Consider the following 288,358-nt stretch of genomic DNA (forward strand, 5'->3'; position numbering starts at 1 on the left):
TTTGTAGTTTGTGAGGAAGGCAAAGTTTAGGTTTGACAGAATAAATGTGAATGTATAAAGCTTGAGAAAGTCTCTGTGTGTGTGTTTCAAGAACACTTCATATGGGACTTTGGTCTCGCAGCAAGATAACCGCTGATCTTGAGGTTGATGTCGGAGCCGAGGTACAGCTGCCTGCTGAAGCGAAACGTGTACAGCATATTTCTGTGAATATATGATTTATAAATCACACCTGGTGTAGGAAGAGAAGAAGGGACTCCAGTGGTCCGACAAATTATAATGTAGAACATCGGGGACTGCCATGGCACAGTCACCTGCTTTCACGGAAGTGTAGGTTGAGAGGGCTGGAGAGAGAGAAAGGGGGGTAGAGGGGAGGAGAAGAAAGAAGTATTTTAGTTCGCTCGTTCGTCTGAACAGGCTACCAAACGGACCGCTCCTACATCTACGACAAACTTAGTGAGGGTTTAAACCCCGGGTCGCTAACGTGCTGTGTGTGTGAGAGAGAGACACTGGTTGCTTCGTTCTCATCGTCACCTCTCGTGAACCGGATAAGAGAGCGAGTGCGCGCGTGTGTGTGCGTGTGAGGCCCTCGCCGTAGTGTCAACCCACCGACGGGGCCTACTTGCTGGCACAGCGACACACAGGCCTCCGCGCTGTAGCTTGGCTGGATTAACATCGTACCGGTGAATGGCCCATTGATCTCACAAGCAGGAAGGGGGAGGAAAACCTGCTCACCCCGTCCATCCCACCCCCGTCAGTCCTAAGTTGGACTTGTCACATTGTCGTCGTCGTCGTCGGCGTCGTCTACCCTCTCGTGACCACTCTCGGTCCCAACAGACAATGTGTTAAGACGCACCGGAGTCTCAGACGAGCTGGTGACGTGCAGGCAGACGACAGACGACACGCAGTACAGGTTGGATTATCAGCTGACTCATCGCGTTTCACACGGCGTCGACGTGGCCCGTGGTCCGGAGGTAAGAGCTCATTTTCTCCCTCTTTTTTTTCTTTCTTTTCTTCCTCACGTGCCCCAGTGCACGCAACCTGTGAGCAGTGCAAGGCTGTCCTTATCGTAGTTTCGAGTCTGAATTGCTTGCTACACAGGAAGGACTACGACACTCCATGGTATAGTCGTGGTGTCGGAGGTCTCCGTGGTTGTTTCCTGTAGCCAGCGTTTCTTTACCTGTTGCACCTTAGGACCACCAAGTGTCGTCACCATGCTACGGATGGGGCTCTATGGTCGAACTTTCTGTCCTTCTGCTCGCGCGCTCTGTCTCTCCTTGCGCTAACACGACCGTTGAGCTGTCGACCAACGTTCATTTGTCGCACAGCCATCATCACCGCGCGCTACACAAAGCTTGCACCTGTGAGAGAAAATCTTCAAAGTGTTTGTGCCGTGTTCTCGCAGTTGTGGCTGCCGGGCTTTTGCACTTGTAAAAAATGAAAATATTTAATTTGGCCCCGCGCACACTCAGCCACTCTTTCGCTCCAGTGTCCAACGCCTTCTGCGAGCTAGTGAAAGGAAGATTGCATCGTCCTTAACCGTCTGACCGTTACTCGGGATGCTTCTGTGTGGTCAGTGCTCGGCTAAACTTCATCCCGACACTAATAAAGGTTAACACAAATACAAAATACAGAATACAAAACAAAATAATACACTGATGCTGTGTAAAAGCAGCTGCACAGCATCCAGTGTTGCGTCTGACGATGGGGTCGCATGCATGAAAACTTGGAGAGTCAAGATGACAAACGCATTAACAAGGAGCGATGATGACCGCAGCAACGATATTTTTACCGGCCAAATATGCTGCCCTTTGCAATCTCTCAGTTCGGGTGTCCCCATAGCTGTACTCTTGCGAAATATAATGTGCCTGTAGTTGATATTTAAGTTCATTCAGAGGACTGTCGGGGGAAAAAATTTGGCAGGTGTTGCGTTGACAGATACATCGTGGCGACATGGCGAGCAGTGTAGGGTCAAGGACGTCTCAGTCCTGCCCTCCCTTCACCCTCCCCGAAGTATATATTTTTCTTTCACTCCGTCACTTAACCTCGTTGTTGACTCCATGTGAGCAGAGAAGCGAGACTTTTCCCCACAGGAAAACACTGCCGTCTACTTCCAACCTTTACCCACACGCAGTACTACTTGGCTTGCCTTCCTCCCTTGGCTGTCGAGCGATACTTTGTTCAGTGCGGTGCCAAGCGGGTTGACAAAGGGCAGGGAATCACAGCAACCACCACCACCACCCTACACCACCCACCACCATCCAGCCGCACAGTGGGCTCCCATCGTGCTGTAAAAAAAAGCGTTCGCTTGTTATGGGAAGGATCCTGAAGTACTGGGTTCGGATCCCAATGGGTAAGGCGTACTTCTCCCCATCTCCCATCTTTAATTCTTCCCCTGTCAATCCGCCATAATGAGAAATAATCATGAAATGCAATCACTGTCGTCTCAACCAGTATGAAATCTCCTGACCCCCCTACATATGATTTCTTGTAACTGGCAAACTCTGTAAAACAAGTAGCTGACTACTAGTTTCAAGAAGAACAATGGCATTTCAGACGCGTACTTCAGGTTCAACAACCACGTGACCAGGTAGACAGCACACCTGTGCGTATCTCAGACTTAGCCCAGCGGGCGGTGACTTGAACAAAATGATGTTGACATTTGACAACTTCTTGATGATGTTGATCCTGAGGCCGCGTAACGGGTATTTTATTATTCTGTCTGCCAGAGCCACCCGGCGCTGCCTTGCCGCCATTGCTTAAATATCAGTGCCATTACTGTTCGATCTCATATTGCGACTCGCCTGCTTCCTCGCCCTGTTTCCGTGAACGGTACATGATGGGGACATACAAACACATGTCTGACAGGAAGTGAGAATGTCAAGACAAATCCTCAGCCCCTCACACCACAGCTTCAGGCGGGGCTCTAACATAAAAAAACACAGACAGAGAACAAGATGAACCGATCCGGAAGACGACCATCTCAGGAAGATGATGGATGACAGTCTGGTGCAGACGATAAACAGTATTGTATTCCAAATATCAAACAGACATTTATTAGTAGAAATTTTTTATTATATATTACTAAGATCGAAACATACAAACCAACATTTGAGGAGTCGTGTCTTTTTCTTAACCGCCAAACATTTGGTAGGTGTAGTCGGATGACCAATATCACATACGCTTGCCATGTTCATGATTGGACATTCGAAAAAAATCTCAGTGATCGACCATGCGTGACTATAACTAGCTCCCTCGAGGCATAGGGAAATAATCCGCAAAAATAAAAAAAAGTGAAAGTAAAACCCGAGAAGAGGGAGATCGATGTATCAAAGCAAGACCGTGAAGTCTTCGTAATTTCCTATAAATGAGAGAGCGACGCGTGGTCGATTCCCATCTCAGCCAGACTGCGACAACTAAAGAGAGGGAAAGTCTTCAAGAGCTTGGCCTAATGTCTTGTCGAGCACGCCATCAGCAAACCGGAATAAGCTTTTTTTTGAGGGATGGAGGATGTTCGCAAAGATGTTTTCGATGCTGAAGTGTAGAAGTCTGAGTTTATGGTAAGAACCGTTTCGACAGAACATATGGGTGAGGACCACATGGGTTGGGAAAAAGAGTTATTCTGCTTGTGCAAGTCTCCGACTTGACGATGGGTGCAAAGGTTACTGTGTTTACTTCAATTGCAGTGAGGCAAAGGTTTTTCCTAAGTCACTAGGGAGTGAGGTGTGAAACCTCACTTTCTCGGGGCCAGGAGGAGGGTCTCCTTCTCTTCCCCTTCCCCTTAGTGGAGTCAGGTACTCATTACCGACAGCTGGGTCGATTGGGGGAAAGTTTACTGCGTCAAACGAGTGTCGAACCGGTGCTATTCCCACTCGGATATCCGCTTCCTTCACTGAATAAAGCTGTACCCAATCAAAAAATCTTTTAGTCCGGACAAAAATTTGCCGCCAGGGGCACGAAGTGACGAGCCGGCGACTACCTGAATCATCCTTCCGCTTCCTGTTTATGCCACGCAATCAGGGGTGTGCTTCCAACTCACGGTAGGTCCTCCCCGTGACTGTGAACTAAAAGCTGAGCAAGTCAGGAAAACAACTCGCAAGCTACAACCACCCTGTTTTTCTCTTTTGCGCATGTCTGCACACTCGGGTATGCACTCTCTCACACACAAACACCCTTGTTTGTATTCAGCGCAGTTTTAGCTGCGAAATTCTTAGCATGCTCCCTCCTTGTCTCCCTGGGATGTACAGGTGTCCTTCCCTATGTTCTCTGAAGCCCGCCGTCTCTCATTTCCGCACTTACAAATTCCTTTGTAAAGGTTGTAACGACACGGGGGAGCAGACGACCCCAGGTGTCGGATACTTTTCATAAAGACTGACAAGCAGTCGTCTGCTGCATTTCCGAAGGGACCAGTAGTTGTGTCATTGGTTTTTCAGGTGATCAATATGTCGACACAAGCTGTACAATACTCTGAATATGAATGTATTTCCCTGTATGCACCTTCTTGTGTGTTGCCTGTTGCTATCGTTGAGTCCCGTGCAGCGACAGACTGACCTCCTCCTCTGTACCGTAGGAGGGCCATATTCGTGTTTCTCAGGTGTTATTAGGTGCAGTTTTGTAATTCATCTTCCACATGTTGCTCTGTCTGCTGTTGTTATGTTTTGAACTTTGAACTGAGGATAGTTTCTAAGCTCACAAAGTGTTCGCACGCGCGTACATACACACACAGGCATCCAAGATCGGGACGAGAAAAAAGAGAGTAAAGAAGTGAGACAGAGATCGCATGTGTTCTACTTTTGTGAATGTCTGACTTGGGAACTTACAGTTTATCGCAGCAGAAGGAGTAGGGATGAACTAGGACTGGAGGAAATGAACGCAGGCGTCAAGTCCCTGAAAGAAGCGCAAGGACAAGCGAGTAATGGGACTTAAAACCTGATGTCTGGACCTAGAGGGTCTCATTAAACATGGGTGCGGATGGATCAGACCAGAAGGGAAAAATGGCATAGACGGGAAAGTGGTGATAGCAAACACGCAATGGCTTGAAGCTACCAACAACACTCGACACAATGATTCCGACCATGTGTTCATCCTTAGGCACCCGTTACACAACCTGTTTGGCCACAAATATAATCGTGAACAAAACGTTGCTTCTTATTTTCCCCTGCCCACACCACACACACACACTTATCCCTTTTCAAAAATATTTATATTTATACAACGAGCAAAGCTCAAGTGTACTGAGTGGCTTTTCCGTTCAGTAGACGGATGTTGTGCTGGTGAAAATGCTTTCAGTAATACTCACTAGAGCATCCCTAAAGCTTGTGTCGGGGTGGGCTGGTGGTGGGCTTGGCATAAAGTTAAACAGAAATTTGATTACAGGGGTGCTGACAGATCCGTGTATACTAACATTCTTCTAAGTGAGCGATGGCAGGAGGGTGGAGAGAGTAACCAGCTACCCCCTGGCCATGATAGTCAACATGATCCTAGTGACACTCTTCCTTTGTTCGCTGGTGTGACGAGCACTTTCTTGTCTTGAATGCCTCAAAGATTAAGAAAATGATTTTCGACTTTCGGACGAACAAGCCTGACGCAGTCATCAGTATTAACCATGATGATACCATAGATGTAGTCGACTCTTACAAATATCTAGGTAAGTTTAAATGGAACATCAACACTGACATGATCCTCCCTAAGAGCCTACAACGACTGTACCTCCTACGGAAACTCAGATCTTTCTCTGTCATCTCTGTCATCCTCACTCGGTTCTATCAGTTCTTCATTGAAAGTCTCATCACTCTTTCATCTCTTGGTTCCACAGCCTCTCCTTAGGGAACAGGAACAGTCTTGTCTCCCTTGTTAATATCTGTTCTAAGATCACCGGAACCAGGCAGAGGGACTTGGCAGCCTTTTGTCATCAGCAAGTCCTCAGGAAGGCATTCCTCACCCTCTGTATTCCTGATCATGTGTTGGCATCGTCACCGCAACTCATTTATTCCACGTGACATTCACTTGATCAACTGTACTGGCCGTCATCTTGTACTACCCTGAGGTGACTTAAGGTCATCAACTGTATCTGCTGTTGTTGGGAAGTGTGGGTAGGGGAGAGAGAAAATGTGTGTGAGAGAGACTCTATTTCAACATGTACATGTATATTATCTATTTTACATCATGTACATGTACACATTATTGCTAGTACGAGCCCTATCTTGAATTGCCCCAGGAGATCAATAAAGTCGTATTGTATAATAGTTCAGTGGCTTATCACATTTCACTGACAGACCCGTAAACATAATCATAATTGATTCCCCCCTCATCACCAACTCCATCCACTCCCTATGCGCGCCACCGCGATCGATCGGCCAGGTAATGAAAATTTCAGGGTAGAAATTATGAAGTGCGAAATATTTATGCAAAATATCACTGCAGTCTTAATAATCTGAATCGAACCTGAGTAGACGTAAAAAAAGAAAAATAAGAAAAAAACACACAAAATAAAACCAAAACAAACGTAGAGGATACTCTGCAGATGTTTACCACAATACGTCCAAGCCATACGCCATGATATCTTGTTAAAGAAAGGGGAAGAAATCGTACTTGGCTGAGGTTTTGTACCTATTATTATGTACCCTAAGACACACTAGAATTATTATCAGCATTATGCCATTGCCGAAATGTAAGCATGTATAGTAGACGTTTACATCGTCAAAAATGCTTCAAAGAAAAGATAAAAATAGTCTTGTTGGGTGGTGATGGTGGAGGAGACAACTCTTTGTGAAATGAGATACCCGAGGAGGAAGGTGGGCAGAGAAGAGAGTGAGACAAACTGTGAGACGCTAACTTTTGGGTTTCTTATAAAAGTTTATCGAGGGCTTCATTGTTGTAGCTCATGTTCAGGATGGCCCTGTATGTCGCGGGTAATGACGGGCAGTCACGCGCAATCTCGTGCTTGCATTTAATGGCGAATCTTGTCCCTTTGATCGAAATAATATTTTATACCAGTCAGCATACCGGTTGGAAGATAGAGGCAATAACAGACAAGTATTTGAAAGCGGAGATGTTTTTAGTGTGCTCTGTAATCTGCTTCGTCACATTTGCTTTTCAGAGAAATTGTTTGTCATCATTTCTTCTTTTATCTTGTCATTTGTCTTCTCTATTTAATGTACTTGGTCATGACTGACGAGAGCTGATATACTGTCAGTGACAGATGCTGACAGACAGAACTCAACCTACAGAGTTCATGCCGGAGTAGTTCAGGTCTCTAGATGTAAGGTCTGACTGCATTTCTTTCCTATCAGACCTTTCAAGTGCCTCTTTAAAAGAAGCAGGATTATCAAGAATAGACCCTCCATCTTCAGATTAAACCCAAGTTTTTGTAGTTGCTGTGTGATGGTTTGGCTTGTGCAACATAACTAGGTTAAGGACTTGAGGGTCACGCCAACCTCTGTCATCTGTCATCTGTCATGGTGTGTGATGCTCATCTTTGTACTTCCTGGAGTTGCGGGTAGTTACAGGACAACCAATATGTCATTACTAACAGAGCACCATGTGGATGTTAAAGGCAATCCCTAACTATCAACAGAGACACTGCTGTAGGGAAAGCTGATAAATAAATACAACAAAACGTACACATTCACAGACATGCTTTTCATGATGGAAACATAAATCCGTGTCAATAAAATACAGAGCTTACTGTTTATAAAAACACGCAGAAGATTTAAAATCTTATTTTTATCCATAGTACGCCTATGGCAATTTCAAAAATTTGCCGTGGTTTGCTGAGATTTAAAGGGTTGTTAGTGATTGCTCCATTCTCAAATGTCTTATGAAATATTATTGTATTCGGGAAAAGTGTTAGAGGATTCGTGGCCTGCAGCATATTGCTCTTTTCTTCTTTTTGGAATAAATAGTTTTCTGTGACAACATCAATTTGATCTTCATGGATTGCATCTCTATAATAACTTATTTTTCTTGTGTATTTACGATTTCTTTGTAGGCTTCTGGCAGTTTATTTTATTGCTAGCGATATCACGATCTGTTAGCTGATCTCCAGTTCCACGTCAATAATAATAGTAATAATCGTTAGGGATACACGGTCCTAAATTCTGGAAGAGGCAAAATATGAACTCATGGTTCTGAGACTGAAGAAATACCTACAAACATACATGCCGCCAGGTTATGACTTCCGATCATAATTAACCTGGATTTCCTGAGCTTTGAGAGATGGTTCAGGTGATTGCAGAGATACAAAACTGTCCAGACTGTAGGGAAAGGTGACACTAAACATCACCGCGATACACACCTGTAATATGACGATACCTCTGTGGTTGCCGGTCACGAGGCGTGTGAACAGCACGGAGGAAACTAAGTAAACAGCACGTGCCACGCGCATTTTAGCTTCTTTGGTATTTTTTTTTTTCTTTTGTCCTAAATAACATTTTGGTGTGATTTCAATATTGCATCTTCTGTAGCTAGGCCGAAGCTTGGAGAAAATTGTATTACTGAGTTGTTATGACTGTAAAGTATTGAACGTTGTGTAGACAGTTGGTGGTAGTTGCATACAATGCCACTCTTGTGTCAAATACTCGCATATATCCTGAGGATAGAATCACATTGACTGTTGATTGTCCATCATAACATTCCCCACACACACATACACAACTGTCTTATCACAGACACACTGCGCACCTGGTCCACGTCATATCCTGTCCAGCTACAATTGCAACGACTATCTACCCGGCAGACCAGAAGCCATATATTTCCAGCAACCGGAAATGAAAATGAAAGAATAAGTGCATCCAATTCAGGAAAATGGATGGGTGTGTGAGCTTCATGTGCGGGCGTGAGATTGTTGGCTGCCATCAAAAGCACAGTCAGGGTAGAGAGGCCACCACGCTAAGTGATATCTGCTCAGCGCTTAATGGATTCTCTTTCATGTTGTGATTAGCATGTGACGAAACCATTTCCTTCCTGTCTCCAGATGCTTTCAGAAAACGGAAGTCAGCGCGAGACGGCGCGAGAGAGCAGACAATGACACGTGTGTCAGATAGTGCCATGATAACCGGTGTTGCAATACCACTCTCTACAGGCTGTTGGTGTTCAAAACCCGCAGGAAAAATCTTGTTAATTTATTGAATCATCGTAACAAAGGTGTTTTTTGTTAAGTGCGAGTGATACTACATTTACTTGTCAGATCTGAGTGGCCTCCTCTTGTTTATCTCTAACCCTTGTCTTCCTCCTCAAAATTTTGAACTCGTCCAGTTAGCATAAACCTGTTTAAAAAAAATTACTCTCCAAAAACGGACTTGCATCTGGTGAATTCGATTGGTATCAAAACATGTCAAACATTATGACATGATATCGATTCTCATCAAAGTGTTTGTGCTGTCAATGACATATCCCATCTTCTCCCAACCCTGAAGGCAATCTTTCTTATTTTCTCAGAATTAAGAGTAATTTCTGCCTGTTGCACGAGGTGTAAAAAGCACGGACAAAAAGTCTGAAGGAGAGAACATTTTCGGAATAGCTGCACCGCTTTCCTGTATTTCTAGCGCGTGGAAGCCGGAGTAAAAGAGTGGGGTGTCCGAATGCCCGCATTTCCACTTCACTTTCCGTCAAGAGAGCTTGTCGCCCTTTTTTAGACCACGGGGGGGATAACTCTTTATTTTGCTTTCTCGCACAGTGTGAATGGCGCTTTTCATCACTGCCGACAGTTACGATCTGATTACTCGACACGCCAATGGAATCTCTCCATCGTAATAAAAATATTGCGGGGAAAATCACGCGCATTTGCATGTCTGGAGGAGGAGCGAAAATTCAGCAGTGCAGAAACTAGACGTGAGCTGGCTTAGCAATATCGGGGGCTGCTTCATCCATATTGATTTCGGCCAGTAGATTGATGCCCACATACGGGCTATTGTTGGTAAATCTAGCAACCTTAATCACCAGTGACTTCAACGAATTTCATGTTTATTGTTCCGACAGTGTAACCTTTATAGTCATGGGGAAACCAGAATATTGAGGGAAGTTTCATTGTCCGCTTGAAAAATGACAGTCAATAGAATTTGAAACAAAACCCAGATGTCTTTGGTAAAGTCGATAATGAGAGTCCGCGGGTACTTACTGCACAAATTATTGAGTGATTAAATTTGTATCTATCCAATATTTGTTTTCATTGCTGGAGAACTGCAGGATATTTTTGTTTACTGGAAAATGTATTTTTACTGTAAAATAGCATGATTTGTTTACTGGGATTGACATGATTTGTTTACTGGAGACAGTATGATATGTCATTTGTTTATTGAAGAAAGGCATGGTTTGTTTACCGGAGAAGGCTTGACATGATTTGTTTATTTGACAGTAGCATGCTATTTACTACCATCACTGTTTTCCCAGACCTATTTGTCTTACCCCATCTCCATTTCTGACCATCTATACTCAGCGAAAGAAAAATGTAAACTGTAATAATTTCATGCTCTTGTCAGTGTATTTGATATTCTCCGTCCATCGTGAAGCTGATGCTGGTTTGTCTTGTCACTTGTACCTGCGGTGCGTGTCTGTCATGCCACTATTACCTATGGTTGAGATTTGTCGTGTCTGTCCCCTGTTCCCCACCTCCCCAAGAGACCGTTTATTTACTCTGACAAGCCAGACAGTAGGGGACAGCACTTAACATTCCTTGTTGGCACGTGTGCCATCAGTTGTCCACTAACAGACATCTTGTCCTCCGACGCAATGCCACTTGAGTCCATCGCCACGTTGCTGAGCGCCCTCGGGTGGCAGATAATTTCTGGCAAGTCTGCACCAACACCAACATCTTGCACCACAGCAAAGTCGACGACCGGGAAATTTAGCTTCAAGTATGTGACATGAAAGTGTCGGTGGTGTATACCTGCAACACTCTACTCCTCCATTACTGTCCTCCATCCATCCTCGTAACGGTTCAGGTTACGGCGGAGAAGTCCTCCGTAGGCTGGACAAACAACAGTCGCTTGTTGTGACCAACAACCTGGATGTGACAGCCGGAAACTTCGGCGTAAGGGGATTTGGCTTCTTGAAACTAACTATGATGTAGCTTTTGTGAATGGGATTTTTAGGGGGAAAGTGAAAAAATGGGTTCCTTTTCTTTTAATTCTTTTTTTTTAATAAGATTAAATTTTTATTATTTGAAATTGTCTGAAAACAGAAAGGTGATTCTTCTAACCGTCCAGTCCCGTAAACCATTGTAGATTTTTTTTTTTTATCTTCTTCACCTGGATACATTTTTTTATAAGAGCAAAATAAAGTAAAAGTAGACAGGAAGTATTACTTTTATGAACACCGGGGAAAACTGATAATGAGAAATTGAGCATGAAAGTAAGTTCTGCGATAAAGTTAATACCAAGGAGTTTAAAGTTAAAATCGGAAGTCTTCCATTAAGAAAATTAGGCTCACTTTGCAAGAAAGTATCTACACGTGTTTTTAAAGTGAACGCGCCACAAGAATAGTAACAGATGTATCCCAGAAGGCAATGGAGGCAAAAGTAGGACTCACATCTGGGCTCTGAAAACGATCTTGGAAATGATTTCCTTAAACAATATGACCTCGCATATCTTTGAAGAGGAAATGAAAACAGAACTAAGTGCTTTAAGAATACCTGTCGGAAAGGTCTGCTGAGTTCAAGGAGGCAGATAGAAGTTGTTTGTAGAAGTAAAAAACGGTTAACGAAAGTGCGAATGTTCCTTTTGAGAATTCGCCAGCGGTGATGTCGGAGACATTGGATGAGAACTTTCCCAATCTCATTATATTTGTGTCTCATTCTGAGTTACTTTACTGTATGTTATTACACATTTGCGCATGTGAGTGTTTTATATGTGCGTGCGTGCACGTGCATAAAGGCAAAAGTAAAGAACACCAAAGCTGTAGGTTTATTATGTCTATGTGCCGGTTGTCAACAGCAAAAGTGAACCCCAACCCTCTCCTTACCTTTCTTTATCTTTTCCTCTTCGATAAATCAGGTACGAAATTCGGAAGGGGGTGGAGGAGAAGGTAAAGGAAGGGTGTCCATGCGAGCCTCGACCCCGTGTAATCTGCTCCGAAAGCGATCGCGCTGATCACTAGAGACCCGCCTGATTTAATTTTCTTGACATTTTATTCAGGGGTGGTTATTTTGTTACACCACATTTTTGTAGTTTAGACATGTTGTCGATATTTACGTGACTTTCATCTGTAAACAGGTTCATTTGATTTTTCTGAATAAAACTAGAAATGTTTTGCTAGGATTATTAGCCCAATCAAAGAACTCATGTAGTCAGAGCGTCTCTACAAGTCCACGTGTTCTTTCTTGAGACCACTCTCTGTCTCTCTCTCTCCATCTCGCTTTCGGAATCTAAACCTCCTGGGATCGGAACCTTGAGCTGTCAGCTGTGAGATTTCTTCCATCTTGCAGTCGTACCTTTCATTTTTCCAGACCCTGAGCTCTCAGCCATTAAGGTAGCACCAGTCCAAACATGGCCACCAGCTGTCCCTTGCTGTGGCAACAATCCAAAGCATCCTGAAGTTCGTAGAACAGACCATTTGCTGACATAGTTGAGGTCAGTCGGTTCTCTCTCCATTCCCTAGCAATTCATGGTTCTCACTAGAAGGAACCTGGAACAGTAATATCAGAAAACAAATGCATCACATGTGCGACACTTTAATAAGGTTAAAGGTCGATAGACTGTCAGCGGAACTACTCATGACTACCGTTGTAACTCATACATCTTCAACACACTGCGACCAGTGGGAGGTACCCTGTGCTGATGGCGTCAGGAGGATCCAATCACTCATCCAATGAACGGATCAGTCGGTGCATGTCTACACATGTCATGCCAGCTAGTGGGTCGTTAGTCTGTATTCACTGTCTTCTTCAAGTGGAACAAATGTGTTTTCAAAATGTCAGTGGAACATCCGCTGTAGAATCGTGAACTGAGCTGAAGAAGCCCATTACCTGTTGCCGACAAGTGGTCCTTGACCTCACACAACGGAATCTCAGAAGAATGCTGCAGAACCGCGCGCGTGTAGTCTTCCGGGCATCAGCAGGCAGCATGGCAGCATTGTAATGGTTTAGCACAGCTACAGGCAAAATCATGTTAACAACCTTGACACACAATTTATGACTTCAGTCTATCATTAGTTCATCCTCTCCCTGCTTTCTATTTGCCTACCTACCTACCTGTTTGTTTTTGTCAGTCTGTTGGTGAGGTCTGCTCATTGAAACCAAAAGGAAAATCCAGGTATTTGAGAACAAGTGTCTGAGGAGGCTGCTCCGGATCTGATGCAAAGAACACAGAACCAACGACTTTGTACCAAAGAAGATTGCCACACTGGTAGGACACCAGGAACCTCTACATTCAACAGTCAAGCGACGTGAGATGGTCTTTGGCCATGTGACCCGGCACGACATGTATATCTTGTCGAAGACGATCCTGCCGCCTCTATTGACCATAAGACAGGAGCTGGTCAAAGGATGACTGTTAGTCTCTGTAACCTTGTCGTCAAACGGAAGATTTGCATTTAAGATGTTACAAGAGCCCGACAGCGAAGTATTGAGAAGGAAACTTCACCAAAAAATAATGAGATAATTTAGAGAGAAAGAGAGCGATGTCTGAACAAGGTGAACAAAAACCGTGATGGTGGTCTGACATTTTACGAAGGGAAGGTCAAAGGAATGACTAACAAGAACACGGTGGAGTGTAAGAAGAAAGTAGTGCGTCGTTGAAGACAACAGAAACAAGGGGAAAGGTTTTCCCGGAAGATCCCGACGTAGTCATCGAGGCAGACAATCGAGTGAAATAAAAGGTCGCGGCTGTAGCCGGCGTACAGGTTTACCAACAGACATGATCGACGACTTAATGGACTTGGATTGCTTCTACATAAATGAGCAGACAGCCGTTGAGCTTCTCTTAGCTGGAGACAGTCCATTGTCTTGTTGCTAAGAGATGTGGTAATGGGGTGAGTGACAATGCAGCATCTCAACACAATGTCTGCTACCACCTGATGCTAACAATTATGAAACATCGTGAAACTGAGGAATTGTCAAACTTTGACAAGAAAACAACGATGAGTGTATTCTGGATGTAAGTCAGTCCTTTGAGGATCTCAGTGACTGTCAAATGTAGTCTTTGTCTGTCGGGGGTCCTAACTGGACTGTGCCTACTCGATGTCACGACCTTCTGCATAGTAAATGTGAAGACGGCGCAATGATTTAAAGGAATATAAATCCGCATAAACTACTTTCTAATAGTGGAGATCATATCTGGAACTACAAGATACAAAAAATTGTTTGTTTTAACCTTTTTTCTTTCTTGTATTTTTTTCACTTCAATTATTTATTTTCTTTCCTCGATTCTCTGGGGTTTTTTTTCTCTTCCTCTTTTTGTTGGTTGTGTGATTAACATTCTTCACTACTGCATATATCAAGTGTGAGACTTTCTAAATATTTTACTGGGAGAAAAGGGAGGCTTCGTTTAATTTTGCTGTAGAATATACAAATGAAAGTATGTGGGAGCATTTCCAGTGCTTCTGGCACTCACATGCATCTGTTTGTGACTCACACCGTGTGACATGGCGGAATTATTTACAAGTGACAGGTGATTATTATGCTGACTTCATGAACCTGCTCCAGCCCCTACCTCCCGTTTTTCCTATTTCCTCCCCTCCCACCTATCTTTGTGTTTGTCACATCATGTGTGTTCGCGCGTGCACGTGAGCACCTGTTCCAGTTTTTGTACATATAGATAAGTATTTATGCGTACGTGCGTGCGTGTGTGAGTCACACTCTTGTTCCTTTCATCAAAAACATTCCCGCTCGTGGACATCTGCTGCGTGCCAGGCGCCATATTAATGAGCGCTGTTCACTTGGCGCTCGGTCCGTGTGTGCACAGTGCACAGGGTGTCTCGTTTAATCTTCTCCACTTACCCGCGATTATCTTCAGGGCGTGCAGCGCCCCCCTCAGCTCCACATGACCGACAACTCCACCGGTGGAAAAACACATCCGTAATGATGTGAATGTCATACAAATCACATCTCTTCCTGTATTCATTTCATCAAACACATTCTCGGTATTTGAACGTTAACGAGGGCGATGACATAGCAGAGAAAGAGAGTGTGTGTGTGTGTGCGCGCGCGTACGTGCGTGTTTAAAGTAGATTTCAGGTTGTTATTTTTATTACAGTTCTGCCATTTAGTGATTAAGTGCAATCTAAAACCACTTAATGTCAGTTGTTCTCAGCCCCTCCCCTCTCTCTCACTTTCAACGTTTTAGTTTACTTCTAGAATCATTGCATAAGCTCATTATTGGAAGCAGTATACGCATCATTAGTGGTTGTTCTTGATATCTTTAGTTTTCTTCTTATTCTGGTGATTCTAGTTGTATTCTTTGTTCTTCTTTCACCTTGTTTTGTATTATTTGTGTCCTAATCGCCCACAGTGAGTAACCAAGCGCGATCAACAGTCAGACAGTCATTGTTTCCTCTTACTTTCGTCTCTGGCACTTCCGTCCTGAGCTGTGACGCCTCTTCCCCTGGCTTGTTTCTCTACCTTTCCCAAACCTGACCTCCAGACTAACATTGACCCCTGTAAGTAGATCCCTCACTCATCCACTTATCACCATCGCCACTCCTCCCCTCTTCCCTCCCCCTTGCTACATCCCGTCAGTCAGAACTCCTTAACCTTTTAATCCCATTCCCTGTCTCTCCGGAGCTCCTGTAGCGAAGCTGTCTTTCAGACACCGGAGACAAATGTGCGCTTGACCGCACACCCTCAGGCATGCAGTGACTTTGATGGCCAGACGGTGAACACCACCCCGATGTCAGTGTCTTTGATTTAATTTACTGAGGTACACTTCCACGGCCTCTTGGTCAGGCCTGTGCTTCTGAAGCAGGTCTTCTCGTTGATTCGTTTGTTTTTTATTTTGTTCTGATTTTCGCCGTCAAATAAAAATCTGTTCTGATCACCTGGTGGCTCCGAGAGGAAACAGTTTAAACTGCCTTCATTACAAAAACAAACAAACAAACAAACAAGCTCACAAGAGTTGGGTAAAGGTGATCAAGCAAAGCTAACTCGTCATCAGAATCCCACACCGTATTAACTCCCCTTTCAAGTGACGTACATAAGATGGCGGGCTGTGGAAGTTGGGACTGGGGTAGAGGATGAGATGTCTAGTTGCAGGCGGGCGGCAAAGAGCCAGAGCCAGTCCTTTGCGCTATAATTAGATTAGGGAGGATTCACAACGCGACACTTCGTTCCCCTCACCCCGAAGCTAGGGGGCGCTCATTACTGTGGATGGCTGTCAGTACTTGCAGAACTTCGGTCGGTTATCTGCATTAAACGTGCCTCAGCTCCACAGTTGACTGTTGGGTCTTGAAGGTTTTGGACAGGTCTGGGAACGCACCTACATTGGTATAGCAGGCTGACTGTAACTGACCCCTATACGGATATTTCCTGTGAATATTATACAGCATGCGATGACAGCGATAAAAAGATTTTTAATGAACCTCCGTGATCACGCACACACACAGTCCTCCTTTTTCGCTTTCTTGTTCTCTCTCGCCTCTCATGTTAAGGAAGCGAATTCTATTTTATTTGAGTGTTGTTGTTTCAATTCGGATGTCAAGGATATCAATCTTCATGTCTGTAATGGACCTCCGTTTCGTTTCTCTACTTTTTGTGATTGTTTATTTGAGGGGTTTGCTCTTAAAAAGATGAATGATTTATTATTTTCTGCTTAACCACATCGCAAACTGACTTTTCCACTCTCGCTTACTTTATTTGCTCCAGGGATGTAGTTCACAGCAGAGCGATCACCGTGAATTAACTAATCACCTTCTGCTGTTGACTCTTGGCTTCTGGAGAGTTTCTCGTGTGCCTCAGAGTAACTGTGGTCTACAGGTTGGACATCGTAGACTGATTAATGTAGATTACTGTGGTGTGTACGTGCTTGCTTACTGGGATATATTGTTAGGCAAGTGTCATTTTCATCGTCCTCAGTAATTATCTTTATTTGTTTCACGCGAAGACATTGTGTACTGAAAATCTGTTATGAAAGTAAACATCGTCCTCACTCTGCCGGAAATCTAGGCTAATATTTCATTACAAAAGCATCGGGGGAAAAAAATGCGACAGATAGAGAACATCAACATCACGGCTGCTAACTCCCACCCGGCAAGAGCCTATTCAACTCGGTTGTCTCAACATCGTCTGGAAGGCGAAGAAAAAGTTCGGGCAAGTTGCGCACACAGACAGCCGAGCTGGAGTCCGGCCCTCGTCCTCTGTGCACGAGCTGCACGTCAGGCTAATTCGCGCACTCCACTTTATTCTCCGCCTTCAACAATATTGACTCCGGCTCCCGCGTGCTGTTGCTGCAGCGGATTTGCGCCACAACCGCCCAGAGACGCCATGCTGGATGTCACGAACCGGAACACGCGCATTGCGCAAGACGTGTGCGCAGTCGCATAGACGGGGTTAGGCGGGCGGTGAAACGGAGGGTAAGGGGAAGGATGTAGAATGCAAGGGAGGTTGAAGGGGTGGAGGATAAGGGGGAGAATGTAGAATGTTAGGGAGGTTGAAGGGGCGGAGGGTAAGGGAGAGGATGTAGAATGCAAGGGAGGTAACTATTCTTTTCGTTATTTTTCTTGCTAGGGTGTGTTCGGAAAAAAAAATGTACTGACATTTCTTATTTCTCAAACCAAACTCTAATCGAAAGAAAAGCACTTTTAACCTTTTTTTTTGTGCAGACCTGTTTCTGTAAGACGAGGAGAGAAATCAATAGACAGTTTAACGTATTGTTCAGCATCTCGTCGTCCGCCATAGTGACTAGCCGGGATGAGTACTTAGCAGTCCAGATGTATGAATCAATGAAGGAGCTTCTGGCGCGGGTTCCTACTGAGCTGTTTACAAGATGGCTTCCAGCCCCAAATCGTTTTAAGTATTTACTTCCCCTCCATGAGATGGAGCAGCCTCTAATCTCTGGACCCTACTTGAGCATGGACGGCGTTTTTTTTTAAAAATTTTTTCATATCAGACAGTCTTTTCGTTGACCGCTTCGTAAGCACAAGGTTTAATGTTCCTGGATCCTTTGTGGTTTGTTCTAGGTACGGTCTTGTGTCGATAATGGTGAAGTGTGCACGAAACAATTTATGTGCACGTGTGCGTGCTTGTGTGCGAAACTGTGTGAGAGAAAGAGATATGAGGAAGTGGTGAAAGAGAAATATCGGTGAATGAGTGAAAGATGTAAAGATGACCTGCCAGTTGACATAAAAGTGACCTACGGTTATTTCCTTGTAGGTGCAGCTCCATTAATCCTCGTTGACACAATCGATAGCAAGCTGTTAGTTTTTCTCTCCAGTCCTTGTAGTTGTATCAAATGTAAATTCCTCGCTCATAGCATGATGAACACATTCAATGTCGTTTTTCGGTATGACTTGACAGTTTTCATAAACTCGTCCTCTTTCCCTTTTTTTTCTCTCTCTCTCTCATTTTTTCTCCCTATCTGTCGTTCATCCCTTTACCTGCGTGTCGGCATGTCTGTCCATCTTTCCGCCTGTCTTGCTGACTGGCTTCTTGCCTCCCCTTCTCTTTGGACACCCCTCCCCGCCCTTCCTTCACTCTTTCTCTCTTCCCCCTTGCCAACCGTCTTGTGTATAATCGCTGTATCCCAGACTGCCTATCTGCAGTTAGCGCATGCGTCACTAGGCGACAGGAGGAAGAGTGCGGCTCTGGGAGGAAGTTCATAGACGGCGCAACCGGCAAAGAAAGTCATTTCACAGTCTGTCGCCCACTGACTTTCAGCGAGCAGCCAGACCTGGGGCCATGCTACCAGCCAGCATCAACAGACTCCACAGCTCTGCTTGGCAACGCCTAGCGATGGTCTCCGCACATCCTTGGCTTGGAATAGGTCTTTGTAGCAAGTAGGGAGGGGGAGTCCTCACTTTTCTCGGAGAGGCCATATTTTTGTAACGGTACCCATGACCTCTCGCGTTACCTCTCCCAACCCTCCGTGGTATGGGTGGGGAAACTTTTTTCCTCCAAGAGCAGTTTTGATATTTGTAACATCATTTGCTGGCCCTACAAAATTAGCAAGTTGAAAATGAGCTTGTTGTTTGTCAAGCCGTGGTTTTGTCACAGTGTATGTCACGTGTGCAGTGTGGACACTCCCAGCATGCCCGGCACTACTGTCCTCTGACTCATCGCAATCCGCCTCCGTAATTATGTGTGCGAAAAATATGATCTGCCCCAATGATGCTTTTCCTGTTTCTTTATGCTTTGCTAAAAAAAAAAGACATTTGCACCGAATCCCTACGACGATGGTTGCCAAGCAACCTCTGGGTGCTACAGATCGTATACAAAAACTGTAATTTCCCACACACTTAAAGTTAGTTAGGATGTAATTTTTCTGCTCACTAATGTTAGCAAAATTATAGTTAAATAAGTACTAGCAATTTATAAAATATTTGTTTATAATTAGACAGTTCCTAGAGAATTCGCTATATTCTATGTCTGTGCAGTGAGAGCACACTAATAATAATCATTATAAATATGTATACATACATACCTCGTTGTAATTAATGAATTCATGGCACTTGCAAAGTGTCTGCACACAGGTCACACACACACACACAGGCATGCATAATAAACTTATAAACCTAACGAATTTTTCCATTTCAAATCTTCATCGTTTGCTCATCCTTTGGAAACCCATGAAAGGACAATGGACATTGGTTGGCCTGAACTGTGCTCTGAGGTACACAGCGATGTCGACAATCTTTTATGTATATTATTGTAAGAGCTGACATAGTCGAACAACACTGCACTTATTAACAGCCGACATTAAACCGAAAGTAGTATCGGAAATGCATTGCCACATCATTTGTGACCTTTCATGCCGAAAAGCTGTGCAATTACCAATGGAAACCCCAGATTTCCCAGAAATAACCGCCTGTTCAGACACACCTCTCAGTGCAACTGTCCTTGGTATGAAAAAGGGGGGGGGGGTGAGCATGTTCATCCGAGCAAGCCCCACCAGATCGTTCTGTTCGTTACTAAGTTACTTCCCCTTCTCCCAGCCTGAACACGTGACGCGGTCGGTCGTGCATGGCTGGCTAACGGGAGTGTAACGGCGTGTCCCCATTCCACTCAGCGGACGAAGCAACCTCATCTCATCATTCAGCCGACCACCGCCCGACCTCACCTCCACTCCCTGTTAAGGTGATTTGCTAGACCTACTTGCCCGGCCATTAGCTTCTCTTACCCGTCCGCTGACAGGAGGGTGAGATGGAGATGATCGGGCGTAAGAGGCAACAGAAATGATCATTCTAGCAGCTACCCTCGACCTGCAGACGACCCTCCACCACGCTCGTAGCATCATCTTGTATGTTACAGACCTCTGGGATGACATGGAGACTTAAGTTTTCGGTGGGTTTTTATGTTCTTGAGTGCTCAGTGAATTGCTAACAGAAGTCATTTCTCCCCTTCTCTCACTCATTAATAATTCAACCAGGAGCAATGATTCACGTAGGTGTAAATTTCGCGATTTAAAAAAGAATATTTAACGGACTGAATGTCACTGGAGTGGTTTATCGCCTCACACTGCTGCAGTCACGTGACAAACTTCATCGTCTGGATGGTCACATCGTATTGTGTATCGTGTATTACAGCGTAAACATTATGATTAGCAAAGATTGTTTTTCTTATCCTAAAATAAATAAGTGAAGAGGGTGATTAAAGTTCAACAAAATATAAGGCTCAACCAATTTCACCGGTAGATGACTAGGGTAATTTCATCTTAATTAGATAATAAAAGGAGGCTTACCAGACAGAAGGCGGTCGACGACTTCAGGCGTAGTTCTTTTTTTCATAGGGTTCACAGCATTATAAATAAAAATATGAAACCGATGACAATGCCGATGATGGGGATGACTCATCAGTTTTGTGCTTGTTAAATACCTGCACCCATGTTTATGTGCTCATAAATATCATGCAACCTTTATTGGTCTTCCTATAAATAGAAATCCATTTCTTTTTCTTTCATAGTTTCAAGATAGAGTTGTGTAGAAGGACGGCAGAAGTTCCCCTGCAGTGTCTTGTGCCACACAGGTCTCCTCATTTATTTTCCATTCACATAGAAATAATGGTTATTATTCTTCCGGACTTGTGTCCCTTGCCGAGATGAATAGCAGGTAGCTTCCTGTAATGACTCCATGTAATGATTCACGTTTTTTTTTCTTTGAAGAAAGGAAAGTCAACGAGGAGAAAACGAGTTCATCTGCTCCAGGGTTTTTCCCCTTTGTGGAAGGGGGTAGCCATTTTGTCGACACTAATTTTCCTTACTCTGTTTTTTTCTCTTTTTTGTGTATGGTACGATGTGGAGTTTGTTTAGTCTCCTTTTTTGTAAAGATATCCTCAGGCGACCTCCTTATTGATTTTGAAACAGGCCTGTACATTTTCTCCATTATGGAGAGAAGGATGGTCCAGCGACTGAAAGCCGGTGACGTATTGATTGAAGCTTTAGCAGCCACTGCCTGCGCCTCACTTTATTGACTACATGGCTTTCGTCTGTCTGTCTGTCTGTCTGTTTGTCTGTAAACCTTCTCTGGTAGTTTGTTAGTCTGCAACTCCTCCTGTCTTCATCTCTTTACGCTTGATGTGACAACTACTGTTACTGTCCGCCTATTCTCGTTTAGGCTTCTGACTAGTCTTGATTTGGTAACCGCGGTTTATTGTTTGTCTGTCTGTATGTTTTTAACTTTAAGCTTGACGTGTCTTACTAAGATTTACTACCAAGGTTAGTTTGTAGTAATATAGTATCAGTTACTGGCTTCATTAAAAACATAAACACTCAAACAACCAACTCTGTGTCTGTATGAACTTTCTCATTAACTTTCTTACCCCGTCTGTCTGTCTCCTTTTCTCTGTGTGTATGTGTGTGTGTGCACGCGCGCGATCGCACACTGTTGGTGAGTCTGTATTTTCGTTTGACTGACTGATGGATGGAGGCGTGTGAATACACTTTCTGAATCCGTTTCTGTTTAACTGCATGCCGTTGGTGTTGGTGACCATTAAAGCCTGTCTGTCCGCCACCCTTTCAACAGCCAGTCTACTTGGCAGCCAGTCTACTGCTCTCATGGCACATCGCTTCTCTCCCTTGAAAACGTCGTGGCGCTCTACTCGCCTGAAACGAAATAAGGGAGGGAATAAAAAATGCTGTGATTGCAGTTATGGGCCTTTAAGTGTGGTGTCAGGGCATTACCAGGCTAACCTTTCCAAAGTCAATGATTTTAGGTTCTTTCGTTTTCGCTTTCCTTATCTCTGATGCCGAGTTTTTCATTAATCTTCTTTTGCAAAGCCCTCATTAAAGTCTCCTTTCAAGCTGTTATGACAGTCTGTGGACGATGGTAAGCATTACTTATGTTCTGGTTTTTCCTCGCAGATTTATCCTTTGGAAACATAGCCCTAGACAACACAGTGCGGATGTCAGTTTGTAAGCTTGTATCGATACACGCAGGTACAAGCATATATATACATATATTCTCAGGCTTTCACCTCCAGGTCTTCACACACATACACACGTAGGTATGTGGTCACACACTTTCATCCTCCTTCTCATGCACGCTTTGACACAAGCTCTGCCTTCTTTCTTCCTCATTCTCTTTATGATTCACGTTCTTTCTTACACTCTATATCTCATGCATGTGAGAAAGAAAGAAGGTATATACTCATACATGGCATGTAATATATTATGGCCATGTAAGGATTTAGATGAGAAAGTTGGATAAATGCTAGAATGTCTATACTCATTGTTGTAATCAAGGAGTTAGTGGCTACATGGCTTGTGTTCTCTCTCTCTCGGAGGGCCAGAAACGGACGTCAGCCCGAAAGCTGTGAAATTTCGAAAATTATAAAAGCGAGGAAGCGAACCCTAATTACATTTCGCAACGTGAATCCAATGGGACTTCCTGTTCAGCGACAGCGAAATTTTAACTAGTTGTCAGGAAAGAGAGCCAGAGTGTTTTTGAAAGTGCAAGAAGTTAATTGTTGTAGTTCAATCGATAGGATTTTCTTAAGTCTTCGTGCAGTGATCGAATTTCATCGATGTTGGCAGTTACTGTTACCTCTCCAACTGCTGCTGAGCAGAAGTCAAAATGTATTGTGGCCTGTCTCTGTGTTTCTACAAGAAAAGAATATTTTATATGGAAGAATAAAACCGTAAGATTAACAACCACTTTTCGTGCGCTACTCAAATAAAATGTTGTATTAGCTATATAATTAAATTAATTTAAGATTTTGTTGAGTATTTATCGATTTCCATTCCTTTCTGTGTGACATTACATTAAAAAGCTTCTCTCATACTGTGATAACTAGTAGCAGTAATTACAGACGAGAACAAAATTTTTGTCGGCGAATCTGGTATAAAAAAACACACAAAAAAAAAAAAAAACAACAACAGTGGCGCCAGCAAGAAATGATGTTTTAGTGTAATTTCCGCCTGCAGCTAGTGTATATCCATCCACAATTTCAACAGATAATCAAGGGGAAAAAAAAAAGAAGCTTTTTGGCATTTTTGTTGTTGTGCGATTGAGAAAGGTTAGGTTCATCTAGGACCAAACTTGGACCTCAGAATTGCGCGCGCGCATACACAGACACACTAGCTGCACATATTCCCACAAAGTCACGAACGTGGTCACTAACTGGTTACTGTTTTATGGTTATTATTGGTGTACTAACCATTATATTAAAAAAATCGAAAGGGGATTATTGTGCACAGAAACCAATAAATCACTGCGATCTGCGGCATTCTTTGCTCTACTTCCCACAGTGATTGCCTTCCCGATTTCTGAGGTCATGTGAACAAATGAGGACCAGTCCCTAGCTACAGTTACATAACCTGAGGTGAGGTTAGGAGTCACAAATCAAGGAAATCGCTTGTTTGTCAGACGAAAACTTAATCCTTGCACTTTGGACAACCCTGCATCGAATCTCGGCCTTTGAACAAACACATTTCTTCGCCAAGATATTTTTTTTTTTCATGCGAAGCGTTAATAAATCTCGCCGTGGTTATGCTTTAATTCTTGTACTCACCCCATTAATTTTTTTTTTTTTTATTGAACAGAGGCTGTTATTGCCAACCTGCACGGGTCTGGAAACTTCTGAAGTCAAATCAACTTAATTTAAATGAGTTTCAAAGTCGGAAGACGGAAATCAGATGAATGGAAAGTGAGGCTAATATGTACAGGCACAAGGGACAACATTTCTTTGCGAGCGGAAAATTGAACTAGGGTCTTTCTGGTGATCTGACTGGGATTGTGGGATTGAAAAAAAAAATGTCTACAGTATCGAACGAAGTAATGCTATAAGAGACGAGAATTTTTTGTGAAAAATAAATTTATTAACCCGAGAAGCTGTCCATTTCCCTGTGGACTGAGTGTTGCAGTCCCGCTGATGCTGAAGATATTTCTCTCTCAGGATGCTGAAGACATTTCTCTCTCAGGATGCTGAAGACATTTCTCTCTCAGGATGCTGAAGATACTTCTCTCTCAGGATGCTGAAGATACTTCTCTCTCAGGATGCTAAAGATCTGCTTCACCGTGCTCCTACTTAGCCTGCCTAGCCAGTCTGTCCTTCTGCTAGCAGATTCTCATGGTGCTGATGTGGTTCTGTATTACTTTCAGCATGACTTTGCTTGGATGTCTCATTAGAAGTTTTAAAAATTCTGGCAGTGTTTTCAGCTTCCTTTTTTAGAAGAAGCATAACTAGTGATTGCATCTATTGTTTGGACCATTTTTTGCGTTTCCAGACCTTTGGCATAAGAGCAGTGAGAGCCGTTGTTGTTTCATCCCCATTTGCTTGAGTACCTCACTTAGCTCAGTTCTTTCGACCTCTTCCCGGACGACTGGTAGGTTCGTTGTTTCTAGTCTGTTGTGAAGGATGAAATCGTCTGTCTTCAGCTTCTACAGGTCTTTGCATTATTCAGTCTATCGACAGAGTACAACAGTGCTTTCTGTGAAAAGGTGGCCATGGGTGTCTTGGATGACTGAAGTCTTGTGTTGAACTGTCTTAGTGGAAATGGGGTGTGGCAAGCTCGTCGGTCCTCATTTTCTTACAGAAGTTTGCGTTCCATGGACACGTTGTGCTGTACGACCCTACACCGCCATGTCTTGTGGAATCTTGCACGCAGAGGCAAAGAGTACAAACTCGTTATTGGGAACAGTAGGAGGTATATAGCGTGAGTTCTCTTCTTCTTATTATTCCTTCTCACCCCCGGTGGAGCATAGGGCCGCAATATAGCGTGAGTGGAGGCCGTTATTAAATGTGCAAAATGGAAAGGCGGGTAACTCGGTGATAAAGCGGTTACCCCCATTGCATTGAGGATTGCGAGGTTCGGATCTCGTTTCCAGGCAAACACATTTGTTTCGAAGGTGACTCCTTTTTTGAAAAATGGACGGCTTTCTGTAAATAGAATCTCACACAAATACTTGGTAAATGTAGTTTTAAAATACTTTATGTCACCTCAGGTAAACGACAGGACAGTTCTGTAGCACATTAGATCGTGTGTGGGTGGTGATGAGGGTGACAATGACGAACATGCTAACCTTTTCTTCTCGTTTTTTTTTTTTCTGTGGCAGATTTCTACAGTAGGTGAGAAAGTTTTGACAAAAGTCGCTCGATGCAGGCTTTGTGACTCACAAGCCCAGCAGTACCTTCTTGGTCATCACGTGCATATCACGTGACAGGCTGCCATGGAAACGCTACTCGGAGTCTTAGTCTTCCTTCTCTGTGTTCTTGTGCAAACTTCCGTCGCAGAGGTAAGAAGGCGAGCCGCCTAGCAGGTGGTAACAGGGAGGATAAGGTGGGGTAACTGGGTTACCGGGTAACGCTGGAGACGTCCTCGTAATGGACTATATATAGCTATGACGTCACACAAACACGAGAGTGTAAAAGAGAGAGTGTGTGTCACAGAGAGAGAGAAAGTGTGTGTAAGAGAGAGAAAGTGTGTGCGTAAAAGAGAGAGCTCGTAAAGGTTTCTGTTTGTTTATTCTGTACATTTTTTTGGCTGCCTACAAGCAATGAAAAAAAGACATCATTACCTTTTCATAGCGTGTTTTTTTAATTAGTTTTATTATTGTAATACACTTTTCAAGTATTATCATTTAAATCATACTGGAGCATCTACCGAACTGCTTAAAATTAACATAGTGGTGCAGGCAGCATGTTAATCAAAATGTTTTCTAAGGTCAGAAAATAAAGACCGATGACACGCTCTGCATTCGTCAAAGAGTGAGATACAAATAAGGAGAGACAGATAATCTTAGACATCCATTTTCTCTTATTTAATGTTCTCCAATTTCAGTCTTTTCCTGGTGTGTGGGGGGACTGGTCAGACCCCTCAGAATGTTCGCGAACGTGTGGAGGTGGTATTTCTCATCGTACTCGCAAGTGTCATCATGGCACGTAAGTATTTCTCTCATGTCACTGGCTTGTTTTGCCTTTATTTGCCTTTATTGTCCTTTAGTCTTTCATTAATTTTTTGTTCTCGCGGTTTATACAGCGTTTACTTTTCTTTAAAGCACAATGGCTCGAATTACCTTATTTTTAATATTGATCTTCTAACATTTTTCTTAAATCCTGTTATCGCATCGACTTTTTGCCCGTTAACACCGATTATGGAATGTACCTTCTCTTGACGAGCGAGTAAACAAGTCGCACAATTAACAAAGGGGAGTAACTTCGTTCGTCCATGGACAGTACGGAGTGCTCTCCCTGGAACAGAAATCTAAGATTTAATAGTCTGTCAATAATCTGAATTAGCGACGGCCTTTTTTCAGCACATTTAGGGTTTTGCTTTACTCGTTTTTATTCCGCAAGAACTATTTAAACGCGATAACAATTTATAACCATATTTTTTCTTTATGTCTTTTTTTTAGGTTATGTTATATTTTCTGTAACCCTGCACTGATAATCTCAGATAATGAAGTAAAAAAAAAAATTTTTGTCTATAAATATGCTCTGTTCAATCAATTTCTTGAAAAAGCTTGTTTGATTAACACCTGTGGTAATTTTCTCTCCTTTCACGGACGGCGCAGAAGGTAAATCTGAGCATGTTTTTTTTCATATGTGCGTGCAGTTGTAAATGGTTATTTAAGACCTTCGTACTAATTAATTAACACAAGCATGCATTTACTAAAACTTCAGCTAGTCTCGATGTACATTTCTCTGCATTCGTTTTGAAGTGAGATGCTTTCGTGTCCCTCTAGTAATGCTAGTGGCTGCTAATCAGCATGTGTCCATTCTGTTCTTGCTTTAACAACAAACCGTTACAAGTTAAACGCTTTAGACTAACAGCTTCGACTGGCAGGACAGGCTTTCTGAAAATGCAGAGTGGTGACATGACACTGTAGACTGCCAAATGTGTGTATGTGTGTGGGAGGGAAAGAATTCCGTTTTCCTTTGCATGCTAAATTTGCTGCTAACATTTCTCGACAAGAACATACCATGCATGAGAGTATAGTGTAAAAGTGCTGGTGGCAGTTGTATATAAGTACTCTATGTGTGTGAAACTTTTTCTAAGCTTTCGTAAAACATTGTAGTAATTGGAGAATACACATATCATGAAAATTTTTCGTTATCTAAATGCTAATATACATTGTATTGGATTGCACTAAAGTTCTGAAGCAGTTTTCGATAGAGAAACGACCAGTTTATTGTCCTCTCAAATCTGTTTATATGTAAGATCAGTTTGTTTCCTTTGTGTATGAATGACAGTAATCATTAAGTTGATTCTGATACACTGACAGATTTTTTGACTTGCAGCCCACACGTTAGCAGCGGGTGTCAAGGGGAGAGCATCAGATACGCCTCGTGTAATACTCAGGTACCCTGACTACCATACTCCATTGTTGCTGATTGACACAAGTTTATTATGTTGCTAAAGACTATCGTGGACCTGGGGTTGATAGTAGAGGAAGTAATTCTGTTTCTTAAAGTCTTCTCTTGTTTGCAGCCCTGCCCAGAGGCCTAGAAGACTTCAGGTCTGTTCAGTGTTCACGTTTCAATAGCCAGGTAGTGAACATAAACGGTAACTCGACCATCTACACCTGGGAGCCCGTTGACGGTTAGTGCATCTTTCGCTTCAGTCGCTCGCCCTGCTAATAAAAAGTTGGCTAATCAGGCGCTTCAGCAGCTAGCTGGACAAAATCTCAATAATCAAGTGTGCATGTGTATGTTCCCCGATGTGTTGCAGACGATAGCAAGCCATGCTCGCTTATTTGCCGCACGAAGGAGAGCGGGACGGTGAAGACACTGCAGGAACGAGTGGTGGACGGAACCGAGTGCGACTCCTTCGACACTCTCGGAGTCTGTCTTGCAGGTGCCTGCACGGTAGGTCATGCTAAGCAATGCGTGTGGAACTTTAATCTGGCTCTTACTTCAAGCATAGTCTATCACGGAAGAACATCAGTACATGCATGGACGTGTATAAACACGTATATATATCAATATAGATATCCAGGGGAAATGTGTGGATTTTAATGTCGGGAAGATTAGTGACAAAAGTTTCACTTCCTACGCAATCGTTAAGGACATTTTCAAATTAGCTTATATTTTTGTGTATGACCATGTTTGGCCAATATTTTAGGTGATCGTTGTGTATAACTTGGGCTCATAAAACCACACTCTCGACATGTTTGGATGAGTAGAGCCTGTATTAGCGTGGCTAAAGGGACATAACCCACGTTTAGGTGAATAGTCATAATGCAGTAGCTTCCCTTGACTGGTACATAGCTGCATGCATAGATATATTTTTAAAAGGGTATGAATCATAAAAGATAATATTTAAGACTTGCCGTCATTTGAATCCGCAATTCCTTTAAATACATATGCGCACGCACGCGCACGCACACACACACAGAGAACTAAAATAGCCCCAGAATAATCGATGTAAGAAATCTTCATTTAAAACAGTTTTCCCCGTCCACAGGTCACCTGCTTGATACAGGATCATTAATGATCAATATATTGACGCTTTTTAAACAGAACGTTGGCTGTGACCGTCAGATCGGCTCAACGGTTGTGGAGGATAAATGCCGTGTCTGTGGGGGACATGGGGAGACCTGTCAGACGATGAACGGAGTCTTTGACAAACAGAATCTTGACCAGGGTGGGTAACCCTGCGCCTGACGCTGCATATTTCGACTCTCTACTTATTGTGATTGTCGTTGTGTGGACGTGTGTGCGTGTTGAGGTGTTAAGAAATGCTGGGGGGGGGGGGTTGGGAAAAAAACAACTTTGATGTCTCGAGAGAAATAAATATGTGTGATGCGGTAAAACCGTACAAGCAAATCATAAAATATGTAAATACGTAAAACGATTCACGACATTCTAGCACACTGTCCAGTTGTCGATGTGGTACCGTCCAGTTGTCCAGTGAAAAGTTTGTTGGTATGGCAACACATCCTTTGAATACTATCTGATACTGTGACGTCACTTTCTTCTGCAGGTGAGAATGTGGTCACCATCATCCCCCTGGGAGCTACAAGTATCTTCGTCCGTGAGATGTCGCCATCGTCCAGCAGCTTGTGTAAGACACTAACTTGCTGTTGCTAAAGTTTGGCCTTCCTTCTTATTGCACTCGTCCTTTCATTCTAAGTCATTTATTGGTTTGTTGTTGTTGTTGTTTTTGGTGTTGTTGCTTGTCTTTCATTTTTCTGCTCGCACACGTAGAGAGATTGACTTGTAATAGCCCACACCGCGCAACTGCTTTGAGGGTCACTTTGTGTCCAACTTTCATCTTTTCGGGGCCCTCTGCAATGACAGTTGGACTGCAGCCGTTTCTCAGAAGTCACAAACATTAAATTATAGTGGTCATGTGGAGGAAGAAAAGCTAAATAATGATGACATAAATTCGAATGATGATCATTGGTGTTGATATGCAGGAGAAGATAGAGAAGTAGGTATCAGGTTAGAGAAACAGCACCGACATGAGCTCTGCGCTTCCTTGCAGCTTCGTCTTCTATTGAAAGACAATAATAGATTGAAAATTTCATCCTGAACATCCTGTTCAATTTGTCAATTGATAAATTTTAAAAATACTGTTATGGAGCAAGTGGATCATGAAAGAATTAAATAATTCAGGAGAGCGAAACGAAATCGCCAAGTGAAGTCGATGCAAACCCTGTTTGTGTCACGGCTTGTAACAAAATTCTGCAGAACTTAAACGGAATGAGCTCGCTGTTACATTTTATCTGTCAACACTCCTTCCAGTGCTCAAGGACACCAGGGGGCGTGTGTATCTCGATGGAACGAAGGTGGAAGACAACTCTCACTTCGTGGCTGCCGGCGCCAAGTTTCGATTCATGAAGGACATGTCTGATGGCGTGGCTCTGGAATCACTGACTTCCTTGGGACCTACCAACTCCTCATTACAACTTTTGGTGAGTAAGTGAGGGACCTTGTGTGTCTGCGTGCATGTCTATTTATGTACATATATGTGTGTGGTCGTTGGGGGAGGGAGATAGAGAAGAAGCCAGCATAACTGCCTCGGGTAAGCGAATCAAGGTTGAAGTAGTTTCGAGAAGAAATCGAATATGATGAAAAAATGGATATGCTTCTATTGAACAATCAGTGTGTTCAGTAGTTTATATTTAGAATGTTGTTGATGTCTAGAGTGAATTTTTGTCTTAACTTATCATCGCGGAAGGTGTGTTTTTTTTTTTTTACATTGACCAGTTTCTTAGTCTCCAGCGATTTATTGTTATTATAAGTATAATTCAATTCTCCATTTACAAATTTAAAATTTAGAAATTTTCGTTTTTCTTTAATTTGTCTTGAATGTTTGCAATGATTTCAGATTTAAAAAAAAAGAATATTGTATGACATTTCAGAACAAGAAATAATCAAAGGTCCAATTTATGACAGCTTCATCACTGTCAGCAGAAATTTTTAAACTTCTTTTTTAATTTTTCAGTTGATGTTCAGGGACCATAACCCTGGCGTCCAGTTTGAGTATTCCATCCACAGAGACCGGGTCCTGGAATCGAACCCCAATCAGCGGTTTTCGTGGATGTTCGGGGCATGGACTAGCTGTTCTGAAGAATGTGGCACTGGTAACTAGCTATCTTGTCCTTATTCTGAGCCAAAGTGTTTTTAGAAGCTGGCAGTGAAGTCAGCTGTGGTCGCAGTGCGGATATTTTGAGCGATACACAGCCGGGGGGTCGGAAGAAAGTCAGTTAAAGTGTAATGAGAGAAGTGCAGTCTCTTCCAGGCAAGGGCAACTGTAAGTGAGTGAACGCGTTTGTGTGCGTGCTTATGAGAGAAAGAAAGATTGAGCTTGAGAATTTCGAGAATACATATGAGGTTGAATCTATGAGAGGAAAATCTGTGGGTAAGCGTGTGTTTTAAGGTGTGTGTGTGAGAGAAAGAGAAAGAAAGCATAGGGGAGAGAATAGTGAGCGAACACCAGAGTATTCGTCACGGATGGCGAGAGTGATGAAACAGACCAGGAGACTGGACTGATGACGGACGGAAGACGAATATTCGGAAGCAATGAAAATGTTTCAGGATAAATGGTTGAAAAGCTGCTGCGTGTGGTGCTTTGTTTTGCAGTAGTTCCTCACTTAGAGTACACCGGAAGTTTAACCCCATCACATCGGTCTTATTTCAGAAATAACAATCACTTTCAATTTGTGAAGCACAGCGACTTCACAAATGTCAGGATCGTTATTTGCCAATCTGTCTGGTGTGCGATGTTGGAGGATTTCGAGTTGCATATTCATTTTGTAACAGTTTACAACGGTTAAACTGTATTATCTGTCATCCTCGTTCGTATTTGTCTGAATTTGCCGGTTCCAAAGCTTTGACACATGCACCCTTCCTCCTCCCCCCTCCCACAACAAACCTATATTGTAAAAACTAAAAACTAAAAATAAAAAAAATCAAACACATCTTAGTAAACATTCACTTCTCTCTCCTTCCACTTCAACGTTTTGCAACCTGTTCTCCCGTCATTGCCGGAACAAAGTAATCGGTCATTATGATTTATACCTTCTTCGTGTCTCTTTGTCATCCATCACCTGCTGATCGCGATCCAATAACATTTCACAGGCTACCAGCTGCGTGCCGTGTCCTGCATAGACCGCAGCTCGGGAGGGTCTGTGGACGATGGGAGGTGCAGCCAAGCGGACAGGCCGGCCAGCAACCAGACGTGCAGCGTCAAGCCGTGTGGGACCGCCGACAAGCTGTACCGGTATGTGCTGCGAGTTCGTGTCCCGCCTCCTCAGCTGCGCCTGCACGGAAATAATAAAAACGCTGTTTCAGGTCGATAATTTGTGCGAATTAAGAAACTCGAAAACTGGTTCGACTTCAATATGAAAATACTCGTCCAGGGGGTGCTTGTTCTTTTTTCTATATTCCTCCCCTCTGCCACATCGCAGTCGCCTCATACCTCCTATCTCCGCCTCGCCATCTTTTCATACTATGCCCCATACTCTCTTTTTGTGCGTGTGTGTGTAAATTATTGTGTGTGTGAGACCATACTATAACATATCCACTCTACACCTCACGTTTTCTATGCTTCCTTTTCTGTTTTTGTCTGCGTATCCTGTTTGTTCCTTCTGTCTGTGTATCCCGCTTTTTCCTTCTCTCTGCATATCCGCTTGTTTTCGCTGTTAATTTGTATTCTGCTTGTTCCTTCTGTGTATCCTGCTTGTTCATAATGTCTGTGTACCCTGTTAGTGCATCATCCTGGTTCCTTCTGTTTGTGTATTCTGCTTGTTCCTTCTGTGTATCCTGCTTTTTCCCTGTGTCTGCCCGTCTCTATGTATCCTCCCGTATCTTTCCTCCAGTTCGTATTCATCACCTCTGTACCTCGTGTGAATTGTTTGCCGTTCATCCGTCTCTAAACCCTAATGCTCAAGGTGAGTGGAGGAATCTCTATCCAGGTAACTGTACCTTTAAAACTTCATTCGCCATCACTTACCTGACGTCCCTATCCTTCCATTAACGCAGTTAGTGACCATAACACCTGTCGGTGTGCAGGTGGGTACCCGGCCACTGGGGGCCGTGTTCCGTGCAGTGCGGCATCGGCGAGCAGACGCAGATGATGTACTGCATCGAGACGGGGGCCCGCGGCGACACGGTGTACGTCAACGACGAGCTGTGCGACCGCTACGCCGACAACCACCCGTTGTACAAGCGCGCGTGCGAGGGCGAGAGCGAGGACTGCCCCTACTGGGCCACCGACGCCTGGGAACAAGTAGGTGCCAGGCCAGGGTGTCTTTGATGTAGATGTCAGTCAGCTAAATGATTGTCTTTAAAATAAGTAAATTAAAAAGCTTAGAGCCCCTAACTTGCGAAACCACGTATCATGGCACCCGTCTTGTGTCCAGTGCAGTGTCACCTGTGGCTACGGGGTGCAGAAAAGACGCGTGTTCTGCCAGCGTGACCCCTCTGACCCTAAGGAGGAGCCGCAGGTCGTGGATAGCAGCCAGTGCTCCGAGGAGCAGCCTCCCGCAACCTTGACCTGTCGTTTTGACCCCTGCCTGGATGGGAGCAACGCCCACAGCATGGTTGAAGTGGAGGTGTGTTTTATGTGCTGGGAACTCTTTCCATATCATATATCTTTGTATTGTATGTTTAGTACCACTGTAGTTGAGATGGAGATGACTAATTATGAAGTGTGGTTTGGTGATAGATGGTAGCCGAGCAAAACACAATACCACCAAATGAAGCAAGAATCCTGCACACTTGGCTTTCCGCAAACCACTCCTACATGCCAGTCCTTCCCAATAGCAGGCAAGCCTAGCATCCTAAGGTCTGAACAGTAAAAATGCTGGTATTTCCGACAAACATTTGTGCACTTACTGATGTAGGTGATGTCTACTACAGGGCTTGTTGTGCTCGTGCACAGCTGCTGTTCAGTCGGCTCCACACTAGGATCTGGAGGCACGTGCAGTGGTGATGACAGATGCAGGCCAAGATTAGAGCACCATGAGCTTTTTGTCCGCACAACTATAAAGCCTCGAGTCTTCTTTCACTTTAAATATGTATTCAGAAGAAACAACTCTAACTTTTGATGACAGGCGCCCACAAAACATATTTTTGTTTGTTTGTCTGTGGGCGTTATTAAATAGGAAGAGTTTTGCATGAACATTTTACTTGAGGTCTAATCAGCACACTTGTCAGAAGTTTTTTCAATTTTCTCTGTCTGACTCTCAAACACAAGCATGACCTCCGCCTGCAGCTGAACGTCTGCATGTCGAAACATAACCTTCTACCTGTTCCTCTGCCGGCCGGCTGTCTGGCTGGCTCTGGGTGTCAGGTTTATGAAGCTGTGGTTTCACAATAACCTCTCTCCCTTTCCTCACTCATTCTTGATGTATCGTAACATCGTTCAATGTCCCGGTATCTTGCTTCTGCCATGTCTCTACCCTCCTCCTCCCTTCACTGTCCGTGCGCGCATTGCATTGTGGGTAAGAGCGCTGTCATCGCTTTTGTTCCCACAACGATGTGAGAACTGATTGTGGAGGATTGGGGGTGGGATGGAGTGAGAGAACTGGGGCAGAGAAGGGAGAGTAGTTTGAGCTTCCGGAAGCAGTGGCATTTCGTCCGAAGCTTGAATTTCGCTAATCCGCAATTTACGTTGAATGATCGGATGGGGAAACTGTCTCGATGACCTTTCAGCCTCCCTCGTGAGCGCATCTTAGCTTAGGTTAACTCTTTCTCAATTTTTCGTATGGTAGCCGAGGCTACCTTGTCTTTTCAAGCCTCAAAACGATGAGGAACTCGAAAAAGAGAACTCATCGCCTGATGAAAGTATCAGTTTCTCTCTGTTCTTCGGGGTATAGCTTCTCGAAAGCTCTGTTGGTGACACTGTTGCAGGGGTCAGACGGCGACATGTGCGAGAACAGCGTGTTTGGCTGCTGCAGCGACGGTGTTACAGTTGCAGTAGGCCCCGACAACCAAGGCTGCCCCGAACAGCCCTCGTCTCAAAGTAAGTAGAAATGATGATGATGATAAGAATAACGAGGGTGAGGGAAAGTGGTGAGAGTGCTGGTGTTTTCCGCCGAGCCAGCAACAAAGGCTATATCACATCAAAGCAGCCTTGTAAACAGATACTCAGGCGCTCAGGCAGATAGACGACAAGGACGACGACAAAAAAGAAGAATATGATGATGGCGAGGTTGGGTTTAAGTTGCTTTATTAGTTATTTTTTTTAATATTTTGAATATTTTGTTCACAACTCCGCTTTGTATTTTTTTTTTTTTTTTTTGGTCACAACACAGATTTGCTTTCATTGTGATCAGTTCAATGTTGATTGAAAGCGGCGTCAGATGTCCTCTGCTGTCCGACTATTTAAATATTTGGAAAATAAACGAAATTTAACTACTAAAGTTTCAAGAACAGGGAGGATAGGCCTTGAAATCTCGGAGGGGATGGGGAAAAAAATATGTGTTTGTGGAAAACGGCAGGAGAGATAACACGTGGTTGCACGCCCCGTGCACACGATAACCAAACACTCACGTGCAAATACTCACACTCAGTCTGTGATGTGATGCTCACTCGGGCAACCCTAATGACAAAAAAATTGTTTTCTCGTGTAATACTCAGGCTTTTCCTGAGTTCAAGGCCAAAAACTAGAAAATAAAAATTGAGAAAAGTTTGTGGTGCTCTTGTGCCGAGGCCAAGTCGGTAATTGTACAGGGAGGCAGTTACACGGAGGTGATGGTCGACAGCTGCTGTTTTCATCACTGGCAACGGACTGACTTTATTTCTTCTACTCAAAACCCGCTTTTGAAAGCTGATGGCTGATTTCGTTTTTAATATCCTGTGTCTGATGTAGCTACGTGCAGGGCAACAGCTAATCATAGCAGTGGAGGAGAGGGAGGAAAAGGGTGTTGGTGTGGAAGGGTAGAAGAGAAAGGGTCTGGGAGGAAACAAGAAAAGACTGTGTTTATTTCCTCTACAAAAACATCGATGGGTGTAGAGGTCACTGGTTGTCTGTTGGTTAGCTGAGAGTTTTTGAGTTTTGAATGTAGGAGAATGGGAAGGTTTTGACAAGTCTGCACTTCCCATTGCATGACTGATTTTTCACTCAGCATCGAGCTAAAAGAAAGGGGAGGAAAATGGACTGAAGAAAGTAGACATAAATACGAAGAGGAACCAGAAAGTTTGGTTTAATTTCTTGTGTGAGGGAGCTGCAGTGCGGCGTTTACATGTAAATTTCAATTTTTCTGTCAGAAAGAAACTGTTTGTTTGTTTGTTTGTTTGTTTGTTTGTTTGTTTGTTTGTTGTTTGTTTGTTTGCTTGCTTGCTTGTGTGCGTGCGTGCGCTGAAATGTATGACAGAGACTTGCACAGACTATGTGCCTGTTCATCCTTACTATTTGCCATCTCTCCTCCATCTTGAGACAAGCAAATGTTCATCTCTACTACATGCCATCTCTCCTCCATCTTTACACAAGCAAGTATTCATCCCTACTTCATTCCATCTCACCTCCATCTTTACACAACCAAGTATTCATCCCTACTTCCTGCCATCTCTCCTCAATCTTTACACTAGCATGTATTCATCCCTACTTCCTGCCATTCTTCTCGTCCTGCCATGCTCGTCTAGTGATTCAAAGACTCTCTCGCTGCTTGTGGCTTGGGTTTAGTGTTTGGTTTTGTTTAGAGGAGCGCCACCTACTGTTGGCTGCTCCAGCAGTCAGGACAAGAGATCAAAGACCTACCGTGAAGATAAACGCTTTTAACCGTTCGCCTTCTGTGTGCCAAAGCAGGTTGTGTGTGTATTCTAGGCGCTTGGCTTAAGTTCCTGTGTTTATTTAAATACTTTTTACCTCAGACTGCTTAAGAAAACATTGCAGAGATGCAGTCAAGAGAAGCCCAAGTAACAAATAATGCCGAGCTGTTCTTGATTTATTTTTAGTGAAAATATTTATTTATTTAAAGCCACTTAGGTTCTTGCACGTTGGTGCCTGGAGTACTTCTTACCTCAACCATCTCTCAATCATTATCAGTCATCTCTTATTTATCATCAGTTATCTCAACAATAACTTTATCATCTCTCAATCGTCGATCGATCAGGTCTTCGTCATCAGCCATTCCTCAATCATCTATCATCAGCATTCATCTCTCGTTTATTCGCAATCCTTTTCTCAGCCATCTATCATCTCTCAGCGAATCGTCATCAGTCATCTCTCAGTTATCATAAATCAAGTCTTCTCGTTAATCGCTTCTCAGTCATTATCGGTCATCTTTAAACATCATCAACCACCTGTCTCGGAGACTACTTGTTAATGGAATGTAGAGCAGAAGTCCAACGGTTGGAGTCCAGTGGCTGTGTAAACTCTCCTTCTTTATTCAGAAATGGTAACCTGATACATCACACTCTCAACCCACATTTTTTTGACCCTAGAAACTGAGGGTTGTGGTCGAGAGGTTGAAAATCCTTTTACCCCTCTCACACTGACTGGTACCTGTCCTCGCCAAGTCTCTCGTCTACGATGTCCTGGCCTCACCTACAGGTCGGACTTAGGATCACAATAGTTAGACAGCCAGGCTTTGTTTTGCACAAACAAACACTTTACACAATCAGTCAACCGACAAGCTTTAAGTCTGTCTGGATGAAAAGATTGGCTTTGAAGTGGAAAAGCTTGCCAATAAAGTGACAGCACAAGACAAGAGCGATATATCAAAAAACATTTCAAAGATTGGGATTGTTAACATGCCGTGTCTGTTGGCGGTGCTTGCACCACACTTCCCCGTTGAGTTTTATATTTCCTGCAACTTTTCTTCAGTTTTAAATTGTCAGTGTTCCACCTCATTTGCTTTCTGACGAGAATAATTATTGCTTTTGTGTGAGCAGCAGGCATTATCTGGACAGGAATGCTCATTTTTGTGTCTGCTCAGTGTTTTGTTCGCCATAGTGTGGGTATTTAGTGTATTGTAAATGTTTTAATTGTTATTGTGGGTATTTACGGTAGATATTTTGTTGTTGTGAAGAAAATGCGCAAGATTTAGAGTGGAGGGTGGAGGCGGTTGGGAATGGAGGTGTGGATGGGGGTTGTAGGCAGGTTTGTTGTTTCCTCCTGTTCGTGAGTCTAAAGAAGCAAAAAGATGGCGGCTTTATTTCAGAAACTCGCGTTTACTCTAAAGATGGCTGGCGGAGTTCTGGGCGAGGTAGTAAAAATAATGGTTGGCAACAGAACCAGGAAGCAGATGGCGCTGCGAAATGAGTGATCGTGCATTTACCTGACAGGTGGGTAGAAGGAGGGCTGGGTCTGGCCACGTGGCGGCGGTTTGTTTGTCTGGGATGACATTTCGTCGGGAGGCCATGACTTACTTGTGCCTGAGGCCTTGGGCACGTGATCCTCCATGATGTGCGTACTTACCTGAGGTCAAACAACAGCCTTGGAGCTCTGTCTGTAAAGCAGTGTTACACCTACCACCACAACTCTAACCTCTTCCATTCTATCCTCTGTCGGTCCTCATCGCTAGCACCTACACGGAGTTCAAGTCACTTCAAGTGGAAGTATACTGAACTATTGTAGGGCAGTCAGATAAGACACTCGTGTCAGCGCCACAGAGCGGTGGTTCCAGTGCCAGAGAATATTTGAGGAAACGGAAATTCATCCGGGCGTTGGAAGACACCGATGTCGCGCCTACGACTCACAGAGAGCGGCGATGTCAAAACTGTCAGAGCAGACTGAGAAACAACAGACTGCGGAAACACAGGGCTGGCCACGGAGCTGCCACTGTTCTCACTCCAGGCTTGCTCTTGCTAACGGATCAGCATCTCCCCACCCCCACCCACACCCACCCATCTGCAACACCGTTATGTAACCCAGGCAGCCACACCCACCTTTTATTAGTTACCGATCTTGTTCGAGAAATATCGCAGTTGGTTTTTTTGCTGAAGAGGTAGGCTCCCATTGAGCGTGGTTTTAAAATACTTCTGTTATTTTTGTTGTTAATGCATAAGTTTTCCCTTTATTATACAATATTTCAAGGTGGTGGCTCTATTGCCAATCCTCTTAGAAAACCACCTCCCGCCTAACGCTTCGTGCAGCCTCGTTCTCGAGACACAAGTGGACTTCCATGCCGTCAGAATTGCACTGCTCTGCCTTCTCTCCCTTTGAGCTATTGAAATGGAGGTGTAGTCGGGATAGAGATTAAGTTACCGATTAAAAAATCTTAAAGCTCACGATAAAGTGTCTAAAGATATTTTTTTATTTGTATTCTTGAGACATTTTCAAAAGGTCGCATTGGAGACAACTTGAAACACGACGACATCCTTATTAGCTCCCCCTGGCAGTTTCTGGCTGCTGTGCCTGATGCTCCAGGCGAGCGAGACATCATCGGAAGGTGATGCTGCATGAGTCAATGACGATGACAGCCAGAAAATGGGAAAAAAGTGAGCAAACGAACATCAGAGCCTCTATTCAGTTTCTGTACCCTCATACAGTCCTCCCCCTTGATATCGCTGGCCGCAGGTGTGGCGAGTGTGGGGGAGTCTGTCTTCACTCACAACCGAGGTGGAGCGAGAACATCCGGGTACATGCACGTGATGGTGGAGGCCACCTTCACCCACCTGCACCCTCACCCGACATCTGCAGTATTCCCACTTTTTTTCTGGTAGCTTTTTAGTGATTCGAATTATTTTCCTCGACGTGCAAAGCTCTTATCGCCATCTGCTGAAAGAATAACAAGTCGCACAATCATACTTAATTTTTTTTAATTTTAGTAATTATTTCTTCTTCAAAAGTAATTTACGAAAATAAGTTGACATTAAAACAGCTGATTTGGCGGGGCAGAGATACAAAAAAATTTTCACAAGAATGAAATCAGTGATTTACTGGCGTCTCGAGGCCATCTATCAGCTTTTCCTGAGCCGGGGTTCGTGTCCCTCGTGGATGAACGTGAACTGTGACATTATTTACGATCACTTTATCAACAGACAGGGTGCTGTCTATCGACAGATGTGCTTACACATCAGTAGGACATCTTGTACATCCTTCCTCATGTTCCTTGTGTGTGCAACTGTCTGATGTTTAATGTTTATGTTTAAAGTTTCTTTTTGTCTTGTCTGCAAGCATGTAACAGAGCTTTACTTTACTGTTATAATAACAACTCGTAAATAGTGAAGATCATAAGAGCAAATTGAGCTGGGGACATAGGTACTGCTAAATTTATTTTTACATATATATAAACAAAAAATAAAGCAAAAACAAACAAACAAACAAACAAACAAAACAAAAAAAAAGAAAAAAAAAAACAAACAAACAAGAACCACGAAGCAATATCTGACATAAAAGACCGTCAGTCTGTACACTCGAGACTGTTGGAAGCTTTATCAGTTTACCGTGTGGGTAGACGATAACTGTTGGATTGCTAACGAGGGTCATGTCGTGGTTTGGCGAAAGCCGTTGAAGTGTGACTTCCGTTAAGATGAGGGTGGATATCGCGCGTGACCGTCAGATAGAGACACCAATCGTTACACCTGGCCACCTTGTCCTCCTCAGCCTCCTCCGTAGTCCCTCCTCATCTTTCCTCGTCTTTTCTGTCCGAAGATTCTTCTGAAGGCTGAGTTTAACTAACCTAAGAATGCCAGCATCAGGCCTATAACAAAGAGAAAAGTCTCCGATGAAATAGGAAAGGGAAGAGGTGAGGCAGACAACCTTCACGCCGAGTGCTAGTACTTATTACATTAGTCGCCTAACCCTGAGCAAATCTCAGGTAATTATGAGCGCCACCTATACACGTCTGCTCGCGCGGGCTCCGTACCTGTCTGCACGTCTGCGCCATCAGGTGAGCGGCAGGTAGGACATTAGGCACGCGCCGACTAGTCACACTTGATGTGGCTTAATTAGATAATTAGTCCCCGTCCCTCCCCTCTTGACCCTCATTATACTTGCAGATCACAGGTCACGTTCACAGCTTTGACGTCAGAGGTGGACGGTCGGCGGACCTGTCACGTGCATGCTTAGTGCAAGGAGGTCAACACGTGCGTGTGGCTGTGGATGCTTTGGTCTTCCTCATTTCACAACGACCACCACATCACAGACTGGCGTGATACAAAATAAAAATGACAAAGTTACACACAAAGAGAGAGTGAAGGCGAGATAAATCATTCATATAACCAGCAAGGACAGAGTAAAGTAGGTCAAGAATGGAGACAAGAAAAACACACCGTGTGTGTATAAGAGAAAGAGAAGGAGGGGAGTAGGGAGATTAAAGGAAAGGAAATATGGACAAACAGTGTTGAGTGGGCCTGGCAAGCTTCTCTACCTGTCTACTTACCTCCTCCTTCCCCAGCATTTGCCCTCAGGTGAGCATCCAACATGGCGAGATATGTGTGGCACTCACGTGCTGTGGACGATTAGTCGGCCTTACAACCTCCTCCCCATTTCTTTCCTCCTTCCCTCCTTTCTTCCCTCCTTCTTCCCCCTACCCACCACCATCCACCACATCGATATTCGTTTGTTGTCTTCCCGTCAGAAGAGTCCAAAAATAAGTTTCACCATCATTCACGGGAAATCAAAACACAATTTTAATAAATAAATCGCGATGAATAATTAAAGGCCATCAAGGATGTAATGTCCTGACTTGCAGCGATTTGTCATCGATGTGACAGGATTTTCTGTCAACAAACAGCGGATTTTTTTACTCATGACCTTTAACACCTGCAGTGACTGAGACTTGACCTCAGGTTTCGTGACCCACAGTCGTGCGTCATTGTCGTCACCGGATAATCTGTCATCGATCGCAGATGAAGGAATTTGATTAAACCTCCTTCTCACGGCAGTCCCTCGTCAGCTTCTATTTTTTTTTTTTTCATTTTATCCAACCATCCATCTCTTGCCTTTATATTTAGCTTTGCGCCCTCTGTGTGTGTTACACATCAACAAATCAACATCGTAGTTTTCGTGACAAACTAATGAGAAAGTGTTTTACGACAGTGTCAGCAGCTTTGTGCTGGGTTCGGAGTTGGCCTGGGGTTAGTTAACCAGTCAGACCTGCTTGAGGTGGACGGCGATCAGAGGCTGGTCACGTGGGGCAGCTCCCTCACCTCTCTCTTCCTTCATTCTTTGTGACCTGCAGGTCACGAACGTGCTGCCGGAGGTTGTGAAGGTTGTGACAAGTTTCCGTGTTGGTCATCAGCTCAGTCCGGTGTCGACCTCAGAATGGCAGTCACAGTGTTTTCATAATAGTTTACAGGTGTGAGGCCAGGTGAATCTCATTGTGGGTACTCACCTTCGAGGTCTCGTGCTCACGAACCCCACACCTAACTCCACCCCACCACCTTCCACTGTCTGCTTAGTCACGTTAGACAGCTAAATACCCGTGGCAGTGTCGGGTGTTCAGTGCTAGCAAGTGAAAGCAAAAGTTACACCGAAAGGTTAGCGAACACTGTTGACTGACAAAATACAATCCCGCTCTTATCTGGTACACGCCGAGACTACTCCTGATGACTATTGCGCTTTGTCCGGGCACACACCTGACCTTTGGCCCCGTGACTCGTTTGTTGTCTACGTGTGTGAAGGGCAAACATGTTTCTGTCCTGCACGCGGCCACAGGTCGGACCTGGGAACTTCGGGGCCGCCACACCTTGCACCAGAAGCGAGTCAGAGGGCAAAGGGCGACCTTTAGGATTGGAAGAGGGCAGATGACCCATGATCCTCTTGTGTCTCTCGTCCAGGCATGGTATCCCTGAAGTCACTGATGAGTGCAGACAGAGATGGTGAACCACTTCCGGTTTCGGCAATGCATCCGTTGCTAGCTGTTGGCAGTTTGTTGAAAATTAAATTGTTATGATCTTGATACAGAACATCTGACAAGGATGGTATGAAAGGTAGAACTGCAAGTTAGTATTCTTTAATATTATGATTGATGTGCTTGGTGTAAGCATCCAGTAAAGTATATCGTCTATAGTATTATTTATAATATATTATTGATGTCTGTAGAAGTCATAGTCATGTAGTCGACTAGTTCAGACTTGCTTCTTTAAAATGAGCAGAACTCACTCCAAATGATCCCCAAAGCGGGTAGAGTGGTAACACCCACAAACCAGTTATAAATACTTTTTTCCTCTCGAGGTCTAACAGTCTGCCTATCTTTCCTGTTTGTAAAGCTCTCTTTCAGTGTGTGACAGAGAAATCTACCTGGACAAAGCTCACCTGGAGCTCATTAGCATATTTTCTCTTACTTGAATAGTAAAAATAACAAAGTAAGATTTGTAATAGCGCACACTCGTAAGGACTCTTAGCGTTTAAAGCAAGAATGTAATGTGGACAACATACGAGGGACAGAAGAACAAACAAACATATGAATGATAAGGATAAACAACAATACTGATGACAAATAAAAGTACAAATACAGAAAACTAAAAAAGGAAGCTAGTAATAAAGACTGAGAGTATCGTGATTATGCACAGGACGACAGGAGGGAAGCAGCAACTAGGCGGAAAGTGAGGAGAGGATGTGTACAGGACCACCACTGGGGGAACTGTTAGTAATGTTTACAGAAGTGTGTTTTCAGTGCACTTATCTGTCAAGTGTCATGTCAGCAGTGACAGTGACTCACATTCCTGGAATAAAGGTGATGATAGTTTCACCAACCTGATGTGATTTGGCCGACAAACGAAGCGAAGATGGATTTCTTCTGGAGCATAGCAGCATCCTTTATCATCCTCGAGCTTTTGTTTGTCACCATCCATTCCCTGACATCAGTGATACAGACTACTGGTGCTGGTGGCAGGGTGGGACTCACCCGGTGGAGTGGAGCTGTACATGGTGTGTCATCAGCATACGAGTGATGAGAACCATGGTGAGACTGGATGCCAGTGGCTTTGTGTACACATGAACAGACCTGGGTACCGAGTCTCTAGGAGTGTTTGCTAATAAAAGCTTACTTCAAGAAGCAAGACAGCTTGAGATGTTTACATACAGTACAAGGGCCCCCACTTTAAATCCTACCAGCAGTGTCATCAAAACCCCTATTATACAGTTTGCCTTCTGACAAGGTCTCATTATAAAGCAGTTTTGGAAAGCAAGGCTTCTTTATAAAATACAATAAAATTTCAATCCAGATGTTATAAACAGTCTGCTTCACGTTAAAATCAATCAAAACGGTTCTTTTCCAGTTGTTGGTATAGATTGAGCAAGTCGTGCCCTGAACTGTGTTGTTGACCTCCCTTGGGAGGTTGTGAGGATTGATCTAAGGTATCTGGAAGCCTGATATTTTCATTCCAATTATCACCATGTTTGCTTGTGCTGTTAGCCACGACTGCTTTTCTCACGTTCCTTCTTCAAGATTTCTGTGGTGAATCCATCGGTTGATTCTCGTTCTTGCTGTCATCAGGTTGACAAAAGTCATATGTAAATCGTATGTTGTTGGTTTCTTTGTGATGATGTTGAGACCCTGGACTGGCTGTTGTCTTGAAATAAAATTGCGAGAATAAGTGCAAAAAGATGAAGACGATGGCGTAGAGAAAAATCACCTGAGCGATCTCGTTGTTCGCGAGAACCTCGACGACTACGGCTGACCTTTGGATAAACGACCTCAGCACGTGTTCATGCTGCACTCGTCAAAGACCTTCTTTAAGTCAAATAAATAATAGTTTGAAGCTATATTATTTGTTGGCATTTTGATGATCAGTCATTAAACTTTTTCTTGTCACGTTCCATATCTGTCGTCTCCTAGTCCACGGTACCCGAGAGACTCGGGTGCGCAATATATATCAAAAGATGCCATCCCCTCTTTGTGCATCACTGAGGTGAAAACGTTCCATAATCGTCAGGAAATAGCCTCCGCTGTATCACAATACAACCTGCCCCCTGCCGGCGACTTCCTTCTACCCAGCTGTGGGAGTCGGGGTTAAAGGTTAATTGAATGAAGGAAAAAGTCATTTTGCACAATGCTTGACGGCAACTAGAGGTGTGCCTCCTGCCGAGGCGCCTGTGGATGTGAAAATGAGAAACTTCTAGCTTGACGACTGGAAGTGATATATAAAAATATGTATATACTGCTTGGGTGGAGACATTGTGGTGGTGGCAGTTGTAGCCAGGATGAAAGCTTTCTCTAATAAAAGAGAGTTATTGATGTAGTGTGAAAACCTCGACACAGGAGGTGTCATTCCTCCAACGATCTTCCGACTGCTCATACTGTAGTGGAGTCCAGTGTACTGCAGGGGAGAGGAGAGGGAGGGAATATCTGAATGGTACCAGAGGGGTAGGAGGAGAGTGTGCGGGAGTGGAACATGTCGGACGAGTTGCCCAAGATCGAGGGTGAGCTGTACCAAAGGTCAGGACTCTGACCCCTCGCGACTGCCTGTAAGTGATCGCCATTGTGAAGCCACTCAGTCTGACCAAAGTCCTTCCCGTCAACCTGGCAAGGCAAACTTTTCAGGTATGATGGTGGTAATCATAAAGTGAAGATCTAGACACACACAAGTTTGGTCCGGGTTGTTCTCGTGCTCACTCCCATGTGACTTCCTTCCCTTGTCCTTAACAGCATCGTAACGGTTTAACGGGGTCATTCGTTCACAACAAGAGCCTCGCTCTCGTCCGCCCATTCATCTGCTCCCAGACCTGCGGGACTGAGACACATCGGTTGTTTGTGAACAGCCTGCTGCTTGGTCTGGAGGCGACCTCATAGTGAATCTGTCTTCTTATTCATTCATCATTCCGCCATTCCGTTCTTCCTCGTTGTATTCCTCTTTTCTTCGTACATTTTACACCTATATTTAAAATAAATATTTTGATGCAATTTTTTTCTACTGTTATTCGGTGGAATTTTACTCTGCAGCATTTATTTGTGTACTTGACAGAAAAATGACAACCAGCATAAATCTACAGCAACAGGGAGACAACAGCGCATGTCAAGCGGATTATAGTTCCTGGCAGTGAGCCCTGTCGCAAAAAATAAACCCTTGTTTTTTACAAATTTTTAAATAGAAATTATGGGATTTTAATTAGGTATGCGGCCTTGCCGAGACAGCACTATCAACACACATGTGCACACACACACAGACACACACACACACATCACGCACGCCCAGAGAAGCCTGTGATGAGTTTGCACCTGCCTGTCGCCAAGATGGCGAGACACACCTGAGCTGCAGGTTGCTGGGGGCGACAAGAGGAATGTGGACATTCAAGTCTACCTACCAGTCGACCAAAAGACAAAGAGATGTCGGCGGATGCCTTGGTGTTCTCGTTGTCGCTAAGGGACGACGTAGTCGCCAAACACTTTGTGGTCGTCGTGGTGGCACAGGCTGATGAAAGTGGCGATCCCCCTAAGAAATGAAAAGATGGGGTAGATGGCGACACTGTCTGGAATCGAAGACAGATTAATGGTTCGCATCTCCAGACCGCGGATGCAGGGAAGAAGGAAGAGGTTCTCGTGACTGCGTCCTTGCATGGGGGGAGGGCTGAGTGAGTGATGGAGGGATGGGAGGAAGGCTGGCGGCTGGTGAGGATGGGGAGGGATCGATCAGTCCCGATGTTTGCGGTGTGGCAAAGACGACGACAGTGGCCTACAGCAGCTGACTCCGGGTCAGGGTCGCCGTCGTCGGCGTGACTGGTTACGACCTTTTACGTCACTCTTACATCCACACCAGCAGCAGCAACAACCTCCGCACGAGCACGTCAGTATAAAAGATGGACAGACATTTACATCCCACATCTGTTTGTTGTCTATTCTCGAAATTTCCAGCAAACAATACGCGGTTGGTTTTTTTGTGATTTTTTATTTGTTTGTTTTTTTTTTTCGGTTTTGTCTTTGCTAAAATTTCATACCCTGGGGAGACAGCCATTTCATCATGAGATGCACGGACAGGTGCGAACAGGTAGCTGAACTCTCAAGGTGCACGGCGCCGCCTAGTGTTGATCGAGCGGCAGAGCCTCGGTTCCGATTTCGTCCAAGCATGACAGACGTTCGATGATGCCCTCACCTGCGTGAAACAGATCAGTCGTCACAGGGATGGCCAGACCGCAATGGGTGGTGATGGACGACAGGTACCTGTGTTCTGAGGGTGGAGCCGAGTACGTGGCTGGCTTTGATGTCTTCCCTAAAGTAGGAAGTGAAGACTTCTCTTATCATGTGTACACACAGTGACACGGGTGAGAGGATAAATATGTTTGTACAGAGAGAAAGAGAGCGCGTGTGTGTATTAGAGAGAGAATTTTTAATTCATCAAAACTTCGGACTACATATTTCTGATGTCTCAACAGAAAATTTCCCACAACGGGGAACTGTTGATAATTAAATCTGATTAAACTCGGGTTTCCAAACCACAGAAGATTAGACGCGCTGTACAAAGAGTCGGCGCACTAATGAGAGAGCGAGAGAGGAAAAACAGAATGTAGCAGGGAGGGGGACAGAGCGGGAGATAGGGGGGATGGGGAATGAGGGGAAGGGGAGGAGGATGGGGAATGGGGAGGAGAGATACGTACACCAGCGGCGTTACTTTTGGCGAAGAAAGGCTGTTTGCACGGAGAGCGACTGGAGGGCGAGCTGCACACCGTGTGTCGGGCGGACCAGTCCTCCGGCAGACAGACACACGGAGTTGTGCCACCTACACTTCTCCTCCCGCTCGTGATGTGCCGGCTCGTGCTGGTCAGGAGAAGGGAGGGACGACGATATCGATGATACAGTGCTTGGAAAAATCAGCTGCCGAGGGCTCGGATGTGAAGGGGGCTTCCACACTGGCAGCCAGGGAAGGGAGGGGAGAGAAGAGGTTGTGGGGGGGACAACGGTGTGCGTATAGGACCGTGGTGGTGGTGTTGGTGGTCGGTGGTGTGTCTCCAGTGAAAAGCCGCGACACAGCTTGGAATATCACATGGAGGAAATCGTTGATTATGTTTGTGCATAAAATAAGCATTAATCTTGGCTGCTGCTCAATGTGGCGAACACACGGGAGGTGTGTGGAGTACGGGGTTGTCGTCTCAGTTCGGTGATTTTGTGAAGAACCCTCTTGACCAGCTTCAGAGGACCTTTTGTGATATATTCTTTACAAGAAAAAAAACCTACGTTGTGTGATTCATCGCTTGTAAACTGATTGATATTTTATTCGAATTATTATATTTTATTATTTTTATTTTTTTTGCCTTGAACACCAACACTTCAACTAGTAAGGTTGGAAATCTCTAGAAGAGAAAACAAGAAAATGGCGGCGATTCCAATGATGCTGTCTCTCACGGTGTGTAGTTTGCCGTCTGATTCCGGTCCTTGCTCAACCTGGCAGATAAAGTATTTTTTCGACAAGCGTGTGGGGCACTGCCGCAGGTTTTACTACGGCGGTTGCGGGGGGAACGACAACATGTTTGACACGATGACCAACTGCTCGAGGCTGTGCTACGTGAAGCATGACGACGTAGAGGTACGTGACGACGACGTTGGCACCACACCTAAGTATCCCACTAACTCCACAGATGCCTGCCTGCTGGAGTCGGACGGGGGGCCGTGCTCGGACTACACCATCAAGTGGCACTTCAACCCCCAGGACAGCAGATGTCGCGCTTTTGGTATGGAGGCTGTAAGGGCAACGACAACCGCTTCGCCACCGAAGAAGAGTGCGAAGCGAAGTGTTTGAAGAAAGGTCAGTGAGTCTGTTTTTCCGTTCTTCCTTCCTTCCACCTGTCTGTCTGGATTGCTAGATTGTCAGTATTTTCTTCCTTCTGTGTTTCTCTACATTATCCATCTCATCATTTTATTTAGTGTATTTTATCTTTTTGTCTGTCTATCTAAACTGTTCATACATCTGTTTGTCTAGGTTATCTGCCTAGACTGTGTATGCTATCTCAAGGTATCTATGATTGTATACCTGTCTGTCCGTCTAGACTATCTGTATGCATACCTTTGCTGACAGTCTGTCCAGACTAGGTTAGATTGTATGTCGGTTTGTCCGTCTGTTTGTTTAAGGTGTGAGTAGCGTATCTGTCTACACCATGTGTCTGTATGTTTGTCCGTCTGTTTGTTTAAGGTGTGTGTAGCATGTGTATCTATCTAGACCACGTGTCTGTCCGTCTGTCTAGACTGCCTCTCGCTGTCTACGTGTGTGTATGTGTGTCTGTGTGTATGTGTATCTGTGGCCGTGCAGGAGACTACAGGAGTGTGCCCGGCATTTACAAGCACTCTTTACAACTCAGCAAGAGAAGAGTGCATGTATGTCGACCGGTGTCTGTGCCTTGACCTCATAACCCGCTTTCCTTTCATTACCTCTGAATGCGACACCTTTTGATCTCTTCTGTAGGTTAACTTCCCATTGCATTTATTCCTCCTCTGCTCCCCGTTAGTCATTTTACGGTCTTGTGTTCCGCCTCCACTCCTTCCCGCCCCCCACTTCCTCATCACGAAGGTGGGAAAATTGTTCTACTGTACTGTGAATCTTGTAAAAAAAAATACATATTACAATACTGATGTTGACAGGATATTACATTTTTTATAAAACAGAAAGACTGTCACCTGATGGCTTTCTTCTAAACCACTCTTTTAACATGAACTTTATCCAAGGCCCCACGTGTACAGACACGTGACCTCACGCTTGTGTCTGTGCAAGACAGGGCTAACCCTGGCAAGCCAGGCGGGGCTGACAGTGCGCATGTCCGTGTTACATACAAATTAGCATCCTTCTAACCTCTTCTAACCTCTGCACATGCAAATAAGTTTCACATGGTGACTCATTGCACAATCATGCGGCTCATTGCCATACACACCTGTACAGATGAGTGTCTAAACATACATGATATATATATAAGTTGTGATTATGTTTCTGACATTTTTTGTTCAGTTGCATTGTCATTCAACAAATAGACGAACAAAAATTGAACTCATCTTTCAAAGTGCTCAGTCAGCACTTCAACATATCCAGGTCAATTTTTTAAATGTTACTAAAAGTGTATATCCTGTAATGATTAACTCACCTTTTAATTTCTGCTTGATCAGCTCGTTTCCTGTGGTGCCACCGCGAGTGTCTGGTGCTTATGCTAATTATGCTAATGAGCATGTCTGTGCATAAACACCCTCCTCCACCTCTCGTTACGTGCGGTAAATAATTGAGGGGCTGACCTTTCACCTGCAGCTCTACAAATGAGGTCAACAAATTTCAACAGCGACTTGACCTCACGGCGCTTGCTGAAGACATTAAATCTGACCTACTTCCTGGGACCAGCTCCCACTCTGGCGGGAAACCGTTGGGCAATGGCCTTTTTTCTTTCTTTTGCCGCCAGGAAAAATAAAGTCCGAGCCAGCTTTAGACTTTAATTATCACTTTCATATACAGAACGGACATCATTAAACCCAGTGAGTCTACCTACGGCAATCAGACAGGTAGAAATAACAGGAGGGAGGTTGTGCTAAAGGGTATGTCAGTAAAATGTTCCCCCAACTACAATATTGCTGTCTTTTCCGGAAATAGTCTCTTCCACTAGTCTGGACACACATGTCATTGTGTCTTGTCAGACTTCGTTCTTCTCACCTGTAGCTGGGAGGGAGGAGGAGGTGGTGGTGCTGTGTACAGATCGCAGTTTAGAAATGAATGGAACCTTATATCTGTCTGGGCCACACCGGGCGATTAGTGATTGAGTATACAATAGTGAAAAGCACAGGATTGTTGAATCCTGTGAATAAGTTTTGCTCGGGTGGAATAAATAGAGCATCAGAAGGGTTAACAAAATCGCTTTGTCTGTCCGGGCTTCCTGCGTGCCTGCTTGTCCGACTGTCTGTCTGGCTGTGTGTCTAAACTTTACCCGAATACCTTCTTCACACAAACAGTAAACGAAAAGGAGAATACTGAGAATGGATACAATTATTTGGGAGGGGAAGGGCTGAGGCTGAAAGCAGAAAGCAATATAGATAGCAAAGTAGGGACTGGTGATGAGTGCTCACCCAGACCGCAGTGTCCCCGTGAGATTCGATGGTCACTAACTCGCAGGGTGTGACTCACCATCACGTGGTGCTAATTCCAGGGTTTCGATCCCCAGCGTGTGAGAATTCCTCGGTGAGCAAGCTTTGGGCTTCTGTCTGGCCGCCTCCTTGATCAAGTCCATCCCCGGCGCCATACTTTCATTAAAAGTCCCTCGGATTACTCGCCTAAATTCGGAAGTTCTACCCCGGCACACACACCCACTAACCTCCCCAACAGTCCGCCCACCCCGCGAAACGACCGACTTTGTGCGCCACTCGACTGTCAGGACCGAAACCTCGTCCCTCCCACGGAGACACTGCGGTAGGGAGCACTCAGACCCTCCATAAAGACTGAAAAAGGACACTTGACCTCGCCCTTTCACCCTTATTTCCAGTCCCCTCACTTCTGCTCTCTCTCACAATATGTTTGTGTGTGTGTGTTTTTTGGGGTTTTTTTTCCTTTCCTGTAGTTGTCTTCTTGTATCAATTTTATTTATTTTGTCCTCCATCACAAATTACGAAGAAGGAAAAAAAAAACCTGCACTCTCCCATTCAGACTCTCGGTACAAACCTCCGCCTGTTGACCTTCTGCCATCCACAGTCTGAAGTCACGTGGGAGATAGGGTTAACATGTGGTTGGACAGCACCTCTCTACCCGGGGCAGGTATATTGAGGTGAAGTGGCGGCGCCAGTGTCTTGCTTCGCACCTTATCAGATAAGTCGGGTGCAGGCTCTTTTGAGTCGCGCTAATGATACCCGACCGCCACACCCTCTTTAGCCCAGCGCCCCACAACAGAGGTCGCGGTGCATGCCGGTAACGGAGGCTAGCTGGTGGTGCTAGTCGCTGGTGGGGCAAGGGATGAGATTCTGTCGTGCAGTTATCGAGTGGTGCGAGAGGACGAACAAGGTCCCTCAAGTCTCAAGAACCAAACATTTGTGGAATCGGTGTTCGGAGCCCCCAATCTTCCTAATTTTTAAAAACAAAAACGACGTTGACCGCTGATCACCACGAACCAGGTTCAAACCCAGAACAGCTCAGTTCTAAGACTCGTACTTTCCGCAAGAATGTTCAGACACCAACCTCTTGCCGCTGCCATGGCCACCAAAGGTCACTCCCACCAAAGGTCACTCCCACAACACAGAGACTTGTGTCTGAAAGTTCGGGTGGAAAGTTTAGGTCACAGGAAGTGGAAAGGGATATATTAGACAGGTGCCAAAGCCAACCTACTCGTCAGCTGTCACGCTAACCCCGGGGTTAATGCTCACCCTGCCAAAAAAAAATAAATAAATAAAATTCAGGAGTTCGTTTGATTTCATCACGTGACTTCCCTGCACTGGGTGTCAGATCAGCACTTTCTGTAGCCGGCTTCACTTGCTAATGCATCTGTCACGTAGTTGACTGTAAACTTATCACGTGGTACAGCTACTGTGCGATATCATCATTATTGGGTATATCACCTGTGCTCATCAGTAAAAATGTCTTGTAACCTCTTCGCTTTGGTGTTCATCAACATTTTTCGACTCCACGTTCAGACAGGTGAGGACCTGCTGACCCAAAATAGCTGTCAGATTATCCCTGTCCCACCCTAACGACGGGTTAAGGGACGAATGGCTGATGATTGACGAGAAGGTCGAGGAAAAGAAAGAGAGAGAGAAAAGCCTGAAACCATCAGACGCAAAAAGACGGAGACGGAGACAGCAAAGTGCACGGAGTACAGTAATACATTATCTTGATCCAGCATCACGTGGTCACGTGATCATAAGAAAACGAAGTAATTGGCTAAAGTGAAGCCTCTTGTTGGCTTCGTATCGTAAAACCTCGCGAAGATTACCGAGATAAATCGTATCGCCATAGACAGGTCAGCGATAATGAGTTTTGTTTACAAAGGGTTTCTTGTTTTCCTGTTGTTGTTTACGGAATAACCTTTCTGGGCGCGCGAAAGCTGCAGGATGGTGGTTGTTGTTGTTGGAGTGTGAGGATGGCAGGCCAAGCGTGTCATAAACTAACAGTTTCTCTCCCACGCGCATTACTTACCTCTCACTTGGGGATCAAACATTTCTTGCGAGTAAATCATTTTTACATGCAACGAGCGCGTTTGTGAGCGAGTGAAAAAATACAGAATGTCAAATCTTCTCACAAGTTATGACCGGTTATTGAACTGCATAATGGAAATACACTGGCTGCTTGAACATTGTGCGAGGTTTTTGGAGCTTGAGCTGCGAAATCGGGGGATACATTGTTTGAAATGCCGATCGTTCCATGCAAAATTTGAATACGCACGGAAGAGGAGCATTTGCAAAAACAAACAAAAAAAGAGAAGAGAATAAAAGGAGAGAATGACACACGCACCCACTGCTTATTGACTTTAAAACATTTACAATTCACAGAGGAAAAAAAAGAAAGGAAGGAAAGAATGTAAGCCAAAGCAGTAAACAGAAACAGCAATTATAAACACATCGCACTCAAATGCCGAGGGCCGTCACCATGGCATCTTAAGATCCCTGATTCATTTTGTTTATTGTTTCATGATCGGGGATATGAACAAACCCAAGACAGAAAAAGTGTAACACAGGCTGACAGCATCTCCGCCTCCGTGTTGTATTTATGTATTGTATTTATATGGCTGGCAGTTACAGACTCGACATAAATGCCACAGCAGGCCTGTAGTTACAACCTCTGGCGCAGTATTGACTACGTGACCACGTGACACGGCTCTACGGTGTTGACCTACAGTATGACCTTTTTTTTTTAAAAAAAATATTATGACTAACATAAATATTTTGTATTGAACTTCTTCACGTCCCTGTGTCGTATTGTTCAGTGTAATACTGTATAGGAATTGGGGTGGGGGACTGACCATGCAACACCTCCCTAGAAGAATGCAGTAGTTGCCGTCGTCCCAACGTCTTTAACATCCACCAGCAGCAGTTGCGAGGGATGAAAAGGCAATTTGAACACATTGCCCCGCGGCTGTTTACATTCCCCAGCCCCACGCAGGACATCGGCCCCTCTTTATGGATCGTCTGGGAGTTTAGCAAGAACAAGAAGACATAAAGCGCGAGACTTTAGCGAGGTTTCTATTGAAGACTCAGACCACTCGGCGTGAGTTTACTTCACCGCTGTTTCCTCCGAACACCGAGCTACGTCACGTTAACGGCTGTAACCGCCATTCCGCTGTAGCCAGGCAGGAAGTACGAAAACAGACTCGGGGAGGAAAATGGGTGGATGGAGGGAAGCGATAAAGTGATTTTTTTTTTACAAACTTCAGAATTAATCTACACCTGTTCGTCGTTGCAGTGGCTGTCTAGACAGCGCTGTATCGCACACATCTTCAGGTCCCACAGAAATCAATCTCTGTTTACAGGCAGACAGCGGAGAGGTCTGCACCTAAAAAGGAGAAGTTGTTGAGATTCACGGAACTGTCGTGTTTTGATGTAGACAAATATTCCAACATCAACAGATTCACACACGCTCACGAAGATCAGATTTACATGCCAGCTATTTTTATTCCAAAACATGGACCTAACACATCTACATGTTTGTCTACCGTTTCGCTGCCTTTTGAGGAGACACAAATAGCTGTAGCTGAGGAAAACAAACAGGAAAACAAAAAACAAAAAATACTCTGATTTATTTGCTTGAAAAATCTGTGTATCGGAAAAAGGATCTGCACAAAAATAAACATGGAATAAAGTAAGAAAAGCCTGGCGATAACAGACGCCCATTGAGTCAGACGTGAATAATAAAGTCTTGTGTTCCTCGCTGCACGTGCATGCCAGTCAGCATCACCAGGCGCCGCCCACTCGCGCTCACATCTCGTCTTGTTACCAGGACACATTTGTTCATCTCACGGATAACCTACAGCAGTCATATAGTTTCTTAGTCGGTCCTCGAGACCTCATGTGTACCTCCACCCACTGTAAAACCTTCATGCGAGTCCAAACATGAAGACATCCTCAATCCAACGGGACTTACGGGTACTTGGGAGGATGTGACGTGGCATCACATCGCGGTATCAAGCAGCCTCTTCACCTGCTGCTTTGTTTGCACCAGTCGTCGTTAGTAAGCTTCTCGGTCATAACTCAGGCGGGTAGGATCCTACACAACCGCACGCGTTGACAATGATTTGTCTTCCCCTCCTCCTCTCTCACTTGCTCCACTTCTCAACCCCTGGCCTTGGGGTCCGTCTGCTCCTTTCTGTTTATCGCACTCTCAACATGCGTGAGACGCGTCCAGGAAAAGTATAAAGCAAAATCAATCGCCTGCGTGTCAGCCCTCCATTGATTTTATCGCCTCGTTTTTCTTCCTTTAACTTCCGTCCTCAGCTGTTTATCTTTGTTTTTTGTTCGGTTTTTTTTTGTTTGTTTGTTTTTTGAAGGGAGATGGGGTGTTACCCACTCTGTCGTTCCGCATCCCCTGAAGCCTTTACTATGGAAGGCACGAGCTGCTTGCTGGCTGGCTGCCTGGCTGGCTGGCTGTCAGGGTGTTAATCACTCCATTATTGGGGCGCTGTTGGCAAATTTACTCGTCGCCGTTATCCACTAAGGAGCGAGGCGCCGATGATGTCGAAGTTGCGCATGTCAACGATGCTCGCTACCTCGTGCATGATGGGTGCTCTGAGCTCAGTGCCACCCGAGAGGTCGGTCACATCATTTCGCGTGTTTCATTATTCCGAGGTTGTTTATCTTGCATAATGATGCACCATTTGTACGCCTGCGCAGCACAAGTGTTTTTAGGGTTTTGGAGGGGTAGGGGTAGGTGGGGACTGAGGGTAAGCATGTCCGAATGAGGGTTGTTCCCTTGCAATATGTGATCCCAGCTCTTCCATTCGTTGTAGCACTCGACCCCTCGTACACTTTCTAATGTTTGTGCTTGGACCTCTCCTCTGAGTCGCTCATCACAAAAACAAAGGACGGGTGTGTACTCCCAGGCAGTAGGAAAAACTATATTTATATATAAAACTCTACGAGATCAATGTCATTCTGCACTTTCAAGTGTTTGCACGCCCTCGCGGTGGAGGTGAGGATGTTTCGGGGAGGGAGAGGAGACGGATCAGGCGGGGGATGAAGATCAGGAATCAGTAGATAAGGTTTCGTCCCCTTTCCGTGTAATCGTCATCTCCCTTGGAAGCCTTTGTGGGAGATGGGGTGAAAGCTATTTGATATCTTGTATCTATTTTCGGTCCAGCAGGCCTTAAAATACCGAATATGAAGATGGTGGCCGTCGGTGGAATCCAATTTGTTCATAGCTGTCGTCCGAGATGACTTTCCGATATGAGTTATTTGTGGGTGTGGGTGGGTGGGATCTGCCTTTCATTTGGAGTTTCTAACATGATCGTTAGGGGGCTGCGAGTAAGGAATACCCTGTTCTTGTAGCAGTCAGTACCCGATCTCGGTATTTGTTTTCTACATGAATGATAAGTCAGCTCCACTTCGTGTATCACATGGCATTGATGAAACACAACTCACAAAACTTCTTTCAGGGTCTCCTTTCTGAATCTTGGCTGCTGGTCCCTTCTGTTTCCAGACGATGAAGCGAGTTTGTTGCATAGCTGGCTTTCTACAGGTCTTTTGGTTCATAGTTTATTCGTTGATTTTTTTTTTCATTTCTGCCAGCACAGCACACATAGTTTTACTCTTCGGTTTTATATCACACCTATCTGTTCTCAACAGAACTGTCTTTGTTCTTTCAGAAACGGGGACGAAATATCCTACTTAGATATTAGAAGGGGAAGGTAGATGGGAGAGACAACCACTCGTGCAAAATCCTCTTTTGTCCGTGTAGTCTATAGAAAAGGAAACACCGAATGAAGTAGTGACTGTAAGGCACGTGCGACCCACGAGCGCCATCTGCACAATCTCTGCTCGTAGAAACTGTTGCCACCGTGAGGACAGGCAGGTGGAGAACAACATGGAACCTGATGTGAGAGACAGACCACACACACAGTGTCTACAGTGAGTCTACACCATAGGAACCCAAACATCCTCCAGTTCCTACGGTGAGATAACTCAAGACAAGATTCTTCTTAGCGCCGCGTGGTGGCTACGTCACTACCGGTGTTGTCTCGGCTGAACGTCTCGCGGAGGTTGACGAGGCTAACGACTTTATCAACTGTCATTGTTTATCGATGAGAAGAGGAAACGTGCGTCAAGTCAGTGCCCACAGGGGAAACCCTTTTCTGTGCCAAGTTCTTGGAGTGCGAGGACCGAGGTGTGGTCAGAGAAGTGTTTAGTCGCTCTTCACTCCATCTCTCCTGAGCTGTCACTCGGAATCAGTTATCGCTGGTTCAGAAGTGTGAAGGCATGTAGGTGTGCTTATGTTCCTTTGTCAATATGTATAATGTGTGTGTGTGTCTTCAGTGTCTTTATATCTGTTTTCAGAAAGGTAATATTACGGGTACTTTTCGTACCCAGTTTTGCGTTCTGCTGAGGAGGTCACGTGACGAATTGTTATTACGGTCCTCCACCAACTCACGAAGGGTTGTGTTGGCAGAGGGTGTGATGGAGGGCGCGTGCTGGTCTTAATCGAGCAGAAGGTTAAAGGGAAGAAGAGAAGAGAGAGAGAATTGCTAAGATGGCATCTGCACAGGTTGCTGGAAGTGTTTGTTTATTTGCTGCATCCTTCTTTGTGCCGATCACTTTTCAGGCTTCGTGTCTGCCAGGCAATTAGAATTCTTCGGCAAAGAAAAAAATCACGTGACTGTAAGAAGTAGTGTTCCTCCCTTTCGTGAAAGAGGTTTCTGCTTGGGATGTGAGTTCTCCTCCGTACACACACTTTTTTTAAAGTAACATGTGTACTGTGCTGTAGCCTTAAAATAACTCCCTGTATCGACACCATGCAAAGTCTAAAAACAATATTCATGTATTTATGTTCCTATGGATCGGTGTATTTAAATAACTCTTGGTTCTACATAGTGATAATCGTACACTTTCTATGAAGCAGACTCCTTCACGCCGTCTTCCTTTGATCAGCGGTTAATGTTTCTTGACACCTCCTACCTCACACTTTCCTCCCTCAATCACTGCAGTGTTCGCTCTTTTTTCTGACTTTAAAGTGATGTCTAGAAGGACCAAAGGGAGCAGTTAACATCTTGCTTGTTCCACGAAGTGATAATCAAGTACATCTATCTATCTAAAAATGATTTTTGCAGAAATAACACACCCTTGACCCCTTTCCTGCTCACACCTTCATCCTCAGTTGAACTTGAGTGAGCAGAACTCAGCAACGCACGTTTCCGGTCCTCCTTGACATTTTTACACAGGAAGTGTTTGGAACACTTTTTATTTTAAATGATGTTCTCGAAATCACATTGGACGTAAGGAAAGCTAAAGAAGAAAAAAAATTGTGGATAAACTTTTAGAAGAGAGGAGAGAATGCAGGAGAGAGACAGTAACTTGAGATGTTCCCATGTCATCAGTCATGACCCAGCCGCCGCCAGCGGAGAAAGTTTTATTTTATCTATTCTCTCAGACATCCTTCAAAGTGCAGTATGAGTTCAGCAGTCAGATTGTGCAAGGTACCTGCAGTTTACAGTCCATAAAGTGCTGCAAGTTCATGCAGGCACATTCGGAAGCCCCACAATAAAAGTCCAAGCTCTGGTCTGTGACTGATCCATCTTAGGGGTGGGCGAAGTTTTATTGTTGGTGTTAAAATTTTAAACTTTGCGGCGGACCTGGGATGCATAAAAACTTCGTCAAAATGAGATGATAAAATATGTATATAATGGCGTTCACTTACTAGATTCAATGTGAAAATTAAAGCTTATTCGCTTACAATAAAACTTTAAAGCCAGTCCTTCCTTTGAAGGCAGCCGCCGTGGATGTTCTCTGACCTCCGTCAGACATGTCAGCCTCGTTGTTTGTTGTTTGTTGTCTTACTACTTGGTGTTGGAATGTTAAGGACTGGCGATATCTGACGCTAAGATGTATTTCATAAATTAAATTTCAATCAAATCAACATAGGTTAAATTTTTTTTAAAATCAAAAAGAAATACACTTCACGCCTGCTCTGTCTTGTTTTATCTCGGCAAAGGATAAGGACTCTTCAGAAGAAGATAAGAAACTGGGAAAGAAGCCATCAAATTTCAGAGCGTGTCATGAGAGCTCTTGGTGCAAAATAAGAAACGAATCTTAAGCATAGCTCTACAGTGTTTTCTTTGATGTTTTTTCTCATTAGTTTATTGTTTGTTTGTTTTTCTTGCCCGTACATTTGCACGCAGTGTAGTCTCTTTTCATCAACTCAGCGCGAAATGGCGACCACGGGGCTAGTAACACAACACAAAGTACTTCAAAGCGGATGTAAGATTGAATGCACCACAGAGTCAACTACTTGTAAAGCAGGTGAGTGCAGCTCACACGACCACTGCACTATGATTACCGTAATCCAACCCAGTGGTAATCCCGGGATATTTGGCCACATCCCAGAGCTGCTACCCACATCCCAGCGCTGCTACCCACACCAGCCTGCCAATACTGCAAACAGCGTGGGCTTAAGAGAGGAAAAGTACAAGAAAACAAAATGTTGGCATTTGTGATTACATCTTGTACACAACGGCCCTGGGCGGGAAAAGCCGAGATTTCGTGTGGTCCACCGCTGGTGCCAGACTATGGCTGCTGCACAGTTTGATATCTCACTGTCACAGACACGCTCTGGAACACGTGTAATCTGTGGAAACTGATCTCAGAAGATATTTTTTTTAATGTCTTTAGGGACTACATACAGTGGCACGCAGTAGAAGCAGGAGAAATCTCTCAAGTCTTTCAAAAATGCAGAAAGGAAAATTGTCGAGCACGCAAGAAGGACAAAAAAGTGTTCAGTGGTAAATGCATAGATCACTGCACTGGCGTGCATGCATGCATGCATAAATGAATACTTTCAGGAGTTTCCTAGTCGATCCTGGATTTTTTGGCGCTTGGCCTACAAGGAATAATCATGTTACACCTCTTGTCTCTTATCCAGATGCCTTGTTTTTGTTTTGTTTTACTTTTTGGTCGCACAAAATGGCGAGTTTTGAGTCGACTCAGCGGTGTCATTACACCAGATATTTCAAAGCAGTCGAGAGATTCAAAGAAAGCTATGAAAGTTTTGCTTTTTAACTATATGAACGCACAAACGAACAAATGCACAGGCACACGAGTTGCCTGGAATAGGAAACAAATTTATGGCTGCATCTTGAAGCCGATGTCAAGACGAGGGGTCACGAGGGTCAGGATCACAGACCACGTGTTGTGCTTAGCTGATAATGTTTTTTTTACGGACACAAACTTGCAAACAAAGAAGGTCACAGCATTAAACGACATTTTGTTTGTAGGTCGATGCACGACTGTCAAGGCTGCGCTGTCTCGACATAGGGAATCGTTTCTCTGGATGTGTCAAGGTCTTGGATAGTCGACTACGTCACAGTGAGACGTCTGGCTGGCAACCCCGTAGTCTAGACTCTAGAGTGTGGATAGCTGTCATACCAACGTAATTATGAAGACAACAACGAGGTGATGACTTTCATATAAAAACATCATGATGAGGATTTGTAACTGTCTACCGGACTGCAGACTGGATTGCACGCTCGTGCCATTGTGACCCTTTCATCTGTCCTCTGTTAGAAACACTTCCTGTGTACATCATCTGGGGGTGGGGGATGGGTGGGTAGTGGGACCCCACTCTTTTGTCGAATCAGTCGTTAGGTAGTGAGGTATAGGTCAAAGGTCGTGGGAGACAGCAGTATATCGGAAGGTGAGAAAGACTGCCGGTGTAAACGATCGCGTCCGGTCCAGCGTGGAAGACAAGCATGGAACGTGCAGTCAGTCCTCACACCATCTTCGGCCATCTTCCTACGTCCACGTGACCGTTGTCAAGTTTGATAACGATTAACCCAGCATTTGTGCCACCCAGCTAAATGGTACCCGGCATCCTTGTCAGCAACGACTCCATGGAAGGATGCAATCAGATGCGTGAACGCGCGCTTGCAGTCTTTTCATACTGTTCAATGTTCCAGCATAATTTTTTCTCGATTTTTATTTTTTATTTTTGTTTCTAGAGAGCGTATGCAGTTTTCGACAATTTTTATTATTTTAGGGCTTGGAGAACGGGTGTCTACCTTACAGACAGACTTGACGCAATTTTGTTAACTGTTTTCTCTGATATCGTACATCTCCTGCACTCCTCTACTTAGTCTTCTGCTGTTACATCGCTCTCTCCGCTCTCTGTCCCCCCGAGCCCGCCAGTCACTTCCTGCCCGCGAGGTTGTGGCCCCTGAGACCTGGGTGGCCGCCACTATCATTAATTGAGAGGGACTCGGCGGGGTGATGCCTCCACAGTCTACCACCACTTGGATGGCCGCGAGCATCTCCTGTCTGAGGGAGGCTGGACTTGGAGGATGCGAGTATTGATGAGAGTAGAGGACAGCTGTGATGCAAGTATTGATGAGAGTAGAGGACAGCTGTAATGCAAGTATTGATGAGAGTAGAGGACAGCTGTGAACTGAATCGACTTTTATCCTCCGTCACAATTCCTTTCACAATAGACCAATTGAAACATTTTTGTTTACTAACTTCTGTGGGATCTTAAAATAGTTGTTTACATCACGATTACTAAATATTGGCCGTTAACTAAAAAGTAGCCTCAACCTGTTTAAATGATTTCAAGTTCTAAAAGTGTTTATACTACTTACAGTCACTTTTTGTCATTTATCACCAGTGGGTGACAGCAAGGAGGGTCCTCTACTGCCCTCAATCAGTCCTTGTCCAGTTTCTCGCCACTGATCCGCCCAGGGTGGAGAATCATCATTTGGCGATTAACTCGCCATCTTCTCCAGGGGCCATCTACATTCCTGGCTCGTTATCTGTCTGATGGACTGCTTTCATCGTCTGAATTTTTTCTTTTCCCCATGGCTGAACTATCTTCATCGTCTTTTTTACCACGGTCCAGTCGTCCCGGTTATTATTAAACAAATTTATATTCAGCATTCTTCTCTCAGAGCTCTTCACAATGAACAGAACAGAAAAGTAAGTGGAGGAGTGGGGTGAGTGTTGAAATAAAACCTTCTGTCGGTAAAAATACATGGCTTTTCGAGCTGGAGGAGGAGGAGGAGGAGGAGGAGGAGGAGGAGGCAGTTGATTTGCGGGAAAACTTAAAAGAATCCTGAGATAAGGATCGATGCGCATGGGCACTGGGGACTGACAGCGGAGGAACGTTCTGGAAGAGAGAGAGAAGAACGTGAAGGCGTGTGCATGTGGTTCACGCCCCGCTGGGGAAAAAACACATGAAACATTTTCCGTTCGATGCACCCCGATAAGGACAGGGTGGAGAAAACGAGGTGATTCATGACAGACTGTCTACACCAGTTATCGAACACGTGGCAGCTTGCTTCGACTGTAGTTGCAAGATAAATAACCAGGACCTCAACTCCCTCAAGCTGTTTCTCTTGTTTTTCTTTGTTTCCATCTTTTTGTTTATTTTGTTTTCTCTCTTTCTTGATTATGTGTGTGTGTGCGTGGTAAAATTTCAGAGCTGCCTCAAACCCTCGAGCATGGTCAAACGAGTTTATATCATTTAACTTGTATTTAAGGGCTGACTCGTATTATAACTGAACTTCATGAAAAACGTGATGGAAACTCAGGACAGAGAATATTCTTCTTCTACCCTCGCGACCAGTCTCGCTTCTAGCAGACCCGTTAGAGAGGTCATCGCTTGACCTGTCTGTCATAACTTCACTCGGTTGTGAGAGTCCACGAGGCGTCGTGTGTGATGCTCGATACAGCGTGCTCTGGGTTTTCCATTGTCGGAGATGATGATGGATAGCAGTTTGCCAGGAATATCTCTCGCCCTTCACCTGGAATCAGCTCCACGTTCACGCTGGAAAATATATTTCATTTAGTTGTACAGAAATGTTCATGTAGCAGAACGTAAATAGTTCATAAAAACAAGGATACCTTAGTGTCTGTTCTTCCTTCTTCCTTGTCTCCTTCAGGCAGAGCATCTGATGATATCATTACCGGTTGTACATGCAAGTAAGCAGGGATTGCCATGTTCATAATGACAAGCTCACCCATACTAAACGTAGTCACGTAGTCACGTAGTAATGCCAAGTGACGTTTCCAGCTTCTTCTATATTGGTCCACTGTTTGAATTTCTTCCATGTCACCATTTCCTTATCATATGTTTCCATTTTACCATCTCTCTAGATCGCAGTTCTGAGACCACGGTCACGGGAGACTGCACCTCGCGTGTGTACGGGTGTTGCCCGGATGGCGTGACTGCGGCCAGGGGACCCAACATGGAGGGCTGCGTGGACACCGTGGACAGCGGGACGGCCAGTCTTTGCCAGCGGTCGAGGTTCGGGTGCTGTCCAGACGGGGTCACAGCGGCCGAAGGACCAAACCGGAAGGGCTGCGAGGCAGAAGGGTGGTTTGACCCTTGACCGCGGCCGCGAGGGGTCAGGGTGCAAGGGGTCACGTTATGGGTGCTGTCCGGATGGAGTTACCGTAGCACAGGGGCCGAGTCAGCAAGGCTGCAAGACGGAGGTGATGGTGAAGCGGAAGTGCGAGCAGTCGTACTACGGATGTTGTCCCAACAGTAGTCAAGCGGCGACCGGACCCAACAACCAGGGATGTCCAGGGACTGCCACTACCACGGCTTTTGATCCGGGTAAGTGTGTTCGTGTATGTGTGTGTGGATATATTTGAGACAGCTATATTTATTGTGTGTTGAGACATTGTGACCTAGCCCAGCAACCTGATAATCATGGCCCCCAAAGTAAACACGTGTGTGCCACAAAGCCGTGCTCGCCGGCGGTTTTCCCCAAACATCCTTCAACTTCCCAAATAATCTTCTGCTGCTGCTCACCACACCGTGAATGTTGCTTGAAAAGCTTTTTTTTTCTCTCTCTCTCTTTTTTTTTGTCAGAAGCGTGCAAGCTGTTTATGACATTTGGTTTTGATAAATGTTGCCCTTGTTCTCACTCCCGCTGTGAGCAAGCATTTGTACACAGTGTTTTTGTACTTGTGATTCGTTCCTCTGCCCTCCTTCCCCTACATGATTGCAAAACTATGTAATCCGTAGCTGTGTATAAATAGAATCCGGCACTGCTCCAGTTTTTGCTTTGTTAAATAATTTCTGATGGCGTATCACACATGTTCAGTGGCGATAGTACGTTGTAGCAGCGAGTATCATCAAGATGAGAAGACCAGGACATATCCACTTTTATAAAAGTTGTTTTCAGTTGAATATAATAACCCTTGTACTTACGGGTATTCGCTGAGTGACAAAGAACCCTTGTAGCACTTGACTGGTGTTTGATGTACCCTGCACACCCTGTCACAGCTTTACCTGCCTCTCGAAACACTGTCAACACCCAGTCAAGATGTTGTTCAATGACACGGAAATGCTGTAACTTCTTTCCTGTGAAATATTGTTAGTTTTTTTTCATCTTTTATTCGTCTTATTTTAATTTGTTTTGTTAATATAGATATATTTGTAGCAGCAGCTTTATCGCTCTGTTAGTCTGACATGACACTGACATGACATAAGCAGCTTTATCAATGTTAGTCCGACAAAATCAGGAAGACATATAGACAAATATAGACAGAGAGACACGCAGCCATACAAGCAGACAGACAAATACACGGACATAGATAGCCAGACTTACGCACAGACATGCATGCATCCAGACAATCAGACAGACAAGCAGAAAGGCAAACTCAGAGATAACATAAAGTAGTGCGGAAGGGGAAAGAAGAGCTTGTAAGGGAGATCACCGTGATTTAATGACGTCATTTTGACGGTTGTTGCAGCTGTCTGTGGTGGGGACGCCGATCTAGGCGACTGCAGCGACTACACCGTACAGTGGTACTACGACAAGCCAACTGCTTCCTGTCGTCGTTTCTGGTACGGAGGGTGCGGCGGCAACGGCAACCGCTTTTCTACGAAGAACATTGCATGCTGGGATGCGTCAACGTCACTGGCACAGGTACCGCACTTCTCTCACTCACCAACTGTCATCTCTTCTTACAGTGGGTCTGACACAGTGACACACAGTCTTTTGATTCCTTGTCGCAGTAGTCAACCTTCTCTGCAAGGACTCTCGTGGGGTTTGGGTGCTACGTAAAACACAGACACACAACAGGTTGTGGAGAATGCGACAAACACAAAAAAGCACAATACAAGATAACAAAACAACTTATAAAACTCTTAAATATCTTGTTCTTTCCTTTCTGATCAGTCTGAAATAATGGACAGTAGCTATCACAAATGATTAAAAAGAAAGATCGATCGAACGAACGTTGAAAATAAAGGAAGGACAATTAAATGAGTGGGTGAAAGAAGGAATAAAGTTTAATTAAAAGAAAACTGATCAACTACAACTATTCTTGGATAGATAAATTCGCAAAGAAATAAAACATTACTCTGTCTTGGATTGGTATTGTAGGCACGTTCGTTTGTTGCTGCACCAGAACCTAAAAGACATGATTCTCGTTTCGTCTAAAGCTGACTATCTGTATGTGTGTGTATATGTGTGTGTTTGTGTCTTTGTATGTGTGTATATGTGTTTGCTACTCTGTTGCGCAGTATTTAACAGCTTAATTTGTTTTTATAATCGGGGTGGAATGGAGATGGGAGGACTTTTATTGCAGTGCATCACGTGTTTGTAAGGCATTAACAACCTATACACAGTCCGATGGGCGGTTGTTCCGAATCGTGTTGCACTCTATAGCACGTGCAGCGTCATCATAACGGCCACACAGGTCGAGCTGATACACACACGTCATCCTTAAAGTGCAGAGAGTATTTCACGAACTTCACTGTCTTCCACAAGTTGAGGGCTTCACTTAAAGGAGAAGGCGAGTCAAATAGCAAGTTGGACTAATGTGCTTGATACTAATGTCTACATCGTGTCCGCTCCAAACTTCCGGTTGCAGAACAAAGTTGTCTTACGATCGTGTTGAACACAGTTCAGGGACGGAACAAGGAAAGCCCCGTATCTTGTTCTCAAGTGATTGAACGCTTTGAATGACATTTATTTTCTTGATGAGTTAACGACAAAATTGCTCCTAAATCTCAGGTGTGTACACTGGCGATACCTGCTGTCTCTCTTGTCTTATTGCCTCCTTGGGTGCCTGGAGGGCACTGAACTGCACTCTTTACACTCCCCCATAACCGCTTTTCCTTTGCCGGGAATGAGGTGATTCTAGTGTCCATCGGGGAGGCTTAAAAATCCGTTTCTTTCCTTTTTGCGGTTCCATTTAACTGTCCTTCACTTCAGTCCGCAGAAAAATAAAAAAGTCGGCAGCTCCAACTGATTTGAAAAGAGCAGTGACACCTCTGCCGACCTCAGCAGATTACTTCCCTTTACGCCCCAATGAGGGACACGCATGTCGTGACTCCGCACCGGAGGGGATGGGGAGGGAGAGGGGAGTGGTGGAGTTGTAGGGGATGGGGATGGAGAGGGGAGTGGTGGAATTGTAGGGGATGGGGATGGAGAGGGAGGTGGCGGAATCCATCTAACAACTTTTCTTTTTTCGAAGAGACAGCTGTGCGGCAGAAATGGATTGGGTTTTACTCTCCGTTTCGTGTAATTTTGATTTTTCTGTAGCGATGTGTGTGTGGAAGTGTGGAGGATGGTGACATGTAGGAGACTTGACATGGTTACAACCCTGACTAGTTAAGTTTTAAATTCGCTTAGATTTTCTCATTGCGAAATAGGGAGCCTGGTGACTGGAGTAACAATGTTCGAACCTCAGGGGTGCGCTGTAGTGGGTTCGATACCCGTGTCACGCAGCGAACTTCCCCCATGTGCCTAGCTGCAGAAGGGATACCCAATTCCTTAGAAGTCTAGGGAAGGTACGACAGAAAGAAAGAGATAGAAAAAGAAATTATCTCTACACGCTCACACACACTGGCTACGTTGAGTCACTAAACTTTATTCCCACCACGAACGCGTGGTCACCTTTTACATTCCACCTGAACACCGAGGATGTACATTTAAAATATTTACAACACTGCGTCGTTTCTCGCTAGGAACTGAAGATGAAGTCAAACAGACGAGTTCGGGGAAATATTTAGATGAGCTTGATGTACTGACCTGGTGAATCTCACAGAGAAACAGAAGCCATTGTTAATGGTGGAGACGATGTTTGTACTTCCACGGCACCGGGTGCACGGCAAGTTGTTGTTTCAAGGTTCGAGCATTTGGCAAACAGTGATACTCCACGTTTCTATGGATACTGCAATTGCTGCGGCACATCATACCTGCTCCCCTTCCTCATTCTCCCTCCCCCCTGTCTCGTCATCATCATCACCATTATGTGTCCCGTAATTTGGGTTTGAATGTTCTCTCTTCACAGTTTTCTTGCTTTATTTATACGACCGTTTTTGTCTCTCTTTCTAGTGTCCACAAACACAATTGTCTCAGTATATATATATATCTGATTTGCTGTCCACTTCTCGGTCTTTGTGTTTGCGCTCGTGGTTGAGGTCATCTATAAGGGAGGGATCTTTGTATTCACTCTCCCATCCAACCCCTACTCCCCTGTACTGCCACATCTGTGGAGTTGTTGTTGTGAGATAAGTCCCCAGACGGTGCGCCATCGTTTCAAGGGAGATTAGTGTCTATTTTCTCTCGGATATTTCTCAGGCCTAGTCCCCCTTCCCAGGCTCCCCAGGCTCCCCTCTCCCATACCTTTCTCTGGTTCAGTTTCGGGCTTTCTCCTTGCACATGTTTTGGACGGTTTGTTTTTCTGTTCATCTTATTGTTTTTTTATATGTCTGTTGCTGTCTACTCATCGCTAAGCCCAGTCTTTGTTTACATACCTGAATACCTGAATAGTGCACACCTATTAGATTACCCACTTATCTACATCGCTCGAATTCTCTGTTTCGGGGAAGCGATGTTGTTCAGCAAATTCTTCTGTGCAAAAAATGTGATGTTTTCTTACAATTCTTTCTTATTTAATTACAGCGGGACTAAGAAAATATTTGTAAAAACTTAGATTGATTGCTTTACATTTTGATATGATCCTTGGCGGAAAAGTAAATGTCGCCAGAGATCAGCACTTGCTTGTAGAAATGCGTATCTGTATATCGGTAATCAGTCTCTGAGGGTGGTGATGATGACACAACACACGAGCTGTCATTTTTGCTGTCTATGTGTTTACACAAATGAAAATAACTCTCCAGTTAGGACATTGAAGTCGTAGATACCACCAACCCACCTACCCATCTCCTCCCCTCTCTCTCTCTCACGCATTCCCAAGTATTTGGAAAGGAGGGGAGACAAATAAAAATCACAAAGAACCATGTTAACTGCCAAAGTAGGCTAAGCCCCTGTAAGTTGAGATATCTGTGAGGCCTGTCCTACTACTTGGAGCCTGTGTTACATAACACCAGCGTGACGTAACATTCCGTTAACCTAACGGTAACGTTCTGCTGTGACGAGACCTGCCAGCTCATCACAACCTCTGTGTTAAATAAAGTAACACTTGCACTTTTGAGACTCTCTGGCACCTTCACGTGGTGAGCCTCCCTTTCACCAACACAAGAAACATCCGCACGGTGCCAGCGTTAGTTTAACGTCGACGGCGCGAGACTTGCAAGCCCCACACCCGGGTGCACGTGCTCAAGTTGCCAAAGTTGCCAAAGTTCAAATACAGAGTTGCCGAAGTTGGCTGCCAAGGCTGTTTACTTTGGGCGCCAGCGTGCAGTTTACACCCGTGAAAAGGCGGGCCACCCTTCGGGGAAATACTTCCTGTGTAAACAGAGTCCATTACCTGCTTTCAAAGATCGAGAAGCGCTCATACATTTAAAAGCAAAATGACAGGTCAGTTTTTCTTGTGATATGTCGCTGCACACTTTCCCTAAAACAAACAACCAGACAAAAAAGGGTTAGCTCCAAGTTGGCTAGTAGACAAAGTGCTGTAACATATACTTGTATTCGCCATGTTCTGTGTTTAAAAATGTTGTACAAAGGTACTCCAGTTTCTCTTCATGGCTGTTCTTCAGTGTGTCTTTTCTCTTAATTCTTTGAAGTTTGCATTGACTGTGGATAGAGAAAGTAACTTTAAGTCAGATATATACACTACATCGGATAGTTGGACTTTTTAAATCATGAGAAAATCTCAAAGAAACCAGTACTGAACACTTTTCTTGACGCCGCCATCTTACTTCCTCGCAGTTTCAGACTGCTAGCTTTCAGTGCATGATCTATTAATAGTAAATACGCACAAATAAATAAAGCATTCTCCCCTTCCCCATATGCTCGCACACCTGTGTCACGCCGTACACTTACCTTCAAACCTACGTCACATCTGAACAAAACTCAAACAAACACAAATGTATTTTTCAGCCCTGTGTCGTCTGCCCAGTGTGTCCGGGCCTTGCGAGTCCTCCCAGCAACGCTACTTCTTCAACCACACGACAGGAAAATGCCAGGAGTTCACTTATGGGGGATGCAAGGGCAACCCAAACCGCTTTCTGACCGTTACCGAATGCGAGAACTTCTGTGGTCAGCGGGAAGGACCGGCGACAGGCGGCGGGGGAGAAGGTCAGTGTAATCTCGTTCACTGCGCTAGACTTGATACGAGAATGTTAATAACCACAGGCAGGCTGAAGGCGACGACACACTCGAGGAATGCGAGGCTGAGGTTGAAAAAAAAAAAACAAAAACACGAAGAGAAGAGGATGGACGTGGGGATAAACAACTGCCAAATGTGTCATTTGATAACCAGGATGAAATAGTAGATTGGCTTTGATATACAATCTACATCATCCACACTATAGTTCTCTTCTTTAATGGACCACACACACACACACACGGACACTCAGAGAGAGAGAGATCGAAAGACAGCTTGAGGTTTAGTTTTATTGCCTCTTTTTATTCATCTCGGTACATGAATGTTTGCAGGTGCGAAAGTGCAGCCGAGTGTGACATACCTGTGTACGGCGTCGGCGTTTGGATGTTGTCCTGATGGCTTTACTTCTGCCAGTGGACCGAACAGCCAAGGCTGTCCTGAGGCTTGTGAGGTCTGCACTGTCCTGGCCATACATTGAGTGTATACTGTTGTTTGTTTGTGCATGTTGTGGGATGGGGGAACATCACTGGATGTATGAGTGAGTGAATGAGTGCAAGTAATCAGTCACTGGTGTTGACTTCTTGGGACACGTGCACGACTATGGCACACTCACACACATATACAAGCACACAAACGCATAGTTATACGTAGGGTTATCATATGGAGTCAGACTCATATCTACTTGCCATGTAATCATTATCAGTTTTTTTTGTCTTTTTAAAAATTTATTTATTTTATTTTATTTTTGTCGATGCAGGCCAGTCAGTTCGGCTGCTGTGAAGATGGCACCACTGCCGCTCAAGGTAAATCCTTTTCAAAGGACATCTTTGCACCGAAAGTTAAAATACTGCTATTTCCTGATATAAAAGCATATAAGGAGTACTGTTCAGTACTCATGGGAAAACTCTAAAATTGATATCAATAATTTTAAAAAGGAGTAACTAGCAAGGAGTGTCGTTGACCTGCTGTGTCCCAAGGAGGTTGTTTCGCAGTCCTTGTGTTTGGTCTGCAGGTCCTAACAAAGAGGGATGTATGGAGGAAGGGTCGGGTCTAGGTGACTGCGAGACTTCTACCTACGGATGTTGTCCTGACGGTGTGACTTCAGCCTCTGGACCCAAAGGAAAAGGGTGTACCGGAACTGTCACCACGGATGACAGCGACAAGGTGATAGCGACAACATCTTCTCCTTCCAGAGGTAAGGATTCACACTCCTCTCCCCTCTCACTTTCAGGAACAAAAGACAAAAAAAAGTATTACTTTGTACTTTTAAATAATTGTTTATTTGTAGCCAAAATTATCTTCCAGTAGAACGAGTATTTTACGAGTAAACGCCCTATAATGACCTGGCAACCTTTGACCTCAGGGCAGGGCAAGTGCGACGCGCCGTCACAGCGAGGTCCGTGTACGGACTACGTGGTCAGGTGGTACTTCAACACCACGCTACAGGAGTGTGCGCAGTTCTGGTACGGCGGTTGCCAGGGAAACAACAACCGTTATGAGACTCGCGACGAATGTGAGGCGGAGTGTACAGCTACAGAGACTCCCACTACAGAAGATCCAGGTCGGGCTTTTAAACAAAAACCTCTGCGATGATGATGATTGATGATGATGATGATGATGATGATGAATGTCACATAAAAGACCAATTATATAATCAATAAATTGCTTGCTTGTCCAGATTTTGTCAGTATTTGTGAAATGCCCCGAGATCCTGGCCCTTGTAATGGCCGCGTGACCCGCTGGTACTACGACCACCTCGACCGCCAGTGTCGTACATTCATCTACAGCGACTGCGGTGGCAACGACAACCGGTTCCCATCTCTCCAAGAGTGTCAGCAGACGTGTATGGGGGTAGAACCCTACAGAGACCATCACAACCACCACACCCGCCCCCTACACTGTCGCTCCTCCCACGACAAGTTCACGTTAGTCTCTCACTTTCTCTCACTCGCAATCTCTCTATCTCTCCCTCCACCGCTGTAAGTGAATAAGTGATGATATAGGTGAGGATGGGTATGTATACATGTGTACGCATCGTTCCTAATTAATTGTGTGTGTATATATATATATGGGATATATATGTGTGTATTTACTTGAAGTTATTTACTTGTCTCCGGTGCTCTGTCCAGTGGTTATGACCGGAAGTGACAGAATTCGCGAGGGGCAGGAACTCCGCCTGACCTGCCGAGCGGAGGGCCCCACGGTGCCGACCAACATCGAGTGGTTCATCAATGGCAAGCGGATCGGGCGCGAGCACGAGAACCTCTCCATCCGCTCGTTCGCCTCTCCTAGCGAACACAGCTTCACCAGCGAGCTCATCATCGGCAGCAGCAGGCAGGAGGACAGCGCCACCTACTACTGCAGGAGCGCCCCCTACAGCAACGTCGAGAAGAAAACTGTCATCGTCAGCACCGATGGTAGGTCGTGTGATGGGCGAGCTGAACGATTCTCGGATAGAAATAGGATAGAAATACTGCCCCTTGGCAGTAAAAAAATAAAAAGAATCCAGGCCCAGACCGATAGGTCACGTGACTACCTTTTTAGCATAAATTTTCATCTTCATATGCAGGGACGGGCATTTTATACATGTTAATAAAAAAAATATAAAAGCTAATGAGATAAAAGAAGTTTTAGGTTAAACACAGATAGACATTTACACATGTCTATAATAATTTTCGATAGAGCCCGTTTTCTCTGGAAGGAATGGAGATGACATTTTAAAGTAATTTTATCTGCTTTCAGTTGCACCTACTCAGCTGCCACCCACGCGGCCTACCACTCAGGCTCCAGTGCGCACGACTACAAAGCCACCTTCGCCGCATGATCCAAAAGGTAATGGATGCCGAGAAGCTCATCGGTTAGGGGATGTTGTAGGAATTTGTGGGACATTGTGGTGGTGTGCAGCACCATTCAGTTGTCCTTTCATTCAAGCGATTTCTTCAGATGGCGTTGACCCGTCTGTCTTCAGCGTTCATTTTCTGTCTTGAGAACAATTTCTCCGATTCAGCTCAAGAACTGATAATTTGTTGATTTCTGTCTGTCTGTGTCATGCAGTGGTGTGCACTCAGCCCCAGGAGTCCGGCCTGTGTAAAGGCTTTTTCCGCCGCTGGTACTACGATGCATCCTTCCGCGCATGTCGACAGTTTGTTTACGGGGGCTGCGGCGGCAACAGCAACAACTTCGAGACTGAGCATGACTGCCTGAAGTACTGCACTGACGAGGGTGAGACCTTGATGATGTCATGCAGGTGTCATAGGGGTGGGGGAGACCTGGGGTGGGTGAAGATTATCGAAGCAGACGCTGTAATTAAACCTGTAAAGAAAATGTCTTTTCTGAGAAAGAGAAACACTAAAAAATGTAGAAATGGAAATAAGGAAATGTTCCTTCGGAACTTGTAATCACGATTTTGAGATTCTACTGTTATTGTTTCAGTGACCACAATAGCTGGCCGAGGTAGACCTGACACCAAGGAGACTGATGGTAAGGAGTTACCATGACCACATACTTGACTACTACCACAACTGCCTGCTAGAGGCTGTAGACTTTTATTTCTTATCCACCATACAATGTTGTGGGAGATGAAGTGGCGAGGAGATAAATGTACCTGCTTAGTTTTGATGACATCAAGGACTATCTATTGAGGTCCACAGTAAGCTAAAGTGGTGTGACCCTACCACTGAACTTAACGTCTGTACACCTATACACCTTTGTATCCAGACGTGTGCCGACTGCCCGACCCTCACCGGCAGATGTCGCGCCAGGCTGCAGCGGTGGTACTACGACGCGAGTTACGGAACTTGCCGACAGTTTGTATATGGCGGCTGTGAGGGCAACAGCAACAACTTCGAGTCCGAGGCTGCGTGTAGCAACTACTGTCGACAGGACGGTAAACACTATTCATTCTTCTTCTTCGTCTGTATGTTTTCATTGTTTGACTACACAAAGACGTTCCCCTCCTCACCCTCGTTCCCTCTTTCAAGAGTGAGAACTCCCTGAAGGACAAGAGGTCGATGAGCTTTATCAAAGTTGTTGTTGTTGTTGACTACCTACCCTATGTCGATGATATGAGTCTGAGCTATCTGAAGTCCCAAGTGTTTGCAGCTTACCAATCTTTTATCTGTCTTCTCTAGGTTCTAGAGTCAGTCTTGGAGTAACTACAAGTCGGCCACCGTCTGTTGCTACCAATGGTAATTAATTTCAACATTTTAAACACCGATTGTAATCATTGAAACGAAAATTACGATTTAATCTTTCTCCTTCACCTTTCTAATGGAGGTCTCCCAGAACAAGTCTCATGTGGGCATAGAAAGAGTTAATTTTCTTCTTGAATGATAAAGCAATACAATTTACTGCTTTAATCTAAATTCATTTTTCACTCGTAACAATACTTCATTTATATCCCGATCTGAATTGTTTATTTTTTAACCTCGTAACATAATTTAATTTTTGTTTCGATCATTTTTTTAACCTCCTGCAGCTTTTTTCACCCATTTTTCACCACATTTCCAAGCGATCCTTGTGATTATTTATCTGTTCAAGCAGTTTGTCAAGCGTCCCCTCCTTCCATTTGTTTTCCTTTTTCTCTCGCGAGAAGTGGACCTCTGCTGCACCGATCTTGACATCGGTTGCCTGATTCCTTAGTGAAAAATGTTGGCAATATTTTTTTTAAATAATGACTTTCAATGATCCCTGCAATATAATTTCTGCGTCTAAGAATTTTTCCGAGAAAGAAAAAAAAGTCCCCATTATTTAGTGATAAAGAAGCTGAAAATGTGGCTTAACCTTTACAAAACAGTTTTAAAAAAAAGACAGTCTTTGTGGTTTGTTCAAAATTAGTTTCAAGGTTTGCTACAACGGTCATGCCTCCTTGACTTCTTTATTGTGACTTTGATACACCTTTGTATCCAGACGTGTGTCGACTGCCCGCCCTCACCGGTAGATGTCGCGCCAGGCTGCAGCGGTGGTACTACGACGCGAGTTACGGAACTTGCCGACAGTTTGTATATGGCGGCTGTGAGGGCAACAGCAACAACTTCGAGTCCGAGGCTGCGTGTAACAACTATTGTCGACAGGACGGTAAATACTATTCGTTCTTCTTCTTCATTGACATGTGACAATTACTGTCGACAAGGCGATAATCTGTTTATTCTTCTTTATTGTCGACAAGTCGGTAAGCCTCTCGGTTTCTCTCAATAGAATATTGCTGCTGTTGTCAACACTTTTTGAGAAAAAAGTTTATTCACATTACTCATGCAACATAGGGTTTCAACGGGATATGAAAAGATGGGGTAAAATATTAAGATGCAATTGTTATGTTAAGAAAAATGAACGTTGAGAAAAAATCCTAGTTTTCGGTCAAATGTGTGAATAATACATAATTTTTCCTTCTTTGTGTGTGTGTGTGTGTGTGTGCGCGCGCGCGCGCGTATGTGTGTGTGTGGTGCGCGCGCATGTGTGTGTGTATATATATGTCTGGGAGGGGTTGGCGCTTGTATTGTGTGTGTGAAAGCATGAAAAAAAAAATTATAAAAGTGTTTCCTGTATGTTTGTACAGCATCTAGTGGAGGTTCTAAACCAGAAGTAAGCCGACCCTCAACAGCTGATCCCAACGGTAATTTTTGTGCTTTTCTCCTCGTCACCTTTTCTCATCTTTGTATCATCAGACAAGAGATCATGTGACACAAAATAACACGTTTCCAGTTATGATATATTTTAAGTGTGGTCTTCTGTGTCTGTAATTTAACAAGTTGATCATTACAGATATTTTTATATCAGTAAGACTTGTGTAAAACTGTTTTAAATGAGACTGGCTGCTTACACTGTGACCTTTGTGCACTCGACAGAGGTGTGTCTGCAGCCTCGTGCTGTCGGCAGTTGTCGCGCCGCCTTGCCGCGCTGGTACTACGACTCGCGGGAGGGCGAGTGTCGCAGCTTCAACTACGGCGGCTGCGACGGCAACAGCAACAACTTCGACTCGCAGGAAGCCTGCAACAACTACTGCAAATCAGAAGGTAGGTGGGATTTCTACTGTCGGTACCGTTGGTATAAGCAACACTTAAAACTGGTCTTGGCTGAGTAAGTTTATATTTTGCTTTGTTTGTATTTTTAAACTGGTATTTATCATTTTCGAATCCCCCACCCTTGTCATGATTTGGCTCCGTTGTTATATATTAAAAAATCGCAAAGCTAGAGTTCTTCCTCCATTCACATTTAACCTGAACCGCTGAAAGTCGTGGTGTTTGTTTTCAGAGATCTGTCAGCTGCCCAAAAAAGTAGGCCCATGCCTCGCCATCAAACCCAGTTTTTATTACGACACTTCCGCTAGAGATTGTCGAGAATTCGGCTATGGAGGCTGCGAGGGGAATCTCAACAATTTCGCCTCTCTTGATGCGTGTCGGCGAAAATGTGCGCCTCGATCCAGCGCAGGGAAAACGAGAGAGGCAAGTCTTTCACTACCACTTGCCCCGTGGTTTTCTCATTTATCCCCGGGGTAAAGGACTTCTCACTTCCTTGGTGGTGTGGCTAAAGCCTGCGTTACATATTTTATCTGCGTTACCTTTCTCAATTTCTACTTGCCCGGATGTCTAGACGAGCATGAACAGAACCATTTTATTGAGAGTCAAAACCACTTTCACTTTCTTTGTGCAGGTGTGCAGCCTTGACCCTGACGGTGGCACCTGCAAAGGTTACATCATCGCTTGGTACTACGACAACAGCTTCCAGCGATGCCAGCGCTTCATCTACACCGGTTGCGGCGGCAACGGCAATCGCTTCACCATGGAGCAGGAGTGCATGGACCTGTGCTCCGCGGTGCCCCCAGGCGGCGACACGTCCAGGGGTCGCGGCTCAGGGTCGACGTCACAGGGAGGTACGTTACGATCGTCACGTGCAGGTACGTCACTGTCGTGCAGGTCGGTGTCACGAGCAATCATGTCACGTTCAAACAAGGAAATGTCTCCATTGTCTCCCGCTGTGAAGTTACAAAGTTATCAGCCATTACAGAACAGGTGTGACAGCGGGATACACAGTAGACGTGTGCGCATGCGTAAACCCACACTCTTAGAAGTGTAGCAGCTTCAGTCTCCTTTACCAATTTCTCTAATTATAGCTCAACGCCAGACAGCTTGTAATTCTGGTTTAACGCATTTTAAAACACTAACTGCCATTAATATTCGTCGTGTGTTTCTTTGTTTTTGTTTTTTTTTTCTCCATATTTTTCTCTTTTTTTTTTTCCTGTTAAAAAGTATCAAACCGTTATACCTTACGACGTCTATGAAACTGTCAAATGGTCGATGCCGTGTAACTGGAAAGACGCCAATACGATAATTAACTTTAGATTGCTGATTAATGTGGGGCTGACAGCTTGGCTTGGCTTTTTAATGCGGTTATTTCAAACAGTAAAAGTGTCTTGTCTTGGCGGAAGCAACCAGAGCTCCCAAGGCTTGTATCTGAGTCGCACTTGTCCTTCCGGTTTGAATACATCAAGTTTAATTACAGTGTTTTGTGGCTGGGTGTTGTGTGTAGCGCTTGTGTCATACCTGTTCCAAGTGGAAAACAGTTACACAGGTGGCATGCAAGTGTTGTTTGCCTTTAGAATTGTAGTAGAAACCATGTTACTGAATGTACGTACCTCCAGTAGTCTTGGTAGAGCTGGTGTTGTGTTGTATATATTGGTATAGACATGTCATCGAGATCTCTCTCTCTCTCACAATAACTACACTGCTGAACTGTAGTGATACAAATGAATGATTAAAAGCAGATAACTGCTGCACAAAAATGTACGCTTCGCTTTCTAAATGATGGATCCAGACCTGTGTGTTTCGTGAAGTCCAGTGGCCATCCTTCACTAGCAGTACAATGTAACTGTCAAACATTTCCGCAGGACTATTGTCTCTATATATTCTCTCTCTACATATTTGCTTTGCTCCACTTGACACGCAGATGTGTGCTCGCTGCCAAGTGACAGGGGTCCGTGCTCTAACTACTCCATTTGGTGGCACTATGACTCTGAGAGCAAACAGTGTCAGCGCTTTTACTACGGTGGTTGCCAGGGCAACGGGAACCGCTTTAGCTCCAGGGACGAGTGTGAGCAGCGGTGCTTGACTGGCGCAGGTAGATGTCTGTTGTGAAGCCAGCATGCTTTTTGGTGAGCTTTGTGGGCCGGTTGTGGTGGGCCGGTGAAGTATTGAGGCGGTAGCTCTTTGAAGACATCATACAAACATAGTGAGAAAACAAGTAAATATTCGGTTTATGTGAGGTGTTACAGGTGTAATGAGGCAAGCTTGTACAAAAAGCGATTGCCCAACAGATAAATAATAATATAAATCAGTATTTTTCAAATATGTCGTCAGCAGCTACCTTGTTTTGCTTTGTGATGCTTAACCATAAACTATATTTGGAAATAATATATAATATTCATTTGTATTCATATATGTCGCTGTGGCGAGTTTGACTAAGGTGACGGGATCTGTTCTAAAAAAAGTTGTCAAAAGAAATTAAAATTAAATACTTTCCATAACGAACATTTGACACCACTGACAGTTTGTTCAGCTAATCATAAAGGTAACGGACGTGCTTCGTGGCGCTTTAAGCTCAGTCTGTAGCATTATTTAGCTAATCACTAACACATTTAATTAATTGAGAGTTATGCAGCTAGTAAGAAATAAACTGTGGTAGGCTAAGTTTGCATAACTTAAGGACAAAAAATATTTTGTTGTAAACCTTTAAACAAAGGAGAGCTACCCGCCCCGTTGCTGTTGCTGTAGTTGCTCAGAAGCCTGTGGTCGTCATGCATGCTGGTTGTTGTCGACAGCTCATTGCTGTAGAACATTAAAGTATTATTCTTCAATAAAATTGCTGATGCTTACAGCAAAGCCGCCAACAACCCGCCCTACGGCAGCACCCGCGACAACCACGCAGGCACCACGACACAACGTCTGCGACTACAGCCGTTACGGATGCTGTGCTGACGGAGTGACGGTCGCCAGTGACCAGTACGGCACTAACTGCATAGGTGAGCATTCACACTAGTGGAAGATGGAACAAACTGCAAGTGCATCCAGATGTTGTAGGTTGTGTAAATAGGAGACGGACATTAGTTCACAAATACACACACTAAGTTCTGTCTCTTGTCTTACAAAGCAGATGAAGGTAGGCGCGTGCTGGTCAACAGAGGAAGCCAGGCTGTCCTGGACTGCTACCACCCGGGCCGCGCCATCAGCTGGTACCGCGATGGGTAAGTCACCGGGTACTTCTGGGTTTGGGGATTTTTTTTTTCCCCTGATAATCGAAAGAGATTTGAACCATCTTCGTCGCTGGAGGTATCTTTGGGGCTCAAGAAACAGTATGTATGTGTAACCGAGTGGTGGGGGGCTGTCCTGCCGTTCAGTTTGTTTCTTATCGGTGTTGTTTATGGAGTGGAGCTGACTTTGTGCAGGTATTACCTGGTGTCGGACAGCCGATTCAACATCCACAACAACGGCACGCTCGTCGTACGAAACATCGCCGACGATGTGGTGGGCACCTACGCCTGTCGCATCAGTGACGGTAACACAGTGCCACAGGTGGAGCGCTACTCACTGCAGCTGAAAGGTGAGTCGCTCAGCCACGCGCATGCGCGGCATCTGCCACAGGTGCGACCGTGCGCTTGACATAACGTGTGCACCCCGTGATCCCCTGCAGTACTGTACAACATGCACGCTGCCAGCGGTGGCTTTTCCAGGAAAGAAGTGGCTCGTGTCTTCTTTATTCCGTAAAGAGCATGATTGTGTATCCTCGATCGCGACCTAGGACTTGAGTTTAAACCGTTTCGTTCCCATGATTGGGTTTAGCAGATGATTTATATCATCAGTGTCAGACTCACCCTTCACGTTGTCGTCCCACATCTTTTTTTGTTTTGTTTTTATTTTTTTGTTTATTTTTCAAGACTAGGAAACGACAATTTCAGGCCAGTTGTAGCCCCGTGTGAGTCCAGCCCCATGCAGCTTGCCCCAATGCTAATTCCTCATCAATTAAAAAATTTAATCTTTGTTGCAAAAGGGGTATTATGTTGACTTCTGGCTTAAAAAGGATTACAGGGATTACACATTGATTTTTTTACAAATTAAAGTCGTGAACAAAAATTTAAAATAGTAAGATCAAATCAAGGACAGCCATGCTAAATGTCGAATCCTACTCACGCGCTACTTCGATGACGGACGATTGGCTGATGAGTTTGTCGATGGCGGGAGTCTTATGGTACTCGGAGCATGAGAAGTGTTGATGTCCACCAATGTTGATGTATTGTTTCAAAAGACAACCACTTTGCTTTATTCCAGTTGCTTGCGGCTTTGCTGGTCAGCAGTGTAGCATTCTGTTGTTTTACTGATCCACCGCTTGTGCAGTGTTAGTCCAAGCTGCGTGACAGTCAGCCATCGTGCATTTACTTAGTCTAGTAGCCATTCTTTTGAGATGATGAGTGATGTATTATTTCTAGCTGGCTGCTTATATCTACAAATATATTGTGACTGCTTTCTGTTACACACTCTTGGCGATATATAACATTGGTAAGATTGGTGTTTTTAATACAGTTGTGTCAAAAGTCTTCTGCTGTAATTAAAAGAAAAGTTTGATAAAGCTCAGTTTACTAGTATACTAGTACGCTATTAGTACTAAATATAAACTTTTGACACAGCTGTAGCACTCTATGGACATCAAAAGAAAGAAAATGAGTGTTATCTTTTTCGTCGCTATTTCAGCATCGTTTCCATCATATGGGTCCTCAGGTAATCACAATTCTTACCTGATTCTCAGCCCCAGCATGAACAGCATACGTATTAACACCTTCAGATACCACGGATACTACTCTTGTAAACATCCTTTCACCACACCTGCGCCAAATCTTTCATTCTCAAAGTTCACAGTTTTCTCAACGGGTTTTCCCCCCTCAAAATCTACTTTATCAGCTTTAAGTGTGTATATATATCCTTTAGTGACATTGGTTAAAACAAGATATAATTGCTTTCTGTGTGTGTATGCTAACACTAACGCTTCTAGATGTGAATAACTTACTTGCTTAAAATTTATATTTAATCAAAATTGCTGTCCCATGTCACTAAGTAATTAGATATCACAATATTGGGCAGTATAACAATTAGGCACCTTCAGGTCGACAGGGATAATTCAAACCCTTATTTTGTTTGTTTATATATGTGTTAATTTAGAATGCAATAGAGCTGCAACAAATTTTTGCAGCCTTTCAGAAGGACATACTCTTGAAAATAAAGACAGTCGTAGCCTTTTTTAAGGCGAAATATTTGTACATATTTTTTTTTCTAACCTGTGTAAATTTCAATCCCAGAGACTATTTCCAAAGTTCGAGTGAACACTCCTTTCCGTTCTCGACATACACGCGTACAAACATACTGATGCAGAAGAGAAGTCGACAACACTGACGTCAGCATTGTACACCAATATATTTGCCTTGTCCACAGCCATTGAGATAGCTGGGGCCATGTGTAGTTTATGTACACTATATGTTTACAGATACTTCTACAAATAACAAAAAAATGCAACAGAAGAAAAAGACTACTATTAAAACTCTCTCTCTCACACACACAAGTACAAGAAACAAGTATCATCGCAGTATACTTTCAGACTATGTAATAGCTCCCATGCCTTTATTGGTAGAAGCTAGATTGTTTAGTATATTGATGCTGATTGACGATATTTCTATTTTTGTTTTTGTGTAGCTGTTTAGGTCTGCCCAAATCAAGTTTTTCATTTATGTTTTTCGTATGTGTGTGTGTGTCAGACATTTTGCTTTGTCAGAAAGATTGCTGTAGTTTCACATTGCTAGGTTTGTCGCTTTTTTTAATTCATTTGTTAGCTTACGAAATTTAGCAGGCACTTATAATTCATAAATTTTAACTTGAAATGAGATAGCTTATAAAATAAACACAAGATTCAGCTCTGCAAACATTCACAAAGCATTGCTTGAAACATCGAACTAGCTTAACTTCTACTGCTTAAGAAGTGATAATTGTCTTATTTCTGTAGCTGATTCTTTGTGGCAATTAATTTTAAGCTCGTAAAGATGACTAGTCTTCGCTTAATATGGGATATACCAGCTCTAACAAATTTGCTTCATTTTCCTCTCTTTTATTATCTGCTGTGCATTCGTGCATATCGTCATCGAGCATCTTCACTAACCTTTAGTGGCGTTTGTATGTGTGTGCAGCTATTACCACCTCAGTAGCAATCCAAGGAACATAACCTATAAAGAACAAATAAGTTTCTGTAAGGAAAGGGTCCTATTGTCATTATTTTAGATACTTTACGTGATAAACGGGCATAACTGTAATATTTCTGACAGGTTGTTGTCAGTAGAAACTGATTAGTGAGAGTGATCTAGGTTTGATGTGTGGGGAAATAAATTACCCAAGCCTAAATAATTTACAAGTAAGCTGCCACGTGGTCTTGTGACTTCTGACCCGTCCCCCTTTGACCCCGTCCATTTCCCTCAGTGCCGCTGAGCATTCTGCAGACTCCGCCCAACGTGCGTGTGGAGCCAGGTGACAACGCCTTACCTGCACTGCCAGGCCCTGGGCAACCCGCGACCTCGCGTGACCTGGACCTTCCAAGGGACGCCGGTGTCCAGCGGGGGCCGAATCATCGTCTTTAACAACGGCACGCTAGGGGTCACGCGGACGACCCTGGAGGACAGCGGACAGTACCAGTGCACGGCGGACAACGGCGTCGACACTCCCATCACCAGGAGGACGATGCTGAACGTGAAGGGTGAGTAGACGACGAAATGCGATGAAACGGCGAACACAGGACGACAAACGAACATGCATGTTTCCTTGTTTCCTTTACAGGTTCTTGTGTACGGTTTATCATCAGAAAATGTTGTTCACCCAGAATCTCTGACCTTCTCTTTTGCAGCGAGTCTGACGGCAGACATTCGACCTCACTCAGGTAGCGTGTTAGAAGGGGAGACTGCTTACCTGCACTGTGATGTCAAGGGCTACCCGGCGCCTCCGTGCACTGGGAGAAGGACAGTGTCATGGTAACAGATTCGAGCAAGATGTACGTGCAAGGCAACGCACTGGTCATCACGAGGGTGGGAATAGAGGATGCAGGTCTCTATGCCTGCGTCGCTACCAACCCGACTGGAAAAGCCAAGGATGTCACTACTGTTCAAGTGAAACTTCAAAGTGAGTAGTGTTCGGGGTCATACACACCATTTATATTTGCTTACACATCATAGCATCCGTACTTTCTTTCATTATATTTATTTAAGAATCACCACTAGGTTGCAGTCATGTGTGATTGCGGTTCAGTCAATGCTGCTGTTAACGAAAAAAGTTTTCATTTCATTCCTTTTTACCTTTTTTCAAGCGGTTATTACTACTGTTTCAATTGTAGTTGTGATTGTTTCATAATTGAAATACACAAGCGTTTTCTTTCCTTTATTCTACCTAAAACTGTTTTATCTGGTAACTTTTATTATTTTTAAATTTTTTGCTTATGTACAGTCATGTCTACGCACATATACCCACCTCTCTACCCAGCCATCCGTTAATCGATTCAATGAGATACACCTAAAATAAGTTATTGTTTGCATACAGAAAAATCTAGCAAAAAAATAGTTTGCTTACGAGATTGTTATTCTGTCGACAGATCACAGAGATCAGTGTAGCAACTCTATGAGTGTGATGAAGTGTCGCCTCATTGTCACCGCCCGGCTCTGTGGTCACCGCATGTTCGCGCGGAAATGTTGTCAGTCTTGTCGTCAGGCAGGCTTGCTTTGAGAGCCGTGTAATTACCTGTAGGAGTCGCCATTACTCCCTGACAAAAAAACAAAACAAAACAAAAACAAAAACACAGTGTCCATGTTGGAGTGTCCTGTTCATATCATTTTTAAATGAGGGTGTGCATGTGTCAAGCAGTCTGGGGCTCCGGCATCAGTAGAAGTGGCGTCATTCCCATCCACTGAGATCGAGATCTCGCTTAAAGCTTTGTGTTTTTATTTTTGTTTTTGTGACTAACGGGATGAATTGTGACACATGACCACAACATTTGCTGTGACAGGTGTTCTCTTAAACTTGATGATTTATTCCCCAAAATGTTTTTTCCTCGTAAGTAGACTTTAAAATATCTATTGTCTTTTACTTAAATTTTTATCATTTTCGGCAAAATCATGTTGGCATGGTGCAGGTAATTGTTCTCTGCTGTTTTTTTCCGTGCGTACATTTTGCAAAAGAAACAACAAGTAAAAAAAAAGCACATTAAATAATTATATTAGCAACGTTTCTCACCTTGATAGTTTTTCGAGTAAATAAATAGCAGGACTAAATTTGAAGTAACTATATTTTCAAGGAAACTAAACATTAATATGATTTTTTAAATTAACCAGAGTATATCCGATTGTGTTACAGCTTCCAAACATTGCTCAGGTAGCCAAGCGAAATAAGGGACATGACTCATTCCTTAACTTTTAAAACGGTGATGTGTGATGGCCTCCCTTAGTACTGCGCTCTGTACAGTGTATTAATAACATTTTGAGTGTGAGTTATGAAAACCATTAAAAGATGTGCTTGGGACCTGGGTTTCTTTCTTGAGCGAATATATTTCAGTTAGTAATATCTTCATCCCTCCAGTCCCTTTATACAGATGTAACTTGAAATAGTCAGAAATCTATGTACAAAACAAAAATATCTGTATAGCAAGCAGAAAGCAACATTTAGTTTTAAGGTTTGGGGTCAACTGGAGTTTACTGAATTGCTCTATAAAAGCACTTTTATACCTATTATTAATAGTAATTACTCTGAGAATACTGGTTCCTTTTTTTCATATTATTGCAAATTAATACATATAAACCTAGCATAAAACAACATTTTGTAGAGTGAATAAATTTTTATTGCCCCCAAACATACCTACTTAGAGTGTAAATGTATATACAGTACTGCAATGTCACAGAGAGGCAGATTCAAGAGAAGAATGAAAAATACATTATCTGGCTCCTTGTCTGTCTCTTTTGATTTTTTTTTTTTTTTTATCAAACATGAACAGGGCCATCACTCTGCTTGATACAGTTTTCTTCCAGCTATGGTGCTAATTCATCCAGTACTTTGCATTCTCTGCAAAAAGCCATCTTCTAAACATTTTGCATCAAAATTAGCGCTTTTGAAATTATTTTTTGTAACAGAAAAGTGACATAAAATAATTACTTCAGCATCATTCATGACTTTTAATTTCTTAGACCTCAACTAGCTACAATCTCCTGATCTCTCTATTTCTTAGTGAAAAACATACCATTGTTGTCTGAAATAGGGGGAAATTTCTAGTTCACTGTCTAAATATTATTTAAACTGTTGGGCCCACATTCCATTCAGAACTTTTCAGTGAATTTTATTGCTTTTGATATGTTGTTTGAGTATTCTCTCATGCAAGTAAACTTTTTAAAATGTTTTCATTATAGGTACACAATTGTCAGAATTTATCAATTTATAATAAAAATTATTTTAACAAATATGATCTTAATAACGGATAACAACAACTAGAACAACAAAAATCAGTTGCAGCAGTTGGATTATGGCTGTGTTAAATAGGAACCTTTTTACTTTGTGGATCCAACAATTTGGAATGTGTTGTCTCTCTCCCTTCATCTTTATTTCCAATGTTCATGCCATTTTTATAAACACTTTTCCTCATCAATTTCTCTTAAAACGGTGGATACACCCCGTCTTCTTACTCTGCCTTGCCTGCTTTGTCATCTTGATTTTCTTTCTTATTTATGTTTATTTTTTCAAACATGCCTTGTTTTTCACCCCTTTACTATGTGTGAAGATTCCATTGTGATAGACAGGCATGTATAATAATCATCTTCTTCTTACATTTAAGGAGATCTTATTTTAAAAGTACTTAGTGAAAAAAATTAGAATACTTTTTAGCTTCTTGTAAGTAGCTTGAAATGGCTCATCACTTTGAACTAGGTGTTTCCTCAAGATTTTCAGCGAAAAGGAGTAGATTTTTTTTTAAATTTACTGTTTTACTGTTAACAAGCTTCTAATACAGAATAATGTTCCTTGCAGTCTAGTGAAGCACTCATCCTAAGTTTTGCATTTAGTTTGTAAGGGATAGATCTTTCAGTTTCTATGCTCCACATTGAGAATTATGTTGGCTGTATTTTGCAATTTATATATTATTCCACCAACTGTTCATTTTGGTTAATACACCATTTATTTTATAAGGATGCTTAGAGTATTTGAAGTATTTAATGATCAATTTGGTTATATATTATGTTCTGCAAAGTTATCAGAATGATTAAAATCATTATTTTCAGTATGCTTACCAGTCTAGACTGAATTCACAAGTGTATTCTGCTTTTACTGCATAATTAGCACAGATTTTGTTCTCTAAAGAATGAAGTATGAAGTTTGAGCCAATTTAGGAGGTTAATCTCCAGTAATGCATGTTCTCAATGAAAGCCTTCGGGGATAAAAGCTTAAAAGAAGAGCAGCATTTTTCACTTGCTTCATCTCAGCTTTAACATACTGTCATGGTCTGCAGTGCTTTGTAAGTTGAATGCTGTTTAAATGGTGCTGGCAGGCATTTATGTTTTAACTCTGGACTTTTAATGCTTCAAACAAAGGCGGTTGTGCAAAATAATATATTTTGGTTAATAATTTTAAAGGAGTCATTAAAACCATTGTTATGTTTAATTAATAAGGTTTTCTCTGTTCTATTCAATGAAAACATTTAAGTTTGTTTGTTCCATGACACTCAAATATTTTAGTAATGCAAGAGGAACAGCTGGGACACACACACACACAGAGAGAAGCTAATTTAGGATCAAACTCTCACTTTAAATTGTAGTTTTCATACACTTTTAAAAGTATTAATTTGTAGTGAAAGCTACATTCTTTATTTCATAACAAGTAACTAGGTATGAAAGGAACTGCTTAGACCATGATAATTTACACAGTTTGAAGACCCTTGCTTTAATGAAATGGGCATGCATAGCAGCGTAGGTGTTGTGAGATTCGCTGCCCATCAGCTGTGGAATAAATGGTAACAAAGAAAATACTCAACAGAAAAAGGTTGCATCTTGAGCGTATACTTCATGCGGGTCTTTGGAACTCAGTATATTTACAACAGCTAATAGGTAGTGCTGTCTGTATACAGTTAATGATGATGTGCTACGAATCATCAGGCTCATGCTTGAAATGTATACCTTGTTAACATTAATTTAATCTTTAAATGCACCCAAGATGCATAATGACGAGAAAGTTACGATTGTAGGTGGATGTGTTTTGTAAGAATGAAGCCCTAATCTGAAGTAAACATTACTACACCTCTCATAGTTCAAGACATACTGAAATAATCTCTTATGCTTCAACCATAATGATGAATGAAATTTTTATATGCTTTTTTAATTGCTCTAAATTCATGTTTTTTAACTTTATTATTTATTGTATATCTGTTGCAGCATTCGTTGCATTTTCCTGTTGTTTCGTGACTTTGCATTGTTACATATTAAATTTCTTTACAATTAAAGATCATCTAAAAATGCTCTTAGATTATTTTACATGATTTAAAATGTCTTGCCTAAGATGATGTACCTAATTCTTTGTATGATTAAACCAAATTTAATTAATAATTTTAATGTGTGTTCCTAATATTTCTAATTATTATGCTGAAACCTCTGTTTAGTACATATGCAGTTACGCAAATTAGCATACTAAAGCTGAAATAAATTTATATAATTTATACAACTTGTTACGATTTATTTTTTAAAGTGTACAAAAGGAGGGGCTGTTCGATTTTGCAGTCTTTATGTCGTTACAATGTCTAAGCACATTATCAAAGTTTGGAGTTTGCCACTGCTATTACAAACATGTGAACAGCTTTTTTCTGTTACTGAATATTCTCAGAAACAAGGAGGTAAGGGGAGGCTACACACATTGATTAAAACTTACGATATAGTTATTTCCCTTGCTCCAGTTGCAGACGTCAAGTTTTGAGCAGCAAACTCCGAATGAACTCGAGGTATGGTATGAAATTTCAGATATAATATTAGACGTAAGGAGAAAATTATGAAAAGAAATTGTGCAATGCGTTGTTTTTACGCTTTATTATTTTAAAACCGATGCATTCTTTGTATTTGTCGCCTGTATGCCGATTTATTATTATACTAACACGTACGAGACGTAAGGTAACAGCCATGAGCCCTCGCTTTTGTTAAATTTTCATGAAATTTTGTAAATTGTTTTGATTGAAATCTTTCTTTTCAAGCACGATTTTTACTATTTTTTTCGAAATTGTTTCAACACTCAATGGATAGCTGCAAAGCTTGAAAACGCTGAAACAAATTTCACTGAACATAATTTTAAAAGAAATAAACAAACAAGCAAGTATGGCCAAAAGTGACAACTTCCTCTTTTCCCACCTCTACAAACCCTCATGCTGACAGCTTGGCTATAAGTCTCGAACATGCAGGGGTCAGTGGGTACGTCGGTTATCCGCATGTGCTCTGTGGGAACTCGTCGGCTGCCGACTCGGCGCCATTCTTCCCGATACAGTTTTCGGCTAGTGCTGATGGGACGTTCGTGACTGCATTTTCTGTCATTCTTTCAGCGCCTACTCCAGTTGTTCCTGCCATTCTTGTTGTGGCCTGCCACATTATGCTTCTTGTCAACTTCCCTTTCACTTGTATGCCTTTACTTCAAGTCTAATTTTCTGCCTCTTAGTCGGCCCACATTTACCTTTATTATCGGCAGGTGCAGGTCACCTCCCTCTTATCTCGCAAGACGTCACGCCGGCTGCAGCACAAGAATACTTAATTAACTTGATGGCAGGTAGTGCGGTGTAAAAATGAAGGCAGGAGAAACAACAAATTAATGTGCAGCTGGTTTAGCGTGCGAAAATAGCGCCAGTCACACTTTGAAGTGCAGAAAGCGACTCTGGCTTTTCTTTAAATAACGATAAAATAGGTAATCCATTCCCATTTTCCACATCCTCTGTGTCTGTCTTTTCGAACATATATAAGCTCTCTCACAGGCTCTAACTCTCACTCTCTGTGAAAGAGAGAAAACAAAAAGTGCTTAAATAAAAGTTGTTTTGTTCTTTATCTTTTCACTTTATTAGTTATATCTTCTTCATTCGTGATCCAAAGTGCAATAAATGCCAAAAAGCTTCCTTTATTCAGTTATCACAAGTTATAGCTGGAAATACACTTTGTTCAGAAGAAATGACCTGCCGAGTTGTTGGAATCCCACAGAGTTTTCCTGATCCCACCCACTGCATTTTCCCAAGCAAATGAAAATATCTTTTAAAGGCTCGGCCGTTAGGTGTGGGGCAAAGGGAGGTAAGTTGTTGGTGAGGAAAACCTGAGGAAAAAAAAAGGATGGAGTTAGCATATGGAGCTCAGAACCGAGGCTTGAGAATGGTGGCTGCTAGGGGTTTGCCTGCAGTTAATGGCGTGTGACTGTACGGGGACAAGTTTTCGTCAGACGATAAGTGTAGGAGCTGTTCTTTCCTTTCGTGAGAAAACTGTTGGTCTTCTCATTATTTCTCATCATCGCTATCGTCGTCATTTGTCTTGTGACTCACCCCTAACAGCATTTGCTTTTACATGTGTATATGCGTGCTTGTCTCATGTCTCTTTTGCTTTCGCCCGCGAAAATAAATGGTGTAAGTGTTGCTCACTGTCGTGCTTACTGAGTTTATAGTCTAGTGTTTCTTTTCAGAATCTGCCTATTGGGGAAATTATTTGATAACGGTAACGAGGAAACTCGTTCAGAAGGTTCTTTCTCTGTCTTCTGCAAATATGAAATCCTTGCTGTTAAACCTTTCATCTGACATGACTTCGCGAGCGTGTGTGTGGTTTGAGAGATAAAGAGTCTGCGGGACATTTGTAATGGTCTGGACTAGGGTGTATCTACTTCTAATTAAACCGCTGGTACAATCGCGTTACAGTTCATTTATTCGCACGGCGAATGGGAGACATCGATGTGAAAACCACGAGACACGCTGCTCGGCCAAGCTGCCTAGGATGCGAAATTAACAGCTAGCCCTCCATGTGTTTCAGCGATAACGCGTGCAAGTAACCCGCTATTGCAGAACATCTTGTGCATGGTTGACTTGTTTACATCCCTCCGTATCGGCCCCCGCACGCCACGGCCGGGACCCTCCCGCACACCCATCTCACCGCGACTGTCCCACTTTCGTCGTCTGCTTCGCCTACACACTCCCCCCGTTCCCACACCTCCCAAAGAAATGGGAGAAAAAAATGAAGAAATGCGGTTGTTGTGGCGTGATGGCGTGTGCTGGAATGTCGCTTTTTTTATTATTATTTTGAAGTTAGTGAAAAAGACAGTAGTGAGAGGTGGGACTCGCTGTCGATAACCAGAACGTGTCGGTGTGTGGCGGTCGTTTCAGGTCAGTTCACACGAATTCGAGAGAAAGCAGTGGTGCGCTTGGAGTCTGATCCACAAAATAATTAGTCCAAAATTAATGGACGAGCAAAGCGTTGGAAGACATATCCTCTAAACTCTCAAGGGATCAGAAAGTAAACCCGCCCTCATCTTCCCTCTCTTTTTCTCTCACTCACTGAGCTCAGAAAGATTTATAGGCCCACACTTGTCTAATACGTCTTTCAGTTTGTTGTCTCTTGATAGCCATAGTGTCGGATTTTATGTGCTGTCTTCTTCTAGGCCCCTACCTCGATGAGCAAAACATCCTGATTATGTAACCATGTAACTGCACTCAGTTTCCTGTTTTGTGTGTGAGAGAGAGTGTGTGTAAGGGAGGGGGTACATTGCTCTGCAGATAAGACCAAGCGCAGAGCTCACACCTTCAGTTCGCGTTCCAGACAATGGAAAGTTCTATAACAAACGTCAGCCGAGTATGCTTATACGGGGTATGTGACAACTTATCTTTTTACAGCAGCTGCGAAGTTTTTTCAGAGTTGGCGTGTAAATCAAAAGAATGGTAAAAAACATTTTTCCTGGGTCGCGTTTCGCGTGTCCTCTCAGGTTCGTTGCCTATCTGTAACTCCCTGAAAGTGCATCACAAAAGTGGGCTGTCGTTGAAAGTAACAAGATGTAACAGGTTTCCTTGTTTGAGGGTTAGTGAACAATCTTACTTCGTTAGCCACCGAACTATAATGGAGTGAGCTGGAGATACAAAAGATACAAAGTGGCCCTTAGCGACATGCAGCAAAGAAAAAGGAAGCGACAATAGGAGTTCCTTGAATTAGCTAAAGCTTGGTTAACTTCTGTTATCACATTTTTCTTTGAGAACTATTCTTCTGTAATTGACTGCTGGACAGCATCAACGTCAACGCGTAGAACGAATGAATAATTTTTATTGGAAGAGAAGCGTGTCTAACAAGACGCTAGCAAACGGTTAACTCCCATGGCTTACTGGAGCGAACCACGCACCGTGGCTTTGGCATGGCATGCGGAAATGCCGAATCAAACCTTCTTCCTCCATCTGTTACCTTATCTGATGAATCAGATGCTAATTTCTGCCGGATGCCAATAGGTTTCCAGCCGATGACCCGAGTAGGCTTGGAACATGTCACCGTAGTCAAACTCGCCAACCAAATCTCTAGGGAACACTCATGAGAAGAGGTCGGAGCAAAGAGATTCAGCAAAGAGGACTGGTGATATCTGGAACCTTGATGTCAGGCGATGACCGCACTGTGTTGAGCCGCTTGACCCCTTCGGCGAAGTAAAGACCGATAGCAACATTTGGCGTTTGGCACCTTTGTAACCGGGAACTTTGGTTTACAATAAAATGCAGAAGAAAGGCGTGCGCGCGCGGGCGCACACACACACACAGAGGCAAAGTAGCACACTTGCATGTATATGCCAGAAACAATAATTATCAGTGAGATTTTATAGCGAGGCAGCCCAGTCAAAGTCAGGCTCATCGCACATAAAGTAAAGACGAACAAGCCTGCGGCTCTTTCGTTGCAGTTACCGGGAAACTTTGTTGTTGCTCTTCTGGATGAAATCATTCTTATAGACCAAGATGTCGATCTGCTACAGCTAAAATCTATAGGTCGTAAAGGTATTGTTTCTTCCATAGTGACGATCAATCAATAGTCGGTAGTAGTCAGTCACGAGAGAAACCGTCAGCAGAAACGACGATGGAAAGTTAAAAGTCACATATTGAAGATCTTGTTGTTCTGGTGAAGTGCATCTTTAGAGACCAAATTGTGATCCGTTATCTGTTCAAATCTAGAGGTCATAAAGTCAATGTTTTGCCTGTGGCGAGCACAGACCATTCGATATTCAAGCCAAGTGTACATCATATCATCAAGAGACCACTGGACTCCATGCAGTCATAGAGAAAAACACATGATTGTTTGACACTGATGTAATGTTAATAGTAGCGACGGCTTGAAACCATTGTAGAATCAGAGAAAAGAGACCGGTAAGCGACACGAAATAAGAAATATAAATACATACGTGAAACAGTTTCGCACAGTGACGACGAAAATAAAAAGCACTAGCCCATACAGTGGGCACCAAAATAAACAAATCACGCATAAATACATAAAATGTGGAGAGCTACCTTTCTCAAGTCTATAAGGAGAAGCGGCAAGACTGCAAACTGCAAATATGTTGCAAATTGACAACTTTTTAATAAAACAAAAAAGAAAACGTTTCAAAATTATATTAACAACGATTTTGAAAGCAAACACCAATTAGAATTTGTGCAAATAGAACGTACTGAAGAAAGTAGACATACTTCCTTTGCGAAAATTCTAAAAATATATAATGAGTTTTAAAAAGATGCAGTTTGCTTTTCTGGTTTTTTTCTGTCAAACGCAGCAGAAAAGAGCATGTTATGGTCCCTCAAAAAAATGGTGAATATTCAACTGTTTCAATGTGGAACAGTAGTTCAGATTTTGGATAATTGGTCATTCTTTTACGTAAGGTATAACTTGTGTGATTGTAGGGCGGATCAGTTTTATTGCCTCCCTAGATCGGTTCTGGACATTTAACACACACTTTTGTGTAGCCAGCATATAAGACTGATAGTTCTTCGGTATCATAACGCGAAATGTCGGCGAGAAGACTTCTTATATGTTAATTTGCTGGTTTTGTATCATATGAACCGGAGTGGTGAGTGCACTGAGCACTGATGTTGGTTGGTGAGCGACAGAATTAAGTGATCTCTGTTTTTGATGCAAGCTGCTTCCTGCACTCTGCACGACGAGACTATCCACCACCACCTGAAAGAATCGAATACCGAGGATCTGATTACCACCCTGCTGTTTTCTATCAGTCTGAGCTCAATCTGATAATAGGGTAGAATTTACTCTCAGACACTTTTGATCTGTCCAGTGTCGTAGCAAGCTCTGTATGGACTGAAAAAGCTTTGCAGCTTGTGATTTTGTTCGAGTTTTTGAGTTATTCTGATGCTGTCCGTTTAAAAAAAAGCGTCTGCGTATTTTCATGAAATACTATAACTTTACATGAGCCGAGCTTTATAAAGATTCAAAGTCTTTTGGAAACGAAAGCAATTGAAGTTCTTTAGTCCGAGAGTTTTGACAAACTTGACACAGCGCTCTATAAACCACTGCCTGAAGAATAATAGTCGGATAAAAGGAAGTGGTTGTGGTGGAATGCCGGGAAGCCTGGTTTCCCTTTTCCTCTTCAGTATCCCCTCTGTATGAGTTTCTAAGGTCAGAGATTCCGGTAACCGAACTGTGTGCAGTGTGGGTCTGTTCATTTTTAATGTCAGCTAGAGTCAGCGCCATAAAAATCTGACTTGTGATCTGTCAAATGTGAGGTGGATTATGTAACAGTTTGAAAATGGACTACCATGAAGAAACTTTTTTTTTCTCAAAAGATTGGATCGGTCAGTACTCACAGTCAGTAGTAACATAGTGCAGCTACGTGCTCGTTGGTGCCATCAGAACAGGGGTGGAGGAACAAGTATTCTTCCTGCAGCTATAAAAGCTCGTTAATGACGTCATTTTGATTCCCCCCTTCCCTTCGAAAGATCTGTAGGTCGTTACCCTTGCTCGACATTGTCGGGTACACCTGACGAAGGGAATGGGAGGTGCTGGTTGCCCCCGGGAAGAATCAGGGTGGGAGAGGAAGAACCGAAACTAGAGACGGGACCAGAAGAGAAAGACAGAGGGATGAAGGGGTGGGTGGGAAGGCTGCGACTGGGAAGGGGTGGGAGTTTAAGGCCAGTCATGTTTGTTTTGTGATGAGCGATAACCGGCCTGAGGCTGGAGGTGTCTGCAACACATTTGAAGAGAATACGACCACGATAGCGTGGGAGGGACGTCGGAGAAGAACTCACACAAACTCACTTCACCCTTCCTGACTCTTGCTTGTCTTTCTTCTGGTATTTCCTTCTCTGTTCTCTCCCCCCACCCTTTCACACCCGTTCCCGCCTCTTATTCCAGCGATTTTGTGGCTTGTGGCTGCAGTGTTTGTCATTCCTGCGGATGAGGCTGGGTAGTGCTTTCGGATACCGGAAGTCCCTCGCACGCTTCGTCTTTTCGTTTTGTTTCATTCAGATTTACATCCTTGGCTGTATGTGGGGTGTGTCTGCACCTCCAGCTACGAAGAGGACGTGGGGAAGGTGGGGAAGGTGGGAGAGGGTTGAGAGGACACAGGCGTGCTCTGGGCGTCATGGGAAACCAACACGGGTGCCGCGTCCTCTATGTCGTCGCTCTGGTCGTTGATGTGTAGCGTCGTCTGACTGTGAGAGTCGACTTTAACAATCACCGCATAGCCTCATCTTTATTAAGGTAACAGACGGATAATTCTAGAAACGTCACAAAACACTCTAACCCAGGTCACGAAAGAAGACACACTAATCCTCATACTCGAAATTCACTTCCGGTGTGTGTGGGTGGGACACTGTGAGATTTCTGCCCTTGTTTTTAGGTTATCACGAGATGTGACATTATGCACACGGTTATGGACAAAGGTTCGCTTGCAAGTGTTCGTGTGGGATACAACTTATTCCTTTAACTTTTAACTATCCCATTCTGTTTATTTAGATTTTTAAAAAACATGAAAAACAAATAAGCAATAAGTTTTGTCACACACACACACACGCTCGCGCACTCACGCACGCACGTGGGAAAGTGAAAAGTTTCACCATTCTATGACCACCGGGTTAGAAGTTGGAAGGTAGATTTGACAATCTGAAAAACAGTTTTGTGTCTCCTACGGAAACTGTTTTTGTCATAAAATGAATTCTGCACACAAATAAATTAAAACTCTATATTGAGTCCACATCAATTTCAAATATTTTTTTTTTTTTTTAAATATGTATAAGATGATAATAAAAGGCACTATAGAGTCGACTTTAACCATCACCACAATCGTGTCAGCTAGGATTAGGTGTTGGTGCTGGATAGGAAACAAGTTCTGCCACCGGCAGTTGCACAATAACCGCGGCTGAGTGTTCTCCATTATCAATGCACTCAGGGCTGTAGGAATACTTAGGTCGTGTAACCCTAAGCCTCTCTTCAGAAAGCATGAACACTACATGGCATGGGTACAGCAGGAAGAGGGACCTCGCCGTCACAGCGATAGGGGACTTGGAGATTAGAGCCCGAGAACAAGGCGCGCTTGATCTCCCCTTCCTGGACTAAATGGCAAGGGACGTCATGGGAAGCAGGGGCATTAATAGCTAAGGACCTGACTAGCACTAACTGGAGCACACCTTCCCCAGCGCAAATCAAGTGTTGCAGACTTTCGGCCTTTCTGTACTTTCTGTTTCTCCCTCGCCCCCATCCCCCCTGTGCTGCATTTTTACTGACACGGAACAAGTCAAGAAAGTGGAACCAGCTGTTTTCCACCGATAGCCTTTCGCTGCTGTGCTTCATTAATTAGGCAACGACTGTCGTGGATCCTGTTTAGTTTGCCATTTCTTTCTGACCCCACCCAGCCCTGGAAGCCCTGTGTTCACAGACTTTTCATCCGTCCCTGGCACCACCTAAATCCTCCTTCATGGCCATCTGTTTTTATTTCTCTCTCTCTCTCTCTCTCTCTTTCTCTCTCTCTGTCTCTGGGGAGGGGGATGCGTATGTTTTTTTCCCCTGTAATTCCAAGTGTGTAAATGCTTGCATGAAATAAACACATTTATTTCTTCTCTTCCTCTTTTCTTCCTTCTGCTATGTTTCGTGTGGTTGTGTGTGTGCGTGCGCGCTACAGCACTATGTTGTTTTGTCTGTCTTCCCGTAATCTTACAGATGCCTGCGTCAGGCTAAAGAACACTCATTGAAACGACACTGACAGCTGCACCGACAGCTCCTTTATCAATGCATTTAAACCCAAACAAACAGCTTTAAACATCCGTTCATGTTTCATCTCAATCCGCTTATCGAACACTTCTTCGCGGAAATGAGCGGGGCATAAATAAACTCTTTGTACAGCTATCGGCAAAATCACTAACAGCATGTAGACTAGTTTCCGCCTCTTGGCTTCTGAGTTTAGGTTGCCAAGGGCATTGTAAGAACAGACGCTTTCCTGGGGTCTTTCTTTTTTGCTCTGTGTCTCTCTTCCTCTCCTCCCTCTCCCGATTTTCTCGCACTTCTAGACACTCCGCGGAAGATAAGGGAGTCTTTATTTTGCTAAATTCATACTCCCAGTGATTGGATTGAGAAGACTTGAAAAGCAAGGCTCAGCCTCAAGCCAGATGTTGATATACATGGGACTAATTGCGCCGCGAGCTGTTCACGAGCTCGCACGTGCGGTCCCCTGCCTCCGTTTGTCTCGCGCACAAGATTGTGCAACATGAGAACATACATCCGTGCCACAATTTTGAACTCAAAATCATCAGGGTCTGACCGTGATCACCGTCCTTCGATTATTTCACCTGGTTCGTGACGAGGTGGTAGATGAGAGTAACACTGACAGGACCTATTATTGTTCTCACGTTACCTGCGTGACCGGAAAAGCCATCAGCTGACCTCATCTTCAGAAGTTTCAGAGTCTAAAACGTTGGTGTTGTTGTTGTTGTTGTTGTTGTTGTTGTTGTTGTTGTTGTCTATTTAAACAGTCTTTGCTTCTTAGAAGTTCCGATTAAATATCCGACCGACCAATCAAACTCTTTCTGAGTTTGTTAATGATTACAACTCTTGTGTCTGAGGCGGGTGGCGCACACCAGTCAGTTCGATATCCGGATACTTGACCCCGCTCTTGAGGCTACCTGATGCTTAAGAGGATTGTGGAAGAAAGGCAGCGCGGGCTGGCTCAAGATAAGGCACTCAACATCTCGCTCCCCAACAACCGAAAGACCAAAAGACTCTACAAGGACACCGGCCTTCTTATTTCTTGCTTTTCATCTTAACGGTGAACAGCTTCATCTGTTCAAGAATTTTCAAATGTACAACTTTAAAATCGTAAATATAAACTGCAGCTCAAAATATTATTATTGTTGTTATTTTTGTTGCTTCTTTCGTAGGCCATTAATTCTTGTTCTAACAATAGTTGTCTTTTTATAATTTTACCTGCAGCGGACACCGGGTTAATGGGAGAACCATGAAGGGCTGTGGGGGGAAAGGGGGTGTGCAAACGAAATTTAACAATGCAACTTAAAATATAATACATATAACATTTGAGGGGCACTCTCTCAAACAGTTAAAAACTCTTATGATCAGTGCCCCTCACACTTTTATATTTCAAGTTATATGTATTTTAAAAAACAATATCTAATGAAAACACTCTTTTCATCCTTTCTAGTGCATTTAAAATAAATGTTTGCTTAGAAAGTGTGTTACTTATTTTATAATTTTTACAATCAGCAAAAGGGGAAATGAAAATATGTACACACAAAATATGCACACACAAAAACAAAAACAACCAAAAACGCCTTCACCACAACTGTGAAGGATTCGCCAGTGCTGATTGTCTTTACCATGTCTTATATATATAGAGATATCGCTGATTTGAAACTCTCGCACATAATTCGCCCATTCTACACCTGAATTAAAAACATTTTCATATCGAGTGATGAAAAGGATGTGAAAAAGAAGAGAGGGGGGAAGATGTTCGTGGCGCTGTCTTGGAGAAAACAACGAAACAGGTCACACCGCGTTCTCTGGTGTACAGCACTTGTTGTGGAGGTTTATGAAAATCTGCACCTAGTAGCACGACTCCAACGCCAAGCTTCCCGGGTAGGGTAGGGTAGGCAACACCTTCACAGACTAAAAAAATAAAATATTTTGAAAAACCTTTTTTTCCCACCTACTTTTGTGCGCCCGCGCGTGCGCGCTTGTCAGTTTTATGTTTTCCAGCCGCCCTCGTCCTAGCAGGAGGATTCTCTGCGTCTGACCTTGAGTCTTGAGATGACGCCACGCCAAGACTCCCGCCTGGTCTTGGGGGTCGAGGCCGTGGGAACCAGCCGCGGGGGAGGATCGCAAGGATTCACCGAGGAGATGCTCTTTTCCCGCGTCCCTCCCCTTCAATTATCCTCCCATCACCCCCAGAGCTCTCTACAGTCGACAGATGTTACTACGCTGCTGGCTCACTACGATAGAATGCGCATTCTGCAGGCGCGAGACAACGAAATGCACGCGCCTTCTGTCAGGTTCCCACGCTGCACGCGGACTGCGCATCTGGCCACGCTTCTCTTCACTTTCGCACGTGCGGCGCGTGCTCTTTCTAATGCTAATTGCGTTTTCGCCTGAATTCCCGCGGTTTTTTTCTATTTTTTGAGTTTGCTGTAAAATTTTTGTTCCTCCTGATCAACAAAACCTCAGCAGTGGTCCCAAGTCGCAAGATGATTAAAACTAGTGCCACAACCGATATTACAACACTGGTTGAAGCAGGGATCAGTCGTGGGGTCCACATTCTTCTACTGTACTTTTTTTCTTTTTTTTCAGCTTCTGTTTGCCTTTCGCTTTGCAAGAGATTTTTCCCATAGTCATTTAATAAAACTCACAGACAGGGACAGCGGTCTGCCCCGTCTATGGAGACGTATCAGATGACAGAAATGCATGCATAGCAAGCCTGCCTGCATGTTATTATTTCTGTCGTAAAATTATTCTTAAGTACAATACGGAGGATCTTGCTAGAAAAATACAAAGAAATAAAGTTAATTTGAAAAGGACGTATGTATTAATAAATCTGTAAGTGGCTGCACACCTTGAAGTCGTGCATTACAAACTACCTGTAAGTCAGCTTGTCAGTACCTGGAGTGTCATCCTGAAATTCTGTTCAACTGAGATGCAGACAACAAAATGGTCAGCCTTTCTGTAAAGAGTCGACCCATGCTGAACTCACAGTTCTTGTACCATGTCCCTTACAGGTATTCATGTTGTCAACATCAGACGACATGGCAAGAAATGCCATGCCAGGTGACAAAATCGGAGGTGTGAGTGGCTGCAAATACCAGGTATGAGATGTCACACGAGTTCACAGCTGACTACAGCTGCCGTCTCTCATTGTATGCTAATGACTGCACTGTTGTCTGGGCTATGTTACCTTTCTGATTATGCATGCTTAGGTATGCATGCTGTGCTAACTGTGCTAGCGTACGTCACTGTGCTGTGTTCACCGGCTGTGCTAACTTTGCTAGCGTACGTCACTGAACTGTGTTCACCAGCTGATCTAACTTTGCTAGCGTACGTCACTGAACTGTGATCGCCGACTGTGCTAACTTTGCTAGCCTACGTCACTGAACTAAACCTACATGCCGTGTGAACAACCAGAGTATATTGACGGCATAATCTGACATGATACTGTGTATGTCAACCTCCATATCTGACACTCAGGGATTGAGCCCAGCAAGTGACGTCCGCTACTTGGGGTATGGAGTGTGCTAAGTGACGTCTGACAGTTAGCGCATTAGCAGTGGAGGGGTGGCATCTAGGGTTGCCGTGGGTTTATGGTTTGTTTTCCCACAGGGCGGACTGGCAGCCCGATCGAGCAATCAAAACAGGCATGTGCAGGGCAGTAAAAGTGAAGGTGGCTGTCTTTTTCCTGTCAGGATCCAAGACAAGAAACACTGAGAAGCTGTCTGGAACTGGCATATTGAAACACGGCTAGTGGTAAAGCTCCGATACACATCGAGTTCTTTAAAGGAATCAGCAGAGCTTGGATGGACGCTTCCTTTCTCTCTCTGTCTGTCTCTCTTCTCTATTCTGTTTTGTATATTGGGGGATATTTCCTTACTCCATGAACATCCTGTAAACATGGCCGCACACTACAACAAATTTTTTCATGGCAATAGCGTTTTGCTTATTCCACTATCCTCGTAAATAAAGATGTCAGTCTCAGTGTGTGAGTGTGAGAGAGAGACTTATTAATTGTCATACAGTATGTTAAATGTGCCATGTAGACGTTAGTGTCTGTGATTTTTCAGGCTTAAACATATTTTTAAGTTAAAATTGTTGATTGAAGGATAGAACAGGCTGGCAGTCTGGCTCACTACCTTATCTTTCACGTTTAACGATGTATTTGTTTGTCTTGACTGATCGCCCACAGTTTCACAAACATGAACTATCTATGTTATTTTCGAAACCTTTGCGTTCTCTAGCTGCCTTCCGCATAGTCCGCCCGTATTGTTTTCTCACAAATTAAGCTTGGTTTTACTTCCAGCACCTGAGAAACCGTTTGTTTTTCTCTCACTAGAGCAACAGATGCCTGATTCATTTCTGTCAACAAGTGAAGCGTCCAATCTTTTACCATCAGACTAGTCTGGTAACCAGGGCAACAGATGTTACTGTTGTGTTTAACTAGACCTCTGTGTGTGTGTGGCGAGCGGTGTCTGCCTTGTCACGTGATCTTTAGTAGTCATAGAAGAAGGTGAGCAGACGACCCTGTGCGCTGTCTGTTGCTTTTCCTGGTGAAAGGTTGATGCTGACGAGATATGGTGACTGCACGTCTGTAATAGACTGTCTGACACAGAATAGCTCGTCACTTATCACTTTTACACAGCACTTAGCACATTTATACAGCACTTAGCATATGTACACAGCACTTAGCACATTTATACAGCACTTAGCATATGTACACAGCACTTAGCATATGTACACAGCACTTAGCACATTTATACAGCACTTGGCACATTTACACAGCACTTAGCACATCTGGCTTGATCTTTCTTTTCAAAGGATAATTACGGTCAGTGTTCTTGTGCAGAGTACTTGACCTTTTTTTCATTGCCCACGTTCTTAATGTCTTCACCGTCTCTTTGTCTGGTCACCTTTTATTCTGCCATCAAATAAACTGGATGTGTTCTCATTTGCTCTTGTGACCTATGGATTAAAGGTATTTTCTGTGTCCGTCTGGTCCAGCATTACACCCAGAAATGTTATGTTGAATTCTTCATGTGGGATGTTTGTGGGTCAGAGAGTAGCTAAGTATGATGACGAACGATAAGTTCATTGCTGCCAATGCGATCTGTACAAACACGACAAAATTATGGATACCTAGGTTTACCTGTGAAGGTGCACATCACTTCTGCACATGAAATGTACAAAAGACAGATGAAAAATCCACGGAGCTCTCAGGTTGTCATCGGATGGAAGGTTTAGACATCAAAACTGTGTGTGGCTGATAACAGCGTGTCCAGATAAACAGTTGAAATAGGAAATGTCTTTGATGCACGTGGCCGAACCACGATGGCCTTGTAAACGCAATTACCCAGGCACTCGACTAATGCCACTAAACAGTTTGTGTTGTGTGGCATTTGGAAGGAATGTCTGTGTCACCTCAACAGGATGAGGCCAGGGAGTGGAGCGGTAAATGTTTGACCATCTGCTACTCGTGCACAGACACACGCACAAACATGCAAACACACTTGCGCACATGCTAGCAAAAAACAGTCTCTCTCTGTCTGATAGCTTTTATCCCAGCTACCTTCTCTCTGTTTTTTATCACCAGTACTATTTCGCAGAGAACAAGTCCCTTAAAAAAAAACACTGCTTCTTTTAGTTGAAATGGACAGGCGGCAGTCACGTTTGATCAGATAGTGAGCATGATAAATCGCCAGTTAGGGAGGGTAAGTGGAATACAGCCCTGGAGGGCAAAAGGCATTCACTTTTAGCAGATAACAGCTTGCCAACCTAGCTTCTACACCGTCTAATTTTCAGTCACCCGTGAAACTAGATTTTTTTTTTCTGCGAAAGGCGAGTTGGTTTAAACATGAGAATGTAGCTGTTAGTTTTTTTTTTCTCTAGCAGACAGTAAACATTATTGAAACATACTCATGTTTCAGTTCTTTTTACCTAAAATTTCCCTCGACTTCCAGCGTGTTTGTAGTGAGTGTGGCTTTTCTTACAGAAAAGATAAAAAGAAATATGGCGAGATTTATTTGGTACTACAAAAGCTTTCCATGCTAAATCTTTGAATGGCTTTTGTTAAATGGGAAAACTTGTTCAGTATTTTTATAGAAATGCATTATGGGCAGCATTATACATTTTTTTGTTCACTCTTCCTTTCTCATTCACATACTCCAAGAATCATCTTGCTGGATGTAGTCTCGACTCACCTGCACTCTTGTCTACACCATCCAGTGCACGGCAAGCAAGAGCTGGAGGGACTGAGGGGAGGGGTTAGTAAAAAGCCAAGGAGAGGATGGAAGGCAATAAAGTGGTGCAGGCCTGCAGTCACTTAATGTATGAGCAGGGGTCACTTGTGATGCAACAAACTGGTAGGTGTGAACGAGACACTCCCACACAAAGTCAACAAAGTCGTGGTGGAAACGAGGTCAGAGATCAAGCCTTGCAGCATGTACATTACAGCTCTGGTCACGTGCTCATATCATCCGACCCCACCGAGCAAAACACTCCGCAATCTTCGCACGCTACAGAAACTACAAACATCTGTTTTGTTTGTGAAAATTCCCACTGGGGCGTTCTCACTTCTGCGAGCGCTTCATATTTAAGAGGGCTTCTGTCGTCGTGCATCCTCCTCCTCCTCTCGTCATCTTTCTTGTGCTTGGGAACATGCACTCGTGACACCAATATTGAGAAGAACTTCAAATAAAATAGAGGGAGAAAAAATAACTGTTGCATGTTTCCCAAACGTATCGTGTAAAAAGCCATCGGTTACTAAGTGCCATTTTATTAAGACTCCAGATGATTATGGAGTCGTTGGGAAATCATTATCTTGTAGCTCGGAGAGCTATCTCTCCTTATCTATCTTGCTTATTTTTGTAAGGTCCACCGTGCAAGGTGTTCTTGATCAAAGGTCTGGGTCGTGGACTTTGGTGGATATAGATTGCCTGATGCAGCTGTCAGACAAGTAGTTTGACAAAGTCGTCTTTCATGTCCTTCTCTTCAATTATTCCTACCTTTACCAAAGTTGCTATGGAATCATGTTATTCATGTTCAGTCCGCGTTTGTCTTTATATACAAACGAGACAGTAACTTCCACGTTCTTGTCTTGCTTTGCTTTCCCTATATCTAAATGTCTTTCCTTATCAGATTGTGCATTGTATTTGTGTCTCATATCTTTTTCCTTCCTTTCTTTTCCAATTTATTTTTACTTCTTTCTTCATTTTTTTCCTTCTCTTGATCTGTTTATTTCCAGTTTTTACCTTTTGTTTTCCTCAGACCCTAATTTACTTTCATTTTCCTCTTTCTGTCATTTCCTTTCTGTTGTTTTCCTTTCTTCTCCTCCTTCACATTTGGTCCCTCTCGTGTCTTATTGCCATATCAGTGTCTTCCTATTAAATGATCGTATTACAGGCCATTACGAGGTTGTCTGCCTCGTACGTGTCCTATCACCTGTCCATTACCTGTAATCGTTATATCTCGACTACAATAACCGCCTTCTCTTTTGTTATGCTTTGTGGTTTGCCCTTTCAATATTGCATCTATCCTGCAGGCTCCCTTTGTGTACCTAATAGTGTAATGTGGCCTGGAGGAGGACTATCTCAAGGCTCTCACATTTCAGCCAGAAAGAGCGTTCGTTTAATCACCTCCCTGGTCTCAGTGCGCTCGTGTTGACTTTGAATCCTAGTCCTCGCCTGCCATAGGTCTGCTAAGAGCGGATAACCGCGCTTTTGGGTTTGCATCGACGCCTTGTTTATTTGCTCAGTGGCCAAAGTTTCTTTTGAAAGAGTTTCACAGAACTCTCTCTCTCTCTCACACACACACACTACGAACGCACTCCTTCCATGGCCTTCGGTCCTTTTAATACTGAAAGAAAATTGTGTGTGTGTGTTGTGTAGGTGTGTGTGTCTGTGTATGTGTGTGTGTCTGTGTATGTGTGTGTGTCTGTGTATGTGTGTGTGTGTGTCTGTGTATGTGTGTGTGTTTATGTTACAGAAGTCCCTGAGGCTTTTCGCTCTTTGATTAACTGATCGTGATGATCCGGACAGCGTAAAGTCCATAAGCTGTCGACCCACCGAGGAAAGATGTAAATAAACAGAGACTTCAGTAATCTCAACCAGCAGGTAGAAGAAGCAAAGGCGCCGTCGCCAGGCGTAACTATCGTTTACAGTCTGACCCGGATCGTAAGTATTTTTCTTCTCTACTTCGTGAGTGTTTTTGCATGTTTAGCTTTCGTTTTTGACGAGGTCGTCTGCATTGCTGACTTATTCACGAATAGACCACCTCTCCTAAACAGTTCTGGTGGCGATGGTCGTTGAAATATTGGAAAGGAGGGATGGGGTATTGGTGCTTTACAGCCAGCCCTGTAAACAGATGCCACATGCAGAAAAAAAAAAAAACCCAACGTACCCGAGACGAGAGCTGAACCTAGGACAGTCAACCTTCACTGTATTGGTGACAGGCGCTAACCGCTGCGCCACCGGGCCGCCCATGGAAATGTTGGAAAGACTGAGAGGCTAAGACGACAAGTTTTGTTGTTGCATTTGCTGATTGCTTGTCACAGAATATAGTACAGTGTTCATATTTATGATTATTTCCTGTCTACCTGCCATTGAATCGGCGAACGACTTTTTCTTTAATCTTAACGTCTTTGGTGCAAGCGTATCCTCTTCCTCCTCCTCCCGCACTCACCCACCTCCTATATGCACCACTTGTCAAACTTTGTCGGAAACCAACTGTAGTATCCTTATCTCCCTTTCCCACCAGGAAAGCTCATTACCATTTAATCCTCTCTTTTCACAGCTTTGCGTTCCCTCATTCATTACGCTCATTTTTTTTTTTTTTTTTTTTTAATTTACTTAATCGCTGTCACACGTGAGTTTACATGGCTCTGTCAGGTTTGCGGTAGCTTTGCCAGAAAACTGCAACGAATCACTGAGCACGAATCATCTGGCAGCTTCAAAACAGGACGGAGGCTGCCATCGATTGGTCACGTTGCTGTCTGTGTACCTGTAATGAAGTCTGTTGATCGGGAAAATTGTTATCGATCCCAACAAGGTAGTTCGACGATGTATTTTTGCGAACACGGGTTAAGGGCTGGGTGGACAATGGATGGGGAGAGAAAAGAAATGACAAAAGTACATCACACCACAGTGTGCGTGACCGATTGTCATCTAAAGCTTTGTGGGTTCTGTGGATTGCTCGATGTTTCGTCTCGGAAAAATATTCATTTTCCCCCTTCCCCTAGCCACCCCACTAGTTCCCTGTCAGCCCGACATCATCATTCGCCCATCTTAAAAAAAAATGGCGCTGACATAAGCTGGAAGTTCCTTCAATTTTTTTTTTTTTTTTTTTCTTGAGAGGATCTCCTCCACCATAACAAAATGATGCAGTTCCCATGAGCATGCCTTTCCATCATAATTTACATATGTATTGTTTACATAGACCAAGAGCTGGCAGACGAAATGATACATAAAAAACAATGAAAGACAAAGAGACATAAACATAAATTAAGATACTGGACGTTTCATCTGTAGGATTTACTTAAAACAGGAGAGAAAGACAGAGCAGTCGTGTATCAGATGACATGAAGGCGACGAAAACAAAGAAATCACATGCGGATATATTTTGGGAAAAAAAATCTGATTCATGTGTGCGAGTCGTTAGGAGCCGAGACAGGTACTCGGTAATGCAGCGACACGCGGGTTAGTCCAGATATTTATTAGTCTTCTTCGTTTATGGCCACTGGCAAATTGGTTGCCGCGGGCTCATTTTGATCATTATTATCTCCTCTTGGCTGTTCCGCCCCACCCACCCACCTGCTGCTTCCTTTATCGTCTCTTGGTCTTTTTATTTCTCCTTCTTTCTTTTTCTTCTTTTTTCTTTCTTCTTCCTTCTTTTTTCTTCTTTTCCACCACCATACTCTTGACGTGTGGTTTGAAGATTTCTTCGAACGTTCGTCCATATTTTCGGTTCAAAACGGGCTTTGCAGCTTGCAGTTTGCACAGTGAGGAAAAACATTGGAAAAGGTTTTGTTTTCTTTTTTCACATCTGTGATATGCATAAGAAAAGACTCACTTTACCACATCTATCATCTTTCACCATACAATTACAATTTGTTTGTTTGTTTGTTTTTTGTTTGTTTGGTTTTTTTTTGTTATAAATGTTATTTGCTTTTAGTTTATTATCAATATGTGCAAACAAAAGGTTGTGTAAATGCATGTGTGTGTTTTATTCGGTGGTATGCAATGTCACAAATGATATTTGTAGGTAAGAAACTAATCCATGATGTTGATAAACTGGTGCGGTGATAAACACGTGTCTCATTACCCGGCACTTCAGGAAGGAGCTTAGCCGCCTGTTAGTCCCCCGGAGTTTCTGTCTCCATTTCTCATGATCCGCCGCGCTATCGCCGATCCCACGCTCTCACCTTCACACGGCGCACAGGCTGAACACACCTGCCGGCGAGAAAGAAACTAAATTGACAGCGACTAACAGTTTCTGACAGTTTAAACCCTCCAGTAGATGAGCTACCCCTCCTTTAACACAGCCAGAGATCTCTTTGGCAAAGTGCCTGCAAGCGTTTGGCGGAACACTGCCTTTGTGCTGGAACTGGCCGCTAACGGTCGGGGCTGAGATTATTCCAAATGGGATTCATTAACGTCTGTATGTGTTTATAATTATAGACATCATTAGTTTTCATTCATTCGCGGTTCTCTTTTTGAGGCATGTGGTGAATGTCACAGCTTTTAAATTTCTTTCGCGGGTTATCTGGTATGTTTCGTATTAAAATTGTTTTTCATGTAGAACTGAAGATTCACTTTGAAGTTTAATTTCACGTCCGGCTCTTTCTGGTTTTCCCTTTTAAAAAAATATGTTTGTATTATTAAGATATTTCGTCTGTTTTGTGTAACTAGAGCACGTTTCATATAAATTATAATTATTAGGGAATAGTGGGAGGTCCGCCACTGTTGAAAGATTCGCTACGAATAAAATTACAGTTAAAATTACATTTGCCTCTCTACCACCACCACCACCACCACCACCAACCTCCGGACAGTAATAGGCCACCTCCTTTCAGATATTGATGAGCTACCTCCCTTATACTAATGTGCTTCCTCCTTTAAGATATTAATGAGCTATTTTAATATACTGATGAGCTACCTGCTTTAGGATGTATGAGCTACCTCCTTTCTACCGATGAGCTACCTCAGAGCACCGCCTGCTCTCGTCTTTGTTGTGGACTTGCATCTCACATTCTGCGTCACATGTTACCGTTCATTCCCAACCGTATCGACCACAATACCTGTTCACGTTTCCTCCGCTAGCACGGCGGCAAGTGCGGAAAAAGCAAGGCAGCCAATCCAAGCGCGGCCTGCAGGCCTCTTATCAGCGCCAGAAATCTGCATCCGAAATGGAAAACATATTCCGATTGAGTCAGCACTCATGCCTTGCCCTCTCGCCAGCTTAAAAGATCCTGGAACAGATACCAGACACACGGCCAGAGAGCGTGGAAAGGTGCTACAAAAGAGGTAGGGCGGGAAATGGTCCGGGGGGAGGGGTAATTGCCGTGTGTGGGGGGTGGGATGGGGAAAAGAGGAGTATAGATGATAGGAGAGGAGAGGTAGGGGGGAGGGAAAGGAAGAAGAGAGATGTGAGGGAAAGCATGTAAGCTTGCGAGAGGGTGTGCTGGAAGTGGGGTGCGGGTGGATGGGGTTGCGGGATAAAGCGGGTAGCCTGTTTGTGAGGAGAGATGCAGACTAGGAACAGTTGTTTTCCCACGCCTGGGATCTCGCACCGTCCCTGTTTCACACGGTGCCGCCGCGCTTCCAGACTGAGTAGCCGGCAGCCAGGCTTGTGTTGCAGGCGGTGCCGCTGGTGTTCTCATCGTCATTCGTCCTCAGTGTCTGACGACCCAAGATTTCTCACTGTCTTGTCTCCGCGGTCTCCCAGATGTTCCTTCACAGTCCTTCTGGACATCTTTTGGTTCTTCTTCCTTTGTTTCTGTGATCTGTTGTTTTAAGAAGTCTTTGTGTGTTTCTTTATATTGTTCTTTTCTTTGATTTTACTTATTTGCTTTTTGTAGATGTGGAGAGTAGGCTATTTTTCATCCCATTTAGTATTGAAACCTTATCTAACGGCTTGGCATCAAATTCTGACTCGACCCAGCTGATTCTGTCGTTCTCTGACCATACGCACACCACCGCGTGCTTAACAGTTTTCAGCTGCTCGACATGCTCCTTATATCAAACCACAACTTTAAAAAAAAGTAATATGAGGTAAACATGTTTCATCATCCTGGCCTGGCACTTGTAAACATCACATCAGGTCATTGACACTGTACAAGTTTAGCATCCAGGGTGCTAGTAGAGATGGAGGGTCTATCCCCGCCGCTACTTTCTCCTACAAATATCCGATGTGAACGACTTCCACGGCACCTGCGAGGGTTTCCTGGGTCTGCGACCACGTCATCGCCCGGCCGCACGTCTGCTCTGCGTATGTCTGAATACAGATCACCAGCGTCTTCTGCCACTGCTTCTTGTTTATGAGTCCGCGCGCATTCCTGCGCGAGCTGGCAGCGTAGGAAAACCGACACGAAAATGGCGGGAAAAAGCGTGAGAGAGAATGCGTTGCACGCACGGGTGGGGTAAAGGGGTGGCCAGGTTCTGCAACGAATGACATCCTCGCTCTTCTCTCTTCTTCCCCACCCTCCACCCGCTCTCTCTCTCTCCTCGCTTGCTAGCTCTCCAAAACAGAGAAATGGGCGCGCGTGTGTTTTATCCTTAACGCGAAATTTTATCCTCAGGAAAACAGATACTGCCGAGAAAATATATACCTTCTCTCAAGTGTCCTAATGTTATCGAAATCGTCCGCAAATAAATCGCAGGTATTGAGAAAACAATTTAGGCAATTTCAACAAGGTGCCATTTGCGTTGGCTGGGAGTGCTTTTGTTTAGAAGTTGTTTCAGGTTTCCTGTCATGGCCATCAATATTTCAAAGGGACGATTTTTGTGCATGATGTCTTTATTTAGTTAATTGTTTATTTAGTTGTTTATTTTCTTTCTTTTCTTCTATTTCTTTCTTTTTTTCATGAAATCTTTACCGAATCTCTCTATCTGCATATGTGTTTCAGTCTCTCCATGTGTTTGTCAGTCTCTCCATTTTCTTTGTGAGTGTGTAACTGCATATGCGTGTGTTTGTATATTTTTTTTTAATCCAGATGAAGTGTGCAGAACTATAAGTAAATTTGAAGGTCCACAAAGGCTCCTTGTATTTTTCCCCCGTCTCCCTTTCCATTATCCAGTTGATGCTGACATACTGTTACTGCCAAATCCGACGGTTCCAGCTGAAAGATGATGTGCATCTGCATTACTCGTTGATCTTCTGGACAGTAAACTGTTAAATTCTAACCCTCTTTCTTATCGTAAGTATGGGACTCAGAGTGGAGACCATCGTCTGGCGAATGCTGTTTGTCCATAATATGTTGCCATATGAGTCCAGGTGCTGGGTGTGTTAATGTGACCTGATGGGGTTATCTTCAGCCATGTTGTGCTTGCTCTCATTTTGTTCCGTCTTCGAGAACATGATCCTTCATCACGAATTTTTAATCTTGGGGAAAAATGGACATTGACCTTTACCACCAACAAGCTTAAGTTGCCTGGATGCGCACGTGCATTGCCGTGTCTGCATCGTTGCACGCGCTTTACTCACCACACTATAGATACCTGCAGAAAACTTGTTGACAGATTGCTGGAACTTCTGCGGCGGAGGGTGGAATTGTTCCGCCATTTTTTTTCTTCTTCTTCCTTCTGCAGCTGGAGTAAACATAGAACTGCTCCAAGGTCTGTTTATCACAAAAGCTGTTGTGCACATATATCTACACGTAAACAAATGCAGCATGTTCGAGAACATTAAAAAAGCTTGCACTTTGCATTCTGTCAGCTTTCAAGCTTGCCTGCGTTTGACCTCACCGAATTGCATCTCGCTGTATTTTACATCTGTTGCTGCAATAATTCTACTATAAAATTTGTTGATGATGAAGTGGCTTTAAAAAGTCATCGTCGGTCTGTTTGATCTTTGGGTAGCTCCGTCATTTACGCAAAATGAGACGATATGAATAATAATTTTAAAAAACCTCTCTTTATGATCAGACCGGCGTTGGCAATTAAAAACAATGTTTTATGGAGTGACGAGAAACATTCTATTCAAAGCTAATACCGGAAATACCTTAAATGTTAAGAGTAACACTGTAATGCCAAGACATGTCCTGGTTTGATGACAACAGGTCGAATAAGATAAAGATAGATGGAGCGGCACTGCCTTTATAAACCTGTCTTGTATATCGTAAACTGTCGATCTACTGTCAAGTATTACAATTGGTGACATCGATCATTTGATTTGTCGACGACATCTTAGAAATCAGATAGGGGTGGGGTACCGACTGAAATACCCACAAAGCCAGATACGCGTGCACGCGCAGAGAGAGAAAGAGCACACCAGTAGATGAGTGGTATCCTTACCATCAAATGAAGTTCTGGAGCCTTCTCTCTCCCTCCTAATCTGGGAACAAATGAAAATGACTCTTAAGCCATGATACACTGTGTTTATTCAGGGTGTGCCTTGTAATGCAGTAATGGAGAGAAAGACCGCGGTATTCTTCTTTCTCGCAGTCGCTTCTCCTTGACATTTTCACTCTCCCTCCCCTTCTCCTCCTTTTTTTCCTATCGAGTTTATCTCATAAAAAGAAAAATAGAAGAAATTTATTCAGCATTTTACCATCCTGAAAGGTCTTCTATCATCGACTTACATCTCTGACGTCTTTAGAGAAGAACTTGAAGACCATAATGTTGTGTGAAAGAATTTATTGTCATAGTCGTTATCTTTCCATCCACTGTTGATGTCCGTTTGAAGGTGGCGATGGGGGTCTATGTAATTAATTAGGAATGCATTGACGGAGGCATAAGACCATAGAGGTGAGTGCTGACCCGCACGCTGGTATTAAGGTGCAAGGGTGCATGGCATGCATAGTCTGCAAGAATGCGAGTGCACTTGACATGCTGTTACAATGAAATGGAGGAAGGGGAGGAGAGGAGGAACATGCTATCTTAGCCAGAGGCAGTCGCAGGGTGCAGCAACAATCAGGAGTTGCAGGTACTTTGAAGAAAGATTGCGGTTCACAATGCACAGCAAGGTCTGCGGAATGCGGTGAAAACACACACACAGCCCTCTCTCTCTATTCAACTAGCTATCTAGCTATCACACACACACACACTATCATACACTTTTTCTCTCACTCCTCTTTATAACACATTCTGTCAGTCTCTGTCTCCCTAATTCCCTTTCTTATTTTTTTCTCTCAGAATTACTGTACTGTACACACACACACTGAAGAACCGGTAAAGGAGAAAGAAACGAAGAAACGTGGAAGGTGGAAGGTGAAAGAGAGGTGGGGTGTGTAGAAAGAGAAAGAAAAATATTCTTCGGTGTACGTGGGGTGTGACTTTGCCCTCGTGAATTATTTAACCTGAAACTACAAGTCGACTGCGGGATATCATGACAGACACACGCGAATGTCGTTAAATAGGAAACACTAACAAAGTGACTGAAAAGAAAACCAACTTTGTGATACTTTCGACAACGGCAGGTAATCGAAGTATTCGCCGTGGTGTCCCTTCAGTGTGGGACGTTTGTCTCCCGTGACGTAATGACGTAGGTCACGGGTCGTGAAAGGGTTTATGACCGAGGCTGTGAGACTAATGTGTTCTCACCTGTGAGAACCTGAACCTCAGCAGGTAGCGTACATTGCAGGTAAAAAGGTGCGCGGCGTGGATAAAAATGGACGCAAAATTTTATGTCAGCTGTTGGATTATTGTTGCCGGGGCTCTAAGGTCCTGCTGCTGTTTATTTTAAACCAAGACCGCGCGAAACTGGAGCCGTTCACAAGACACTTATCCTAATGTTAAGGCACGGGATGATTAAAATAAAATATTCTTACCCTTCTGCTGACAGACCTAACGATGTAACATGATGCAACTCTGGCGCTTTTGTAGCTTATTTTGTTTTCCTCTTCCTCGGGGTTGTTGACAGCCGATGACGTGAGAGTAGGGGAGCGCCCGACTTTTTACTGTTTACATCAGACCTACCTCCTCAACTGTCTGTTTTGTATTATCTGTTTACTGCTGACGATATTATTAGTATTTATTGTTTGTGATTAAATTCTGTCGACACGGTTGACGTTGTGGTGTCGTATGTCGTTATTATTTATCTTCGCGCGCATGCGCTCTCTCTTTCTCCCTCTCAGGGTGGACATGTTTATGTGTGTTCGTGAATGAAGTGTTTGTGTAATGATTTATTGGATAGGAAGGTTGTAGGAACCCTATCCTTTTAAATAAGTGGCTTGCTTGTGCATTTAGAGATGCAGCTGTACATACCATGCTATTCAATATGCAATGTTTCAAAGACATACATGTGTGCATAGATAGAAGAATAATTAAACAATTATGTATATGTAACATTAGTCATGCTCCTTTGGAAGGAGAATATGCCTGATGACCATATACTAAGGTTCATATGATACGAAAATGTACATTTGCAAGAACAGAATGATGTTAAACATGCTGTTTTGTATTGTCAGTATGCTTGTATCTCCCCCCATGTCATAATGACCATGAGTCATTGGCATGAAATGTGTCATTTCTTTCTACCCTCTCTCTCTCTCCGTAAGTACCTTCCAACTGTACTTATGTGTACTGTCGAAATGTAGCACTGTTAAGATAAGCTGAGCATCAAACAAGAAATTTTTCGTTAGATAATCAATATTTTTAAAACGATGCACAAACTTAAAATATGAGGTCGGGTATTAAAAAACAAGTTCTTCATATATCCTTTGAAGTCTGACACCAGGGGCGTGCCCGCCTCGCGACATGTCGGGGATGTGTGGGGTCGAGAGGTGGGAGATGAAGTGTTGGTGTGGGTGACGATTGTACTCGTGCTGCCACCACTTCAGTACCACGCGAAAGGAAGTCAGATGAAGGCTGCGAGGGAAGGAAGTACCTCCAGCTCGGGGGTCTGCTCGCGCCGGGAGGATTCCGACCACGTGTCGTTCACGTGCCAGCACCCTCCTGCCGGAACCAAGCTTACCCCCACCCGCCTGTGGGTGACGTGCGACAGCAGAGTGTGCGAGAACTGGGTCGTCACGAGCTGACCCTGACGTTTGAAGCGCCACAGTATGTGACCTTGTAGCTGTCTAGTTTTTGTGTCGTTTGTTTTCTGTTAGACACCATCAAAACATGTCCGTCACCCTGTCACCCTGTCATCAAAGGGGCAGCGTAGGAACCAGGTAGGGGATAAGAGAAAATATTCTGAGGGGCAAGAATATCGTTTCACTGACCCAATGCTTTGAGATGTGATTCTTCACAAAGTAGGAAAACAAGTAGAGGAACAGAGAGAGAGAGAAATGATAAACATTTAATTACGAGGGTTACACAATAAGCAAAGGTTAGTTCTTGATCTCAAGAAAGGAAAAAGAAACACTACATTCCATACTACAAAACAAAGGTATTAATCAAAGAAGACAAGGTTTTTTGTTTGGCGCAATGACTTGCAAACCTTGAATGTGATTTATATGATTATAATGTTATTATCTCATATTATATCATTTATCTCAAAATTATCTCACTCTGAGTGTTACATAATTTCTTGTGATTACGATAATCGGCCATTTATAAACGAGTTTTGTTTCTTAGTAAGTGTTGCTTTGTCGTGTAACACTGAAAGTAGCCTATGCTGTGATACTACCACCGTATATAATATTCATGTATAATATGCATATAATATTCCAGACGGTAGAAGATGTGCAGAGTAGATAATTGTTATCCAGGCCAACTGGATTGTGAGCCACAGAGCTTCTTGTTCACATCGTAGCCATTGAGGGGAAGCATCTGCCTCTTTGACTCCTTACTGCAGTGCACCCAGTCAGTGGTGGTTAGTGGTGGTAGTGGCGGCGATGGGGTGGATGGGGAGTGGCATTATCAGTTTCTGTCTTGTAACCCTAACTAAATTAAACGAATGACAAGCGACTAGCACGTGACGAATAGCAGAGAATAACAGCGATATCCATGTCATGATAAGTCTGACAGTGGCGGCGTGTCGCTAGCAGCTCTGACAACATGCTCCTGCTGGTGGTGGTGATGGCACGACGGCGTTGGTGGTGATGGTGGTGGTGTTTCCACACCAGTAAAAGCTGCAGCAACAGCAGAAAGAAACAGCAACAGTGACACACGTGCTGTGACGTCACGACTAATCTGACCAATTATTAACGAGGGTTTGCACTTCAGGAAAGTAAGTAGTATTGGTAGCATCTTGCTTACTGCCATCAGCCCGTGGCTTGGAGATGAGCGGGGCTTGGAGGGTAGGGGTGAAGATGAAGGATAGGATAAGGGGGAAAATGAGACGCTAGCTCATATTTGAAGACCGGCTGGGTTTTCCCACAATAAAATTGCGGTTTTCCCCCTCTTTCATCTATCTTAACCTCGCCATAAACCTGAAACTGGATTGATAGGCGAAGCAGCCCTTGATGACACGAGCCTGTTGCTAAATCGATCACGTCCCCTGACATGTTGTGCAGTACAGTGCACACCAAGTTGCACGCGCGTGAAAGAGAGAGAGGAAAACGGAGAAAACAACAGGCACGACTTCTGCACGTGTCGTGTGTGGCAGCAACAGTGGTGCGGGTGAGCGATGTAGAGTGTGAGGGTGGTGCTGGTGGTGGCTATAGGAGGGGGGGGGATGGATGGGTGGATGAGGACATGCACTGTAGACAAGCAAGGCGCGGGAATGAGTCACTAGCGAACTGGGAGGAGATGGGAGGACGGGGAGTGTACATCTGCCACCAATATCAATAGATGCGGTTGCAGCGCAAAAAAAGAAAGAAAAAACAATAAAAAACAAAAGCGCGGGAACGGGTGGGACAAGAGGAAGCGAAGCAGCAGGAGAAGACTCCCGAAGACTCCCGAAGAAAACCCCCTCGTGATGAGTTGCACGCATGCGCGCGCTCGGCAGAGCGAGGGTGGCTTGTTTTGTCTCGGCTTGCCAGCGCCTGACCTTTCCCAGGACCCCCCGCCCCTGGGGGCGACGTGACCTTTGCTTCCACTCATAAAGAGAGCGCGTACGTTTTGCCGCGCTCTGCCCGTGCCTTATTGGTGGAGAGATTGCGGGTAGCTTCTCTTTCGCAACGGTTCTTGCCTCTTCGCTGGAATGCGGTAGAGACGACGGTTGTATGACAAATTTCCGGGCTTTCAGAAAGAGCGATGCACGGCTTGCTAGACATTGAAAGATTTGTACCAAACTTTTACTGTGCTGGCCTACGAGTTGGCTAAATTGTTGTCCCATATTCGATGTCCCTCTGTACTAATATAGGTTTAAATTAGTTTACTTAATGAGTGAAGACGGCTGTGGGTTTTCACAACACCGTTATTATGGTTTGGTCTGATTCATTCTTCGTCAAGGTTTGTTAGAAAAATAAATCTGTTTCAGATTCAAAAACAAAACTGAATATTTGCTGCCTCTAGGAAAGGACTAGAATAATATCAGCTTCACTTTGTCACAGGCACCCTGTGAGGAGTTTGCCATCTCTGGCATTTTTCAAACTGGCAATTCACCTCATTTGAGCGAAACTTTGCTTCAAAAACATCTCAGAAAATTAAAAAGCTGCGCACAAAAAAAGGTTTTGAGAGAAAGTGCGCAAAAAGGGGAGTGAGAAATAGCAGCTGATGGAGCAAATTCTCTCAAACTTGTTTTCTTTCAACAATACCTTAGCCTTATTTCCCGAGGATCTTGTGAGTGGTCCTGGTTCTGACTATGTCTCTCCTTGTGGTTGTTGTTCATTCATTATGTAAATTTTATTTGCAGTTTGTCGGTCGTTTATGACAAAGCTCCCCCCTCCCTCGAAAAAAATCTACATTTTAGCACTAACTATATTTTGTTGCTTCAGCGTCTGTACTAGCCTCGTTCGTGTCACCGGATCCTGGCTTTAATGTATAGCTCTGGGAACAGAGCAGGGGAGAGCATTAGTCGGGGACGTCATCCAGCAAGTCTTTCGCGAGTTATCAAATTGCGAACTGCCACGCGGGAAGATGCGGTACTTGGGCTGCAGTCGTGCTCGGCAGGAAGCTGTGGAAACTGTGGACGTCGACTGCTTTAACATCTTTTGCCAAGTTTGTCTCCGAAGCTGGCAGAAAGAATGCCACCAAAGGTCTGGCAGCAGAGCGTGGGAAAGGCGCCCGGAAACAAGTAGAGAGGGTCTGGGGAGGTGGCAGGCGGCAAATATTTGGGGAAACAGTCAAACAATTCGGGCAAGATGTGTAGTCCCGATTTGTCGCAGCCTACGTGGGGTTAAAAAATAAACGCGCATGCGCGCGGGATCCCTGCCAGAAGACTTATGTCCCTGTCACCAAGTTCCGGTCCTTTAATTACCCACTTAATTTCCTTCGGCTTCTGCCTGTGTTTTATCTAGTGTTCCAGGTATCAACTTTAATAGTCAGCCGCCTTTTTTGTTTCCCTTCCTGGGTATAGTCTCTCTGTGTGTGGGTGGATGTGTTTGTGAGTTATGGGAATCATATACAACTTTGGGACTAAATTTGAAAAAAATTTCTTTTAAAGACCTGCATTATTAAAGAGACTCCATGAGCACTTTCATTCAAGTGACTTGTAAGTTTTGTTTTAATAATGAACTTGAGACCCGCGACCTCAAACATAATTCTATTTTCAACACCCACAAGGCCTCACCAACGCCGATCTTTGGAAGTTATGCTGAAACACTTGGGCTACTGTTAACTCCGACTTACGATCTCAGATGCACCCCAAACCAGTAGTGTACAAAGTTTACGGGGTCAAGTTCCATGTGTCATTGAAGTCTCTAGAAGTGATCCTTCAGATAATCCTGAAGCATTGTTTCTTGCAGATAGGTGACAAGAGCTGCCTCGGCCCCATTGAGTGCTGAGCCTCTCAGGAGCAGAGAATGCAAATAGAGGCAGCCAGACACAAGCAGGTCAAGTTACCCTCGTTTCGCGCATAAGTACTTCCTCAGGAAGTCTACAGATGATCCTCCGTGTACTTGAAAACCAATTGTTGTTGTGCAGAAGTATGGGTTGTAGTTCAACTTCCCATCACAGCAGAATGACAGTAATAAAATTCAATATTCTTCGACCTCTTCTTCTCCTACCCTCATTACTTTTTTTTTCTTTTTTTATTTCCTGTGCTCTCACTCTCCACCCCCTATTTTCATTGTTTTCCTTCTTGTTTTCCTCGTAGCAGGTATTAAATGTTTTGTCAATTAAAGACAATATCCAAGCTGTCGTAGTGAAAGGATAGTGGAAAATCAAGCGCCAGTGTTTGGAGGCAACGGCTTGAGCTCGGCGTCAATCACTGCCGCCTCTCCGCGCGGCGATAGTTCTGACGACAAATCCTCCACAGGTCTGACCCCGTGACCTCACAAGAGGATCAACAGATCGTGGGCAATGTCTGCTGACGATATGCTTCGCCGCCCACGACGACTGCGCCAGCTGCAAGTTAATGTGTGATGATGACAGGATGGTGTGAGGTCCGGTCCGTTCAAAGCCAGATAACTCCCTACAGCGGTGGTTTATGTGTTGTTGGTGTGTATTGTTATGAGCTAACTGCTGTGCAACAATACAACGTTCTCCACATACACAAAGGGTTACAGTTGTCGTTATTTTTACCTTGCCTTCGTATTTTTTTTTTTTTTTGGTATTGTTGTTGGGGGGTTTGCATGCATTCGCTCGTTAAGCAGTGCGGCAATTGCGTAGATGGAGGACGTCTTCAACAACTGCAGAGCTAGAAAGTGGAGGAGGAAACAGACAGAAAGGCGTGATAAACATGTTTATTTCTATTGTACAATGTACTATTGTATAATCCCCGTCGTGCTTTATATACGCAGTGCATGGATTCTGATGTCGTGGTATGATACGAACACTTTCTTGTCTCTCTCTCTCCCTCCCTCCATCTCTTTCCCTCTCACACTCTCATCCTTTCCTGCCCGCCGCATGGAGGTCTAGCTCTGTCTCCTCGCTATATCTGCCATTGCTTTCTGTCTGACCTTGCAGGAAGCTTATCGCCAGCCTTTCATTTAACAAGCATCCTGCTGTTTTCCTTCTGAGCTGCACTACGGTAGCCAAAGATTTCATTATTTATTACAAGCCATAAAATTACTGGTGTGCATAAAAACAATATAAAAATTGTATCGCACATGCCTCATTCTTTGATATCTCCCTACACTGCTCACAGCGATCAATTCGCGAATGATGCAGGCACAACCATCCAAATAAACTGATATAAAAAGAATGTTTGTGCACGGGGAAAGAAGTATAAAGTTTTTGAAGCACATCGAATATGTCGCTTTAGCTGATATATCGTTAGACACATATCTCTCCCTTCACCCTTCTGCCCTAACAGAGATACATCCGCCAAGGATGCAGGGCACGGGGCAGGCAAAATGAGATTATTAATGACAAGGCCCAGGTAAAGATAAGTGAGACCAAACGGTCTGCTGTAGTTTGTCAGTGAGCTTATCAGCTCCCGCCGATTATTTTGTTTTCATCTGGCTAAAAATTTCCCATGCTGCTGTCAGGTTTGTTTCTTCGGGCTTATTTTGCCCCCTTCTTTCCATTCCCATCCCATCCCATTTCACTCACCTCTGTACCTGCCTGCCTTGTGACTCGCAGCGTCTGTATGACGGGTTATTTTGAGAAGATGTATGCTGGTGAAATGAACTGCTGATTTACGAGGCGTTTATTTACGGGTGGCCAGATTATGCATAAAACTGACAGGTGGAGGTAACTGCAGCACGATCCAGAAATACCTAGAAATGATTTAGGTGCGGCGGGTGGGTTTCGCCGTAAACGTCATGGCAGTTACGAGGTAGGTATGGAAGACATCTGAAGGAAGGCAGTCTTGTGAAGAAGCCGCATGTCGTACAGGTGGTTGCAGTAGGTGATCGGGATCGTGAGCAGGTTTCAGTCACTGCAGTTCATTACTGTGTGCTGCCGAACAGAGATGTGACTATCTGACCAGCTTTCTTCTTTCTCTCTTCAGTGACGCAGATGACATGGTGGGGATGGAATAATGTGACTTGCTCTCCTGTACAGCGGTACATATTATTAAAAGCCGATTGTGACCAGCAGATGGCGCTGGCTGCCTGGGGTTAAGTGTACCAGTATGATCAGCACTTTGTACGACATCCCCAAGCCGCTTACTGTACACATTTTTCACGCACGGCTGGCTTGAACAATGGCGGGTATACAATGGACAGAGGTCGGACAGACTTCGATCTGGGGGCGAGGTGACAGTTGCCCATTGTTTCCCTCGCTACCACAAGGACACGCAGCGCTTTGAACTCAGTTATCCACGCCTCCCTTAACGGATAACAATGACGTCTACGTCACAGACATACACTTCAGATCAAATTTCTGTCGTTAATAAATTAGTGACACAATGGCAACCATTTGACAGCTGAGGAGACTGGTCACCAGCGCAGGTCTTGTCGGTGACTGGTGACGGAAGACTCCTACACTCCGGTCGTAACTGTCAGCATCGGGCACTGGACAAGTGACATTCGTGTGACAGCTGCACGACCTATGACCACCTCCTGTTGATAAGTTTAGTCAGGTCTGGCGTTCACAAATCATTTTCGTAAGACATCTTACATCGCAGGCAGGCCGTGCCCCCAACTGCCTTGATACATGTCTACGTCACGCAAAGTCGCACACGAGGGGTCCAAGGCAGTTGTCAGCTTACCAAACCTTGACCTCAGTTTTGTCTGCTCTATTACATGTATTCTTCCCAAAATAAATTAAAAAATCATCTAGCCTAATCATAACCCTAAACCTAACTCAGATCCCAAAACTATCTTAATGCTAAAAGGTTAAAACATATAGACACAAGTTACCACGAATAAAGTGTGTATTGCAAAACAAAAAATACATCAAAACCCTCGCCTACAACGTTCACACTAAAAACCACTCAGGCTGCTCGCTGCACTTATAGCAATTTTGAGCAAATCAGTCGCGGGCAGAGGTCAATTCAGGTACAACAACACGGAAGCAGGCAGGCTAACTCGTTGCCCATCTTATGTACCCACTTAGTTGAATTTCCCTTCAATCTGCCATAAAACGTCCAGCTAGGGAAGTTGGTTTTGACAGTGAAAAGTTTTCCCAACCAGCTGTGACAGGTTTTTCATTCAATCTGTCGTCCCATTCTGTCCGTTGCCTTCAGCCCTTTCATCGACCTGTCCTCTACTTCCTCGTGGACAATCTGGCGCTGAACGCTGGTGAGGAATCTGACACAGCTCACACAGCTCTCGGACACACACACACCACATGTTTTGCCGAGCGTTAAATTAATTTGTTTGTTGGACCACAGCTGGACAGCTAATTTATCAGGCTCTTAATGGGAAAGTGTAAGCCGAAAAGAAAGCAATTATGCTTAGCCGCTAATATTTCATGTCTTGTACAAAATGCTCGCAAACAAAGACAGAAGCATTATTATTCTTCCTTGCTCAAGTATATATCTCAGTATAATGAAATTTATTACTCTACCTGACGAGGAGCTGAGGTGAGGTTTTTTGTTGGAATTTTATGTTTGTTTGGGTTTTTTGTGGTTTTTTTGTTTTTTTGTTTTTGTTTTTTTTTTCAGTCTCGGTACATTTCTTGACTTCAGGCGTGGGCAAAGTAGACGGCCCGCGAACGTCTTTGGACAGACCCGTCTGCCAAACTGTGAAGTGCACTTGTTTATTTTGTTTTCATTTCATCCTATGTTAGTTTGATTAAAATGTAATTTATTAAGGACAACAGCGTTAGAAATCGGCAGTCCGTAACATTCTAACTCAGACAAAGTACGAAGATAACAAATAACAACTATGGCATGTCTGATGAAGTCGTTAGATAAGCTTACAATTTTGAAAAGACTTTTGCTACCTCTGCTAAAGCATCTCTCATTACTGCCTACATCTGGCAAGTCTCGGATTAGTCACATCGTAACGGATAACCGGGGGTACTCACGGCTGTCAAGATGCTGTAACATGCGGAAGACACCCCCTGTGGACATAACTACCCGACAAAAGTGATCACCCGTTGCTAGAGGGTGTGTCAACTCACAGTTTAATCGTGCATGCCACGTCCAGCCTAATACTTTGAGCTAATCCATCTGCCTTTTCCCTCCCTCTTCACCTCCCAGTCCCAGGCTGTCACCCTGCTGATAAACAACTGAGACGGGCAAACGAGTAGATGGCATAAGTGGATTTCCAATACCCAGTGGCTAGTTTTAAAGACTAGATAACTCAAACCAGCGCCAGACGTCTAACCACACCGTGCAAACTTTGCACTCTCGATTCCGATGTGTGAAGGCCAGCGGGATATAATTATCGCCACTTTACAAGGAGTTACCGAACCTTCTCCCCATTACATCAGCTGATCCAGCCTCTGGCAATGGCTTGGTGCAATAAGTTGATTATGTAATTGTGATGCCACTACTTCTTATTGTGTACCAGCACAGTTCACTCTGCTTTTGACTTCTCCAGGGCGTTGCATGTCTGTAGACGTGAAGAAATGGCTGAAATTTTCCCACACCATGTGTGGTGCTTCCACTCGGCACCATTACGAGCTGCAACTGTCACTTTTGGTATGCCACATAGCTGCAGTAGGAAGTGCACGTGGCAGTTATGTGGTCCTGCCACAACTTCCCGGCGTGTTTTACATGGAACGTACCAAGCTTCCACGCTGCTAAGTCACGTGGTGCAGAGACGACCTGTCTCGCTTCCGCACAACTCCATTTCATCAGCTGACCAGAATTTCTGAAAATGTTTATGAATTGCAAGTATGTTATTATGTCGATTGTTTCTCTGCCTGCGTGTTGAGGATTTCTCTAATTGTGTTGGGTTGGGATTTTTTAAAGTACGGATTAAATCTGACAACTAATTTTGCCCCACAACTGCATTATTACATGAATACATTTTTGTTTTGTTTTACTCGGAGGGGAACGAATCATATAAATAAACAAACAGCGTGTCAAAGCTTTAAAGTCTATAAATCATCTAAAAGATTCCATCTCCCTCCTCTCCATCCTTTTTACGCGACTCCAGGGACGAAGGCACGCTTACATGGGAGCTAACTCGTGCCGACTTGGAGGTGGGCGAAGGAACGGCCAGCAGTTACTGGCCCTGACACATTGAACACATAGTTCACTTGATGAGTGCGTAACCACCGCTCACAACGACTAGTAAAGTTCTGATAATTGATTGTCGTCTCGCTGACTGTTGATGCAGGTATGTAAGCGATGTAGCTTAATTAAACCACGCGGATGACTTGAGCCTTCCGACGCCATGGCTGCGGAGGGTAAATAGGCAAAGTGACGGGAAGATTATAGCTGGCCTGCTTGGCCATTTGTTTGCTTCAACGATAGGTACCCCGGCTCTTCCCTCCCCTCTCCCACCAACCTCCACCTCAGCTGGTGGTGGTTGTAGTCAAAAGGGAAAAACAGAAAGCGGGATGATCATACCTTCTCATATTTATAACAAAGGTAATCTGAGGTCTTAGTGATACATCAGACTGTTGGTGTTCAGCTAACGACTACGAGTTGGGTGGTTGTTGATGTGGAGGCGATTTGAAAAGGACGAACGTTAGTGTACCGCGATAGCGCAGTGGTACTGTGAATCTCTCGCCCACCTCCCGGCCTACTACGCGCGATGGTGTCGCCGCACCACCACCACCGACCTGTGGTCACAACGCCGGCTTGCCGCGGCCTCGATGGCGCATGGGTACCGCTCAGCCAGTTTGACAGCCGGAGATGGCTGTGTGCCAGCAACTACTGTGCAAAGATATAGCACAATCGATTGAGAACCACTGTTGTTACTATATTATCTGTGAACCGCATCACGTTTTCATTTCGACAGATGTGAGAGTCGTCCAGTCAATAAGTGAGATTACCGTGTGTGTGTGTGTGATAGCTACCTACCCCCCTCCAACCCTTTACTTGAGCAATGAAAACAGGATAGTGAAGGCCTAAGATTGCATTAAAATGTAGTGAGGATACTTGTTTGATCATGTGTTGTGGTGATATTTATAAATCACCTTAATCATCGTGCATGTAACCTGCGATGAAACCAAAATGTCTTCCACGGCTTGCGTATCGTGAAACGTTTGGTGAGAACACAACACGTTGACAGTCAAGCTGAGACATCTAGTAGTAACACTGTCAAACTGTCCTCCACATATAACTAATAATACTGCAGTATATGTATAAAACGTGTTCATCTACTCTCATTGAGGTTTACAATACGAGACAGGGACAAGTCACAAGCCCCGCTAAGCGTGTGAGCACTGCTCTCTCCATACATTATTATTACATGACAAGCGCGCACACACTCACACACAGAGTTAACAGATTCTACACCCGACTGTCACACAGCCGAGTAAAGGAAAAGCCTAGAAGTGTGGGGGGAGTACACACAACTCTGGGGTAGGGGGAGCGTCGGCAGCCTGTACTGACTGTCGTGTTTGTCAGGCGAATATCCTTTAGCCGTGTACCATCGCTTCCAACCTCTACATGTCGTCGTCGTCGTCGCCTGCCAAACCGCAAACCGCTGGCCTGAGGTTTTTCGCATGACGTCATGGCAAGGACAAGACCGAGGTGGTGTAGCCAATAGTAGCCAGTTCTCGTGTCACCTACTTTCCGTAAACAGTCGCGACACGAGAACCACGGGGGCCCCGGCAACAAGTGCTCGCCGAGTGGGTCCTCGCCGGCCCCAGCCAATCGCGGCCACGCTACTTCACGGTCGACCAATCGCACGCCGCGTGCTGCAAGCGCGAGCTGGTGGATTGACAGCACCGGCGGCTGAAGCTCCGCCCCATCGTGGTTTATAAAATAGAGCGTTCGCGTAAGGCGCGAGAACGAAGGGAGGAGTGAGACAGCTCAGTAAAGGATATCACCAAGCTTGTTTAGACTATCACAACACTTTGCTATGACTTCAGTCTTGTCAAGCACATTGGAGATGACGGAACTATACAATCAGGTGAGTACTGGGTGTCTTGTGATAGTCGTAGATACCCGAGAAGTCAGCAGTCGTAGTGTACTCAGTTCGCGGTGAAGCACAGCACGGTTTGAATCCAACACGTGTACCGCTATTTACTGATCGTTCAGGCGCCTCAGATCTTGCACATAAATGTAAACAGTCGCAAGTTGCAACGACAACAGTGTTCTGTATGTCAAGCTTCGGTAGTAGCATTTCATAGAAAGGTTAATCTTGTAGCACAGTTAGTTTCGGATATCTGCGTAGTTAGAACTCAAGGGTCTGTTCTCCTTGAGTGCACAGCCAACTGTAACGGTTGTGTCGTACATAGTAGGCCTGTTTCGTTATCAAAACACTCGCCATTAACAAAAAGTAACTGAAACCTATTGTTTATTGTTTTCCAACAATTGTACTTTTTCCAGAATCGACGCCTGAATTCATTGTCACGCTACCAGACATCAATGGATAGACGACACATTGGCAGCAACCTGAACAGACACCGTAACCTGTCGGGCCCTACGACAGTTACAGGAACCGGCAGTACCCTGGCGCGGACACTCGACAACCGCGCCCTGGCCACCCCTCCCCCCGGAGTACCCGGTTCTCACAGCAGTGTGGGCAAGGAAGTCTACTCCTTAACACAAAACGCGACCACAGTGCTAGTGCGAGAGAACGGCAGCCAGCTTCACGCTCAAGGGAGTAACAGGGAGTGCGCTCGTACAGGCAGCAGCAACACTGGGAGTACCAGAGAGCACGTTCGTGACCACCGACGTCTGGACCGTAGCGCCAGCGACAACGAGCACGACCGCCTGAATGGAACCATGGTAGTGGTGGTGGTAGGGGTGTGAACTCGTCACGATACAAGACCGAGTTGTGTCGGCCATTCGAGGAGAGTGGACACTGCAAGTACGGCGACAAGTGCCAGTTCGCGCACGGCGCTCACGAGCTGCGCAACTTGGCGCGCCACCCCAAGTACAAGACAGAGCGGTGCCGCACCTTCCACACCATCGGCTTCTGCCCCTACGGCCCTCGCTGCCACTTCATTCACAACGAGGACGAGCGGATCAACAAAAATTACACCAACCAGCAACAGCAGCAGAGGATGCTAACTGCAGCCGCAGCAGCCTCCTCCTCCCCGTCCCTGGTGGCGCAGCGACCTACCAATTTGCACGGGCTGGCGGCCTTGGGATGCAGCTTCGATTCCTCCACCACATCATCCAGTTCTTCGTCGCCTGGCCACCTGTCGCCGGTGTTTACGGCTGACGATGTCCTGCCGTCCAGTTCCTCCTCTCTTTCGCCTGCATCGTCATCCTCCGACTCCGGCTCGCCCCGCTCAAGCCCGGTCTTCAATTTCCCCGCCTCGGACGCCAGCGGTGTTGCGTCTCTCCTGACCCCCCTGAACATTCAGACCCAGCAGTTTTACAACAACATGGTGGACATGGCGGCTCTGCAGTTCTCGGCCATGCTTAACCTGAAGAACCAGCACGGCAGCTGTGCCACCTCGGCAGTCATGAATGTCACGGCCAACTTCGCAGCCAGAAGTATAGTGCCGGACTCGGCTGCAGGAGCGGAAGATTGTTGGACCGGGTCTGACTTTCTGTCGGACGCCGCCGACTTGGCCTTCCCACTTCCCCCCGGCTCCCCAACTCACTGTCGGATGATAGCATGGGCAGCACAGGCAGTTTATCGTCTGTCAGTGGCAGCGTTTGCGACACCCTCCCCCCAGTCTTCACCATGTACGACTCTCCTCTTGATCTCGGAAAGTCCCTCCGACTTCCCATCTTCAATAACCTGAATTCAAGTATGTGAGGACTGAGCAATGCCACCTTTCTGCTAACCGCTCCACCTCCCCCAGACCTTCCACACGGCTCCTTCGCGTAACATAAAGAAACAGCACCTATATATAAATTATCGCAGCAAGACTTCTTGTGTGTGACTTTTTATTATATTGCATAAACCCGTACTTCCATTTCCGTCATGTTCCTGAGATGGGTGTGGGACAGTTTTTCGCATGGATTCGACCGTGCTTGTGATAAGCAGGCATTGGATTTTTAACACTGCCCAGCGCTGTCGTAATGCAGACGAAAGGACAATTCTCAAGGTAAACTAGCTCTACCACGCGCATTTTAAGTGTCAACAGAAGAAGTGAAAGATGTATCTATCCTTTTGATGTGAACAGTTGAATTGCTCTCTGGTTCGAGATTTTACGAGTGCACAAGATGAGTAAGAGCGTGTATGTATGGAGCCTGAGATGCAGACTTGAGTGCTTTTAACACAAGTGTATATTGAATGGTTGGCCTTGTTACGCTGTGTCAAACAGTGCTAAAAATTTAAAGAAAATAAATTATGTTCATGTAAAGGTCGATTTTTTCATTCCTTGGACTATTTATTTGACACCCAAGAAAGCTTTCAAACGCCACGAGGTGGCATCTTAATGGACCAAGCAGACTTCTTTAACTTTTTTTTGTGTTACATTTTTCAGTTAAATATCCAATAAGTATTTTTATCAATCCTTGATGTTCACGGGCGCCACAATGTATTTATGTCGATCCGCGCCATCTTCCTTACCTTCCTTTCCCCCCAGGGTCTACGGGGTCCCAGTTTTCGCTCCAGTGGCTCATGTCTTGAGACACGAAGCGCCAAATTGATGTTTTGACAATTTGCATTGGATCATCTACCTTGTATCATTTCATCGGCAGATTTTCACTTAATTTATTTCATGTATTTAAAGAGAATCGGTTCGAGTAATTGCATTTTTTTTTTGGTCAGAGGCCGACGTGTTTATGTAAGGCGCGTTTTAACGGTTTAAAGAGCGGACCTGTTGCCGGTGAGTTTGCTGCCACATGTGCCTTGTCCCCCAGCAACTTGTACGGGTTCTATTCCCTTAATATAAGGCTTTCTTCTATGCAATTTAAATAGGTTGTGGTCGAGCGGGTTTAAATGTAGGTTACGCTGTGAAAACATATTTTCAACATCTAGGGAAAAAAATTTAAGTTAGTGGAAGGCACGCGCCCTGGCAGAAACGCGTAATTTATTATAAACCTTTCCCAGCCTAGTGTCGGAAAAGGGGATACTGGGATTTTACATATATCACTCAAGTGTGTTCATCTTTTATTATATGGCATTGCATTTTGTAGGAGGAGGGTACCTGTTTTTTAAGGTGCCTTTAGTTTGATCATTCAGCTTAAATGTTCTGTCTTCTTCAGTTTTAACAATACTTTTGTGTGGTCAAAGCCATTTTTTCATTTCTGTGTGTTTTGTATTTTCATATGTATAATACATCATGTATTTAATGATGAAAAGACAAACAAGTACTTTTTTAACAAACTGTTTCAATAAAGACTTGTTCTCCTATATCCAATTCATCATTGGTTTTGTGTGAATGCTATTTGAGATGTATGAGGATGCTGTGATGTGAAGGTACAGCCTCCTGTGCTGCATTTTCTAAATTGATTTGCTGTGTGGTGGAGCTGGTGGTTTTTAAATATAAGGATATGTAGGTTGGCTGCAGCAACCAAACCTCAGATTCAACTGATTAGGGTTGGGAAATCTTTTGAAGGCAATTTACTTGCAGGGCTGGATTTTTGCCAGGCAAGCATGCTGTTCTGGTTGCCAGTGACCCGTAAAGTTGCTACACAAACATCAATACACAAAAAATCTTCAGGACCACAGCACAAGATAAAGTGCTCAGCATTAGGTGAGGTGGATTCTAGTTCTACCCGAAGGTTATATACCACAGCACACTTGCTGCCTTTCTGTCATAGCTTCATTGACACAGTAACCCTTCATGACAAAAGGTTGTTGCTTATAGCTGTTCTAGCAGAACAGGTTTGTGTGACACGGGGTGCGTTGGGTAAACTGAAGGTGTCTTATTCACCCAACTGTTCAGTGACGGTTACTGAATGCACGGAAGACTGAACGTGCAGGCGTCAGCTCAAGCGGCACACACCCCGACCTTCACATGTCACCCGGGCTGGCAGTCTCAAACCTGACACGATGTGATCGCTCTCCCCGACATCCGTGTATTGTCATGCTGTGCACGCTGTCAAACTCACTGGCTACCCAGTGAAGATGCCATAAGGTGTGACTAAGTGTGTCTTCGTCCAGCATGCATCAACAGAGTATTGACATTAGTCTGCGAGCACTTAAATGTTAACACTAAACCCCTAGGGTGCAGGCGTTCGGAAACAGTTGAGGCTGGGTGTGTATTTGGGAGTCGTGCTACACAGTGTAACACTGGGACGGTTGTGTTCGGGTGAATGTGGTCATCAGGGGCTGACCTTGTGTCACTACAGTAGCACAGACTACAGTGACATACTCGTGTCGTCCTGTCACTGACAGGCCTCATACCGCTCCCCTAACTTTAAACTGAATTTTCATCTTTCTGAAGGCCTAAAACAGGGTTCTCCGTGTACACCCCGCTTTTTTCTACGCTGCGTCACTAGACTTGAGGCTTGTGGAGTAGACTTTGGCCCCGGGCTGTCTCTCTCTCCTCGTGTCAGTCCCGCTGTCACACTGCCGACACACACGAGACAGTGTTGCCAGCGCACTTCGCCTAGCGAGCGTTGGAAGAGTTGGCAGTGCTGAAGCTAGCGGGGCCGCCGTCACGTGACTGCGAGAGGAATAGCGAGGTTGACTGGGCGCCCCGCTGACTCAGGGGTATCGCGCGACATGACAGCGTGCATGCCGACAGTACAGCGGCGGCGACAGTTCCTCTGTCAGCATGCTGCTACATCCACACTCTCCACCTTGCTTCTTTGGAGCATGGTAACCAGTGGAACAAACCTAGCCGAAACCATGTTTTTGTGCATTTGCAAACAATCGCTAGTAGTCGCCTTCCAACCTGACATGATAAGATGGAGGTTTGCAACCCGCTCGCCCCATGTAACGATTTTCTCCCTGTCTCCACGTCCTCCGTGTGTGTGTGTGCTTTTCCCACTACGAGTTCCCACATCTTTTTATTTTTAAAAAATCCATGAAGTGTAGGGCTGCAGTGACGGGTGATTCGGGGAGTAGAAACTGGAATGTAGCACTACCACGAGCTTTCGTCGATTAAAAAAACTCACACCCGCCACGAAGATAAAGTTGCCAGCCTTCCCCTTGTCTGTAAGTAGGTCGCCTCTGACATTTTGACGCTCCGCTGCTGTAATCTAGTTCCTCTCCCTTCTTCCCCGCAAACTTTGACTGCTTCGTTCTGTCTTCTGCCCCACCCCACTATTTTTTTACAATCCGGCAAGGGTCGTGTTCGCTTCAAAGTCCGATCGAAAGGTGGTTGGTGTGTGTATGCGCCCGAGAGTGTGTTCTCATTATTAGTTTCCAGTCTCTAGCTTAATAAATATTCCCACTCACTGCTGGTGCTGGAATCGCACAGGTGGGTGAATGTCAGCAGGTAGACGTGCGTGATGAGCAGCCCAAAGCTGCACGCGATGTGTTTCAGTGAAACACTATTCTGGCGAGGTGCAGCTCCGGTGGTAGGTTTACCTACTCTCATTGCACGCTGAGGTATTTTCATTACAACATGTGGTCGAACCCTTCGTTCACTCGGAACTTTATGACAGGTGATCACGCATGTTTGCGCACTGAACTCACTCGCACCTGACTGGGGTGATTGGTGCAGTAAGAAATGGGAATGTAGATAACCTTCAGTGTCGTGCACGGATGAAAAAGGAAGAGTTCATAAATTGTCTTCTGATTGATATTTTTGCGCATGAGATTCATTATGAGTGGTCGCTTCTTTACGTGGCTTTATTGTGATATTGTTAGTTTCACACTGTCAAGTTGTCGAAGTTGTTTGATGTGATAAATGTTTCCAGTGATTTCGCGATATTGGGAAAGAAATGGTAAAGAAGCGAGGTCTTGACATCATAACGGTCGTGTCTGTATATATATATAGCAAACCTATCTTCTGACTGATATTTCGTCTCCCTAGCATGTAAATCTCTTTCACACTAAGTCTCGCCGCTGTTCTACACCATCTGTGGTCCAGACACGATGGTGGACTATGTCGGGTGAGATGCGAGGGTGTTAAGCACAGGTTACTTCTGATGACGCCGAAGTTCAGATCGACATCGCAACAGGTCAAGGTCGGAGCGGTATGGAGGGGAAGCGGGGGAGGGGGGTCTCTTTGATCTCGTGCCGGCAATTGTTGCCTCCGGGCACTCAAAGTTTGCGCCGCCAGCCCGACACGCCCAGCCCTCCCTTACATCATCTCAGCGCGACTTTGCGGTAAGTGGGGGAACCGCACTCTGTGATCAGGCTAACGGCCTTGGGTGGCGGGAACGCGGGGTGGCCACGTAACACTGTCACGTGCTGTTGTCACAACTGTGAACCCTCGTCCTCACCTCAATGCCCCTGTCGCACTGACCCTCCTCAGTGCAGCCATCCTAGAGAACAAAGCCAAGCAAAGACCCTCGGGCCGACCAAGGGGTCGTCAGTAAGTTTTGTAAGCTTGAGAACTGAACCGTCCGACAGGATGTTGTAAACTAATTAAAAGCGTCGACGTCCACGCAGACAGGAGGCCCGAGGCTACAGTTCAAACAATCAGCTGATATAACAATTTCCTACACAGAGGCGAGACTGCCGCAAATCACCCCGGGGTGGAAGCACTGTCCCTCCAAATCAACAACAGGCGAGACTGATACGCTACTGAGATACAAAAGGAACAGAGCCAGGTGCCAGCAACCACACTGCCAAGAGTACAAAGCAACAGAAAATTAAAAAGGGTAGAACGGACCGATTACGATTCACAAGATTACAGGAGATAGTTTTGACAGCCCTCGGTTGAGACTGGAACGTTTTGACTACAAGGGAAGGCAGGTGGGAAAATGGCGAGGGCCACAAAAACAGAACGACTTCCACTTGTCATGTCTATGAACGACAAGGATGAACTCGCAGAGCCAGCCAGTTGGCCAGCACCAGCGACATACACTTCGCCGGTACAACCAAGTTGTCGAGTCGTGCAGACAAACTGGCAAGTGTTCTGACGTCACAGACTTGGCGGCTGAGCGGTGTCGGACGTCTTGGATTCGAACCACTCGGGATCCTCTTGGCGCTAAGACGTGGGCAGTCGACTGTCGCCAGCTGCTAGTGGTGCAGGTTCTGTGTGGATGTGTGAATGTGGGGCTGCTGTCACAGACGTGAAGAGGTGTGAATGGTGAAGCGGCGCGAGCCTGTATAGTGGCAGCAGTCAGCTGTTATCTAGCAACCACAGGAAGCGACAGGACGACCATTACACACCGTGCCACTCACACCCTGTGGTTAGCAGCTTGTTTTCTGACATTTTCGCTGTCGTCTGCTGTCTTGTTGAGAGACTGCAAGCGAACATTACCCAAACCCACACCCCGGTCGGCTTGTTTGATCGAAAAGTGCTTCCACCTTGCGGCGATTGCTCACCACCATCGGGGACGGGAGAGGAGGGGTGTGAAGACCTGAGACTAAAATCAGAACACGCAATGAAACTACCAGAATAAGTACGGGCTAGACTGGGTACCTAACGAACATTTATTCAAAATGTGTAATCAAAGAGGACCCTCGAGGATGTCTACTCTTCTTGTACAGGCCAAGACTATAATGATACCTCTCCTTACATACACAATCAATGTAACATTGACTACATCTGGCATACAAAATCTCATGGATGTCGAATGTCAACCAGAAAACCAGCATGCGAACTCCATGGCATCGACTCTGACATAAATGTGGCTGATTGCCTAGTTTGTCTCCACACCCTCGCCACAGTCGCCCTTTCTGCACTACCCTTTCCATTTTGGGATGGGCCTCAGCTGTCTTTGTCTCGTCTGATCCAAGCCGATAATGATACCTGCAGGGTAGTGACCTACTGGTAGCCGCGGACACTATCTTCAACATTCATCGGTCAGGGTGCGGACTGCCCTCTCGTAGGCTCAGTCGATGGTGATGCAGATTCGGACGACAGCCACAATGAGCTGAGGAGGAGCAAAATGAAGACTGAGAATCTTGTCAATGAAAAGTGTTAAATGTGTCTGATGGAGTTATTGTAGATAAATTCCCTAACAACTTTCTCTCACACACCATTGGCACCCACAGACTGTCTTCACAAGGCGCTCCGGCAACATGCAGCATCAACAGTCTCTGTAGTCTGGTAGCTCACAGCAGTGTACTGCTATTAATACTGCAACAATATCTAGAAGAGATTTCATTAAATTAATTAAACTAGATTACCACTGTCTATTTTCTGCCAACGAAATGAGCAGTCGAGTATGTGCTGACAGTGAATTCATTCAAGAGCTCTTCTTCTAGGAACAAGATTTGCGACTGCAGAAGGTTGCCCTGCTGAGATAGAGAGAAAAGTGCCAAGAACAACAGACAATGTGTGTTAAATAAACTGAGCGGGAATTACTCTTCCCTGCCTGCAACAGCACAAACTATCATCGACACAAACTCAGGTAGGATTTTACATTGTGTATTTCTGCATTCCTGCCTCTCCTTCAGGTAGACAACAACACCACATTTCAGGGAATGGGGGAGATGGGAATCGACAAAAGTCGCTCAGATGTTTCCCACCTGTATTATTATTGTACAGACACTAGTGTCCGTTCTACCGACTACAATTCTCTCACTCAATCCGCTCCTCCAACTTGTTTTCCCAGGCGTGGAGCAAGTCCAGCAGTCTGTTCTGTTATCAGCTGGACTTCTAGCTCTGTGTCAGGCAGGCCAACAACCTGTTTACGAGGCGAGCAGTTCCGACTGATGGCTTCAAATATTCATATGCTGCTGGCACATTTTTCACTGGCCGGACATTCAGGCTTAGGCCCAGACAGTTATCCTGGCCACACTCTTGGTGGAAGGCTAATCTGGATACAGTCGATGGAATAATATCTTTTGTCAGAGAATGGTCCAGCGTCTCAGACATGTCTCCTGATAGGACGATCATGTGCTGTCATCTCACGGTATCTCATTACCAAATGTATTTTAACCAGTAACAACCAGCAAAGGCACTTTGCCAACATGATATCCGATCATGTCGTGGTCTTCTCGTGTCATGTTGTGGAGAGAATAGTTTTACAATGTTGACCTTCATTCTTCCGCTGATCCTTGATGTGAATGTATGTGGTGAACACGAGCCGAGAGTTCATTTCAGACGATGATGAACTGAGCCGTGGATGGTGGGAGGAGAACATTACTCAGTTTACAGACCAGCAAGAGCGAGAACATGACTCCAGAACTTGAAAACGGTGGGCCCATAATAACATATTTTATAGCTTAAGGACAAGACCTATCTCAGACCTATACTCAACATATCCAGAAACACGAGAAAGGGATCATCTCTACACGATGAGGGCAACGATGGGCAACTTGCAGTCGGGTGGATGATGATGGTGGTTTGTGTTTTACGCCTAGCCTAGCCTAGCCTAGGATATATCACTGCTAGGCAGTTAGCCCTGTAAACATGGATGTTTTTGATGCAGATGACTGTGTCGTGATGACACTACTCACCCTGCTGAATGTCGATCATCAGCTCCCCTGTTACCACCTGTGCAGGCAGCGCTGCTGCATGTAACGACTGTCACGTGCGTCTGGGGATGCGAAGTAAAAAATCAAGCCGTTGTCTGTTTAGCGAATGACATGATTCTATCCCCCCTTACTCTCTAGAAATGTTTAGCTTCCCCCCTTTGACACTGTCCCCACCCTCCTGGCTACCTCCATACCTCCCTCTCTCTCTCTCACCTATTTACTTTCAGCCCTCGGCTCCTAGACCTGACTCTCAATAAAACTAGCAGCAGGTGTGCGTGTTCCAAAAATGCCAAACGTCTGGGATTCTTAAAGGGTACAAGCGATTGAGTTGTCAACTTTCTGCAACTTATTATTAAGGTATTTGCTTTTGCTCTTATTGTTTTGTGAACAAAACTTGAAGAGTCTTTTAAGAATATGTATTGAGGTAAGTGGAGCAGTCGCCGTGACCCAGACGAACAGCAAATCGTGGCATCAGCTGCAAAAGTCCAATGATGTCACCACCGCCTGTCGTTTGGAAGTCTCCGGGCTTCGTACTGACTACAACCGATCAGCCACAGTAGGTCGGGTGTGGGGGCTTTGTTTGCAAACCTGCTCTTTGGGATTTGTAGTTCCAGAGACACGCGACTTTGGCTGTGGAGTGAGTTTTATTGGCAGACATCCGAGGGCCACACGACCTGCTCGACTTCCTACTCACGATGCACGTGCAATGAAGAATAGTTCTAGAGACTGCAGTCCATAATGTATACTTCGTTTATCCTTCTTTCTTTTGCTGTCCATTTGCTTTCCTTCTCACCATTTTTGGTCCATCGATTAATCTCTTACAAAGTCGTGTATTTCTAAATCTTACGATCAGTTTGTCTTTATCCCTTCTTCCTGTTTTAGCTCATCTTAGCATAATCGCACATCAAAGTGTATGAACCAATCGAATAACGACTAAATAGTTCAGTTTTCATGTTCATTTCAATGGACATTCGTTCTCGCTTTGACAAACAAGCTCCAGATTTTCAAGACACCTGTGTGTGATCGGTTGATGAGAAGCATACTGCGCGCTGTTAATCAGAAGCACCATCCTTCTGTCCACAAAACTAAAAAAAAATAATAATAATAATAAATAACCAATTGAGAACACGGAACAACTTTCAGTGGTTAGTGAAAGAAAATCCTGCAGTTGGTGGAATGGCTTAATATTAGTCCATGTGATAATGGATGCGGTTTGTGCTTCGCCACAAGTAGTTGACATTTGTGGCGGCGGGCGCCTGACATTTCGTCACCAGATGTGCCTGGTGTTCGGATTGCCCACTTCCTCCTCTGACCCGGCATGCTGGCAGGCCTTCGCTAATTACCTTCACTTTGTCGCTGGGCGGTCAGGCTGCCGGTCTGAACAAAGGAGGTGTACTTCACCATGTACGACTCGTATGAATGCATGCAGATATATACAGGCAGATGTTCGCCTTTTTGTGGTTTTGTTTGTTTGGTTAGTTTGTTTTTTGTTTGTTTGTTTGTTTTTGTTTGTTTGTTTGTTTCGTCGCACTTGATTTTTTTCGAGATAAAATCGGCAGTCCATACATCTACCGGTCCGTACAGCTTGGTGTCGAAGGGAATCATTAATGGCCACACCTCCGCCCTCAGTTCCAGGAGGAATGTAGTTCGTCCATTGTAGCGAGGAATTGTCTCGTCTATTGCAGTGTAGGATGAAGGAGGAAACATTCAAATAGATGGAGGGACCGAAGGATCAACATAAGACGGAAAAGAGATGGAAGCAAGGTTCATGAGTGAAAGTCTATGGTTGTCAGCGGCTCGGTGTTACGCAGAAGACTGTCAACATAAGACCAGTGTCTGAGGGTCTGAGGGTCCGGCTGGTGGTGCGGACTGGGAGGCAATTCCTTGCCCATCACATGTCTGAAATGTGGATAGCAGCATTAACAACAGTCGTATTGGACTTCTCGCCAAGACTCCCATGCAGTGACTTGCCCTTTTTGCAGACGCTGTACGTTCGATAACATCCGGAAATAAACGAACAAAATCAAACGAAGAAAGCCTGGAAAATGCGTCAGACTTACACATGGACTGTTGAAATTTGGCACAGAAATAATCCTGACATACAGAAGAGCTCCACTGGAAGGTTTGTAACACACCATCTGACGCCAGTGACGGCTACAACGAGCGCCCAGGTCAAAGTTCGATCGACGATTATTTGTAAGGGTACAGGCGTTGATGTCAACTTCTCTAACATGCTGTTGTGCAGTTTCAAGGCGTTTAGGAACATTATTTTAATCTATCTTCACGTTTTTCTGTGTTTTACAGAAATATGACTAGTTGTCTGTTTGTCGATATCATTTGTAAGTAATCAGTTTTACTAAAAACACGAGAAGCGTACAGTCTCTCTGTGGAATGTGTGTGTGTTGACCAACTTCTCACAAACCTCAACTGATAACTGTAAAAAAAATGTTAGGCGGCGAATGTGCTTCTACCCATAGGTGAGTTTGGGATGAGAAAATGGGATAGGGACTATAAAAAATAAATAAAGGGTGGTCTGGACAGTCAAGGGCCACTTATCAAGGAGTGCCCATGCAGCGTTTAGTCCGCGGTGACCGGGCCTTGAACTTCGGTGAACCAAAGCAGTAACGGTCACGGACGGATTAATGGAGCAGGCAGACGGCAGGGGGGTGGAAGGCTACTGTGGTTATCTGACCGTGAAATCCCTACCCCAGGAAGTTTGTGCTACCTGTAGACGCTAGCCCCACCTCCACATTCATTTCACCACCCCGCCCCCACCAACTCTCCTTCCTCGCTCGCTCTTTTCTCGTCCCCCTCACTGACGAGGGGAGAGTTCTGATAGGTGCACCTCACGGCAATTTTCCACTTCAGAGTGGTCTCCTTGGACCAAGTATTTCGCCCACTGCCTCCATCCACTAACATGCCTTAGTGCCCTGCAGCTTTGTGACCTGCACTTGGCTTTCTCACCAAACCTCCTTAGCAGTTCATTCGTCCCCATCCTCCACCCTTCTTGGTACATCTGTCTTAGGACACTTTCTTTACACTCGTTTTCTCCTCCCCCACCTCTTTCTCTCTGACTCGTTTTAAAATTCTTTTTCCAATGAAAGGTTCCGTTGAACTTGTCCAACCTGTCAGCCCCCACACAGTCCTGACCCTACACTTTTACCTTTGGCTCTTGGGGTTAGGACTGCGACCAACGGGTCAGCCATCAATCCAGTTTGAGGTGGATCCTGGGGAACAATCACCCATGACTCCTAATTTCGGTTCATGTCATCCACACCAAATTGCCACATCCTACAGAAAATGCTTGTTTTCAGACAAGTGATTAGTGAGCGGTTCGTGGGACAGGAGGCAAGATGAGGCTCGTGTTAAAAATCTTGCCGAGGGCAGTGGCGGAGCGGAATAACTAATTGTTGCTGTGGCCAAAAACGCGGGGGATTCAATCTTAAAAACCGTTGGACATTTTTCTTTCCCCATCCCAATCTTCTTCCTTTTTTTTAAATTATTTTTTAGCAAGTTTTAGGGATTGTGGAGTTTTAGCAGGACTTGCAGTCGGTGAATTCGACATTAACTGCTTGATCTCAGTCGTTGCTAAAAAGGTCCAACAAGACGAACATAAAATTATTGTTGACATCCTGGTGTTTCACAGGTGAAGAGAGGAATGATAATGGTGGTAGAGACAGTGCGGACTACATCGCCATCCGAGACACGATCAACCATTAATGCGTTGTTTTCTCTCTTCTACCTGTCGCAACCTCTTACCCGCACACTGAAACACACAGAGAGGAAAATAAGATGATCAGTAGTAAACAGCTTCCTAATATTGTTCATCTAATTTTGTAAAAGTCTCCTATTGTCTCCTGCGACAATGTTTTTGTTGTCTTTTTTATATCCATGTGTGGCGACATCGCCAGACTTCGCCAACTCACGCACCCGACTCATTGTGTTCGCATCTCGCCACACCTTACACCTTTGAGTGGTGCGCACTTTGCACACCTGTGCAGGTAGAGCCACCTCAGCATGTCAGGCGGGAGGACATCACACGGCTGTCATCAGCGGAGACGGCGGCGGAGTGTGACAGGCGGCGATGTCTACGCGGATCCTTGTGTAAATTGATTGATGTCTTTTCATTCTTGTTTTTCCACTCCTTCAAAAAATTGTACAAGTCATCTGTCAGGCCTCTCTAAACACCGTCTCTTCCTTCATCTTAATTTTTAATATTGAGAAATTCAAGCCTTCTTTACTTATAGGACGTGGCTGCAATAAAGCCTCACCCGAAATAGTTGAGCTATGCTGAATAACGAAGGGATTAGACCAACCAGCAAAGAGAGAAAGAAAAGTGATGCATGGATGAACACAGAAAATGGCGAGCTCGTTAGGAAGTGACTGATGATTTAATCCACTGGTAAGCTTGATGGTTAATCGTGGTTACTCAGGCGTGTCAGGTGACTAGCGCAGTGGTTGCTCTTGTAAGACAGAGCTAGGCTTTATTTGCTTTGAACTCGATAGTTGATAATCACGAGGATTTACCCCCCAACTCCAGGGTTACCGTTGACTGTGGACGATCCGATGAAGCAATGCCAACAATGCAGTGAAAACAAATGTCCTGGGTTCGGATCTCGTCTCGGGCACATCGGAACTGGAATGGGTCGGCTGTCGTACCACTGTGCCAACAGGGGAACCCCATCAAAGACACCGCCTGACAGGTCTGTTAGAGCCGATGTCAGCATGGACTGCAAGCCTGGAGTCTGCAGCCGGTCAGTCGGGTACCGACACAAGCCCTGCAAGACATGGTGGAGGCTTGCTGTGTGTCGGTGTGAGGGTGAAGCTGCGTGCTGTACAGCTCCCAAAGGTCACAGATGTGTCGTGCTGCGAAAAATAGATTGTTGGGGCTGAGGGAAATGTCTTTAGGGACCTCGTCTGTCAATGCGGTGTGCGACAAATACATCAAAATGATGAAAAACAAGAGCAAGGGAGGTAACAAAAAAAATAAATGATGGTATTTTGGGGAATACTTGGATGTGAGACGAAATTAGCTGCGGGCTAATCGTATATAATATAATACATTATATAGATGATGCGGAAGTAGCAGTTCTCTGTGTGTGTGTCTCTACGGGTCCAGGCTTCATATCTACGTTTTCCGACAGTTCATTGTCTGCATCCTAAATATCTATCTATCTATTCCTCTTCGTGCATCAGGTTGCACATAAGGCCTCAACCAGAGTCCGCCACCGATGTCGATCGGCTGAAACCCTGCATCCTAACTAAATATAGGTTTATTTTTGCGTCTTGTTTCATGTATGTTCTTCTTCATCATCGTGATCGTCATCGTCAACCGCTCTCCACTCGCAGTTCCCTCCCCAAGTCAGACTGTGACAGAGGGACTGCAACACTCTTCACACAATGTTAGTGTTGGCATGACATTGCTATCCTGCCTGACTTGAAGAAAGAGAAGAAGGATAATGGCAACCCCGATACTTCCTATTCCCCACCCCGAATAAACCGCACCCACAACTTTTTGTTCCTAACCCATCCTGACACCAACAAACCGATATCGCAAATGTCGCGACTGTCTTGTATCATCTACCTCTGAGGTTTGTAGATATAAACACCAACGACTGTCCTGCTACATCTAGCTCTAAGGTCTAAAATTTAAACAGCGACGACTGTCCTTTCTAGCTGTAAGGTTCAAAGCGATAAACAACATCTACTTAAGTCACAATCATGTTTTTTTTTCAACAGCCCAACTGCGTCTTCCCTTCCCGCGATCAGCAATGACGAGCGCTGTTGGTTCCGAGCAATAGACTTTTAAAAATGTCTTTTCATGGAGAGGGGATGAGCTTCTCGGCGACTGCCGCAGTAAATTCGATCGCAAACCTTTTTATTATTTGGCCTGGGGCCGTGTGCGCCCGGTTTAATTGCGTGGTGTTGAATAGTGCGAGCTTGTAAACAAGCGGCGGGTACACAGGTATCACAGGTAGGCACAGGTAGTCACAGGTCGACAGCAGCTGTCGTTTGTTCCATGTGTTCCATGGCAGGCCCGCAGGTGGAAGGAAGGAGGAAACTGTCGCCTCTTTTGTAATTCTTTTATGCAGGCACTACCTTCCGGCGCCATATTCTCTTTATACCCTTGAATAAACATTACCCATTACTTTCTATCCTTGACAATCCGCAATTTGACACCCTGAATAAACTCGCCGAAACATATATGAATAAACCTCAAAGGAACCTCTTATTCCGGGTTTATTGTGCACACGGGTGAACAGTTGGCTTGAGAGATGGAAGATGACAAGGAAGCTGTATTTGTGTGTGTGTTTGTGTGTGTGAGGGGGAGAGAGAGGGCCACTGTTTATACTTTATGGCTCAGCACTAGCTGCCACTGCTGTGATTTCGATTCTTCAGAAGTCGATAGAGTACTTCATTGAGTGAATATTGAGTGCAAGAGCTTTAGCTGAGAGGCAGGACTGAGGGCAGCCCAGCGACAAACCGAAACGAGACTTGTTTCCGACAGACCGGTGAAGTGTGAAGTGTTTACTCCGAGTCATCAAAGACTGATTGTCAAGGATTCATAAAATGGATAGGTTCACATTTGGCAACAATTCAAAACTTACTGCAAAACAACATGGATACGACAAGAGTGTAACTTTTCAACATATCAATTATTCTGTGTTCGATACGAGAGCAGCCGAGTGCACAGTCAACTCACAGTCCAAGATTTTCGTTTCCAACCACAGGGTAGATATGACTTCCACTGATACCCAGTCGTGGTCGGCGACGCTCAGTCCTCTGGATGCTAAATAAGACAAAATCTTATCTAATGTTACCCCAACCCAGCCAGGTGGAGAATGTCACCCTTTCACCAGGCTCACCCCCAGCTACCTGATTTGGCTGCAACCTCAGCCAGAGGTCACACGGTGCAGTCCGGCCGCGCGACAGGGCGCGAGTGCTTATCTGAGATGCTACTCACAGTCTCTATAACATCCGCACACCCTTACCTGGCTGAGCCTATCTCACCCTACAGGTGCACCACTTCAAAGTTTGTTGCCCTTTCGTGTTTCGTGAACTCTGCTGCGGCGAGTTTTTGTGACCTGCTGTCAGACAGCGACTTTTGTGACCTGTCCAACCGTCACTTTTGTGACCCTTGCTGTCCAACAGCTCAAGGCGCCTGTCGGTGATCTCCGGAGTGTTTTGCTAGGGGAAAATGTTTTGAAATAAATAAAGTCCTTGTTTCGCCCCTTGTCGATAGTATCTCCTGAGCGAGGGATTGATGAAATATGGTTTGCAGTTGGAGTGACTTTAAATGTCCGAGGGCGTTCCTCTTGACCTGATCTCATGTCGAAGGGAAGGTAGCTGTAAGAAACAGAACAACAATAGTGTAATTACATACCAGCTTCCACTTTGTCAACTGCACCTTTACACTGAACGACCTGTGAAGAAAGAGCATCGTATGTGAAGTAGAAGACTGCAATTACTTTTAAAATATTTGCACTGGTATCCGGTAGTGAGAACACCATGCTGTGGACACGAGATAAAGGCGGTTTAGTATTAAAAGTTTTACAATATAGTTGTAGCTGCACCTTCTTTTCACATTGCATGGACACCACGACCTGGTCATGTTGGCGCAAACCAATGAATTGGGGTTTTCTTCTTCTTTTTTTTTTTTTCTTCACTAGGATATACTTTCAGACCGGCCTTCCGGACGAACGAAACAGTGATCTTCAGGTACCTTTTGCTCCCATAACTCTTCCTTCGGAGGATGATCCATGTTACATTGCCTTCAGTAAAGGGAGTTTTTTCGAGTGTGTGTTTAGGCATTTGGTCTTCTAGTATCTTGGACTAAGAAATCTGATTTATTTGCAGTATATCAGCATTACACGTGACAACATTTTTGTATTGCCAAAAACATTTTACCAGTCCATCCACTTCCACCAGGTATCTAACTTTTGAGCTGAAAAGATTCTGTCGGCAGAAAAGTGTATCCTTCATCGCTCTGTTGGCTGGGAGAGAAGATGAGATGCGGGAGGGACACATCAGGCAGTGCCCGTATCCCAGCATCTCAAAAGGCGGTGGGTAAGCTGTAGATAAGAGCAGTGGAACACACAGTCCTCCTTGTGTCTCACCCGACCTCCGCCAGCAGGTGCACGTGCGCACGAGCTAGTGTGCCAGCGAGAGAGAGAATGGTTACCTGCCTGCATGTTATATAGAACTGTTAGTCTAAATATATTATCAAGCCCTTGCTCATTCCTCTTTCTCTCTCTCACACACAAACCCATGCACACACGCACAGAGAGGCGTACACACACACAGAATCAGTGAGTGACAGAGTAAAGGATGTTGGAGGAAAAGGTTGCAGACAAAAAGGTTTACCTGAACACGAATCATCGGACTAAGGAGTGCACACAAACGAAATATAAATTATAGAGTTTTTTTTCTGTCTACCTGCCTGTTATCTGTGTTCGCAATCTCTCACTGATGCTCACGTGCACGCATGCACATCCGTTCCGCCAAACACTTTCCCTCCTCCTTTTTTTTCTCTTTTGTTAATCTTAAACGTGAGTGAACAGCAACCACCTAGCAGCATCAGTTTTTCCTCTGTCTTCACAGACCAGGCGACCTGTTACAAGCGGCGGCGGTACAAGTTGTTTGATTACAGATTAACCCCTTCACGCCGCTGGCGTCACGTGCCGGGCGCGCGATGGAAATAACAGCGCCTGCTAGCGGGCTACTCGCACGTGCACTGGGGGAGCACGGGGTGTGGGGGGGACTTACATTTGCTCCTAATGATTCCACGTGGAACAGGTCTAGCTTGTGTTCACACACTGACCCTCTTTGCTTCCATTTTGTCTTATCTGCGCCTTTCTTCGCTTGGCTGGGTATGTGTGTGATCGAGTGAGTGCATGTTTACATGTTACAGGTTTCGTCCGAGCTGGGGTATCCGAGGTGTTGACTGGAAAATCTTGATTCAGTCTCTTTCATTTAATAATATATTAAACGCAGGCATTTAAACAGCCTGATTTTCTTTATACATGTGATCATTGCGCTTTACAACTCTGAACAAAAAAAAGGTGGCACAAGGTGGCTTGTACGGGTGTAAACACTACTCTCTTCACATGTGAACACGCACACACCATACTAATGGTAGAGAAAAAGGAGTACTTGACAAACTCAGCGGCATTCAGCCCTGTAAACAGGTGTCACATCCACATACACCTGTGTAAAGACCCAACATTTTAACCCTCGACACTTCTCACTATCGTGTTGACAAGCTGTAGTCACTGTCCATTCACCGACTCATAATGATCTCGTGAAAACATTTACAGTGTGTGTGTGTTTTTATTCCATGACACTGTACTGTTGTAAGTTGTGGTCAACCATTCTACAATCTTACACTAATCTGCACTTGTCCACACCATGTTTATGCCACCCACAGTCGTCTCGTCTTCTGATGGGGACATCCACCTGAGATTTGTTCATTGGCTTGGCAGTGAGTGATTGCATTGTTATCTCCACCTTGTTGCCCGGTTTCTGCCACTGGCTTCGATTTGAGTTTTGCTGTCTACCACCACGGCCTGTCCCATCGATGTATTGATAGCCTATCATATCTGTGATTATCACTGCCGCTCCTATCGTAGTTCGTGTCCTGATGTTGGCTGCCAGACAAGGAGCTGTTGTCACAACCTTCTTGGTGCTAAAAATAGAGCGGTGTATGAATGACACGACTGACTACACTAGTGCAGGATCTGTTGACCCTGTTACACTAATATTACAGGGTCTACTCTTACTTGTCTAATATTAGCAGTTGTTATGCTAGCTTGTCATCTTGTTATTAAGTTAATATCCCGCTGGTGGTCCGGGAGGCGAGGGTTCGTGCCTTTCATCAATATTGTGGGGAGTGCCTGTCCTGGGTTCAGATCTCATATCGCGCACTTACTTTTGGAAACATTCTCTTCAGCAAAATCTCTACCTAGCAGTCGATGTTCCACAAGATGATTTCAGCGACGATGCCAAAGACGAATCCTTTTTAAAGGCGCAGGGAGAGCGTAGTGGGAGAGAGGAATTCGTTGTTGAAGTCAGCAAGAGGAATCAATGGTGTCTTCACGGGATGACTCCTGCAGGTACCTGTGGCTTCAGGTAAGTGCTGAGGCAAGCGAGGGAGGATAGAAGTCTTGACTCAGCCTCCAGCACGGTCCGCCAGGCAGTAAGCGCCACCACACAAGCCGTATCTGCGGGTACAAGGGGGCGATAAATCTTCACAGGCTGGAAGCCGGCCAGAGCCTGTAGCGCCGCTAGGGGAGACAACCCGCCTTGGACCATGCGGCTCCACTGCGGCTGGAGAGAGATGCACACGCGGAGGACTGTGGGAAGCCTCTCAAAGACAAAGATCAGAATGTCGGAATGAAATCTTGCTTTCATGGTTCGCACCTCGCACCTCGCACCTCGCACCTTGCACTTTCTTTTTTTTTTTTTTATTCTTCTTCTTTCCTGCATGAGACGAGCGCGGATGCCGCCGACAAAGAGATGGTGTACATAGTGGATGTTCACATGGCAATCACATAGCTGCAGGATCGCAGCCCGCTGACGGCTGGCGGTGACATATTGCCCACTGGGGACGGCAGGGCGAGCTGTCTGAGTTATGGCGGAGCGGCGGGCTGTTGGCAAGGTGGTATATCTGATCGCTGTTTGAGCACATCAGATAGCAAGAGATGGGGTGTTGGGGGGAGAAGAATCACGATGGACGAATAGCTGTCTCAAATGAAGAGAAGAAGACTGCTCTTTCAGACGAGGAACTCTGAGAAATGGGACGGGAGGGGTTCTGAGCCAGATCTCAGCTCTCGCCAAGATGAAGACGAATATTGAACACACAAAGATGGAACCAGCGGAGACGGGAGGAGAGAGAGACTGTTGTCTCAGTACTAAAGTGTTTCCATCTTGAAGCGATTTTATTAAAGAGGAAAGATGGAGGGGGTGGGGAACTGGAGTAGCCGTATTATAAAAAAAAATCATCAGGTGACCCTGCCAGGAACTAGTGCTCCCGTCGGATTGTATAGTTCTAAGGGTCATAGAGATACGGAAGGCAACTGACCAGGGCAAGGTACTGGTCTAATAGGGGGGAACCCTAGCTTATCGTGGGCAATAAATACCTTCTGCCTGGGGCAAGGAAGAAAAAGGTAGAGAAAGAGGCGGGAGGGAAAGAGATAGAGGGAGGGAGAAATATTCTTCTTTCGTCTCCTTTTCGTGTTGGGTGTAAACAGATCTCTCGTGTTCTCCTAGGACCGACACTCGCAGGTATTAACTGCGAGGTCACAAGGGCCGTGTTATCAGCTTGTTTTTGTGCCAATAGATCTACTCCTCCGCCTCCTCCTCCTCAGGAAGCGGGGCCCCGCACCCCTCGCTAGCCCTACATCCCCGCACTTCCGCGCTCCACTTCGCCTCGCCAGCCTTTCGTGCTTCGACGAGAGTTAAGCGAGGTTAAGTACAGGATTGACGTCGTCTGCTTTTCTCTCTCTGTCTCCTTTCTCCTCTCTCTATCTGTGTGTGTGTGTGGAATAGTAAGAGAGAGTTAGCCACAGACATAAATTAATGTTGACGATTTATTCCATCCTCCGTTCATTTTTATTATTATTCTGTCACGCTATAAGAGATCTCTATGTTAATTTCTAAACACTTTATTCTTTTATACATCGTTCATAAGTTTATAATTCATGAACACATCCCTTCATCCAACAATTTATCTGTTATTTCCACCAGCACAGTATATACATATGTAAGGCACGTGATATCATGTCTGACTGGTTCAAGCACGAACGTTTGAGTGGTGGAGGGCTGACATGGTAGAAAGCACCAGAATATAAGGCTTACATGGAGGTTGGGAACTCACTGGCAGGCGGCCCCAGAAGACAAGACACCTTGTGCTCGGTGTCGGCCCAGTCTCGTGCATGTCTGCGATAAGTTGCCCCGTCAATACGGGTGCCCTTCTACCGGGGTGGCTACCGGCCGCTCGAGGCCCCGAGTCGCAAGCTGCACACCTATCACCGAGAGCACATCTGGCTGCAGGCTCTGTAGCTGCACTCATGTCAGATAAAATGGTTGACGGAGTTTCATCCCTCATCATCAGCCACACAAGGCTTCAGGTTTTGATAAAGTTAAAAAAAATATTTTTGAGACATCATGTTGCAGAGAATGAAAATAAAACGTGCGCGAAATGGTCTTGATATTTTCCAGAAGCTTGTTATGAAGATCATTTAAAAGAGGGAAGCAGTTAGAAAAGTTGGAACTCATAATTATGACAAAAACACTCGCTCTCAACATCTCCCATCTTCTCCTGCTGCTGCTTTGTGTGTATGTGTGTTCTTTCACGATCTTTGGCGGAGATGTTCGGGTGGTATGAACCTTTTGAGTTGGAAGATAACTCGGGGAGGGGGAATAGCTTTATCGCTGGTACTGCACCCTTAGATGTTGTCTTCAGACCTACATCCCACCTGTAGATGCTTCCCTTACTATCCGATGAAGGCTTGGGGCTACTTGGACCAGCGATTAGCTGGAGGCGAGTCTGAGTGCCCACTGCCGACACGGAAACGGTTCTCTTCCACTGCCAGACCTTTACCTTCTTCTCTTTTTCTTTTCCACTGGAAACCTCATCAAGTTTATCTGCCCCTGGCAGGTCGTCAAGATGAGAGGCACGCTCCAATGATTGACGCGTTGGATTGGAGGTGAATATTTCTTTCAAGTGGTCAAACCAATCATCTTTTCTGATAGCATCCTCTTTCTTCTTCTTTTTCGTCTTCTAGAGTCTTCACAAGCTCACCCAGGATATTTTTGGGTTTTTCATGCTCCTGGACACTTATATTCTGATTATTTTTTAATGCACCGCAGGTATCATTAAAGTCTTGCCCAGAAGCACGCTTCATGAAGGTGACAGGTCAACCATAAATAAGTTCATGCAGTATTCACAATATGGGGGTCACTCGTAAGAAGTCGCTTGAAATAAGCAATTATACTGCGAAAAGCCGACAAGAATCCTTTTTTTTTCTATCTTTTTTTTTAACAATGAGACAAGGCTGACTCATAACGATAAGTCGTATTTCTAGTCATGATATGGGCCCATCAAGCTTTTTTAGTCGATATAAACTATCAAAGGGGTTTGAGAACCCTAACCGTTAAATGAGAGTAAAGTAGCTCAAGCGGTTCCTTCAGATAAGAAGCACTACAGAGCACAACTACTGTTGTCGTCTCTTCAGTAGCACCCAGCACGTTCTTTATGGTATGTTCTCGGACTGTCTCTCCTGTCGAATCACGTAGTCAGTAAATATATGGGCAGAGAATAGAGAGAAGCTTTCTCTTTCTCTCAGTGTCACTCTTCCTCAGGTATCCATCATGCCGGAAGTGACAGCCGGAACCAGAAGTGACGTGGACAACTTTTGTGCCACTGGACTGTGGGTCGGTGTGGCTTGCACACGTCGTGCTGTACCTGACAACGGTCGCAGTGGCCTTGTGTTACAGTTGTCCCCCCTCCCTGGCCCCACCCCTCTGCCCACCCCACCTCCATCGGTCAGTGTTGCGCCGGGCGACTCTCTCCCTCAGTCAACAGTCAACGTGTCGGTTGGGGAAGAATAGCGCCTTGTGTCTGTGCTGTAGTTCATCAGTTCACATAGCACAGTTGCTGCACCAGGTGGCGGTAATGTATCACTTCCTGTCGTCTTTGATTGGTTGCCACCTTGCCTAGGGGAGCTTACTCAATTACGTCATACACTCCTGATTCGTTCGCTTCGTTCCACTGCGCTGTTCCTTTTTGTTGTTGTTGTTGTTGTTGTTGTTGTTCTTGTTCTTGTTGCGGCCCTAAGCTCCTCAATTAGTAGCAAGGAATAAACTAAACTGTAGCTGCTGCTGCTGCTGGTGGTGGTGGTGGTGGTGGTGGTGGTGGTGGTGGTGGTGGTGGTGGTGGTGGTGGTGGTGGTGGTAATAATGGTTGTGCAGTAACTGAATTTAATAAAGAGCAACGGAATGGTTGAAAAACGCGAACTCTATGAGGAGAGAAGAAGAAGAAGGGAGTTAGGAGCGATTGATGCAGCTAGTGGGTATTTCTACCCGAAGTATATCTTCACGTTGCGATTGGGGAGTTGGGCTAGCGCAGGTGTATCTCAACTTTGCCCTCGTTGTCTTCATATTGCGCTGTTTTTACTTGTGGAGAGTGAACAAAAGTCACATGGCTGACAATCCATAACCGCAACCCCAGCCGTATTCCATCCACGTCACCGACATTTGGCCATCCGCGGTGTATGAATGTTTGTTTCGATTTATTTCCTGTCGTTTTCCTTTGTTCAGCCACGTGACCCTTTGTCAGTGTCAACACAACAAGCAGCAACCCGTGTCGGATGGGGACAATGTGGCTGACAATGCTGTTCCCTCCACCTCCACTTTGCACACACACCACCACACTACACACACCCTCCTTACTTTTCACAGACTTGTGAAGACATATATAGACACAGACTTGTTATCTGCCTATCCTCGCCTATCCTCGCAGTTTTTGGCAGGCAGAACGGACATTTAAATGATAAAGTCGATGAGGAGCGAGTGGGAAGTGTATGTGTGTGGGTGGGTGTGATGTAGGTGTGTGTGGTGGAGGAAGCTTCTATCTCTGTCTTCCTCTCTGGCTGAGAATAAAGCAACACTCCTGTCTGCACGAGCTCCACACTATGATCCCCTGAATGTGACACAAATGTTGACAGGACAGCTGTAGGAGACTTGTATCAGCCCGTTTGACAGCCCGGCAAATGCAGATGTTTCCAGACAAAAAGCAGGATCAGTAATGCAAGCTTCCCTCGCGGTCGAGCACTAATTCCTCAGTAGATGGAAAACATAATTAAAAATAAATAGGACTTTACAGGAGGTCTTTGAGGGCTGATTGTGTGTGAGTGAGTTGAAATCGATGGCATGTTGCTAGGAGAGTACACAGCCTTTTCCATCAGTCATCGTAAAGATTCTGAATCCTTGTACACTGCCTTTTTGCCTTTGTTTGTTTGTTTTTATTTCTTTCTTCATTCGTTATCCATTTTCATTTTCTACACTCCTGTTCTTTTCTTTTGGCTATCGGAACATCTTTTGTAATGTTTAAAAAAAAACCCGCAGATGTAATAAGTTATATTTTTATTTCCACATGCATCTGCTTTTTTTTTTCTCTTTCTTTTCTTCTTTTATGTCGCCGATGCGTTGTCGTTTCATTAATCTTTCACTCCTCGCCCTTTTACTTTCAATCATTAATTTTTTTCCCCTTTCTTTTGCCGTGTTCCAGTTTCCTCAAGTTTTTCATTAGTTAACAATTCGCCTTAGAATCTTGTTCGTGTGGCATTCTTTTTACCTCAGTGTAAACTGCATTTTCCTTCTCTTCATCACACAATGTTGCAGCCAAGCAAAATAATAAGAATGGGGGCCGGCGCACGAAATGAGTCTTCTGAATTCGCACTTCGTTTACACTTCTTCTCGGGAAATCTTGTATAGAGTCGAGCTTTATTGAGGTTTTGTTTTTGAGCTGTCAAAGAAACATCACGTGTTGCTATTATTTTTACTGCGCCAATCCTGCTTTTGAGGATTTTTAGCAAAGCGAGGGTTATCATCACAGGGCACCGCTGATGAATAATTTTGAGCTGACTGCTGCTTTTACTTGTCGGCGTGGCCAGCTACACAAACAAAATAAAGGTCTAATGTGACATCCTTTATACCTCTCTCCTTATCCATCCTTCCATCGATGGTCTTGTCGTACAGACGGAAGCTGCTTCGCGGAGCAAACTGTTGATGGCCTCGTCCTGGTTACTCGTCTGGCGACGACTGTTCTCGAGAAATGATGTTATACACCGCACGGTCCCGTTGGAAGCCTGAGCAACAAGTTGTAGCTTCGAGGATCTTCTTACACTCGTCTTCCGACTTTGCTTTTCCTTCCTCCTGTTGGATTTCCTTCGTTTGTTTTGTGTTGGGACATCGCTTTCCTGCCATACGCACGAGTTGTCGCCCCTTGGTGACGTTTGTTCCTAGCTTGTCATCACATGGACTTTCCCTCTCTCTCTCTCCACCTCCCCCCCTCTGTATCACCCTCACCCCCACCCACGAGCCGCAGCTTCGTGTGGTCTGCTTATGAGGCCAGTCTTTAATGACAAAGGTCACAGGATAAGGAAGTACATCTAACAGTACATTTCTTTGTGTCTCTCTCTCTCACAATCCACAATTGTTTATCCAGCTATTCTGGTTTGTTTCGCAGTCTTTTTTATATATAGCTGCACTTTAGTGTCATTACGTCACAATGTGTGAGACAGTGCTGCTGCACGTGACTTTTGTTGTACGTCACGGTGGACTTCGCTCGCTGACCACGCTGAGTGACAGGAACAACACACTTGTTATCATCCCTTGTCCGCATCATGTAGTTTTTATGGCGAAGAAACGAGTGTAATGCTGGTGTAACCTGTCGCGGTTTACATCTGGTGCGCATGTCACGTATTTTCCACGTGACCTGCTTTCATACGTCACCATGCACTGGAAGAGACGTTAGAAGGTTCTCGACAGAAGCATGAAGCGTCACAGCCAGCATTAGTGTCATAGCTGGTACTGGTCATAGCTAGCATTATTGTCATATTGACCTTTTGACCCACGTCAAGAGCGTTTTCAGTGTCCTATGGCAACATCCAATTCAGCAGTAGTTTCTTGGTGACGTGTGCAGACCGGAGATGACGGAGAAGTGTAGACGGGTCTAGCATTTTTTCACTACGAATGTCTTCTACAAGATTCACGAGTTCAGCTTCATTGCCTGGACAAAGTGCGATTGGAATCAAAGAGAAGTTGCGGGTGTGACAAGTCGCTCTCACAGTTTCCGCCCCTTGTCCAAGTAATTATTTAAGATGGCGGCCAGCGGGGTTGGGGTAGTGGGACAAACTGAGGAAATTAAAGGGTTTAGGGTTAGTAAAAGGTAAGTAAAGGTTAATGTGTGAAGGAGTGCAGTGCGGTCTGTCTGTGTCTGGTTTTCCACCTTTACCTGTGATTTATCGGTGCTACTACCAACACCTTTGTGTGCGACTGAGGGACTGGCAGAGTGGGACCGAGCTGTTTGGGAGAATAAACTGTCACTCCTTTGTGGCCTAGATATACCTTTGCCTAACCCTAACCCATTAAAACACGAATTGGAGTTCACAACAATAGGCATGATTTAATATTTGTAACTATTTTAAAATAACTAGGATGAAACAACAATAATTACCTGACTGTTTTATCGTTGCCCATATTTTATGTACTTACTGATTTACGAACTGATGCTAAGGGGTTCGGACCGGTCATAAAAACTGTTATAGAAGTATTACTTTTTATGTGTTACTTTATGTTTTTTTAACAGTTTGGAATTCACAGTTAAATTTAAAGGCAGTAGGGAAGAAATTATACATATTTTTTTCTGTAAGGGTTCCCTCCTGTAACAAAAATATTTATTTGCGACAGCTTTGAGTATATTTATTAACGTATATCTTGCAACACTTATTTGCACACTTATTAAACTCTTTCTATTAAATATTATTTGGAATCAATGTCTGATGCCTTTACCTTACTTTTCCCCAAGCCTGACAAAGATGGTGGAGTTTACACTGTAAGCGGTTGTTTTGCTCTCGGTTACTTGTATTTCATACCCTGATGTAATACTGGGGTGGAACTGATTTAATAAATGGAGTTATTTATCAGAATACTTTAAACCAAGTTTGCTGTCACCACGAAGTTCTCTTTTCTTTCGAGAGTTTGTGTATTTACCATCGGGTAAACTGATAATACTAAACTTTTTTATTTTGCCTTTAAAAAAAAATGATTGTGACAGTTGTTAAGACAGCAGTGACCTTTTGCACCCATCTGTTTAACTTTGTATGTGTCGGTACCGACTACAGTGGCTTCCCGTTTCCGGTTTAACCACCGACGAGTGTGAACTGCGCATGCGCTGACTAATCCGCGACCTTCCGTCGTTGGCTGGATGGGACAATGTAACATACACATGAGGGGTCATGGTGGTTTTGTTTTAATTCCTGTCATGCGCGGGTGCTTGGATGCGAGGATGAATGCATTAAAGGGAGAGAGGATGATAAAAATAGACACGGACACAATGTAAACTCAAACACAAGCGTGAGTTGGAATAAAAGTTCTCGACTGTTCTGAGGTGAGGGAAAAAAAAAACCAGAAACATTCAGAGAGTTTTAGTTAGCAAGAAGTGGTCCAGTGTTGCCTTCGTCTCACTCAACCCACACGGAGGTAGAGCGGGAGCGAGACTTTAAACACAATGTTTACTTGTAAAGCCGGGTGGCCAATTCCAGTGGATTTGTTTTGCCATCACCTACAAACCAGGAAGTAGTCAACATGCCAGGACTACCCGTAAACAAGAGAGGATAAACCTACAAGTTGCCGATCCCCACCAGAAAAAAGCCAAGCACACAAATTGCAGTCCTTGGCCGGAAGGCTTGGTGTATATAATGATATGTTCTAGAAACTGCTGTGTGTTTGGCGGGTAATAGCCGTTGCACGCAGACGATATCGTCACACCCTCCGTGGATCAGTCGGCTGCCTGCAGCTTTGGGAGGGAACATCACACAGCCTGACATTAAAGCCTGTATCAAGCGGGACGACTCGGGACAATGGCAGTAGTGAGGCGGGGAGACAACTTACAGGTGGCGCTATCACATCAAATCTTTATACTGCCAAGCAAGCGGTCGTTAATCCTACCTCGTCTTTTCTTTTCTTCAGTTTGTTTTTAACCCTCGCGCTCCTCCTTTATTCCTTCCTTCCATCCAGCATCCGGGGAGTTGGACTGTCGGAAGCGGGCTTTGAAGCCGGGTCACTTTATTGGGACGCGCCAACAGTTTGTGGTTTTATGGCCGGCCGTTACACAGGCCCGGTGTGGGGAGGGGGACGAGAATTCCCTCCCTTGGATGTGGTATCTCCATGTGAAGTTCTCGTTCACGACCTTCAGCAGTCACCGAGATATGCACTGGATGGGAGGGAAGGGAGGAGCGCGGGAGGGACTGCATGGAGAGGGATAATGAACTCGCTATTAAATATGGCGGCTAGCATGCTTGTGCCAGCGAATCTTCAAATAAATATTTTGCGATAGATGACAACATAGAAGGTGTGAAAAGTTCAGATTTCATCATGATTTTCGAGAAATGGTCGAGAAATTTGCCTCGGACCTCGAAACTTCGAAGCGAGACCCACAACACTCGTCCTTTGTTGTCACGTGATGTGCTTATGTCACAGCGTGAGTGTCGATATTACAAGTTTTGCCAGAAATTCACACAAATTCTCCCAAACTGACCTAAAAGCAACAGACAGTAAAATAATAAAAAAAAAACTGGAAGACTTTTAATCACCAATGAAAGTAACAAGAGTGACGGAAAAAAACTGGAAAATTGGAAATAAATCAGTACAGTAAATAAACAACACCGCCACCTCAAACAAAATCTCGCGCCATCTGTAGGTCATTCAAAAACTAGCTGCGGGCTTTGGGTGGATCAGACCACCACCATCACCACCCCACACACCAGCTCACAGACTAATCCCTATTCCCCATCACAGCAGTGGCAGTTGTGAACTCGACTCACGCTGGTCGCGACAGGCAAACACGGGATTTCTCCGGGTACCTACCCGCAACCACCACTTCTCGCCGCAATGTCAATACCGGCGCGCGCGCTCGATGGCCAGGCGCACACACCTGTTGGGTAGGTAGTAACACCCCGATCTAAGCCGCCAGATGAACAGAGAGAAGAATGAAGTATTGCAAGGGGGGAGGGCGGATAAGAGGAGGGGAAAGGTCTTAGGGAGAATAATTCTCCGTAATCAGCTGCTGGCGTGAGTGAGTTCGATCTGTCTTCATAACAAGAGCCGTGACTGGGAAAACGAGAGCTCATAATGGCATGGCGGTCACGTGACTGTGGCGGGTGAGCAGCCAGGTAAGCTTGTTTGCGTGGATCCTTTTTCACGCAGAGAAAATTCGTCGAGCGTACGTATGGGCGAGGGACTAAGGGTTAGGGACATTAATATGTATGGGCGACAAAATGGAGACTGTCCTCGCCATAAATCATTGGCTTTGTCGTTGGAAGGTTCTGGCACATGCAGGCAGTGTAACAGCGACCTAGCTGTTGGCCAATGCAACTAATTTCTCGTCGTTCCACAGTGGTCTGTTATGTTCAAAGGATTTCCAGCTGAGCTCGAGACTTTGCGAGGATCAAGTTACTTTCAGCCGATAGAAACACTAATTTCTCCCTGAAGTCATAATTAGACAAGTGAAAAGAAGATGCGTTATAAATACTATATCTTTCCTATATATATTTAAAAATAAAAAAAATGTCAGCATGTGCGCGTGCTCTCGTGTATGGCAGCTCGTGGTGTCGGAAGTGGCGCGTGACGTGGCTGGCTGACCTCATCGAAAAGTGGAAGATTCCGAGCAAATGCCGCAATGCACGGGAATGCACGATCAATTCCGAGACGCAGCGAGGGTCTCCCTCCACTAAACATCTCAACCCACTGCCTGCTGCTGAAAGGGAAGAGGGTAGAAGCTCCCCCACCCTATTCCCCCACACCCTAGCATGCAGCTAGCAATTACCTCCCCATAATTAGAGCCACTGCGCGTGCTTTGCTCGCTGTGAAGCCGAAAGGGAGTTAAAAGAACTCACCGGCCTCCGCCTCTGGTAGGAAAATATATAAACAGACATGGCGAAGATGAAATTATTTGTATACTTAGTTGGCGCTAAACCCGGGCCCCGCTGATACGCAGATGTGAGGGAACAAAAGAGGCATTGTGCCCGCTGCAGAGGACTTGTCCGACTGCCATGTAGCCAGCCAGGCAACCGTCCAGACAGGCTACAACACCGACATCTATTTCCAGGCGAATCACACACACACATGCATCCAAATGAAAGGATTGGTAGACCGAGGGCCCTTGGTGGAGAACCGTGTCAGAAATTATCGGCATTATAATCGCATCCGTGGTACTTCAAGTGCTCAACTCGAGACCGACTCACCCACCGTGCGCGTGCGCTGTGATGGTGCGTGCGAGAGTGTGCTGGTGGCTAATTTTAGTTCTTAATTGATGACAAAAATGGAGGCTCGGGGCCTGCCAGGGGTCAGAGCGACAGGCCGGCGACTCCAGAGATAGAGGCAGTACTCAAGTGCCATTTCCAAATCGCCTTCAACGTAAATCTTGTGAGAGGGGGAGAGAGAGAAAGAGGGAGAGAAGAAAAAGATATATTTAATGTAAGTGTTACAGGGGGGAACTCATGCTTTTCTATGATGCCCTGAGACATTCGCATAAAACATTTCCCATTTTTTTCGGGGGTGAGTTTTTTTTTCCTCCCACGTTTTATGCCGCGCAAAAGGTAAATGAGGCGAAAAGGGCAAACACATTAATCTTTTGATGCATGAGACAGAAGAATGGGTTCTATACGGGAAAAAAATGGTAAGTATAATGTAGACAAGATGCCTTGTCCGATAGTAATGGATTTGTACCCCTCCCCTCCAAACATTTTCACGGTTTGTGCGAAAACTGAGATGAAATGGTTTGATGGGAAGTGATGACAATGATGTCTTGACTACACCTTCATTCAAGACATTCCAGAGCTTCTTGCACTGTAGTCGGCAGGAAGATACCTTCTCTTTGTCTTTCGCTTTCTTCTCTCTTTTTAATCGTTAGCAAGTGTTCAGGGGTGCTGTGTACGATTGCCTGTTGTGTGCTATATCAGTGTAGAGCAAATTATAAGTGGGTGAGCTCGGATATCTTCAGCGGGTTGAATTTTCTATTCCACATAAAATCTGTTGCCGCAAAGCATATTGTACAGGGATTAGTTGTAAGTGAGGACACATGTGCTGACTAAGCTTCTTGAAAGCGAGGCTGACACTCGGCTTCAGTGGCAGACAAAGTGCATCCCTCTTGAGCCGGTAGTTGCCAGAGATAAATGGCTAATCCCATCCTGTATTTATAATTATAATATGATCCACTTCAACTATTCATAAACACATGGGAAGGCACTTGAATAATTTTGTGTACACGCGCGGTAATTTCATTCACCAAGTTATTGTTGGTGTTGTTGCTGACACTGGCCACCGTACCTTCCCCTACCCTCTGATGATCCCTCCAGCCCCTGTTGCACCCACATTGCCCCTCGTTGCCCTCCTCCCCGTAGTGGAGGGCCGTGGTGTGACGGGAGGCTGCGTGCCAGCATCTTGCGGAAGTACAAGTGAAGTGATCGTTTCGGCTGGTCTTGCCCTGTGGACTCACAATGGGCGATTGTTGCCCGCCTTGGCCGCCAGCCAAAAAGCTTCAAGCTGAGGAAAAGCAGGAGGAAGTGGAGTGAGAAGCGACATCTAACGGGTCCAACCAGACCCACGTGTAGGCTTCCAATATGGCGGCCCGGCTCTGGCCCCCAACTGCCGGAGGGGAAGTTGGGGGGATGCTGACTGCCTGAGTGGGGAGGGATGCTGTTGGCCGTGACAACTGATAGGCACGGGGCAAGGGCAGTCTGTGATCACGACTCCTGTTCACTTGACTGCCCCATTGTCCGCTGCCCCTGGTGCTGGCCAGTTGGCATTCGTGTGGGCTGGTGGCATGCATGTTGGCATGTTCTACAGCTTTCGTTAACAATGTTCGGTCTGGTCTCCATAACATTCTCCGTTTTAGATGAACAAGGAACAGTGTCTTGGCTTCACAGAAATCAGCGTTTCATCGCTTCTGGACATTGATGTTTGCTGCATTGTCAAGTTTCAAGAACAGAATAATTTTATGTTTCTTGTCTTATGCCTAGTGTTGATTAACTCACTTTTCACACACACACACAGTAGGTCGTCACAGCCCTGGTTCGTACAACTCAAACATTAGACTTCTTTATGGCCCTACCGCCTCATGAGTTTTTTTTTTAATTCATATTTGTCCTTGATGACATTGCAACTCGCACCTGTTCTCGCCTGTATCATCGATATTGCCTCCTCATAGATGGTCCGCATAGACCTTCTGCCATCTTTACTTTCCCTTCTCCCTGCAGGATTTATGGTTACAAAATGTTGTCGCAGGGAAAACTCAAACCTGCTTTCAGATAGTTGCTTTATGTCTCAACGATCAGAAGACCCATGTCACTTTTGTACCGAGAACTAATGCTACAACTTTGATGGCCTTTGATGCCGACAAAGAAACGCTGCAAACAACAAATAACAATGTTTCCAATTTTTTTTCAAGGATAGTGCTGTTCACAATCGTTGGGCACTTACCATACAATATTATTTTCTGAAATACCCGGATGACATTTGAAATGTAATATTGTTCTTTTGTCACGTCCGCGGGACGTAGTAGCGACGTTGTAGAGACGTTTGTGTGGCGTAGGCTGCTAGAGACATTAAATAGTTTTATTCTAAACACCACGTAGACACTGTAATGCAGTCTCTACTCTCTTTGGCCACGAGGGAATGGATAGGCAGGAGGCTATTCGTCTGCTAACAATAGCAGCCAGGGATTAATAGGGCAAAACGAGTTTAACGACCGGATGTAGCTATCGTTGGAGCCAACAGAGGATACTTGTATTGTAAGAGTAAGTCTTTAGCTGACTCCAGTATCTGAGTGTTCCTAGCCTCACTATTTCTGTCCCGCACCACATTACAGAACCACAAACCATACGGTGAACACATTTCCTTTCTTCTGGCCTGCGAGTCGATAGAGTGAGAAGGGAGAGAAGGAAGAAGCATTCCTTTCTTGCTAAATCGTGCTACACTGGTTTCGTGCTACACTTAAGGCCTAAAATCTTTTTATTTTTAACAGGATGCCTAGCTTGGACAAGAGTATGTTAAAATAATCGTGTGTTCGAGACAGCCATTTCCTGAAGGGTTGTGTTTAAGAGCGATACAATCTGTATAAAGTGACCACCTGATGGTCTCACCATGGCGACAGGACTAGCCGCTCGTAAAACTCGACACCCTTCTGGAAAGCTCCAGACCAATTTGGGAAGAAATGAAAGACCAACACACGAGTTATCTTGTGACATTCTGGGAATTCAATCACGTGATTAACATTACACACCAGTTCGGTCTTAGTTCATCACAAAAAGCTTCAGGTTACAAAATGCGGTCACGGACATCTTTGAGCAGCGTTCATGTTCTTCTTGCTCACCACAAAAATGCAGGGCTGCATGAAGGGCTACTCAAGCACAGGGCTCTACAGTCCTCAGCACTCTCCACTCTTGGCACGCTTATCTGATTGCATACTGCCAGCCTCCATCAGGCCTCCTCCACAACCACCACAACACCACAACCACAACCCAACCAACTCAATTACAGCCACAGCGTCGCAATTACAGCCACTTTGACCATTATTATTTGTTTGTTTGATTGTGTGCTTGTTCTTCACCTTATCTGTACCAAGACTATCAAACACTGTGTCGGCGATCGGGTGACTTGAAGATACATAATGTGCGAATAAGTCTGCTTTTGTGAATGTTTGAAAGCGATTGTCTCCCTCAGTGAGAGAGAGAAAGAAAAGGAGCGAGCGATGCCTCTAAAGCTTATTTTTCTGTCAGGATAATATCCCATACAAAATTATAGATGGATATTTGAGTGTATCCTGCAAAACAATACAACAAACTGTCATCTGTCATGGCGCTAATCTCATTCTGATTAAGAATTAAAGTACACTGTCTAGACGGCTACACCTTATTTACTATCACCACTATAACCTCCTGCTAAAACAAACAAACAAAAAGCCAGCTAACAAATCAAACATCCTATCGGGCCGAACTAAGGCTGATAAATGGCTATAAGCTGTTCTAGCCATAAAAAACACAATGCCTCATTGCTATTCTCTCCAGACACTAGAAAGCATGAGTAACAGGTGTGGCAGACCCCGGTGTAATGTGAACACCCGCGTGACTAAATTCGACATAAACATGGACATATCTGATGACAGGGCTACGCCTCAATATCGGATCCCGAAATAAAAAAGCCCCGTGAGCTGAATAACATCTAAGTTACACCTGGCTAGAGTGCAAACGCACACACACACGCACACACACACAAACGTGCATATAAATGTTTGTATGTATGCACCGGACACACAGCGGCTCTGTTTTTGTGGCCTTGATCAGGACAACACTAGACCTGAAACGAAATCTTTGTTGTTATCGTGCAACATAGCGAGACGAACAGGTTCATCAAAGGTTTTGTCAATGCAATCATAGACTAGTGTGGGTGGACTGCTGTCTGTCTGCCGAGACCAACGCTTAGCCTCTTGCCAAGTTCTCCGCTGTTAGTCTCGACGAGCCTCAACAAAGAATGGAACTAAACCGGAAGCTTTGTCGTCTCATGCCTCGTTTTAGTAGGTAATCTGAAATGTGAATGAACCGGAAGCTTTCTTGTATCATGCCTCGTTTTAGCAGTTAATTCGTCTGCCAGCAGTCCATGGATATTATTAATTCGTGATGCGATTGCCGAGTGCCCCAAATAAATGTATCCCAGAAGTACTGTTTCTCTGTCTTGTTTCTGTGATGTACCGGTTCACCATTTTTATTTTCATTGATTATTTATTTTGGACGCTGGAAAAGTTTTGCTTCCAGTCCTGATGTACAATGTTTGTGTAATGTCATCATCAGCATTTTCTAAATGCTGGTTTGTTTATTTAATGGGTTTTTTTTTTCATTCTTCACTCATCGCCGAGGGCTCCGGGAGTTTTTTTCCCTAAACATAACAAGTGGGCGTAGGATCGTTTTCCCTCGAGCAGTACTGGCAATTTTGTGTAAACAAATAGAGATATGACTATCCTGTAACACCCAAACCCTATCTCGTATACTTCTCAAATATTGTTGAATGCCTTCTTAATTTTATCTATTTTCCCTTTCTCTCTCTTTAATCTCTTTTGCCACTCTTTTTGTATTACCTGATGTTGTGATGATACAAAAATGTCTTTCTCGGTCGTTTGCTCGATCTAGTCTTCTGTGAGCAGCTTAGAAAATTAAACCTCCCCAAATCTTTCGCCAGGACTGAGACCCGCATGACATGGGGTAGGCACGTGCAAAGTCTTCGATCACAACTGTGTCTGCGTGCACGCGCATGCTCATTGCGAATCACGATGTTTTTATCTGTTTCACTTACCCCTCGTAAATCCACCCCATCATCGACCCAGCGCCTCGACAGCGCCGACCATGTTGGTTACTCTTTTGGTGGAGCTGGTGGGAGGTGGAGGGTAGGATTGGGGTGGCGCCGTTGTCGTGTTTGTACTCTGCCTTATCTCCCTTGGTGAAATAAAGCTTGTAAACAGAACTTGTAAATAACAAACGGTGCTTCTCATATTTGTTGTTTGATTGTTGTGATGATCCTAGTTTTTCTGACTGGCACGTGAGACAGGGACAACAAGTATATCATTGTCCCGTGGCGCGTGAGGCTAACATCGATTGGATTCTAGAATTACATACTTTTGTTTTCGACGCAATTTATTAATAATTTATTAATCTCTCTGCAAGAGAACGGGGTGAACTTACAGCGAGAGTTTTAACTATGAAGGGCGTACAATTTACTGCGCGTGCGCAAAGGAAGAACGGAAGTGACTGTTACTTTGTATCCTTGCTGCAACTTGTGGATCACGTGATTTCTGTTATAGAAATAACAGCAGAACTTTGGAGTAACTATATCGTGGAGCCTCGTAAACTAATAAACAGACCCTGGGCAACAAGCCAGCACATCAGAACTCGAAAAGACCCTTGAACTGCTTTAGTTATTGGAGGAGATAGTCGTCAGGCTGGATAGTCCATGCTGGATTGTAAGACATGAGTAGCAAGATGGCTGCTGACTTCAAGTTGCACCACAGCGCATGTCCGGCAGTTGTAGATGGTCGGTGCAGCTTTGCAAAGTTCAGTCTGAAGACACAGGCTCACGTGGTTAGCGCTCTCGTCTATGGGCTGCTGTCGAGGAGGAGACCCTCGCGTCTTATCTACTGTCTGCGTCTTATAAATATGTCAACTACTCGTTATCTCGCCTGCCGTCTGTTTACACATCGTGTGCCCACATTCTGCCGACTCCGTTTTTGTTGCTCTGATACGGAAACAGGGCGGCAGTGCGTGGTCAGTGTGTGGTGGGGTCGTGTACACAGGCACCTACACCACCCAGTAGCCAGCAGAAGTTTTTCTAACAATGACACACATACAGAGAGACAGACACGAAGAATAGAAGGACATCTATATTTTCATCCGTCCAACTTCTTTCATACATCATTGCGGACTTTACTGATTAGACTGTCAAAGGTCAAGAGCCCTTGACCCGCAGACGTCTGGACAAAGTACAACCTGGAGCTGCTGTTACTATTATCGTAGTTTTCACTACTGTGTACTGGACGCAGTAAACAGCCCTTCCACCACCACCACCACCACCACCGTCCCCGAAAACTTGCCTGGAGTGACGCACGCTGTCGGTTGTGTCAAAGGTTACCTGGGCCACCCGTCACTCAGCTATAAAATTCCTTCTAGCCCACACTTTACATGAATATCACCTGCTGGCCCACACCTTACATCACCCACTACATTTGAATTTCAGGTGTGGACTCCGACTAACATCGGCATGTCCTGCTGCATCTCTATTTAGCGAGGCAATCTTGCCCTGTGAGCTGGATTAGAAGACTAGGCTTCAAAACTAACTTCATTTAGTTCTCTGTTTGACGGAGGATACGTCGATCAAAGGCCTCCATAAATACGAGTCTTGCTGAAGTAGCACGACTAGTGTGGTGGTTAAAACACTACTTGTCACCAATGTAGTGAACAGTTCAGGGTCCGCTTGCATTGCACGGTCGCAGCTAGTCCCGACTTAACACCGCTATACCCGACTATACACCGCTATACCCGATTATACACCGCTATACCCGACTATACACCGCTATACCCGACTTAACACCGCTATACCCGACTATACACCGCTATACCCGACTATACACCGCTATACCCGACTATACACCGCTATACCCGACTATACACCGCTATACCCGATTATACACCGCCCGATTACACCGCTATACCGAACTTAACACCGCTATACCCGACTTATACACCGCTATACCCGATTAACACCGACCGATACACCGCTATAACACCGCTATACCCGATTATACACCGCTATACCGTACTTAACACCGCTATACCCGACTATACACCGCTATACCCGATTATACACCGCTATACCCGACTTAACACCGCTATACCCGACTATAGACCGCTATACCCGACTTAACACCGCTATACCCGACTATACACCGCTATACCCGACTTAACACCGCTATACCCGATTTAACACCGCTTATACCCGACTATACACCGCTATACCCGACTTAACACCGCTATACCCGACTTAACACCGCTATACCGATTTACACCGCTATACCCGATTTAACACGCTATACCGACTATACCCGATTAACACCGCTATACCCGACTTAACACCGCTATACCCGACTATACACCGCTATACCCGACTTAACACCGCTATACCCGACTATACACCGCTATACCCGACTTAACACCGCTATACCCGACTATACACCGCTATACCCGACTATACACCGCTATACCCGACTTAACACCGCTATACCGACTATACACCGCTATACCCGACTTAACACCGCTATACCCGACTATACACCGCTATACCCGACTTAACACCGCTATACCCGACTATACACCGCTATACCCGACTATACACTATACCCGCTATAACTATTTAACACGCTATACCCGACTTAACACCGCTATACCCGACTATACACCTACTTAACACCGCTATACCGTATACCCGACTTAACATACCGCTATACCCGACTTAACACCGCTATACCCGACTTACACCGCTATACCCGACTTAACACCGCTATACCCGACTTAACACCGCTATACCCGACTTAACACCGCTATACCCGACTAACTGATCCCGTCATTGCGCCGGTTGCACTGCTCTGGACTAAGCTAGTGACTAGCCACGTCCGAACTACAGACAATTGTCTCGAGACACAATGCTCTCCCTTCCCCCACCCCCACAGTGCGAAATCGCCGCAAGGTGGAAGCACCTGCCTACTAAACCAACCAACCAACCTACCACGAGTTCTCCATGTGCCGGCTGGACGTACCGTGGTAACGGTCATACCTGCAGTGCAGTCGTGGGGTGGTGTCAGTAAAAGAAGGAACAGGGTGGGTGGTGTCATTCCAGCTTCAATTCTGTAAACAAAAAATTAAATCCGTGATTGAAGAACTGTCTCGTCCTCTCGTCTGCTTTGTCATTGATAACAGATAGGATAACCTCGGCAACTTAGGAGTTCTTGCATGGTGGTGGGTGTGTGGGGGGGCCGGGGGTGGGGGAGTAGGGGGTGGTGGGCAGAGAAAAACAGCGTGTTTGTTTGTAGGCGAGGTGAACAAAAGTGTGTGAGAGAGAGAGGAGTAGGGAGTAAGTGTCTCTGTTTCAACACTCACACGTCAAGTCAGCAAGATTTTGAAAATCTACAACATACAATATCATACAATATTTTTCCCGCCTACAGGTAATAACGGTTACATCTAGATTGCCCCAGTCCCCACTTCAGATGGGTTTTATCACTCTTCGCACTCTCTTATCTCTTTCTTCCCTCCTTCACACGCAACACACACACATACACACGCACAACACACAAGTGCCCGGACTGTCGTACTATGAATTCATTTGTCACCAGTGGAAAATGCGCAGATACCCTGTCATGTGTCACCTGTCTGAACAAGAGGATCTATTCCTTTCCTAATGTACTTAGTGAGTTCCCTCCCCTTTCCCACCAACCTCCCATGGTCGCCCTCTGCCCCCGCGCCACTCCCCCCAATCCAACCCCAACGAAGCTCTCTAACCCCGCTGAGTGCTGGCACTATGAAAAAAAAAAAAGATAATAATAAACTCGCCTCCTTTCAAGTGCAGCTGCTGTTTCCGCGTGTGATCGTGTGACCCTGTGTGTGTGTGTAATCGCTCGAGCGCTGACGTAGGCCCGTCGGCCTTTTGCGAGACTTGAACGAGTTAGTGCCTACGTCACCGCGGCTAAAAATAGCCTCAGTGACTCACAGGGAAGTCCCTTGTTTTCCCCTCCCGTTGGACTGGTGATGTTCAATGACCTGCTTAGCTGTTGTTGATGTGCCCGTAGACAGGTGCGTTCCAAATATAATTTGAATACCCGATGACGCATTTTGGGATTTTTTTTCCCCAACAGTCATAAATAGTCGACTACGATGCGTATGTCGGTGCGTGGAACGTGTGAACGCGCGTGTGTGTGTGTGTGTGTGAGAGAGAGAGCGGTAAGGGCGGAGAAGATGTTCAGTACACGTTTCCAAAGAATTTGTAAGAAGACAATTTAGTTTATATCTCTGTTTGGAGTGAAGAAGAAACACGGTGGGAACAGGCGCAGGTGCCGGCGAGGACCAGTACCTGTACACCGCGCTGACAGTGCTTACCTGCGACAGGGTTACATGCACGAATCACTCACAATCTTGGAGTCAGACACGGGGGAGGTGTGGCAAGGACCTCGCGTCAAGACTCGAGGTGTTGTAAGGGCAGGAGCGTGAACCAATGGTCTGGATAAAATTTAACAGGAGGAGTTTCAATAATTACAGGAAACTATTTCTTTGATATCACTGCGCGAGTGGTGTTTGATCGTCTGCTAAGAAGTAATTACAAGTCAAATTTAAATAAAAATAACATGAAAAGCTAAACACATACAACTCAAGCTTGATAAAAAATACCACAAAATGTCTGCTAATCCATTCAGCAACACTAGAAAACACAGCGTCTGCATACCTCGAGGGGAGTTCGACTCTTGACGCGAGGTCCTATCTTGCTACACCGTGAGATAGGAGCGAGGACGGAGTAGAGGAGTAAAGGGAAGGAGGAGAGGGAGGGGGAGTTGCTGTGACAAGTAGCCGCAGTCTCTGACAGCTTTATTCCTGCAGGAGTCCATGTCGGCGGGTGCCCACGGGCTGTTTACGGGTTGAAACAATGCGCCACCTTGTATGGCGCGCCGCCTGGCCATGAATCAAGGGTCCAGTGCTGCTTGCGCAAGCCATTCGTCTACCTGTAGTCCTCACCTGCAGGGTCATGACCCTTAGTTATCACGTGACCTGTGTTATGGCCTCGGATTTATCTGTCATATCAGTTGTGGGGTTATCGTTATATGACAGATTATAACAGCGACACAACAGCTCTCTCACACAGACCATCAGACATGTTTTCATAAATGTTTTTTGTAGTTGTTTAAGCCATTTATCTTTAAGACATCAACACCACGATGGCTGGGAGGGCATTCAGCATACTACACACCACAGATGTGATGTTGAATGGTATTAATCAACATGAGAAGGTAACAACATGAGTCAGTACAACAGGTAACACAGGTGTGTCTTTTTTCTGTAAGTTCCCGGACATCCTTCAGACGGAGGTCTTGGTGGACGGTTTGGTACCTGAACATATCTTTCAGTTCAAGAGACAGCTTGATGTCTTCCACGAAGGAGGAGGGAGGAGTAAGATTGATAATGTGGTCTGGTGATGGAAGTATCAGACGAGCCGCTCATGTAACGTCTTTCTGTGCGTGACGTGCCCGAGGGAGGACGTTGTTATGTAACGTGTCGCGCTCGTGAGGTTGTTCAAGAAATACTTCAGCTGCAGGTGCTGGTGGTCCGAGCTCATAAATCACGTGCGCCTCGCGACACAACTATGCACGTGTGTATGTGTGTGCGCGCACGCTGAAAACCACTTGATTTAGTCCATCAGGCTCCCCTCCCGTTTCCAAACAAAAACTGCTGATTGGTGAAGGATGTGAAAGATGCCTCTACACAACAGCTACAACCCCGTTTTGACAGTACGAACCTCCATCACAGGCTGCTAGTACAGCCAAGAATCTTTCTGTCATCTTCACGTACACACACACGTACACACACACATACAGGTCTTTGATAGAATATCATCAGTACCTGTCCTCTGACTTCCTGCCTTCACCGAGACCAGCGGCTGGTCCACACACCTGCACTCAAGACTTCAAAGCACGCGTAAGGCTCGACCCCCGACTTGTCCGCTGCCCCCAGGGTTTCCCGTTTCTCTAATGAGCGACCCCAGGACCCGGGCGTCACCAGTCGCCGGCGGCAGCAGTGTTTACGCCAGGATTATCGACCCTTGCGACAGCTAATGACGTGGGCCACCAGAGGCCACCGGCTGTGCTGGTTCATCTGCAACTCCTGACCCTCCGTCGCAGAGTCGGAGGTCGCACGCTCGGATGCGACGTGTTCCGATCAGGGGCCGTAGTCATGAAGCGAGAGTAAGTAACCCTAGGGCAAGACGGGAACGCAAAGGTAAGCTATGCTGCTTTTGTAGGTTCAATGCGATGGTCAGATGGTCAGGTAGTGTTTTAATAGGTTTGGATAAGCACTCTCGCAGGTGTATTTTGACAAATCGACTCCCATACACCCCTTCTCTCTCACACACACACACACAGACACGCGCGTTCACCGATTTCAGCAGAGAATAAAAAACCTGTTCGGGAAACTGCAAGAATAGCAGGATGTTTGAAAGTATTTGCGTAAAATGTGTCTGAAAGCCTGCGGGCCTGGGTTTCTATTTTTTCCCTTTTTTTTTTTTCTGTCGGTCATTCCGTAACTACATTCTGTAAATGGCAGTTGTGTATTAAAAAAAAAAAGTAGCGAAGAGAAAACAAACGACCACAACTATTTCTTTCATCATTTTCAAATTACAAGTCAGACATTTACTTGTTTGTCATTCACTTCTGCATGTGGCTGTCAGTGTTTTCTAGGCTGTCTGTCTACCATTACCGTGTTGACGAGCTTTGCCAGCGCCAGGAATGTCAGGACCGTTACTCGCCTCGGGTCTGTAACTCGTGTAACTCCGATTTCCTCCAGCAACACCTACACTGCATTGTGCAACCAGAAGAGTTTTTCTTCAGATGTACCTGTGACGAATAAGCTTTGCGGGCTTGTGGTGGTGGTGGTGGTGTGTGCTAGAGAGATGGAGGGAAGAGGTAAACGATGCATGCAAGATAGACCAGCAATCATGTCGTGCGAGTTGAATCTTGATGTTTCTTGTTTTCGTTCGCACCATGTGTGAGACCAGGTGGAGAGATTGGCGAGGTGGCTGCTGGGCTGGTGTGGGCCTCGAGACCGCGGCTCAGCGGGTAAAATACAGTCGGTGGCGAGAGATTACTGGAGATGTCTACACGCGTGAGATAACCCGCAACACACCAGACCTCAGGACGTGCTTGTTTCTGACTTTTCTGTCAGTCATTTTTATCTCTCTCTTCATGCAGCACAAACACTTGCCTTCTTCTGTCTTTCTCACACACACGCCCGCACATGCATACACATTCACACATACACTCTCTTCATGCACGCATACAAACGCACAAACACTTACTCAAAAACACTCACAAACACTTATCTCCTTGTCTCACACACATACACACATTTTGAGCACACCTGTAGAAATTCTAGCTCCCCACATTTAGTCCTCCAATCGTCTTACATTCTCTCTCTCTCGCTAAATATGCACACAAAAACACATAATGTCTTACATTCTATCACTCACGCACTCCGATCATTCCTGTACCCCCTCCTCCACCCTCCTCCACCACCATCAGTAACGAGTCTACAAGACGGAGTTGATATCCGGGTGGGAAAATCCGTCAGTAGGAACCTGTGTAGGGTGCACGACCTTCTCTCCTCCAGCCTGCCAGGCGCACTTACCTGTTCTGATGGAAGCCGAGAGATGCGTTGGTGCGCGTGACGTGAGTGGTTAACGGTTCCTTGCTAACCCTCGCAGCAACTGCTGCTTCCTACTCACTTTAAGGACTCAGACCCGTCTGTCAGCTGAGCAAAGCGGTGCCGGAGTGGTCATGAAGGGTTAAAAACCACTTCCATGCTCCCTGGCTTGGGGTAGGGGTAGGGAGGCGACAGAGCGTGTCTAACGGCGCTTACGTCTGGAGGAGGCTGGGTGGATGCTGTAGGTGTGTGGGTGATGATTGCAGTATACTGTAAGAGCCTTGTTACCACCCTTCTCTCCCCTCTCTATTTTTTTTCTGAGACCGCAGCAAACCTCGATGGGTGAAAGCGATCTCACAAGTCTGCCAAATAAGCCAGGACAACAATCAATCCAGAAAAAAAACTTATAGTCACTTTTATACCAGGCAGTGAAGATGATGGACAGGTGACTAATTTTAGCTAGACGTGCAGGTGTTTGGAGCTGCCAACATATTGGCAATTACAGGACATGCCGAACTGAAAAAGGTTATTCTATATACTTCCGGTTATTTGGAATCCTCTCGGAGCAGAAAGCTTGAGCAGTCTCCAGAACTGTTCTGTTGCCAGTGGTGTGGCTGATAAAAGCTGAATATTGAAATAATAAGTTCCAGACTTGGTGAGAGACTTTGACAAAGCATCAGCAGGGAGAGAAGGTGAGACTGCAAAAGCAAGAGCAATCCAGCATCTTCGGGTATCAACACCATGGACTTTCACACCCTGCATTCACTACCCACCCTTGGTTGCATCTGAACTGTTTCGTGAAAATCCAACTTTGTGTCAACTGCCTCTGTAAATTCTGACTTCAGATACAAGCAACTCTATATACCTCCTTTTTTTTATTCCTCTTTCTCAACTGAGGATTTCTCTTTGTTTGACTGTATCAGAACATCGCCTCACCTATGTCTGTCACAAGATGTTTTGTCATGTCGTCTCTCCACTGTGTTTAGTGTTTCCAAATGTCCGCCTGTTGTCAAGCGATAACATTTGATTAAATGTCGCTGGTGAGGTCGACACGGATTTCTCAGTTTCATCAGCTGACATGTTCCCCACTCCCCAACCTCTCCCTCACTATTGTGTTCCGGGGAGTCGAGTGGAGACGATATGTTTCAGTGACATTTCACTCCACTCACATCGCCATCGGTACACACGCACCTGTGAGATGATGACGAGCTGACAGTCCTCCGCCATTGGTGTGAAATGTGAAACCTCTCCTGCTGTGTTGTTCGATGTTCCTACACTTTAGTTCGCGGGCTTCACTTCTTAACGAAGCTGTCTAGTGTGAACAGAGAGATCTGTTGATGGCCTCATTACAGGACACCAATATCGGTCACAGCTTGTTTATCTCCACAGCATCCTAGCCCTTAGGGGGCAGACTAGCACCGGGGGAGACGGCTTTTTAAGCAACCTGTGAGGGGCCACGCTCTCTGCTTGTGATGAAAGGACCGACATCGAGGTGGGTGGGATTGTAGGGGTAGTGGGGTCACATTGTGAACAGCAAGCCGTGGTTATATTTCTGTCTCTGTGTCTGTGTGTTCGTGTGTGTGGACGTGACTTTTCAGTTCACCTGGAAGTGGAAGTGCCCAGTGCTAGGGCAGCTGGTGTTCCCCCATGAACTGCATTACTCTGAAAACACTTCACCGAAGATGGCAGGGATAAGCACCCAGCACGTGACTGCGTGAATAATTTAAATAAGAAATTTTTTGCATGCAAGAGTCTTGCGGCGATGTTGTGCCAAGCATTTTAACAACAATCAACAAATCAACATTCTGACTACTAAAGGCCAGCAGCGAGGAGAACAACAATGAAGACATTCGTTATGTCACTTCACGTTTTTGCCGCGCGTCGCCTCGGGCCTCGGCGATTGTTTGAACCAGTCGGGTGGTCGCATTCTGTACAACCTGTGTGGTCTTCATGGGCTTCTGCTTTTTGCTTTTTGATGTCTAATAATAATCATCAAACAACATTTTACTCGCACAACTTCTTTTATTGCATTTTTTTCTTCCTGTTCTGTGTTCTGATTACCTCTGACTCACAGAAAACAGAATTTGGAAAACAAAGACGTGCAGTTAGAAAAAAGTCTGAGTCTGGTTAACGACAGGAGAAATAAAAAAAAAAAAAATAAATAAATAAAAAAACCAGAAGGCTCACTATGTCTCTGTACACGAGTGTCTGTTAAAGATCGTAAATATTCCGGAGACAGCTGAGTTCATGTGACGTCACGCTTGTTCCTCATGTCAAGCCTCCATCTTTCCCTCCCTGCCACCATTTTTTTTTTCTTACAGAGATACGCATGAATGCTAAAACACAAAGAGCGACGGAGACAGAACAGGAACAGGTTGATTTTGTTCGTCTTTTTCGGAAGAGAATAGCTGAAAGTAAGGCAAATGTTCGTCTTTCTTGAACAGATGTTGCTGCCCCAAACCGTGTACCCACAGGGCTTGGGGTCTGATTTAGGGCCTCATCACACTGCCGGCATTCCGCAGTGAGGAGCAGTGTGGGCGATAAAACCACAAACACCACAGATAGTCTTGCTGTGCTTGCTGTGTAGTCTGGAGCTTATCGCCGGCAAGACAATGGCGGTTGAATACAATGGGTTATTAACAATTTAGCACACATCACTCAGTGTGCCGCTGACTCCGGCGATAAGAGGCCGGGGACAACAGTGCCACCCGTCTAAACTCCCCCCTACCCCTAACCTCCACTTTCACCCTTCCGGGCAGCGGTTCGCATCGTGTGGTGTTGATAGCTGCGTCTGTCTGTCTGACTGGCAGGCCGGGTCCGACGTGTGACGTTAACGGCAGTCAGTTCAGCCTGTGACGCAAATGTGGCTGTTGGTGGCTGTCATGGTGACGGTGGCAGACGAAAGGTTGCGAGGTCTGTCTTATAATGGCTTGTGTGACTGAGTGAGTGGTAACTCATCTAGCTTCTCGTCAAAACTCGGAGATGACACTAAACATACGTCATCGTGGCGGCCAGACTACACAGAACACACACCTCGGGCTATTCATTAATTATTCTGCCTTTCTCACGACCGTAGCCTCGGGGAGCTGGTGGTGTAGTGGTTAAGACAAGCTTGTCACCTGCAGGGCAAAGGTCCTGGTTCAAATCTCGTCTTGGAAATGGTATGTGACACCTGTTCGCAGGCCCAGCCTTCAGGGGTTTACTCCCAGTATTACAGTCCCTCCCATCATCCCTCTTCCCACTATTGCGAAATCGCTTTAAGGTAGAAGCACTTTTCTACTCAACCAGCCACCCAACATACGCTGGCAAGGTATTGGGTACCCGTCGTTGGCACCTGGGTAGACGTGGCAGCTAGTGTCGTGTGCACCAGTGAGCAGGTCCTGCACCAGACGACCAGTCCCTTCCTTCACATTCATAAATCAGCTCGTCCTCTGGCCACCCTCCAAGGTACCCTGAAGGACAGTCTTCGAGAGAGTGTCGTGCCGTGTGACCCTGTGACCCGTGTCACGTGGTCAGACCAGCTTACGCCTACGCCAGTATGAAGTTCCTGGTGTCCTACGTGCTTCGTACAAAGTCTCGCTATCACAGGGATACAATGTAAACAATTTGTTTATCCCCCGTGAAGTTTACAGCTGAATAGTGAGTAGCCTGTACTCTGACACCAAGTGTGTCCATCGGTTGTGATATCCTCCTCGCGACTGCAGAAGCTGGAAACAAGACCCAGCCCACAATGCCCTCGGTGCCGGTGCTGAACTCACACACCCTGGGTTCGGTCTACTTGTCCAAGACCGCGGGTGGAATCTCCAGCACGCTTGGTCAGGAACGCGGGGTCGTGGTGCAGCGAGTGCAAGTACTCACAGGAGAGTGCCTGAGAACACCAACGCTGCACCACATGGTGGCGGTGCTTACAAGGCTGCTTTCTTCCCCTCTTCCCATGGTGATTGTGGTCTGGAAGCACTGCTTGCAACATGTGTGTGACACTGCTGACAGGATGCTTCTGGAACTAACGATTCGCTTGTGTTAGTTGGACTATAAGTACTATAAGTACTATAAGAAGTAGAGACTGTGTGTGAGAGAAAGACAGAGAGACAGAGTGGTGTGTGTTTGTGTTGGATCACAATGCAAATCCACAGTTCTTGTCTGTTGCAAAATTTTGCAGAACTCATTCTCTCCTAGAACTGTTTCCTTCACATCTTTATTTTTACTTTTGTGTTCACCCGTTATAAGATAGTACCCGTGAGAGCGGTTCGTGGCTGCCTGCAGCTCCACAGTAACCAGCCTCCTTCTGTCTGTCACTCCCCTTTGATCTTGTCCGTCATCTCTAAGCATCTGTGAAGCTGTAGAAAGTTCTAGAGCATGAAATTGTGTGTGAGTGACCTTACTTTCATTGTCTACAAGGTACAGTGCGTGGGTGAGCATTTGTGAATGGTAATTGGTGGCTATTTTTAGACTGCTTCATGAATAGTACATCAGTCCCCGGTACGGGAATCGACGAAGAGGGGAAAAGAGAGATGAATAAATAAATGATCACAGACGAGTAAAAATGAGCAGTCTACCTCAGAAGCTAGGGTAGACACATGATAAACACAACAATTGCAAGAGTAAAAGTGCTTTTGACATTCATAGACAGATACCGGCTAACCGTTAAACTGATTGACTTAAGTAAAGCTAAGTAGTAGTCGACGGTGAAGTCCCATTGGACTTAAGCAAATCCCATGTCCGAGCTAATGCCTCATAAGTACACAAACTGTCAAAACACAGTCCATGCGTCCACAGACTGAGTGTATAGACCAACAACAAACTTGTTATTTGGTTCCTCTCTGTGTTTTCTGTATTTAATTTTATTCTTCATTAGAACTGTTGTTTATTTATAGCTCACTTGTTATTGTTTTCCTGTCCCTCGTATGCTGTCCCTGTCTCGTTCTTGTTTGTAGGGACTAAGAGCATGCTCCCTAGGAGTGTGAGTATGCGCTTTACAAATTTTGCGTTTATTATTATTAGGTCGGAGGGGGAGAAGGAGGGGTCAGATACAGATTTTCACGATGACTGACCATCATCAGGTTCGAAGCTATGTGAGTGAGGACTGATAGAACAGTACACTCAAGGTCATGGATGCACACTTCCGGTCTAGCACTACACGCACCTGCTGCGATGACTAACCGCCAACACAAGAGCATCCCGCTGACCCTTCGACCCGACCTTCATGAGCTGCGAGTTCCTCAAGTCAGGGCCGAGGGTTGTCTGATGATTCTCCTCGCCGCCAACGACTATCAAGTGCGAGTGGGCAGCCTTGATCTCAGGTGTTTGAGATAGACGATAGACGATAGACGATAGACGATTGCTGTTATCAAGTCGTCGCGTCTTTCCTCGCCGACTGCCAACGAGTACATACAGTGTTTTATAGCTAGACGATTACAGTGTAGATAAGTATTTCAGTTTCTTTACTGACACCAAGTCCAACTTTAAGTTCAGTAAACATCAAAGTCATGCCATTAACTTAGTCATACAGGTAAACATGTTAAACATGGAGGCTTTGTCAAGTTGAAATAGACATTAAATGTGAGGCCATCGACAAGTCAACCTTACATGTGAGGACATGTTGGTTCCTCCCTCCTTCTCCCCATATCTGCACAAATTCTAAAATCATTACATTCGTTAGGAAATTGCCCGACTTAGAACTTCTCCCTTCTTATTTGGAGATGACTAAAAAAATAATCCCGTTTTTAGTCCAGCTACTTATACTCATGTGAAAATTGGGAAGACTTCGTTGGTGGGGAGTGGAAGAGAGAAATGGGGGGGTGGACTTTTACGGGAGGATGACAGCTATTCACATTCATTGGCGATAGGGTTACCATCGGTACACTTGCCGACTATTTTACGAGCGAGTTGTCTGTCCTACGAAAATCCTCGTCAAAGCTCCCGTCTGAAAGCGAGGAAGGTGCACACCTTCACTGTCCACGTGTCCTTTTGTCTGCCGCCCTCCTTGTGTCATGTCGATCCCTCTTCAAGCTTCACGGTTTGTTTGGACGGTGGGGTCACTTCACGCACAAAACCACTGTGAACAGAAACAAGAAGAAGAAAGATAAAAGACTACGGGGTCGGTTAGTGAGCTTTGACCTCGTGGCGTGAATGGTCGCGCTGCTTGACTGAGGATGTAAAGTAGAGAAGAAAAAGTTTGGTGGTGTGTGTAGGGGGGATAGGTATATAACACCATGACAATCCCGCTGCCAATCCCCGATGTCGGATGCTATGATGTTGGATGGCTGTCATGTTGGAGGCTGACAGCATGCCCTCGGATGTGGTGTCAAGTGGCTCGTCACGGACTGAACCAAGAGATTAACTGGCAGACACAGTGAAGGGAGCAGTTTCACCCCTACTCTCTGTTCAACCACCAGAAAGCTGATCATCAATCCCAACTGTCTCCAGCGAGCGAAATAATGGTTTGGAGGAAAGAGTGTTGGTCTCTTCAGCTGGACATGGACATTGTGACTGTCGCTGCTACAACATCGATTGTATCATCACTAGTTTTCTTTCTACCACCTTCATCATTTGTTGCACGAATTTATAAACTCCGAGTCTACTGCTCAGAACCTTTTCTCGTCTGAGGGCCGCACATGATATAAAATCTCGCGGGCCACAACATGGCGGTTTTGCCACAATCACGATGTTAAAAATGAAATTATGTTGTGTCTGGTTCAAACGAGCGGCCGGATGAGGTACCTTCGCGGGGTTGGGCACCTAGAGTTACATGATCTTGCCTTTTGAGAAGACCACTCGAGTGAAACAGAAAAAATAACAATAACTGCAGCCTGACCTTCAGTATGAGAGTTGAGTTTATGGTTTGTCTGTTATTTGACACTTACCTCGCTGCATCCGCTATCAATTACCACAAAATACATATATTGCTCCAATAAGACGGACTATAAATGTTTGACACGGACATCGCGATGTGCCCGAGAGTCGTACTCGTAGTGTGATGTTCACAGTCGGGTGTGTCAGGTCCTTGTCATCAACTGTCTATTTCTGTATCTGTGGATCATGAAACAGGGCGTTTCCACCCAAATATGTAACTTGAGTTTTATTTACACCTCCTGACATGTTCACATCTCGACAGGGCGGTCAGGTGGCGCTGCAATCAACACCTGTCACTAAGTACAGTGAGATTGGATGACCTGGGTTCAGATCTCGTCTCGGACACGCTATTTTTTCCGCTTATGGCCTCTGTTTATATGGCTTGCTGCTAGTTCATAAAACACCAATATCCTTCCTCCCTCCCATTGCTCGATAAATGTGTACATTAGGATTGCGAACATATTGTTTCTTTTGACATATTATTTACGGAGTTTAACACCTGTCTTTTGACCCCACCTTCATTTTATTAAAGCAGACACCAATAATGAATCTCTCTTGTCGAACTTTGTTGGGACATTTATTATCTACATTCTACAGTATTAGGCCCTCTTGCCTCTCCTCATCGATTCTGAATTTGAACTTTTAGCCGTTACTGTGTCATTTGGTCAACGCCTTCAAAACCGGAATAGCTGAAATATATCTTCTCTTAATTCCTCTTCAGCTCCGGGTTGGTGGGCAAGACAAGTGTCGAACCGCGAGAAGGTGAAGTGCTAATCTTGTCAAAGCTCGCTAAGCTAGATAGAACTCGAGATAGCGGGGTGGCCATGAACCTTGATGGTATCATGGTCCACGAGTTTTCATCCTCTCAACAGGAACTGGCTTTGACCTATTTACCCGGAGTCTGGATTAAGAGAGTCGAGTTTTTAGGACAGACAGAAGAGAGAAGGAATGACAGAAGATTAAGAAATCATTTATGCCAAGAAACAGGACCTGGGAAGGTTGGTGCTTAACGTTGAGTATGCAAATAAGTTTTATCATATTACCTTTAGAGGAACCTATTAAGTTGTTATCGGTAAAAAAAAAAAAGACGATGAAAAGGAGTATGGCGAAGCAAATAGCGTTGATGCGAAGTCGCTTCATGCACGTGAACCATCGAGAACACACACAACCTGTCTCCTGCGCCATGTTGATGGGTCCATCCAACCCCCCCCTGGCCTGCAGCTCACTGTCCACTCCCTCCATAAGCTTGCTGACGTCACGGGGACCCTGTTGACTGTCGATAGAAGAGGATTTGTGATGTACCTGATGATTAAAACGTTTCCGGGTATCCCACAACTAATATCCCCCTCGCCATCTGTCGCCCGCAGCCATCACCTGTGAGTCCGGTATCACAATCACATAAACACAAACAAAGAAGCATTATAAACAAGGAAGAATTCACACTTGGCAACGAAGCTGTGAACTGAGCTCTGCTTTCTACAAGCCTCGAAATGACAGACATTTACTTACTCACCGTGTGGCGCCACCTTTAGTCAGCCTGGAGTGTGTTTGCAAGCCCTCCGTTGTGTTCGCCGTCAGCGAAAGGAAAAGCAACTGATCGATGAAGATCTGAGAAAGTGTCATCAGTTGAGTCAGCTTGATGACTTCACAATTGTCTGCCTTTCCCTCCCTCCCAGTACAGTAAAAACTGGTAGTACCCCCCCCACACACCACCCGACCTCTAACGAAGCTGTGACGTAACAGGCCCTGGGGTGTGATCTGTATCGGGAGGCTGAGTCATGGTTCTCCAGCCTGAGGTTGTTTTGCGGCAGACCTTTTCTTTTCGCTCTTTCCCCTACAGCAGCATCCAACTTAGATGTCCTCGACAATTCTCGATGGAGGAGATGCTCAGACCTTCATAATGTAGTGTCGGTCTTTAGTGGGGTGCTCTGACAGTTTAGCAAGAAGAATATACAATGTTGTCGTGGCAATAAACGGTTACATGGGACTAGAACCTGCTGTGCCATGGAGCTGTGTGTGTCAGTATAATGTTTTGTGATTTATCCGTTGTCACAGCTTCAATAACAACAGGTGAAAATGGTTTTCTACACTCGGGTCATTAAGCAATCCTTTGTGGTTCGAACCCACATAAAGATTGTATTGTACGAGAGCAGACAGTGTTACTGCTGCCTGTCCTTCCTAGACACGCGCTAGACACGGGAAAGCTCGTTCGGGGCCTTATATTCTTCTTGTTTTTTTTTTTTATTTCTTTCTTTCTGAATATAAAATAGATTTTTGGTTATGCTACTTTATTTCTTTCAGTGCTGTGAATGTTTAACATGCTGACCCTCGTGACCCCGCTTTTCTCGAAGACAGAGGTCCGTGCTCTTCTCTGAAGGCGAGCAAGTAATGCGTTCGATACACTGAGAGAAACAAGCTTCACCACACGGGTATCGAACCGCATTACCTGCTCGCCCTGGACGCTGCTGGTCCAGCCACTCGATTCTCTCTCCCCTTGGCAAAGTCAGCTAGTAGCCAGAAGGATGTTTTCAGGAACATTGCTTCGTGTTTCTATTATTTCCTTCGCTCAGTGTGGTGTTGAGACGAGTATATTCCGCTTTTTACCTGTTCTGATATCTCGACAGGACAAACCTAAAAAAAAAAAAATAAACTTAGTATCTGTTGTACAGCCGCTTGCCGCGGACTCGCTCACTCAAGGTTTCTTCGTACAGTCCTAAGGTTGTCGACTTATCACCGAATCCCTGACATGTGCCCGCACCGTCCTGACCTTGAGCTCTGGCGTCATGTGATCCTCTCCTGGCACCAAGAAGCTTCCTCCCTCTCCCCACTTCCTCACAAACACAGCGCCATCTGGACCTCCCGACCGCTGGAAGCACCAGAAAAGTGTCGCTGGCTGCTCACTCGCTCACCGTTACAGCCCGAGAATGTCACTGAATGACGTCACGAGTGTACTAGGCGACCTCTGCTTTGGCCTCGCTACAGGTCTTAACGGGTGACGTGGTGTATGACCTTGCTTTTTTTTTTTGAGTTAAGCCTAAAGCGAGGCAGTCTCTTGAACTTAAGCCCCAATTTGCGCATGATAGCAACTGTTTGACGACGGTGTCAGCGTCCCCCCAGACAGCCGGCCACTCCTCGTGCGCTGATACAACCCTGGAGGCCGAGCTCGCAGTCAGCCACTTCAGTGGGGCAAGCTGTGTGAATGAGAGAGCGACAAAGGTGGGCTGTTTATTTTTCAACCAACCCATCCACTAATACCATCCATCCACCACACACATCCAGTCTAGTCCTTCCATTCAGTCTCAAGACATGCAAGACCAAGTTCTCGTACAGGAAGTCGTTGCAACTGCCAGGGGGCCAGACGGCGCACGTGTTTGACAGTTATGCTGTGATGTGAGCATGTGTATCTCTTTGGACATCTTGCCACCAGCTTTTCATTCACATTGTCCATCACAGTCGAACTCTCAAATTTCTACAGCACTGAGTGGACAAGGCCAGTCTCAAACGCTTCTCTATCGCGGGGAAACGATGAGGTCAAGGGTTAGGGGTCAGGCTTGTCTTGACCTGGAGCTACAAACTATATTCTTCATGCATCATCTCTCCTTCTCGTCAGGAAATTAAATTTAGCAATATCTTTTTTGCTTGTAAATAGAATTTACAAACAAATCTTTCGTCGAATTCTCAAGACGCAACGGAGAAGTTAAATTTCGTTTAATAAGTAATTTGTTGGACCTGATCGATTTCAGCTCTTCGCGTAATTCATTTTCTGTCCTGAGCGAGTATCTAATTTAAAACAAACATTCACAACGACCTTTTGTTTTCTTTCTTCTTTGATGGAATCCGATTTTTCATCTATGACGTTTCCTGGTTGGAAGAATGATCGTTACAGTGTCACATTACAAATTTTTTAACCACTGTTGTTGTTGTTGTTGCTGCTGCTGCTGATTCACTGTTCTGTGAGTTTGTGAATGAGCACCATATTTTAAGAGGGGAGGCAGGGAGGGTGAGGGTCCTACTCCTAACAAACATCCTTATTGAGACGCTTCCCCGACTGCCGAGGGCAGCAGGAGATAAAGCGCTCGTAGCGCTCAAGCTATATCTAGTACATCCGGGCCACTCAGTTCATGACGTATTAAATCAACACAAGCCCGTCAGTCAATGAGCCATGCACAGCGTTATCTAATCATCCGTTTCTCCCATATTTAGTTTCTTCTTTTCTTCTCTCGCCTTATCACTCTTCTCATTGCCCGCTCGACCTTTTATCTCGCCAGGCCTCGGCAGGCTCTTTCTGCTTCTACCGGCATCTTAACTCCCTCGAGGAGCCTGCTCCTTTGCGCATGACCGTTGAAAGCGGAAGGAAGTTTAATGGCGACGACTGCTTTACAGTTTTGCTTAGTTGAAGGGGTTAATAGATTGTGATACACCGCTGCAGCGCCTGGACAAACACGAGTCCAGTTCAGCGAAAGAAAGTGGGAGGGAGGAGCAGGGGGTGATCCGGTGCACACAAACACCATTTTGTGGCGAAAGCTTTTCATGTGTCGAAATTTTACAAATTTATCGCTAAAAGTAACAGAGAAAGCGTTATCTTTTTTTTTTTCTGGTGTGTAATTAATTCTTCAGGAAAAAATCCTCGCAAATGATTTTGATGCAATCACGGAGTGGTTCACGAAGTGCAGCAGTTGGATTAGTGGGTGGGTAAACAAGTACGATGCTATCTTCATCTTTTTATTTTTATATCCTGAAGAATTTTACCAGGTGACTGAAATAGAGTGTTCAGTTCTGTAAACCGTTGTCCAGAATAAAGTCGAATGCTAAGAAATGTGTTATTTTCATTTATTAGGAAACATTTGATAACCTTTCTCAAGTGTTGCATTTTAATTTTAATTTTTTTTTTTTAGCCGTGAGGCGTGCAGAAAAATATGATGAAGTGTTGTTGATGGCATTCATATCAGGCTTTGTAGTCTCTCCTTTGCGGTCTTCATATCTGAACCGGTATCTTCCCCGCCCTGGCGATACTCGCTCATCGAATGTCCAACTTCATTCTCCGGAAACACTGCGAGCTGCGGTTGTTTCAATCAGATAACAACAGAAAATTGTTTGCTGAGACTGACTGGGCTTTCTCACAACCTAGCACTGCCCAGCCACCGGAAATGTTCCAGAACGGAGATCTGGTTAGTTCACATGAACCCCGCATGGCATCAGCTGGAACCCATACACAGCTGTCTTCCCTTGGTTGACATCCAATCTTTAGTCACTGTTAGGCTATATATTCATCTTTCTTATCTTCTTTCTCTCTGTCGTTATAATACTTACTGTGCCTCTAGCCATCTACTTGCCATGATGCTTGTCTGTCCCTGCCATCATTTATTTCTCTCTGTCTGCGCCATACTGGTTGTCTCCTCCGCCATTGCCTCGTCCTTCTGCTCGCTTTCTCGTCTTCTTCGTGTAGCAATCTTAAACTGTCATCTTGGAAAAATTTCATTTGCCTTCTTAATGGAGAAAGGCTCGTTGGAGGCGATGTTTTGATTCAGTTACACCACTGATGGCTTTCTTGCCCAGCTTTAATTTCCGTTGCAATTGCCTCCCCTTCTCCTGCACCCGCTTGCATCGATTTCTCGCATCCCCCGGCATCTGAACACCGCACTTTCTTCTTCATCCGTGTTTTCGCCGAGATTTCCTATTGAAAAATTACACAAAATTACACAGATCGAAAGGATTAGCGATTACGGATTCCCATATGAAATATTGAAGAGCGGTATCGACTTCACTTCCGTAGTTTGCGTGATTGTGAGACTGGGTTACCCGGATTACACCTCCCAGCCAATGAGGACACCTGGAGCATGGGGAAATAAGCAAATCAGAAATGTATAACTGCTTTTTTTTAATGTATTGGATTTAAAGATTTTTTTGTTGGTTGTTGTTCAGCTCACGGATTTCTTTTTTTATTATTTTTTTTTAATTTGAGGAGGGGTAGGGTTCAGCATCATAGAGTTAGAGTAACTATATTTTGATGGCAGCAGCTGAAGCGAAGAGATTGCCTGGTAATATGGTGACATGGTGAGAAGTATACAAAGTAAGAAACTTCATGAGACAGTTGGCTTGTTCTGGCGTGAACGTGGGTGGGAGGATGCGCGTGGGGGACCGGGAGGTACTTGCTCATCGCGGCGTAAAATCTATCCCAGGTGGCACAGCGAGGACAGATGCTGACATCTGGGCGCTGTACACAGGCTTCACTGTCCACACGAGGGCCATGGCTAAGATTTTATTTTCGCGACTTGACACGTGCACAACAGTGTTTCTTCTTCACGTGCATGCGTTGAGAAAACGTGACCAAGGAAACTTGGCGACCCACTTACAGCTGAGAAATAAATAAACAGCATCAGATTAACCCTCTATGTCTGGCACAGTTCTGTCTCCTCCATCCTCAGCATTCTTTTCTTGGGAGACAGGCGATTTTTTGTAATCGATCTTGCCTGCGGATTGTTGGTGTGATTGGGGGAGTCGTGATGTCACACTCCACATTCATCCACTCCAGCAGCACAGTAACGGTCGTGTTTCCCTGGAGTCTGTCTCACACCTTGAAATTAAGACCATTGCTGTAGTGAAGGACAGGAGTTGCTACATCAGTTGAAAATGAGGTTTGAAAAGGAAGGCGTGTCGTGCTTGTTTTCCAAGAAATTGAAAGAATAATTATATATATATGTGTGTGTGTAGTCTAAACGAGGTTGGACTACCTTCTTACATCTTCGAGGCTTGTTGGAAACACTACTATTATTAATACTAGAATTCATGTAAACTAATCTGTTGTGACCTGTATGTTTGTTTATTTCACAACAATGTCATCTCTCTTTGTCCTCTAAATTAAATCTTTAGGGAACGTTGTACAGTGTACACTGTACTCACTCACCTTTTCCACCTGAAAAAAAAATCCCAGGTTGTACTATCTCTAAATATGCAAGGGAGTCTGGATATTGGTACATGTGAAAGATGATGCTGGCAACAACATCTATCACGTGACTTTGTTGACGACCTCTCCAGTTTCCGGAAGACGAAATGGCGAATAAACTGTGTCACCTGTCTCACCTGTGAAGTGGAGGGAGAGAGAGAGGCTAGGATCCTCACTGGGCTGTGACAGTGAGCAATGGTTCCATGCAGGTGCTTCTGCAGTGCGCAGCGCAGGTGCTAGCCAACAGGTGGCGCGGCGGGCGGCGGTGACGGAGTGCGCTAACACTTGAACCCGCGACACGATGCGTGCGGGAACGTCTGCGGCGTAGAGTAGCAGCGGCAGGTAAGGTGAAGGCAGTTGGCAGGTACCCCGCGCTCTCCTCCACGCTCTCTGCCGCCTTCCAGGCATTCCATCGGGTGGTGCAGGGGGGAGAGGAGAAGATTATGTCTGTCTGTTACCTGTCCCGCAGTTTGAAGGGAAGCCGTCTGCAGAGAATAGCTTCTCGACGGGGCTGAGTGCTTTACTCGTGGAGCAAATTGAGCGGTTGTAGCCATGAGTAAATTGAGTGCTTTTGTCATGGGCTAAATTTAGCTTCCAGCTGACGAAACAACGGGCTACTATTTTTTTTTATTTCTCCCCCATCCCAACGTTGTGACCGCTGAGCGCATGCATCCCTGTCGTCAGTCCCTCCTGCCAGCCTCAAACAGCTTTTTTCACAAGAAAAGTTTGCTTTACAGTAAGCTTGGGATTCGTGGACAAGCCAGTCCAGTATCGGTGTAAATTAATTCATTCTGTCTCCAATGAAGATATCTATTGCTAGATACAGAATTAAGACACGCACACAAAATATCCTTTTACTAGAATATTTATCTTCCTAGTAACTGTAAATCAGTTCCATTCGCCATACTCTCCCACTCCAAATTACTGAGTGTGTTATTTTGTTTCCTCTAAATTAGACTGTAGTAGCTCGCTCCTTGCTGGGTGTCCACAGTACCTCATTAAGAAGCTTACATAGTCTAGACTAAACTCGCTGTTGACCTCTCCAGGCTGACAAATGTGAACATGCCACACACTCCACTGGTAGTCACAGCAACATCTTACTACGAGCTTTCATCTCTCTGTTACAGACTCCCTACTGACTCCTCCCTTGTCTACCTTTCGATCTCTTGTCTGTCCACACTCCTGCTAGAAACCTCCGCACCTCACTCGACTGCCTCGTTCTGTCTCTCCCACCTACAGAGACAGCAACACACGGACATGTATGTTCTTCTGTGGACCTCGTCTGTACCATATTCTTCATTCAGACTCCAGGGCAGCACTTTAATATTCGAAAAAAACTGACATTTGCAAAATATTATGCTAGATTTTCGTCTTCATGCATCATAGCATTTTGTTTTTACATGGTGTTTTTAATTAGTGAAACGAATTGTTATGTTCGATTTTTTTTAAAAATGTATGTTATTTTGTGTGTTTTTCGTTTCAGCTTGTTGATACGTTTTAGTGGCTTAGCAAGTTTTCTGTAATATCATTGATGGCTAGTGTTTTTATATTCTATTTTCTTATTGCAGGTCCGCGTGTTGCTGGTTGCTTGTGATGCTCCGCAGTACAGAGACGACCTGACCCTCCCACGAGCTTTACAGAGCCACGGACATGTTGACCGCCGCTGATAACTGCTCTGTCTTCTTTTCTCTACCATCGTCGTTATTCTTTGGTAGGTGGTCACTCAGGTTAGTGCAAGTCGGTCATGGAGTGGGGAAGCTTGGAAAGAAGGAGGGGAAGGGTAGATGGCCGACCGAGTTGTCTTCGTGCTTTGCACACGTGACCTATTGGACGAGATGTCTGGCCACGCTCTTGTCTGCCCGGAGCATGTCCTTTTCCTTTTTATCTTTATAAAAATGTCCTTTATACATCCATAGTTCGTGGTTTTTAATTAATGTAATTTCAATAATTTCCTCTATACGTTCTTTGAAGATCCCTTCTTTCAAACTGAAGCAGGCAAAACAAGAAAACTCTTTGTCATTTCTATGCCATTTGTATTAAAAAATAACTGTAGTTTTTTTTTCTTAAAATAAATCTCTTGTTATCTTTTCAAGACACGAAGACTGCTTTGCAGGAAGAAAAGATTTGCTGCGATGAGGGGCCTACAACTTCAAAGGCAGCATCTACAAAGCTCATCATTAGTGCGCTGCTTGCCGAGAGGCCGCCATAGAGGTAGGAGATAAAGATCCGTGGTATAAAAATAAAAATACCTACAACTCTTTTGTCCCTCTCTGGCTCGCCATTCCTCTCTTTCATTTGTTTCCAAAGTCGCACAGCAACGGGAAGCCCTGGGGCCAGTGGCACAGACCATGTCTGAACCTTAAAACATTTATAGAAGCAGATTTAGAAGCTTTTCGAGGGAATTACTTCTGAGTTGTTTTTAGAGGTGCTGCACGGGCTGAACCCTTGTCTAAGACGGATTTTCATTCGAAAACAGGGGCTGTTCTGTAGGATTTGGCTGAAACATTTTTGAAAGCGATTTTGTTTCCGTTGATAAAAATTATTCTTCAGCTGATTTTCTTATGGGCCGACCATTTTCACATTTACCATGTGCTGTGAAGCGCAAGTCCAGCTTGAACTATTTTATGTTATTTAAAAGCATTTTAGTGAAAAATTCTCTAAAATTGTGTTGTGCGCCTCGTTTAGGACCTTTCTATGAAACTGCTAAAATACATAATTCTCTAAACACATTTAAGGCCTAAATTCTTTTAAAATTAGAAATGCATTGTGCAACACCCACCAACATGTTTATTTTTTTCCAAGTGAATTTGGTCAAGCAGGGAAAAAAAAGTAAAATTCAGGTGTTCTGTGAACAATCCTGTAGCTGTTGATGTGTTGCTATGACATTTCAGCAATTTCTAGTCTTTATTTGTAGGTCAGATAATGTGTGATCCCATCGCTTTAGCCTCCTTTGATTTTCTTCTTTCTTTCGGCGGTTGTGTCATGTTCAAACAACAAATGCGGTCATAGAGATGTTTTAATAGATGTTTCCCTCAGAATTTGATGGACATCAGTGGACTAAGGCCGTGTTTGGCCTCAAAGCTGCTTCAGGAGAGGACAGGTCGGCAACACGTAGTCGCAGTAGCAAACTCTGCTGGTCATGTCCTCGCCAGCTGCTTCTCTCGGACAGCGGGATCCTGTAGGAATCGGATAATAATGACATGTCGTCTGCTCAGCATGACTCAGGCGACAGAGTGGATGTTTAAGTGGGTTTGTAGCCCGAGTTCTTTTTCAGGAAGGTTTTTCTCCATCTTGCTTCATGAGGATCTCTCCTGCCTGAAAAGACAGACGAGTTAAGACGGTGCTTTATATGGTCAGGGGGGAGGTTTCCTTCGTTAACATCTGCTTACTCCTTGCCGCTGATTCCATTATGAACAGGCCGCCACTAACACCAGTGAAACAAAACTTGGCGACAATCATAAAATTAAAAACAACACTGATATTATGACCTCTTTCTTCACCTCCTTTCTTCCATTGTTCTAGACAAAAATGTTTGTCTAAAACAGGTTGCATCATAGTCAGAGTCAACATCAAAGTAAATTTGTAGAATTCTGCTGACTTTCAACATAATCTTGTCAATCACATGCCATTTTGTTTCATGCACACGTTTACAATTTAAAAAGTTGGACATTTTCTCCGGTGACAAGTTATTTTAGACACTCCATCACGCATAAATCTGTTAAGATAAATATTTACTTACATCAGATAAAAGGTAACTGTATATGGTAGTGCTAATGTGTTTGCGAATCACAGAAACACATTAGTTTGCCGAGAACGAACAAATATCTGGTTGCCATATGTTTTTAAGGTTTGGTAACAGGAATATAAGCCCCTGTTTAAAGGACCCCTAACATGTTTGCAGGTGATGTTAGAGCCTGAGGCAAGATATTATTATCATCACACATCAGGGTGAAAACATCTCGGGTTCTCGAGATACGCCTCACCAAGCACAGGAGACTTCAGTGTGATGTTACAAACTAACCCTGTAAGATGTCACCTCTGTCAGCTTCGTCTGACATGTGCTTTCTCCTCCTGTCCGCAATAAGCTGATTAGGCACAGCACCCAGATCCTCCACCTGATGTTCGATGGTCTTTGCCAGGGGCGGCATATCTGATCCTCATCATCACTTGCACTATCGACCTGCCTACACTCTACTGGCTTCTTTCTTCAAACACTCTGGCATTCACCGTGCATTCATCCCTCACATCGATTTCAGTCGGCGCTGGTGGTCTGGTACCAGACGGCAAGACAGACATCAGACCAGCCAACGATCCATTTTCTGTCATTTTGTTTTCATCGCTCCGCTCAAGTCCTATGATCAACTTCGGGACCAGGAACGAAGGCAGAATTTAAGTTTGGTAATGGCCACATCGTCAGGCAGGTTGGAGACCGAATTTGTCACTTCCGGCACGCAGTTATGTCCCTTTTCTGATCGTCCTCATCTCAGGGATCGTCTGACGAGGTAATCAGACAGATAAAGTGACGATTGTTGCCGAGTTTTTGTCCACTGTCTGCCGACTCGTCCAGATAAGGCCACCCACGTAGGAGAGTTCATCGGCCAGTTGTCAAGCTTGTTAACTGACCAATGAGTTTATTGCCTGCTCTTTCCCACCATTGCTTAATTACACAGTCAACATTAACAAGGGAAAAAAATTACTGGCGGTTGAGCACTTCTCTGCTTTATTTCCTCAGTATAACTCCCCCTCCCCCATATAAACAGGGTACACTATGACACATCTGCACTCATCTTTAAAGGTCGACTCTCGTTGCTGTCACACTTAGTTGCTGACACGGTGTAAGAAAGTGACAAGGGAGCTAACTCCGGCCTTATCTTGACTGCTTTATGGGCGGCCTCGGTCAGTATCTGGTCCAGGGAAGGCCGGTTCCCTGCCAGGTGATCGCAAAGTATTTGCATCTGAGGCAGGTTCTGACCGTTGCCGAGACAGTGGGGAGTGCTTTATGACAGGGCAACGGGAGCACTACCTGACCTTTGATAACCGCGGTTAGCGCTCGTTTGAACCTCAAGAGCACAGTGTCTGTTGGACGGCAAGATCGCCGAAGCAGACGGAAGGAATACTAAACAGCTTTCTGTAACCGAACATGTCGAACACATGAATATGGCAACTTGTTTTTCAGAATCTGACCAACATCTCAAAGGTTTGTTGAAGCCATGAAACAGAATGTAGTGGATGCCCATTTATGAAGGCCTATCTAAATTTGTTCTCTCAGATACATGTATATATATTCCCACGTGCCCGTTTCCGTGTTCAACATACAGCACTAGAGATTAACGAGTTTGTGCGTTAAGTTTTGTGAACTTCAGGAACAGCGAGATACTACCGGTCTCTAGCTATAACCCCGGGATGAAAAGAATCTGCATGGCAGTATGAATAAGTTGAAAATTATCTCACTGATTCTCATCATAGCCACAAATAAAAAGAGGAATAGGAGGATCAGAACATTTGTCATTCAGCGCCATGTCAGCAGGAGGATCTCACTCATACCATCCTGTCTGCACCTTTCACCTTAAAATGCCGACACCGAAACTTTTTGAGAAAACTGGAGTCACGTGACCGTATTCTCATTGACAAAATCCAAGCTACTCCCTCTATTCTTCATCCATTCCACGAACACTCCCCACCTTCCCGTCCTGCAACACCCTTCCCTCGCCTCGTGGGGTCGACCATGTAGGCCTTATAGGCTTTTGGTTTTGCAACGGTCTCGAGCGGCGTGAATTATTCATGAGCACGGCCTCGGCGTTTGTGGCGAGGGAGCCGGCACCTGGTGACCGCCAGTGTAACTGTCCCCCTACTCCCCCACCTCGACTGTCGGCAGGTTGTGGATGTTGTCACACAGGCCGAGCCCCATCGCATGGACAGATCGCTGCAGCCTCCTGGATGCTTCACTCATCCTCTACCTTCATTGTCAAACCTCTCACCACAGAAAAAAATTAGAGAAATTTTTAATCGTCTATAGATTGAAGCCTTTTTCAAATTGAACAACAGCATTCTCCTTGTTTGCCATCTTCTGTCTTTCTGAAGGTCTTGTAAGGTATTGTCACCTGTCACTTCAGCCAAAGTGTAGAGCAGGTGATGTAGATACATAGAAATACATCATTTGCAATGCCGGGTGAGTGCGCTATGCAAAGTACACGGGCGATGGCACGCGTGCACACACACTTATTCAGATGGCCGACACCCGGTAACTAAATAACATTATTCAGTCCACGAGATGCAGACAACGTATCAGGTCAGGCAACGGTAAGAAGAGATACTTATTCCTCGTTAGTGAGATAAGCCAGCACCGACACTGAATAGTATAGCAAGGCAGGGGAAGGTAACTGTCATAGCAAACTGTGACTATCCAATTTATAGTTCTTTCTTTTTCTCTCTTCTCTCTCTCCATTTATTTCAGAGAGACAGGAACTTCGTCAGGAACACGCAGATCGCATGCTAAAATGAAAATGCAACTGTGTTCTTTAAACAATTCTCAAGTTGTCACGTGTACATGCACGCGAGTGAAGCACATTTGGCGGGTGTACAAGAAACCGTTAGTAAATGTTTGCACTCAGAAGATGATGGACGTCACAGATGTGTGTTACGTGACGTGGCACAGGTGTGATCGGTAACGTGAGATCGGAGAATCGAACCCCCAACACACACACACACCTCCACCAGTAAATCATGTCTGTGAAGACTGTGTTGACGCCAACTATTTCTGTCGGCAACCAAACCTGACCTCACGTGGTCACCTTGACCCCAGTCAACTGCCACCTGTGACACCTCGTGGCCTTGTGTCTCGACGAAAAATGTCTGATCTCTTCCGCCTTCTCGTCTGCTCTTTGTGTGGCCTGGGGGAGGCGAGGGGGAGAGGGTGTTCTAGTCTATTCTGAAGACAGTTTGCTTTCCGGAACTGAATGAATTTGTGGCAACTGCGATCGTGAACACGGCGACGGGTACCGTCAGCGACAACAACAGTTTATTTCTCGAGTTTCTTGAAACTCAACTTTGTCGATGAGATAACGGGTTTGTTTGTTTTTGTTTTTTTTTGTTTTTGTTTTTTTTTTTTGTTTTTTTTAAATTGAGGCTCAAGCAATCTTGTCACTCGTGTGACCAACTTTGTGCGTTCAGCAAACGGTCACGACTACCCAACACGAAGGTGAGATCGTGATTCAAAAACACAAGGTCCGTAACATATCGCCATGTTTACGCCAGAAACCCCAAGTGCGAGATTTTACGAGACGATGACGTGGACGAGAAGGGGTCTGGACCAGGAGTGCCTGCTTCTCCACAGGATCCCATGATGGCAAGAAGATGGCACAAAGCTATCACAGTTGAGACAGACAGAAGGATATGTGCCACTCCTCCTGCGTTAATAAGGCGACACAGGGCGAGCTCGGGGTGGCCAGGTAAGAAAAAAAAAAAAGAAGAGACGTTGCAAGTCTTCGTCCCGGATACTCTGCAAACTTCGCCCGCCCACCCATCTCCGATTTCTGGAGACTGGCGGGCCCTTTGAAGATAAAAGACAGGCGAGGCGTGTGAAGCAGCTAAAATTTCATGGCAGGTAAACTAACAGACTAAAACATGCTAATGTATGGAGGACTTCAATAAAACCTCCACTTGGTGGAAGCCCGTATCATAATCAGCTCTTTAATGTATGTGGTCTCGCATTTTTATTAATTGATGTCAGGTTGAAGAAGTGAAATGGTATGTCTCTGCCTTGTTGTTAGGAATTAATTCTGAAGTAGCAGTAGTCCGACATTTCTTTTGCGACTCCTTGAAGTGATGTGTCCAAAAAAATTACTTTTTAATTTCTTGGCAAATTTCAAGCTTCACTTCATGATGTATTTTTCTGTAACGATGTTGTGCTGATATCCTACTACCTTGTCCAAAAACATGTATATTTACTTATATGTAAGTGCCGGCCACTAAGATTTGGGGTGAGAACGAATCCTCAGGTACCTGACATCCAGCCTCGATCTCGCAGCATGCTGTCTCCCGCTATCGAGGCGAAGCAGGTGTGTGGAAGCAGCTCTGGACTCACTGGCGCCATCGTCTGGACAACGGGCTTTGGGTAAATCTCCTGGAATAATTTGTTTTCCTGCCCTACCCCTAATCTTATGAAAGCTGCAACAAGCGAAGTCAAAGGGAAGGCAAATAGCCCAGTAATTAGAACATCGCTTGTAGCCGGTTCGTTACCCGTGTGACGCAGCCTCCTTCCTCCTTCCCCTAGCTCTCTCTTTTGATCGTTAGAGTATCTATAGCAGTCCTGTTAACATGGTGTTGCTGAAATGTGGTGTCCTTTTGGGAAAGACAACCAAGACTCATCCACATGGAGCAGGTGAACTGTCTTTGCTAAGTGGCTTTCCTTCCCATTCTGCAAAGCCGTCAAGATGCTTGAATGTTCGTAAATCCTTTCCTTTCCCAAACGTGTCTGCTCTCTCATAAATTTATGGGCACTTAAATGTTAGATAGCAAAAAATGTAAACGCTCATGCCAGTCAGTGATGGGCAACGATAGGACCCAGAGGAGGACCTTTCAACACACATTTTTATGCAAATGAAGGCGAAGTCGCACATACCGCGCGATGTCCCTACAGCCAACGATCTCCCAGAGACCTGGATGGACTCCCCTCTTCCTCCTCCCCACCCACCACCACCACGACACCGTCAACCACTCCGCCCACGCCTGACGAGAATGAGATGGCGTAATAAAGCGGATGAATAATGAAGCTTAATCAAGAGACTTCATCTCAGCCCTCGCCGGTTCCGTGCGCCGTTCCACGCCAGTGACATGCCTCAAGCCGATTCTGTCTGCGTGCCTGTAGGTCTGAATGCTTGAGGAGAATTCCACAGCACGCGAGGGAAACATAGCGGTATATTTATGAAGCATAAATTAATAGAGAGGGCGAGTTTCATCTCCGCTGACCTCTTTCTTCTTGCTCGACAACAGAATAAGTCAGACATTGCATTGCACTTTGGATACATTGAAGCAATTAAAAAAAAAAACAGAGGCGTAAGTGTTTGCGTGTGTGTGCGTAGGCGTGCACGCTTGGATTGAGAGAAGGAAGGAGAGTGTTTGGGGGGAATGGAGGACAGTTGTCATCAGTCTTATTGTGAAGGCCTCATCTCTTTAAGTTAGTAGGAGATTGACTATCAGAGTCATTTACTACTTACAGACTATTTCTAAACTTGCTTTTAGTACGTCCTGAATCCTCAGATTGGCATACTTCTTGGAATACAATATGTTCTCTGCAAACATCGCTTCCATAAATCGTTTGGAATATTATCGAGGATGTCGTTCACAGAAATTAAAAAAATAGAAAAGAGGATAGAACTCAACCCTGTGGGACATCGTCTTTGATATTTTTTCTTTGATGTTTCTGATTTTGAACTTTGACCTTTCTGGTGGTAAGGTACTGAGATATCTATCGGTACATCTGCCCTTTGATTTCATAGCAATGCATCTTTGTTTTCAATTTCCCCTTCAGATTTTATCGAAAGCGTTTTCCAGGTCAGTCGAACTGTAATGCTATTCTTTTTGTCTTTTAAGGCAACTTTTATTTCCTTTGCTAGATAAACCGCTTCTTCTTGATCCTAGTCGCCTCCAATGGAGCATATGGCCGCAATTATACAGATAAACCACTGCTTTGCCTAAAAAAACAGTCTGTTTGTTACTGACAATTTCTTGTTTCTCTAGGTACCAGGTCAATCTTGTGTTCGTCAATGTTTCCAAGTTTTCCTACACAACTAGATAGATGAAAGACTAGAAAGGCTGGACAAACATCCTCCAAAAGCAAATAAAAACATCTCGAGCTAAAGCAATCTGCCTCACTTGAAAAAAAATCGTTTTCCAGTAACTTGAAACAAAATCTCTGTAATTTTTTTTTTAAAAAAAAGACAAAATAGACGCAGAAAGGAAAGCTATTACCTTGGAGTATTAAAGCTGAAGATGATACCAGAAATGAAGAGGTCACGATCGGGAAGGGGAAACGGGTAGGGGAGTAAAGGTCGCCTTTACTGAGACCACTCAGGTCAACTTTACCGAAACAATAATTAAAGCCAAGCATCAGGAAAGATGGTCTCAACAGCCTCCCAGCTACAACAGCCATGCCCCACACCAAAAGAGAGAGAGAGAACAGGCGACTATCACAAGAATAAAAATGGGTCACTCTACATTTAAACATCACATGTTCACCAAGTTTCACATTGCATTCTCTAGAGATCCACCCCTAGGCACGGCTCCACTTCCTGCAGGACGGTCCAGTCCACCAAAACCAAGAGCAAAGATACCTGCTGACATACCACTGACAGAAAAGAGCTTTGAATCCCTGTGGTGTCTGCAGCGCACAGTAGACTATCAGGGCTTCTGGACTCATTATCTATGTCTTCAAAGAAGGAGATACCCAGAAAGTTTGTAAAAGTCTGAGATTGGATTAAACCTTATAAACGCAGAGAAAGCACGACTGTAAGAGTACCGAGAGGTAACGAGTGTATCCGATGGGAGTCCTCTGCATTCACTAATAAAACAAAACACGGAAGCTACCCCCAGCGTGATGCCTTGGCTGAGAAGGTATTTTTTCAATTTTTTTTTTATAAAGACCCCGAATGTAAAATCAAAATCACTTGTCGCCATGACAGTGAGGATCGTAGGCTGTGGGTTCGAATCTCACCTCTTGACGCAACTTTTTCCGGCAGTGACACGCGACACTGTTTTACTGCTCATCTTTGCTGACTGGGAGAAAATTGACAGCTGAGAACATCTCACTCAACATGGGTTCTGTTTTCATGTTTTCACATTGCTGTACGCTTATAAATAAAGTTTCAATAACCTTTACTCTGTGGATCTCAAAAATATAAGACGATGGCATTTCTCATCAATCTGAAAGTCGCTTCTGTCTGTGATTTCTCCTTTCCAAGTCTTTCCTTCCTCTACCACAGCGTTGACTTTAGTCGCCATCTGTCCAAAGATTACCTGGTTGCTTGCCCCTTCCACGCCCCTCCTAGACAGCTCGGTCTGACAGAATGATGGCAGCCTACCTACCTACATATATATATATCGCTCTTCGCTCTCCACGCACCTGGATCTTGTCTCGAAGCCTTTTGATTGTCGGTGCTGGCGGTGTCAGGGTACAGGGATGTATGGCTTCTGTATCAGCCGCCCAGATACTGGGATCTTCTCTGTGGCGGTTATTTCCGATGCTGACTCAAGCTGCGGACTGACCTTGCATGAAGGAACTAGCTACAACATGAGAGAGAGAGAAGGATAAGAACGGAAGAGTAAGGTGACTTAAAACTAACACCGAGTTACAGTTTTCATGTTACAATATTTCCTACATGATGGAAAAAGTTTCTTAAATAACCATCACGTGACAAAAAAACTCTGTAACATGCATTATCGGAAAAGGAGGAACAGCAGGAGAAGACGAAAAAAAAAACAAAAATAAATAAATGAAATAATAATAATGCGGGATTCACGGCCGAGTCATCGCCGCTAAGGTCAGTGATCAAAATAACGATGACGGAATCACAATGGCTGCAGGACACAGGTGCGAAATGATCAATACCTGGCAGGTGAATCATTAATGGGGGATGTAAGACGAGTATAGTCTGATGTACACTAACACACGAGGTGACGTCAGGTGCGAATGTTTGTCCTCGCTACAGCTGTGCCTCTCAGTCCATCATTAATTATCACTGGTGATCTCGGTCCGATGAGAATAGATGTTGAGTGGAATGTGCACTTAATGTCCGTTAGTTCTGTTTGGTTTTTTTTTTTTGTTTGTTGGTTTGTTTTGTTTTTTGTGTTTGTTTGTTTGTTTTTTTTGTTTTTGTTTTTTTTTTTGCAGCATCGTTGGATCACAATGGAGGTACGACAGTTTTGAAAGAAAAATGTGTTTATTTGTTTATTTAAATTGTTCCGCTCATTTTGTCTTTTTCTAGCAGGCTGGAAGGAAGATTCCCCTTCTACTGTGCATCCTCCCCCGCAGCTAAAATTGTCAGGTGTTGCTGGAGCCGTATCTGTGGACCCGGGGTAGATAAGGTGTTGCTAGGAGCTGTGGGGCAGACACACAAGCGGGGGGTAACTTTGTAAGTCATTGACTCCTGGAGGATTCCCTTTTGATTGCTTACCATCCCAGTACAAACTCCGGGGTAGCTTATTCTCGGACTATACCTGCGGGCCCCTGATTAGCAGCTTATGATAGGTGCGCGAGGGGTAGCGATGAGCCATACGGCCTTGACCTTCTGTAACGGGTAGATTAAAGGGGACGCTACTCAGCTGAGTGGCGAGGGCGACCTTGTCTGGGTGTTTGCGGTGCACGAGCTGGGAGAAGGGGGTAGGGGTGTGGGTGGAGGCTTGGTTGGAGGGGGGAGGGGAGTGGAGGCAGGGCGATGCATCGTCAGTTTGGGTTCAACGGCTTTCTGCGCCAGGGGACCGGGCACGAGCTGTAGGCTTGCATCGTGGGCTAGTAGTGGTGTAGGGAAGTCCTGAACATAATATGGATATACATGTCCCTCTCCATGCACGCTTTGACAAGTGTGTGTGTGATACTATCAACGTGCTTTTGCTGTCCCCTTCTCTCTTGTACCAAAGAAAAAGACCCAAAAATAAACTGAATCATGGGTAATGATGTGGTGATCGATTCCCGCTCTGTTCTTTCTGCATCACATGTGTTTTTTCGAAACAGTCGTCGTCTGATCGGAGTTCGATTCACGAAATACCATGTAGATTATTAACAGGTGTGACAGTGTCTTACTACCACGAGGTGTCACTACTCGAATATCAGCCCTCTAATTACCCCAGTACTAATAGTAGAATAAAGAAGTGTTGAGGAAGACAACATTTCCTTTCCATCGTAATACCCGTAGATAACAAGCCAGCTTGCCGCTACAGACGTTGACGAAGTGCGCGCTAAAGTACACAGACTACAAGGCTAACAGCATCCATCTTTGTTACTGAGCGCCACCCGGAGGTAAAAGTAGCATGTCATTGAGGTCAGGCTTGCTTGTTTACACCCGGGTGAACCTGGGTCTCGCTCTCCACACAACATGCCTCACACCCCACCCTCCCCGGGGTACTACCGTCTTCCCGGTAACACCGAGGTTTTTGGGAAAGTGGTCACGTGACACGTCCTGTTTGGGTGCAAACCGCGCGGAGTTGATGGCTGTCATTGGCAGTGTTTCTGTTTTGTTTTGTGTGCGGGGGAGGGAGAAACTACACTGGAATACGGACGCGCACACCCACGGATCGCCCACGCACGTGCGGGCAGAGAAAACTAGACCTGACTTTCATTAATGCACGACCTCCGACCTTTGTACTTGCAGGTCAAGTACAACAATTACGCACAGCAACAAAAACACAGCAATCAGAATGTTAGAACTTTCACACACTGATAGTGTTGATATTTTTGTTTACATTTAACCATCAAAGCACACGAAATGTATTTTCGGCCAGAACGAGTGTTCGTTGAGCAGCTAAACAGGAAAATATGAGTTTATATAGACACTTAGATACTTAGACACTTCTCTTGGGATTCAACTTATTTACAACAATCCATCATAGCAATGTGCGTGTGTGTGTGTGTCTCTGTGTCAATGTTTGCAGGACGCCGGTGTGTGCCGGGTAGCACGGGTATGTGGCATTGAGATGTTGTAGGTGTTTATCCAGGTCGCTCACAGCTCATACCCGAGTCTCCAGGTTGCCGGCTCGTTATCAAGCAGCGCCGAGTGCGGGGCACGTCTCGCGCCAGGAGCCATGGCGATGTGATTATGCCGACTTTAATATATCGCCCTTGTTTACCATCACTAAAACTGTACTGCGCCCCAGCGACACAGCCCGCCACAGATTACAGACCTGGAGAAATGAAAATGCTGTCACAGGGCGATGGAGACGAGCTACACACCTGTGGAAGCCGCACAGGTATCCACGCACACCAAATCCTTGGCCTCTGATGTGTCCATGGTGGACACAAACACAAGCAGATGAGATGCCACAGTTTGCTGGTTGTGGGTAGCTTGTGATGACGTGGCAATTTTCTGAGGGGTCAGAGGATGAACCCGCTGTTGTAAAAATGTAGTGTCCTATAATTTAGCCCTCGACACGAGGCGGCAGCTTGGTTCGCGGGGAATTCCTCCCTCTTGATGAAGTTGTCTGACATAACATCTTTCATCTCTTATCACAACCCCCTCTCCCCCACACACACACACACGCACACAGTCTCACACACACGCACACACCTCTACTTCTCTGTCATTTATAATATTCTTTTGATTACATAGTATCTCTGAATAAGAACCTTTCTATTTTTCACTGAGAGGAGGTGTGTCAAAATATTTGTGTGCTATAAATATTTGTAAATGTTTTTTTTTTCGTTCGGTCTACTTACTAAAAGACTATTTGTTTTTTCTGCAGTCCATCCTATGACATCGGGTCTCAATAGTGCGGCTGTCGATTCATTTTTTTCCAGGTGTGCTGTTCAAATCTTTGAGTAAAAGCTGAGTGTCCTCTTCAGTCAGCGTTTGGCGGTTCTCTTGTAGGAAGGTTTGGCGGTTAGACGATTTTCGAACTTGACTGAAGTGTTTACGAGCCTCGGTGTTCACATCAAGACAGAATTAGAAAGTAGTAAATGCTTCGGTCTCCTGACAGCCTGGTGTTGACACAAGTGTTAAACTACGAGTGAGATACGGCCAGTGAGTGGCGGGTACACACACAAGGTTGGGGAGAGGAGGAAAACAATAGCGAGACAGAGTCACGTGGGTTTCTCAACAATTTTTTTTTTTGAGAGAGAATAAGTAAAAGTTAGGCAAAGCTCGTTAGGGGGACATGCTACAAATCAAACTTTTCTCAGTTTTGTGAGAACGGTGCCCTTGTCCTAGCCCTCTCGGTCAGATGATGCGGAGGAGGATGCCGATGGTGCTCTAGGAACATGTTTCTAGTTGCTGATAATTTTGTGGTCATTGCGGAAGAGGGTGGGCATGAATGCGGTAAGAGGGTGGCATGAGTCGGGTGGGAAGGTCGAGGTACCAAGAAGTCTGGAGCTAGAGCTGCTGTCTGACCTCTGACACAACACGCACGTGACAAACGCGATGGTCACGGCAGTCAGTGCGTGTGTCTGCGTGTCGGTGAGATAACACTGGCTGACACTTCATTGGCCTGGAGCCTGAGATCTGAACATAAACATGGTCACTGCGAACATGTGTGTGTGTGCTCGTGATGGAATCTGCCAGTCTCCTGCTGTCCATAACCCATGACCCAGAGCCGACCGCCAGAGCGACTGTGTGCATCCCAAGATGCGTGATGCTGACACTAGCTTCAGTTACACCCAGAACCCTGGACAAGTTTAGAAAACTGAAAAGGAAAGAAACCAACCTCGTTCTGTACTTGTTCACATCGGCTTGTGCGGGTGAGGAGCTGGAGAAGGCAAGAACAATACCGGAAGGATCAACACACGCCGGCTCCCTTGCACACCTTATGAACACCTTGCTCACTACCTGTGCACATCCACAACAGCCAGCGACTACGGTAATGCGTACATCAAGCAGCCCGACAGCTGACCGAGGGAGAAATGTTTACCGACCCGTGATCTTGGCTGAGCGGACTTTTTCTGATCCGCCTAGTGTGAAGCTCGGCCTACAGGCTGTCATTCTGAGGGGAAAGGAGGAAGAAATGAATTTATTTCCGTCAACACAACTGTTCTTTCGCAGACGCCAGCAAAAAATAAAAACAAAAACAAAAAAACAAAACCACAACCCAAACCCAAACCCAACAACATAAAATAAATAAAAGGTGTCTGCTGAATGTTGGTGCATTTTTACAGACATCATGTTATACTGTTTGAAGACGTTTCTGATGGCAGACACGGACAGTTTCATCAGTGTGTGGAACAGTCTCAGACAGACACTAGCGCTTGCCGTTGAAAAGCAATACTCACAGTCACCTGCTTCGGCTGTCAGAAAGGCACGCGCATATTTAGCTTCCACGTCAGCAGCAGGCAGGTATCGGAACATTCTGCATCTCTACCGTCAGGTACCACGAACAGGAGCGAACTACAGAGGGGCTGAGGGCACTTTCCAATCACCAGATGCAGACCTCAGCTGAGTGTGTGTGACAGAGAGAGAGGCTGCTTGGTGCCCACTGGCCGCTGGTTGCGACGACCATACGGATGGCGCCACCTGCGGAGGTGTTCAGACAAATCAGAGATTAAAGGCACGAGCCTCAAGGGGTGTCTTCACTGAGCACTGCTTCCCGCTCTGAACCAGGTTCAGGCAGGTTCAAAGTTCTAAGGGTCGGTGAGCCACAGACTCGTTTCTTCTTGATCGGCGATCCCAGGTCCGTTTTTTGTTGTTGTTTTTTTTTTTTCCAACTTGCCCAAACCTATGCTGACACATCGAAAATGACGGTTCGCACGTGCGTGCGTGGTGCAGCAGCAGACCTTGAACTCGCCTTTTTTCTTAATTTACTGATACAAGAAAAAAAAGGTGCAAAAATCGACCGTGTGCACAGAGGACCATTGGGCTTCCTTTGAGCTCTTTCGGGGCCTTGCCTTGCTGTTTATTTACTGCTACTTCATTTATTTCATATTATCTATTATTTATCGCTGATTATCACCATGTTATTAGTCTACACTTGTGTATTATTCACGTTGTTAGATCGACCTGTTTGAACACACATTCTTTCTCTCTGTGACATGCTAACCCCTGCACGCTCTGATACCTTTGCTGACTTTCTGACCTATTTTCTGTATCTCTGCTGACACGAGAGCTCAGCCTGATCAGCTGTAAATATCTACTAGCTGTAGCTGGCTTTCACAACACACTGTGGCAACCTCCATCCTCCCCTAAACCTAGTTTGCGACCTATGTTGGAACTGGGGCTTGGGGTGCGCAACCTTGTGCACCAAGATCAGACAAGGGATGAGACTGAAATCAGTGGTGATGATGAGGACTAAACGCAGATGACCCCTCGACAGGTTGAGTTGTCTTCAAAGTTGGCGAGACATACTGACATCAGACAACAATCCACACAATGTCGATGAGCAGGAAGCCGTGTGACGACCGCCAGGTAGCAAGAAGGAGAGGAAGCTCAGGAAGGGCCGCACCCAGGAACCACGTCTTCAAGCACAACGTTTGTCTCTATCGGAAAGAGGAAATAAACCACCCCGGGTGTGCATCACTTGTAAACCCTCCCAACCATCTTCCTCTAACCCCTCGTTACCCTCCATCCCACTAACACCCCTCAGCGCCGAGAACCTCGCTCTGGCGCCAGACCAACCACCTGTCAAACTAGCGCCGCAAAGATTCAGTGCCGGAAACAGGAGATTACCTCCCCTGTCTCTACCTGCCTGAGTTAGTGCGCGTGTGTGTGTGTGAGCGCGCGCTTGTTGCGAGTGTGAGATGTACCTTCAGTGAGTCACGAATCTTGTTTTCTAATAAGGAAAAGTGCATGACAGTGGCGACTACAGACACGTGACTATCTCTGGCTACTAACTGACTATCCCAGTCTGGCTCACAGTAGTCAAGCTGACCAACACCCCGACATGTTAATGAAGTGTTGGATGTCGAAAATTTTGAAAAATAATACTGGCGCTGTCGTGCTTAGATAATTAGAATATTAAAAAAAGTTCTTTCGGGAACTGGAGGACCAAGAGAAGGAGGAAGAGGGAAAAACAGAGTGCTCCTGTCGGCTTTTGAAGTGCATTGCTATCTTGTTTGTCATTGTCCGTTGTTTACTGCTGATAAACATACACTTACATCAAAAGAGAATGGAATACATTGTGTGCTTTTTTTATTTAATTCAACAAAATTAAACTTAAATTCAATTTTTCATTTCAGTTTTTTGATTGAGGTTACGGATTTTAGGCTCCGTCCTTGTCATAGCCACACACATACAGTGATATATATATATATGTGTTTATTGTATGTATATAATCTAATATCGATGTTTATGCTAGACACATAGGTACGAGTAAGAAAAGTTAGAATACTTTCGACATTTATCAACCTAGTTTCAAAACAAAAATGTTTCTTGATTCCTAGACGCTGTGTAATCTCGCAGCTGAAATCTTTGTTCTTCCTCTTTCGCCTTTTCCTTTTTTTCTTTCACTTTCTTTTAAAATTCTTTACAGCTGCATTAAGTTGTTTCCCAGAAACAGCTGGCACAGGCAGGGACTCACACTTTTTTCTTCTTTTGTCCGCCCATTATCCCCAAAGCATTATTAGTTTCTAGAAGAAGAAAAAAGCTGGTAATGTGTAATTAAATTGAACAAGGCTTTGTATAAACCAGTCTGACAGATCACGTGACATTTACCCTGCTTCGATCCAACAGACCTGGAGCTGTGGGTACCCGACATGATGAAAGTGTTTAGCCGATGCTGCGAATACTGTATTCTCTTTATCTTCTTTTTCTTGTTTTCTTGTTTTTTAAAGGATATTTGGTATAATCAATCAAAGTTATTTCTGTCTGACTCATCTTTGCAGACGCCATGGATGTAGTCGCCGATGTTGTGCCGGAGGCTTTTTCTGATATTGTCAGATGTTCTGTTGTTTTGTCTGGTGCACATTTATTTTTGTCACTAAACTTTGTTGATTATTTCAATAGACAACAGTGTAGTAATGATAACAGCTGTACTGCCCAGCTCCCCAGCCCCAGTAGTGCTGAGATGGAGGAGCAGGGAGGGGACGGGTAGCGCTAAAGAAAGGCTAAAGTTCATCCTGCTTAGCGGACTTAAAGTTGTTGTGCGGACCTTGCTGTTGCTCCAGCAACATGGAATAAAAAGGAATAAGAAAGTAGAGAACTTTGGTCTGTTTAACTCCAAGTTAAACTCCGTGTCAGCTTAACGATATTTTGTGGGGTTGTTTTTATTTTTAATGTGTCCCCCTTCATTATATGCCATGCCCGATTAACGAGCATCTAAAAGCGAGGGCCTTGCCTCGAATTGACGAAACACAAGCTGAGTCAGCAAGTTTTCTACTTTTTCGTGACCTCCCTTATTTTTATTTTTATTTATTTATTTTTAAAGTGAGGCTGAGGTTAAGAATGTAGGTGGTCGTTGACAGACAACCATAAACACGACGCTTGCCTGATGTAAGCAGTTGGTTCTGGGCGGAAAGCATGTTTAGTGCAACAAGTGAGCAGGTCATCATTGTTCTCATTTTCACTTCCTTTGATGATGTATCACGCGCCTGGAGGTGAGTGTGTCACGGTTCACATCCGTTACGCTTGGGTGGAAGTGAGGCGAAGTCACGTGTTTGAATTCCTGGTTAGGCGTTTTGGTAATAAATCCAAGTGATACCTTTTTTTTTTTTAATTCAGTACAGGGTTGTACGAAATATCAATCTGTGTCAATGATAAATGCGAGGTAGGGAGCTAAAACTGGATAAACGCAAATTATGATCGGAGCACCCTAGTCAGGGGTAAGGAGTTTGGTTACTAACCAACCAATTAACCAAACAAGCAGCAAGTGAACATCTCACCCGACCCACCCTGACAACTCACTTCACTTGTCCAGGACTGATTGGAAGCAAAGGAGGGAGAGAGGGCAGTCATAAAACAAGTCTGTGTCCAGGGGGTTGAAACTGGGGAAAATCAGGAACCAAATTCTTCTCTCCCTAGTTACCACGCCCTGTCCGGACTCCGCGGGTATTTAGTTACCCAGAGCTTCTTTGCCTCTGACTAGCTACTACTGTCCCCGGGGTAAAGCAGTAGCCATGCTACAAACAAAACTCGCTAATTAGTTTTAATTTCACCGGAACAACGACTTAGCTGATCTTCATGACTATTCAACAGGACTATATATAGGTTTTATTTGAAATTTGAAATGGCTGCAAGTGATTGGTCATGTCTGAGGTCAGGGCTATCTGTGCTTTCTGGACCTTTCTTTCACTTGCTATGTAAATGGTGTCTACGGCGCTTACCTGTCACCTGGAACCCAACAAAAGGTAACCCTGGAGGGGTTGGAGGTCAGGGCTATCCATGTTTCTCGACCATTCTTTCACCTACTGTGTAAAGGTGTCTACGGCGCTTACCTGTCACCCGGAACGCAACAAGGAGTTGAGATCCCCGGAGGGGTTCGGGGAAGGAGGAGGCGATCGGGGCCGTGTCCCGATGTTTTTTCGATGACTTTGTAAACACAGCACGAAACAAGGAAGTTGTGAGCTTTATTTCATGTAGCCTGAGTCTGTAAACAGTCACCTGCTACCTTGTGTGCATTGGCCATAATATTCTCATATAGCAGATGTCTCGACAATAGACAGACCTGCGCAGGTGTGCGTGGAGAAGAGCACGATGGGATACAGCCCGACACAGGTAGCGGGCTATACTGGGTATGATAAGTGGGGTGGTAATCAGTGGATGTAAACTGCAGCATAATACCACCTTAAAAACAATTGTTTGTCCGCCGAAACTAGACCCTCGCATTGTTTCAGTCCTCGCCTGTGACAGCGCCTAATCGCCAGGTAGAAACAAAAGGTGAGGATGGGAGAAAGACATCAGAGAACGCACAGGTGTATGGGAGTAGTCACGATAGCGTACAGGTGAGGGCAAGACCTGCCCACCCGTCCCCTGCAGTTCCCGAAGGGGAAGGTCGACAGGTAAAAAAATAGACAGGAGAGTCTTTGACAGGTCGTCCATGTCACCCGGTGTTACGCAATGCGAGGTACCCCGTGTACTCCACACCCCAGCATAGACATAACATGTTGCGATGTATTGATTACATTTATTATACTTTTTAAAGATTGTATGACAGACAAACACGATCAAAGACAGACGTTGGTGACAGCTGACCATGTGTTACATCGTAATGTGTATTGGACAAATCACAGAGTGGGACTCCATCGTCAGCAACAGAAACAAATTTAGCTTTTATATCAATCAGGTTTGCGTGACGGTTATTTCACTTCAAATACCTGACTAGAAATTCACTGGTGTCACTAAAAATTCAGACATGTCACTTAAGGTATACTTAAGGTATTCTGACAATAATATAAGCAAGATGTGCTGTAGTGTCATATCGATAACGAGGATGACTTTCGTTTTGTATCCTGTTGTCCATGTCTGATAAATTTACGAGAGAGAGAGGTCAAGAAGAAGAGCGGGAATGTGTCGCCCAACAAATATGTTTAGTCAGTGGCAAGTGTACAGGTGTTATGTTGACAACTAATGAGATGTCCTCACTAATCACTGCACGGCGGCAGTATTTCATCAGTAGTCCAGTTTTCCCGAGGGGCACCGGGCAAATGCAGACACCGACATGCTGTGTAGTTGAGAAAGTCGGCTGCCGAGTGTGTTTGCACGTCGTCCTCCTTGGCTGCTCAAGCGTGGCGACCTTCTCCTTCCCCACCCCTCCATCCCACCCCACCTTCACCCCACTTTCGTCTGTTCCATCCCCTTCTCTCACTCACCAAGGGTGTCCCGCAGCTACAACTAACCAACGGTCTGGTTGGCGACACGCTTGCCTGCACCGCACTCTTGGCTGAACTCTCACCTCTCCCCTCCGACCTGCACACCTTGCAGCGGGGCGATAGGGTGGAGGTGCACCTAACTTTGTCTGGAACTGGACACGGGTGCCACACCTTTCTTGTTTTGCAAGTGAAGGTATCTTTGCACTGCTTGGGTCAGTACGGAGATGACAACAAACTTCGTTCATGAATTCAAAACTTCATTCTAAGCTGCCTTGTGCCTTTTTGAGATCCTTCGGGGAGTGGCTTTCTAAGAGACCTCGTTTTTTTTTTTTTTTGTTTGGTTGTTTGGTGTTTTTTTTTCGTGGTTGTTTGTAAGGGTGGTGCCAATCTCTCCCTCGCTAACCCTCTACGGAGTCAGGTAACCAGACAGACAGATGGATTGACTGGGGTAAGTTTACTGCGCCACACGGGTGTCGAACCGAACAACTCTAGGTTGGAAAGCCGGTGCTCTAACTACTACCAGGGTTTGGGTGAGGTTAACATTGCGGTTTTCTTCGCCTTTCATCTCCTTCCTCTTTATAGTGTAATGGTTAAAAAACTCTTCCCTGTCAAATTAGCCTACAGCTGGCGAGTGAGGCTGTAACCGTGGGGACACTGAAAGGCCCAACTCCCTCTGTCCGGCATGAAAGAACTGTTCTACCTGGGGTAAGGACTAAGGTGAGGTGCTGAAGGAAAAAAGAAGGGACACAAAGACCTCTAGAGTGGCCAGCACAGCATGTCCAGTGGATCGCATCATTCTTTCATCGGTCTTGAGGCTGCCTCAAGGAAGGCTCTCACCCTGATGGTGCCTTCATCTCCATCTCCATGGTTTTCGGAATTCCGGTTTCAGATGGCGCCACATGAATGCCTCGGGGCCCAGAGCGGAGGTCAGGACAGTGTTGTCCGCTGGACGCGAGCTTGACAGGTTGACAGCCTGACACTGCGATGACAGACACGTGGTTACTGACCATCTGCTGTGGCCAGCATCTGTCACTGGCATAGTCTGCTGTATGTTAGACATGTCAGTGGGAGGAAGGAGCGGGGGTCAAAATCAAATAGGGAGGTGAAATAAAAACACACATACACATATTCTCGAGCACACACACACACACACGCACACCAGAGACGGGGGAAGATAACATCTGAAGGAAGATGTGAGTTGTTTCTAGCCGCAGTAGCTTGCGATCGAATTTCACGCTGGGCTGCCCTCATCCTGTTGTTACGATCGTTGGAAAATCCCGCTGTGCGTGTCTGTGGTGTAATTCTGTCTGAAATACTCTACTTCAGCTCTTGTGAGCTCATCAGGGAGGAACATTCAAAGGTGCAGGAGGAGTTTTGTAACATTCGATTATGGGGGTGAGGAGGTAGCAACGGGGGAGAAAGACCTCCGCCCAGTCGCCCAGTCAAGATGGCCAATGGTGTTGATTGCCGTTACCTTCAAAACCTTTTTCAAACTTGCGGCGAGAAGATAGACAAGTCGGTGTGGAGGACAGCGAACAGTTGCTCGCGCTCATCGCTTGTTGCGTGCGGTGGGTCTAATGTCCCTCCGACTGATGTGTGTTGTCACCGGTGATTAGCCTGGTGCAGCCTGTCAGGCACCAGTCGGTCCCCACCCGTCCACCCCAGGTCTCACAGAGGTCGCCAGGAGGGTCTGGTGTATACGGGTGAGTGAAAGGCAGACTGCGGTGAGGAGCTTTGAGCGAGAACTCAACGAGAGCGCGTCTGTCGGCGTGGCTTCAATCGCATACAGGAGGGCAACACGACACCTCGCCTTTCTACCGCAAATACATGCCAACCAGCTCCAACCCGGTGTCACACCCGAGAAAGAACTATTTTATTCCTTTAAACGCTGTCGGGGTTTGGGCCCCCTGTCCTCTTTTTGGTGACTGGATAAGTTTTGAGTTGATGCTGCCGGTCGTCATATGCTCGTCATACAAAGCTGTGTATTGTATGTAATGTCGACACCGTCGTCGTGTCAAACTGCCGAGGTCTCATAAATCAGTTTCAGTTTTTTTTAATGATTCTTTTCCACTCGAATAATACATGGAATATATACAGGTCGATCTTATACAGAGGATTTGTGCTGTTATCCTGCCTGAGCCCTCCTAGTGTCTATACAGGCCTTGCGCAGTTAGTTGCATAGTAAGTATATAATCCCTCAACAGTCGGTGAAGCGCAGAAGACAGGTAATGTATTCAATCCTCTCTTCACACAAAAAATCCGACCTGAATCTGATATGTATAATCTGTCGATATATCATTTATATATTCTTTCATTCTCAGCATGTCTGTAACGGGTGTGACCTGGATAACGAAGTAGGTCTGACGTGGGCAGGATAAATAAATAAATAGCCGTTGTGTTTTTGCTGTGTACCCCACTCTCCTCTTCCCTCCTGCCTTGTCAAGGTCGACCAGAGCTAGTGTTTAATTGGCGATGTGATGAGGTGTTGTTTATGTTTTCATCCCCACTCTCATTTTTCCTGTAATCCTTCAGGGGAGCACGTTCCTGCCTTTCCTTGACCTGCACTAGGATTTTGCATTCCTCCTTTTATCAGAGTAATTGGATTCCGAGAAGGAAGAAAAAAGAAGAGTAGAAGACAGGGGAAAAAAATTATGGAAAAGTGACAATTTTAATCAAATATTTCGTGTTATTTTGTTCTTTGTGAAAAATCCCACTAACGATCGATGTCTTTTTTTTAATGTCTTTTTTTTTCAAGAAAGGAAGAATTAGAAAGGTTCGAGTGCAAAGTTTACTGGAATGAAATATATTATTGTTGCCAGAAGATGTCCCCGCCTCCCATCAGACTCGCAGTCACAAACTGGTGTCGAACCATTTCTCGTGCCCCGCAGAGTCGACGACCCTGGCGATGATAACCATCATCGGACATGTAGGCAACGATGTCGGTCATCATCATCATCGTGTGCTGGAATACTCAAAATCCGGTTAATGGAGCACAGCTGGCGGTTTGACGATCGTCGACTGATGTTTGAGGAACACGAGCCAAGTTGTCCCACGATTTTTGTTGATGATAAAGAGAATCGTTTCTTGAAAACCTGTTAGTCGAAGACGATTATGTTTCACGGAGAGAATTTTAAAGGCTAATTGAATTGACAGACTCTGAAAAGAAAAAGAGGTTTTGAAAATATTTTTGTGTCAATAAATGATTCTGGATTAGTCTCAGAAGTAGTAGGGAAAATAAAATAAATGAAAGGCGAACAGCAGGATCCAAAGTAACCCACGTGATCAGGATTAAACATTTATGATAAATAAAAACTGTTGTCTCAACTTCTCGAAACTTCTCACCGAACTACCTCGAACTCAAAATACTTGAATTAAAAAAAAATGTTATTAATATGTAACAGCTAATGTATATTAGTTTCATTGAACATTTTTTTCGTGTCACCTAAGATTTAGTGAGATGAAGGACTACGCCCTCAACAAGACTTTGTAGCAGCAGCTGATGATGGTTTGAAGAGAAAAGGCTGGAACAGGTGGTCGTTACTAGTAAATCCTTCATTTCATTTTATTTGTAGTTGTTGTGGCGATAGCCAGGACCGGATGTCTCTGTCATTGTGCGGCCCCCGCGCCTGGCGCCCGTCTCGTGTTGCAGCTGGTGGCCATCAGCGCTGGCATCTACCCCGTCACCGACACGCACCGCTTGGCACCGTAACTGCCGCGGCCACACGACACCTTGCACTGCTGACCCAAATAAAGAAAAGAAAACAAATAAAACAAGTGCCACAGTTCGTGTCATCGACAGCCGTCTCGGCGATAGCATCAAACGGGTGTTTGTTGCTCTGACATGAAAGTCTCCCAACCGTGACCACTGGAAGAGCTCTGTGGGGGGTGGCTGGGTGGGGAATGGCGTGGGGAGGCGGGGTGGCCGACAGAGCTAGCAGCTGGCGAGACAGGTTGCCTGACCAAGTGACCCATCTGGGAGAGGTACGATGGGGTGGGGAAGAGAGGGAGTTGGAGGAGGGGTAAATGTCTGGCAACTCCGGGAAGGGATACTATCAAACCCTCTAAGATGTCCGCCCCAACCACTTTTCACAGGTGGTACCACCCCTGCCCCAACCACCCGTGACGTCACAGCCGTCCCGTTCTCAGCGATAGTTGTTGCTGTATATCAGTATATGTACATCGCACGTGCATCCTTGGTCGCGCGGCGTGGAGAGGAGAGTTATCCCGCCGTCGGCGTTGACTATTGTGTGTGTGAGACCACGTGACGACTAATTGTCTCCCCGCCGTAAGTGTGGATGACAAGCCGTGGCGCGGCGCTGTTTTCACGGTAAACACGACATGGCGATGGCTTTGGCCAGATTACCGCCACTCGTCAGGGCCGCTTGGTCTCGGTCTGCTGACTCGGTGCTGATAGGCCACACGATCCTCCACGCCTGACTTCCCGTGTTTTTCTTGGCCTCGTCGCTGTTTCCAGTGTGTGAGAGAGAGAGAAGGAGGTGTCTGTGTGTGTGTGATCGTGTCGGTCGTCATGAACGCACACACCAAGGACGATACAGCAAGAGCACGCGCCACCACCTTGACACCAGCGAGGACGACAGTTGTCTCTACCATCACATTCTATCTGCTATGATATCAACAGATAAGTTGACGATTAAACAAACTTTTTTTCCCATTGGTGTTCGCACAACAGGTGCTGAATGAATGGCGATGTGATGTTACAGCAGCGACAACCTAATGCCGCTCTCTTTTGTTGGTCTTAACAACTCACATGTTGGTCAAACATGTGACCAAGTCTACCAGACCTGTCTGTATGTCAACATCACAAAAAGTTTTGAGGCGAACGTTGGCGAACATTGGAACTGACAGACTCCAAACCTGCTTAAAGTGCAGAAGGAATTCTGGGGCACTAGGACAGTTTAAGGCCGGCGAAAGTTGACTTTAACGGCTTTACTGTCTTGATGCTTGACATGGAGGTGAATTATTTATAGATACCGGCTTTTACAGCAGATCGGCCACAGCGTTTGTGCCAAGCGAATATTGTCCAATTGTATTTTTTTAAGGGAAAAAATGAGAAAAGGATAGGCAAGTCTGATGGATGTCCTTTTTCTTTCTGTGTCTGAAGCAGTGAAAGCTGCGGTATGCACGCAAATGCAGTTTACGACTGTTGGAAACGCTAATTCAGTTCAGCTTCTTCTCGTACATGTAATTATGGTCGAGCAGCTTCATGGAACTGCTTTATCAGACATTTCTCTTTTCCCTCTGTGTATGTGTGTGTCTCGGTTTCAGGGTCCAGTTGGTGCAGCGACAGTTGCGGACTCAGGTGGACCCTGTACTGAGGTGAACTCTACTGATGTGGACAGTGTGGTTGTGTCACTCGTCTACTCACACGAGCTCTGTACTGAAATCTGTCCTAGTCTGCACAGGACATCATGGTGCACACCACAGTGCGACTTGCAGGTAGTCACGTTCACACTCTGGCAACTGTCCAGTCACCAATATCCGGTCCAACACTCTACGTCTTCATTACGTCTCTCTTACGTCTCCTAGCTTCTCGAGAATATACAATGTGAACAATATATAAATGCTCCATGGACTTCTGGGAAGAATAGACGCAGATGTTCAGCTGAAATAGGTTCTTTGTCCTGTTAGTTTGTTGATTTAATCTTTTTATTTTTTATTTTTTCATTTCAGGAGGGTGTTGGTAGGATAAGGACTGGTGGACGAACCAGATAACCACATATGAGTTCTTGTTTTATTTGATTTTTTTTTTTTTTGATTCGAACTGGTAACAGGTGATGTAATGTACCTGAACTGCTCTACTGGTCTCGCCTCCACCCGCCAAGGACGAATCACAAGAGAAATCTGAAAATAATTAGGTTGTGTCGCGATGCAATCTCCATCTTTTTTATGCCAGTTGTCGTCATGCAATCTGCAACATCCTTTACTTTTTTCACATGTCGGCGATGGCTAAAAAAATCATTTTTTTTTTTTTTTAAAGCCTGCATCACACAAGCTGATGAATCAGATGAGCGCGGCTATTAATAGTTTCCGGGGAAGGGGAGAGAACTGGCACTGCTCGGGTGAGTCAGGGTTGTCGAAATGGGAGTTTGGCCATCATCCACACCCCGACACACTCCTCCCACCCACACCTCTACAGACACGTGCACACAGTCACATGGGGCAGTGATGAAGACAGCGGGATTAGTCTTCAAAGACCCTACTTCGTGGAGTGGACACACAAACAAAATAAACCAGTAGGGGAGGCAGGCTGTCATCCCCACTGTCATCTTCACATTTGGAAGCATCATGGCTGCTCGTACCGGTGGAACGAACGTTCCAGAACACCGTGGATTTCGTATTTGGAAATGACAGATGTAGACAAACGTTCACCCGAGGTTCGGGAGTTAGCGACAGTTTCATGTGTACAGCAGACAGCATCTGATTTCGGTTTACTTTTTTTATCGCCAGTCTCGCATTACTATGAAACGCATTACAGTGTTAACAGCAGATGGACGCACTTGGTGAAGCATGACCGTTAGGGTACCCGGCACTGAGTGTGTTTCTCACCTTTCACCACGGGTCGAGCACTTCTGTCCCGCCCAAAGGTAAAGGTTCGGACAGATATGTACTTGGTCAAACATTTGTCCCTGTTTGTCCAGTTCATCAAAGATCTGTCTACATTTTAGTCCTCCTGTGTTTATATCTCCGATGAGTCGTGCGAATGAGGAATTGTCAAGGCATCTGCAACTTTTCCTGTCTGTCACTTTAGCTTTGCATCTGTGGCTGGGAGGACCATTCAAGCGTAAACGATGTTGTGCGGAAAATCAATCAGACAGACAGTCCAAACATGGAATGTTTTCTTCCATATTTTTATGACCATGTCCGTTAAAAGACGTTAGTTGATTACAAAATCTCGTCACCGGAAACACACTCGCCATGCAGGAGACAGCTTTTCTCCTCCGTCAGTGGAGGGTTCAAATGAAAGAACTCTGCTTCTCATTCTATGATAATTCAAAGAACAGATGAAAGAGGTCTGGTTAAAGACGAGGAGAACATGTTACATGGTTGACAGGGATTGCTGTCTGGGTGGATTCATGATCTCTCTGGTATTGATGAGCGGATCAGTCATCTAAGAACAACGGTGATCATCAGTTAAAAAGCAGATTATTTTTTAATCACAGCATGGTGAAATGTTGTTAGTCTTTGATCTCGTATTCGTAAGGTGAATGTCAACACGAGAGCCCCGCGCGCAGAATTTTAATGTCGGGTGCACTTAACGGCCGTCAAACCGCGTTACACATCGCGAAATCAGAATTGAAGATTAGACAGTCCTTGATGTCTGATCGTATTTCTAGTTATTTATTTTTATTGGTTTTATTTTTTGAGTTTTAGGCAAGTAGGACTTATTCATCATTGTGTGAGAGAGAGAGAAGGATGAAAGGATGGAGAAGTGGGACCGAAAGAGAAAATTGTTGTAATGAATGACAGTCGGTGTTTAAAAAAAAAGTAATATGCACTTTTATCTGCAACATGAGCTAACAATAATAATTTATTTCACGGGGGATGTCACACGGTTGTTGCAGGAAGACAGGCTGTCTGAGGCGCTCGTCTGATGTTTTATTATTTTATTTTATGAAGCGAGACTGTATCACAGGCATGAGTCAACCGCTTAGAAAGATATATGGGTGTTATCATCCACCTGTCTGCTAATAACTTATAGTCTTCAGATTATTTCACGTGTCACTGTTGTTAATGAAGGTGTAAATGGTGCGACCCTCCTCCCCTACACAAACAATTTATTTTCTCTCGCTGGTACACGACCTGCATGTGACCTGCAATCTCGATCCTCATCTTTCTGCCTATTCCCTGTGATTTTAATATATGAGAGGAGAAATATGTCTTTTGTGAACATTCACACCAGCAGCAACCAATCGCTTTCCAGTATTGTATGTACTGATGACGTCAGCCTCTCGACATACTCTCGGTGGTAAAGCTATTTTATGAGAATTTATTTAAAAGCAAATCTTACACTCAAAAAAAAATAAAAATAAAAATCCGAGGTTGTGAAACCTGATCTGCTTCTTCTTTCTCTCTTTCTGTATACAGGGTTCGTATTTAAATTGAAATGGCACTTAAAATAACATGTTAACATTTAAACACTTCTTCACAAGCCATGCATCATATGTGAAAGATGATTCACAGAAGGTCTCAACCTGCTCGCCATCGTTTTCATCATTTATCCCAGTCTTGCTGGGAAAGATCCGACATACACTTATTCTTTATGAGAGCAAAAAAAGAGGAAAATAATGTATTGTGTGTTTTATCCATCGATTTATTATCGAAACGAGAGAAGAGATTGTGCTAGTGCCACTTGCCACCTGCTGTGGGCGCTGTTGTTAATCACGTGATTTGCTATTTTGTGGGTAACCAGACTCCTCACTGCCACTTTGTGGGCCGCTGACCTTTCCTCAGTCTCTCGGTCTGTCTGCAGAATTGATGCCGGGAGTGTGGGGAGGGTAAGTGGGGGAGGTGTCAGTCGGATGGAGGAGGACTTCATCGACAAAAACTGATTTGTATTCAGCTTTTACCCACAGGTCTCTTCAGATGTAAGTCTGGTCTAGCGGCCTTTCTAGTCTTTGTAACACATGGTTGTAATGCTAGTCCACACATAGAGGGAGGCAGAGGTTGTCCCCATCTTGTGATGATGATGAAGACAGTCCCACTGTAATGTTTTCATCTCTGTATTCACTAACACCTGACATTGCCAGACTGAGAAGAGGTGTCTGTACCTAACAATGGAGTCTTTATTTAAGTCTCCTTTAAAAAAAAGAAAGGAAAGGAGAAGAAGGTGATGAATGGGCGAAACTAAAGTTGGCGGCTGTGTGTGTGCTCGACTCAGCTCCATTTCTCCGAGTTTGTAAGCACCGCCGGCAGCTCTACTTTTAGCCACATATGCAAACGAGACGAAGGGGGTTGTTTGAGGAGCAAAGCTTTATTTGGATAAGCAAATTCGTGTCAACATGCCGCTTTGTTTGCTGTGAGTGACGTCAGGTAACGGCAATGGGAACTGCTGTGCCGGCATGCACATCACGCACGCGCGCTGAGGAAGGCGTTGTGGACGGCCGACCAGCCGCCGAGGGCTGCAGAGCTGTGACGTCAGCAGATGTTGAGTAGTGGTAGGTAAGTAGTAAATATAACCTTCATGCGATAGCTCTCCGAACTCGTTTTGACATGTGAAATAAAAATATTGTGATATGACCAGCAGGCTCTCAGAATTTATTTACATGCGCGTACACACACACAAACACAGAGATGGAGCTGCTGAAGGCGTGTTGGTGGAGTGAATAGAGTGTGAATCGTAAACTGTAGCAGAGGGGAGGATGTACATTGTTCGGAGACAACTGGTTCCCATTTTTCGCGTTCTAAACACGGGGAGTCACATACAATTTAGTGACAAGTCTGCAAGGTGGGATGCTTACTTGAAAATAAGTCACGTGACCTTCAGCGCCAGCTTTTGTGAGTGGGGTGTCCATCTCTCACATCTCCAACCTTTAAATACTCACTGTACATTTGGTAGATGGTGTACACGAGCCGTGGTTATGTAGACTATGTAAAGTTTTATTGAGGATTCTCTTTTGTGATGGTTTGAATGTGGACTGGTTCTTGCCAACCCCTCCCCTCCTCTCCCCCCCCCCGACAGTCTGTTTGCACAGCAGGGTCAAGATTTGTAGTCTAGACTATTTCAGGGTAGGTCGTCAGTGTATACCCGCGATAAGACTACTGGGGTCTGGAGAAGATGGGACAGGAATGTCAGTTTTGAATATAAACTGTGCTGAAGTGAAGAAACCCTTTTGACAAGCGCGGCGATGTGGATGATGGGTGGCGGAACTTTCACCACATAGACTGCAATGCTTCAACAACAAATAAAGAAAGGTTGTTGACGAATGTCCATGACTACACTCAAGTTGGGAATTCGAGCGTGAAAAACGTGAAGACAGCTTGAGTGCGATGATAAACCAATTACCATAGGGGTCAGGCGTTGACCCTCGAACTTTCCTGACATAATAATGCGAAATAGAAAGATGGCGTATTCGAGAGTCGCTGAGTATCAGGATATTTTCCAATTCTGATTTTGATGATCACGATACAAAAAGGACAATAAGACAATAAGTTGGCGTGTTTCTCACAATCCTGATATTGCCTGTATCACTAGGATCCAAGGCAGAGCTTCTCTCTCTCTCACCGATTCTTTCTCCTTCTGCTTGCAGGCAGTTGTTTAGTCCACAACACTGAAGTGTATCTCGCCTGTTACACTACTGGTGGTCAAACGAGAGTAGAGTGTGGTAGTCATCATGACAAACCTGTCCACGAGTTTTCAATGAAAACGGAGAAAGGAAAACAATAATAAAAACACCGCGATGGAGTCGTGCTTCCTTTGTTGTGCTAGCATTTACAAGACACCATGATTACATGTTAAACAAATCCACATCCTTGGGTATCATTGCGCAGTCGATTAAACCCTCGCCGTCACCGTCATGCAGGCGACACACGAAATGTCGACGTTCTGTACCCGCCTCCGAACCTCCTCCTCCCTACTACCTGCACGACAGGTTTCTCTAACGGCTCTGTTTGCTCGCTCCGTCGTTGTAAGCTACATCGTTATGCAAGCACAACCAGAAGTTGTTGCAGTGGGTGCACACGCCTTACTGGCATGCACCGTAGTTCCGACACTGTCAGCACATCCCCGTCCTCCCGTCCTCCCCTCCTCCCCATCCGCCAACCTTCTGCGACCAAGCGCTGGTGTTTGCCGAACGCGCTGGCGCCCTCGGTCGTCGCTGTGGTCGTTGTTTGATTCGCATCTCGGCACGTGACGACTGAAAGACGGCCTCGGCTTTTGGCTGCAACCTGGCGGCAAGACCGAGCTCAAGTTAGGGTGTCGAGGGCCGGTGTCACGATCTGGACCGTCGCCCCAGATAGCCATTTGCCTCCCACAGTGCGCACGCGCATGAGTCAGCGGGTCATTTCCGCCTAGTGACGCGTCACTTCCGTAATAACAACATTTCTTCTAGAATATAATCGTCTCAGGAGAACACATCAAGACATGTGATATCCTAGCGAATGGTCGTCTCAGTGGGTCACATCGGTAAATTCGCTGTCATTAAAATCGGCGAATTCTCGTCTTACACATCGTTACATCGTAGATAGATAATGTCTACTGTCGTATACTGATATATGAGCGAATCTTCTAGATACTCTCATCTCGCCGTATATCAAGATAACACATCAACCTTGTCGGTGCATGCGTGCCTTTTGCCGGTCGACACATGCACATTGGCGAGGGTTCAGACCGTTTGTGGACTGTGGTCTGTCCTCTGACACTCACGACACAGCAGGAAGTGATTATCTATCCGTTCAGTCGTGCTTCACTAACATTTTGTTTTCTTTTCTTCTCTCTCTCTCTCTGTACCCCTTTCCTCTTTCTCGCTCATCTGGAAATGAAATTAAGAAAACATTTTTGTTGAATCGCGAAGGTTGCTGTCACCTACCTCCATCAAAATCAGTCTTGCGGTGACGGGAGGGTTGATGGTGTTGGCTCACGATTACCTGAACGAGAGAAAGAGATCAAAAGGTGAGCCGACTGGGGAAGGTTCAAAAACATGTTTGGGAGGAGTGGGTGATGGAGCTGGTGACACTGAACTGTTGGTGCAGTCAGCTTTGACGATGGGAGACCCTGTGTCGACCAAAGACTTGCTGGTGTCTCCACGTCCTCGCTGGTCTGCACGTGGCCGAGTTTCCCAAACGGAAATTCTGGGAGGATGGGGGAGCTGGGAGCTTCACGAGTTTTGTTTTGATGACTACGATGCAAGAGAGGACTCTTGTGCTTCTTTTACTTTTAATATCCAGCTTTCATATTCTTTCTAGACCGATCAACGATAAGTCAATGACCACAGCAACGATAGAAAGACAGAGGTAGATAGAGAAAGATGGAGGAAGGAAGAGAGTATGTGTGTGGGAAAGAGTCGGGGAGAAGAAAGTGCCATACATCAAAAGCCAGGCAGGGTGCCAGCCATATTTTAATTACAAAGCTGTCTCAGGCAACTAGTGGCCCTCGCTGTTTATTCCTCAAGTCCGTCTTGTAAACCAACTGCACTGGCCGCCCGACACGCTGCGATTGGCGGCTGCTATCTGAGGGTCTGCTCACCATCAGGGTACCCTGCTAATTGGTGTGGCTGAGAGACTGGTCGTCATCCACCTCTCCCTCTCTCAGCCTACACACACACAAACACACACACTGAGAGAGAGATGTGGATGGCTATTTCGCCTGGCATGAAACAAAAGTAAAGCTTCACACCGGAAGCTGTGTAGCAGACCTGACACCAGGTCCCCCATTGCACTCACACACGTTTGACAAGGGTCCTGAAGAGAAGGTCTCGTTGTGTGAAGTGTAAGATGTCACGTGATGATTTATTACTGGACATCAGGCCATCCACCGGCGTGACTGGACCACCGACTATAAAACATCATCAAATCGAGGTCTTCCAGTCGATGGTAGGCGATAAAATGCTGCTGTGATTTATGATAGAGGGGTGTACTCCAGCCCCATCCACATCCTATAAAAGCTCAGGCGTTCACTCAGAGCTGTTGGAGCGAGGTGTTGCGAGTGCACACTGTTCTGTCAATTTGTTCAGCCTACTGCCTAGAGGAATAGGGTTTGCCCATTTTTAATGGACATTTTTTTTTAAAGCACATGAGGATAAATTTTGCTTTTCCCTGCTGTGGTGCAATCGGTGGCGCAGACGTAGATTGTGAGAGACGGGACGGCGTAAGGACGTATAAGCCACGTATCTGCAAATTGTCATTGACACATATTTGACTTACTGACATACATATTATTCATCCTAATATTTAAATCTGTTGTTGTCGTGTTTTATCATCTGAAGGAGAGGCACATAACTAGAGGCTAGTTCTCCAAAACACGATGCACTCCCTCGTTCTGGGCTTTCATGGACCTTCCGCCACAAAATGTCCGAGGATGCCGCAGGTCTGAGAGCAACGACCTCCCTACATCCGGGTTTTCTCCAGCACCACTCGTGTAAACAAATAAACAAGGTGTCATAGGACAGAAAGTGTAACACACAGACAATAGACAATACAGGCGCTAGTATAGACAAAACCTTCGTGACTCACAAAATTTTATTTCGCCTTTCAAAGAAAATTGCTGCCTGGAGAAAGAAAGAAAAAGGAAACAAAATAAAAACATCCCCTTATTGACCACGGGGAAGCGTGATGCCAATCTCGCCTGGAAACCTCCCGTGCAGAACAGAATAATGAAGGCATAAAACTGATTCACATCCATTCTCACACAAGAGGAATTAAAACTATAAACACGTCTAATCTACGGTCTGATATCTTTTCCATTCTCTCCTTTTTTCCACCTCTCCTTCTTTTCGATTTGAATATGTATTGTTTGGGCGCCACCGTGCTGTGTCGGTTTGTTTTTAATTCCATGCAACTCGATATGGCTTGTTCCCGCCCTTAGATGCATTCTCAGCTGTGTGGTCCAGTTGTTTGTTTTGTTGGGTTTTTTTTTTATTTGTGAATGTGGCTTCTGTTTATTTGATTCAAGGTCTCGTGAAGCTTTATAACGGTCTGGTGTTATTCAAAATAAGGTTGTGCGTCTTGCGTGCTGTCGGATGTCAAGTGGGTTTCATTGTGTGTGCGGGTGCGCGTGCGTTTCCGTTCGGGAGACCAGTCGTCCAGTGTGGGCGGATGGACCAGGGGGTCGGCTCCCTCCTCACACTTGTTATCATGGCGGAAGGAAGCCGCAGCAGCTTGGACCTCATTAGCTCTGGTAAATCCACCGTGGCCTCCCAGGGAGCCGGGAATCTTGTTATGTCACTACCGCTTCCGGTCACCTGCACCCTTCGGCCAAAGAAAACAAGACGAGGTGGTCAGATGTAGGCCAGAGGTCAGGGTTAACAGGAGAAGTTACCCTCCAACCGGCCTTTTGTTTGTCGAGAGCTTGAGCCTTCCTTGCAGCCAGCAAGAGGTCAGGTACCCGATGTGTGTCCAGCCCTCGCTGGTTGTTTGTCCAGCAGTCGGTGGCTCGAGTGTCCATGTCCAGCAGTGTTGGCTCTCGGTGGCTGGAGAGACCGTGGTCGCTGTGGTCGAGAAACAGACCAAAGACCGTTAGAAAATGATCGGCCGCGAGGACTTATAGCATCTCTTATGACGGACGACGATGACTAGGGAATGTTGGGGGAGGGAGGCGGGAGGAACCTCGGTGATGACGTGTTTAACGGCTTGTAGCATGGGGCGGCAGACGAGACTGGATGGCCAGGCGCCATAGGAGGCTGTGGTGGTGATGGTATTGAATTTCCAGAGTAGTACCGGAGCAGGGAAGGTGAGAAAGGTCAGAGGTTGAAGTGTATGATGATGAGAAGCAGACTTTGCATCTTGTGTGGGCATCTGGTCAAACCCAGTGTGCGTGCTCGTGTGTGTCTGTGCACGCGGACCGTAAGGGAGGTGACCAGAAGTGATGCTCAAAGCCAACTAGAACATAACGACTCATTTCATTCGATTTTTTTTTTTTGATGCTATCGAGAAATAGAGAACCTAATTAAAATGTTTGAAAAGCTGACAGACAATGAAACTTTCTCCCCAACACACACACAGTGGTTGTCCTGCACCTCGCGCCGATAAGCTGGACTTTGAAGTCGGTCTTCGCGAGGCTGTGGGCGATGTCATTATTGACCCTCAGCTTACTGCTGGAGGAAAAGTGACAGCGTGCGTGTGGTGTTGACCTGTGAACTCCCCCCTGCACGTGCTCTGGACCTGTCGGGACCAACTCCTCGGAGTGTCGCCAGCTACTCATGTATGCTGGGAGGGGGAGAAGGGGGTCAGTTATTAGGTTCGCTTGGAATGTCGCAGAGGTTGACGAAAGTCGCGGGGCTCCGTCAGACGACTTGTTAGGTGCTGATGGAAGTGAGTGAGAGATGGAGTGGGGGGGAAGAAGGTTCAGGTGATCATCGAGAGTGTTTACACGTATTTCCAGGTGTGTGTGTGAGGTTGTATCCGGACTATGGTGTCTCTTGGCAGTCATGAGTGTCATCTGTAATACTCGATGGGATCTGCTCTTCTGCGTGCTTTGTCTTCTAGAAAAGTCCGCCTTAAAATAGAAATAATCCACACTACCTTGGTCAACTCCCTAACGCTGGAAAACACATTGTCTGAAACTATCCTCTACTATAGTATAACCAGTACAGAGTATTGTGAGTACAATGAAGATAGCAACATATTTTATTCTTTCTTCTTCTTGTTTTCGTGGGGGGTACCAGATAAAACAACTGAGTCGTATTAATTTCCTTCGGCTGGAAATCTTTAGCTTATATCAAGAATCCTGGCTGATAACTATTTTGCGAGGTGTTTATCCAAGAAGGTATGTTCCTCCTCCATCTCTCCTCTCTCCCTCTCACTTTCCTTCACTCGTGCTCCTCCAGTTTCAAGGTGGTTAGTAATCGATGGCCACAACAAGGGTGGAAGGCTCACAGCAATCAAATGTCGAGCTTTGACGTGAATACGTGTTTGATGTACGTCGCATGTCACGTGGCCGCGCCGTCATGTGGCCTAACTACTTCCTGGTGGCAACATTAGCATGTGACTTGTCTGCCTCCACAGTGACTGAGCATGAAATAGGATGTCTGGTACATTACTGTGCAGACGACCTGGTCAAGTCTGACATCCTACCCGGGAAACGCACGAAACGGTCAGACTGACGATAGTAAGACTGTCGTAATACAGAGCTGGTTGGCCGGAGGTCTACTTGTAGGCAATATTTAAACTTGAAGTGTCCACCTATGACAGGGTCTTGCTGATGATTAGATGACTGACGACGATGACATGTGTCTGCTATCGGTCTTGGACGTCAGTTTCATTACCCTCCTTCCTTCCTCCTCCCTCCTTCACCGCCAACCACCCACGACAGCGGCCACCAGGATGCTGTGCACACGACCCTGTAGCAGTAATTAAGATGCATGGCCTACCTTGTCTCACACTGCAACACCCTCTCCTGTGGGCAAATACACTTTTCGCTTTCTGATCAATCGATTACTGCCACCTGGCCAGGTGTTTTGCCATCTTCATTCCGACATTTACACTCCATCTGTCTTCCCCCGTTAGCCGTTTAACCTGCGTCCCAACAGGTTTCACAAACATGCTTCACAAACCTGCTTGGCTTGTGTTGTCTTCATTTTAAATGTGTTTTATGTGGCTGACATGATGGTGATAACACCAGGGTTGGCGACGGGGCGTGTGAACTGATTTGTGATATAAAATAAAGTTGTGTTACTTTTGGGGAAAATTGACTGCAATGCACCTCTCTATTTAAAATTTAAATTCCCTGATAGATATAGCAAAAACTTAATACATGTATCTTTAACTTTAATGACAGAACAAAAGTGGTTTGATTTTTAAAATGTTATTTATGTGATGTGGCTTGATGGGAGAGATGTTCAAATGTTGGTGTAGTGGTCTAGTTAGAGGATATAGAATATTTTTTGAAACATGAGATCAAGATGCATTCATGCATGAACTGATTGTCTACAGATATACAAATATGTCATGCACGTAGTTTACTGGGCTAGTCTCAGTACAGAATATGTTTTGCTGACTCTACACCTCGGTCATTCAGCTGCCGAGCTGTCTGCTGGCCCAGTAAAAAGTAGTCCCATCAGTCCAGGTCTTTGTCAGATTCCTTCTCAAAAGGCTCGCAAAGACATTTCTTCAATGTTGTGAAGAGGCGGACAATGGTGTTTGCTATGTGCAACAAGTAAAATCCAATTTTCTTGGCCAAATAATTCCTCCGCAGTGCATTTCCCCAGCGCTTGGTGTCATACCGAGCTGGAAATAGTCCCAATGTCCAGTCATTTCTCACACAAAGCATGCAACTCTACAGGCGAGAGTTCGATTTCAGTGTGTCGTGGGATTTTTTTGTCCTTTGCAAGGTTGTTGCAACGAGCATTAAGTGCAATCCGATGTGAAAGATAACGGTTTATGTGCGGAGGCTGAGCAGATCAGAGCCTGACCGGACATTTTACTCTTGTCTTCTACAATTCCTCTCAAAAACCTAGGCCGCTGTCACGTGACTTCAATCGCCCTTCTCTCATTATCATCAAAGGAACCTTACTCAAGCCAGGTGTCAGTGCTCGCCGCTAATCAGATTAGACCACACATCATCCAAAAGAAAATAAATAAATAAAACCCAAAAAAGTGTAGTCGAAGAAGAAGCAGCATGTTAAAAAAATTCTATTCTTTGATGGATCAAACGAATAACCAATCAGTAGTGAGGTAGCATGGGGTCACCATTCTGTCACCTGGTGGTGCTTGATTGCAGACTGGAGCTTTTCGTCAATTACCTGATTATGTTTTATTACTGATAATGTCTCTTTGGTGTGTTACTGTTAACGTCCAACGACAAATTAAGTTGTCAACAATTCTCACGAGCAAGTTTTTTAAAAAAAAATTATCACCCAGCATCTTTCTTGTCGACTAGATTGCATTAGAAATGACAGTGCCATATTGAATTTGTACCAGCGTGGTTTATTTTACATTGAATTACTCTTCCTGTACCTGGGTGAAACAACGGCCAAAGGGGACTCCGGCAAGACTTGTGTTTTTTGTTAGTGTTTTGTTTGTTTTTGTTTTTGTTTTTGTTTTTTTTTGTTTTTTTTTTTTTGTTTTGTTTGCTTTTTTTTCCTACTACTCATGTAAACACACACATAATTTTGTTTGTTGTTTGTTTTGGGTTTTTTTTTTTCTTCTACTCTTTCATCAAACACACACACACGCCAAATGAAGCCCGCTCCCTCCATCCCTAAGCAGCAGGAGGAGGCTGTCAAGCACGCGGCCTGTGGCAAGATGGCGGACTGTTGCCGCACCGTGAGCTTCATTCACAAGCCGGCGGCTACTACAAACATGGCGGGTGTGGAGGCACGCGTCAAGATGTCCGAGCCTGCAAGAGGCCGTCAATATTTGTACACGTGCCGCCCGCCCCGTCCTCGCACTCCAGGGCCTGACCTCCAGGGGGCGCACCACGCCCAGCGAAACAGGAAGTGGGCTCTTGACTTCCGATAAGAGTGTCTGGAGGCGTCGTCAGGTGTTGGTGACACTTCAGGTGAGTGAGTGTTGCTGTCAGCCTGCACAGGTCGCTGGCTGTAAGCTTTACCTGGCGTGGATATTCGTGTCTGTGTGTGTGAGTGTGTGTGTGAGTGTGTGTGTGTGAGAGTGTGTGTGTACGCGTGCACCTACTAAAGGTTGGGGTCCAGTCTGGCCAATAAAGCCGTTGCTGGTGTGTGACCTTCCGGTCAAAGTTGCACTTCATTCTCATTGTTGCTCATCTTTCTGTTTGTTTTCTTTCTTTTTTTCTTTTTTTTTTTTTAACCTAGTTTGGGTACTAACCGCTTAGTGCATGCTGTTGTGTGTAATTATGAATAATCGCGTGCTGTAAGTAATTACTGTTGTTGTTGTTATTAGCGCGTGCGACGCCCAGATTCTCGAGGAGTGAGCGAGGCCCCGAGTCATGTGTTGACGACGTGACATCCCAGTGTCTACCCCGTGGCAAGAATCAATCGCTGTAGCACACTTATCTACAGTGTCACACTTATCTACAGTGTTTGCCGAGGCTCCACGAGGCTGCAGACATTCCGACAGACGCTCGACAGAACAACATTCACCGCACGGCGGCGCAAACAACGATGGCGTCGTCTCTTCTCTGAATGATCGATCTGGCCATTCGATCCCAGGATTTAATAAATAAGGGTGGAGGTAGGGTGGATGGGGAGATCGATCTGCTAAGTGTATTTAGTCGCCAGCAACTAAAATGCGCGATGCTTTAAATTTTATTTTTGTTGTTTTCATGTTTTGTTTAATGACAGCGCGGGAAGGAATAGTCTACGCCAACCTCAAGAATAGTTTTTATGATTAATTAATGTGATTCTTCGTCTCAGCCACACCTGGAAAACAAGGAAGTGCTTCAGTCATCGTCTACAACTGGTGCACGAGGAGGATCTTGATGACAACCGTCAGTCGTTCAAAGACGCATCGGCGTCCTGCCCACGCGTGTCGGCGGATGGGTCACGTGACCGCGGCGTGTGAGATAATAAGCTCGCTGAACTTTCCATCCTCTCCAGGGAAGCTGCTAGTTGACCGCTCCTCTGCTTCGATTACGCCGAGGGTGTCATCGTCGCTGATGGTGTCAATCGAGCGACGAGGGAGGGAAGGCATTAACGAGGGTGGAGGGTGTTCAGAAGAGGAAATGCCGCGGAGATGACAAAAACTTTATAAATATCTCGAGGGAGGGGAGAGAGAAGTTATCACCCCTTTGCCGGTTAATGCCTCACTGATGTGGCGGTTGCTTTGATGTTGACTTCGATCTTGACATGAGACAGTCGCGGGACGGATTGTTTCCTAATGAAGCGAATTTCATTACAATTCACTTCAATCCTGCAAAGCTCCTCCCCTTGAAGGAATGTTCGACAGCAACAGTATGTCGGCATGTGTGTCTGTGTTTCTCCTCGCCTGCATCGTCTTTGCCGACGACAGGAGCGCTGTAGGCAGCTTTTGATGACAGGTCGATGAGAAGTAATTTACAGGCAATGCCTCGTGGAGACTAAATGACAGCAAGCACTCGGTGCGGCGCGCGCTGACATTTGAACCACGCACACTCCGCTCCAGCAGAGCGACAGTTGAGGAAAGTGGGGATGAGGGGGGGGGGGTTAGGGAGGATAATGCCCCCACCTCATCACTACAGACTAGAGATGAGCGCTAATGATGTTACACTCCTTTCTTTGCCTAACCGGCCAAAGTGGCGACTGTCAAGATCGTTGTCTCCCAGCTTCACCAAATGTCAGGGTGTGGGGTGGGGGAGAGTCATCAGGCATCAGACGTCTGATTGATACGTGTGTGTGTGTAGTGAGAGAGAGAGTCTGTGGGTGTGAGAGAGAGAAAGAGAGAGTTTGAGCAGCGGCAATCATGGCTTGGTAGTTAAGGAGGTGGTGGCCGTGCATCATCATCATCATTATTATTATTATTTGTTTAATTGTGAATTTACCTCTTCTGTGAAACAGACTTTAGGTGTCCGTAGTGTATTCCGGATTGAATTAGTTTGGATTACCGACGGATGCGTGTAGTTTCCGCTGTCACTCCTGTCCAGTCACATCCTGTAGCACCTGGGCGAACCAAAGTCCGTGCGTGCGAGTAACGCACGTGCACTCATTCAATAGAAATAATGGGATTTCCCTGAGTGTGTGTGTGTGGAGGGATGGGGTTTAGGAGAAAGTATTCTTCAGGTGAGTGGTCTTGCGTCTGCATTTTAAAGTACATGTGATGCGAGATGTTTAAAGTGTTTGCTGTGTAACTGCACGGTGTTGGCAACGAGAAACGAACAGGTTTTTAATGAGCACTACTCACAATAAAAACACTCTGAGCTGCGCACACCGAGCATATTATATTAAAGCATAAAGTGAGCATATTATCTGTGGGCAGATGGTTGAAGCAATTCCAGTATTCCAGTAATTCCAGTATCCCAGCCTCCCCCACGTCCTGTGGTCCTGTTGGTGACGTCATCAAGATAGGATCCGAACCCTCCGTCACCGTGTCACCCTCGCTGCTCGCCTTCCTGGAGGTACCACAGCGACCCTTGACACCCAACAGGTGAGAGAAGTCGACTAAAACGGGGGGTTAGTGGGGTAGCTGGGGGGTAACGGGTTTCACCCTGCACCCCTAACGCTTGGCTGCGCCGCTAGGTGGCGTGCTCTGACGAGAAGCAGCGACGCGTGAGCGGTGTGCGCCACCGACGACCCGAGTTGTGAGTGAGGTTGGCAGACACGAAAACAAAGTAATTATTCAATCGATGTTAATGTCTCAGGCCTTGGCGGAGACCGACTGGTACGGAGGTGAGCCTGAGGCGAGTTGGCTCCCTTTACCCTCCTCCTCCGCATTCCTTCTTCACTCCGTGTGTGTGTGTGTGTGTGTGTGTGTGTGAGAGAGAGACAGTGTGACTAACATCTCATATAAGTGTTATGATAATAAAACAACACATAAAAATAGCGAGATGGAATATAATGTGCGAGAGAGAAACCTTTTATAGGGACATGATTTTTTTTTTAAAGTTTAATAATAAAACTGCGGGAATGTGAAATAAATAAGATGTATATAAAACATACAGGTGCGCGCGCGTGCTTGCTACACTTGCGGAGGTCGGACTGTCAGGAGGGAAGCCACTGCACACATCCTCTCCGAGACTAAACTCCTTGCGGGTGTTTTTGTTTCATTTGTTGTTGTTTGTGCGTGTGTGCCAGCGCGCGACGGGGACGGCTTTTGTCAATAAATCATTCACGCAGCCGCGGAGCAGAAAGAAGAGAAAAAGAGAAACACAGCGGACAAATAACAGGAAGTGGGGTGTTTAACCGTGACGGTAGTCGCTGGAGAAAAGACCAGGATAGACAGATCGGACCGAGCGACCGGCGTGATCGACAAGTGATAGTGAGTGAAGGAGGGAGCGCGAGCGAGGTCTTTTGTGCACGTCCACGTCACGCTTGACCGAGTTTCAATCAGTCGAGGGTTGAACGCGTCACGAGGTGTGGGGGACGGCCCCGTGCGGAGCTGAACGTCACTCGACTGGGGGATGAGGTTGATGATAAGACCGGATGTTGCAATACCGGGGGCTGGCACAAACGGGTGTGTGAGACCCAACCGCCGGGTATGATACGTGTGAAAGTAATACAAAGAGAGAGAGAGGGCAGTATTATTACATACAAGTGCGCGTGCTTTATTGGTGTGAACAGACGACACTTGCGCCACCTTTGTGCAGCTGTCACAGCGGTTAAAGTAGGTGAACGACCGCCATCAATAATGTAGAGATCGGGCAAGTCTGACTGACGACCCACTCTGTATGCCGCTGATGGCGAGCTTAGAGGTCTTCGACCTTTTGCTGTCGATTGATTCGCTTTGCAATGAGAGAGTTACAGCCGGACTGAGTGCCCTTTGGCCCCAGTGACGTCACGAGGGTTCAGTCTTCACTTGTTGACGGATAATTCACCTCGCTCCCTCCCGAGGTCCTCTCATCCGACCATCAAAGTTGGGGAGTTCCGGCGTGTACGTGCTGACCACCTGAGCCATAAAGATTAACTCAGAGTCGTAATGTCCGGTGTCAGGGACAACTCCGCCAGTTACTCCACTGGCTTACCTCCCTTTTATGATCATTCTCTTCCCCTTCCGCCTTTCACCGACGCTCGTTGGGGTTAGTTTGTTTGCATCACAAGTAGTGAGTACCAGGCTGGTGTGTTGATGTTTGTCTGTTGTTACCTGGGACAAACACCGGCGGCGTCCACCGGTAGCCGTGACGTCAGGTCACCTTTTGTTACGGTCACTGAGGAAACCAGGTAGCCAGGTTAGCAGCTTCCGTTGACCGGGACTTGAGTCAATAATGTTTGTGAGAGCAAGCTTGACCACACAGGGTATCGTCCTCGCCCGGTGGTGGTTGTTGTTGGAAGTTAGGAAGCACATTACATTGTGACGGCAACGCTTGGTCAACATTTGACAACTGCGGTCGCCACTTGATTTATGGGTGGTTTGAGATCTCACGAGCCACCCGTGTACTATCGCGTCCCCTGCTCACCTTTGTGCTGGTTGGGAGGGATGGCCACCCTAGTTGATGACAAAACATATTTTACAGAACTTTCTGTTTTACAAACATGCATCTCGGCACTGAGGGTCCGACTCGCCCACAAACCCCTCGCCAGCATCAGTTGGAAACGAGCGTTATCGCCGCCAGCTGACCTTCTCTATCACGTGACATGACGGAGCGAGCAAGTATCCTGTCTTGTTACATGTTGATGTATAAGCTTGTGCGCATCAGATGTGCGATAAGTCTCTAGCAAGGTATAGCGACACCTCTTGTCACGTGTTTTCACTTTACCTGTGGGGCTGCGCCAGTCTGACAGAAGGCTATCACAGTGCCAGACCTTGCGAAAGTGGATCGTCTCCCTTCATCAATGCTCCTTACCTCCCCTTGACGTGCCGCACATCGAGGTCGTGGGAATGCGGAACGTAGTCAGGCAGTGTGTTGGAGGAACGTGTCCTGCAGAGGAAGTTGCTGCTCTCCTCCTCCCCTACCACCACCACTACCACCACCATCACCACCACCACCTTATCGGATGTGGGAGCGACTACATTGAACAAGGGGGCGCTAACAGCGCGGTGTAATTAGGAGGCTGCCGTGTTATAAAGATGTCACACGCCAGGTCGTGACAGGGAGGTAACGCTGATTATCCACTTGTACCTTGTTGTGCGCCCCTGGATGCTCGCCGCCGTAAAGAACCTCACCACGTCAGGAGCGCCTCACCGCGGCAAGACATTACCTCCCTTCCGTCTCTCTGCATTTAAAAAAAAAAAAAAAAGAAAGAAAAGGGAAGGTGTCAGTTGATACGGAAGTGAAGACGAGAGAGGTGTATTAGTGTATGCTACCTGTTTGTAAGGTGTAGGTGAACTCTGACCTCTCTCCACTCGTATCACTCAGCCACCCGCGCGGTGCCAGGTGGGGGAGGGGAGGTCAGCACCGCCCCAGCCTGGGGGAGAACAGTAGTCGGCGGCTGTCTGCTCCTCCGCAGACCGGCATCCACAGAGAGGCGACGACCGCAAGCCCAGTACTGACGTCACATACGCGTAACAAAACGTCACTTAGAAGCACAACGGTGTCGTCACATATTTATTGGACTGTAGGAGCTGTGACGTTCCTCTTCTACCCCAGACTGATGAAATACCCGTAATGTGAAATAAACTGTCGGCCTCTTTCCTGTTAAATCGTCGAAGAAACTGAACTTTTATTTCTTCCTACGTCACTGTCTTCTTTTTTAACTTTATCTCCAAACTTATCTTTTACACTCGTTGAGCGTTCGTCGCGCGCTGTGCAAACTGTGTGACCTGTCTCTGAACAATTTGTCACAGGTAAAAATAAACCACAAAAATTTCGAACAACCGTATCGAGGAATCGATCCACACATTCTGTATGATGGAAAAACGCGCAGACAGAATCGAGAGTCTCGTAGTCCGCCATCGTAGTGACATTACCGAGAGTGACGGCCCCTGGCGAGGGGCGTCTTGGACACGTAGTATAAACTATAATCAAAGTGCAGATAATGTGGAAACTGTATCCAGAACAATCAGACTCTTTGTCTTCGGTAAAGCCGTTTACTCACCTCCAAGTCTTGTGTTACTGATCGCCTGACACCAAGAAAATTGCTCGACTGGTGTCTTTGTAGGACCGAGGCTATTTCGGTAGGTGTGTGTGAGTGTGCGTGCACGCATAAAAGGGCGTTCTTCTGTGTGCAAATGTCCAAACCCTTTATAGACTGGAGTTCAAACAAAGGGTAAAGCTGTACAAGATATGAGTACGAAACGAGCCGACATTTAGATAGGGAGCTGTATCATCTTACAAAAAAGCAATTAGTAATACCTTTTAATTATCTGCGATTTAATTTTTCTGCCAATCTTTAAATTGCCCTGATGCAATTCTTCTTCTTTTTTATTATCTTATTGTAATCCAGCTACAAGGAGGATGGCATGTTACATCAGTGTAGGGCAGACCTCTGAGGACAAGTGAGAGTTTTGGTGAAGAAGTCTGTGGAAGGTTGGACATGTCCTCAGAGTCTGTTTGTAGGGATCACCTTCAAATTGTGTTTCACACCTCCTGCCTGGGTGAAGTGTCCTGAAGATCAAAGAATCGGTTAACATGCAAATTCGATCGCTAACCCACCAACGGAGAAAGAGGTGCTATTTTAGTTAAAGATGGCAAATCAGATTACGTGTAACAAAAGTTCAAAGGGAATGAACTGTAATAGGTGCCGACTACTACTTCTCAACCTGAAAGTTTGCTTTTATGATAGTTGTTATTTGAATATGTATTCCGCTGACCCGTCTGATCAATTATAAGATGCAATACATGTATTACCATTCTGGGTGGAAGTTTACTCTCACATGGAGACACTACGATTTAAATACAGTTATTGAGGTCGGGTGGAAATGAGGGTGGATGTGTGGAAATGAGGGTGGATGTGTGTAAAGGTCGATGCAAACAGTGAGTGCGGTGGGGTGTGACAGTGTAGAGAGGTATGGTCGGAGTTTTCCACAAGACAAATGACAGGAAAGGGTCAGGTGATTAGATGCAGTGTGAAGCACCAAGGGAAACCACCGGCTTGAAGGGAGACAACTCGCGGCGCCATCAATCAATGTCTGATGGCGGCATAAGACACTTTGACTGGAGGACGAACGCGCAGACACTGGTCAGTGTTATTTATTATTACACCTGGCTGTTACCCGTTGGTCAGCAGTCCGTAACGGTCTCAAGTAGAAGCTGACGGCGAACACACAATAAACAGGTTGTAGCGGCGGTTGTTTTTCTGTTGTTTATCAGCTTAGTGCACATCAGTAAAGCCGATAACCCCGGGAGTACAGAAACCAAAGACAATAATAAACTTGATTGTCGGTCACAACAACGAGCGCCTCTTCCACTCCTCGCACGCGCATGCGCGTGTCTGTGTGTAAATGTGTGTGCTCGCGCGTCTATGATGTGTATATGTATGTGAAAGAGAAAGGTCGTGTGTACGAGTGCGCGCGGAAGAAGGAGTGGTGAAGTGTCACGAGTAGGTTCGGAACTCAATAAATCTGTCGTCCGGCCCGCGGTTCCATTTTATTTGAAGAGCTCTTCAAGGGGACTCACCGAGAGACGATTTCCGCCGACGGGGACCAGAGTGACGTGGATTGTTGTTGTGGCCTGTTATCTACTGTTATCTACCTCTGGGCTCACCACTGGATAGCAGCGTGGGGACGAGCTCTCAGACGAGCGGGCGTCGTGTAGAAGCGCGATGAACTCGTGTCATCGTGTGAGAGAGAGAAAATGCGGGCATGCGCAGTAAGGCGAGTGAAGTACTTTTCCACAAGGACAGGCCCCTGAATGGTGTCAGGGACTGAGCTATCTTTTGTATTTTTAGAGTTGTTTGTTATGGAGATACTGTATGAGATAACTTGAGGACTTATCCCGTCTCTCCCTCTCTCCTCGCTCAGTGTGATAAACTGTTATTTACGTCTGTTGTGTGCCGCCATATCTTTATCGTCACCTACAGGAGAGAGATAACATTAACGGCTTCACTTCACAGTCTGAAGACTCTACATCTGTTTGTTCACAGAAAATAATTATGCGATAAAACACAGTCTTTATGTCCTTTGAGGTTGTACATGTTATCAATGCTTGTGTTTAGTGAATGTCGGGTGGAGGGTGTTTTCCAACCGACACAAACACCGCTCTGATGATGATGTCCTGTCTCCAGACTATGGAACAGTCCTGATATCAGCGAAATGTTGGAACGCAGATATATTCTGTCGCTGGTTAAGTCTTGTCCCTGGGGTATTCTATCATCAGATTGTTTGTTACACCACTGTGTTGTTGGGGTGGCAGGGGAGTCACGAGGCAAGCTTTCGTTGAAGTTCGCCAGGTGTACGTGTAGCTCACCTTGTGGACAGTATACCAGCCTGCGGTCTCTGTCACCAGCGCCCTGATACCACGTGACACTCAGCATGCAGGCACTGGCAGTCGAGGGTCACATCGCACGTCTTGAGGTCATCGACGACATATGACGTCACGAGGCCGAGGATGACGCATCGCGTAGACAGCAGTTATATCTGCGTGCGTGTGTGAGTGTGTGTTAGCACGTATCCTTGCACTCAACCTACAGATGTCAAACAAATTTACTCACATCAACAGAGCAGCGTGTTTTTTTCATGAATCATGGTTAGTGATGATTATCAGTTGAGATCCAGGAAAATAAACGATCTGGCCGCAAGAGCGACGAGCTGTGAGTGGCTCATCGGGTGTAGAGTACAGAGAGCGGGGAAAACAAGAACCCAATCCCTTCGCCACTTTCACTGCCCTGACCAATGGGTGGACAGACCGAGGGAGGGGTCATTGTTGTTTTACTCCGAGTCAGCAACTAACGCCAAGCAGTCAGCTCTGTAAACAGTGAATGATCGAGGGAAGGAAAGAAATAGGTAGAAGGAAGCGCAAACCCGTAGCTTTGTGCAGTGAAGTGGAGCAAAACAAGCACACGACTGAGGTCACTGCCATGTTGATGTGGACGTGCTAGAGTGCATACATCTACAGAAATTTTTCACAACAAAATGCTTTCGTTCAAAAAAAAACAAAAAACATCCGTGCACTCGTATCCCCGCACTTCCACTGGAGGAAAACTAGGTTAGTCGTCATTTCCTTCGTTTTACGAGATGTTAAGAGTGAGGACGAGCAGTGTTCAGTCGACAGGTGACGGAGTAGTCTGAATCAACAGATGTCAGCAGTGCTTCACGTTTCCGCCACAGTTATGACTGCGCGAGACAACATGTGGACACGTGACACATGGGGGGGAGTGGGGGGCAGTGAGGTGAGGGGAGGTCATTCTCGAAACTATTGTAATCCAGTGCACAGTTACCTCATCTCTACGTCACACTTGTACATTCCCACCTCCGCCTGTCGTAATCCGCTACACCTGACGAACTATTATTTGTGTGTGGGGTGGGGGAGAGAGAGAAGGGGGTGGATGACGGCAAGGCTGACCGAGATGCACCCTGCGATAGAGAGAGAGAGGTCGCTGGGTGCATAGCAGGCGGTGTGACATCAGCTGCTGATTCGTCTGTTGGTGGACTCGGGGTGGCGGGGGCTGTGACGGGTTGAGGACGTGCGGGCTGCGGGTGCACGCGGTGCATTCAGGACCAACTGACGTCCAACGGAACTGTCAGCGCCGTTAACCCTGACGACAATCACTTCTTGCCTGTCCTCTTAATGTTTTATTTGTTTATTTTTTGTCGTTAATGGCCGCAGGCAGTACTAGAGCTTGGGGTGCATGCTTTATTGTTGTTATAACGGCCATATGTGACGTCACGGGAAGGAGGTCGTGGCCTGTTTTCAAACTGCACGTGGAGGAGATCTGCGGTGATTATATGTTTGTATTTCGTGGCGACATCTCTCGTCTGTGGAATTACTGTAATGTAGATGGTTTGGTGCCCAGAGCAACCCTTAGCACCATTTTCCAGTTTAACTTTTTATTTTTGCCGGGAGAGAGGCGGTTACAGACGAGGAGGAAATATTTCTGACGTTCAAGTGAATAAGTAATAGCTGTGTTCTTCCCTCCTTCAGCTGCCTTCCTCACTCCTTCCCCATACCCGTCTCCCTTTTTTTCGCGAAGTCTATCGTAGAGAGCTGGAACATGGAAATGTTTGGTTTTGCTTGTTCTTTCACAGCATTTAGTGGGAAGAAACTGGTGTTGTACCCCGAGCCAGAAACTAAGGCAAGGCTGTCAACCTGTAAACAAATGTCACATGTACAGAAACAACAGCATGTCCGAGACGAGATTTGAACGCAGGACAGCCAATCCACAGAACATATAACTAATGAGAGGGAGTGTGGACAAGGTGGTGTTGGTTCCCAACCAGTTTGATATTCACGTCTGCTCAATAGTACCAGGGTTAGAGCAAAGAGCGCAGATGCACGGTGGTGGTTGTAGTTAGAGATTACCTGTCGGTTGAGGTGTTCAGGCCAGCAGCACGGTTCTGTCCACCCCAAGCTAACCTCGATCCCCTTCTTCGTTTTAATTGAAGGCTTTGCTCACTAGTTTGTGAAAGAAAGCGATTAAAAAAATTGTCGTCTCTGTCCCCTAGCGCGCGCATGTGTGTGTGTACGCTACCCCGGGTAAAGTACATATCCGGAAGAAAATTGTGTCCATTGACCCTGCGACATCCCGTCCGTAGTACTTCAGTGTTAACGGGTACAGCTCGCACCCCTCCCCGACAGAAACAGCCACTGGAGGTTTTCAACGGGAGGGTAGGAGACTAGTAAGGATGGAGGGGTACAATATTCTACCCCTTGTCACACTACCCAGACCCATGTCCACCCGGTCACTGTCTCCTCCATCCGCTCAGCCACGTTCTTTCTCCTCCCCCTCCTCCATTCTATTCCAGGTCTGCCCCTCTCCCTCCACCCCACCCCTCGGTGTCCTCTCAAGCTGATGAACGGGATCCGGGTTAAAGGATCCCATCATTAAATTTCCCAGGGTTGTCTCCTCCTGTCGGCTTCATGCAAATACTTTCCCCCACCCCACCATGCCCACCGACCCCTCCTCTCTACCCTGAGTTGGGTTCGATGGTTGTACGTGGGAAAGGTGTAAGACCCACTATCCCCCACACCGTTCTACCAGTCGCCATCCATTCAAGATGAAGATTGTTTATCGACTAGAGGCGAACAATACTGTAAGTCGTCGGGACCTCTACCCAGTGGTGTTGTTATCCCGGGTACCTGGGTAGCAGGTTGTTCCGGCTTTCATGGCTGACCGCTTCTGGCCTTAGTAAAAGCTGCACGCTTGATTGGAGATGAAAGCTTTTGACTGGAGGTGAGGTGGAGTTGAAGTTGAGTAGCAGAGGACTCTGAGTAGGACCAGACAGCCTCGGGTGGATTGTCACGAGAAACGAGAGGATGTTTGATGAGGTTTTCTGTCAGACCTGACAGCAACTAGAGAAATGCGGCTTTGATGCCACACTTTCTGTACAGGTGACTGGCAGGTAGAGGCAGGTTTGGGGAAAGTTTCGACAGGTGTAAGCAGCTCCCTCTCTCTCTCTCATCCGCCGCGGAAGTGTGTCAGGAGAGCGAGGGCTGTAAAATAAATATCTGCAACTAATGGAGGTGGAAAGACGTCAGCGAAAGCTCAGAAACATGTTTCCTAACCCACTGGGTATCGAGGGCCGGGTGTGACCTCACAGGTCTGCCAGTCAGAAGCTAGGCCGAGAGATGTGGAGTCTAGAAAAATTCTTGTCTTTCTGCCAGGAGGAGCAAAACAAAACGTTTTTCGCAGACTTTCACAACCTTCACCCCCTCTCCTTCCTTCCCAACACAATCCTTCTGTCTTCTAGTTGTCACACATGTTTTTCAAGTGTTTTCAGAACTTCTGTGTAGAGAGAAACTACCCTGCCATCAATATTCTCCGTGGTATACTAGTACTCCACCCCGGGTATCAGTTTTCATTCCCTTTAGTGACTCAGAAAACCGTATCAGCTCTCGATCTCCCAATCTTTTCACGTGTAGAGAGAGCGAAAAGTTTTTCTTCATGCGCACAGACAGTATGATAGGGTAGATATCACAGGATATTCCGGGTGGATGAATAAAAGTATCTGTCAATTATACGAACATTAATACATGCTTCGTTAGACATGGGCGGCAGTAGTCCAAGTTTCCATAAAGAGGGATTCAAACATTTTCAATGCAGATGCCGATGCATGAGTTTCTGTCTGTGAGTCATCGACACAGGGTGGACGAGGTCTCCTCTGTCATCAGCTTCCTGAGCATTCAAGTGTGTACGGGTATGTGCTTCAGTGGAGAAGTCTGAACATAAATTTTGCCAGCAGTGAGACCCGCGTGAGTTCAACAGCTCAAGTGATCGAGCACCTCCCTTCCCCCACAACCACCACCATCAACAACAACACCTGATAACGCCTCCACCCCGACACACCGTACCCGGCTACCCAGCTATTCTCAAGTTGTTGGCCATAGAACTCACCGGAAGCGAGCAGTGATAAATTGTCAAGCCTAACTGCGCACAAAGAGCAGGTCTCATTGACAAACACCTTGTCAGCTTTATCACCGCCATCCTCTTCAGCCCCGCCCCTCCCTGCTCCCCCCATTCACACCGACCACTCCACCCTCTCGCCTTCAGGAACCGCTCAGGTTCAAACGCCGACCCCTCGCCGTGTGATTGTTTTCTGCCTCGTAAAAGCAAGTAGCGATCCCGAGAAACGACCGCAGACCGCTTGAACACTTGTCCATTCACTAGGGTAGACCAGATACCTCATCTTCTGAGGTGATCAGCTCCACAGATAAGCTTTCGCCTGCTCGAGTACAGTAAACACCTTTGTTCTGGGCCCAGGTATATGGCGGAGATGTGTTATAACAACAGAATAATAACAACAGTTGGAACTACAAAGGAAGCCGCAACCTGTTTGCCTGGATCTTGTTTTCCGCCGTGTTATGAGATCCTTGTTTACCTGATGGAGTCAGATCCTGTGACATAAGGTAGCCGGGTAGTCTGTGGCCGGGTAGTCTGAGTAACACAATGTAGCCGGGTAGTCTGAGAGTAATATGCTATGGCCGGGTAGTCTGTGGCCGGGTAGTCTGTAACTAACATAATGTAGCCGGGTAGTCTGAGTAACATAATGTAGCCGGGTAGTCTGTGCGTCATGTACCCATGTTGACGGCCATGTATCGTGCTTCATCACTACCCAAAACATTTTTTAACCACGTACGGAATGACTGAATGAGAACAATTCTCAAGCATTTGTTTGTTCTGTTTGGATGGCGGCCAGTAAGAGGATTTATGCCTGCGTCAGCAACTGCACTCAGCTGGTCACAGCTTCATTCCATCACGTGCATGCAGGCGCACGCTCGGGAGGGAGATTAGCCCCCTACTGACAAAGACCCTTCCTTTCCATTCAGACTGCATTTCCTGCAGGCACTTGACTGCGGGGCCCCTGCCATTGAAAAGTTCTGCGAGCGCACCGCTGGACTCGAATTCCGGTGCTAACGAACTTCACCCTGTCACACCCGCCCGCAGTATTTCCTGGCACGAGACGAGGTTCGTCCAGGACTTTTCGCTTTCATTGTTTTTATTGTGCACCCGGTTAGCGGTGTGTTTGACAGTCAGTGGCGAGCTCGCCCAGCCCCGCTCCTCCCGCAGTCGCTTGTTGAAAGAACTCGAGGCTGGCGGGTCAAAGGTCGCCGCTTATCAACCGGATGTGCAATGGGTTAGCGAGTGATTGATTGAGCTGATCGCGCGGGCCCCGGCCCTGACTATCGGGTGCTCGGCGGCGATAATGTAACGACTCAGCGGAAGTGGCTTTATGAGGAGGGTGGTAATTGCCTAATTACACGCGCTTCCCGGGGTGAGGGGCTGGTCGTGCCAAGGGGATCAGGGGGTGGGGTGGCTGATAGTAGCTGGCCAGCCAGCAAAGGGACTTCAGTGGCAGACCAGGGGGCAGTTGAGGGTGGAGCAAATGTGTGAGGGGGCTGGGTGGGATGCTGAAAGGCAAAAACGATTTAGAGCTGGACTGAGGGTCGGGCAGGGTTTGAGGAGGTGGTGATGGTCGTAAATATTGACGAAATGTCACTTGGAGGCTCTTCAATGATACAATGGTCAAGGGCTGGCACCCAGACAGTGAAGACTTGGGTTGAGAACTCTGGGGAGCACTTTCTGACTGTCACGCACACCTGTTCGCGTGTTCACAGGTGGCAGTCAGGCGTGTTTGTCCTGGTACTTGTATTTCTGTCTCTCCTACACCCCTATCCCAACCACTTTCCTATCAAACAAACCAATCAAGGGAGAAAATGCAAACAGTACCAACTGTACTTCTTGTACATCTTGGTTGTTTGCCTGGCCGGTCAGACATGACAGTTGTTGGATTCATCCGCGAACGTCTACACGCTTGTTCGACAAGTTTTTTTTTTTAAAAGTCTTTGAATAAGCAAGTGGAAAACAAGCAGCGAGACTGAGAGGTGAGCAGGCCTGCTGTTGACATGCCGCTTTCCTTTCACATTCTTAATGTCCTCCTCACTAATTGTGTACCCGGGGTACCTTTATCTTCACGAAGGGGTAGAGGGTGTGGGAAGCACTTTACAGGGAGATTCGATGGGTGGTTGGGAGGTGGGGATGAGAGGAGTTTGAAGAGCTAAAAGGAGTCCCCAGGCCACAAAAGCTTTAAAGAGGGTGAAGCGGAACACTGATGATACCTTTAGTACCCGGAGCCAGGGGCAGGTAGGCGCATCACGTCTCAGGTGAGAGGAGGGAGGCCCCTCACCCCCGAAACCAATGGGTCGGAGCTGCTTTGTGCAGCTTTCCTCCCTGATGTGCGGTTACAAGTGAACGGGCACCGCGCCTTGAACAGAAAGGAAAATAGAATGAGAAGAAATAGGAGCAGGTTGATAAACAGAAGGTCGCTTGTGGGGTACGCGGGTAGCTGGGGAGTAACTAGTCCTGGAGGTGGAGGAGTGTTTTCGAATGAGATGGTGTGCGGTGACAGCGGGGCCAGGGAGGGAAGGGTAGGGTGGATGGAGGGATAAGAAGAGGAACGAAGGGAGGGAGTCGGCGGTGTTCCCCCTGGCAGTTTGACAGGTCTGGTGCTGGATACTGGCTGGGAAGTTGTTAGCCCACGTGGGTGATGAATACTTTGAAGAGTATGAAAGTGAGGGAGAAAAAGAGGAGGAGAAAGTGGAAAGACAAATTATCTTAACGAACAGTGTGAGTGAGAAGACTTGGGGTAGGGGGGTGGTGATGTTGACATTGTGGCGATATTACTTTACAACCAAGTTATGGCGACTGGGAAAACCTGGACTGGCTTCCCCGATCGTGTCTTCCTTCCCACACATGAAGCAACAGAGCCACATACCAGCAGGTGCAGTGAGCCAACTTTAATTTAAAAAAACAATTAAAATATTGCAGCGAAGTCAACTGCTGTAACGGCATGTGACGTAAGGACGTCAGTGGAAGCGTGACATGCACGTGACGTACTGTCAGTTCATCCGCGCAAACACGTGAAATATGGCAACAGTTGTACTCATGGGGGGCGGGGGAGAAGATATTTATTTCTATGCAAAGTAGTATTCCTAACCCGACGACGACAGCCCATACTTTATGATCTCATTACATGTTTAACACGAGGGAGGAAGTAGCAGGCAGGCAACAGCAGTCTCGCCGAGAAATGCGAGCAGACAAACAGATTAGCTAGGGTTGAGCAGATCGTCAACTGTCCCATCCTGATACAGAAACATCGAACATCAACCTCGAAAAGGCTTTTGACCGAGTCTGGCAAAGGAAGCTTTGGCCTATGACACGCCAACTCAACATGGACGAGGGTTTCGTGCAAGTCACCCAAGCGATGTATAAAAGTTCAAAGAGCGAAGTACGGGTGGATAACCAAACAGGAGCTTTCTACCGCATGCCAGTAGGTATCAAGTCCTCCTCCATCAACATTTTTCTGGAAAGCATCATCGTGAAACCCTCCACACCTCTATTTTCGTCGTTGGAACCTTTGCAGAAGACATGAAAAGTGATCTAATAATTCTTCCTACAAATACTACATTCTACCCAAGAAATAATCCGTTATTGTAGAGGTACCCGCATATCTAACCCACCGATTCCTCATTTGTCAGTTGAACTGTCACACCGCTCTATGGTCAGGTTCACACATCGTCAGGTCAGAAAATGTGTCGGTGTGTTGGTGGGGTTCACACCAGATGCGAGTCCACAAGTACCTTCCCCCACTGACTGCCATGAGTCACGTGACAGAAGAGTCAGGGGGAGACCCCGGGGCTCCGTTCCTTGACGACCAGTGGAGGTCTCGTCAGCTCTCAAAGCCGCAGATGAATAGGCCGCGTGATAAGAGGTCTGATGTGCAGGTATGAATGCTCAAGCGGCCGAGGGGTAGGAGAGAGATTGAAATGCCATCAGCGGCGGTAGAGGGCGCTTTGACAAACCAGTGGCGTAGGAACCAGGGGGGCAGCGGGGGCAGCCGCCCCCCCAAGGAAAATACAGGGGGGGCAGGAATATCCTTTTGCCCCCCCCCCCAATATTTGAGACGTAATTCCTCACAAAGAGCAAAGAACAGAAGAAAGGTAGGGGAACGTAGAGAGGAGACGGTCATCACCGTGCGAGTGCGAACGCCGTTCACTGTCAGCAGGGAGTTTGCCCCCCCAACGCCGAACATCTTCCTACGCCACTGCAAACAAATGAAGTGACTGTTGGGATGTGAGGGGCTTGGGGAGAGTTTGGAGTGAAAGAGGAAACCTTCACAGGGTCCGCGCTTTCATTTCGTGTGTGTGAGAGAAAATACAGGTAGCATGATGGCAGATATTTTATAGGAGTGTATAATTCATTCCGGACTTTAAAGAACCAGTGTGTGGGATATAGAAACACCAAAAAAACAAACAAAAAAACAAAAAAAAAAAAAAACAAACCAAAAAAAAAACAAGTATCAGTAATCACCGACAAGTACCAGTGCATTAGCCACGAGGTAGCGTGCAGCTACTTTCCCTTCACTGGGCATGTTTCCCCAAACCTGGCAGTTAGTCTGGCAGTTAGTCTGTGACTACTTATCTCGAGGACTCAGGTGAGGGCGGGCTTTCACTTCTGCACCAAGGAAGTTTGGGGTTAGGGGGAAGGGCAGTGGATTAACATTAGTTTAGGGGTTTCGGGGTCAGGATATTGAGAGGAAAAGAAGATAAAAAAATCTTTACACCGAATGTTTTTTCAGTGGGCGACCGGGTTATTGACCGGAGCTATTGACTGGGGCGAGTTGGAGATGAAGTGAGAGAAGCGGGCAGTGACCTCAATCAAGCTCAGGTGGAGGAGAGGTTTGTCAAACATTATCTCATGCTGCTCCCCTCCAAACCACCCTCCTGCTGTTCTTCAAGTTGTGGCTGTCCTGCAATGTTCCCACCCTACCCACTACACCTGAATTCCGGGTGGTGTGTATCACGAGATATGAAAATATTTGTTAAAGTCGTAGGGATAGATGTTCTCGACAGTAAATATGTTTTGAAGTGATGACAGTCGATGCTGTGTGACAACTGTATCAACTCATTCTGTTGCAGTGAATCGCTGTAGTCATGCGGTGACATGTGACACAAGATAAACGAAGCGTGACATGGAGGTGACACTGTCTGTCAGTTCATGTCAGCGAGCTGTCAGTGACAGTTGTCTGCACCTGACATTTGTCAACTTCATGATTTGCGTGTTTACACAGTGTATTTACCTGCCTCCTGATTAAATGTCCACGACAGGTGTGTTTGATGCTGACTAACCTCTTGTCTATGACTTGCATGCAGCCAGACCACCAGCCTGCCATCACACCCGCCTCACGAGAAATCTCATTAAGGGTGGAGTTAATAGGCGAGGACTAAGGTTACCTGTTCTTGACAGGTTGTTCAACATTGTAATAATTTGTCTCGTGTGTGGGACGGGGTGGGTGGGTAGGTGGAGCCACTCGTCATGCCTCGCTTGGCAGGCCCGATGACGTCAGTAACCGAAATCTTTCTTCCTTCTCGCTTGCACTTTGGGAGGGAGCGAACCTTGCGCTACCTTGTGAACCGAGTGCCGCACCTGACAGGTAGCAAAGGTGTGCAGGCGATATCACAGCTTTATGTAGACTGGGAGTGTGAGGGGTGGACTTCGTGGAGAGTGGTGACAGTGAAGGATGGTGTGCGAGTGTTTATTTAAATTATCTCAATTTACACATTTACAGCGATAAAAGTTTTCCGTGAGATTGATTTCTTAACTCGCGCTTTCTTTTCCATTCTTCTTGTTAGATAAATCTTCTTCTCGCGGCCATGTTTTGTTGCAAACATCACCAAAGCTTGCTGTACACCTTCTGGACCTGATGTGAGACGAGTGCGGATGTCGAAACCTTCCCATCTGTCTTGATTACGGACACAAGTTAGTTTTTACAAACCCTGGCAACGTGCATCAGCGTTGATGAGACAGTGAGCACAGTTCACTCTCGCTATCATCGCCGCTCAACCGCTACCTGAGGAAAGCCGAGCCTGCACCGATACTTGACCTACCCGTTATTTTACACCTGTATCTCATATAATATATATTATATTCCCTCGTTAGCTACACGAAAATCGTTTGATGAGAACAGACCCCGGTGTGTAAGTCCAGTCGATTGTAGTATGTCAACATATATCTACCAGGTAGACAGGTGGATATTTATACACCCTGTTTAAACCGTTAGAAGTGTTTTACTGAGAGCAGTTGAAGGTAGGAGTGGGGGATAATAACTAACAATCTCAACATTTTAAGCAAAACACTTGAAATATTTCTCTAAAAAACGTTTCAAGATATAATCAAGCTGGCAAGGAGAAGTGGCTCATCGAGCACAGTAAAAGGGGGATAATAACTAACAATCTCAACATTTTAAGCAAACCACTTGACAAAGTCTCTAAAAACGTTTTAAGATAAAATCAAGTTGGCAAAAGCCAGAAGGCAATGATATGTATTCACGATAACGGGCTCTGGTCACTCGGTGCACACTGCTCTCCACAGTTCTCTCCCCTACCCACCCCTTGTCTCACCTGTCATCAGACTCAATTTTACAGGTAACTTCATCCAGGTGCACAACGGTTTTGCAACGACAGCTCCCCAGTGTTGTTGGTAACACGATGCTAAGTGTAATGAAGTCAAGTCAGGGTGTGGGGTGGGTTGGAATGCACGACAACGAAATGCACGACAACTCGACCAACACAACTTTTTGCGGAGGATGTCTCGCATTACCTGCTGCATGGGTGTCGAGGAATCTTCGTTTTGTCCAGCGAGTACATCCGATACAAACAGGACTTCGCATGTTTTTATCGTGTGTGGGATGTGCAAGATAAAGTGGAGGTTGTTAAATCCTCGGAATAAATTATCTGTCACGTAGTTATAGCGCGAGCATGCTGGGACTGACAAAGACTTCTTTGTTCACCTTTGTCTGCCGGGCGATTACTCATCTTCTCGACCCTTCGCTATTTCACACAGGTAATTATATATGTAATGATATATATTCATAAGAAATAAAAATCTTTTTTTATCTTAAAGGAGAAGGAAGGCTTCTGTTTGCATCCACAATGGGAGGTGGGATCAGACTGTTCTCGGTCAATTAAATATTTTATTCAGAACCGTTATTATATATATATTCTTAAAAATCGGGTATTTTCATACATAAAAGTCAAAAATAGTATTCATAGTTTAATAACTATTTGTGACAAGGTTTATTTCTAGGACAATCTTGTGCTAAATAATATGTCCCTGAACCTGATGCCAGGTTGTTATGATCAGCTTCATGAGAAGTCAGCGGGGCGGCTCCGGGTAGGTGGAGTGTGAGGTTGACATGAACCATCTACATATTTAAACGGTCATTTAATAGTGGGGAGCCTTCTTTGGTCGTATTAATGAGCATTAGACGAGTATGTGGACAAACATTTGACTAAGCTAGGCGACATGATGGTTATATAGCAGATACTACACCTTTCTCATCATCGGAAAAGATTTTATACTTCCTTTTAAAAGATTAAGCATGGGTTAGTCGACTTCTGCAGTTGGTTGACTGGTGGACATCTTGGTGCTACAAACAGCAAAACCCACATTTGGTGACCATTTTCTCGCTGTGTGGCGACAGGTCTCGCCAAACTAAAACTCACAAAGCCTGGAATTGATTGGGTGAGCAGGTGAGAGGCTAATCAGACACGAGGCTTGGCGAGGTTGTCGAGACCGCCCTCTGGCGGCAGTCACGATCTGGGGTCTGTCACCCAGGTGCCAGAGTTATTTTTCCTCATGTTGATCGTCTTTAAACAGGAAGCCGGGACTTAAGTGTTTGGAGAAGATTGAGTCGTCGCTGGCTGTCCAATCAAGATGGAGGCTGACTACATTTTTACGCAATAACCAGAGGCGGAGATCAATGGCCACTAGACGACGTGACATTTCGTACCCCGGGTGCAGCTTACCTGTGCAAAGACAGCTTTGTCTTTCGGAGTTCACAGGTGTACTATAGATTAAAGAAGCGTCAGATAATCGGAGATGGGATTATTTTTGGGGTGTGTTTAAAGAACGGGTGGGGATGTCGCTGGGTGTAGGCCGCGCTGTTTTTAGCCGGTGGGGTCGGTGATGTAGTCACGTGCGATGATAATGGCGTGAACAGGATCGCGCGTGCCTCGGCGTTTTCACGAATTTGTGAGAAAATAGTCGTTAGAAGAACAGGAACATTTTTTTTTTAACAGTCGTTCAAATACCATGACATGGCCGACCTATAATCTACGTTTTAATTATATATCGGGTAGTTTTAGTTTGACCTGTGGTCTATTGGGATTGTTAATTTTCTATTTTTCATTAGTCAGTGCGTGGGAAGTGCTAAAGCAGTGACTACCATAAAGTTTGGAAGAGACTGGTGCTGTGGAAGACGTAGTCTTGGTAACGGGAGGGCAATGGACTGAAGGGTCAAGTCGCACGATGAGAACCTACAAGTAAGAGGTCATTGTCCATGGTTTGATGAATGATGAACGAAAGCGGTCAACGCTGGTTGATGCAGGTTCTTGTCTTTGTTATAAATCGTGGAATATTCTAGAAAACGTCTGGAATGAGATTTACTGCAACAGCTTTTACAGTTTTCTCAGCGAAAATCAGATTGTTTTAAAAACAGTTGGTTTGATTTGTTACTGGCTGTGTGAAGATAACCGCTCAGTGCGGAAGAATATTGACAGAATGTTTATTGCCTCCCTCATCCCACTTCTCTCCCCTCATCTCCTCCTCTTCCCCCAAACCCTCGTCTTAAAAAAAAGTTGCTGGGCTGGAATGTTGTGACTGCAAGCAGACGACAAGAGAAATGCCATCATCTGCGGGCGTCTCGCTCTTTATGGCCGCTTCATATGTATGAGTCTGTCAGTTGCTCAAGAAATTATTGCACTCAACATAAACCCGAGGTCGTTTATAGCGAGGTGCGGGGTGCGGGGTGGGCACTTGACAAGATGAAGAAGGGAAAATGTTTTATTTTCGGGTAACACGACGTAACGATCTCGAGCCCGATCCCCCTTCCATGTTGTGAATAGAAATGTCGAGGCTCAGTCAAACCGCTTTCATCGCCGATGATGGGCGCGAGGTTTACAAATATAGAAAGTCTTGTAAACACAGCTTCCTTTTTTTTTTTCAACGCCTCAGGTTAGGGACCGCATTCACCCGAGTGGAGATTGAAGGAAAACACGACTCACACAGCAATACGGGTGGATGGTGGTATGTGGTGGGGAGGGGGAGTGAGGGACTGTCGAGCAGGAAGGAAGAGTGTTATGAGGGGATGAGGGGAGGTGATGGTGGGGTAGGGAGGGGCCGGTTATTGCCTCGCTGTGTTACGTGCCACCGAGTCATTCAGAAGAATTCAAAAGGAGGTGGATGGGTGGATGGTGGGGAGAGGAGAGTTTGAATAGGGTAAAGACATCCGGTAAGAACGGGGCTGATGACAGACGATGGTATTCTGAGAGGCGGGGGGAGAGGCTTTCCGGCAGGGTGGAGGGAGCAGAATGAATGCACGCATGCGCAGTGCAAACTGCGTTGTAGAAATTGTGATAATGAAGATGATGGCGGCCTCCTGTCAACGTTTTCCTTCTGCGACAACTGTTTGTTCGTCGGTCGATGGAGAAGCGTGGGCTGAAGGCATTTGCTGAGAAAGTTCAGCTTAATTTAGTTCTCCTAATAGAAGCTCTTTCTTTTCTTTTTTATGTGTTTTCCTCAGTCGTCTGTTGACACAAGACTCGGTACTTCAGCAACAAGCGCTTTGGAATCGCAGACACGCGCAGCCGCCATGATGCTGACAGGTGTGGATAGAGAGAGAGGTCAGCAGACGAGAGACTTACCAGCTGATGCTTTATATGCTTAGTATGTTTTATGACAGGTGTGCATATACTTTCGGATCTGGTTTGAATAACAGTATGAACAATACTTAGATCCTTGTTCGTTTATTGCTTTATTCCATCATTCACCTGACGCGGTTTAAAACATTAAGTTCCCAAGGTTCTTGGAAAAAGTTGACTCACTGTAGATACAAGATGTCAAGGGTTCCAGTCTAAGAGTTTCGTACAAACTATCACTTCCTACGGATTGAGCACTGCGGTCTGGGTATCCAGGTTAGGGTTGGGCATCACGGTGATACTAACTTTCCGTCATCCCTTGGTATTCGCCTATTAGGAAGAACAACTCCCTACCCCTTTTCCCCAGCAGGAATGTTGGTTGACAGGCCAGGTAGGGTAGAAAGTAAGAGTTGCTCGGATTATTCGAAATCTGTCAGCCACTAGAAAGCTGGGCTTTCATGACCAGCCACGCAACTCTGATGTTAAGCCACCCAACCAAAGACTTGAAGTTTGACAGATTCTTCTTATGTCGGTCAAGGAATGCGACCTCCATCGTACATTTTAATAGGCTTTACACTTTAAGTCTGCTAAGTCCCCAAAGCTCGATTACAATAGAAATCTACTTTTGTGTGAACGAGCCTTAAGCCTGCTTGTGTCTCGAAACGAAAACTCCATCCGACCCACGGCAAAAGCTCGTCACAGTCCGTCCTGTCGCCACGTCCACCTCTTCAAGGCAATTGTTCTCTCAATAGGTCACGTGATGACCCCAGGCTGAATAAGAGGGATCGATACACTTAACTCTGACCCCCTGATTTAACGACCTGCGTAGGTGAGGCACAATATAGGGGGAGGGAAGCTTTTAAAGAAACTGTTAGTCACTGACAGACAGGAAACCTGTCATCTTCTCGTCCAACCGGTTTCGTGAACCGAGCGGTGTAATAAGTGTGACGCAATGTCACAACTGTCGATTGCCATGTCTTCAGCCATCATGTCCTGTGGCCACTGTTCCCGTGTTCTCGCACATCGAAGGTGTGTAGTAGTAGGTAGACTAAAGGATCCCTCGTGTCTTGACATTTGAATCGCGGACACTCGTCAGGTAACATCGCCAGGTAAGCTGCCATCTTGGGGGCTTAGAGGTGGCGTGTTCAAGTTGATCCTAAGAGAGAGAGGAAAAAGGTGTTTTCTTTTATTCTGTTATTTGTGTCCACATGGTCGTGCTGTAGGGCCTCTGAGTGATGTTAGAAACAATGATTACTCAACAAGACAGCAGGTGTAGTCAGGAAACACAAGAACTCGTACGTGGACGGACGACACTCCCGGCTGACAACCGAAATTGCAAAATTTATTCAGGACGAAGCAGATATTACAGGGGCTGGGGATCAGCTGGAGGACGATGTCAAAGAAGTCAAAGGACCTGCAACAAAGGAGAGAAAATATTAAGTGGATGGTTCACTGAGAAGACGAAGGGCACGGCCTCGTAGTGGAAACAGCTTTCGTATTTTAACAGTTTGTAATTTAATTAAGCACTTTTATGGCGCTGCTGGTCGCCCTCTGCGCTGATTAACAATAATAAAAATATTAATAACACTAGCTAACAATAACATGCTTGTGATACACAAAACATACTCAGCCACAGGTGAAAGATAAAAGAATGCACTGGACCATGGACTACGATGAAAAAAATGAATTGCATTGATTGCAGTGCTTGCAAATGATTACACACATTTCAATTATTTTAAACAAGTTTTCATCGAGCGTTTAATTCAAACCAACGACTGTGTTTACATTACACGATTAGGCAACAAGGTATGTGTCACAACGACAGACAGGTGAGCGGTTTTTAAACCCTGTAGAGGATCTGAGGATCCTGCTTATGTTTAAATGTTTTCTAAAGAGCAACACCGGCTGCCTGTTGGAAACTGTATGCCGTGTCAGCAACAAAGACTTGACTGCGGGATAAGTTTGCGAAGAGCAGCCACAGAGCCGTTAGTGGAGGGAAGCCCGCTACCCCGGGCGCCTCTCTCCTCCTGTAGTGAGAGCACAGGCAACATGGTGAGCTGAGCTCAGCCTCGCAAAGCTTCACCGCACACCACACACACACCCTTCCTTCTCTCTCTCACTCTTTTGATGGAGTATTTCTATCACGAGGCGCGACGAGGGAGGGCGGGGAAAAGCGTTGAATTCTTCAATAGGGTAATGACACGTCAGTGTAAATCCCACTCTACCTAGTCTCCACAACAGGAAGACCCCAATTTTTTTTTTTTATACAGTAAGGTGGTGGTTGTGGTGGTGGTGGTGGTGGTGGTACTAACTCGGACACTGCGTGATCGTGGAAGTGAGCCCTGTGTAATTACGTGCTTTCAAGGTGATCTCCCCCTGGCTACAGGAAATAAAGAACTGTGTAGCTGGAGGTATCAGTTGAGCCTGGTTTCCATAGCTGGGGCCTAGGGACCTCTCATATACGGCAAATGACTGCTAGGATGCAACCATACACGGCCACCCCTAATCAAGACTGAATTATCTTCCATCCCCACCATTCCGAGACCCATCCCCCGCTCTATCTCTTCTCATCCCCAGTGACTTGAAAAAAAAGCACGCGCCGCAGTCACTTCGGGGGAGAGCTCCGAGATCATGAGTCCCCAGTGACCCAACCTTAACACTCTTTCTCGCGGGGCAGGGGGTTGGGGTCTTCCACTTGATAGGCCTCAACTGAAGCGAGAAATTCGTTTCCAAGGAAACTGGACACAGACGTCAGTTGTAATAGCCATGCTGTAAATCTCGACAGTCCGAGTGCCCGGATGAAGGCGCCAGGAGTGGTGCGCTCCCCTTAATAAGGGAGGGAAATGTGCACGAACCTTGTAAACCTGTGGATCAGCTGTCAAATATGTGAGGACCTTGGTGTAGGTCCTGACACGCACTCACCTCACAGGGGCACCGACTGACTTGTCATAATTGTCGGGGAAAGATCAGACTATTGCCATCCATCTTTAGCAACTGTTTATGCGAACCGTTTCTTGATGGCAATGGGAGGCACTGACGAGGTCTTAGGAGAGAGTGGAACAACGATCGTGGAGTAAAAATACTGATTGCTCATGAGATGTCCAGAACCCTTTGCTCCCATCAGCCCCGTGAAAACGATTTGATTAGTTTATGGGGAACATCACTTGGTGTTACAAACATAACTTGTAGAAACGAGGCTGCAGTCACCACTTATTTTTAGCATGATCACATCCTGCGACGAGAGTTATCCAACCTTATTTTAAAAAGTGCCTAGAATTTAAAAAAAAAAGGTTCATCGATAAAATTTCAATAACAAAATAAAAGTATTTTAATATTTTCGCTCAACCGTGGTGTTGATAAAATATCAACTCCTGTTTCAATCATTCGACACAATGTATCCTTCAAGAACACAGTTACTTGCTTTGTTTGGTTTTGTTTTCACCAGCAATGTCCATCATATCTTTCAACCGAATGCGACCTACGGCCTCCATTGAAAGTGGACAAGGTGAGTATTGTTTATTGAACTCCCGGGTATTGCATATCGACCGTTGCACAGCACGACAATCTGCCATCGACACACCTATCCGGCGAGAGATTTATTGCCCTTGTCCGGCCTCGAGTGGCGCTAGTAAAAGCCCTACCCGTCCAGTGCTCCACTGAGCGATAAGGGTGGACAAAGTGTACGCAGGTGATACCAGTCTCCACAAAGGTCAACGACCTGAAAAAGCCTGCGGATCAAGGCCAGCGGGAGGAGGTTGTGATCAGACCGTTGGCTTCAGACCTGCCACCAGGCGACAGGGTATCGTGGACGGCCCAAACCTGTTTAATAAATCGATTCTCTTCAGGGCACCAGCGGGACCGAGCCTTGAGGACGGCGGCCATACAACTCGTAACAAACAATAGTGAATTACAGCGAGGGACAAACACGCACTAAGACCCTCCAAGCCGGCTGCGTCCTCTCCCCAGCAGGTCGTCTCACCACGATTTGAATGGCTAATTTGTCAACGGTGTCAAAGCCTAGTCCCCTCCCCTCCCTCCTCCTTCCTCCTCCACAGTCACGACACAGGAAGCATGGTGAGTTGTGATCAACATCTTTCGGTCGAAGTCGCTGGCCAGCAAAGTGTTTGCTGGGATTAACAAAATGTCTCGTTGCCCGCAAGTCCAACAACCTGTGGCCCGAGGTGTTTGCATAGTCAATCACTTTCCAATATTGATTGCAGCTGAAATAAAGTATAAACCTGTTGCTAGGAGACGGATGTAGAGACTGGCGTTGCCAGGAAATCCCAGTACACCACTGACCATAGTTGTGACATTCCTGGTCTGAGGATCATCCACCGGCATCATTAACTCTGACCTTCTCGTATCACCACCATCACTGCCTCTAACCGCAGAGCCTTGTCGAGGGTGAAAAATACGCCCACACCTTGAGTCTTAATTCGACCCTGACCTTTACCTCCTGCCGCGACACGCGATCTTTCCACCCGGCTGTTAATGACAAGGTCCCTGGTCTTAAAAAATGTCACACGATTGTCAACGGGTGGCAAGTCTTTCAATCGACATTCCTGGCTGCAAACCGCTGTACATCAAAGCTGACGACCACGAGTGTGGAGAAAGCAGGTTGCACGATGACCTGCCACGACAGCCGCCGTTATCCTCCTTGATGCCAATGTCCTGCCTCTGATTACCCCCGGGGTTGAGAAGGATTACGTGGCATCTGCACTTTGGCTTTGCACCAGCGAGAAAAGTCGCGCATGCGCCTTAAACTATTTGTCCTGTCGTGGGATGACAGTTTGTCCGAGGATTTGGTAAAAATCGTGTAAAAACAAAACGAGGAGGGTGGTAGGGGATGTGGGGGTGGTGGAACTAAACAGATAACTGGAAGAGCGAGAGACGGGCGCAGCTCGTCGTTGACAGACGATGAAAGAGAGAAGACTGGAGATGCAAAGAAAGTTGCCGCATCAGCTAGTGGCGACCTCAGACGTTGATCAACAGCTCCTAGACCGACTGTCCCCAGTCGCCAGGCGGCGCTGCATCTCATTGTGACACTAACAGCCGGGGGACGAGTTTCCAGGTCGGTCGCTCATTGGACAAGACGCCTGTCGACGTTTATTGGCGATGACAGCCATCGTCGTTCACTGGCGAGGACAGCTGTCGTCCTTCAATGGAGATGACAGCTCCCCTGGTTCACAAACGACGACGACATCGGTATAAAGGGAGGCTGGGATCGAATCCTTGTGACGTCAGAGACAAACTGTCAGATGCCGGTGACGTTTGCATCGACATCGCTGCAACAAGATGTCTGTCGATCGTTGAAAAACAAACAGGGATTCGGTTTGCGATCTTTCTTCTACCTTCACCCCCTCGCGGTGACATGACCTTTGTTACAGACAATCAGCCTTCACCCCATCTTTTATTCTATTTTTTCTTTCATAGGAGTGTGTTATCCGTGTGATAAACCGAGAAATAAAACGTTGATGGATGCTTGTGTTGTTGAGAAGATAATAATACGACGAGACTTCACAGTTTCTTTTTTTTACCCTCGATTATCTCTAGCCTTATCGTCTCCGTGGGACGTTCACCCTTTGCCTTGTGACACATGCTCCTGACAACAGGCTGTCGCTAGGTCGCGCCGAGAGCAGAATTGTCGAAAAAGTTTTTGTAGAAGAACTGTAATACTGGAGGTTAAGGGCTTGGACCGTTGGATGAGAGAAGGTAAGACATCCGTCTGTCCTCAATCTTATCTACGGAGACAGACGACAAAGCTGAATCAGGGGTACGGAAATATCAGGCTGCGATGTCTGGACACGCTTCTATCACAATTATTCCGAATGATGAAAAGGAAGAAATGCTATTTTTAGTTTGAGGTCATCTCTGTTAAAAGAAAAAAAAAAAAACCCTCACTAACCTACCAATGAGGGCAGCAAGCCGTGAAGGTCGCAACCTTAGTGTCTGATTGCTGCATATCCAGTCACGTGACCACACGGCCGCTCTACTTGGGGGGTTGAGGTGACTTCTTACTGGTACCCGAGCCTTTGAAGTACCTGTCGATCTTGGTCAGAGCAAACTACACACCTTACTGACTTCCAGCACCGCGAGACTTTCACTCATTAGGTTTTCTTCTTAATGATTTCCTCATTGTGTCCTTACTAGCGACATCACACACATTCTCTCTCTCCCTCTATGTGTGTATATAGATAAATGATTATTTATAAATAGGGTTGGGGAAGGGTTACAGAGGGTATTTCACGACTTAAAAAAGACTTTGATATAATTATCTCACGCTCTATATATATATAACCGAGCCATCTAGCGGGATTCAGTTTACACAAAATTTTATTTTAATCGACACGAAATGCTCGGTATCATCAATTTTTTTGCGGGGGAAGAGAATTTTATATTGCAGCACACGGTTTCGTGTGACCTGTGTGACTCAGACCCTCTCATTAAAAACATTCCACATGCGCAGTTACAGCCGGCGATAAAGAGTAATCTTGAGTGACATAAAAACTCTTTTGACAGCATACTCTCCGCTTCTCGTTCGTGACAACCCCGCTGGCAAATAGGCTGTAAAAGCCCTGAAGAGACCTTACAGTACCCGTCACCTTTTCACCCTGACCCACATGACAGTGGGCAAACAGCTGGGCCCCTGGGCAAACGTGCCGTGCTAACCCCGATCTGTGATAGGGCTACGGCCCTCCCCGCCTGCCACCCACCCGCGATGATGGATTGCGATTGCGAAACAGCCAGTGTTTAGCTGGATATTTTTATAAAAACAATAATAAACAGAAAGGTTGTGTACACATCTGGGTGCAACTGATGTTCTAAAAACAATGACGAGAGCGCCGCCGCAACCAGGTGAGTCAAGGCCGCCACAGCCAGTCAACCGAAAAAAAAAAAACTACAGGTACCCGACTACAGGTACCCGACAGGAAGGCCATGAGACAGCGAACACAGGTGGATGTAGTTGCAGCAGCAGCATCTTCCAAGTACCGACATCAGGGATGCAGGTACCAGCATCCTTGCAGTCTGTTCAACACCGGACCAAGGTGAAAGGTTATGGCGGAAGACATCAAAGACTAGTCACCTAGGTTCTGTGTGCAGGTGTATCATTCTACAATCATTACAGCTTCTCAATCAATATTTAAACATTTTTTCATCTCAAATCCTTTCATCCAACTCATTCGTCGTCCTTGTCCACCAAGTTACCCTGTTCTTGTCACTTTCGGTAAAAATCCACCCGACTTCTCAGTGCGTAAAGGTCATTTCTCTGTCGCTAGCAGTACACGTGTGTGTGTACGTGTGTACCTGTACAAAAAGCACCGAAGTCACCGATGAACGGATACAAATGTCAAGCAAAGAAATAAACTGAAATCAAAATATTCATTTCTTGTCCCTACCCACACCCTTAATTCACCTACCCTTAGTGATTTTATCGTTTCCCTTCAGTTGCCGTGTCAGGGAGGAGATAAGGTCAGTCAGCAGGCGGGGTGGACCCACCACATGACACCCACCCGGTCTCTGTGAGTCAGTGGTCGGCTGTGCACCCGCACGCACGCACAAGTCGCAAACACACTCGTACGAGCACTCTTTGTGTGTCTGTGTTGTGTGTGTGTGTGTGTGTGTGTGTGTGTGTTTGTGTGTGTGTGTGTGTGTGTGTGTGTGTATGTGATTGTATGTTTGTTCGTTTGCCATACCTTTTCCACTTGATTACACACAGGAGGGCAATAAAACAGCGACTACCTTTAATCTAGTGACAACACCTTCAGTTTTATGATCGAAATCTTGTTTTCTTGGCTCGGTAAGCCGCACCCATGAAACATTACTCACACTTTAAATCTTTATTTGTTCCTTTCTCCTTTCACATTTTTTTCCTTGACAAATCACACTGCGTGCGTGTGTCGGTCTGTCCGTGGATGTGTGTCCGCATGTTTGCATAGGTACTGATGCACGCTTGTGTACTGTACCCGTCTGTGAGCGAGTGCAAACGTTGGGTAGTGTGATCACGACACCCTCCCCACACCCGTACACCCAGGCGGCGATTTGTAAGAATCTTTCAGTCTTGCAGCTCCTTGAGGTCGGTTGGGGCTCACCCGCGGGCTTTTGTGTGTAAAGGCCACGTACACCCCTTTCAGGCCACCTGAATGAAAGAACCACATGCAAACAGCGCATTGAACACCATTCACGCTGCACGACAGTCAACAATACACTTCCGGCGCCGACTTGGGGACAACAGGTGCACCGCCACCTCGCCAAAGCTCGACACCACTCACCTGAGTGAGGCACCCAGCGCTCGACTGAAGGTTCCCTTTTCTTGCCTTCCATTACAAGGCGATCTATTCAGCCGCAGTTTTACATCTGACATGCTCTCAAGTCAAATTCCTACCGGTTTCGATTGAGTACATGCACGCGAGAGGAGTTTAGCGACCCGAGCGAGAAACCGGGGGAAGGGTGGAGTGGAGGGAATAAAAGGTGAACACGAAGGAAGTTGGGGTACAGGTGTGGAGGGGGAGCATCCGGGATCGTCTTTAATGTACACTGTTCACGTGCAGTGGAAACGAAGACTGCAAGTAATGCTCAGGCCAGGGGGGGACTAGGATGGGAGGGGAACGGAAGTCGCTGGGGTGGGTGGACCGGCGGCGGGGGAAAGGGAGTTGAACAACAGAGATATATAATTCACCAGGATGCAGTTTCTTATAAACAATGATACTCGATACGATAGACAAGGACACGAGAGAGAGAGAGAATAGGTGTTAAAGAAAACAACTAAGGATAACAATAACCTTTAACCCTCCCTTGATAAAATCCTCCATCCCCAGTCAGGGCTTCCTCTATTGTTGTTGATGATTCAGTCTGTATATTTCTGTAAATATTTCTAGGTAAATAATTTGTCAAACCACTATAGAAATCATTATTATTATTCGAACGTTTTAAGTCCAGCACCTCACAACAGAAAATATGAAAGACGAGATGGATGGAGGAACAAACTAAACACATTCCTGAGCTGCGAGTGAAGCGCTGCTCACCCTTTGATTGTCTGCCCTTAGAATGCAGGCGGCGACACCGTCACTTCATTAGCGAGAAGCTGCTGTTGCTGCAGCGGCTAACTACAGCTAATACCGGAGGAAAAAAAAATGTCCCCTCCATCCCTGGTCCCTCCCCTATTCGCCAGCGTCTCCTTCCTTCCAATCCCGCATTCCCCTTCCCCAATTCCCCAGTCAAGCGGCCATGTTGATCTATCGATTCCCTTTCTGTGTCAAGGGCTGTCACTGATGTCTCAGTGTTCTATATTCTTTGCTTTGAACACTTTTAGTTGACATCCATTGATTCTTCCTCGCAGCGTAAACTACTCTTTTTTTGTTCATCCTCTCTTCCTTTATTTTCCCTTTTAATTTCTTCTTGTTTTTCTTCTCTTTCCTCTTTTCTCCCTTCTCTCCATGCTAGCACCACTCGTTCACATCGAACTGCTCTCATTAAAATTCAGAACATGCGAATGTGTGCAAAGTACCTGCTGTCTGCAGAAGGTCAGAGGTCACAAGGAGAGTGGCACGCAGTAGCCAGCAGTTGTCACGCGGGCGGAATGAAGTCTGGCGCCACGCCCTATTAATTAAGGACTCCATGGTGATATATTCGCCTAACCTACGCCCACAATCTCTATAAATAAGCCTGAACTTTCCACGGGAAACCCTTTTGAGTAACAGGTCTGTAATGAAGGCGCTGACAAGGGCTCTCTGCAACTGAAAAGATGCGAGAGAAATAAATGCACGTGTTACACAATTGACCCCTCGCCGCTCTCGGATGACAAACGCTGCTGCGCATGTGTGAAGGAATGAATCTTTCTGTCCAAACCGTCGAGTCTTCTTCATCCACCTTCTGCCAGACCCCAACCCTGTAATTTGCACTGTGAGGGGCTCGGGGCGAGTTCAAGGCGACACCTGAAAGGTGAGAGCGGTGGCTGCAGCAAGTGGATGATTACCGCTGCGCCATGCTGCGTGCAGCATTCACGTCGTCGTCAGGTCTGCAGCAGACGACAGTTCTACCTCATTACAACCACCACCGCCACCGTGCCCGGCTATTCACGAGCACCAGCCAGACTTTCTCCCTCAGGGACGGTCGTGGAAGTGGGGACTGGGCGTGGGACCCGAAGGTCAAATCCCAATTTAACAAGCTGTGCAAGTCCGTCTACGTGGGTACGTCTCACCACGTAGTTTGTTCCTTTTTAAAGAGGCCCTATCAACATGTCCATCAAGGCGTGCTGGGTTTTAAAACTCAGAGACGATTTCTGTCAGACGCGCTCTGTTGCGAACGGCGCGAAACAGACCAGAATGACCTTTGACCTGTTGAAGTCGTAGTTGTCTCGGTGTTATTAACCAAAAAAAAAATGCAAGAAATCCACCGTTCGCTCTAGATTATCAATGGTTTCCCAGAGCTCAGTGCTCTGCTTTCCGTTACACAAACATTCAGGCGCACCTCTCTGACTGCGCATGCGTTGTGGGGTCGGTCTGTCCCACAGAGCTACATCACAATACTAAACACGTGATTCATAAAACACAGACTCAACGCTCATGAAAAGGATATTCTTGGCGCTCGAGACAAGGACGAGCCGTGGACTACATTAGAATCTGCACAGGAAGACGAGTAGAGAACGAGCCAAGAGATGAAAAAAAGGTGGAGAGGAGAGGGAGGTATAAAAGTAGGTAGTGTTCATGGCCATCGCTGTTTTTGTTTCGTCGCACACGCAGTTTGAAAGTCCTGCGGCCATGCAAAACATGTTTAAAGAAAACAGCATACCAGTGCTGAACGAGTTGGCGCAAACCCAGCTCCTACATGCTCACAGTCAGTTCCAACCACCACCCTGAAGTAAATCCTCAATTCCTAGCTCAGAGAGGAGGCAATGTTTGACCCCGAGTCTAGCTTACAAAGGAAGCATAAACATAAACATAAACACTCGGCATTGTTTTGGGATTTCACGTTTTTAATAAAAAGTTTCCATCCGTGAATAAAATTCTAAGTCTGTGCACTTCTTGTTTCCAGAAATTCTGTCACGGCAGTGTTTCCGTACTGTCTCCCTGCAGCATCCTCCACCCCAGTGACGTCACATCATTACGCCTACAGGTGTCGGCGGCGGTTTCGCCACTGATGGTGCAGCAGTGACAAAACAAGGTTACAGCCAGTAATACAGTCGCGGAGGAGATTAAAACGATTGTGCAACCGTCAACCTGTCTCACGTGACCTCATTTCACAAAATGCGGCCACCCCGGGTAGCCAGGTGGCAGGCCGCCAAATATAGCCTGTCATGGTGGCTTTTGTATGAATCACAGTTGCTCGAACGATGGAACATGATGTTCTGCTGAAATAAATACAGCAATACACGTATTTTTCAAAGCCATCGTTTACCTGGAAAATTCGCTTTTCCTCCCGCCACCCCTCCCGCTGTCTTTCTGTTCTCGCTGCCAAGTCCGAGGCCAGTTGATCGTTTGTTCTCTCTTTCTCCATTTTATTGAAACGACCTCTATGTTTATGGCTGCCAATTATAGTTTATGGCGATGTATCAGCTTATTCTTAGACCCTAATGGCGAAGTTTAAAGTAAGTATGAAAGCTGCTGTTACTTAAAAGATCGTTAAAGGGAACTTTATACTTCCTTTTGAATATTTGTACTTTATACATAACATGCTTTCTATCATTTCCTGCATTACCTCGTAAAGAAGACTGTCCATTGCTATATCAGACCTGCTATTAAAATATTTTATTGAATCAGATAAATATCCTGTGAAAATGGATTTATCGGACATTCATAACAATCTCTCTCTCTGTGCAGTGTGTGAGAGACAGAAGGAGAGAAAGAGGCATTCAATATTTTATCTACCTGATCTCAGAACTAAAGCCATTAAAGACAATGTTAGCTTTTGTACTCCCTCCACAACCCACCCCATCCTCAAAAACAATAAAAACAACAAAGTCACGTGCTTGTCCACGGGTGACATGCAAACGAGGCCCAGTGCACGTGATCTTCCTTAAAAACAATCAAGATGACACTTGACTTTCTTTCACTCCTCCTGTCCAGGAAATAGTCTCTGTCCTTGAGAGCTGAAGGGAGCAGATGATCTGAATTCAGGAAAATTGAAACTCGGGACCTTGATGTAAGTCACCTTAACATTGGTAGAACGGAAGTGACGTAAGCCTCGAGCTTGTTGAAACTGCGACTGGACCTTTCAGCAGTGTTTTCATTATGGTCGTGACTGGGTGACTGGTCATGCAACTCTTTTTGTGGGGAAATAAGTTTGTGTGGGGAGGGGAGGGTATTTTACATCGACTAGCCCCATCACCACACAGGATCGACACATGTTTACAAACAAGACAGGTGTGGATGGGCCCTGATGTGAAGAACAACGTGGTGCAAATGAGAACTGAACTCGATAGTCTCGGCAGAGCTTCATCAGTCTAGTACCAAAGGTCATGGTATAGGTGACAACTTCATAACCACTGAACACATGTATATCTCACAGGTAGGACTTGACAACTTGCTTTACCGTCTCGCCACGGTCTGCACGCTGCACAGAGAGAAGTGCACGTAGACTGCTTGTGTGTGAGAGAGAGAAAGAGAAAAAGGCATAAATGAACGAATAAGCAATCGTTAATATGACCACCACTTCCTTCCTCCAGATTCGCATCCGACCGCATGTACAATAATTATGCATGGAACTGAATGTCTACACACGCACACAAAGTACACGTGACAGCAGGGTCAATCCCTGCCCCTCAAGGGCTTCTGCAGGTGTTAAGAGCGACATCCCACCAAACCTGTTGCCATGGACGCCAGGGACGAGGCTGTGGAGCACGCCTGGCATGGGTGCTTAGAAAGCAGTAAGCCTGACGCCAGGGGGCGCTGTTACTGGCTTTACTGCACCTCCCTCTCCCTCCTCTCCCCCTTCGGTTCGAATTCCAGTGACCGACATCCACCACAAGCCGACAAACACGAGAGGAGACCACTGTAACCTCTACACACTGACCGCTGCACCTTTCCTCCCAGGGTGCACCCTCGTCACCTGCCGCTTGTGCATGACAAAAATAATGTCTATCAACTTTTTTTTTCAACTTTTGATTGTTCTTCCTTCCATCTTGCGCTTCGGAGCACTTGTCAGCCTCATTCAAAGTAAAAAAAAAAATTCTTTACTACAGGCCATCTCCCTCACGCTAACCCTTGCCTCATTATCATAAAACCTATCTCCAAGCAAAAAATAAAACAAAATAGAATTAATAACCTCAGTGGGATGCACCTGCGCTGAAGAGTCAACTAAGCCCTCACTTCTGCACGAGGTAGGCATTGCATTTTGTTTTCTGTATACGTAGTTAACCCAAACAAACAACCTGTTGTTTTCAGTCACATGTAAATTAGAAATAATTTACATCTAAATTAGGTATTTTTACATTTAAATAAAATAGTAAACAATGGTCGGTGGCAGGCAAGTTCTCCTCGTCGTAAGCCCCATGACCTGTAAGGGGTTCATCGTGTCTACAATAGAACACGTCAACAGGTACCCACCTGCTATTAGACATGGAGACATCAGACATCAGACCTACCCATTTGCTATTAGACATGGGGACCCAGGCATCATCAGACAACGCCTGAGCTACTCGTCTTCGCTCAGTACAAGGTACTTGGTTCCATGAATTCCCAACCTGGTAACCAATACGATGACTTCGAAGATATGCAAATGAGTGGTTGTCATGACAGCAAGACTGACGTCCGAGTAATGAAATCTGAACCAAAGAAACGCGGGTGAAAATAGCGAGGTTGAAAGGCTTATATCTCACACCTAGGTAAGTAATATTCCCCCACCAATCCCCAGTTCGTTATCTCCATCACAAATGTTGGGCGAGAGATGAGGGTGGCGACATAAAGAGGGAATATAGCTGGAGAGGGAGGATGGAAATCTACTTTCCCACAAACTCGTGAGACAAACTTGGAAGGAAGATAACGAATGGACTATTTTTAACATATTTAATAAAGTCACGTGACAATAATTTAGCTCTCGGGTTGGCTTTAACCTGACAAAGGTCTTCGCGACGAACACCAGCGACGCAGGGAGGCAGGCGCGCGCGTGCGTGTGTATTAACCGTTCAACCATTAGCCGAATTTCCAAACGAATTTAGTTCGAATACAAAACTATTTCTTCCTGCCGGTAACTAGGTCAGCGGCGTGGGGAACCGGAGAAGGGTTGTTGTCATCGATTACCTGTCGACGTGAAATATTGACGATCTACTTCCCAGTGGAGTTCATCGCCTTGGTGTCCTCAGCAGCTCGCACGTGCGCCTGCCACTCGCTGACGATTAGAGGAAAGGCGAGAGAGATCAAAGACTAAGTGAATAGCAATACAAAAACAAACAAACAAACAAACCCCACTGTGATTCCTATTACCTCGCTCTCTTTCAAACGCGTGCGTGCACACACATGACCGTACACACGCACACACAAACACACAGTGTTTATACAATGTATCAGAACTGTATTTTGAACATGTAATGGAAAATGTTTTAGGGATGCTTGGTTCGTTTCCGATTAGGAGCCAGCGACATCAATATCCACAAAACCGCTTTATTTATAAACAGAACACTCATACTATCAATGACTGTTTATTTTGTGCAGGATCCACTGGGGATAGACCCACCTTTTGTTTCACGAAAACAAACTGCTTATTGAAATTTGAATGTAAAAATGTAAACAATACATTAGCCTGGTTTCTATTCAAAGTGTTTCAGTTTGAAGAAGGGATCAAACAACTAATGAGATGTGAAACATGTCACTATGTAACAAATGTCTTACATACAGATATATAATAGATGTACATGTATAGATGTAAATGAATGAGAGCACGTGAATGTGCGAATGTATGGAAACGAGGCTCACCGTGTGATATTGGCAGCAATGGTCAGATGTCAATAAAGAGTTCGAGTTCTTTTTTGGTATCTTAAAGTTATTCGCTATTACTTACATTGGTTTATTTTCCCCCTGTACAGGGTGAAGGTTAGATATGTGTAAAAAAAATCATGCTTTGCGTATTCTACCACCCTCGCAAATCCAGTCTTTCTTTCTTTCTCACACAAATCATACGAACACCACTAAAGACCTCGATATGCATCTCAGTTGCACCCGCACCAGACGTCGCCATCAACGACAGAAGCACTCGGCCAGCACCCGCTGATAAAAGTTGATGACGAGCCTCGCTGCACCCGACCCTACAGTCGTGAAAACTGAGTCAGACCACAACATTCACAGATAATAGCTAAGTGGTAGACAGTAGTAGACAGATAACCACCAAGGTCTAGACTACTTCCATTGCTTCTCTTGTCATTAGTTTCTTTTCACATTCACTTCCGGTGTATGTCATACAATCCGTGTAACAACCTCTGTCATTACATCCCAAAGCAAATTTCTTCCTTTTTAAAGAAACATCTCCGCTCACGGTGTTTATTGAAAATAGTCGATGTTTACTAAATCCTCAACTCATGAATATCAATACTTCAATCCACTTTGTTCTGGCAGGTGAATTGTTTATTGCAAAAGCTCAAAAGCTTGTACTGTGTGACCACTCTGGGAACGGAAGTGTAATTCTGAGAGGAATGGTTTCCCCTTAAAGCATAATGTGCCAATAAAGTCTTCCGTAATAAAATCAACCGACATTCCTCTTCCTCAACAAAGAAATGTGTGCTACTCACCATTTTGTATGTTCCTCAATGTCTACACTATTTCCTATTGAAAGTATCGTCCACTGCGCCACCTGACGGCTTCCAGCGCTCGTCTTCGCCGTGTTTATCACCGGAGTCGTTGTTTCATCACACAAGGCAGGAAGACCTCGATGTGGAACGCACTTCTTGCCCTCGTTATTCAAACACATTTTCACATGTTACCTGCAAAAGACTTCCAAAAGACTCAGGTGTTACACTTGTTACAGGGTGAGAGCGACCAATAAATGTTGGCTGTGCGGACTCTTCAGTCCTCACACCATAGGACAGTTCACTTAGCAATAACCTCCTCTCTTCGTCAGTCCAGTTCTCCAAAATGGCCGCCCTGACAGTAATGGTGCGGGAGCAAGACGCACGGGCAACACGAGCTAGCTCTCTATTTTTTTTTTCATTTTTAAAAAAAGAGACGCTGGCAAGGTTTGCTCGCTGTAACAGCTGGATAGTCGGAAACTTGAACTAAGTTGACAAATAGAAAAAAAACCCAGTATTTTAAAGATCAACCCGAATACTAATGAAATTGCACTTAAAACAACAACAACAACAACAAACACCCGCAATTACTAATACTAATTAACGCCTCGCTTAAAACGGAGAGGTCTCCGAACAGGTGAGCCGCAACACGATTTCACTATCCGTGATTTTCAATAAAAATCAACATCTAAGAAATTGTTGCGAATATTTCAACATCGCTACTGGACATCGAGGTCGTTCTTCCGAATTCCTGACATCGACGTGATTTTGGAGCCTCCTGTAGGAGAGTTTGTATGGAGGGCACCTCTAGCTAGGAGAGAGAGGGTGGTTTGGCGGGCACCTTTAGGAAAAAGAGAGTGTTGTTTGTAGGGTACCTCTAAGAGAGACGAATTAATTAGAAAGAGAGAGGGTTGTTAGCAGGGTACCCTTAAGAGAGATGAATTAATTAGAGCGAGGGTTGTTTGGCGGTACAGGAAGGAACACCCGAAGCACAGACACTTTGAATCTCTAATGAAATTGTCGACGGAATGTTACCGTGCGCCTAACGAACACAGCGGACGCCATGACACCAGAGTGACGTCACATCGCTTTCTCACGCTGGAGCGGGATTTCGCTCCTCCCGCTATTACAGTTACAAAACGCGTCTTTGCGCCGATTAGGATGCATTGCCAATAACCGATATAAGTTTTTTAAAAGTGCAAACCAGTCAGGAAGGTCTTTAAGTTTTAACACACTTGTGTAACGAGGCTTTGCCAGGTCCACATAACGTCTTTACAGCATGACGTCATTGCCGCCAACCCTTTCCAAACTCGTTCCGCGTTCCGCATTGATCGTAACCTTGTTGTCTCCGGCGTACGTATGTGTCGTCTTGGCAACGCTTCACTACTGCTACTGTTACACAGATGTTCCACTCAAGGTGGCGCTCACGTGGAGATGAAGATGATGTAAAAGTACTGATACACTCTGGCCGCGCCACGCGCTCTACATTCAACTGCGGAATCAGCACAGTCTGTCTCACTCCACTTTTGCACACACACACACATGAGTGCATACATAATTATTCAAAAATGTGTAAACACACACAAGGTGAGTGTGTTCAGCGATTTTCCCCACATGCAATGCACGTGTCTAGCAAGTGGAAGCCAGTCTCCCAGCCCACCCCACACGCATCTTGTCAGCACTTCAAGGAGACCCCACGAGGTCCATGACTTCAACCGTCGGTATCGCTGGTCAAAGGTGGCAGTCAAGATTAACCAGAGAGCCAGCGTGGTCCAGGTGCCAGTCACCTACATAAACTTTCCTGTATCCCCCCTCTCGGACCTGCGTGACCCCCACTCTGACCTGCGTGACCCCCACTACGTGCTAGGAAGCGCTACGACTTTTATGGCTGAGGTCAGCATATTTGAAAAACTTCTCGCTCTGCGGTCTCTGTCCAGTGTTTACGTTTATTCCGGATTATTTACGTTAAGAGTAAATGGTGGTGCTTACACTAACAATCACACTGCTGACTTCTGTAAACTTGCCCGCTTCACTCTCCGCCACACCTGACCACACACTAACTAGCCTGGGAGAAACCTGTCTTCGTTTAATGAGACTCACCAACAGCACTGGTTTGGGAACAAACAAATAAAATATTCATGAAATACAAAAAAAAGATAAATGTCCTTTGAGCTAGTTTTCTTTCCTAAAGCTCGCGCGCGCATACACAGCTCTGTTTTAGGAACCTTGTAGAACCATATTCTTGAAATGGAAAAGATTTTCTTCTTGGTTACTTAAGCTTCAGTTTTCTCTTGCTTCAGTCTTCTCTCTCTCTCTCAAGAAACACTAGAGAGAGAGGTCATAAGTCACAGGGTTAGTAGGAGCGAGCTGACAGTGTCACCATCACGTAGAAAAGCTACGTCGTAAATACGTGAACAACAGTGGAGCTCTTCAACAGAAAAAATTGTAAATGATATTATGTAAGATGGCATTTTTGTTCTCTCTCTCTCGCAAGGGCTCGAAAACACACACACACACAGAGAAAAGAATACTATATTTATTATGTACATATAAAAAAAAGAGCGACAGAAAGAGAGGTATACAGATGATCACCGTACAACTCAGACAGTTACAAGTTCCAGAAGGAATCTTAAAAAAATCGTTGACAGTTCATCTGCTGGGTCTGTTGCCTGGCAACCTTGTGTCATGTTCATTCACGCAACAGCGGTCATTGTTATGCAGTGAGTACCCAGGGTGCATCACGGTTGAAGACACACCACTGCGCGTACAATGACGAGAAATCTAACCCCAGGGTATTGCAGCATCACCCAAAACGAGGGCAGTCAACCGATTACTGAAAAGCAATTTGCTGATTTGCCGAGAGCAATTTTTGTCGGAAAAGGCTTTATCGAAGTAGCCGCAGGTGTTTCGCCATGACCGCTTTCCCAATTTCAGGAGACGATGAGTTTTGAAATGTGAGAAAATAAAATAAAGTTCGGATAAGAAAGTACAAGTATGAACAACTGTTTTTTGCTGTCAGGTAAAATGTTTCATATTGCTTTCCACTTCCAGTGAAACCAGCCCCACACCGGAAATGGCCCACAGGCAGACGCTTGCGCACAGATTAACTGGTGGAGTCCGCCATCGGACAAAGCAAACATGCTCGTGCATCAAGTGCACTGCCCGGAGCGCGCGGGGTCAAAAGGTCGACGCGTGTTGGGGTCGCGAGGCCGTACCTCAACTGTGACCCCGAGCAGGCCTTGACCGCTGGACCTCGGTGCCAGGCTTTGCAGCCAACAAACATGGCGGCAGCATCCTGATGGAGGCAGATGAGATAGAGAAGATGACGTTGTCGCTGTGACACTCGCTGACGGGTACGTCATCACACTTCCAGGTCAGCAGACATCGCGCCCTCGGCCGGAGGCAACTCGTGCTGGTGAGATAAAACGACGGAGCATCAAAGCATTCAGTTTTATAGTAAAATAGTAATTCGTTCAGTAAACGTACCCTCCGATTGGGACTCTGGGTATTATTACCCTGGAATTTGTATTTTGGCACGAATCCTGGAAACCTTTCTGCAGAACGAAACTCCAAGCCACCTGCGCACTACCCCCGTCACTGTTTGCGACCAGATTTCGACAGATACTACCCTGAACTAAAATCTACCTCATCACTACAAACACATTTGTCACCCTACTAGTCCTTTAACTGTTTCTGCTCTCCTAACCACCGAAGCAATCAAGTAAAGGTCACGGCCAACCGATTCATTTCATGTGACTTGAATGATGTATCTGACGGAGAAGTCCTTTTTTAACCAAAGTAATGAAAGGGACCAAACCTTGCAGCATTGTTCAGCAACTAACCTTGACCGAGTGTGTAAGTCCTGTAAAAAGCCGAATACTTACATCGACTTTGTGTTTTTGCTCTGAATAACAAGACAAAGATATTGAGAAAGGCCAAAGCAAAGTTCAGTGCGATCTTTAACCCAATAATCTAAATTTACACAACGGTTGTAGTCTCTGCTTTCCTGTTTATCCGACAACTAGTCTAACCAATACAATTTTAAAAATCTTATTTAAATATAAATAAAGGTTTACAATAAACACTTTGTTAAACTGTGGTTTCGAAATGTGTCTTTGAGTGCGCTCCCCTTGGTGTGAGTCATCAATATGCCCGACGGATGTAGGTTTGGGAAATACAGAGCAGTCAATGACAAGACAAAAGCTTTATCTCCCGTCCAAAAAAACTTTCTTCTTTTTAGCTGCAGAGTTCCGGTTGTAGATGCAGATGACTTGTCTTCCGCACACACAAGTGTACGCCGCGGATTTGGAGCTTCGGTCGAGTACGAGCCTGAATCTTTTGATGTTTACTCTGATCTTTAATTCCTAATCTGAACCTGGTTACAGATGGACCAATCGGGCTGATGGCGTAAGGGGTGCGCCTTTAGAGACTACTTTTATAGCGAGAATATTCAAGGAGCAGAATGGATATATGGCATGACCACGGAGAACACAGTGGTTCAAAGAGGTGGTGAAGTGATTCAAGAACAAATTGGTTTCGACCTCGTGTAAAGACAGCAATCCTCACTCACCCACCGACCGACACACCTCTACACACACACACGCACACACAAACACTATAAATCTCTAAAACACATGAAGCAGTTTCTTCCAGAAGACGACGACTTTGACAACGCCTTTGAACTTGCCAACACAGCCAACCCTCACTATCTTACATATACATATATCGCCCATCCTAGAGTTTTATTCATTCAAAAGATGATGCCCCGGTATCGCACTATCACAGATTCACAGATCGTTGACTACTTACTCGTCTTACTGTATGTCAAACATGTTACCGCTCTGTCGTTAAAAACTGCTGATGCCGAGAAAATGACTGCAACGGCAAACATTAACATTTATTGACAACAACGTGTGCAGCTGGCATACTCCCCCCACCCCACTTTCTTGAATAATGTAGACCATAACTTCATTGTCACGAGAACAGACGAAACAGCTGACATCGATGTGACTGAAGAAAGAGAGAAGGACTAGGTGTTGCCGCGATAATGTTTCTCTAAAGGTGGGGCCGACAGGTAAGTAGACCGAGCACAGAAGACTCCAACTTTTGTTTGTTGACAGTAAAGGCAACAAGTGGTGGATGGTGTGCGCCGCTGTCAGCCTTCCCCACCCTGAATCGATCCCAATTACGGGTACATCCGTCGCTGCTGGCGGCGCCAACGATACGCTGGAGTGATAACGATTTCGGATCGAGCCTCTCCTTCCTTCTCCTCATGCGAGTCTCGGTGTCAGGCGCAGGGAGGGGCAGACCGGGAGGATAGTTTTAGCTAAGTGATCGTCACACCTGTAGTGAGGTAGTCATCACCTGTAGCTCGGTGACGGTCACATCCGTTGCTCTGTCAGCTTCGATTGCACCTCAACGTTGAAGGGAGCCACGAGTGCTGGATGTCGGCAACAGGTCCTTTGTAAAAATGTGTGTCAGAGGTAACTCCAGTCAAACGGGTACTTGAAGACAAGAGTGGTCGGCCTTGGCGCCGGTGAGTTTGCAGACTTCAATGAGGTGTTCAGGTAATCCGACAATAAAGCTCGGTCTTCGCGGACTCTCTACAAGTACCTGCTCATTCCTAATAAAACTTCAAGATCGCTCTAGTGTCGGGCCCCAAACGGGGTACCTGACCACGTGACCTGGGTAAGGGGAGGAGGGCTGGTCAAATTTACACCATGAAGTGAGCTGTTGTTCACATCGTAGCTCACCCACTGCTCCGCAAATCACAAACTGATGGCAGTCATTCTTAACCTCCTACTAAGCTTTCAACCTTTACTGTCACCTGACTACTGCAGTCTACAAGTATATTCAAGTAAACTACTGCTACTTAACTTGATTGCCTCCCACTACTGGGGTTGGTGGCGCAGTGGTTGAAGTTCTTGTCACCACGACGGTGAGACGCGGGTGGCCTGGGTTCGTATCCCGGCTACAACATACCTCTCCCTGAATATCTAGGACAATGATGCCAGTTGTAGCGGGTCCTCTGGAAAATGTTTTAGTAAAACAAAAACGATATAATCTCTGACGAAATCGTTAAAACATATTGTAAAAAAAAGAGTAAAGTAACAATTTGTTATATATATACGTACTGTATTTGTTTGAGTAAAAATACTGTGGTGTGTACTGCACAAACAACGCTCTTCTCCAATATTTTTGTTATAATTAATCGCTGCTACACAAGGAGGAGCACCTAGGTCAATTTTTCTATCATTCCACTGTCTAACCGGAAGTTTCCCACTGCTTCACGAGGATACAAAACCAACGAAGCGTAAAGAATCTGACCCTGCCAGACACATCAAAGACTTGTCGGAAACCTTTAAGAACTAATTCTTTCCTCCGGGGTTTATTTTTCGGCATCCACGAGCCATTTGGATTCTGAAGGTGGACGGCAGCTTGTGGCAACAGATCGCGGATGCCTTGATGGCCATGCTACCGCACGTGAAAATCATTAAACAGTGGTGGGGGCCCCCCGCCGCAGGGCACCGGAAGCATGGCCTGCCATCCGTCCAGAACGTAGGATGCGGTGCCATTTAACGGATGAGCAGTCAAAGGGGTGGGTGGGGTGTTCCGAGGGATTCCTGAGCCCGGAATATGGACGAATGGTCAGCACCTTGTTGATGCACGTGTTTCGCAGTGCCGGGGTCCGTTCTCTGGCGGCGAAGCTCTTTGAGAAACGGGTGGCGAGCCTGCGGCACACAGACTGGAATGTCACGGCACCGTAACGGGAAGAGGGAGGTAGCAACAGCTCAGTGTGGTGGGGGATAAATGTAAGGAGGGAGGTTGAATGTGGAGAGACAAGCGATAACATGTGGTCACTTGAACCAAAGTTCCCTTCCCCCTCTCTCTCTCTCTTTCATTGCTTGTCTTTATGTGTGCGCGCGTGCTTCTCAGAAACATGCGCACGGACAGACTTATTCAGCCTGCGTGTGTAGCGGCTGAGGACATCCACCCTTTCATTGTCCACCATTTAGTTGTGACTACCACCTTGAGAGAGCATCCCCACCCCACTTCTCAATCTCGCACAGGAATTGTCAGGTGTGATCAGCCTGGACACACAAACACACATACACAGAAACAGAAGGGCAGCAACTCAGTCTAACGCTACTACATGCAAGCGGCGTAACTCTTGTGGACCTCCAGAGACAGAGGGAAGGTGGCGACGCCAAGCGCAACATTCAAGTTGTTTACAACGACCCGGCGCACGACGGCGACGACCAGCAAGCTCGATAGCATCTGTGCAACAATGACGACGAGGAGCAGCGACGGCGATGTGAGTTGAGGCGGGCGGCGATTGTGTGCCAGATAGAAACAATGCTCGTGCCAGCGGAAAGCTCGCCGGAAGCGGCGTCTCACAGGAGGTGCAACGCGGTGCTGGTCGCCGTGGAGTGGGACACCATGATGGTGGAGTGGAGGACTGCACTGGGTGCTGTGGCAACCCATCCTTCCTCCCCCTACCCCGAGTTTTTACTTGTGTGCGTGTAGGAGAGTGGCACACAGACCCAAAGACAGTGACACACAGGAAGTAAAGGGAAAGAATGCGAATGTGAATAATTTTTATGCCCCTCTTTTTTTTAAAATGGTATACAAAATATAGAATAATAACATTTATGACAATATTTCAGTTAGTAAAATAATATTTCCTAATAGGAAAAGATTTTTATCGAAATATAGACCGTCTCACTGCGTTTTCTCAGATGAAAGAGAGAAAAAAAAATGAAATATAACAGAATCAGACATAATTCATGTTTTAAACATTAAATTAATCTTAGCTCACACACACGAACACAAACAGTCGCATGTAACTTCTGTCAAAGAATACTCAGGGTTAGCTACTCTTTCCAGTCATGGGCTCTTAACTTTCGTCGCCAGGCTGTCCTTCGACTTCAAAGGTCTTGTCGATGTGTTGATGCCGAGGCTAAGTTTAGCCTCCCCCCCAAGGCCCACTCGAGCAGTAAGTGCAAGGGGCGTGTGGGAACAATAACTGTGGGTGTCTGTGGCGCCCTCTGAGACTCCAATGACCAGAGTTAGTGACAAACACCAAGAAGCCATGGCTCCAGTCTCAGGCAGTTGGTATTTGCCAGCCTCCCGGGGACTGACGCCTGCTGACTGTTCCCTCACAAGAGGAGACATGGAGGAGACGTGCATCCACACCTGCAGGGCATGGAATGTTGATACTCCATGGAGCCGGCACTTCACAAAGTGGTTGTCGTGTATGCGGCTCTTGATGTCACGTGTCTGGTGTTTTCTTGACAGTGACAGTAAATTTCTTTGATGTGTATTCGTCTGAAGTTGACCTTTTGAAGAGTAGTGAAATATATTTTTGTTAACATTAATAGTTGATGCCTTATTGCGAGACTTTGACAACGAAATGTTTTACAAGAGAGAGAGAGGTGGAAGAACATGCAAGAACAAACAAAACTCATAATTTTCCATTTTGTCTCTCACAGAGTATATAAAGGAGAGAGGAACAGAGTGTTTTTCCGCTCATTCTCCTTCTCCGTATTCCACTCGTTCCATTCCCTCCTCTTTACTGTCCCCATATTGTCTTTCCTGCCAAGAGGTCGAGGAATGTTTCCAGTGACGTGGCGTCTCTCGCCTTGTCAGCTTCGCCGCGATACCGCACACATCACGCGCCATCTCGCGCCCCGCGAGACCCGAGCTCTGCTCCTTTTTGTCATCGAAACGCCGAACCCAATCCCTCCCCTACCCACCCAGTCATCGTGGCGGACTAGAGTTACGGCCCTCGCCGCCACACACACACACGAAAGGGGAAGCGAGTCTCGATGCACATTGCAACGCAGTTATCTCCCCTGCGATCTGAAAAATGACGAATTAGCCAGCGAGCGTGACTGCGAGACTCGGCGAGCTCTCCGAACTGATGACTTGCTCTGTTTGCCAGACTGTCTCGGCGAACCTGTCAGCAGGGCGGCAAAGCGAGACGCAGACCAGACAGGAGCTGAGATGTTCCTTCAAAACTTTTTTTATTATTATTGGTAATGGTGTGGGGAGGGAACTATCCTGCCACGAGCACTTGGCAGGATTGCAAATTACCGACCTCACACCACGGTTCAACCCATTGTTGTCTCAGGCTAGGATATGAGTTTTAAAAATATTTTTTTTATTAAAATACAGAGTATCGCATTTTTACTCCTGACATATATCTCAGCAATCACTTATTAATAACCGCTGATATACATCATCGGCATTTCGATCTGGAGAAGGAAATTGTTGTAAAGAATGGAAGAGGTCGTTAGGAAGTAGGACGAAGACTGATGGAGGTTTATGCGAAAAAACACATCGATACACAAACTTTCACCGTGGTGTGTTTACCAAACAGAACAAAAGGTCACATCCGCTGAACATGGTTGACTGATTGATCTACCTGCACGTTGGTGAACATTGATAAAGTTATGAGCTGGTGCCACGCCCTTCTGAACACGTGATATAGTGAATGTACAATGTTTCAGTCAGTAACATCAAAATAAGTTATGTACGAGTGTCAACAATATCCTGGAACGAAGCCAAGTGAAGGAGTCACCAGGACAGCTTATCGATGGAATTCCCTGTGGTAAGATATTCTGTGTTGTATCAAGTAACTCCAAAGAACAGTAACAGCCTATTACTGTATCATTGTATCTGTTTCATCAGATCATCGACTTCTATCGCCATCCACCCAACCTCGCTCCTCTCTCTCTCAGATTATTAAGTCGATTTCCTCAGGGATGGAAACAAAAGAAAAGGGAGTGTGAAAGAAAACGAAGAGAACAAACAATAGAACTGATGATAAGAAGGGATGGCTGCGTGAGTCGTGTTCAACAGACGACAGACAGTCACCTGTACCAGTCACTTCTTCCTGGACCGAGTCTCGCATGACAAGTACTGTAGTGAAGGAGAGGTGAACCACGTGACCTCCATGGTGTGCAGAACCGTCACATGGTGGACATGTCGCTAGTCTGTGATGTTACATATTGTTACTGAACTCGATGAGGTAGGGTTAGTGCGAGTGATGTTGCTGACACAAAGAAGCTACCTGGCCTGCCCAACACACATCTCGCACCCTCCAACCTCTCAGGTGTGTGTTATACACGGTGTTGGATGGAGCTAGGGAGTGGGTAGATGATGTGTGAACTAGATGAATGCACACGTGTACCAAACTACGGAAAAGTCAAAGTGTTATAAGAGTAGCGTGCAGTTGCACACCCACACACCTTGTCATATTTGTAAACCATGTCTTCTCTGTCAACCACCCGTAACTGGACTGGCACGGAATCCTACTTTCCTCCTTCTTCTTTAGAATTTTTTTTTTTATTATTCTGAAACTCTCAATCCCTCTCTATATATGTTGTAATAGATATATAATCTCGTGGAGACATCTGACCTACAACTACCCATATAGACTGCCAGCAGATGTTAAGTGCAGAACCGTTGTCCCAGCGTTCTGCACCTCGCACCACCCACGACGACTGCAGCAACTCGCACAGGATCCAACTTATAAAGGAGCATCCGGACACACCACCAGACTCAAGGCCGCCCATTGAGCAGCATAAAACCTTTCTCACAAAGGGTCAAACCTAGGCAGTCCCACTGGAATACTTCTCAGAAACCATTGTGCAGCTGGTCAACAAAATGGCTGCTGCCAAGCTGCAAATTCTACTAATCGAGATTCGGAAAAAAACTGACCGAGATTTGCTCACAGCGACCCCTTTATAGATGAGGGTTACAGCAACTGGGCTAATAGGACGGTTTATAAGACAGAGCAATGATACAGGTATGACAATGATACCTTGATGAGAAATTGTTGACAAGATGTTGTTGTTGTTGTTGTGTGTGTGTACAGATGTGGATTGTAAAAAGCTTTCACATTGAGGTACAGTGTCCGCTACAATCACATTTAGGATGCCTGATGCATTCCTGAGAGAACATTAATTAGAGAAAGAGAAACAGAGAAAGAACTCCGAACTCTATCAACGGAAGGTCTTGGATGTAGAGGTCAAATACCACAAAATCAACAACAACAAAGCCTCTACACAGCAATCACAACCTTAAAGAAATATAACACTGTGATTTGGGCCATCGTTGGCATATTTCATTTTTATTTATCTCTGCCCTAACTTTCAATGCATAATAAATGTACATCCCACAGCTCCACCTGTCACTCCATCTATTTATGGCGCTTTTATTTTGCAACAAAAAGAAAAAAAGAAAAGCGGGCATACATGTGCTTTTATATTACTTTTATATTACTTATATATTTGTCTTGTATATTGCCATATTGAGAAGGATCCATCAAATTTGTATCGTCTTCAATTTTTTCTTTTTTCAGAAGGATCACTGCTGCACAGCTTACTAAACCAGCTCTCTCACAACAATCTCTCATTCTTTGTCTGAAGATTTTCATTTCTCATCGCCCTCTCCTCACTTTATCCAGACTTCAGAAAAAACCTAGCTCAAAGCACTTAAAAAAAAAAAGGAGACAGCAAGAGGGTTGGCTGAACGGCTTGGCCTAAAAGTGCTTCCACTCGGGGTAGATTCCGCACTGTCAGGAGAAGGAGATGGACTGAGGAGAATACCCGGAGAAACAAACAGGAGTTGCGTATCGATTGCTCCGAGTTCTGAACACAGAACCTCTTGTTTCTGACTCACAACTACACTTACCAGGCTCCCCTAAAGACCAACAGCGCGACTTCTGTCAACATGTCTGCCAGTCTGTGTGCGCGCGCAGGTGTGCTGACGGAAGTCGTTACAATTCTGATCGTTCAAAGCGTTATTATTGTGACGTCAGCCGAAGACAGACAGACCACCCAGTCGACATTTTTAGCGAGTTGCTGATGCTGTTATTCCATATAACGACATCCATACACTAACTCACATACAGACATTCAATAGCTGCAAGCAAGTAAATCCTAGTTGATCTCAGAAACTTCCTTCAGCAAAGGTCACTGATGTGCGTTTTCTGTCTTTTTTTTTTTTCTTCATCACCCCCAGCCCCACCCCACCGCGTGCTGCCTGTATCGTACCCGTCAATCTACCCGCTGCTTGTACGTGTATTTTAAGCAAACGCGGACACACACCACGGGACTTCACCTGGTTTCCAGACAATGTCGTTCCACCCCAGGCCCTTACTACTGAAGGTCGATCACGTGTACATCCGGACTGAAACCGTCAATCTCACGAGACGCTCTGGTCTTCTGCGCATGCTCACTAACACTCACAGTGTAACAGGCTTTCGAGAAAAAAAAAAAAAGAAGAAAAAAAAAATTCGAGAGAACAATACAAAACAGGATCGGGTATGTGTAGCCTCCCTTTATTTCACGTCGACGTCTAATAGAGTGATCTCCCTTTGAACTTAAAAAAAAAAAACAACAATTAAAAAAAAGGTCACACTGCCATACAGGTTTTTGCTTTAAAAAATACTGTCAAAAATTGGAATCGTGCTCTCCTGTGTGGTGTGGACTTTTTTTTCGCAAAATCACCAAATTACATCCAGAAAAGTCGGGGAAATAATGATAAGGCAAGGGATGACACGCCGAGTTCAATCGTCACTGTTTTTTGTAGGTAAACTTTAAAAGACAGAAAAGTCTGACCGGCTACTCGGCAAGATTCTTTAAGAACGAAAATAATTTTTGTGAAAGATTGGAGGTAGAGATACAATGCATCCAATTTTGAAACGAGTGTTCGTTAGAGCGACAAGGCTGTAACAGTGTAACCGTCCTGGCTTCACGCACTTTGCTGCTCACCTGTAAAGCTAATAAACGCAGGTGAGAGAACAGGTTTATGGCTCACAGAAACTACAAAATAAGCATCAGTCGGCAGGCCTAGGAAGCAGTATTTTACATCTTCTCCCGGGTACCAGCTGAAGTTTCCCTGTCATTGTAACGGCTTCCACTTCTGAACACGTTTGTCATGCGCACAGCCTCGTACACTGAATGTGTCTAAAGTAATCACATGGCTCACATGTCAAAATATTTACATGTATATGCAGCACACATTTTGACAGTTATGTTCTACACGACATTTTTCAGAATTCTAAAACACGTTCAAGCCTGTAACAGGAAATTTTTGTGTTGGTAACAGATAAGTCGTGAAAGAATAGACCTCTTGTGGTCTGCTCCATTGTGTGTATGTGTGTGTGCAGGAGATGGATTGTTCATTGTGCTCAGTTTATTTAGATAATACTGATACGCCACACACAAAAGATGTGCACTCAGCGGCGGGTCACAGGACCAGAACCTGAACCCTTCCACCTTCCATCCCCAAGTCACGCGCAACATCGACGTTCTATGTCAGAGGTCATCTGTTGGAACACTATGCACCACACGAGTGTTTGTGTGAAGGAAAGATAGACTGGACTTTGAAAAGCAGAGTGTTTAGTTTAAAACTGTCACTCTTCGGGTCAGACCCTATGCGATCACAATGTTCCGAGAACATCCAGCGACTCTTGCGACAATAATTCCTCCCTTGAGTCAGCGACGTTGTAATCCAGTGTTGTTTGGAGGACAAGAGAAAGCTAACTGTATTTCAACCTGACATGTTTCAGACCCAATTCTCTCATTTCTCCGCCTTTGCCCTAACCCACAGGGAGAAGGAGACACGGCCAAGCGTCCGTTAGAGGTTCGTTAATGACCGTCACCTAAGAGGGTTATCTCACGAGCAGTCACCCAGGACAACCCCACCTTTGTCAAGGTCTTCCTCACAGGGAGGAGACTGACGAGCCCAATAGGCGTGTTCTCTAGATAAAAGAACACCTCGCTATTGTTACCCATAATGCCTTCAGCCTCTCTTCCGTCAGACGCTGGCTTTGTCCTCTCCTCATTGTACGTGCAACGGTCCTTGCAGCAGCGAATCCATCTCCCTGTTGAAGGTCTGAGACCCGCTGGTTCAGCAAATCCTTTCAACCCCTGTCCCACAGTCACCGTGGAGTGTCTGGTGTCAGGTGTAACTAACGGCTCTCTGGCAACTAAGCTTGAAACCAGCGGGAAGACTTTGTGGTCCATCGACTAAGAGGAGGGATTTGAACCATTTAAAGGATTTAATCTGCTGCTCCCCTGAAATCCCAAAAGATTACATCTTAGAATTACTGTCAGAAAAAATTACAGTCAAAAGCTCACAAACATTTTGTTGTGAGTACAGCAGCACAGAAATGTGTTTAATTAAAGTTTTGTCGCGTTCCCTCCAATTTATCTTCTACCTCCACACCTCACTGATACCTGGAAAATATTTTGTTAAAGGATGTAGTTTTGATTTCATTACAGTCATTTAGGTTGAACAAATAGTGCACATGGCCATGATTTTTTCTACGAAGGTTTGTATTGTAACATCGATGTACTACTGATAACAGTGAATGCAGGATGTAAAAGAAGCCATTGACACAAAATAATTCTTCAAAGAATCCAATTTCTTTCTCTCTATTCGTCTGAAATCATCAAAGCCAGTGGCTGTGAGCAGCCGCCGGTTTAGCTAATGGGATCCACTAGAAGTGCAAGAGAACTAAAACAAAAATACAGGAGTAAAAAAGTCCTTCCCATCCTGCAGGTTATGTCAGTCTTCACACGGCAGCCACACTTCCATTGCCACGCATCCCTGACTGCGGATGCAGCGACGATCGAACGACACTCCGCCGATGAGATTGTCAGATAATCTCTTTGTCGGATGCTGAGGGAGGTCACGTGGAAGTAGGGTGTCCGATAACACGGGTGGAGTGGAGTGGAGTGGAGTGGAGTGGGGAAATCCATGGCGGAACCGCTGCTTGCAGTTTGCGATGTTGATTACGTGCCACAACAAACAATTATTACAGAAGAACACAGCCGCTGCATTCATTGATACAGACTTTAAAAAACGATAAAAAAACACATGATGGGTTGACTGAAGTGTTTGGCTTCTCTAGACTTGTTGCGTCAGCCAATAGTTTCCCTTATTGCCAACATGGAAGGCTTTTCATTCTGTTCTTCCTTCGCACCACAGAAAAAACAAAATCTCTTGTCCACCCCTGTCCTCTTGTTCATATCATCTTTTGTCCTTATCCTTCTCCGGACCTTCCGCCGTGGTGAATGGAACCTAACCCTAACCCAGACACAGAACCACATATAACCACATAATAAAACATAGTCACAGGTTGAGACACATATAGACAAAGACAACGACATGAACTGGGGGGTTAGTTCCTCTTGATTAATGTCAAATATAATGAGTGAATATGTATCTTTCCCAAAAACAGTACTTCTAGTACTTTCCTGTCCAAAGAAGAGAAAAAAATGAAAAGATGATAAAGAAAAAGAAGACAAAAGAGTCAGGAGAGAGAAAAAAAGTCGAAGTGTGAGAAAACATAGCAAGTACCCGAGAGGGCGGGGACAAAGATCAGTGAAGATGACAAACACAAGGACGACAGGCAAAGTGGAGGAACTTCCAGAAATCACTGCAAGCAAGCTGGAAGATTCTCCTGCAAACGGCCTCAAGAAATAGGATGTTGTCGATGGGGAAAAGAACTGGCAAAGATCCACAAGACGGTGGACGAAGAAAAGAAACCAGACTTGGGTCGACACTAATTGCTTCGCACTTCAACTCGATCACTTAGACGCCCGAGCAAGATTTGTTTTGCAGACTGGAAGAAATATACTCCACTCACTGACTCAGTCTTTGACAGACCCTCGTCCTCCTTTATGCACTCTTGCACTCAACATTCCCCTCTCCCCATACCCCAAAACCAACGGGATTATAGGGAAAGTCGTACACCCTCCACTCAGTGGGTTCTTTATCCTTTTGTCATCAACTCTTCGCGATCGTCTTATCAGCCATTGCTATCGAGAGCTTTCAGAAGAAAGTAATGTTGTAGAGCAAGCACGCAGGCATCACGATGACTTTATCGCTGGCGGTTGAAAGGAGGGAAGAAGTCAATTTGTCTCGTCTGCACTCAGTGACCTGTGCAGTTGCCAGTCTGCACTTTCACTCGCTCCAAACCCGCTCGTCGAGTTATGCAACGCGTCCCAGTGAGAGAAATATTCTCTCCGCCACTCCTGCTTTTGTTTTCATGTCATGACAGACGAATGTAATCGTCCCTGGCAGCAGAACAATGCCACGAGTAAACAAAAAATACAATTACGAGTCACAATGGGTTGGTTGAAATAATCTGTCTGCAAACAGTGGCCGACGGTGTTACGTGTGTGTTGGTGCGTGCGCGCGCGCGTGTGTTGTGTGTGGTGTGTGTGTGTGTGCTGGTGTGTGTGTGTGTGTGACTGGTGTGTGTGTGCTGGTGTGTGTGTGTGCTAGTGTCTGTCTGTGTGTGTGTGCTGGTGAGGGAAATGTCAACACTGTTTGCCTGAAGTCATCAAACAAAATTTAATGGCGCGGCTGTTCACCTGATTTGCTTTACTCCAGGTAGCGCCATCTACACGAGACGTGCCGAGACTGAAAACCACTCAGTTCTGTCATCAGTGAGGAATAACTGCAAGCTGTTTTAGTTTGCCTCGGGGATTTGTTTTGTCTCAATTTTTGTCTCGGGAAGGGAGGTGGGAATTTAATATAAGGTGAATGTAAATACTTACCTGTTCATTTTGCTTTGTTCATAGTTTATTTTTGAGGGGACTGTAAACTGTTTACTATTTTGGTTAGGGTTGTTTTATGTTTACAGAAGTGGTTTGTTTAAAGTGGCTGTAAACTTGTTGTTTTCAGGAAGGTGGCTGTAAACCTCGGCTATACTTTCACTTCAACTCGACACATTCATTACTTGTGGGAACAAGACGGACTGAGTGCACTTCCCCACCCCACCCTCATTCGTCTGCTGTCACCAGCTGACATGACTTAGACTGTACTTGTACTCACCTCACAGACCCAACAGGCTGGGGTCGTATCCCAGTTCTCAAAAGGAAGAAGTACTAGCACAGCACCTGGCGAGTGATCACCTGGATGCTGACAAGAGGCGCTGGTCGAGTTGTCGTCACACCTGGATTGGAAGACAAGACTTTGACAAGACTTCACACTAACATAGTTCTCCGTCTGACACAACATCAGCAAAGAAAAATATAACAACTTTCATGTTGATTTCATGAACAAAATAACACATCTTTACTGCTTTCATTGATGAAGATTTGGATAAAAAAATATAGGATTAAAACTTTCTTGTTGTTAGTCTGATTCTGTGGTCAGTGAAGACAGTAGGAAGCATATTTGAGAAGTAGGTTCATTCAAGCCAGGCCCGGATATATATATATTTCTTCATCCAAATAGAAGAAACAAACATCATTTTTGGACAGACTCAATAACCTGACAGTTAATAAAGTATAAAATGAAATTCAAAACGCATTCTCCCATTAAACGAATCACTAACCCTGACTTTCATTTTAAGATTTTAAGACCACGCGCTACGTGTCCTCGACTTCTAGGGACAAAACACAAAGAGTTTCCTCAGTCTAGTGAAAGAACTGTAATCTTTCTCCTTTTATTTTTTTCCTCCCGTAGTGGCGACGACTTAAAAATACCTTGACGACGCAGTGAGCTGTAACCGGAGACTAGCATCACGACTAACGGCGCTGCGTGCTCGTGTACCCGACTATCACCGAGTACGCCAGTCCTCTCTCTAACATTTCCACTTCATACTTTTTATCTACCATAGTTCCTCACGTTCCCGCTCCATAGTTTTTACATCACCGGTGTGTGGGTGCGGTGAGGCTTCATTCCCAGTAATGCTTCTACACAGGCAGAGCAACAGCATCCTCCGGCCCTCCCTACCCTCCCATCAACCCGGCTACATCTCCTCTGCCATTTCTCGCAATCTGAAACTTTAATGTCAAGAACTAGAAGAATTAAATAATGAGAGTAAAAACTGATTAGTTTTATTATTTTATGAGGTTTTAACTTCCAGAAACTCAATTGTTTGCTAAGGTTGTCAGCGGGGGGATATCATGCTGCATCATGGGAACTGTGGGGTGATGTGTATCGGCCTCGTGCGAACCATGTATACCTGTAGTTTGTCTCGTCGTTAGACTTTCCTCGTTGGTCTTGAAATCCATCCACAGGTACGGCCATAAATTTCTTCACGTGTTTTCCCTTTGCCTTTCAAGTCTCGGAGGAAGTTGACAGTGTTTGAGCTCTTGTTTCCTTCCCCACCCCTGAACATTGTTAATTAATTTTTTATTTCTCGCGAGAAGTGTCCCTCCCTCCTGTTCCAGATTTCAAAGTACACGTGTATGAGGCTGGGTGACGTGTTCCAAGTTCCAAGCCATGACTTTTGTCTGCGATTTCTTTCTGACAAAGCTGACGTGTCTTGTTTACCGAGTCTGCAGGTCAGCGCCACCTGCCACTCCCTCCGTCAGCCTCCCGGGTACATCCAACCTGCATGTTTGTCCACGTCGCTTATGGGGAAGTACTCGTGTACCCGGGAACACTCTTGCCATCAGTGTATACAACAACCGTCACTGCGCCGCCAAAGCATCAGTCATCAACATCAAGTCTTCCTCTTTGCTGTCATCGCCATATGAAGCAATTTCAACAATAGTCGATTATGTTGTCAACATCTGTCTTTCTGTTGTACCTTTCTTTTTTTCATCCTTTGTGTGTGTGCGCGTGCGCGCGCGGCCGATGTGTACTCTCTGAGGTCTCGACTGCTGTCCTCACAACGTAAAACACGTCATCCTATCATACGTCATCTCATGTTGACGTCATCTGACTTGATGCAAAATCGTCATCAAAGCATCGTAATTTAGGTACACGTCATCATAGCCGGCCATCTTAACTCACACGTCAACATGCACGCGCACACACCCGTGTAAGTCCACGTCCAATGTTTTCTTACTCTCGTCTGACGACTTGTCGCTCTCGTCGCTCCTGGGTGGCGAAAAAAAAAAAAGTCGACAACTACCAGATTCGCATCTAGCAACGGGCATTTGGTTATGATTCTGACATTCTTTATACGGGTGGACCTCATGCATGGCTGTCGCCGTGTGGAAGGGCGTGGCAGGAAATGGGTTACACGTGTTACGATCTGTCAATGATCTTTACCCGCTGACGTCTGGCGAGGGTGCACGACAGATGTGACATTCTGCCAACGAAATTTGAATCAAGCAAACAAATTGGACAGACTGGCCTGCTTGAAATTCGGGTGGGAGACAATTCTCTACTTAACTATTATGGACGTCACACGAAACCGATGGCCATCTTTATTTCTTTAGTTACCAACCAAGTATTTAAAGAACTAGTATTGTGTTATTATTTTCGTAATCTTATTTCACAAAACCACGGTTAATGCCCCTTTAAACATGGGCTCACGTGATGTACAGGATGAGGTCTCTCTCTCTCACACACACACAGAGGGGGGGTACTTCACATCGAGCTTTTGCATCGCCACAGCGTTCCTGACGGCGGTTGAATACATGTGCACGAGTGTGTAACGCCACTAAAGGACAAAAATGTGAGGATACGAAACTCGGGTGTTTGAGTGGAAAATAGAGCGGCGGTGGGTGTTCACTCCGTGGAGCGGGTGCGAGAAAGAGCTGTGTGAGTCACACACACACACTACACCTCCCTGGGAGTCTTGCAAATAGACAGGCAGCCGACACTTAGCATCTTAAGTAAGGGCTCATTTCACCTGTCCCCCTGAAATTAAATCCTCCTGATCACAACAACTCGGGCGGTAGGAAAAAAGAAAGACCGAAAAAATACTCAGCTGGAGGAAAAATGTCGCAAGAGAGCTTTTGCATACAGGTGAATCTGTTTTTCTAGACTGAAAGGTACTTGGATGCCCAGGACGATGATTCATCGTGAGGACATGAAATTAAAATAGCTTGAATATGAGTGAGGTGGGAGGGAAGAGGAATAGTATTCGTGTATATGTGTGTGTATATGTGACAAACAGATTTGCTGTACATAGACGTGTCCTAGAGTTTGTGTACGGGTGTACCCTTGTGGCTTCACATGTTCGCTGACCATAAGACCAAAGAAACGCAGACATACATCAGAAAAAATCAGAACGAGAAAGAGATTCGACATCCGGATGCACAGGAGGAGAAAGCATACTTAACCTCCTTGACTGGGATTACAAAAATATGGTGGCACAGGGCTGATTGGGAAAAAATAGGTTTCTGTTGACACCTGTCAGAGAAAATTCTGATAACAATGACGAAATGATTCACTGGCGTAGGCAAAGAAAGCTTGTTAAAAACCCCTCGAGAGTCAGAACAAAGGGGAGGCCACTTATTCAAGCTACGCTCACGTCAAAGGTTTTTATCGCCCTTCTGGAAGGACTTCCTCTGGCTTGGGCCCGCAGCAAGACGAGAGAGCTTGCTTTTGTGCTGGATGTCACTCGTGATTGTCGCCCAATGATTGCCAGCCTCTCGTTGCGCTGGTGTCCAAGGCTGGGACTCGTGCAATGAGATTGTTTCTGGGCTTCGCACGCTCTCGATGATTCTCGCTCCATTATACCAGGAGGACATCTTGCTTATCCGTCTGCATTGATCAGTTCTGATGGCCCAAGCTTTTCAAAGAAATCCGGTTCGCTGGATGTCAGAAGTGGCCAGAGACAAGGAACGTGAGGGGCAATGAACGATATGCAGCCAAGTCCTCAGGATTGTTATTGACATTTCATCGCTCATTGGATTCCTGTGTCTCTGTCTGTCCGGCGGCAACTACTGAAGGAAATAAAAAGCTTTCGGGTCACAGGAGACGGAGGCATTTTCTCCTCCCGCCCTCTTGACCCCGAATACTCCTTTGCACGGAAGAAAACCAAGGTATCGGCCTCGGGTCAAGGTTGAGGTCAGGAGTGCTGCCCAGGGTGTCGGTTACTTCGTAAAACCAGTGCTGGGGCGCCGAGGATCTCCTCCGTCACGCCTGACTGACCACGTGTTCACGGATGCGGTGCCGAGATGTCTGGGTAACAAGGTGGCGCTGCTGTGGCTGTGAAGAACACGGCGACTGATACTCGAGCCACGAGCTTCATCGGGGTGCATGTCCGACTGACGTCGACACTTGACCTCTTGTCGAGAGAGAAAAGACCACAACATCGACGACCTCGGGCATGGTTCTCTTTGAACTAGCCGCTCCACAGTGTTAAAGTTAAAGGTCATTTTCAGAAAGATGAGAGAGAGGCATTTTATATTGTAATCTTTCGTGAGAAATTAGTCAAATGTAATGTTTTTTAATGTAACAGTAGATATCTAAAGTGTTTGTCTAAGTGACAGTATAATTAAGCAAGTATAGAGTTTTTCTGTGTATACGTGCGTCTGTGTTTAATGCACAAGCATAAACAAACTTGTTATTACTTCCTCCATTCACCCTCGCTACACAAAGTTCCGGGCTTTCCGCAAGTTGAGAACTAGACACAATGTCTCTCTCCATCCCACCCAACCCTAAAGTTCCCCGCTGCCTTTTTCTCACCCCGTTCTGTCAATGTTTTCGCAGTGCTTAGCGATCCCATCCTCTCGTCACCCCTTCCCCTCCCCACCACACAAAGTTTATGTTTGTTTTTTTTTTTTGTTTTGTTTTTTTTTTCGTCTGCCGACTCTCCCTGCATAACCTACAATACTACAGAAGTAACAGCTATAAGTCTTTAGAAATTGAACAATGAACTCTGTACTAGTCGACACGCTGATGAAAACAGTGTAAACATAGATTGGTGAGCAAGGACACCTGTCCACGTAACACTTCCATATTCCCACCACCACCATCACTAGCACCACCATCATCACCCCCTGTAAGGTAAGAACGAAGGATGGGGGACGGGCGCGTTGTTTGGTTTGTTTGGCAGGTATATGCTGTCACTATGAGGGGAGAGGGAAGGGGTGGAGAAAACCAGATGGTTCTACGAGTGTCCCGAGAAGAGATCTGTCTCTCTGAAGTGGTGACAAGCGACTAAAGCGAGTGTTGTAACCACTACAATTCTGACCTCCACAAGATCACACCTTCTTGTTGTTGTTGGTGTGTAGGACACCGTGCGGCCGCCTCAAGACGATTTTGCACTGAGTGTCGGAGGAGGGAGGAATCTGGGTACACAGGGAAATTCAGAGTGGAAGAGGCGAGGAAGGGAGATGTGGTAGGAGGGATGCTGCTCAGAAAAGCCGCAGGTGTTGTTTACTGTTGTTGATATCGTCTTTTCCTGTTGTTGTCTCTTGCTTTTAGTGTCAGGAGGCCTTGCAAGTCCACAGAGTGTGACTGGTGACCCTATTGTAGACTTCTAGTTAGCTTTAGCTATTGTATTTGTTTTTGCTGTTCATCACTTAAAAGACCTTTAATATGTTTTTGTCTTTATAAACCTGACATTTGTATGATTCGCCACCAACTTTATTGTTCCTGTATAAACTTTCCTTTTGTGAGGAGAGATTTTCTTTTACCATATTCATTGTTATCTTCTCTTATGGCTTTAGTTGTGGTTATGAATGAGTGAAGGCCGCTCATATTTACTACGATTTTATTTATTTCAAAGATCCATTAAATTTAATATATGATTATTGTAGGCTGGCAGTCTCATTCATTCGTTTATAGCCGTGTTGATGCTTTTTTTTATTCGGTTTTTATTACTATTCAGGGAGAGGTTGTATCCAGTTTGTATTCGTTGCCGATCTATCTTTATCTATGATGTAGATGGATTCCCACCATCGTTACTACTAATGACAGTGTAACTGTAGAGTGTCCTAGTCCTGTATGTGGGTTAATGCAGGTGTTGATGATGTGTTTAGAGCCCTCGGGGTCCAGTTACAGGTGTGATAGTCAGAGGGGATGTTGGTGTGTGTTGAGGGGAGGAGGTGGTGGAGCGGATCCTCAGCATCGTAAGGAAATAGAGGGAATGCAAAGAGGAACAGACTCATGAGAGGGGGGAAATAGGGAGGAGAGAGGTCGCTTGTCTATAAACAGGTTTATACAAGCCTGTGTCGTGATGTTGTCGGTGAGTCGCTGGTCCGCTGGTGCATAACTCTCACGACGGACACGTCGAGTTGTCTGCCGCTGAGGTCGCCACTGTCGCCACGCTGACCAGATAAGAGGACAGAAGCCTGTGGGCAACAACACGCCTCGTGCTGCTGGTCAGTTTGCTGTCGTGTCGGGGTCCCTGACCCTTGACCTGAATGGTATCGGACGGCTGAGACCGACAAGCACTTGTGCTGCTGAACAGGCACACGCCATCAGCTCTCTACCTTCGTGCAATCTGTGGAGACTGTCTCCCTTGCCTTCCGGTCATTTCTTACAACTAACCCCAAAGACTAGCATTTATGTTGCAAAACGATAAGTCAAACTTTTCTCCTCGATATTGAGGATCGACAACTGCAGTCAACGTTGTTTCAACAAAATCAACTACAAACAACTGTCTGCTTCTTTCGTTGCTGGCAAAACATGGTTCTGGGATAGTTTTTGTTTGTCTGTCTGTAAGTCAGAACTTGAAACTCCATCCAGGCAGTGTTGGGGAGATAACACAAGTCTTGACAGTTGATAGGATCGCCTCACCAGCGAAGTCAGAGAGCACCTCACACCCAAGGCAAGGACGGCAAGATGCCATCACCTCGCGAAGGATCGCATCTCCTAGCATCCTTCAGGCATCTAGAATTTGCATTGTCAGTCATCTTTCGCAGGGACATGAGGCTCATTCAGGCGAATTAAGTGACATTTCTAAACGTGATCTGTTAGCAATCTGCTAATTAGATGGTTTTAACGTGTCAAAGCTTCACCCAAACTAAATTTGGAAGATCCGTTACATAAATGCAAACTAAAAAAAAAACCATCATGACTACACATCGGGTAGATGGTTTTCCTTTCAAACCTTATCATAACGGCAAAGTACGGGTAGTTTTAAAGAATATTGTCCACACATTCCCTCTCAATAAATGTTACAAATTTATTTTCAGTCCACGAGCTAGTCCTACAGCAGAAAGGAGACATAGCTTTGCTATGCTACTGGTCGTCATGAGACGAACCTACACTAATTCTCATATTCTATCCTTTAATAAGGCTCTGGCGGCTTCATTACACTCCTGCTGCAAATGTACCCTCCGTTAATTATCCTTCTAAATTTCCGCCATTTAACTTTGCCGAAGTGACTCAGCATCATGATCACCATGTGACGAGACCGCTTTACAAGTGATCTTACTTGCAGTTCAAAGGTCATCACTGGCTAAGTCAAACAATTTTTTGAACGGGAATTTCTTTTCTTTGCGGGTAAGGGCTTAAATGTTACTCCACGTGTGAGTAATAAGAAAGGAAAGTTGGTAGGCAGAATAAGTAGTCTCTCTCTCATTTTCCACAAGACAATCAATTCATTCATTTAGAAAGTGAAGTGGCCAGACGCTGACATCTCCACCCAACTGTTCACTCGAGCTGGCGAATGAAATGCTTGGGTTGCTCCTCGACAGACAGCTGAGCTACTTGAATTATGACGTGGCACAGCTGAGGCTTGTAAGAAAGTAAGTAGAGTGCCCGGATGTGCGATGCTGTTGTAGCGGCAGACAGGAAAACACTATCGCTATCTGCGTCCTGTGACCACTCAATGAGGAGGGCTGAGTTGGTGCTGCTAACTGACCGGTGCAGCAGACCTGACAGCCACAATTAGCTGCGGAAACTCCAGCGATGATGATTGAGAATGCAGCTGCGCTCTGTTCGCTGCGTGCGTCACAGCTTTTGTGTGGCTTCCGATCGGTAGTGCACTCTGGGACCCGGATGTTCAAAGCTCTTAGGACAAAAGCTCTTTTGACTTTGGACTCTCTTGGCAGCTAGTGTTGGAGCAACAGATGCTGGAGTCGAGAGGGCATGCCTCGGCGTGCGTCGACATTTGATGGTGGAGTGACACTTGCACAGGGATACCACAGGGAGACACGGGAGGATGCCTCCTCCTTCCCACACCATCAAGTGGTGTAAAGAGCTTGAACGGCTTGAAACGAAAGGAGGAGTTGTTTTTGATAATTGTGTCTAAATTCATCGCTGCTTGAGAGGTCATTGAGCAGTTAACACAATGTTCACACGCTAAAGAAAAATGCCAGTGTTCATTGTTTATTGTCATGCGCTCCTGATGTTTACCGTTCGTGGAATCAGTTAAGAGTCTTTCAACTGAACTTTTTACCATACTCTTCCGCCTCCAGACACTTTAAGGAATATCGCTAGGTTATAGAATAATTTTGATAGATTATTTCATCAGGCACGGGTTTATGAGTGACATTTAATATCATTGTCATAATCTCTTCAAATCTGCCTTCCCCAACCATCTACTTTCTTCATTTATCTCCCATGTCGATTTTTCCCCTTCGGCTGTTGGTGCATCTTCGTGGAGGTGTAAGATGCGTGTGTCTTTCAGGATTATGTGTGTGTGTGTGTTTTATGGTACTAGGTGGAGACAGTGTGAGGGAAAAGAGACAACACATTCCCAACCTTATCAGTCATGAAAATTTGACAAATGAATCGTTTGTCGTTAAATTCAAAGACGCTGGACCACAACATCCATTTGTTTTCATCACGGTCTTCCTTAATATATATCTCTAATAAAATCCTCCACTTATACATACACATTTCGTGAACTTTTCAATCTCAAACCATACGCTGAGTTGAACTCTAACCTGTGCCCCTAGTTCCATGACCACCACACTGCCAACATTTTGGACCAACTCAACGACCAACAACACTACAACTACACCAGCCACCACGACAGATACAAATCTTGCCTCCAGGATCACCTCCCAAACCAACACGCAATCCTACAACCTTTTTGCACCAGTTTCCTCTCTTATCGCTCAGCGCGTTAATTACCGTAAGCAAGATCATTAATAAAGAAATGAGACGGACCAACTCCAGATATCAGAGACTTTCGCGAACCTTCTCAGAACGGGATTTTTTTTTTTTTTTAGTATTTCTCAACCGATACACGCATTTGCGTAGATGACAGGATCACTCAGGAAACTATCCGATGACGCGGTCCTCGTTACTATAAATAGCCATGTGACTCGTGGGGTAACGGAGCCTCCACTTGGCTGCCATCCAAGTCCCGCGTGACGAGAGCGAGACGCTGTCGAGGTTCGCGATTTGCTTTCAGGACACGTTATTCCAGTTGTGGGGAGGGGTAGGGGAGCTGCGCCATGTGATCTGAACAAGTGACCCACATCCTTGGAGAAACTGTTTATAAAATCGGTCGGTGTGACCTTGCATGCTGTTCCTCCCCGCACCCCAGCCACTCCCTCCCTTCATCAACTCTCCTTTTTTTTTTTTTTTTAATTTTGTCGTTCCTCTGCCGTTCTCCTCTTTCCCTTCTTTTAACGACTCGGCACCTTGAGTGTCACGCTATGCCTGCTGGGAAGGAAGGAGGGAGGGAGTCCGTGATTTTACATGCGGTGGCGACGCATGGCATTACTGTGTCGGGGGGTAGGGGGGGGAAGCATGCAGGTCACGTGGCTTATTTGTAGGCGTCCGCTTGCGTGCTCTAGAAATCAGTCAGGGTTGGGTAGTGTTGCCGAGGGGCTGGCGAGTCCTTGCATACTGCTGCGCAACAACATCATACATTATTCATTTACATAAGAACTTTATTTTCCATCAAACTATTATCGACTGCAGCCAGATTTTGTTGTTATTAGCGAGGAAGGGAAGAAAGAAGAAACAAATGAATAAACTATAATCTACGGTGTGTGTGGCGAGAAATAAACGGGCAAATATATATAAAATCTCTCTCACACACAAAATCTCGTTCACGCAATCTCACACAATCTTTCTCGCTCAATCTTTCTCCCATACACAATCTCTCTCGTTCACGCAGTCTCTCTCTCACACAATCTCTCTCTCTCATACACAAGCTGATTACTACAACTAGCGCGTTATCAAACTGTTCACATGACCCACGATTATGAAGTTGGTAACAAGGTTCATGTAACGATGTTTACCACGTTATTACGGCGCTACTCACGATGTCCGTAAAGTCGACGGCGCAGTACGTGGCCACGTAAACGCGTTTCCTGGTGGCGCGACGGTACATGGGACGTAACCGCGTCTAAACCCGCAAGGGGATGCACCGTGAAAAGACCAGTTGTTTCGTACACGGATGTTCTACAGTCTACACAACCAGGAATTTTTAAACGGAACTTCTTTAGGCGTCACATGACCCAACGTTTATCAGTATCTTCTGTCCAACACTCTACATTAGTACTTCGTAAAAGGTTGAGTAAAGAGCTCATACATATATGTGATGGTATGTGTGTGATATATATATGTATAATATTGTTTGCGTACGTTTGAGGGCGCTGATCATATATATATGTACATAATAATGAATATATTTTAATGTATCATATATGCCATAAATATGTAGTTTGTCTGAAACGGATCAGATAAAACAAACAAAACATTTTCAAATTTTCAGGATTTTCGCGTGCAGACCACATACACTGAAGCCCGAGGACAAGTGCATTAAATGGCAAAATTCTAGCAAACAATTAAAAACAAGTGGAGTATGGTGACCTGACCTCCCGTGGTCTAGCACTTCACAGGTAACAAGAGCATGGCGTCTTCCTTCACACCTTTCCGACTGGTAGTCTCTCTCTACCGACCGGGTTTCGAAACCCGAGAGTTGTGGCCCCCCAGCTGACTATCCTCAGTACTGTGTACCTGTCAAGCCATGCAAGGTTTATACTGTCACAAAGTCCAGGGCTCAGTCAGGCGACGCAGGTGCGGATACTAAATCCGGGCATTTTTCCTCTGATTTATTATCGCGGAGGACGAAGGAACCCAGCGGAGACGCCGAGCTGTGCAAGAACGACAACTGTAGTCACGAACCCTCGCCATCACACGACCAACAGGTCCAGGCTCTCGAGGAAGGGGATGCTACCCTTTTCACACCCGAGCACCTGGTTGGCAAGCAGAAAGCGATTGAGTGTACAGTAGTCTGTACTTAGGTTGTGAACCTGACATCGTAACTCCGCGAGAAGGGCCGAGACTTCGTTTGCGCGACATGTGCGTCACTTCCTCCCGATATCCTCTCCTTCCGCCGCTTCTATACAATATATTCTTAAATTAATCCTCTTCTATATTATGTATTCTTAACATGAATCATTTTGTTAACAGTCCACTAAGCAGATTAGACATATAATCAAATCGTTGCTCAAAAGCCAGAAGGTGTAAGTTTGCCTCCTGGCAATTTGATGGTGTGCAGTGTCTGTCTGCATACGTGTCTGTCTGCATGCGTGTCTGTACGTAATAGTGGAAAGCATATGAAGGATGGAAGGAGAAACACCCATAGAAGACGCAAAGAGGAATCAGGAACAAACAGTAAGTTAAAAGAAAAGGTGGAAGTAAGAAGAGATGGGCGGGCTAAAAGAATGGGCAGACAACAACATCCAATAGGATTTGTCGTTCAACAAAAATTTAAAAAAAACTGGCGGAAAAGGCGATGACGAGATGGTCCGGTGCCGCCATGGCCAATCAATACCCACAGGATAGATGATGATGAGGATAATGTTGATTACGATTAGGTATACAGACAGGCAGAGAGAGAAGCTACCCCCGGGCTGCCAGAGAAGGCTCAAGTTGAAGTTGCAGGCTGTTTTCAGCTCGTCCTGCAGGACAAGAAGACCGAAAGGTTGGTGAATGTAAGGGGACGAGGAGTAGGCTGCCCTTCAGGTCATATAAAAGGATCAGAGGGTCAGAGAACCATTAACTTTTTTTTTTTTTCGTTTGTTCGCCACCTTAACCACTCCCTCCAGTCAGGCCTGAGACACAAATCACAAAGCCTGCCAGGGTGCGGAGAGGGGTGCAACCACACCGGGTACGTGGCCTTCAGCTATATTTACCCGACCCTTCGCTCGTTCTAGGAACGGGTCTGTCAATCGGGGGACTCTCACATCTCAAATATGCGCGTTTGCCCTAAAATACATCCATGGGGGGAGACGGGTAGTAATAGGAGTGGAGAGAGGTCTGTGCTGACAATAGGAAAAGGGACAGATGGCTGTTAGACTTTCACCCCCTTCCCCAGCTTAAAAAAATAAAAGGAGAGCGACGGGCGGGGTTGGGTGCAAAGACCTCCAGAAGGCCGTAGAGCCGTTGATGTGAAACTATTTTCAAGGGCACGGGCTCTCGATTTTCATGAACATCACCTTCCTACCTGGAAAGTATGGTGGATACAGGTGTGCTAGGCGCTCAGGGCAATGGTTTTCCCACCACCACACACCACCACTACATCACCACCACCACCACACCACCACTTCAAACCACGCGCTGGGGCAACGCACGCGCAACCGCTGTCAAGGGAAACGACCGCCTTACGATGACTCCCTGCAGCTACAAGGACAAAAGTTATTGAACCCTGATTTCAGGAAAAAAAAAGTTGTCGACAAATAAAATAAACATCGTTTCATCGAAGTTTAAATGGAAATACATGTTTTACCTTTATTTCGGAACACTATTCATGAAAACACCGGAAAGGAATAAAATTGTTAAAAGACCAGTTCTGGCTGCAGACCGGATATGTGATTTGGTGGTTGAGTGTGTGTGCATGCGTTTGCTTACTCGCTTCACACACACACCCCCCGTTCATCATTTTTCATTTTGTGCCATCATTGGTGAGCGGCGGTCAATACCTCGCGCGCCGTGTAACAAAAGCAAACCATGGCATCTGGACACTCTCCTCGCTCCCTGCCCGTGCATCTAAATGCAGGATCTTCGTATTTTATTTTATTTTTTTTTTTTACTTTGGAGTGGACCAGTGGAACTCCAACACATCGGCAGTTATTTTCAGAGCGATCCACGCACGTGATTAACTTCTTGCACGCGCACAGCAAGAGTTTTAACGATCGCGGTGATGGCGACAAGCGTTTCAACTTTAGTCATTGCGTCAACGATGGACTGAATGAGGTCAGGGC

General features: G+C 45.4%; 4 protein-coding genes and 4 long non-coding RNA genes across 12 annotated transcripts; 7 read left to right on the top strand and 1 right to left on the bottom strand.

Annotated features, from left to right (window-relative positions):
• Nucleotides 1–371: 371 nt before the first annotated feature.
• Nucleotides 372–63,317, top strand: LOC112570339 (papilin-like). The gene is given in 18 exon segments (XM_025248729.1): nt 372–971; nt 25,630–25,809; nt 26,355–26,455; nt 27,088–27,090; nt 27,815–27,875; nt 28,005–28,115; nt 28,245–28,381; nt 29,036–29,159; nt 29,499–29,579; nt 30,263–30,432; nt 30,966–31,104; nt 32,102–32,243; nt 33,035–33,251; nt 33,385–33,576; nt 34,877–34,988; nt 48,429–48,518; nt 48,521–48,595; nt 63,082–63,317. Coding segments are annotated over 11 exon segments (1,491 nt in total). The 5' UTR covers nt 372–971; nt 25,630–25,809; nt 26,355–26,455; nt 27,088–27,090; nt 27,815–27,875; nt 28,005–28,115; nt 28,245–28,381; nt 29,036–29,122.
• LOC112570054 (kunitz-type serine protease inhibitor 3-like) lies at nt 63,086–69,913 on the top strand. The gene is made up of 4 exons (XM_025248255.1): nt 63,086–63,544; nt 64,690–64,865; nt 69,237–69,434; nt 69,795–69,913. The coding sequence occupies exons 1-3, from the start codon at nt 63,424–63,426 to the stop codon at nt 69,366–69,368; spliced, it is 429 nt and encodes a 142-aa protein (XP_025104040.1). The 5' UTR covers nt 63,086–63,423; the 3' UTR covers nt 69,369–69,434; nt 69,795–69,913.
• Nucleotides 69,914–71,244: 1,331 nt separating this feature from the next.
• On the top strand, nt 71,245–87,216 carry LOC112570053 (papilin-like). 5 transcript variants are annotated; one of them, XM_025248249.1, is made up of 18 exons: nt 71,245–71,387; nt 71,592–71,879; nt 72,205–72,294; nt 72,517–72,684; nt 72,895–72,942; nt 74,371–74,538; nt 75,017–75,073; nt 75,306–75,473; nt 75,712–75,902; nt 76,111–76,330; nt 77,404–77,574; nt 78,332–78,475; nt 78,604–78,697; nt 78,899–79,053; nt 80,199–80,225; nt 81,966–82,239; nt 82,387–82,658; nt 83,125–87,216. In XM_025248249.1, the coding sequence occupies exons 2-16, from the start codon at nt 71,597–71,599 to the stop codon at nt 82,121–82,123; spliced, it is 2,142 nt and encodes a 713-aa protein (XP_025104034.1). In that variant the 5' UTR covers nt 71,245–71,387; nt 71,592–71,596; the 3' UTR covers nt 82,124–82,239; nt 82,387–82,658; nt 83,125–87,216. The 5 variants fall into 5 exon arrangements, with proteins under 5 accessions (XP_025104034.1, XP_025104035.1, XP_025104037.1 ...); XM_025248250.1 differs by having other exon boundaries at nt 78,607–78,697; XM_025248252.1 differs by lacking the exon at nt 80,199–80,225.
• A 242-nt stretch (nt 87,217–87,458) lies between these two features.
• On the top strand, nt 87,459–120,386 carry LOC112571062. Its single transcript, XR_003100743.1, has 3 exons — nt 87,459–87,495; nt 103,715–103,902; nt 116,679–120,386. It is a non-coding gene; the product is annotated as an uncharacterized LOC112571062 (long non-coding RNA).
• A 3,265-nt stretch (nt 120,387–123,651) lies between these two features.
• On the top strand, nt 123,652–127,153 carry LOC112570274 (mRNA decay activator protein ZFP36L2-A-like). The gene is given in 3 exon segments (XM_025248655.1): nt 123,652–123,800; nt 124,220–124,610; nt 124,613–127,153. Coding segments are annotated over 3 exon segments (1,422 nt in total). The 5' UTR covers nt 123,652–123,749; the 3' UTR covers nt 125,593–127,153.
• Nucleotides 127,154–180,953: 53,800 nt separating this feature from the next.
• LOC112570646 lies at nt 180,954–183,368 on the top strand. The gene is made up of 3 exons (XR_003100673.1): nt 180,954–181,205; nt 182,432–182,574; nt 182,977–183,368. It is a non-coding gene; the product is annotated as an uncharacterized LOC112570646 (long non-coding RNA).
• A 36,752-nt stretch (nt 183,369–220,120) lies between these two features.
• On the top strand, nt 220,121–238,251 carry LOC112570645. Its single transcript, XR_003100672.1, has 3 exons — nt 220,121–220,471; nt 222,841–223,008; nt 237,688–238,251. It is a non-coding gene; the product is annotated as an uncharacterized LOC112570645 (long non-coding RNA).
• A 3,504-nt stretch (nt 238,252–241,755) lies between these two features.
• Nucleotides 241,756–275,738, bottom strand: LOC112570644. The gene is made up of 3 exons (XR_003100671.1): nt 275,379–275,738; nt 258,522–258,723; nt 241,756–244,220 (listed from the first exon to the last, which is right to left on the bottom strand). It is a non-coding gene; the product is annotated as an uncharacterized LOC112570644 (long non-coding RNA).
• Nucleotides 275,739–288,358: the final 12,620 nt, after the last annotated feature.

This window comes from Pomacea canaliculata, linkage group LG8, assembly GCF_003073045.1.
Source record: "Pomacea canaliculata isolate SZHN2017 linkage group LG8, ASM307304v1, whole genome shotgun sequence".
Classification (NCBI taxonomy): domain Eukaryota; kingdom Metazoa; phylum Mollusca; class Gastropoda; order Architaenioglossa; family Ampullariidae; genus Pomacea; species Pomacea canaliculata.

Bases quoted from the DNA above. Each gene is read 5' to 3' on its own strand.
- LOC112570054 (XM_025248255.1), top strand. From the start codon at position 63,424: ATGGTGAAGCGGAAGTGCGAGCAGTCGTACTACGGATGTTGTCCCAAC. The intron at 63,545-64,689 runs GTAAGTGTGTTC...CGGTTGTTGCAG, and splicing joins TACCACGGCTTTTGATCCGG to CTGTCTGTGGTGGGGACGCC. The intron at 64,866-69,236 runs GTACCGCACTTC...TGTATTTTTCAG, and splicing joins CGTCAACGTCACTGGCACAG to CCCTGTGTCGTCTGCCCAGT.
- LOC112570053 (XM_025248249.1), top strand. From the start codon at position 71,597: ATGACCGGAAGTGACAGAATTCGCGAGGGGCAGGAACTCCGCCTGACC. The intron at 72,685-72,894 runs GTGAGACCTTGA...TTATTGTTTCAG, and splicing joins GAAGTACTGCACTGACGAGG to TGACCACAATAGCTGGCCGA. The intron at 77,575-78,331 runs GTAGATGTCTGT...TGATGCTTACAG, and splicing joins GCGGTGCTTGACTGGCGCAG to CAAAGCCGCCAACAACCCGC.